The following is a 288358-nucleotide window of genomic DNA, read 5'->3' on the forward strand; positions in this document are numbered from 1 at the left end:
GGTGAGAGGGCAGCTCGGACAACAAGGGACTTGGAAACCCATCTCAAGTGTTGCTGGCGCCTTTGGAGTACGTGGGAGCTTAGGACCAGCAGACCAGTCAATCATTATATGGTGCCTGCGGTTGCAGGGGAGTGCCTCCTTCACTCCAAGGGAGATGTCTTCAGTTGTCCTTGATGCTCCACGGGTCCTGCACAGAGCCTGTATGGTGCACGGGCCCAGACGATGCTTCAGACAGAGAGGGAGACGAAGTTGGGCCCAAAGGAAGTGCAGCAAAATCCAGAGTGTCCAGACGGTCGAAGTTCAGTAGTTTCTGGTTCAGAATCTTGTCAATGCCGAATCTAGGGTCCAACAGCCAGTTAAGCCCTTTTGTACCCACAGGAGAGGGTTGGACAGATTCAGGGGACCCTCCCAGGGAAGGGTCAGGACAGTGGGGAGGTTACTCCCATGTCCTTTGTCCAGTTTTGTGCCAGAGCAGAAGCCAACGGCTCCCAGGACTGGTTTGACCTGGACTATGCATAGCGACAATAAATGTTCCCTCATGCAGACTTTCGGTAGCTGGCAAGCACACCTACCCAGGCCTGATACACTAAATCCTGTCAGGTAGGTGGTCACACCTCCCTGTGACAGGATGTCTATTGTTCTGCCTTCCGCTGCTCGAGCTTGGCTCAGCAGCAGGAAGGCAGAAATGTGTCTCTGGTCGGCAGCAACCATTTTGGGCTGCCTGGGACTAGAAGGCTGGTACCAGGAACACCATAGACCTCACAAAGCTCGTGTGTACCATGGTATGTCTCTCTTCTGATATTTTCTCATGACGACTCTCCAGAAGAGCATCGCGATTATTGTTGGATGCTCTTTTACAAGCACGGCGGACAAGATGTTTGGGATAATCGTGGTCTCGTAACTGTGATGTTAATTCTTTGGCATGTTTTTCAAAAAGGGGTTTTGTTGAACAGTTACTGCGGAGACGTAGAAACTGGCCTACGGGTAAATTCTCACGCAGGGCTTTGGGGTGGTAACTCCTAAGTGATAACAGTGAGTTCCTGGCCATGGGTTTTTTAAACAGTTCACATTGTAGTGTGCCATTCTCAGGAAAAATCATGATATCCAGGAAAGGGAGTCTGATGTTGCTAGACTCCATGGTAAATTTCAGAAATCTATTCTGTTGGTCAACATCACTTTTGTGGCTGAAACATGTTGACCTCTCACCTATTGCTATTGTAATCCAATGGTGGCACGTGCTCTGTGAAAAAGTCACCTTTGGATTACAATTCCCTACTCCTCTCTGTGTGTTATAGGTAGATAAAGAGAGATAGAGTATATTATTGCGGTGCTCGTTTCCACTCTAACATCGATTCTGTCACCTTGTACAGATGTAGCTGCTCCTTGCAACGTGGTGATAACAGAGTACGTCATGGTCACATGACACGGCCACATGACACGGATCCTGTCACGTGACCGGAATCCTCCCGTTATGAGAGGAGCAACCACTTTACAAGGGGCTGATAGGTTTACAACACAGAGATCCTCTCCAATTCACTTTATTTTATTCTATTCGACTCATGACTTTGTTAATAATCACTACCTAGTCCTGCATGTCAACACAACAGTATATACTACTAATCAATCCCATTTGTCTATATTTTTTATTCTCTCCTACAGTTTGACTACAGGGAGTCTCTCCCATTTTCTCGACGGTTTTATCATTGTAGTTGATGGAACTCATTGAGTTTGTTTTCGCTGCGCAGCATGTATGTGCCCAACCGATGTGCAATGGACTTCTGTCTAGCAAAGTATGATTTCCTGCAATTGTTTTTAGGTGAATTATCCCATTATTGAATGGTGAGTTCTGGAATGGACGTTAAGATAATATTCTATACCGATTGGGTCAAACTAAGCACCTAGTTGGAACATGTGTGCCTTGTGAAATGAGAGCTATGAGAGGGAACATCGAGTATCGGAGCATGAACACCCGAGAGGTACCCCTGCATGAGTAATTTTATCCCATTTTCTGTGTCCTTTCCCCTACAGATTATCGGGAGTGAGTTACTTAGCCTTACCCTTCTCTTGGAAGTAACAGATTCCAAGGATACCGAACCTAGGTACAGAGGGTTACACGTTTTGGCAACCAAAGGGTCCTGAGGAATGCCTGTGTGACCCAACACTGTGGGCACTTAAAACATGGCAGAAAAATGTTGACACCTTGGCAGTAAAGTGGAGTGAAGGAACTCTTTAACTACTCCTTACGTAGTAAGACCTAGCCGGTGGGTCCAGGAATAAATTGTTGAGAAAACAATTTTTTAACCTTCACTGCACTGTTCTTTCGGTGATCCCAACGTATATACTTTTTTATGTTTCTATTGTTTTCCCCTCCCTTTGCTCCACCCGAGGTGTTGGTCTGTGCTGGGGAAATTGAAGCAAGCCCAATGATGAAGCATGTCACAATTTTGTGAGTAAGGGCAGTATTTTTTCACAGAGCACATGCCAATTTTGGATTACAATTCCCTAATCTCCCATGTGTGTTATAGTTATGTGATTGGGGACGTCAGAGTAGTGGAATTTTGCCTCTCCCCCTTCTGCGTGTGTGTGATTCTCTCTATCTACCAGCAGACTCCCCTGTGAGTGACAGCATTCTGCTCTTTCACAAGGAGCATATTGGCACGCAAAGTAGTTTTGTTCAGTGACAGGACCAACTGTGTCAATGTTTGGTTTTTGAGACCAAAACTTTTTGCTTTCGACAAAGTTTGTTATAATGATGAAGGCCCAGCAGCTCCCACAACAATAAAGGTTTACAAAACCCATGTCAAAACAAGAAACATATTAACATCACCAAAAGCCTGACCACTTATGTCATACCTATTGGCTTTGCCAATGCTTATTTATTTCTATGTTTCCTATAATTTTGTTGCAACTGGTTACACTGATTTTTCATTATGAATATTTTTGGAAAATATTAGCATACATCAGCAAATTTTGCTAAACGATGTTTCAAAGAAATGGTAGCTAAAATTTCACAGTAATTTAGCAAAATGTTTTTTTTCTAGTTGCATTTTCTGGAACATTTTATTTTGAAAGCGAAGAGTCATCAATCTTGCTTTTAAGCTTTTGCGTATATTTGCATCTAATCAGAGAGCATCCTAGAAGCATTATATGCAACCTTATATTGTTCAACTTTGCAAACGTGTGTACACATTTTTATACTAGAACCACTGTCAGTAGGGCAGTCTGAACTTACAAGATTTCCTTAGAGCGTTCACTGTAATAATAAAGCCATTGTATTGATTGGCCACAAATAAAGGTTTGACCAGCATTAATATGCGGACACAGCTATTACCTTGATTGCAGACAATGACCTTCCCTGATACATAATGTGGAAGTATAATCTGGCAGCCAAAGGTTTATGCTGCAGGGGGTTGGGCCTACTTGTCCTAAGGACGAAATAAACATGAAAACTTCTTGTCCTTGACCCCAAACAATATGTCCTGGGTGTTAGGCTAGAGGAATTCAACATCCATGTGCTACACATTTAAAAAGTGAACTATACAAACATTTCAAAATAAATTTCAGTAGCTTGGAGTCCTTGTTTTATAATTTTGTGATGAGAAAAAATATTTTAATAGGATGAAAACAAATCAGAACACTTTACTTGGTGATGTGCAAATGATAAATATGTTTGCTGAAACCCAATTTCCATAGAAAACTGTTTAAACAATATATAGCTTTATAAGTAAAACTACATGTTAGTAGGAACGTGTTTTGGCCATTTCAATGAAAAACGTGGTCTTTAAATGACAGTTCACTACAACATCATGCTTTAGTAATATATTTATAAAAAGTGAGTTTTTAAACATAAACGGAGAAACATCCCTGCCCCCTTGATGGCAATTCTATTAGTGAACTAAGAGGGAATTCAGGGGTCATGTGGGGGGGAGGATGCGGCCTTACGGCTAGTAGTCGATCTCAAAGCTGGGGAACTGGGTTCGAGTCTCGGCAACAACGCTCAACATCCTGTGATTCTGGACAAATCACTTAACCTCCCCGTACCTAACAAAAATAAATGTGTCCTTCTGTAACAAAACTGGTCCTTGTGTAAAGTGCTCTGATACCTGATATCTTTGGGTCTAGTTCGTGCTAAATTAAAAAAAATAAAAAATGTGTAGCCTGCATGTGGGCTAGATTCTTACTATGCATGGAGCATAGGTTTAGTCTATTGAATAAAAGCAAACAGGTTTTTGGACAGCAGGAATGCCGAACTAATATATAGGGTGGTGAACATAACGTGATAATACAGAAAACATGTGGCTTTGCAAAATAAAATATTGCCTGGGATGACATAATGAGCCCAGTTTAGGGTAAAAGTACATTAGTTAGGTTGAGTAAATGATTCAAGTTACTACATTTGCAGCTTTAGTAACATTTTTATGATGTTTCGAGCCCTTGTAATAAGTCATGAAAACTGCATACAACAACACCTGAACTCTGGTGATGGTTATACACAAACACTCTGGTGATGGTTATACCGATCTGTACTACATGTTTTGACCACTTTGCTTATTTGTATTGTTATCTTATTACTCACATGATTGGCTTTGCAGCCACCTACCTGTACTGTTTGATCTATTGATATATTTGTCTGACTATGCTCCCTCATGTACCCCTCTTTGTAAAGCGCTCTGATATCTGCAAAGATCTTGTCCGCGCTATATAAAACTTTTAAAATAAATAAAAATAAATAAATACAAGTTCGATTTGTAATTTTACTCATATTGTTGATGTAGTTGAAGAGTTACAAACACTCTCTTAAGTCTACATAACCAGACTAAAGATGGCCAACAAAAGACATTTGCCCTATTGATACTGAATGATGACTACCGTTAAAGACCTGATCAGTTATCTGTTGCAGCAATCTGCCAGTTAAGCAAGCCCTTTGATAACAACGCCCACTTTCATAACCACGCCCAAGAAGCACCATCTGTTGAGACAGCAGACGCCATAGGGACGTGACACGGGCCCTAGGGGTTTGTAGGAGCAGGAGGTGACCAGACGGCCTTAGGCCTTGGGAGACTAGGGGATTTCTGCAGCTGAGACCCAGGGAAGCCCCTGGAGAACGCACGCTGAGCCCTGGGGCTCCTGAGGTTGTGGCTCGGACTGCCGTAGTTCGTGACGCGTGGTGACGAGGGATATGCCGGGTGGCTCTCGGCGCTCGAACACCCTCTGGTGATGCTGCGGGGCGGAGTCTGCGGCAGCGCGGCTCAGTTACTGTGAGGCCGCTTCGGAGAAGAGTCCGCTCACCGGCACCGGTCCCGTCCCTACGGGTCGCCGAGGTTTTCCAGCTACCTCGGGCCCGGACGTCGGCTCACTTTTGAGACTCAGGGAGCCCGCTGTCTGACGGAAGGTCAGATGAGGTGGCTGGGTCGTGTGCTGGTGAGGGTCGGTGCCGTGAACATTGAGGGATGGTGCTGGTGAGGGGCTAGGTAGGTTGAAGGAGCAGAGCCGGCGAGGAGCTCTGTAGGGTGCCGTTGAAGAGTAGGGTGTGATACAGTGCCAGGAAAGGGCAAGGGAGCATGCCTGTCGAGGGTGACCGGGGGTGGTGTAAAGGTTTAAGAATGAATGGGGGTATAGCGCCACAGGGGCAGAAGTAATGGCATCTTCAACTTACACTTCTCTGGTATATTGGCTATCCTAATTTCGTGTCTTACAGTCTGTCGTTGGTTGTCTTGGGCATACAAGATGCAGAAAGACACTGGGCTTGCCAGGGCCCTGGTAACGTCCCATTCCTGCATTCCATGTGCCGTTGTCTCTTAGTGCCAGCCGATTTTAAATTATAATTTCCAGTAGATGCGTTTAAACATATAAACCCTAATATAACGGGGGAATTTAATGTGCTTCATAGATTGTGTGTTGACGAATGCCTACGGCGCATTCTTTTTAGTTAGCACTTTGGCAAATGTAAAGATGATCATTTGGAGGCCAGCTATAAATCAGGCCCAGTTGTTCCTCATGCCGAGCGCCATGCTAATTTCTGGGTGGGTGTGATATTTTGATTCCCCATTGTGTTATTGGAAGCTGGTCTGCACTGTGCCTCTAGAAGTGTGCTGTCCATACGGCTATATATTGAAATACGGACACTAGAATGGTGCTTATTGCAAATCTGCGACTGTGAATTCGTGAAAAAGATATTTCTCACTGTTGTAATGACTTGTTTCTGTTCCCCAATCTATCGTTCTTCTTGTAAGGAAACCTTTCTAAAAAATAATCCCAAGTGAGTTTGCTTTATTCAAAACTGTAAATTTGTATTATCAGTAACGTATTTAGTCATGTCCGTTCTTCGATGGAATGAGACAACAGAAGAGGGTTCATAGAAGTGATTGAGACTTTGTAATGGCGCTTAACTGCAGACTTATTTAGGTGGCTTGCTTTTCTACCGTATCCAGTGAAATGGTCCAAGCATACACAAATCATTTTTGGCCCCACCCATAAGGATAAACAGTTGATACTAATGCACATATTAGTTTCTGTAAGTGCTGTTGTGCAGGGGCATGTGGGAGAAGAAAAATCCGTGTTCTAGATTGGAAACGGTATTACCTCAAAGATTAAAATATATCTTTCCTGGTCTAATTTCAATACTTGTTGCTCATCCATAAATTAAGCTGCTCAGAGTTGCTCCGCTGCCATTCTAGATCTGTTTGGAAATGCTGATATAGTAACTGTGGACCTAATGCCGGCGGTTCTCCAGTATTCTAGTCAATAGGTGCATCCAGGTGCTTCTTGAAAATTTATGTGAAAACAGTATTCTTGTGGGATGTCATTGTTCCGTGCTGAATAGATGGAGGAAGACTCCTATATGTTTTAACTCGATGCATATAGTCCTTTTTAAAATTATTTTGTAGCTCGTTGTGGCAGAGGCATCTGTGGTTTGATGTTGTTTAGGTATTTACATCCTAAGTTAACGGACTACAAACTTGGAGGGAGGTGAGGTGATAAAAGTCCCTCGTAAATTGTTTCATCCGTAGGAATTTCCTCCCAGTTACAAATGTGTGTTTACAACCTCAAGTGATTTGCTCAAAACAGCATAGTGTAAAACAAAGAGGTGAATGAACGAGCTTAAATATTTTGGGCATAGTGCTTCCTGCTGGGGGAAATGAGAAAGACAAAGGGAAGACCGTGTGCAGCTTTGTCTTTTTTAAACCCTGGCTGAATGCTGTGGAATGCAGTCAGATTCTTTCGGGTAAGCTCTCTTTGATGTGTCACATTATCCCATTTGTAGTGCGAGCTGGGTGGGCCCCATGCTGATAATGGGAGTATAACATTAGGAAGCGGACATAATCTGTGGTGGTAGCTGCCGCACGTGCTAGGAGGTAGCCATTTGGAGCTTTCAACGGCCTCCTACCCCAAGTTCATAGTTATGATGTGTTGAAAGGACTTCTAAAGGGCACGGCTGCCCTAGTAGGGGCTTCCCGGCACCAATAGCCTGTCTGGCCACATCCATTTTAGAAATATTTCTATGCCTACCCTTTCTTTACATACCCTAGGTTTCTCTTCATACGATTTCTGGTTTGCCCTCCCCTACCCCTTCCTCCCTTTCTTTTGACCGTAGCTTTTCTTCTGTTTCCTTCCCGGAAGTTTACGCTATAGACCAAGAGCAGAATTAAGGAACTGGCTTTGAGATTACCTCAAAAAGAAAAGCTGAAGTCGCCTCTTCCTTTATCAGCCCCAACGTTACCCTGTGAGACACTTGAGAAAAAAATGGAGAAGCACACAAACGAACGTTTTATGGAATTGTGGTGGTGGGGAAGACAGGTGTGAGGGGGCACGAACTAATACTGACATTAGTTACTTGTACACCTCTTACTGTACTACCAGATGGATTTGTAGGCATTGCCTCTGAACAGTTAACCAAGGAACAGAGGAGCGTTAAAGTGCCACCCATCAATGCTCACGTTCTGTTATTCGTGTATTTTGAAATAAATCATGCACTTTCTCTAAGTTTCTTTGGCACACACATCTTATGTTCAGCATGTGTAAAGTTCCGCCTCTTTCTTTCCTGGCACTTCATGGCACAGGACTATAGACGGGCTAAGATCCACGACGCCAGGGCCTGACTTGCCGGGCGATAATCTCTCTCATCACTTTATCAGCATGGCTCAAGCTCCCAGCAGGCCCGACAAGACAAGTAAGCTGCTGGCAGGACCACACGAATACTTAGCTTTGCGGCAAGGAAACAGCATGAAGTACTGTGCAGCAACCTGGTTCATTCTGGCAACTCTCAATGTCTTCATTTAAAATCGTAGTTGGCATGTTAGATTCTGCATGAGGCATCAGATCCAGCATGGCATGTCCAATCCAGCCTGGCATGACTTGGATCGAGTCTAGCATGTCAGATGGAGCCTTCTGCGCCAAATCAGGCATGATATGACTTTCATGTCCGATCCACAAAGGTGCATAATTAAATGATTTAATCCTCTTTAGGGGCTGAAATTTTACCATTGATTTTATTGTCACCCGAAAAATGAAAGGCTGATTCTGGTTGGGATCAATCTTTGAGCTGCAAGTGTCTGAATGGTTCTCAGCCTACCGAGGTGTTTTACTGGCATGGTTGGGCTTTTGCCTGTCATTATTGCTTTTCTTGCTTAAGCTGACCCTGCTCTCTTGGCCCTTCTCCTGGTGGAATAGATGCAACTGAACTTTGGTTGTGAGAATTCACCCAATAGTAATAAGATTTCAACCTCACGTATATCTGTGAAAGTGCTCTGATGGTGAGCTGCTCTTCTGTAAACTGAGACCGGCCATTGCACACTTATCGTTACTTTTAATATGAGCGTTTTTATTTTTCCCTTATTGCCATGATTTGCACAAGTCAACTATATTTCTTAATATGCTTTCACAGTAGAATTGTTTCATGTAATGGTTTCTAATCTTGAACTCTTAAACATAAGCGTATAACAAGGAAATGAAGCATCATGTATTTTGTTATGTAAACTTGTGTTAAGTGTCTACTCTAATTTCGTAGTCTTAACATTGTACATATATTTTTGTTTGTTGAAGATAACATTTCTGCAGTCTGACATGTAATAGTGCAGTTGGTTCCTTACTTGTCCCGTAAACTATAACTGAAGAAAGTCGAGGTAGAACTGTATACAGTATCGAATTCATAACAACGTTTATTTTGAGTAAGTCGTGAAGAATCTTCTGAGAGCTTTTTTGGCTGCCTCGTAACGGTGCGTCACAGCTCTTTCTTTTGTGTATTTTAGTAAGGGTGCATAATTTGAGGAGGAAGGGGGATTTGAAGTGCTCAAGCAGTAAATAAACACTTTTGTAACCTGCAGTTCCAAGCTATTTTCTCAGCCCCTAAGGATTTGCCTATACCTTAAGAGGGCAAATCTATCCTGATTCGTATAGCCAACACCACGTACACAAAGTACAGTATTGGGTTGAAAAGGGTGAAATTGTTTCTCTTTGGCGAGGAGTCACTGTCCACTTGTACCTGAACACAGAAAACATATAGTCTTTGCTGCTTCTGGACAGTATCAAAGTAGCGTCAGTAAGAAAAAAATAGATATCTTAGGTGCTGAATGTTGGTGTGTCCGGGAATAGAGAACCTGCATAGATGCCTACTTATGCATATTATCTCTTCTGGCATATTTTTCATATTATCACATCTGTCCGTTTGAGATGGATTGGCACTTTTATGCCAATGACAGAGTTGAAAATGATGATGGATTCAACTCTGATCTAATCGTGACTGTGGGTGAGTGTCTGAAAAGTTTCAGCTCTCTGTCCATCAGCTTATTGTGTTTGCTTTTTTCACCCTGAGTTGGCAGAGTATGCCCAGATGTGGGTCCTTTGCTCACTTTGCCACTGGATTCAAGCTAGCCTGGCTGATGATGGGTGTTACCCCGACCCCGGTCCCAGGATGCTTGTTTCTGGTCCATGGAAGTCCTGCCTTGGCAGTTCAGGCTGGTGTGTTCTCATGAGGAACAGGATCAAGACTGATTTGCATATGGCCGGGTCTGAACTGGGGTGGCCAAGTGAGCAAAAGAACAGTGATGTATTCAACCCAAATCTAATATTGACTGGGGGTGAATGTCTGCAAAGTTTCAGGAATATAGAGGGGGTCCGTGACCGATTTGTCATGAGTTGAATTCAGTTATGTAAACAATTTGTATTGTGTACATTACTACAATACTAATACTCAAAATCGCAATGAACAACCTAAATCATGCATTCAATATTAATTCAAGAATACATGTATTGGGAACAACACACGTAGAAGTGCCAAAACAAGAACATTTTTTTGCTTGTTTTGCTTTCACAATGAATTTATTCACTTAATAATTCAAAGGCATTATTTAAAGGAACACGGTTGCGCGCAGAAAAGCAAAAAAGCAAAAAAGGGTTTAGGGAGTGGTAGTAAAAGGTGCAAGTCATAGTAATAAAGAACATCACAATTCAATGTTTTAAGTACACTGGTAGAGAAGACCAGTCTAATAGAACCTGTCCGCTATATTTCATTTACATGTAATCTGTAAATTTATACTGTGCACCCAATGCATGTTCGAGGGCAATCCGGTGTAAAGCAGTTACAGGTCTAGTGAAAGGCGTTGACGTTTCGACTCGGCTGATGCAGAGAGGAGAACTTGAGCCTCATCTGCGAGTCTTCATCAGGACGGGGGATGGCAACCTATGGGTTAAAAGGCTAATTAGGATGTGGCGCTATATGTGTGGTACAGAACGTAAGGTCAAACAAGCATTTACAATGCAATGGTCTCGGCATCATTAAAAGTAGAGCTATTGGCATTGCTCATGACATTTCTTTTTTTTCCCTTAAATCATAAATAACAGCACTCACTGCTCTGCGCACTCACTGCTCTGCGCACTCACTGCTCTGCGCACTCACTGCTCTGCGCACTCACTGCTCTGCGCACTCACTGCTCTGCGCACTCACTGCTCTGCGCACTCACTGCTCTGCGCACTCACTGCTCTGCGCACTCACTGCTCTGCGCACTCACTACTCTGCGCACTCACTGCTCTGCGCACTCACTACTCTGCACTCTGCACTCACTACTCTGCACTCACTACTCTGCACTCACTACTCTGCACTCACTACTCTGCACTCTGCACTCACTACTCTGCACTCTGCACTCACTACTCTGCACTCTGCACTCACTACTCTGCACTCTGCACTCACTACTCTGCACTCACTACTCTGCACTCACTACTCTGCACTCACTACTCTGCACTCACTACTCTGCACTCACTACTCTGCACTCACTACTCTGCACTCACTACTCTGCACTCACTACTCTGCACTCACTACTCTGCACTCACTACTCTGCACTCACTACTCTGCACTCTGCACTCTGCACTCTGCACTCACTACTCTGCACTCACTACTCTGCACTCACTACTCTGCACTCACTACTCTGCACTCACTACTCTGCACTCACTACTCTGCACTCACTACTCTGCACTCACTACTCTGCACTCACTACTCTGCACTCACTACTCTGCACTCACTACTCTGCACTCACTACTCTGCACTCACTACTCTGCACTCACTACTCTGCACTCACTACTCTGCACTCTGCACTCACTACTCTGCACTCTGCACTCTGCACTCACTACTCTGCACTCACTACTCTGCACTCACTACTCTGCACTCACTACTCTGCACTCACTACTCTGCACTCACTACTCTGCACTCACTACTCTGCACTCACTACTCTGCACTCACTACTCTGCACTCACTACTCTGCACTCACTACTCTGCACTCTGCACTCACTACTCTGCACTCACTACTCTGCACTCTGCACTCTGCACTCACTACTCTGCACTCACTACTCTGCACTCACTACTCTGCACTCACTACTCTGCACTCTGCACTCACTACTCTGCCCTCTGCACTCACTACTCTGCACTCTGCACTCTGCACTCACTACTCTGCACTCACTACTCTGCACTCACTACTCTGCACTCACTACTCTGCACTCACTACTCTGCACTCACTACTCTGCACTCACTACTCTGCACTCACTACTCTGCACTCACTACTCTGCACTCTGCACTCACTACTCTGCACTCTGCACTCACTACTCTGCACTCTGCACTCACTGCTCTGCACTCTGCACTCACTACTCTGCACTCTGCACTCACTACTCTGCACTCACTACTCTGCACTCACTACTCTGCACTCACTACTCTGCACTCACTACTCTGCACTCACTACTCTGCACTCACTACTCTGCACTCACTACTCTGCACTCACTACTCTGCACTCACTACTCTGCACTCACTACTCTGCACTCACTACTCTGCACTCACTACTCTGCACTCACTACTCTGCACTCACTACTCTGCACTCACTACTCTGCACTCTGCACTCTGCACTCTGCACTCTGCACTCTGCACTCTGCACTCTGCACTCACTACTCTGCACTCACTACTCTGCACTCACTACTCTGCACTCACTACTCTGCACTCACTACTCTGCACTCTGCACTCACCACTCTGCACTCACTACTCTGCACTCACTACTCTGCACTCACTACTCTGCACTCTGCACTCTGCACTCTGCACTCACTACTCTGCACTCACTACTCTGCACTCACTACTCTGCACTCACTACTCTGCACTCACTACTCTGCACTCTGCACTCACCACTCTGCACTCACTACTGTGCACTCACTACTCTGCACTCTGCACTCACTACTCTGCACTCACTACTCTGCACTCTGCACTCACTACTCTGCACTCTGCACTCACTACTCTGCACTCTGCACTCACTACTCTGCACTCACCACTCTGCACTCACTACTGTGCACTCACTACTCTGCACTCTGCACTCACTACTCTGCACTCACTACTCTGCACTCTGCACTCACTACTCTGCACTCTGCACTCACTACTCTGCACTCTGCACTCACTACTCTGCACTCTGCACTCACTACTCTGCACTCTGCACTCACTACTCTGCACTCACTACTCTGCACTCTGCACTCACTACTCTGCACTCACTACTCTGCACTCACTACTCTGCACTCACTACTCTGCACTCACTACTCTGCACTCACTACTCTGCACTCACTACTCTGCACTCACTACTCTGCACTCACTACTCTGCACTCACTACTCTGCACTCACTACTCTGCACTCACTACTCTGCACTCACTACTCTGCACTCACTACTCTGCACTCACTACTCTGCACTCTGCACTCACTACTCGGCACTCTGCACTCACTACTCTGCACTCTGCACTCACTACTCTGCCCTCTGCACTCACTACTCTGCACTCTGCACTCACTACTCTGCACTCTGCACTCACTACTCTGCACTCTGCACTCACTACTCTGCACTCTGCACTCACTACTCTGCACTCTGCACTCTGCACTCACTACTCTGCACTCTGCACTCACTACTCTGCACTCTGCACTCACTACTCTGCACTCTGCACTCACTACTCTGCACTCTGCACTCACTACTCTGCACTCTGCACTCACTACTCTGCACTCTGCACTCACTACTCTGCACTCTGCACTCACTACTCTGCACTCACTACTCTGCACTCTGCACTCTGCACTCACCACTCTGCACTCACCACTCTGCACTCTGCACTCACCACTCTGCACTCTGCACTCACCACTCTGCACTCACTACTCTGCACTCACTACTCTGCACTCTGCACTCACTACTCTGCACTCACTACTCTGCACTCTGCACTCACTACTCTGCACTCACTACTCTGCACTCTGCACTCACTACTCTGCACTCACTACTCTGCACTCACTACTCTGCACTCTGCACTCACTACTCTGCACTCTGCACTCACTACTCTGCACTCTGCACTCACTACTCTGCACTCTGCACTCACTACTCTGCACTCACTACTCTGCACTCACTACTCTGCACTCTGCACTCACTACTCTGCACTCTGCACTCACTACTCTGCACTCTGCACTCACTACTCTGCACTCACTACTCTGCACTCACTACTCTGCACTCACTACTCTGCACTCACTACTCTGCACTCACTACTCTGCACTCACTACTCTGCACTCACTACTCTGCACTCACTACTCTGCACTCACTACTCTGCACTCACTACTCTGCACTCTGCACTCTGCACTCTGCACTCACTACTCTGCACTCACTACTCTGCACTCTGCACTCACTACTCTGCACTCTGCACTCACTACTCTGCACTCTGCACTCACTACTCTGCACTCTGCACTCACTACTCTGCACTCTGCACTCACTACTCTGCACTCACTACTCTGCACTCACTACTCTGCACTCACTACTCTGCACTCACTACTCTGCACTCACTACTCTGCACTCACTACTCTGCACTCACTACTCTGCACTCACTACTCTGCACTCACTACTCTGCACTCACTACTCTGCACTCACTACTCTGCACTCACTACTCTGCACTCACTACTCTGCACTCACTACTCTGCACTCACTACTCTGCACTCACTACTCTGCACTCACTACTCTGCACTCACTACTCTGCACTCTGCACTCACTACTCTGCACTCTGCACTTTGCACTCTGCACTCACTACTCTGCACTCACTACTCTGCACTCTGCACTCACTACTCTGCACTCTGCACTCTGCACTCTGCACTCTGCACTCACTACTCTGCACTCTGCACTCACTACTCTGCACTCACTACTCTGCACTCTGCACTCACTACTCTGCACTCTGCACTCACTACTCTGCACTCTGCACTCACTACTCTGCACTCTGCACTCACTACTCTGCACTCTGCACTCACTACTCTGCACTCACTACTCTGCACTCACTACTCTGCACTCACTACTCTGCACTCACTACTCTGCACTCACTACTCTGCACTCTGCACTCACTACTCTGCACTCTGCACTCACTACTCTGCACTCACTACTCTGCACTCACTACTCTGCACTCACTACTCTGCACTCACTACTCTGCACTCTGCACTCACTACTCTGCACTCTGCATTCACTACTCTGCACTCACTACTCTGCACTCTGCACTCACTACTCTGCACTCTGCACTCACTACTCTGCACTCTGCACTCACTACTCTGCACTCACTACTCTGCACTCACTACTCTGCACTCTGCACTCACTACTCTGCACTCTGCACTCACTACTCTGCACTCTGCACTCACTACTCTGCACTCTGCACTCACTACTCTGCACTCTGCACTCACTACTCTGCACTCACTACTCTGCACTCACCACTCTGCACTCACTACTGTGCACTCACTACTCTGCACTCTGCACTCACTACTCTGCACTCACTACTCTGCACTCACTACTCTGCACTCTGCACTCACTACTCTGCACTCTGCACTCACTACTCTGCACCATTGCGAAGATTCAGCCTTAATGTATGGACATTCGTACTGTCCAGCATATGTGTAAATGATGCTCCACTTACACGGTCACGGGTATAGATAACCAGCACTACACTTGCATAGAATACTATGAGAAGTCGAACATTCCACAAGGGTTTTAAGCCACTTCTGAGGTACCAGCCAAGTATTTCTGCCTCTTCAGAATCACCAGTGGCACTTTTTGTACATGGTGTGAGGTAAGGGTTACTCTTTTGCTGAGATACAGAATCGCAGAGGCCTCCTAAAAGCAAAGTCGTTCCCCTGTGCAAAACAATTATCTTATCAGGCAGCCCGTGAGACAGTAAGCATGTGTGCAATACGAAGAAAGTGGAACGCGAAAGAACGCAAAATTGGATCGTTTCCCCCGATTTCTGTCGTTTCCCTCAATTTCTGCTTAGGGTCGTGTGACCGAGACTCGAACCCGGGTCCTCTCGGTCCGAGGTCGAGCGCCCTAGCCGTTAGGCCGCCTCCTCTCCGCTATAAAAGCGGCATGCGGGGAGCATCTTGTGGTTTTCAAAACCCATTTGTGCGGCCTACTCTCCGCCTCGGTATCCCGTGTAATCGGAAATGTGTGGCACCGTCACAAGCCTCTCCGTAATTAGCACCGGGGCTGAGTAACGAGAGAAAGGATTACTCCCTTATAAAGTGCTTGAAACCCGGCTATCGGTATAAAGCGCCACTTAGATAAACAAGGCCACAGTTAATTGAATGCCCTCCATTTTTTAGGTCTAAATTCAATCGCGGGCCCTATGCTTTATCCCGTTCTCAAAGAAAGGGAACTTCGTATCCTTTAATGTAAGTTCTTGAACTGAAAAGCTTATTATTCTTTCAACAGTAGCATGTCTCCCTCTTGTTTAACTCCACCGAGAGTTTCATTTGCAAGAGAGTACCCAAAGCGCTACTGAGAAACTAGGGGCTGTTGCATTTAAATATCCGCAAGCCCAACACCAAGCCTGCCTAGTCTTGAATTTGTCTTGTGCTTTTTTACTACGGAGGCCGCTAGCAACCCTTCCGTCTTCCGGCCATGTCGGAGGCTGCCCCAAGTATTACATTATTTATCTTGCCGCTGTGCAATGGAGTTTCTTGTTACCCATCTCAAAGAGCGTCATGTTATCGACCTTAGACGAATGATAGGCAGGGCAGCCCTACAGGATCGGTGCCTCCTGGTCCTCGTGGTGTCCAGCTGTAGGGCTTACTCTTCAGGGTGCAATTGAGAGACCTGAACTTGCCATCACAACTGTCAGTCGAAATAGGGGGCGGGTTATGCCTCTCACCGTGGCCTCGGTGGCCTGCGCAGTGCCTACCTCCCGGTGCTGGAAGGTATTTCGTGCGTAATAAATTGGACATAAGCTGGGCAGTCTTTAATAAGAGGACGTGCAAGATTATCCCTTTCACCGGCCAAAGCTTATCTCTCAATGGATGGCTGAGGGTCATTGCTCTACAGTTAATTAGCAGCAGAGGTAAATCAGGCTCTGGAAGGAGACGATCTCCACACATCTATCTTTGGAGGGCTTCTTAGGTCAGAGGTCACAAAGGACCGATGTGTGAGGCGGGAGGAGGCCCGAGAAATGAAAGAGCAAACGGCTGGAAAGGATCCCAGTGCATCTGAGAAAACCCAGCGCTGAACACTGTGTATTTCAATATAAACAAGAAATCACTGAGGTCCGTTTTTTTTTTGCCGAGTTTTATATAGCGCAAACTTGACCCGAATCGGGTATCAGAGCGCTTTACAGAGCACCAGTTACGTTACATGAGGACACAACACTCACCTTTAAAGTTGCTGGGGACGGCCGCCGGTGCAATCTGCAGACTGCAGAGTTCACAGGAGAGGAGGGGCTGGGGCCGGGAGGAGCAGCTCAGGCTCGCAGTCCGTAGTCGCAGGCTCCGCTCAGCTCGAAAGGAATTTGAAAAGGAGGAAGTGGGGGGGGGGGGGCAAAGATAAAGGGCAAGATTACCGTGTCACTGTTCTGTTGCATGCAATGGTGTACGCGCTCGCACCATCTGGATTGCATTACACGGGCACTCTGACAGCTCGTAATTAAGATTAATCACTCTGCCGTGCTCGTTCTCGCACACAATATGCCACATCGGGCACGCGTAAATTACTTACATCCTATCACGGCAACGCTAATACATACACAGCACAGCGAAGACGAATCACTAGGCAGATGACAAAATACACTAAGGAATGTGTCTGTTCAGACCCCTAGAGATCCTTTCTTTCTTCCTTAGCATTAGGAGCTCGAAGCTCCACCCCCTTCGTGGGCGGAGGCCGAGCCCTAAAAATGAATGAAGACACTGACCTAATCCTGGTGCCAGGCCTGGCTACTCGGGTATGCACTGAACTTGTGAAGGCCAATGGCCGCGTTGCGCCAATGACACAGAGTATAGAGGTGTGTAGTCACTTTAACACCGTATATTTGGTCGATCCATTAATGATGCTTGTGAAATGAATTAGTATCCTGTGGAACATAGTGTATCGTGTGAACAGTGAAAATACAGTGCTGGAACATGAAAACATGTGCTAAAACAGCGTGAGTCTTGGCTGAATGGGTTAACTAGAAGGGAACCCCCAAGAAGAATAAATGAAGGGCGATCCGTCTCCTCCCAGTGAGAAGCGCTAGGAAGCAAAGTCACAGGGGAGCTAGGGCTACAGCGGTGGAGCCTATACAGAATGAGGTGTTGGCTAAAAGACATGTAAAAGTTTACAAGAGCAACGCATGGCAATGCTGCCTGGTTCGGTGCCTGGTTCCATCGAATACAGCAGCAACAGACACGCGCCTATGATGGCCCACGGATCGTGTAACTAGGTGAGGGGGAGCACCTGGTTCAGGAAGCCTAATGCCGCAAGGCACAGTGGTCGGGTAAAGGCCTACTTTATTCGGTGCCTGATTCCATCCAATACAGCAGAACCAGTTACAAAGTCTGCTGAATGGCACGCGCCTATGATGCCTAAGGATCGCGTAACTAAGTATGGGGAAGCACCTGGCTCCGGAAGCCTAATGCCGCAAGGAACAATGGTCGGGTGCAGGGCCTACCCTGGTCTGGAGGGAAAGCCGCGGAGTCCATGTTGCTCCTAATGATCATCAGCAATGACTGAGGGAACGTCCTCGCCGGTAGATAACCGGTGCGGACAACATGCACGTCGGAAGGGCCCTCATGTACAATCGAGCCCAGAGGCTGCGATCGGTATCGGGGTGTGTTTGTGAGTTAGCAAGGGGCTACCAGTAAGAACGTTCCCCTTCTTTCATCGCGCATGTAGAGTGAAGTTGCTTGTCAGTGAGACCATGTATTGAATAAGCCAGAATCGAATGTATGGGACTAGTTGCGTCAGTTGAAATACCATCTTACAAGCAAAACGGTTGCATATCAGCACCATCCTACACACACACTTGCATTGTGTATGCTTTGTAAATAGCACTGTATATATGTAATATTCATCTATTGGTTTATTCTCACACTTAGAATATACCATTCGCCAAACGACCTTGTTGTTAAAATATGGTGGCGTTGGAATACAAATTGTACAATGTGTTTGCACTGGTTTATTTATTCAATTATGTGTTTTACACTCTGTTAAATAGTTTTTACCTATACAGCACATGACCTACTTTTGGCAATAATGTTTTTGTACTGTAAAAAAATCAGCTGATATGCACCCGTTTTGCTTGTAAGCTGGTATTTCTTCTGATGCAAACTAGTCCCATACATGCGAATCTGGCTTATTCAATACATTGCCTCACTGACGAGCAACATCACGCTACATGCGCAATGAAAGAAGGGGAAAGTTCTTACTGGTATTTCCTTGCTAACTCACAAACACACCCCGATACCGATCGCAGCCTCTGGGCTCAATTGTACATGAGCGACCTTCCGATGTGCACGTCATGCACGTTGTCTGCACCGGTTTTCTACCGGCGAGGACGTTCCCTCAGTCATTGCTGATGATCATTAGGAGCAACATGGACTCCGCGGCTTTCCCTCCTGACCAAGGTAGGCCCTGCACCCGACCATTGTTCCTTGTGGCATTAGGCTTCCGGAACCAGTCGCTTCCCCATACTTAGTTACGCGATCCTTAGGCATCATAGGGCCGTGCCATTCTGCAGACTTTGTAACTGGTTCTGCTGTATTCGATAGAATTAGGCACCGAATAAGGTAGGCCTTTACCCGACCACTGTGCCTTGCGGCATTAGGCTTCCTGAACCAGGCGACCCCCTCACCTAGTTACGCGATCCGTGGGCCATCATAGGCGCGTGTCTGTTGCTGCTGTATTCGATGGAACCAGGCACCGAACCAGGCAGCATTGCCAGGCGTTCCTCTTGTAATCTTTTACATGTCTTTTAGCCAACACCTCATTCTGTATAGGCTCCACCACTGTAGCCCTAGCTCCCCTGTGATTTTGCTTCCTAGCGCTTCTCAATGGGAGGAGACGAATCGCCCTTCATTTATTCTTCTTGGTGGTTCCCTTCTAGTTAACCCATTCAGCCAAGACTCACGCTGTTTTAGCACATGTTTTCATGTTCCAGCACTGTATTTTCACTGAACGCACGATACACTTTTATGTTCCACAGGACCGTGATTCATTTCACAAGCATCATTAATGGATGGACCAAATATACGGTGTTAAAGTGACTACACACCTCTATACTCTGTGTCATTGGCGCAACGCGGCCATTGGCCATCGTAAGTTCAGTGCATACCTGAGTAGCCAGGCCTGGCACCAGGTTTAGGTCAGTGTCTACATACATTTTTTGACCTTACGTTCTGTACCACACATATAGCGCCACATCCTAATTAGCCTTTTAACCCATAGGTTGCCATCCCCCGTCCTGATGAAGACTCGCAGCTGAGCCTCAAGTTCTCCTCTCTGCATCAGCCGAGTCGAAACGTCGACGCCTTTCACTAGACCTGTACCTGCTTGATACCGGATTGCCCTCGAACATGCATTGGGTGCACAGTATAAATTTACAGATTACATGTAAATGAAATATAGTAGACATGTTCTCTTGTACCGGTCTTCTCTACCAGTGTACTTAAAATATTGAATTGTGATGTTCCTTATTACTCTGACTTGCACCTTTTACTACCCACCACTACCACTCCCTAAACCCTTTTTTCCTTTTCTGCGCGCAACCTTGTTCCTTTAAATGATACCTTTGAATTATTAGGTGAATAAATTCATTGTGAAAGCAAAACAAGCAAACATTTTTGTTGTCTTGGCACTTCTACGTGTGTGGTTCCCAATACATGTATTCTTGAATTAAAATTGAATGCATGATTTAGGATGTTTGAGTATTAGAATTGTAGTAATGTACACAATACAAACTGTTTACATAACTGAATTCAACTCATGACAAATCGGTTACTGACCCCCCCCTCTATATTCCTGTACTATACCCAGGTTTGGCTTGACGCATTGGGTTACCCCATTATTTATAATGCCGAAAAGTTTCAGGTCTCCGTCCATTTTATTGTGTTTGCAGAGTTGAAAATCAAGCCAATTGTTGCAGCATTTTCCCATAAAAAGGCAGGTGAGTGATACTGGAGCAGCTGCAGACCTCTCTACACACACAACAAGGTCATGCACCACTGTCCTAAGGAACACAATTTAGAGGTGATCCAGACGTCCAGAAATGTCCTGCACATGTTAAAAGAACAGGAGTCTGGTAAGCCTTGCTCACAGCCTTTATTGTTGAAGTGGCGATGCAGCATACTAAAGTTATAGAAGACCAAGAGCCACATGTATGGCAATAACATTTTGCGAGTCCCTAATTGCGACTTTTTGCGACTCTCAAACTGCGATGTACAACAGTGTCTGAGGCAGGCCACAATTTGCAACTCATTGAGAATGGCCTGTAAGGGTCAGCAGACCACCATGTCTGTGATTTGCTATTTAAATAAAATATTTTTTAATTTAAATGCAGCCCGTTTTAGCTTTTTAAACAAAGCAATTTTTTTATTGACATGCAGCACATTTTTTTCTTAAAGTAAAATGGGCTGCATAAAAAAAATCTACCTTTACATTTTTTAAGAGCAGGCAGTGGTCCGTGGGACCACTGCCTGCTCTTAAAAAAAGTCACGGACATATTCACAAAGGGGAAGGGGTCCATTGGGGACCCCTTCCACTTTGTGAATGGGTTACCACCTCCTTCACGGAGTCGGTAAAATATGAATGTTTTGCAACCCCAGTGCCTTGAGACCCTCACGAGTGAGTAGCGCGCTATATAAACCCCTGATTGATTGATTTATTTGATTGCGTTCCGGTTGCAAAATATTCATACATGACCCTGCGACTCGCTATTTGGAAGGTACGCCCTTGGCACACCCCTTCCTAATAACTCACAAACCTTACTTTGTGAGTCGGTAATAAGTTACAGTCTCGCAAAATAGGGTTAGTACCTGCTAAAAGCCGCTTTAGCAGTCGCAAACCACCTTATTCACCTAGTTGTGACCACTAAAAACAGTCGCACGTGTGGCCCCTATTTCTTTTCAATCTGTTTTCTGCGTGTGTGCAGTTGAAGACACCCAGAAAGGATCTCAGTGAAGTGGCGTGGTGATTGCAGATATAAAGTCTTTAGTGATTATGAAAGTTAAGCTTTCTCATCAACAGCTGGATTTTATAATTTGTAAAGTCCCTTCATCCACCAAATGATTTCCCAGAGAACTGAGGATGAATGTGTAAGAGGCTCTTCTGTTCCTTGTGTGTCATTGGTTGAGTGTAGGATTGTAGAGTAGGCTATTTACCAGCTATCCCCACCGTTTTGCAACTGTTGACATGACGGTGCACACTCCTTTGTCGTATCCTGTAATCTGACAGTAAGATGTTAATTCTAATCAATCAGTTGCTGCCTCAACTAAATTGGTGCCAAAGGATAGTGTAACCGCAAAACATAATTTATAACAGAAGGCACTCTACAATAGTATAGTTACTGTTCGAGCATGAGTCCATATTTGTTTTCGTTATTGATCGAAACCGGAAAGTCAACAAGAACAATTAGTGTTCTATTCATATTTACTTTTTTTTTATGTTGAACCCCGAAACACTAAACAACCGTCATGTTTCTTACTGTGGACTTGTCGAGGCTCAGTGTTGATATAAAATGGATAAGTTCTGATTCTTATGTCGCAAGTCTACACCTTTGACATTGGATATTAGTTGAATAGGCCTTAGCTCCCTGGTACTTCTGGCGTTAAAGTTCTTCTGTGTAAGACCCCAACGTTAGATCATTTAGACAAATGAAAAGTTCTAGGCTACCACACAGCCTGCGTTTTTTGTCCTTGGTGATGCGAGACATATTGGTAAAGGTCTTTACTTCCCATAGCAACCACTACAGGATCCTGGATGTACATCCCATGGACTAGATGCCTTGCTGCAGCATTACAGATCCTGTTCCGCATTACATGAAGTCAGAATCTGGGCGAAGGCCAAGAGCCGAGACGCTGGCATTGCAATTGGTGTGCTGAAAGGGTATGTGCTTTGCCACATACACAGCATTCACCTATCTTCTGAAAAGGACACTCTCTCCGGTTGCACTTATGATTATTGTGCACACTCGAATTTCAAAGAGTGGCAATATACCTGCTCCAGTGGGACGATCGATCTGCCTAATTGTCCTCAGTTTTCTGATCATTTGAATCTCTTCTGGATTGCTGACAATTAGAAATTGTGCACCCTGAGGCCAAACCGCCATTCCCTAAACCTAGTTGCTGGTCTTTCTCCGTGGAGAATGCCTGTTGCCTTGTTTTGCTTTCTGTTTTGTGCAGCTCTTCGTGTCTATTACAAAAGTGTCCTGGTTGCGGCTGTGTCAAGAGTCCCCTGTAGTTGGGAGCTTCTCATTCAGACAGGCAATGGTGCCAGCCACTGGCTTTGTAAATATTACAACAGGTTTTGCAGACCAGTGGAGACCCATCAGGGTGGACGTGCTATGGTGATATTTCTTCAGGCCCTTGAGGAGGCCTGGTGTAAGTCTGTACAAAAATGAACACAAAGTGTGTTTTTTTTTTTTTTTTTTCTGGGTCATCGCTCTTCTCTCTCCCTCTCCCCCTCCCCCTCCTCCCCCCTCCTCCCTCCCCTCCCCTCATTTATGCAGCCGAACAGTACAGCTAGTACTGAAATATACATTTCAATTTGTATTTTGTTCTGTGCGAATTTGCTTTATGCACCTATGTAAGGAGCGTTGCACCTATTTGTGCTCATTTCGGGCCGTATGCATGAACACATTTCCCCATAGACACAGAATGGGCAAAACCCTTTGATGCATCTGGCCCTTCGTTCAGTAATGGGGACAGTTGTAAAATGCTTTACGTATCTTAAGACTAATACTTCGGCCATGCTTGTTTGGTGTCTGGGCCATGCATATCCCACCCTTTTACTTAGACTAGATTTCATATTTTTATTGTGTATATCATTAAGAAAGGTCATTCGTTTGATTTGTGTCATTTATTCATTGTTACAATCTGGTAAAGGCAGTTCCCATAACACATATTTTATAGTTTTTGGGGTTTAACATGTGGGTGATTTGGTCTTTTATATGCTACTTGTAATGCTTTTGATTAAAGTAACTTTGTAAATGTTTTTCTACAGGCTGGATGAAGTCGGTACCAGATGCCAATGGCAAATATGTTTGTGAAATACTTTGGAATTCTAAGCAGAATGAAAAGTACGCGGAAACTTTTGAGGTCAGAAATGTAATGTTTCTCTTGTGGGACATGACCTGCTTGCTATTCATGTCCCGATTAATATTTGCTTTTTTAGAAGAATTTTTGTGGACAGTTTTTACTTTACTTGTAGAGACGGATTTTACTGGCAAAAATCATTTAGAACTTCGCAGCCTGGTTACACAAAAGATTGCATGCTCAGGCAGGTATTAATTGTGAAACACACAAACATTTCACAAAGTCTTTAAAAGTACATTCCCAAGGGATTGGCTACCATTCAACGTGGCAATTTAAAAAAAAAATCTACTTCATTTTTAATCATGGTACTGAAATCATCGCTTAATATAATACAAGAAACGGCATGTTGTTTCATCAGTGGATTTACATTAGTTACCACCATATCAATAACAGGAAATTGCTTGCTATCTCAGAGTTTCTAGATATATAATTTCTTCTTTTTAAACATTCACACCTCGGTGAATCTTGTATCACTGCTTAACTTGTAGTTTCAGGCATGTTTTTCACCGATACCCGGAAACTGAGGGCCAGACTCTCCCATTTGATCTAAAGGCATGTATAGACCTACCTGTTGGAAACACTTTGAGAGTGGTCCACTTTTTATGAATTCCACAGGCCCAATTCACAACTTAATACAACCTATTTGTGCAAACTGGTTTTATGGATACAAGTTCAATTTGTAGACTTTGAAAATCGATTTACTCATGTGAAATATGACACAGTTATGGTGTAATATGTGGGTGTTAGTCTGCCTCAGATACGGGCATTAGTTGTTTCTGGGTAGGAAGGCCATGAAAATGTAGTGAACACCAACAACTATACAGGATTGTGGTTTCTTTATACCTTTCCAATGTGCTGTCCCACACAGGATGTACTTCTATATTTATTTATCAAGGGCTGTAGTAAATCTCTACCTGGGGCGGGGGGGGGGGGTGGGGAGGGGTGGAGTTAGCCCCCCTCAAATATTGTTTTTGTGCGGAGTAAGGACTTTGGCCTCAGTGAAAATAATTTTTCTGTGGAGCGAGAGAAAAGCATGTGAAAATACACTTTTGCAAAGCATATATACACGTAAATTGCATATCACATTCAGTTACAGATGTGAAAGGTTTACACATGCAAATACCTTTCCAGTATTAATCCAATAATTCTGTGAGATTTCCCAAAAATGACAAGCCCTTCGGAGATCTGCTGAACTTATATTATAAAGCTTTTAGATTCACTGTCAAAAATTATGATTGAATAAGATCGGTGATGTCATATCAAATGTCACTCCCTAGGTTAGAACGCATATATGCCACCTTAGCCTGATCACTAAAAAAGATTTTTTCTTTCTGATCGATCATCTCAATTTCATACTGTTCTTCACTGTCTAATCCAACCCCCTTCCTTGTTGGTGTATCTCCAGGATCAATTGAGAAGCCTCTGCGCCTCATCCCTCGGAAACATCATTATTTCCTTTTGCTTCTAGCACATTTTACATGTTAACCACAAAAACATATTTTTGTCCTCTCCAAACTTTTATCTTTGACATCCATTGATGAGCCTTGGTCTGCCTCACAGCTACTGCCCATTGGACCACATCCACTTTTTTATGCTTGACTCCTCTAACACTTAAATTGTCTAATTTTCTACTTTTCCGTAAGTTCTGTACCCATGCGTCTCAAGTTCCCATCTTTTTACCACCAGACACTTACCCTACTCCTTGAGCTAGATACTTTGGATTACTATTTAACTCGGCTATGAGCTTAGAATCCTTAGTCAAATTTATGGCCATGGCTGCCAGATTTCAAGTACTCCACATTCTCAGAATCTGTCCCTGCATTCCATTCTACAAGGCCAAACCAAATTCTTTTCATTCTACTTAATTGGATCCAGCCTCAGGAAAAGACTTCCAACTGAACTGAACTAGCTATCACCTCTCTCACCAATTTCTAAATCTCTTTAAAGATCGCTCTACTAAACTATAAAGATAGTGGCCCAGCAAAACCTTGTGCACTCTCTCACTCAATACTAGGCATTGCTAATATGTCTTTCATGAAAATATATTGAGAAGCACATATTCATCAGTCTCAACAATCTACCTGGACATTTGAATGTATCTGTTTTTTTGTCTATTTCTTGTCCAAATCAACCACTTGTCGTGCTTCCCTCTTATTCTATCTGTGTACCAACTAAAACATTTTTAGTGACCTTGTGTACCATTAGTGACCTTGTGTGCCACGATTGTGTCTTTCTACAGCATTCCTTGTCATAGTGTTATTTTTCTCTTTTGATCATTATTTGGAGGCTGTGTAAGAAGTAAAATTAATACTGGTACACAGGTTGCAATCCATAATCTTTTAAAGTATGGTTTACACAAATAACTAACTTCATCATGATCATCTAATGGAAACGTTATTCATTTCTACCAATTACAGATGGGAACATAGTAACCATTTAGCATAAATAGGTTCCTTTCCTGAAAAAATAAGTTTCCTCTCTAGGACCTGATTACGAGTTTGGAGATCTGACTGCCACTGTGGTGTCAGATTCACCACCACCGACTAGTGGGTCCTGCTCGCTGTATTACGATGTTGTCAGATTTCAGAGTGGAAGACTGCCAGAGCTGATACCGACATCCATTCGCAGACCACCTCGACAGCGGTTGGGAGATAGCATCTGTCATAGGACGGTACAAAGAAGTTTCACTGCCATCCGAATTACGAGTTGGCTTTCCGACAAGCTGACCGTGGCAGTGGGCCCGTCTGCTTTGAGTTGGCGGAATCAAAGGTCTTGGGGTGCATACTCATCCAGTTCCTTTTCTTCCCTTCAGTCTCTGACATGGATCTCTTTTTCCAGGCCCCCCCCCCCTTCAAAGCAGCATCTTGACCCCCATAGAAAACCAGGCTTTTGGTCCCGAAATCCAGGTAAGTACATTTTGTACTATTTACCCATTGACTGTTCTGGGCGCACATGGTCCAGATTCCAGCAATGGGTTGTTGGTATTTTTTCACATTTCATTCACATCTGTACATTCAACACTTGTGAAGTCAAAATATACACACATACATCGACAAAAATGAAAAAACATTCACCCCCGTCAGAAAGCTTGCTGCTGGAACATCCTCATACGGTGGGCGGGAGACTGATGCTGTGGCGGTCTTCTTCATACTGCCACCACAGCGTTTGGACAGTCAAACTAGTAATCAGACCCTTAGTTTCTTCTCTGGTAAACTTTATTACTACACTTACCTCAACCATTGGTTTCTCAGTTCTTGTAATTGTAATTACATTTCTGTTGCGCTTACTATCCCGTATGAGACGTTGAACCATTTTACCTTGTGGAAAATACTGCTGTGGAAACCCAGAGTTAGTGGGTAGTCCAGTATGGTTATTCTTGTGTCTTGTGGAATCTTTATTTGGACATTCCAAAGAAGAGTAGACATTGTTTTAGATGAGCGATAATTTACTCCCTTCAGAGTAAATTAGTTCACCTGTATCACTTAAGTGTATATCAAATGAGTGGACATCAAGGAGGGGCGCAATTGGGGGCATGGTTTCATTTGGGCATATTCTCTGAGTGGAAAATGGAGCATAGGGTCGGTATGGTTGAAACCACATCGTCGAATTTCTGTATATTCTCCCTGTAGTATAAGTGAGAGTGAATCCACTTTACAAAAGTTTGTTTCTCTCTTTAAGGGCTTAAAAGCGCACCAGTCAGGGCAAAAGTTAGTACAGTTTAACAACTGAACTTTGTTGCCATTTCATTGACTGCACTAAGGAACAAACACGCTCCCTTGTTAGTTAAGAGCAACTTGTATGCCTGAGTCACTGAAGAACTTACATTTGTTTCCAATATAAAATAGCCTGCCTGCTCCTATTCCCATCCACAGAACCGGTATGATCTAATGCTCCATCGTTAGAGGCATAGTTGCTCCCATACCGTTGAAAACAAAATGCATGGAGGACCTGCAGAGCAGTACTTTATAGCTGTGATGCCCATGGTCCTCTAGTTGAAGGAACAATTGTCCAGCTTATTCAGAATGGTCTGTTACAAGCTCAACACCTGAAACACAGTTTCAGCTGTAGGTTTGAACAGTCACTTTACCACTCTGTACTCTTCAGCACCTTGTCTTATAAGCTGTATTTCACAAGATAAAAATGTAACTGCGAAAATTTGAGGTTCTTTAACCTAATTGTGCAATGTTCTGAACCAAACTAAAAACCATATTCTTCAGCATTGGATCGTTTGGATTCACATGTTTGAATCGTTCCCTGTCTGTCTTCAAGCTGGGAGTTTGACCTTGATCTTTCATTAGCAGTATTAAAGAAATTTCACAGAAAATAATCGTCACTTTAGTAGCGCAATCACCTTATTATGAAAGACCCAAATGTCAGCCAATAAGGTAAGAGTGCAGTGTACTCCACTGTCCCAGTGTACTCCACTGTCCCCACAGGCCTCTATACTTAATATTTCTGCCACACATCGTGTGGAAGGGTTTCCCTTTCAGAGTACTGCTCAGAGACCTGTTGCCTTAATTTGTACGTTTTTTCACCTCGATTTAACTTTTCAACTACCCTGTGAAGTTTTGCCTGTAAGACAAAACGTTGTCATAATTGCTGAAACACCAAAGAAAGCCCTCTCTATTTTTTTTGCATGCAACTAGTAAGACAAAAAGAGAATTGTTGTGGATCACTCACATTCCGACTGCATTTTCTAACATCCCCCCACAACATAAACCGAAAGACAGTAAGAATTTGCCTCACATGTACATCTAAAACCCTGAATGACTGGGAAGGTTGTCTTTTCATATGGCAGCCGGAAAAAAAGGCTCTTGACCAGATGACACCAGAACAGGAGTGTGTTTCATGAGCATCAAAACAAAGTAAAAAGCCACAGAAAAGGCCCTTTGAGATGGACAAATCAGCTTGAAAATCTTCATCTGGGAAAGATTTTCCTTAAGCGTCTTCTCTTATGTGGGCAATCTACTTTAATGGTCCAATCGATGACTCCAACTGTCTGTTACACCCATCTCTAGAGGTAAATGTTGCAATTTCCTTTCAAATGACAATAGACAGGTTCTCAGTCACAACCCAGCATCTCTGAGCTTATGCATATGGATCCTGAACAACTAGAGGTTCCATAAATAATTAGACATACTGCAGGATTGCAGTGAGATTCTATTCCAAGCCATGGCCTCTTAAACTGTTGAGACTCTTAAACTGTTGAGACTTATCGGTTAAAATGAAAGAGTTTCTGTGTCTGGTGACTGGTTTGTCTCCAATTTCCATACAGCTACATTAAATCCTGCCTTACTTCCTGCAGCTAACTGGATCATGCCTTAAATATGCTGCCATTAAGGTACATTTGGCAGCTGTCTTGAGGTTCAGGAGATTAAAGGCACTTCACCTCTTTTACTAATAACGATAATTAAAGTTTTTCCCAGGTGTGTTCAGGACCTTTCCACCTGTCAGGGTTTCTCCACCATGAGACCTGAGCACTGCCTCTGACCAGTTAATGAAACATCCAATCAAACCTATACATAAGGTGGGCTATTTATTTTATGCCCTGCAAACCAATTCTGTTAGCCCTAACATTTGCTAGACGAGGCCACATGATCCAGATGTTGACAAACGAGCCTAATTTCCTACGATTTAGCACAACAGTACTTTTTTGTTAACCAACCCAAAATTTATGCAGAAAGTGCATACTGACTTCTGCCTAAAAGAGCCAGTTACGCTGAAAGCATTTTTCAGAATCCACCATGTTTAGAGGGAAGGAACTGTATTTCTTTGACATAAATAGTTGTTTGAAATTTTGTATCAATCAAACTAAAACATTTTTGCAAACAAACCAGCTCTATGTAGTCTTCAGGCATCGGGCAAAAAAAGTTATCACTTCGTAAAATATCTTCTTGGCTACCTGCAAATTTCTTAGAATAGAAGATTAATCCTAAGCTGAAGGACCCGTCAGAACTGCAACTATCCATATTCAGTTTCACTTAAAATATCAAGACGAAAATGGTGATTATCACTATTGGTAGGAGGAAGAAGATGACCACAGGTATTCCAGTTTTCACACCCTAGTGGTCAGGGCATCAAACAGATTTGACTTATCAGTGACTTTGATGTAACGGAGTACTTCTTCTACAATTCTAAAGAGGCACATAGGAATTCGATGATGGTGTTCCAGATGATGGATCACTTCTGGAAAGAGGGGCAGAAATCCTGAAAACACTGGCTTCGGACGGATTCAGCTATGGTCCCTATACCGACCAAATAATAAGGAGAGAGACCACTCGCCAGCATGCTTCATTGGCATCCTAATATCGTTTTTAGTTTTGATGTAAGATGCTCAGCGCCATTAGAAAAATTCATCTGGCCATGCTCCCACTGATATGGGAAGGAGGAAGAATGTTGAGCAATTCTGGGAAGAGGGCATCTATCTTCTTAGTCAAGCCTGATCATTCCATGGCACAAGTTGGCAGGTATGATTACCATGTATGGCTCCATATCTTGACCTGCTTCTGGAAGGAAGAAGCACTCCCCATACTATGAGGGGGTGAGAAAGCTTCCATAACTCAAATGTAAGTTCAACCTGTGCTACTGACAGTGGTTCCAGTGTAAAAATGTGTACGTGCGTTTTCAAAGTTTAACTGCTTCGATGCGTCGGACGGCCCAAGGGGCCGTCCGACATCACGGTGGGCGTGGGCGGACGACGACCTGGGGCCTTCCGAACCGCGCACGCGTCAATTTTTTCAGCACCGCAGGGGAATTCTGGCCGCAGCGAAGCGGTTAACGATATAAGGCAATGTATAATGCTTCCAGGATGCTCTCTGATTAGATGCAAATATAGGCAAAAGCTTGAAAGCAGAATTGATGATTGTGCTTTCAAAATATTCATCTAAAAAAAATGCATCAAGAAAAAAAGTGTGAAATTTTAGGTTCCATTTCTTTGAAGCATTGTTTAGCAAAATGAGTTGATGGATGCTAGTATTTCCCCCAAAAATTCCTATGTGGAAAATCCGTGTAACCAGTTGCAGCTAAATTATAGGGAACATGAAAATCAGTATTGGCAAAGACAATAGGTATGACTTTAGTGGTCTGCTTTTTGGTTGTCAATGCGTGCCTTATTTTGACGTGTGTTTTGTAAAACTTTATTGTTGTGGGAGCTGCTGGGCCCTCATCATTAGAATACACATTGGCAAAAACAAAAATAGTTTTAGTCTCAAAAACCACACTGTCGAGGCCTGGAATGTCCAGGTCTGCAAGGTGCTCACCCTAAAGTCCCTAAGGTTTAAAAAAAATATATATATCACACTTGTTATAGTTTGATTTCAAGTTTATATGAAGTAAAGAAGCTCAGCATATACATATCAATTCATCAATCGAATTTGACAATGCAACATAATGTGCTCCATGAGAACCACTCATGTTTTAACATAATATCCTGAAATTTTTGGAAAAACTGAACAAACCTATATGTGAATCGCCTAATTTTTGGATGTTACAAAAATGCTTAACATAAAAATTCACGTAAAACCCAATGCATTTCGGGTTGTATGAACCCTTCTTCAGGGGTTATGGTGCATTTCCATGTGTTTTTCGTGAAATGTCTCTCCTTATTCCGTGGCAGGACTCTGCAATACAAACAATGAAAGCCTAATGATTTACATGTTACTCGACTAGTACATAAGAAAACTATGTAGAATTTGCAAATTTGAAAAGGAAACGATGTGAAGAGTGAAAACCGCCAGTTTCCTGAACTCCTATTGTGTGCTCTAGAATACTAGTGTACATAACCTGGCTCCGGAGCAAAGAAAGCCCTCAATTTTCCAAAAACGTGCAGGAAATGAAATCAAGTGTGCCCATGTGTTTATGCTGTTGGTGAATCCCTATGAACACCCTCCATGGTTGCCAAGAGTTAAAGGAACGCTTACAACTCGGAATGGTTCGTGCCGTCAGAATCTTAGTTCTCCAGAATGTTGTGACATCAGTCGGCATGAAACTCTGCTAGAATAAAATGTAAGCGCATAAGAGGCAAATTCTCTACCCCCTTAAATTCTAAAATGACATAAAAAATATGTCCGGTTTATCTTGCCCCCGGCGTGTGAAATGACGGATTTCTTTTATGTCGATGCTTTAACTTTCGGAGAAGTCAGTTTCCGTGCTTGATACAGTGTCACCTTTCCAACTATCCAAATATAAGAAGAATAACGGGAGACTGTCAGTTAACTTGCTCAAGACACGAAACCACCGCGCTTTTTCGCGAGCTTGTATGATCACGTACCGGTTGTGTGTGCGCGTCCTCGCGTTACCCTGCTATGCTGTCACGTGATGAGTCCATCCGGAGTAAACATCTGTGCGGTGTGGTTCCTCAGAATGTAAAGTGCTCCTTTCTCAATAAACTTTATTGAAGCCGCAAGGGGCATACAGTTCATGAAAAAAGTGCATGTGTGAAGTATTTATTGCTATTATGAAATAGAGTTCCTGTGAAGGACAAGAAAGGAAAAATGTGAGTGGTGTCAAAATTTGATGTGCAAATTCTTTACAACCATGATACTATTTATAGAATAGAAAACTTGATGTTACACAGTTTGAGGTAAAACAAATATTTAAACAACTCCTATTTGGGTGATGAGCTGTCATTGAGAGACTTAACCAAAGGTGCTTATTGTCAATGTCCACTTACTGACTTCACATACGAGATAATAAGATGCCTTCAATAGATGACCTCCTATAAAAAGCATAACATTTCGTATTGATCATTGAGCCCCCCTGGGTTCATGGTGCCCAGATATTTGATCCAAAATGTTTCTCTGCGAGATACGTGTGTTTGATGATCTACGCTATTTATGGGGTCAACTCTTTCTAAGATGGTGAAGCGAATCTGTGGAATATTGTGTGACGCTTGTAGCCAATGTGTTGCTAAGCTGGATGATGTGTGCCGATTACGGATTGTGCCTTTGTGTTCAATGATGCGTGTTTTTATTTTATTTTACTGATAGTTCTCCCTACATATACTCAATGACCTAAAAGAAGACATTTTTAAACTCAAAGAGGAAATTTCTACAAACATGCCTGAAGAAGATTGGAGCAAAGTCCTGGAGGACATCAATCCTAGACTAGATAACCATGCTAAGGAAGTCCATAACCGCAAGATACGAAAATTCAGAAGGGATACCATAGATTATAAATTAGACGAGGTCTACACCTGGGCTGAAGCATATGAACAGAAAAGATCTTTCAGAAGAAGCACGCCGAATACATCATCAGAGGAGAGTGTAGTTCAAGACCAGGATATGTCCATTCAAAGACCACCAGCACCAATGAGTGGATCGCAAGCAAGTGGCACTCCCGCAGAAGACACCACATCTCGAGCACAGAAACCATCTTTTTTATCCGAGGGCCCATCGGCGAACCTTCCACCGGACAAACAGGTGGAACAAAAAACAAACTAATCCGGAGGGGACAAACAACGAAAAAAAAACATCGAAAGCGGTCGACCCCAACGTCTAACCAAGCGAGTAATCTAGTAGTTAATATATCTAAAAGCATTTTAACATCAGAGGAATTAAACGTGTTGAACAAAGGAACCTCCTTTGTGCCAACATATGTTTCTAACCCTTTGGAGACAGAGATAGCCCTGTTTAAATTCTTAAGGAAGCTACGATTAAAGTGTTTTTTTTCTACTATTGACTATTGGGGCAAACAGTGGCACACCGGAGCCTTTTAAACCTAAAAGCAAATTCTTGTCTCCCCTATCTCACAAGACTTTGGATAACTTCGAAACCTTTGTAAGAAAAGATTTGGAAAAAATTGTGTATAGCAAACCAAAAAACATTAATCTTTCCAAAAGATTAGCAATAAATACTTCACACATGCACTTTTTTCATGAACTGTATGCCCCTTGCGGCTTCAATAAAGTTTATTGAGAAAGGAGCACTTTAAACTCTGAGGAACCACACCACACGGATGTTTACTCCGGATGGAGTCATCACGTGACAGCATAGCAGGGTGACGCGAGGACGCACACAAGATCATAGAAGCTCGCGAAGAAGCGCGGTGGTTTCGTCTCTTGAGCAATTTAACTGACGGTCTCCCGTTACTTTTCTTATATTTGGGTAGTTGGAAAGGTGACACTGTATCAAGCACGGAAACTGATTTCTCCGAAAGTTAAAGCATCGACATAAAAGAAATCCGTCATTTCACACGCCAGGGGTAAGATAAACCGGACATATTTTTTATGTCATTTTAGAATTTAAGGGGGTAGAGAATTTGCCTCTTATGCGCTTACATTTTATTCTAGCAGAGTTTCATGCCGACTGATGTCACAACATTCTGGAGAACTAAGATTCTGGCGGCACGAACCATTCCGAGTTGTAAGCGTTCCTTTAACTCTTGGCAACCATGGAGAGTGTTCATGGGGGTTCACCAACAGCATAAGCACATGGGCACACTTGATTTCATTTCCTGCACGTTTTTGGAAAATTGAGGGCTTTCTTTGCTCCGGAGCCAGGTTATGTACACTAGTATTCTAGAGCACACAATAGGAGTTCAGGAAACTGGCGGTTTCTTTCTTTGATAACAATTTTTTTCACTCTTCACATCGTTTCCTTTTCACCTCAAAAATGTGCAAATTCTACATAGTTTTCTTATGTACTATTCGAGTAACATGTAAATCATTAGGCTTTCATTGCTTGTATTGTAGTATTGTAGAGTCCTGCCACGGAATAATGAGAGAAATTTCATGAACACATGGTAATGCATCATAACCCCTGAAGAAGGGTTCATACAACCCGAAATGCATTGGGTTTTACGTGAATTTTTATGTTAAGCATTTTTGTAACATCCAAAAATTAGGCGATTCACATATAGGTTTGTTCAGTTTTTCCAAAATTTTCAGGATATTATGTTAAAACATGAGTGGTTCTCATGGAGCACATTATGTTGCATTGTCAAATTCGATTGATGAATTGATATGTATATGTTGAGCTTTTTTACTTCATATAAACTTGAAATCAAACTATGGGCAACCCCAGCAGGGTTGCTCCCACACTGGTTGAAACTAGTTGCATAGCAGATTATTATTCAGTTAAAGAGGTGTGCAGGTCGAACATTTACAGTGCTGTTGAACATAAGTCTCAAAAACCAAACATTGCCACAGTTGTCCCTGTCACTGAACAAAACAACTTTGCGTACCACTATGCTCTTTGTGAAACAGCAGAATGCGGTCACTCGCAGTCAAGCCAGCCGGTAGATCGAGAGAGAAAGAGAATTTTAATCAAAACAAAACGCCAGACCTAAATTGGTGGCCCAATTCCTAAAGAAAGACACAAATGTGCACCATTGGTATATGTCCTTGCAATAGTGCAGATTTACAGCTTTCATGAATTCACAAGAATTTACAGAAGTAGGCCAGGAAATTACACTCCTAGAAAGTATTTGTGACCTGCATTCACAGTTCACTTTTCCTCCACTCACTTTTTTCCCGAACCCTAGAATAAGTTTTTATCTCTGCCCTTGTTGGGAGTAAATTACAAACCTTTCTCTATATGGAAAAAATATTAGAGACAAGCTTATGAAACCTGCTAGTTAGTAGGTTTGCACAGATTCAAAAGGGCATTCCAACCATGCGGAACTAATTGATTTCCACTACCTCCAGCCACAGTATGTAGATCTGTGGAAAGGGGGCAAAACAAGGGAATTGCTAATACTTTAACTTTGGCATAATCAGAGAGGCTATTATCAGAGCTTTTATATAATTAGATTCCTGCCATAATTTGTCACCACACTTCATGGCACCATATGAACAAGTGGATTTTGTTACAGAACAAGTAGTTATATGAAGCAACCTGTCCCACGGACAAGTAGATATTTTATTACATTTCTCTCGCTGCATCGGAGGATGGGGAACGCATTGGAAATTCTACATTGATTGTTGAGCCTGATGAAGGTGGGAAAGTAGTTTGACACATCCAATATAGACTGAATATCTACCTTGCACAAAGGTCATAGCTCTGTATCTGATTGTTTTTATAGTCTATAAACAATAAAACCCACAACCCATGGCACTCCCTAGACCAATTCATACTAGAAATAAAACCTACATAGTAATTCACTCCCAACTTTCTCTTCAGCATTTCAAGGCCATCTTTCCACTCACAGCCCCAACATCTCGCCACCTAGTAGTAGTCACGTTACAACCCGCCCTTTTTTTTCCTTCTTTTTGTCTTCTCCCTTTCGAGGTACATCATCGCTCTACATCTTACAATCTGATCTAATTTAACAAACAAGTTAACCATATTCTATCAATATTTGACTGAATTTCATCTCCCTTTGCAACAAAGACTGGTCCTGAATATTTTCTGGTTTTCGGATCAGTTATTTGTCTACTTTGATATCTCTATCCACCTGTTAACAAGATACAAGCACCATCTCCATCTATGGACGAAACGGTGTACTCTACCCAAAACTGTTCACCGGTGTAGCTCCAACTTTTTTTCTTTCCCCCTATCTCTATCGCAATCTCTATCCTATTTGATCGACAAATATAAATAATCTGTCGATCAAATAGGATAAAGTCTTAATAGACGAACTTCACAGTTTTTGCATTGTTTGGTGTTTACATTAAGAAAATTCCTGCCGAGTAGCGTCTATGTATCAACTGACAAATGGTGAACTGCAGTGGACAGGAGTGTATGATTGCTAAATGTTTGTGGCCCTCGGAATTGCAGATAAGTGAAGTATGTGTTGTACTGTAAATTCCAACTATGCACTTTTCATAAATATGTTTGCTGTTAAACCAACTTTCTATTGACTTTAGATTCACTTGTGGAGCAAAGCAGGATTGAAGTTTGTGTCACAGTAGAAGAGAAATTCATATGCGTTCATTTTATTTTTCAGATTTATGAACCACCCAGCTCCAGCAAATTGCCGCTATAAACCCACATGGTATGAACATGCTGCTAACTGCTATACACATGCAGTAAGTACATCTTTGCTTGAATGATTGGTTTCTTAAAAAGCAAAAATTGAAAATATTTGATATCTTACAAGCAAGTTGTTTTAACCAAATAACTACAGACTGGGAAAGCAAAACAATCACTGATGTATTTTTGAGTTATTTTGTAATCTATTTCCTCACCTGAAATCATTACAACAAACAAACACAATCAAGATATGAACATAATTCTTTACGCACTAAGGGCCAGATGTAGGTAATCCCAGATTACCGATTCTTAAATACCGATTCGATATTTAAGAACTGGCAATTGGGAGGTAGGTATTTTTATCGAATCAATTACCGAATCGGGAATATTCGGTAATTTTACCGAATCGGTATTTACTGATTCGGTAATTGCCATTTATTCCTATGGGCCTAGAGGCCCATAGTAACCTATGGCAATTACTGAATCGGTAAATACCGATTCGGTAAAATTACCGAATTGACAAGGGGGACAGGGTGTCACTTTGACACCCTGTTGCACCCCTGATTCAGGCTTGTGTGCCATGTGACACACATACATGCCGTCAGGGCATGTATGTGTGCCACATGGCACAGATGTGCATGTACACAGGAATTCGTTATTTACCATGCAATAGTATTACATGTATGCAATAGTATTACATGGTAAATAACGAATTCTTAGGGGCCTGTGGCACTGTTTCCAGTGCCACCTACATATAGATTTACCGATTCGGTAAATTTACCGAATCGGTATTTTACAGAATCGGTAAATTTACCGATTCTGTAAAATATAAGCCCCCTGCAACTCAATCACCAAATACTGGTCGGTAACGCCCGAAATCGGCTGTTACCGACTGGTATTTGGTGACCTACATCTGGCCCTAATTCTGTTAATCCATCGGTCACAGTACAGTGTACATACAAAAAGTACTATTCCGCCTATATAAAGACCCCCTGGTAGGTCCATGTTCAACATAAATGGGTAGGTATTTCCTCACAATAGCATTGCAAAGTCTAATTTTATCAGCTGCATTCTAACTTGACAAGGTGACATGTTGAAAAGAAGTCTACTTATCATTGTCATTCAGCCCACATTCTAGAGACCGAGCAAAATGGAATATAAAAGATTGCAACAGGGTAACATAATGACTTGCATCAGTTGAGCAAGAACACACAAGGCAGCAGAATACCTTCAAGTGCATATATCGTTCTCCAGAAGATGGAGAGCAAAAGTGACATTAGTTACCTTCCTCATCCCCCTCATAACTTCACTATAGAAGAAAAGAAGTCCTCTTGTTTCAAACATCCTAAGTAAAGCGGCTCATCGAAGGAACATGGAAAATCACAGACCCTTCAACTGTCTTCCACTCTGAATCTCTAACTTAAAAATCGCCAAATATTCCTAGATTCATTGACCTATTGTACTTAACATATACTTTTAAGATTTTTTTCTAGTGAGCAGTGCTTGCATGGGGACCGTGTCCGGTATCAGGAAAACTCTGGTAATATTAGCATGAGCAGGAGCTGGAATACATTGAAGCAGCAATCTGATTGAGTTGTTTTGATTAGGGCTCATTTTGGCCAAAGAAAGCAGTAAAGGAGAAAAGGCTGGTAGCCTAGCTGGCCTACTGGAAAAAGGGCCCTAGAGCAATGTTTGAAAATTTCAGAGGTGAATTGGTAGCAGATCAGGCGCGCATTAGTGTTTATTCAACATTTCAAACCAACTCATAACCGGTCAGGCAAGACTGATGAATTCTTAAACTTATTGGGCGAAACATATATTACTGGTCTGCAGAGAAAGGCCCTTTGTCAACCATCCACGTCAGGAAATAATCCATGTGGTTTGGTTAATGCCAAGGCCCTTAAAATTGAAGGCTCTTCGGGTGCATTTACCATTCTGTGTTACTTGCTCCCAACCTATAAGAATTGTTTGATCAGGCTTTAGTTAAGTGATTTCTGCTGACATATTGCACCAGACACTGGGTATAGCGCTCCATAAACCAGATAAGCACCCAATGAAATGTGGCTCTTACAGACCCTATCATTAATAATTGCAGATGGCAAACCTGTAGCGACTGATCTCATTAATGCTGAACCAGGCACCCTTCCACTTGACAGGATTTTATTTTGGTAGATTTATGAGGCTTAACATACCACCCACAACACGCCACCATCTGAACACACCACCGCTCAGAGTTTATCCACCCCCCCCTCCCATCCCCCCCACGGCAGACCCCTCTCCCTCCCCAGCTCCCTCCCCACTCTCACCCACGACACTCTCACACCTGACATAACTCTCACCCACAACACGCCACAACCGGATCACACCACCATTCGGAGCTTATCCACCCCCCCCTCCCAACCCCCCCACAGCGGACACCTCTCCCTCCCCAGCTCCCTCCCCACTCCCACCCACGACACTCTCACCCTCCCAACAAAACATACAGAACATACCGCCTCCCCTACCTTAGCATCCCCCTCTCTCCCACCTCCTATTCTCAGCCCTCACTACCCTCCTGTCTCCCCCACTGTCTTCAGCCTTCACTCACTCTTCTACTCACCAGCACCGTCTCTCACTGACGGCGCTACCTATGCCTCCCACCCACCGCCTACGTCACCCACACCCCTCGCCCACAAACACGCCCACACTTTGAATGCCATCCCACTCATTAGCACCGCAGAACCTTCCAACAACGCTAGTATATCCCCCCCCCTCGATACCCTGCCCGCTTTCCAGCTCACTACTCAACCAGTCACCAATGGCTCTCACCACCAACACCATCCCCAATCCACCTCCTAACCTGACTTTATCCACCCTCCAACAAGTCAGAGGATATTCTACAAATCAAAAAAGATGTCCACGCAATCAAAGACCTTCTCTCCTCACAGCCCAGTCTACCTCCCACCATCCCTCTACCCTACAAACTACGCACCCTCCCTACATACCCTCGCCTCCAACGACACCCGCGCTGGCCGACTATCCCCGTTCGCAATAACTCCCAGCGCCCCCGTCGCGTCCTCAACCCACTGTCGGACCGCGACCTATGCTCTCTCCTACGCTCTTATGGCCCAGGTCCGTTAAACACATATCAAACACACACATCCCCATACCCACAATTCTTACAAACCCTCTGAGGCTCCCAACACTCAACAACAGAGGTTCCGTCCCTAACAACCTCAGAAAAGTTCCACTCACTCTAGAAAGCTCGACCACCCTTCTCTCTCCCAAACTCGAATGCATCCTACTCAATTGCAGATCGGCCCAGAGACACTCCTCCGACGTCGCTGATCTCGTCTCAGCTATGGATCTGGACCTAGCCATTCTAACGGAAACGTGGCTTACTGAAGCCTCTACCCCGATTATGGACATACTAGTCCCCCCCAATTATCACATCATTAGGCTGGACAGGTCCCCTGGCAAGACGAGCGGGGGAATTGCATGCATTTTTAGGAGCAACCTCTCCGTTACTAAACTCCCCCTCCCTTTCCTCCTGTGAACTCCTCTGCCTCGACATCACCAGCGAGGGCAAACAAGTTTGTGCTTTACATCTCATCTATCACCCGCCTGGTGACAATCTCAGATTCACCCAACAACTCATGGACATGATCACTTCCAATGCCGGTCGGCAGACCACCCAAGTCTACCTGGGCGACTTCAATCTCCACTGGAACGATCAGAAAGACACAGTGGTGAATAGTCTCAAAACTTTCCTTAATGCGCTTGACCTCACCCAAATATGCGATAGACCAACACACGACAAAGGCTCGATACTCGATCTCATCATCGCCAAAGAGAACTCTACACAACTGGAGGCGATCCAACCCTGCGACTGGTCAGATCACCACATTATCACCTTCTTTATCAATGAAAAAGTTAAACCTAACCCGGCTCAACCAATCAAATCCAAAACATGGAAAAGGGACATGAAGAATCTTAACCCCTCTACCCTGCCTCCACACATCAGCAATCTCCTCCTTCCCCCCTCAGGTGCCTCGGATGTTCAATCACTGACCGGCCACTACCTTGACTCTATGAATACAATAGTCAATGAAGTCGCCCCACTGCAACTGAAGAGAGTCTCCACCAAAATGTCTAACCCCTGGTATGACGATAGACTCAATGACGACAGGCGTACTATGCGAATGGCAGAGCGCACCTGGAGATCGGACCCTTCAGCACTGCACCTCAAAAGGCTTAAGAACAAGAGAAATGCCTACTTCAGGAAAATAAAGCGCACAAAGTCGGACTTCTTTAGCCGCCAGTTGGACCAAGCAAAAAACAGGCCAAGAAAGCTGTTCGAACTAATCAAGACCCAAACAAAGACACAACCCTTACAATCAAACAGCACAACAAGCGACACCCCACACTGTGAAGCCTTCTCTGCTTTCTTTAAGCTAAAGTCTGACAACATAAGAAATGACCTCATCATGGATGTAAGCCGATTCCCCAACCACACCAGAATGTCTAACAATCAACCTAAAAACAAGGCATCCTGGCTGTACTTCGATACCTACTCGGAAGAAGCAGTACACAAACTGCTCTGCACCTTGAAGCCCTCTAATCACGTCACTGACCCCCTACCTGCTAATGCTGTAAAAGACTTCATCCCCTTGCTCCTCCCTCTCTGGACCAAAATCATCAATACCTCCTTACAACAAGGCCTAATTCCAGACTCCCTCAAGGTGGGGCAAGTCACGCCTATACTCAAGAAACCGATTCAGAAAAGGGGGTGGTGATGGACAGAGTATCTGAATTAAGCAGAACACTCGTACCCAGTCAACAGATCAGGGCTTGATCCATCACCGTTTTTTAGCTCACTGCACCATCCCAGTTCAGAACCTGGCTATATGCAAATTAGTCTGTCCCTGGCCCAGTGCATCATGGGAACAGGGCAGACCAAACTACCAAGCCAATTCTTTACTGGAAAGGAAACAAGCTTCCGGGGACCGGTTTCTGGCATTTCAGCCGTCGTCGGCCCGGCTTGCTTGGATCCTGATGGTGCAGTGAGCAAGGGACTCACATCTGAGCATACCCTTCCACACTTGTGGTGGCTAAAACGATTCAGAAAAGGGGGTGGTGATGGACAGAGTATCTAAATTAAGCAGAACACTCGTACCCAGTCAACAGATCAGGGCTTGATCCATCATCCATACTCAAGAAACCTACAGCTGATCCGTCTGACCTAAACAATTACCGACCCATCACCAACATCCCCACCCTGGCCAAACTGCTGGAGAAATGTGTCCCACTCCAACTAACAAAACACATTGATCAATTTGACCTCCTCAACCCTCATCAATCAGGCTTCCGAGCGAAACATAGCACGGAAACAGCTATGACACACATAATTGATGACGCCCTCCAAATTCTTGATCGCAATGAGTCCTGCCTCCTCATCCTTCTTGACCTCTCTTCAGCATTTGACACGGTCAAACATGAGAACTTGCTGGAGCTGCTAAGCACTAGAATGGGTCTATCGGGAACTGTTCTCAAATGGTTTTCGTCCTTCCTTCACAACCGGTCTCAGAAGTTCAAGATCGACAATGTGCTATCTACACCTGTGCCTGCAGATCTAGGTGTCCCACAAGGATCCTCCCTCTCCCCCACACTGTTCAACCTCGTCATGGAACCGCTCGCCACCTTGCTCCAAGCTTCCAATGTCCAATTCCATATGTACGCCGACGACACACAACTTTACCTAAAGCTACAATCCCCGGAAGATATCAAACATCTGAACTCCACACTTATTAACACTCAATCTTGGCTGGCCGATAATCACCTCAAACTAAATGCTCTGAAAACTGAGTTCCTACTCATCTCACCCCCGGCGAAAATTTCCACCACCCAAACCTGGCTCAATAATCTAACAGCACTCAATGTCCAACCTACCATCGTGGATTCGGCGAAATCCCTAGGCATCACACTCGACGCCAAGCTCAACATGCAGCAGCACGTTAGCAAAGCCACAAAAGGAGCTAATTTCCAAATCAACACACTGAGGAAAATTAAACCTTTCCTCCCTGCCGAAGACTTCCAAACTGCTGTACAAGCTCTAGTCATCCCTCGAATAGACTACGGAATTGTGGCCCTCAGCGGACTCCCGCTATCCACAACAGCACCCTTAAGATCCTCCCTGAACGCTGCCGCGAGACTCATTACTGGCTCAAGAAAACACTCGCATATATCCCCAGACTTAAAGTCTCTAAAATGGCTGCCTTTTGAAGCTAAAATACAGCTAAAAATTGCAGTTATGACACACGCAGCCGTGCACCACAATGCACCCAACTACCTCGCTCAAAAGTTGTCTATATCAGGAGGTTCGAGATCCAATAGAAGTACAAAAAATCTACTCCTGAAACCTCGTAGATTCCGGAAAGAGAAAACATACAAGCGCTCCTTCTCAGGAATGGCACCCAGGATCTGGAATGCGCTCCTTCCTGAAACCAGGCTTATCTCCTCCACTGTACTCTTCAAGAAAGAGGTGAAAACCATACTTCTGGCCAAGATCTCCTGAACCTTATAGGTGCTGGATCAGAGACTCTGCATTGCTCTGTATCTCTGGTCACCTTGTCCTTTGGCACTATACTTCTACTTGATGGGGGACATTATTACGCTACTCTCTTAATACCGACCAATATATGATACACTTTGGGTTACTGATTCACTCTCCCGATGCCCCCACTCAGTGTTCTCTCTACACTAAGTCATTGGTATAAGCCATCCACACACCCAAGGTGTACCTGAACACCTCTTTAGTGGGATCAATGACTGGTGCCGTCTTATATTACTTGTTTACCTGTTTGTATATTGATATGTTTTATGTATGCTATTATTATCCTACCATGTCAGTGACTATTATTCTGCTTCCATTATCTCTGATCATTCCTACTGCCCCTACCCTGTCATTGTGAAGCGCTCTGATATCTGTAAGGATCTTGTTTGCGCTATATAAAACTTTGAATAAATAACATCAAGAGACTTTTGCTGCTGCTAAACAACCATTATAAAAAAATAAAAAATAAATAAAAAGAGGCTTCGGACCCACAGCCATATTAAGCTGAAATACGCAAAAAGTGAGTGCTAGTCCGTTTTCCCTGATTTTTGCCTTGGGCGCTGAGCTACTGGTGTACATTCTGAGATGCAAGTTAGCAGAGTATGGTGGCTGGTGTGTTTAGTGTTTCACATATTAACGCCCAATATATGGAAAATGTTATTGTACGTTGCAAACGGAGGTTGTTTCCCCATTTTTATAGAGTTCAGAATGTTCTTGTATGTAATGGTAAACTGGGATTAATCAGTGCTGTAAGTGCTGTTAGGCTAACCTCTTCATAACCTATCTCCACTTGTCATGAAAACTGCAATGGGATTAATTAAAAACCCTTGTATTTGAATCAGTGTGGAGATTGTTCTTACAAAGCAAAGAGTTAATGATACAATTTGTAGTTCTGAGGACGGTTATGCTGACACTAGTAAAGATGATTCTGCTAGAAAGACCACACCCTTCCTTTTTAGGTCTCGCCTACGCAGCGCGCATGTGCGCTGCATAGAAAAAAAGACCTTTAGCGATCTCTACACTTTTGCAGGCAAAAACATGCACCCGTTCCATTGCTTCCAGTGGCAACACGTGCACATTTGGCGATTCCCTTGCGGGAGCGAGTAGCGGCGCCATATGTTATCAATTATCACACCTTGCTGCTCGCTCCTGTAAAGGGAAACCTGCACAGGACCCCCCCACCTCCCATCCCCCCACCCCTCCACTCCTCCACCCTCCCCAGGTGCAGCTGCAGTGCTCTTTTCTCTTTTTCAGAGCGAAAGTGCAAATTAAGCTGCCCACATAGAGGCAGAATGCCCCTAAATGTAGAGGCTACCCCAAGACCTGTAGATCCAAACTGACACACAGGAGGACGCATATCGTTTTGGTTAGAATGTGGCAGCAAAGAAGTGACACTTCAGACATGTCTGTCTGCTTGTACATAACTATAGTACTCTGTAGCGCCAAGAGAGGTTCGTTGATGTGCCACATCACAGCGAGGCGCGCTGCTTACCTGGCAGGAAAGAGGCCGCCGGGGGACTGGCCGGTCTATTGGGTGGCTTCGCAGGGGCCTGCGTCGTCCTCACTCCGCGGTAGCTATTTTTTCGCCGGTGGGCCGCGGCTGTCTCTGACCGCTGCCGCTTTGAAAGGTGCACCCGAGGTATGGCTCGGGTGTGCCTCTTTCCCTCCTTGTTTCCGAGAAACTTTCTCCCAGGCAGTTCTTCCCAGGGCTGCATTACAGCTGCGGAACTGTAAACTGGATCTTTCTTCCGAGTTAGGGAGCTGGCAGCTGCCCAAGACTTCAGCCAGCCGCAGGCACAGACAGGGAGCTGAGATTACAGCAGTTACGCACGGCTGGCTCCGCGTCTTTCCAAAAGTCCAGTCCTTGCGTGTTGAAGTGGAAGACAAAACCAAATCACAAAAAACAAGGCGTTAGACGTGTACCTTCCTTACACCGCAGATTCAGTGCGCTCTCCATTCCTTAGTAAGTCCCTGGGTGTGTTGTACATGATTTGGCACAGTTGATGTTGTTGCACCAAGGATATTGTGCTGCATAACAAAATACTTATGAGGCCCGAAAGGTGGTACCTATCGGCTTTGCCAATGCTTGTTATTCTTTACTTCAATTATTCGTACACGGCTCATCTTTGCAGCAAGTAGTTAGATGGCTAAGAAACATCCAAGTAGGTTCAGTTTCCTGGATGGCTAGCTAGGCCTTGGGGGCTGTCAGTACCAGTGCTGGAGAGTTACCACCACTCTGCTCGGTCCAATTTTATGTTGATGGTGTATTTACAGCTTGTGAGTGCTTTTAAGAACCCATTTGGCTATAGCAGGATAGGCTTCACTCTGTGTGTGAGTTTGGCAGCTTCAGTAGGAAAGAAGGACTATAATTCCCTAGCATTCTGAAGACCCATTAGATGACTATAACTCGAAACATTGGTTCGAATTTGAATTCATCAATGCTTCAAGAAATGAAAATGTCAAATACGGAAACAAATGTCAAATATTGAATGGGTAAGGGCATACAAGCCTGCAAAAATTACATTCTGAAATACGTTTTTAAAGATTTTTCTTTATAACTGTCTTATGAACCTATATAGTGGTAAAAATAATTCTGTTCATGGATTCACCCTCTAACTTATTTAGTTAGAGTTGTGGTATAACTAAGAGTTTTGCCACACTTTGCAGAATTATAGCGTGGTGTCAAATTTCTGAGGACCTTTGTCTGACCTTTTGACTGTGCTCTTGTCCTGGGGGTCGACAAGATATTCAAAATTATGCTTATTTGGTTTATTACATCTAAGGAAGGCAGCTGTGGACTCGTATTAGCGAAACATAACCGAGGTATTACTTGAAATGACTAAACTCTCACGGAAACACCTTGACTGGCAATTATGTGGAAACTGATTACGATTGAAAGGTTGACTACTGAGGGAAACCCAGATGATCATGTGAAACAAGGTCAGGACGTGTCAGATGAATACTTGGAGGTCAGGGGTTAGAGGAGTGGGACCTGAGGCCACTGGGGCAGTACTGTTGTCTCTTAAGCAGTAGCAGGTTACGCTTGCCCTGTTCAGTGCTGCTTTCTCGATCATAGAAGTCTGGTCGGCGTAAGCTTACTACTGCCTCTTGTTTATGGACGTATTTGTTCTTTGTCTATCGTATTCCACATGTTTTATTGGTGTCACTACTGTTGTCACAAAATATTCATGTTTATTGCATATTACAAAATGTTAATGAAACATTAAAAAAATAATATTGCCAGCCTCCCATAACACACAGGGTCTGGCGTTTAGGGCTGCGCTTAAATTCATGAGAATAGAATCCAGCCAGAATCACGGTCACTTCTCTTCAGCTGCACATACCAGTCTAGTTCCCACTGCACATACCAGTCTGGTTCCCAATAACGTATTTTACTATTTCTGCACATTGTTAGTGCAATCAGTGAATGCTTCCCAGTGCTTATAACAAGAAAAAGAGGCAAATAAGGATTCGATCAGAGGTATGCAGCCTGGGACGTGTGCTTCTAAAGCGGAGTAACATGTTCTTTCTCACAGTCTTGGGCTATATAGCGAATTATAATTGTTTGGCAAATATGACTCACGTATTTCTGACTCCACTCAAGGGCATGCAAAAACACTCGAAAAGAGTGGCCAGATCAAAGAGTTGTGCAGGTCAGTACAATTGTGTAATGCATATTTGGAAAGATCTTGATCTATGCAACCTACGTTCGAGTAGGCCATAGTAGAAAATCAACTCTTGTAAAAACTGCTGACACTTTCCATGTGCTTGACCAGCAAATTTATGTACAGAAGGCACCCCGACAGAAGGCTACCAAAAAGCAGGTCTTGCCTAGAGACTGTTGCATTACCCTTTCGAGCGGCTTCTCTCTTTTATATGAAAGTGTTCACCCATTCCATTGAAAGAACACTCTTACCTTAGAAGCTGATCATCTACTTTTCTGCATGATGGTTCTGCCCCCCACTTGGGGCGGGATAACCGGCGGGAAAAACAAGCGAGGGAGAGAGAAGTGTGCCCACCCCTGCCAACTCCACCCCTCAGGTGGGGGGGCTGAGGTGAAGCACAACCCAGAGTCCCCGCCATCTTGAGGATGGGGGGGACCCAACCAACCAGGGACAGGCTCCTGCTCCCTCCCACTGGAGGGTGGTACATAAGGGGGTGTACCCACCCCAGGGAAGGGCCCATTGGTCTCTGCCCTCTACCTATGTAAATCCCCTAAATCTAGTTTTTAGGGGGCACCCTGAACCTTGTTTCCTCAGATCCAGACCAGAAACCAGAAGAAAAGGACTGAACAGCCGTGCAGCAGCTAACAAGAGGAAGACGCCCACTGACTTGGCCCCAGCCCTACCGGCCTGTCTTGCCCTCGAACCAGCTCCTGCGAAATCCCAGTGTGTCCTGCAGCCAGCAACTTCAAAAACCCAGGAGGACCTGCCTGCCTTCACTTCCAAAGACTGCTTCTCCCGTGAGCACCGAAATTGTTCAACTGCAACCTCTGGCAGCAGCCGGGAACTGCAAATCCCCCCACTCTGCACCTGCCGTCCACGGCCTGGGCTCGAGTGGGCAAACACCGCGAGGAGGTCACCGCGGCGATCCTGAACCGAGATCCGGCGATCTCTGACCTGCCTCGAGCCTCCAGCCGATGCCTGCAGTTTAAATCCAGAAGGCCCCCCTAACCGCGACCAGGTCCTGGTAAGAAGATCCGACCCCAAAAGGCACCCCTTCACCCGAAGCCCCATGGCCTTGTGTGCCCAAACCGACGGTGCCTAGCCAACCCTTAACTTCCCAACTACTTCTCGAAGTGGTGGTTGCACCCAGAAGTCCTTAGTCTCTCTGCCTGCAGTGCTTTTACAAACCGGAGGTTCTCCATTGGAAACAGGGCATCCTACCTTGAAACAGCACCCTGCACCCGGCCACCCTAGTGCTGCTAAGGGTGCAGCTTTGGTGCTGATTTGTTTCCCCATTTGCCCTGAACTAAACCAAAACTTATTTACTTACCTGTTTGCAGGAAATGTTCCAGTGCTGAATCTAGGTATCCAGCACTGAGTTAGAAAAGTTTCGGGGATTAGCTGCTGCGCCTGCAGTGGTGCTGGACTTTTTGCGGGAGAGGCTGTGTGATCTCCTGCCTTCCCGGCGACCGGAGGAGACCCGAACTGCTACCGGACCCGTCCGCCTCCTAGGTGAGGCCCTTTGTGTGTGCGCAGAGCCTCCTGCACCTGTTGCCGACTTGGGTGGGATCCAGAGCTGTGTGGGCAGTAGGGTGAGACACGGTGGCGGGGCCAATAGCGGGACCGCTGGGGCCTTTGTGTTGTGTTCCCTAAGCTCTGGGGACAGTGTGGAGTTAAGGGCGGGCTGCCTCAGACTGCTTGGGAACTCCTCTTAGGATCAGGTCTGCCCCCCCTCCTTCTTTCCATGGTGATTATCCCGGGCTGCATCTGCACAGGAGAGAATTGCGGTGCCGGGTCTTTCTAAACCTGACACTCTTGGCCTACAAATAGACCGAAATCGTATCATCATCATCAGCAGTACAATCAGAGCGGAAGTGAGCCCGTTATTAACCTTACTGACACTACTCGCATTTTGGAGGCATTAGTTGGAGGAATCCTGATAACAGCGGCACGCCGTCCATTTCACCGGTGGCTAGTGGACTTCAACATCCATCATCCTTCGCCCTGCTGGAGCGCCATCGCGTGTAATCTGCGCCAGGTGGCGCATAAAGGCGACTGCGGCCGGCCAACCCCTCTAAGCCGGGCTACTGTTAAGTGGACTGTGGAGCCCCTGTATGAGTAAGACTTTACTTTTCCTTTGTTGGGGTGTCATAAACTGTTATAAGCATGAGCAAAAGGAAGTTGAGACATGTAGTTGAACCTGCACCCGGAACGACAAATACAAACATAAAACCTGTGGGGCAAACATCCTTACTGACTTACTTGACTGGTGCAATGGGCCCTATTCAAGATCAAATTAACACAGTGGAGGAGACCATTACGAAAGGGAGGTGGGGACCCAAACGGAAGGCTCAGCTCATTCGAACATATTAAATCTCTTAAGTCTCATTACCCCCATAAATGAGAAGCACACTGTCCAGGGTAGTAAGAACGGGTGTATACAGCAAATCTCCGGCCACCTAGAGGTGAGCGAGTTAGAGGAGGATCCCCGACCACCATCTAAACGCATTAAAAACCCAACCTTGGGCAGTACATTAGTAAATGAACCCGTAGGGGACAGTCGGGCAAATCAGTCAATGCAATAGGTCTCGCATTCTAAAAGTTTGAGCTGTTGGTATTGCTAATAATAATGCTACAGTAGCATAATGACCTAGTAATGTCCGACTTATTGCATTGGAATTGTGTGCTGCTTGTGCTGTACTATTGTGTATATGATGGAAGCTTGCACTGTTGCTGTTTGTGCTGTTTTTTTTATATTATTGATGCTTGCACTGCTGCTGTTGTGTACCTGTTCTATGTGTGAGAGTAGTTAGAGCTGATACTATTTGTGTTGTAGTATTGTTTATATGATGTGCCAGTAAATGCCTTCAAATGTACAGCAAGTTCGATTTGCTAAACAGGGATGGCGACGAGGCAGCTTACTATGTCCACTGCATGGTTATTTGGTAGCACTCATCAACAGCCAAAGTACCTCACACTGAGACTGCGAGCTACAGCTGCACTTTATGTTCTTGTTTTTAACACCATAATATGAATCTTGGTGCCTGACAGCCCAATGTCACCAGTTTTTGACATTAGTGAGTTTTCTTTTTTTTAAAGTTATTTTGTTTCCTATGACCTATTCAACACTGAATTGTAAACAAAAGGCCACAATACCTAGCCTAGTCTTTTAAATACCTTAAAGCACGTTGGAGCCCTGCAGTAGAAGAGAGAGAGGTACGTTTGATAAACTACCTGTGCAGACCTTTAACCCACTCCTTGTGGGTTCCTGCCTTAGTCCGCAGCATTAAATGGGCCGAGAAGCGAGCAATATCCTCCCACCACAACTGCCCTGGCCACCCCATCTTGGCGAATTTAACCCAGGAGTGTGGCTACTATTGGTGCATCCGGTGCAGTTGCGCCAGGAACGAGAGCCCTTAGGGGCCTATTGAACCCTGATATTTTCAGTGTTTTACCGCCGCCTCAGCAGCGACAAGGACAGTTTCACTTGCTTGAGCCAGGACCTACGGCATCGTGCCCACTAATACCCCTAGGCGCTTCTGTGGGAGTCCCGCGGCCCCTCACACAGAAGCTGAGCGCGGATGTTGCCATTTAAAGTACAATATTCTGCGCATGCTGCTGGAAGTAATTTTGTGAAACAGAAAGGGTGCGACTGGCCGCAGCACACGCAGAGACCCATCGGGCTGAATGAAGCAGGCTGGTGAGGGTCAGCACTGCCCTCTGCACGAGACGCGCACCCCTCGCGTGGTGGACCACGGAATAGCATTTGAAGACGTCCATCCGCCTCACTTATGCAGCATAGCCTAGGCAGCTGGGGCCTCTGCGGCCGCTGTAACTAGGGGGTATTGTCCACTCCATAGTATGAGAGTGCGTGAGGTGCCTGGGTGGAGCCCCCCACAAATGAAGATAACCTTCTGTTTCACTCTGAAATAAGGAAGTATTTCAAAACGATAAACATACACCTACATCATGTCTAAAGTGTATACTTTACTTTAGACATGTGAAATGTGCACAGGTGTATTCTACTTGCGTTTAGGCACTGTGCGTGCATTGTGTAACTTAGTACCTTCAACTTTCATTTGTCCTTAATTTTGAAGCAACCAACAAAAAACAGGGCAGAACTAAGAACATACCTATATTAAGTTGACTTCAGATTAAAAGCCCAATTTTGACTTTCGTAGTAAACGGAGCAGTCGGAAAATGCTACTTTCTTCAAAGACATTTTAATAAATATTTCAATGAAAATCACTTGTTAATGATGCTTCCTAAAAAAAAGTCTCCATCCGGAAATTTAATTGTTGTCATGTTTTCGTTAATCACTCTGATGTAGCTAACATTCTTCAGCGTTATTCAAAGAACTGCTTTAATGGACACATATCTATAAGACCGTTAAAATGCATTAAGGCAGAGAAGTAAAGAATGCTAAAAAGGACACGTGACATCGTTTAAGCCCATGGGACCGCTCTAAAGTCAGTGACTCGAATACATCTTAGTTCATACTCCAAAGCCAGAGAATCTGCGGCATTAAATTACACCAGGATCCCAATGCCCTCATTCATACTGACCAGACCCACTCCTTCCACACTCCCCCCCCCCCCCCCCCCCCCTGCGTTGTGAAGTCTGATCACACGCCCCTCCCAGGACATTTGTATGTGCCCCCTCCGTCTAAAGTGCTCGTAGAGTGAGTGTGTCATATCTATCTCAAATATCAAAAGTTTTATAAAATGTGTCACTTGCACAGTGCTCCGATGCCGCTGCTGAGACCTTGCAGGCTATCGCCATGTTGCGAGGGACTAGGAAGTATGCGGTTAGGTCATCAGTGTAGCGCATAGCTGTCACGTCTATGGATTCGTAGCACTCCATAATTCTATGTCTGCCTGGAAATGTGGATAGAAATGGTCAATAAAGGCTGCACCTCATAAAAGACAGTGTTGTCTACATTAAAATGTGTTACTTGCATAGTGCTCCGATGCTGCTGCGGAGAGCCTTGCAGCGCTACCATAATGGGAGACTTGTAGACGTTTTCTCAAATGCAGGGTATCGGAGCGCTTTACCTAGCACCAGTTGCGTTACACAAGGACATACAGTCATTTTGTTAGTCACGAGGATATTAAGTGATTTGCCCAGGTTCACAGGAAGTTTAGCAACATTACTGAGACTCAAACCAAATTCCCCAGGTCCGAAGTCAAGCGCTCTAGCCGTTAGGCCAACTCAATATGTTATGTTATGTTATGTTATGTTAATAACATTTATTAGGCGCAACAGCTGCCCCAGCAAAGGGGCGTCCTGGCGCCAGATCATGTACACAACACAACAGATCAGGGCTGAAAAAAGGGAAGATCAGATAGCAGGGGAAAACAAATGGGTTTTAATGGCCCGTCTAAAAAGAGTCAGACTATTAAGGGCACGAATGTGCACAGGAAGAGAATTCCACAGATCAGCCGCCAGAACACGGAAGGAACGTCCTCCCATCCTGCTCAGCCTGACCCTAGGCTTACTCACCAAATGGAGTGATTCAGATCTGAGGGACCGCGTGGGGACGTAAGAAGAGATGAGGCCCACCAAGGCGGGGGGAGAAGAAAGCTTCAGAATCTTAAATGTCAGACAGAGAGCCTTGAATTTGATTCTCTGTCTGACCGGAAGCCAGTGAAGAGAGGTCAGAACAGTCGAAACCGAACACCGTCTAGGAATGCCGACAATGGCCCGTGCAGCAGCATTCTGCACCCTCTGAAGCCTAGTAGCCTCCGCCTGGTTGACTCCTAGCAGCAAGGCGCTCCCGTAGTCAATCCGGGAAAGGATGGAGGCCTGAACCACCAGTTGCCGAGTGGGGGGGTCGAAGAATTTGAGGACAGGTCTCAGTCCTCGCAGAATACCATAACAGGTAGCTGCTGTCTTCTTCGTGTGGCTGGTAAAAGATAGATTAGAATCCAGCCAGACCCCCAGATTTTTAACTTCGGCCGCTGGAAGGGGGGTCACCCCTAGTTCGGAAGGCCACCACTGATCTCCCCAGAGGTCCGCCTGCTTCCCTACTACCAGGACCTCGGTCTTCTTGGCATTAAGCTGTAGGCAGTTGTTACGCATCCAGCTAGCCACAGCTATAAGTCCTGCCCGGAATCTGAGCGCAGTCACCTCAGGGTCCCCACTGAGTGTCACCGCCAGCTGCGTGTCGTCGGCATACGATGTCATGGTAAGGCCAAATTGCCTGACGACAGCAGCCAGCGGCTTCACATACAGGTTGAATAAGGTGGGGCTAAGAGCAGAGCCCTGAGGGACTCCCAGTTCCAAAGGGTGAAGCAAGGACTGGCCAGGTGGTATAGCTACCTTGAAAGACCGGTCCGAGAGGAAGGAGCGGAACCACTGAAGGGCCTTCCCCACAATACCCACTTCCTCCAATCGCCGCAACAAAATGTCATGAGACACCGTGTCGAACGCGGCGCTCAGATCTAACAATAGGAGCGCCGCAGTCTGCCCCACGTCCAGCACCGACCGCAAATGCTCGATCATAAAGAGCAAAGCAGTTTCAGTGCTGTGTTGAGCACGAAACCCATTTTGACTCTCGTCAAGAATGTTATTGCGAGAGAGGTGAGCAGACAGAATAGAATTCACGTGCGCCTCAGTGACCTTGGCGGTCCAAGGTAAGAGGGAAATGGGCCGATAGTTCTCCGGGAGCAAGGGGTCAGAGTTGGTTTTCTTCAAAATAGGGCTGACCACAGCTTGCTTCCAGGATGACGGCACCATGCCCTCACTGAGGGAGAGATTGATCAAGTCCAAAATGGGCTCCCGACAGAGAGGTGGGAGGCGGGCGAAGAGCTCCGGCTTCAGAGGGTCTAAGGGGGAGCCCGATTTAATTTTGAGGCTCAGAGTGTCAAATACCCCGTTAGACATGGCCGGCAAGGTGGACAAAGTTTCGGACACCGAGACCTTCACATCATTCAGAGTATCCCCGGGATCAGATGGAATAAAAGCACGGTAGATTTTCTGCACCTTCTCTACGAAAAAGTATGCCAGGTTTTCGCAGAGCGAGTCCGTGCATATTACTTGCGAGGTGGCCCGTTTCCCCATCAAGTCTTTAAGTACTTTAAAGATTAACTTAGAGGGGTTAGGGCTATTGGAAAACTCAGCTGCATAATATGCGGCCCGGGTTTGACAAATAGCTCTATGGTAGATCTTAAGCTGAACAAAGTACAGTGATTTTAACATGATGGGATCAAAAGATTTTCTCCAAGCCCCCTCTGCTTGCCGGCAAGTTCTCTTGAGCTCGGCAAGGGTCTCATTATACCAAGGGCTCCTATTTTTAGCATGACATTTTGCCCAACGCAGAGGTATAAGAGAATCGAGGGCAGTAAGGACCCAATTGCAGAACTGTTCATATCCCTGTTCTGCATTCTGCAGTTTGCCTAGCGGTTGCGCCTCCAAAATCCTGACAAACTCCTCTAGCTTAAGTTTGCGCCAATTGCGCTTTAGAGTCTGTTTGTCAACAGGTTTAAGTTGAGGATTGTCAAGGGGACATATCACTTTAACCAGCAGATGGTCAGTCCAGCCCATCACCTTCGGGTCAGCTGATGTAGCCCGAACTAAGGTGGTAAAAAAGGGGTCGAGTATATGTCCTCCTAGATGGGTAGGAGAAGAGACCAGTTGGTTTAGCTGCATCGCTTCCAAGTCCGCCAGCAAAGAGCTGATGGAAGAGGAAGACGTTTGGTCAAAATGAATATTTAAGTCCCCCACTATATTGAAGTTGGCACAAGAGGGAGCATGCGAACTGACCACGTCCGCAAGGGCGGCTTTAAAAGCAATGTCATTCCCGGGTGGGCGATAGATAAGTACGCCACTGAGAGTAAATTGATGACTCGCCTTTACCTTGAACAAGGCGCTTTCACACCTAGGCAGATCCAGAGCCTTCCACTCAGCTGGGAAACAAGATTTGATCGCCATGGCTATACCGCCTCCCCTAGTCGAGCGGTTCAGAACAAACACCGTATAGGTGGATGGAAATGCCAGGTTTATAATGGCAGTGTCGGTGTCCTGTAGCCAAGTTTCCGTCAGGAAGATGATATTGGGAATCCTATATCCTATCCAATAATCCTATGTCTGCCCGGAAATGTGTATTGAAATGGGCAATAAAGGCTGCGGCTCATGAAAACAGTGTTGTGTACATTAACACACCATGACGGGAGACTTGTAGACGTATGGTTTAGTAGTGTGTGACGCTGCACACTTTCAGGGCAATGTATGCATAATGCGCTGCACCGATGCACACCATAACATAAGTGTTTTGTAACTGAATGCATACAACGCGCATGCAGCCCCTTTGCATTACGCTTCAATTGGGCATAGATTGTTAAAAGGGATGAAGAATAAAAAAAAAAAAACAGGTACAAAGCATACCATTGAGAGTAAGTGAACGTGAATTTGAAAACATAAGCAAAGTTCACGCACGCAAATGGCATTTGGTACACGGCATCCACGGCATGTTATTTATTGGGAATGAAAGTGCATCAAAGCATAAACATGTATTCCCTATAAAATGAAACGGGCTTGTAAATACAAACGTTTAGTTTTGTGAGAATGCATTGCCATGCGACATGTGCACACATTTTATGTGCGCTAATTATTCTAATTTGTTTAAATATTTACAACACTTAATTCACCCTAGTAGCCTAACAAAGTCAGTACATGAGGTGCCATTTTAGAGGAGTTCATAGGACAGGGAAGAACTGTAAGACTGCATAGTGCGCTGCACTGATGTACACCATAACATAAGTGTTTTTAAACCGGGTGCATACAACGTGCACGCACCCACTTTAGATTACCCTTCTATTAGGAATAATATGTTAAAGATTGAAAAAAACAAGAAGACAAAGTCTAGTACACTGTGAAGTGTCAGCTTGATGTGCCAGCTGAGAGACGAAACCAAGTGGTACAAAAGGGGGTGGTGATGGACGGAGCATCTGAACCAATCAAACACTCACACCCAGTCAACAGATCTGGGTTTAATCCTTCACCGTTTTTTAGCCCACTCTGCCACCCCAGTTCAGACATGGCCATATGCAAATCAGTCTGACCCTGTGCCTTATGGGAACAGTCTAGCCCGAACTGCCAAGCCATGCCTTCCCTGGACCGGAAACAAGCTTCCGAGGACCGGTTTCTGGCATTTCAGCCGTCTTCAGCGCGGCTTGCTTGAATCCAGTGGCAAAGTGAGCAAGGGACTCACGTCTGAGCATACCCTGCCAACTTATGGCAAAGATAATTAAGTGCTTGAAGATCGGCACTAAAGATGGTAATCTCTTCGGTCCCAGCATTAATGAGATGCACATAAGCAAACAGCATGACGCAAAAGGTCTTTGTTTCATTAGTTAAAAAAAAAGTCTATGCGACAGTGAAAAGAACTTCCCAAAAAATAACCTTTAAGACGACCAACTTTTACATACATACTACATCTACTCACTCTGCTATCCTTGCACAGTCAACATTTTATGCCAAAGTATCCAAAACATGCCATTTATTCTAAATTTACTCAAAGCAGAAATTACAAGTATAAAACAGACTATAATCCTGCGCCCATATAAAATAGAAACAAAGCCTATCGTCGTCGAGCAGTTTGTGCTGTTCAGCTTCCACCTTAAGTTTCATCACACGCCCAAGAATGTCTTTTGGCACATAGAAAAAAATGCGATAGAACGTAAATATGTCCACGCGCAACATAGTGAAAGACATTTAAACGTGCTACGAAACAAAGCCATTAACACAACAGAACATCAGTTAAAATGTATTTAAACGCAATAGAAAGTAAATATGTCAACGCGCAACACAAAAAGAAATATATGTCAAACTGCAACACGGAAAATATCTTTAAACGCACTACAAAGGGAGCAGACCACATTCGGGACCGTCGACGAGCAGTTTGTGCTGTTCAGCTTCCACGGTTCCACCTTCAGTTTCAGCACACGCCCAGGAATGTCTTTTGCTAGATACAAAGAAATGCAATAGAACGTAAATATGTCAACGCGCAACAGAAAAATAAATATATGTCAAAGCACACCACGGAAAATATCTTTAAACGCACTACAAATGGGATTTATGTAAATGCGCGACGAGTTAAAATTTATGTAAACTCGAGAGAAAGTAAGTATCTGTCAACGCGCAACACGTGAAAGACATTTAAATACGCTATGAAACAAAGACAGTAACACGCTCTCGGCATTGCTGTGGGGGGGAGGGGTGGGCGGGGGAGCAGCAGCCTTTGATGTGGGAGGGAATGACCATATGGGGTGTGATTGAGAAGTGAGCTTAAGCGCTCGCTGGGGAAGCGTCGCGCTTGAGTACCTCACATGCATTGGGGACAATCATCGCTAGTTTCAAGAGTTTGTTTTGCCCACTATAATCTCTCAGAACAATGCATGCGTGTTAGTTCAGCGAGACCTAAAAATTAACAACTAAGAAAAGGAAAATCACTGGAAAACAACCAGCAGCTAAAACACCAGCACGGAGAAGTATGGGCCGTACAGGAAAATCCACTCTGAACGTGCCAGTCGAGGAACAAACCTTGGCACTAGAAAGAATATCTAAACAAATTGATGGTGTGTATACCTATATGGTCTCAGCCCTGGGGAACCTAACAGACAGAGTGGTGAATTTAGAGGGGTATTTAAAAGGAAATAATAAAAACACAATAAGAGGTGTAAACACGCAAGATGATGGCATCCTATTCGATACTGACCCAGGGAATCGCCAAAGTGGTGCTGTTAATATCAGACCCGCTGTAATTTTGGATTCAGATAACATACAGGTTGTATCTAGACCCATACCCCAAAAAACTATTCAATCTGGAATGGGACAGAAAGCAAATAATGGACAAACTAAGTGCGGAGCTGGAAATAATAATACTTATACCAACCATGGACCACTGGCGACCAAGACAGGGTTTTCATCAGGGTCTAAAGAGGGTGATCGCCTCAATTTACCGCCGGCAGCAACACCTTATATAGTAATTTTAGCTAATGTCCCTGTAATACACACACAGAAACAAGAACTATGGGAGGAGCTCCAAATAAAATCTCTGCATTGGTTGGGAACACACACTAATCTTAGTGATGTACTACATGACTAGTTCAAGATGGCCAGACGGGTTAGGTGGGTGGGAAAGGAAGAAAAAATCCTCCAGGGAGATTGTATAGTTTTAACATTCAGCGATCCCAGGCTAGTGCTCCTAATCTTCAATAGGATAGGGAATTTATCCTTTAACTATACTGAAATTAATATATTACCACTAGGGGCTTTTTGTCCCTCACAAACGAAACACCCCCAAAAAACTCAAGCTAGGTACCCTGGTCATGACATAATAAAACCATGGGCTATCCCACTTTATAATCGATTTGACCAGTTAGGGTCAATGGAAGACCTAGATTGACCAAATGCACAGCATGGGAGAAGGGATGGTGACAGTGGAGAGGAAGGGTTACTTAGACAACCCATACCCTTAGAATACAGGCAAGTGGTTGCATAATCCCACCATCTCCTGAGGCGGAAGTCGGGAGGAAAGCTGCCGCTTATTTTAAAAATTGTGATATTTACTTACTCGTTTTTAACTTGCACGTTCTCCCCCTGAGCACAAGAGTCATTGTGCTTAAAGAGACCCGCACAGCGGATATTAGCGCTGTTACGGGTGGGAAACAAACATTGCCGCCATCACTGCCAAAATTAGGCTACGCCCACTATTAGGAGGCCACGCCCCCAGCCTACGACTTAAAAGCGCTGAATACAAGCGTTTTTTCAGACATAATCCCACCATCTCCTGAGGCGGAAGCCGGGAGGAAAGCTGCCACTTATTTTAAAAATTGTGATATTTACTTACTCGTTTTTAACTTGCACGTTCTCCCCCTGAGCACCAGAGCACAAGAGTCATTGTGCTTAAAGAGACCCGCACAGCGGATATTAGCGCTGTTACGGGTGGGAAACAAACATTGCTGCCATCACTGCCAAAATTAGGCTACGCCCACTATTAGGAGGCCACGCCCCCAGCCTACGACTTAAAAGCGCTGAATACAAGCGTTTTTTCAGACATAATCCCACCATCTCCTGAGGCGGAAGCCGGGAGGAAAGCTGCCACTTATTTTAAAAATTGTGATATTTACTTACTCGTTTTTAACTTGCACGTTCTCCCCCTGAGCACCAGAGCACAAGAGTCATTGTGGTTAAAGAGACCCGCACAGCGGATATTAGCGCTGTTACGGGTGGGAAACAAACATTGCCGCCATCCCTGCCAAAATTAGGCTACGCCCACTATTAGGAGGCCACGTCCCCTGCTGGAACCACCCCACGCCTATTAAATATGTGCATTGCTAGGAAGCGCAGCGGGCGAGCGCAGCGGGAGCGCCGTTTGCGCGCCGAAGGCGCACCAAAGGCAGGCCCGTCTGCGCTCCTCCGCGCCGAGACCGGGCCTAGAGCCATGCCCCCTGACCAAAACCGTATACAGAGCAGAAGATATGTCTATGCCAGCAAGGAAATTCTAGAACTAAGATCTCAAGCTAGATGTAACTTGATTGATCTACATAAGGAAGGTAAGACTTGTCCAACATGCTCACTAACATTCGCCTTTTCACAGATCAGAGATCTTAGCATAAACTATAACAAACCTTGTAGAAAAACATATATGAAAGCTGGTCTCTTAAATGTTAGATCCATGGTCAAGCATAATGTTCAGACAGCTGAACTTATTGAAAGCCAACATTTGGACCTACTGTTCGTAACTGAAACATGGGCAGACGAAGCTTCGGACACAGATCTGACGCAATTCCAGAAGGCTTCTCCATTTATAGAGCAGACAGAAAAATAAAACGAGGAGGAGGTTTAGCAATCTTAGCAAAGGAGGTACTACAGATTAAAAGCTCAGATAAAGGAAGCAGCCCAGACTGTGAAACATTATCTTTTCAAATAAAAATCACCAATAATTATACATTTAATGGTATTTTAATCTATAGACCACCAAATGCTAAAACACCTCTAATTGAACTATTAAGTCCTTCTTTGGAATCCAGTGTGACACACGGTGACTACAATTCTAGGAGATTTTAATGTACACCTAGAAAAAACATCAGACCCTAAGGTAAAGTCATTTTTGGATGAAATGGCAAACTTTGATTTAGAACAGAAAGTATACAACGATACGCACTGCGCCGGCCACACTCTGGATGGCATTTGTACATCATGTCAGAAGTTAAATATAATTGACACGCTCTCGATTCCGTGGTCAGACCACAAGATGGTCTCTTTTCAACTAGAAAATACGCAAGATAGGGGAAGACCGGTCAAAGCCAAAAAAACCACATATCATGAATGGTCTAAAATCCAGCCCCAAAAACTCATAGATACCTTGATTTCATCGTACCCTACTTTAGACGAAGACAGTAACAAAGCTTGCAAACAAGTTAATATATGGTTGGAGAACGCAGTTCAACTAACCGTTCCAATTAAACAAATCACTGTCAAAAGAAAAATACCCTCACAGCCATGGTTCTCAGAAGCTGTGAAGGAAAAGAAACAAGAATGTAGAAGAGCAGAAAAGAAATGGAGAGCCAACTATGAGGTACAGCAAAGATTAGAATACAAAACAATACTTGCGAGCTATAAAAAATTAATAACAACAGAGAAAAGTAGATATTTTGTCCAAAAAATCAATGAATCAAAAAACTCTAGCAAAACTCTTTTCTCCACTGTCAAAAAACTCTCAAAAATAGAAAATAATATGATGGAAGAAATATCACCTGAGTTTTGTAATACCTTGGGTAACTTCTTTATAAATAAAGTCTCGTCAGTCTATGACTCCTTTAAAAAATATACATCAGATAAAATTAGTCAAACAGATAAAGTCATGGCTCAAACAAAAAATTTAGAAGAACAACTAGTCCAACCTACAATGTTCCAATTCATTATTCCAACAAAAGACCAAATTCAAAAGGAATTGCTCAACACTAACTCAGGCAGTCCAATAGATCCATGTCCACCCAAGATAATGCACATTTGTTCAGAACAAGCCAACAATTTATTGGCAGGATTATTTGGCCAAATAATTAATACCAACACCTTTCCGGATGATTGGAAAAAAATCTCTATTAGACCACTATTAAAAAAATCCAATCTGGATAGAGACGAACAAAGTAGTTACAGACCCATAGCCAGAATTCCTTTTGTTGCCAAAATATTGGAAAAACTCCTGAATAAACAACTATCCCGCTATCTGATTGACGGCACCTGGCTGGATGACTCTCAGTTTGGCTTCCGCAAAGCACACGGAACGGAAACTGCTTTAATTACAGCAGTAGAAGAACTCCGAAAAGTGATGGACAACGGAGCGAAGGCCGCCTTGATATTACTTGACTTATCGGCGGCCTTCGACACGGTCAGTCATGAAATTCTTTTACAACGATTAAAAACTGCAGAAATACATGACTCAACGTGCACTCTCATTGAATCCTATCTTACCAACAGAACTTTCACAGTAGAAGTAGGAGAATCAAAATCTAAAGCTTTTTCCCTACCATACGGAGTTCCACAGGGATCATCATTAAGTCCTACCCTTTTTAACCTATATGTCACCCCACTTGCAGAAATAATAAGAAACTGTGGTTTTACCCCAATATCATACGCTGATGACACTCAGATTGTAGTGACCATCAACAAAGACATAGATGAAATAGCAGAAAAATTCCAACACTGTATGATACAGGTTAGCCGATGGATGGAAAGGAATTGTCTGAAGCTCAATGGAGACAAGAGTGAAGTGATGATAATAGGGGGTGACACAAACATCTGGTCCCCCGCATGGTGGCCTAAGGACATGGGCAGATGTCCTGGGTCATCAGAAAAAGTGAAGACTCTGGGCTTCATAATTGATATGAATTTATCATTTGAAGCTCTAGCCAACAAACTGTCATCTTCACTCTGGTACATCTTAAAAATGATAAAAAAACTATTTCCATATATACCACAAGACTCTCGTAAAACGGTAGTTACAGCACTAGCACTAGCAAGACTGGATTATGGAAATGGTGTATATGCCGGAGCCAGGAAAAAGATTATAGACAAACAACGCCTACAAAATACAGCGGCTAGACTGGTCTTAGATGTACCAAGGTTTGAACCAATCAGACATAGACTGAAAAATTTACACTGGCTGCCAATTGAAAAAAGGGTGAAATTTAAATCACTATGTCTAACCTACAAGGCACTTCAGGGAAAAGGTTCAAAATTCCTAAGGGACCACTTTAAACAGTATGAACCCATGAGACCTTTGAGATCGGGAAAGATGAAATTAATTGCTGTTCCCAGATTTAAAAGAGCTAACTGGGGAGGGAGAAGTTTCCTGATACACGCAGCACGTACATGGAACCAACTACCCTTGAATATAAAAACCTGTCTATCTCTAGAAATCTTTAGAAAAGAAGTAAAAACATGGCTTTTTTCCGAATAAACATCAGACACTGCCATGGAGCTGGAAAGGATTTATCTTAGCGCCAAGACGCCCATGGGCAATCGCTGCGCTCTATAAATTTACAAATCAAATCATCTCCGCAAATGATGATATATTAGATTGCATGGTGTATCAAGAGGGAACAGACAATGAGGAAAGCTATGGACAAGTATCCAAAACTAATGACAAAATAATAATTAACCTTGAGTTCGGGGATAAGCTAGGAAAAATTATACCCACTACTGCTACAGGGGAAGGGCTGTTAAAGGATAAAACTCGTAAAGTGTGCAAAATACTGCCTTGCAACGTTGCTGGGCTTTTATCCAAGGGGAGAGATTCTCGTTGGTTAACCTTTATAGAAGACTACTCCTTAATTTGTCTTCAAGAAACCTGGGTAACCGAAGAAATACACATCAATGGCTTTAGAACATTCACTACCCCAGCCAGTTTTAGTAGGCAGGGGTGAAATAAAGGGGGTTTATGCACCTATGTGTCTAATACGTCGGGGGTGACAAAAGTGAAGATTGTTAGCGAAACTAGGTTTTATCAGATATTTTCAGTGAGTCTGGAGGGAGAAAAGTGTACAGTCCTAATTAACTTCTATAATAAAATCCCCAAAACTAAGATAGTAAAGGTCTTAGGGGATTTATGTAAAATGTTGAACCATGTGGAAGAAGTAATGTCTGGGGATATGTGCATTATATGGGTAGGTGGCTTCAACTGTTTTTTATGTCAATTTAGTAAACATGGTATTTGTGGTCTCGGTAAGGATTGCGAAAACACTCTGACCCATTTTTCTCACACAACTGTGGGGGATTCACAAAATGAAATAGTCTTTTGTTTTGATCTGGTGTACGCGAATGAATTGCGTACACCCCCTGTACCCTTTGAGCCAACATTTAATGGGAGGGGATGTAATTCGATAATTGACTTTGCTTTGATGTCTAACAGGTCTTCTTGTAATGTCTGTACTTATGAAACTTGTGAAACACTAATGACCTTGGGAAGGTTTTTAAAAGCCCTGCATACTGCAGGCCAAACTACTGGAGAACCGTAGCCTTAAGGCTCGGCGGCGCAGGGTACGCCTGAAATCCCCTGGATTCACCTGCCTTGTCAGAAACAGAGACACGGACTCTTCGTCTGGCGTAGAAGATAGTACTTATTAGCTGCAGCTAGTACAGTGGTCTTGGAAGTCGTTGATAAAAACGAGGTTCAAAAGAGACTGCCACTTAACTCCGTGGCACACAGGTTTATATATGGTACAATACAATGCAAAATGCAATCACACAAGAGAATGAGACATGGGCAAATGTTATAGACCATACTTTAAGTCTAATACAACTCAAGTTTCCTGGTTATGTTTGTCACCCGACCCCTTGAGTAAATTACAAGTGAATCCACACAATCCACTTTACGAGTAGAGAAAACACAGCTGCATGTTGTGGAAGGACAATCGTGAAACGGGAGAATGCAAGAGACATGTTGCGAAGGATAGCAGATAAGATAACTCAGAGGAAAGAATGGTGTGAACTAACAAATAGTCCGGACGGGGATTAATCAGCTCAGACAGGAATTAGTGTACTCGGCCAGACCCTGACACTAGTTAGTAAACACAGGCAAAGAAGCGACCTGACACGTAAATACAGAAACGACAAAAACATCGCGTTCGCCGCGCTGCCTGAGTGAGGGCAACAAAATGGCGGCGGCTACAAAATGGAGGCTGAGCACGAACAAATTCGTAATTTACAGAACCTCAGACCCTCCTTTTGCCATTACTCCGGCAAAAAAAAAAAAATCAACTCATGTTAATCTGAGTCGGAATCAGCATTGATGTTCATAAAATCCTCAAGCTGCTGCTGTACCATCATCCTAATATTCTCTGTCCTCTGAGTTGCAGCACGTGGAACGCATAAAGTAGCCAGAAGGCCACATACTGCAGGACCACACTGAACACACAGACAACAAGAGAATATGACGGCCAAAATTGCTCCAAGGAATGTTAGGATCTTCCATCCCCAAGTTGACAATAGTCCCCAAAACCATCCCATAAAGGACCAATCCCCTTCGTCTTGATGAATCGACTCGGAGATGGTATGCAATTTGGAAATGGCTTGGTATACTGCCGGAGCATCGTCTGGAATATAAATGCAGCAACTAGATCCGATCAGTTAACAGACGCCTCCTTGGTCTGCTAGGATCACATCTAGAGCAATTCGATTTTGTAACGTCATAAGACGGTCAGCCTGAAGCTCTGCTGTAATGTTACCTATTGCACCTGCAGTAACATTAATAGTGGTCTCAACCACTCGCACCAATTGCCTGATGTTTCTGCTGTTGGCCATTGGGCCCCAAAAGGGAAGGAATCCTTTAAGGAAGTCTCCTCCCTCTTGTTCTGCCGTGTCCTTGACATCAAATATACCTCGGCTATATCTAACTCTATGGTGGTCTGACGGAGCCGTATAGGTAGGGGGCAGAAGGAAGGCTACATAACAGGTTCCAGAAAAGTTGGAAGGGAGCCATGTGTAAGCTCTATCTTTACAGACAAAATATGTTCCTTGAGACGGAACCAACAAATGGAAATCAAGGGACGAGAAAATATAGGTGTGTAAACAATTCTGCTTAACGTCAGTTTTCTTACTGTTGATTTGGAGACAAATATTACCTTGATGGGGTACAGTCCATATAGGAGAAGACTCACCCTTTCTAGTTTTGTCACCAAGAATAGAAACATAGTGGGTAACATTCCATCCTTCATAAACTTCCTTCTCATGTAACGGAATCTTACTCTTCTCTACAATCTTAGCCATCATCACTATTCCTTTTATCAGAGAGCTATGGCTGAAATCCAATCCATTTCCAGAAGTTTTTACAGGGCTTCGAAGTCTGTTGTGGTATGCGGCCGAAAACATAGTCAGATAAGCCCAAGCTGAACCTTCATATGAGAAGGGAAGAACCAAATATGGCATCCCCTTTCGTGCATTGTGTGGCATAAGACCGCACACCCAGCAATCAGTCATATTAATAGCCAACTGGTGTTGGTGTAACAATTGAATAAACGTATTATTCATATATTCATCTCTCCTTATCTGTTCATGAGGGGGTAGAGTATGCATTTTATGTGAAAAGACAGAAAGGCGAGAGGGCAAAGAGGTTGTAGAGTTAGCCACATTTCTCGGGTGTAAAACATGTACTATCCAACCTATGCAAGCTATTAGAATACACAAAAACATGAAAATACACAAAGTTACGCCAAATCGACTACGCAATAATTTACAATATTTCAATCTCATTTCCTGCTTCCTATTTTCCCTACCTATTGTTGTAGTACCATCCATCTTTATAAAAAAAAAAATGTCGCTCACGGCAATCTTCCTCAATCACTCAGCTACGTACTTCTGTATATCCTGAGGCACTAGCCACCTACTAAAGAGAACAAAAACCAGGTTACAGTCTGAGACTCCTACCGTGACCCTGCGACGGAGACAGATGGCACATCTAATACTAAATATCCTACAAAAAAAATGTCTCTGATTAATAAGAAAAAAGTGTTCAAAATGTTCAGTTCCTTTGGCCAGCTCCCGACCTCAGGTTACAGCGAGTTTTTCTTGGCACCGTCTGGTCCTTGAACAGTGTTTTTGGATTTGTAGTGTCTATTCGAAGATGCGCAGGCACAGCGGCTTGAAGAATATATTTACAACAAGGGGTGGTGATGGATAGAGTCTCTGAATTAAGCAGAGTACTCTCACCCAGTCAAGAGATCAGGGCTAGATCCAACACCGTTTTTTAGCTCATTGCACCATCCCAGTTTCAGAACCTGGCTGTATGCAAATTAGTCTGTCCCTGGCCCAGTGCATCATGGGAACAGGGCAGACCAGACTACAAAAGCCAATTCTTACACTGGGAAGAAAACAAGCTTCCGGGGACCGGTTTCTGGCATTCCAGCCGTCTTCGGCCCGGCTTGCTTGAATCCTGATGGTGCAATGAGCAAGGGACTCACATCTGAGTATACCCTTCCACGCTTAGGGTGGACAAAAATATTTACAACAAGGGGTGGTGATGGACAGAGTCTCTGAATTAAGCAGAGTACTCTCACCCAGTCAAGAGATCAGGGCTAGATCCAACACCGTTTTTTAGCTCATTGCACCATCCCAGTTTCAGAACCTGGCTGTATGCAAATTAGTCTGTCCCTGGCCCAGTGCATCATGGGAACAGGGCAGACCAGACTACAAAAGCCAATTCTCACACTGGGAAGAAAACAAGCTTCCGGGGACGACGCCTGAAATGGCAGAAACCGGTCCCCGGAAGCTTGTCTCCTTTCTGGTGAAGAATTGGCTTGGTAGTTTGGTCTGCCCTGATCTTTGGACTGGGTAAGAGTGGTCTGCTTAATTCAGACACTCTGTTCATCACCACCCCCTTTTCTGACGAATATAGTCATCTGCTTTCTCAGACTGAGTCCCATAAATTTGAGCATCACTGAAAGGCACATAACAAGGAACCGCTGCACCTTACACCACTGCGAATCCACTGATCGAAGGGTAATGGCAATGGCACTTTCTTGCAGTGCACACCATGTACCCAGTTTCGTTTGCCGACCACCTTCACAGCTGTGCGGGTGACAAGCAGGACTTGCGTAGGTGTGGACCAACGGGGCTGCAGATTCTTGGTACGTTGAAAGTTTTTGACGCAGACCCAGTCACCGGGTCTGTGGAGGCCTCTGGCAAAGCACTTTGTACCTGTTGACGAATAATACTTAATTTAGTAGTCAAGTCATGCAAATAATCAATTAACAAAGGATATGGTATGTCAGAGTATTTCTTGGGACGAGGGACACCCCAAATATTGGCTGGGCGTCCGAATACCACTTCATATGGGCTAAGTCCCATACGAGAGTGTACAGTAGTTCTGGTTGACAAGAGAGCTAAGGGCAAGGCGTCTGGCCAAGCAAGACCCGTGCTGGCTTGAATCTTAGCTAGTTTAAGTTTGAGTGTACCATTATAACACTCAACCAAACCTGCTGACTGTGGATGGTTTGCCGCATGGAACTTCTGTCTAATACCAAGACCAGAACAGACTTTCTGCATGATTTGACCCACAGATTCACTTCCATTGTCACTCCAGACAATTCGCGGCAAACCAAACAGGGGAAGAACTCCTTAAGCAACAATTTAGCAGTTGACATAGCAGTGTTATCTTTCAAGGGGTAGGCCTCTATCCAGCGGGAAAAGGCACATACCACCACCAGAACATACTTAAGGTTGTTACATCGATCCATATGAATGTAATCGATTTACAACACCTCAAAAGGATATGACGTGGGAGCAAAATGACCTGCCGGAGTTGGGGTACCCTTTCCTGGGTTATGCATTAAACAAACAATACAATGCTTAACCACATTCTCTGCACATTTCGGAATTCCTTCATTTTGCCAGACAGGGGCCAACAGCTTACAAATGCCTTTCGCACTAATGTGAGCTGGGCGATGAGCCATAGTAACAACCGGCAGCACATTAGCATCTGGTAATAACCATCGCTGATGTTCCGACAATTCTGTCCAACAACCCGAAGAGTCTAACATTCCCGTACTTTCCTTCCACGTTTTCAATTCCTTCTCAGTAGCCTCTCCTTGAATCGTTTTCACACTCTCAATCGTATCTTCACACATTCCAATTTCCCTAACCCAGTTTGCAGGACCTGCCACATACATTCGACTAGCAGTATCTGTGGCTGTAGTTCTTGCTACCTTATCTGCAAATGCATTTCCACGACTCACCTCGTCTGTGACTTTCTTATGTGCACCGCACTTTATGATCGCTATCTGTACAGGTACGATAAGTGACTCAAGAAGATCAGTCACTAACTCACCATGCTGAATCTTTGTTCCATGAGAGGTAAAAAATCCTCTCTCCCTCCATAACCTAAGTAAGTAAATAGCTTTATTTCGAAATGTTTCATTTCTTAAAAGCATTACAATAAAACAAATACAGGATAAAAACAATTATTGAGTTTAAAATCACAAGAAAAAATCATTTAAAAAGTGCAATATACAACAGTGCTAAAAAACGACCATCTTAGGGCAAGCATAGGGACACATACTTAGTCGACCTTAGGGGATGGAATGAGACACAACAATAAGTAACTGTGCCGAAGGAACCACAAATGGAGCCATTTACTGGAGGATCATCATCCTTGTAGATCTTATCCTCCAGGCCCACCCCAAATATTTCGCCAGGCCACATGCGAGCAAGGGTTGGGAGTCTGATCTTAACAAATATAGTGCCTCCTCGTATGACCGTGTACCCAGCCTCAAGCAAAGCGGTTTCAACCACCTACGGCGAGGACTAGAATATGCGGGACATACAAACATTAAATGGGAAATGGATTCGACACTGTTTGGACAAAAAGGGCAGGTTGATACAGTTTGCCAGGGGGGTTTCCAATTTGCTGTCCATGATCCCACGGGCAGAACACCGACCCTGAATTTAAAATACAGCGCCCTATCTGTTGGGTTAGAAATCACATCCAAATAGTGCTCTCTATGGGGGCGGCCTTTGAATGACAAAAACTCCACCGCAGATCTACATAGGTTGGTTTGTTTAGATCTCTCGTTGTCCACCCACGCCCAAAATAATTTCTTTAATAATTGTTTGGGTGGTGAGGATCTGTTGGCCCAGGCGTCATCCAGGCCGAGTTCACAAAGCAGGCGCTTAACTTCCAAGAGCCAACCGATCTTATACCAGCCCAGGGTGGAAAGAGGCCCTCCATAACCTACCAAAACACCAAAAGCATACTGGCTATCTGTATACACATTCACTCTCTTTCCCTTTGACAACACACACGCTCTAGTCAAGGCTATCAATTCAGCTGCTTGGGCTGAATTATGTCCAATACGTGCTGTCTCAACAATTGTGCATAAGGTGGTAACAGCATAAGCGGAAGTAGTCTCCCCATTTGGAAGCTTGATACAAGAACCGTCCACCCACAGGGTCCCATCCGGGTCCTTGAGCGGAGTGTCCTTTAAATCAATCCTACCCTTCGTTTCTTCTTCCGTTCGGAGAAAACAATCATGCTTTTCCTGAGCGTCTTTTTCTTCTGGGAGTGGCAACAATGTGGCTGGATTTAACGTATTGCATCTTTTAATATGTACATGACTCGCTAGAAGTGTCAGCTCATATCCAGACAAACGAGCACTTGTAAGGTGCTGTGTTCCTGTCCTATTCAACAGGGTATCCACTGCATGTGGAACCATGACAACGAGCGTGTTATCCAACACTAATCCGGCAGACTGTGTAATAGAGATCGCCGCAGCTGCCGTGGCTCTGAGACAACTGGGCAAAGCTTTAGCTACTGGGTCTAGTGTAGCGGAGAAATAGGCACATGGCCTCTGCTTATCTCCAAATTTCTGTGTCAAAACTGACAATGCGCAACCCTCTCTTTCGTGAACATACAGTGTAAAGGACTTGCTATAATCTGGGGTACCCAACACTGGAGCAGAACATAGAGCAGTACGTAGGTCATCAAAGCTTTTCTGACATTCATCCGTCCAAGGGAGCGGATGTGGCGTATCTTCCAGCGTTAACACCAACAGTGGTTTAGCTAAAAGTGAAAAATTGGGAATCCACTGTCTACAGTAGGAAGTGATACCCAAGAAGGCACGCACTTCTCTCTGCATGGTGGGTACAGACATCCGTGAAATAGCATGAATACGTTCTGGGGTCAATCGACTTCCCTCCCTCGACAAGAGATGACCTAAATAGGTCACTTCTTGGCGGGCATATTGCAGCTTAGAGGGAGACACCTTATGATGTAAAGCAGACAAATGATGCAACAACGCAACAGTCACATTCTTACACACATCTTCCGTATCAGCAGCCACAAGCAAATCATCCACATACTGAATGAGCGTGGCACCTGGGGGCAAAGAGAAAGCATCAAGTTGTGACTTAAGAGCCTTGCTATAGATAGAGGGACTTTCGCAATAGCCTTGGGGTGCTCTCTTAAATCTAAAACTTCGGCCACCTAAAGAGAAACCAAAGATGTCCCTACTTTCTTCAGCAATAGGAATGCTGAAGAAAGCATTCTTAAGATCTATGACCGAAAACCAAGCTGCCGAAGCAGGAATCATCGTCAACAAAGCTGTAATGTCTGGTACAACAGAAAACTGTGGTACAACTATTTTGTTAACCTCTCTAAGGTCAATAATAAATCGATACACAGGAGGCTGTGAAGGATGCGTCCTTTTGAGGATTGGAAGAACAGGGCTGTTACACACATTTCCTCTTGTTTCTTCAACCACACCCTTCTGAATAAAATCATCAACAATAGCCAAAAGTGCTCTCTCCCCATCAGCAGAGATACGGTATTGGGGAATGCGCGGCATTCTCACATTCTCTTTAATAGTGACAACATATGGTGGAATTGCAAGACCACCCACGTCATTCGGGCCTGTGGCCCAAAGACTTTCAGGAAGAGAAAGCAACTCAGGTGGGAACTGGTCTCGGGATAGATACATGGAAGACGTCAATTTCTTCCCCAACGTTAGATGTACACCAGATGGGGAACAATACAATGTTGCATGTAGTCTTTTCAATTAATCCAGACCCAGCAAGTTCTCGCCGCAACCAGTTGTCAGAATAAGTGGAGCATTCAAATCATATGGACCAATCGAAACGGGCAAAGGACAAGAAACCGGATTACGAACTGGGGCGCCAGAAAATCCTACTGAAGTATTTATTAAGCCAGACAAAGGTGCCCCAGGGAGTTTAGTATGCATAATAGAACTTCTCATCGCACCAGTATCCAAAAGAAATGGTTCTGAAACACCCATCGTGTTGATAGTGACATATGGCCCATTTTGATCTACTGGAATCGACACAACTCCCTCACTTCGTCCATGGCTGTCCTATTCGATCTGAAAATCATCAGCCCTTTCTTCACAATAATCGTCATTATAATACTGCGTGGACTGAACTCTCTGCTGATCAAAGTAATTCGTAGTAGATGTAGGAAAAAACGCTGCTCCTTAGAGGACACACCTCGTCCTCTACCTCTAGATCCAGTCTGGGTAATACCACGACCCCGTGGAGCAGACATCCCATTATTACGCTGTAATAAAACCGGACAACTATTCTTATAATGTCCCTCTTCCCTACAATACGCACATTGATTGATTAGGACCCAACGAAGGACGTGGTGTGAAGTACTCAGGTTTCTGGAACTGGGGGGGTTGAGAAAACTGAGGCTGTGCAGAACGCGGAGGATAAGCTTGCTGTAACAGAACCTTCGTTTTCAAATCTTTATTTTTCTTCTCCTGTTTCTCTTTCTCCTCCTTATCCCTATTCTCATAATACTGTGCAGTAGCCAGTATTTTAGCAGGGGAAGAGACAGCCCATGCACTTTCAGAGCTCTTCAATTTATTTGACAATTCAAGAAGCAAATTGTACACAAACTTATCTACAAACAATCGCTGACCCCCCTCTACACTCAGATCCTGACCACTATGATCAATGAACGTCTCTTCAAAACGAGTGAAGAAATCCGAGACGCTTTCGTCTTTCTTTTGCTTGCATGCAGGCAGCTTATCCCAATTAACTCGCACCGCGGGCATCATAGTTTTCATCAATTCAATTATTCTGCCTGGTAGGGCTGTAATCAGATCCTCAGGCTTCGCGCCACCCACTTGATTAGCGTCAGCGGCTCTAATAGCGGCCCAATCACCACCTAATTCACCAACATGATTCTCCCTACGAATCTGTGCCCATAATGCTTGCGGGACAACATTTCCAAATAACATATCAATATCGGCTAAATTCATAATACAAGCTTCAACTGTTTGAGACAACTCCTTGTAATATCCAGCTGGATTTTTACGAGGATCCGGAAGAGTTGGTTTAAGCGCCAATACTTCAGACCTTTTCCAGGGTTCATGAACCCATATACGCTGAAAGTGAGCAGGGACAGCAGGCGGACCAATCACTGCGTCCCTCCGTACTAGGGGAACTTCACGCATCGGATAATTCTTAATGCCCTTGCCTTTGGAAGCATCAATCTTGGAAACGGACAAGGACAAAAACATTGTTCGGAACGCAACGAGTTTATTCACCGCCTCCTCAACTTGTGGCCCTACAATAAAACCTTTATCAAAATCAGCTTGTAATTTCAATAAATCCGAAGGAACAGTATCCAACTCCATATCTTCCCAACCACTGATAAGAGTCTGACACATAACGTTAAAAACATATCTTTGTGTGGGCTCTGCCCATTGATGAAAGGAACTCATAATGTCTCCTGTACTGTATTCTAGTCCATTTTTAATCCATTTACGAGCTAGGGAACCCAAAACTACTTTCTCATCCGTAAGAGGAAGTTAACAACGAGATTGTCGTCTAGAGAAAGCTGGAGACCAGTTCAAAGACCCAAGAAGAGGAGAAAAGAAATTAAAAACAGCGTCTGCTAGTCTCCTGTGTGAGGTAGGGGAATCCCTTGAGCGAACAAGAGTCCTTACAGACATAGAAGGCAACGGGGACTGGAACATAGACGGCTAAGTAACAAGAGCGGGGAATTGGAGAGGGGTGGGGGCTGAATTACAGGCGGCAAAGACGGAGCAGAGGCAGGCAGGGAAGCATTAATAGGCTGAGCCGGTTGCTGAATAATTGGTAATGGAGCAACCATTGGTTGAGCAATAGGAGGGGGTAACAGAGGTACATTAGTATTTTGAGCATAGGACGGAGGTGAATTCAATAAACAAGACATTAGTGAATCTTCTTCCAATTCCTTACTTTTATTTAACGATGAAGTAGGCAGCATCGGATAGCATTTATCTATTGCCATGCGATGTTGTATCTCATTCGCACCATCTACTTCATCATTTTTGAACAGCTGAGCAGCCTCTATAATTGACCTATTTTGCGCTTTCTTTTTTCCTTTTTTGCTTGTTTAATTTCCTTCTGTTTGGCTTCCTTACGCCAAAGGCGAAAAGAGTCAAACATTGCCGGCCGGGCTTTTCTTTTAAACAGAATCGTTTCCAAATTATCTAATATGGCGGGATCAAAACTACTGTTTTGGGGCCATTTCAAAACTCCACTATTTTTAGTGTATTGGACCCATGTCTCGTTAAAGGTAATGGGACCAATACCATGTTTCGAATAGAGCTCATAAGTGGGAGTTCCAACTGGAGGAATCAGACATGATTCCTCTAACTGGGAATCCCTCGTACAACCTAAGCAACAAATTCTTTTGAACTTACTCAGTCCAGGCATCGTTACTTCTCTAGACTGTTCACAAACAACAAGGGGTGTAAATCAATAAAACAGTACAAACGTACTTACCCCTTGGCTTCGGGTATTGCAATACCTGAATAAAAACCCCAAAAACCAAAACAAAACAACGTTTGTGGGAGCGACCCACCAAATACTTAACTAAGGATCGTCCTACACCAGCGAAGGTTCGTCTATCGTCTCGCTATACCAAACATCATCAGAAGGGTCCAAGGCAGGGCGACAGTCAGGGCAGCAGTCGTCAGCAGCCGTCTGAGAGGAGTAGCCGCGCTGTCAAAGACCTTTGTTCCACTTTCAACATACAGGGGTCGATCACGTGGTGCGCTTCCTCTGGAATTTTCTTGCGGGGCTCTTCCCGACCCTTGGGCTCAACTGCTACCGTTGAAGTCGCCCCACATTGGGCGCCAGTTGGAGAACCGTAGCCTTAAGGCTCGGCGGCGCAGGGTACGCCTGAAATCCCCTGGATTCACCTGCCTTGTCAGAAACAGAGACACAGACTCTTCGTCTGGCGTAGAAGATAGTATTTATTAGCTGCAGCTAGTACAGTGGTCTTAGAAGTCGTTGATTAAAACGAGGTTCAAAAGAGACTGCCACTTAACTCCGTGGCGCACAGGTTTATATATGGTACAATACAATGCAAAATGCAATCACACAAGAGAATGAGACATGGGCAAATGTTATAGACAATACTTTAAGTCTAATACAGCTCAAGTTTCCCGGTTATGTTTGTCACCGACCCCTTGAGTAAATTACAAGTGAATCCACACAATCCACTTTACGAGTAGAGAAAACACAGCTGCATGTTGTGGAAGGACAATCGTGAAACGGGAGAATGCAAGAGACATGTTGCGAAGGATAGCAGATAAGATAACTCGGAGGAAAGAATGGTGTGAACCAACAAATGGTCCGGACGGGGATTAATCAGCTCAGACAGGAATTAGTGTACTCGGCCAGACCCTGACACTAGTTAGTAAACACAGGCAAAGAAGCCACCTGACACGTAAATACAGAAACGACAAAAACATCGCGTTCGCCGCGCTGCCTGAGTGAGGGCAACAAAATGGCGGCGACTACAAAATGGAGGCTGAGCACGAACGAATTAGTAATTTACAGAACCTCACTACCAAGGCATCCAAATGCCAGATAGGGCAGGGAACTGTGGTATACTTGCACCACCTTGTTGGTGGAGGCCAGGTACAGCACTTACAGCCCAAGATCCAGGCCATCCTGGACTGGGCATCTCCAACCACCAAGACCCAAGTCAGGGCATTCCTTGGCTTGACTAAGTACTAAGGGAGGTTGGGGGGAGGGATATGGGTCCATTGTAACTCCCCTCACAGAACTCGCCTCAAAGAAAATGCCCAAAAATGTCAACTGGACAATTAGTTGCCAAAAGGCTTTTGACACCTTGAAAGAAGCTATGTGCTCAGCATCAATTCTGAAGGCCCTAGGTTATGCCAAGCAGTTCATAGTGCAGCCTGATGCCTCTGAGCTAGGGATAGGAGCGGTCCTATCTCAGACCAATGAGGAAGGCCAGGACCAACCTGTTGCTTTCATAAGCAGAATGCTTCTCCCCAGGGAGCAGCATTGGAGTGCCATTGAGAGGGAGGCCCTTGCTGTAGTTTGGTCCCTGAAGAAGCTGAGACCATACCTGTTTGGGACTTTGGGAATATCCAAAACTGTTGAGGTGGTCCATCTCCCTACAGGGAATGGACTTTAGAGTGAAACACAGACCTGGACTGGCCATCCCAATGCAGATGGACTTTCCAGGTTCTTCCACTTAGACAATGAAGACTCTCTAGGGAAAGGCTAGTCTCATCATCTTTCGCTTGTGAGGAAGGGGGGTTGTGTGAGAAAGTGCCCTCTTTCTGCATGGTATGCCCTCACTTTTGGATGAATTGCTGATGTTCTTTGACTGAGTGTGCCCTGGGCTCCTGCTAATCAGGTACCCAGAGCCTATGTTCTTACCCTAAAATTGAATTGAAGCCTAACCCCAATTGGTATCCCTGGCCACAGGTAGGCCCCTGGTAAATGGTACCCCAGGTACCCAGGGCACTGTGACCTGGTAAGGCCCCTAAGGGCTGCAGCACTTATTTTGCCACCCTTAGAGGCCCTGCACCTTTTCACTCACACACTGCCCGTGCAGGCTGCGTGTCTTGGTGCAGAACAAAAGTGAAGTCGACCTGGCACACATCCTTGTGTGCTATGCCTACAACCCACTTGCCCTGGCCTAGATTAGCCACCCCTCCAGCTGGGTGCACTATGCCAGTGGTGAGGGTACAGATGCATGAGCCCTGTACCCCTACAGTTCCCAAGTCCATTCTTGGGCATTGTAAGTGCAGTGCTGGTGCTGGGAGTTTGTCATTACAAACTCCACAACACCATAATGGCTACACTGAAAACTGGGACATTTGGTATCAAACTTCTCAGCACATTAAACCCACACTGAGATTTAATGTAAAATGCACGACAGAGGGCATCTTAGAGATGCCCCCTGAAACTCGACCAACTTCTAGTGTCCCGACTGAGTGACTGCTTAGGCTGCCATCAACAGACATGTTTCTGGACCCCTGGGTCGAGAGCCTGCTGCTCCTGGGGGCGTGAAACAATGCACATCCTTGGACAAGGGGCCAAGCCGCCTCCCCCCAGGATGGGCAGGGTTCACGAAGGGGAAGCTTCAAAGACATGCCGCCTTTGTGAGTGTCCCCAGACCACATGCTGCTTTCAGCAACTGCTCCCCACTGGTTCTGCCCCCCGCTTGGGGCAGGATAACCGGCGGGAAAAACAAGCGAGGGAGAGAGGTGTGCCCACCTCTGCCAACTCCACCCCTCAGGTGGGGAAGGTGAGGTGAAGCACAACCCAGAGTCCTTGCCATCTTGAGGATGGGGGGACCCAACCAACCAGGGACAGGCTCCTGGCCCCCTCCTGCTGGAGGGTGGCACAATAGGGGGTGTACCCACCCCAGGGAAGGGACTCATTGGTCCCTGCCTTCTACCTACCTGTAACACCCCTAGATCCAGTATTTAAGGGGGCACCCTGAACCTTGCTTCCTCAGATCCAGACAAAAAACAAGAAGAAAAGAAGGACCGAAGAGCCACGCAGCAGCTAACAAGAGGAATACGCCAACTGACTTGGCCCCAGCCCTACCAGCGTGTCTCCCCCTCGAACCTGCTCCTGCGAAATCATTGTGTCCTGCTGCCAGCAACCTCAAAAACCCCAGATGACCTGCCTGTTTTCACTTCCAAAGACTGCTTCTCCCGTGAACACCAGAATTGTTCAACTGCAACCTCTGGCAGCAGCCGGAAACCGCGAATCCACCCCACTCTGCACCCGCCGTCTAAGGCCCGAGCTCAAGTGGGCAAACACCACGAGGAGGTCAATCCGGAACCGAGATCTGGCAATCCCTGACCTGCTTCAAGCGACTAGGAGCTGGTACGAAGATCCAACCCCAAAAGGCACTGCTGCACCCGACGACCCACAGCATTGTGTGCTCAAACCGACGGTGCCTAACCAACCCCTAACTTCCCAACTTACATATCGAAGTGTTGGTCGCACCCAGAAGTCCTTCATCTCCCTGCCTGCAGTGCTTTTACAAACCGGAGGTTCTCCATTGGAAACGGGGCATCCGACCTCAAAACAGCACCCTGCACCCAGCCGCTCTAGTGGGTGCACCTTTGGTGCTAATTTGATTCCCCATTTGCCCTGAGCTAAACCAAAACTTATTTACTTACCTGTTTTCAGGAAATGTCCCAGTGCGGAATCTAGGTATCCAGCACGGGGTTAGAAAAGTAGCGTAAAAAGTTACTTGCCTATAATTTACTGAAAAAGCCTATTCATTTCGATGTACTGTATTTGCTAAGTATTGTAACCTACTGCATCCCCTGTAAATCAGACAAAGTACAATTCCTATTACATTTTCATACTGTTCTACATTCCGCAACCTATTACTGTCAAGTATTTAATGCTCACCTCTGCCAGGCTTGCTTGGTTCTAAAACAAAACAACCGTATATGTTTTTTAGGTCGAGGTAATATCCGGTCTGCCGAAGGCAGAACCGGAAGTACCGAGATTTAATGTTTCTTAGTGTGGACTATTTGTCCCGCCTCTGTTTTTGCCTCTCTCCCATTGGCTGACTTCCTAAACGGAGGCCAGCCATTGGAGGAGAGAGCTGTCCCTCCGAATAGGCTCCGTCCTTTTCGGATTTGGAGGTGTGTTCGGTGTTCTTCTTTCCACTTTTAGGCCATGCCCATTCTGAGAACACCGAACACGCCCCCAATCCGGAAAATCTTGAACGTTGTGTCCGCCATTAATTGTTTTGTTTTCCCAGTTTCCAGAGCTGCTCTGCTCGTCCCCCCTCCCTCCGCCCGCAGCTCTCCTCCGTCCCGCTCCCCCCCTCCCTCCGCCCACAGCTCTCCTCCGTCCCGCTCCCCCCCTCCCTCCGCCCGCAGCTCTCCTCCGTCCCGGTCCCCCCCCTCCCTCCGCCCGCAGCGCTCCTCCGTCCCGTAGATTCTTTGCTAAAAGGGGTGAAACAGACTCGGGGTGGACTTGTTTTTCAAGCAGTGACTCATAGGGGCTACGACAGAGCATTAGTGCGTTCACCAGATGATAGCGGAACAAGTGCCGCGGGAAGTGCAGGTCTGCGAGATTTCTACGTCCAGGGCTGTCTATGGCCAATGTACCTATCTTGACACCGTATGCCACTTGTTCAGCGTGTGTGCTCAGCAGATTAAATACATAAATAAATCAATGCAATATGCAACACAAACACCTTTCTTTTCGCAGGGTTCCTTCTGACTGGAAGGTGCGCTTAATCATAGGTTGAAGGACGCATAGGTTGAAGGACGCATATAAAACTGCAATTAACAGGTGAGACATACACCAGTCGGGGGTGCACAATCGCACGTATCTCAGCACTTGCACACGTGTGTCTCACAAGGCGACATAAATTCGACATCTTCTCACGGAGTGAGAATGGCATTGTGCGCCGACGAAGCAGTCCCTTTCTGACTACGTGTTTGCCAAAATAGGACAGACCCAGGTTAGCACCATTTCAATAATGCATTCTCACTCCATGCTAAGCTTCATCGCGATCTGTCGCGACCTGACCCATGCCGCCCCAAGACAGGACTAGTTCCCCAATGGAACCCCCTAACCATAAGCATGCGCTCGTGTGCGAGGGGAAGAAACGTGCGCATGATTACACGCACACACAAATAACAGGTGTATTTACAGGGCGCACGTCCGCTCCCCACACAGACGTTTTTTTTTTTTTGCGCTAGTGACGGATAACTGTTGCTACTTTTACTAACACACATGCTTTCTCCAGCACCATGTCCCCCGACGCACATGCGAACCTAGAAACACAAACTGATGCAATACACTAATTCACACACTGTCTCACAGATGCACGCATAAGGAAACCCACAGAGCTGTATCACGCATACACAACATCCATTTTTTTCACCAGCACTCTGTCTCCCGATACTGGTGAATACCGAAACACAAACCGATGCAAATACACTAATTCACATACTGTCACTCTCACTGATAGATGCACACACAAGGAGTCACACAGAGCAGTACTCGCACATACAAAACATACATACTTTCCCCAGCACTCTCTCCCCCGACACACAGGTGAACGCACGCACATATTGATCCGATGCACACATGCACACTATTCCTCTCACAGACAGATGCCCAAGGAGACACACAGGGTTGGACACGGACACAGGGACACAGGGACACGGACACGGACACAGGGACACAGACACAGACACAGACACACCCCCCATTCAACTGCCCTTACACTCCCCCGTGCTCGGTTTCAGCGGGTGCTTACCTGTGATAACTAAAAAAAAGTATATACATTAACTTAAAAAAGAAGAAACATTCGTGTGCAGAAATAACCAGTGCAAATCCCTGACAAAACAATGTGAAGTAGTGGGCAGGGCGATCACAAGCGTTCGGGCTTGTCAGAGTGCCTCAGACGTCATTACCCTCTGCCCTAACCGGCCCAACAGCCCATTGGAAGAACAAGGTCCGCGTTTAAAGCAACTGTGCATCTGTGTCAAGCCTAATGCGTCTACCTCACAACGGTCGCATCGGACGTGGTTTATTCCCAGTAAAACACACTTATCACCTATACTCCGACATGCAGACTAGTGAAAGTGTCAATGATTTCTGGAACAATTGTTACAAAAAACATAATACATTTTCTGAAGTATTTCCTCCAACACACCGGTGAGTGCCCTGCGTACTTCTATAAAAAAGTATATTTATCGAGGAAACGTTCAACAGAGATTGGAGAAAGGATTTTTACGTGGACTTTACTCCGTGCTTGCCATCTGCTATTTCTGAATTTATCCGTGTGCAGCTATAGTGATTTCACCTCTGTGCCCTCACGCACCTACTCTGTTTGACCTTGACCACGCGCAGATGACACTTGCCTCCTCCTAGTGACCCGTAGGTCCATCTTTCCAGGAGTGTAAAGACTGCTTGTTTGACCGCAACTAGCACCCGCCATTTAAAGCAGTGGTCACAGCATTACCAAGGAAAGGCATATGAAAATTGTTGCAACCGCATGGAAAGACCAGGGAGATGATGCTGAGGCCCCTGTGCTCAGATCACCCGAGGGCACCGTATAGGTCCCAATCTTGAGAATATCCAATCACTTAAGTTTTCCAGTTCAGTGTGTGTTCCATGAAGCCAGTGGGCCAGACACGTCTCTTCCCAAGCAAAGGTAATAAATAATGTATTACTATTCGTGGAGTGCCCGCGCAGTGCATGCCGTGATCTTTTTTCCATTTGTAAGCGTTTTAAATGAAGATATCGAACAACAACACATTGAGTTAAATGCGTGCAGGGAGATAAACCCTCCTTAATGGAACATTGTGATTATGGACCCACCACTGTTTTGTAAATTGATTTTAAATGGAGTCAGTGAAACAGGACTAAAGATTTTTAAATAAATGAATCTGTACCAAAATATTGTAAAATCTCTAATGTGTACGCTAATAAGCGACCATGAGTCCATTAGTACAGGTAGAATGTCTCACAGACACATGTATATTCGTTGATATGGTGTGTGTGTTTCTGCCGGGCCTTTAAAAGTAAGGGTGGCCCAATGAAACGTTTTTTGATAGCAAGTATGCCAATAACCTTGCATTCCCAAATTAGTAATTAAATAGCAAAGGTCAGCTTTCACTTAATTAAGCTAATGCAATTTAACTAATTTATGCATTCGCATCTTACTCCCTGTCAGATTCCACTGAAAGTCACTTTAAGGAGGAACAGTACTTGACCCGTACTCAAAATTAATATGGAATTAGATCGTTGATCTTGCTGTACAGATTTAAACCCTTGCTTTCTTGCTTTGGTTAAACAGGCTGTCCATAACCTCTACGATTGAAAAAACAGCATTCTGTAACAACATATGCAAATCCACAGAAAGTAATGTCATTTATTGCCATGCCTACATGCCCGCTCGCTTTTCTGACCCCCCACCCCCCTGTTCCTCGTCCCGCTCGCTTTTCTCGTTCTGCTCGCTTTTCTAACCCCCAACCCCCCTGTTCCTCGTTCCGTTCGCTTTTCTGACCCCCACACCCCCCTGTTTCCTCGTTGTGCTCTCTTTTCTGCCCCCCCTGTTCCTCGTTGTGTGTGGCTCTGTGTGTGTGTGTCTCTGTGTGTGTGTGTGTGTGTCTCTGTGTGTGTGTGTCTCGGGCTCTGTGTGTGTGTGGGGCTCTGTGTGTGTGTGTGTGTGGGGGGGCTCTGTGTGTGTGTGTGTGTCTGTGTGTGTGTGTGTGTGTGTGTGTGTGTGTGTGTGGCTGTGTGTGGGGGGGTGGGGGGGCTCTGTGTGGGGGGCTCTGTGTGTGGGGCACTGTGTGTGTGGGGGGGCTCTGTGTGTGTGTGTGTGGCTCTGTGTGTGTGTGTGTGGGGGGGCTCTGTGTGTGGGGCAGGCTCTGTGTGTGGGGCTCTGTGTGTGTGTGTGGCTCTCTGTGTGGGGCTCTGTGTGTGTGTGTGGCTTTCTGTGTGTGGCTCTGTGTCCGCGAATACTCTACTACTTTCTAATGCTCACCTATTGCCATTGTAAATGACAATACCATTTATTTATGTTTTAAAAAATAAAAAAATGGAAAAAAATGTCATGAGCAATGCCAACAGCTCTGCCTCTAATAATGCAGAGACCGTTGCATTGTAAATGCTTGTTTATACAAAAACAATTGGCCTAGAGTTCAGTCCTTAAGTGTGTGAATTAATTTGCTGACTGAATGTGTACATCAAATGCTTAACACTGTCCTCTGATACTGCCTTACTGCTCGACCACTATACCCCAAATAGAGAGTAAGGTTCTATCTAACTTTAACCTCTGCCTGCCTCTGGGGTCACCTGGACTCTATACACACACTATACCTCATTTTGGTGTAGTATAAATAGAGCCAGTTTCCTACAGCTGCTTGGCAATAGCATAGCTCAAATCTTTGTTGTGCACTGCTCTGATGTGCTCTAGTATGCGTTTTTTCAGAGGGCAGATGGTACTACCCACTTACCTTGATCCACAAAAGCATTTTATCACATAATTGCCCAGTGCTCTGAATATTCGCTTCTACCATTCATATTTTAATATCTTAATAATGGCTTGCATACCGAGCATTTTAATGCTGCTGTTGTTGTATAGACCGTTCTCCCATGTCTCATGTTGGATTCATTGGCAATTGTTGGCCAATTGGGCAATAATTTAACCTTCTTCTGAAACTTAAATGTTTTGATCGATTAGACTGAACTGCTGCAAAAATCTATATTTACATTGAGAATCATAATGCTACTCAGACATTTAAAGGACCTAACCACACAGCTCTCAAGACTTTCAGGACATTGTTTGATTGTTGGAAATTTCATGAATAGTGTGCCATTAAATATGATCTCCCTTGCTTTAACATTAGGGGCCCTATTCACAAAGGTAAACTTGCATGTGTATAAATCGACACGTTTACTTTTATGCTTTTGGGAAACTTTACTGCTTTTGGTTATTCATAATTTAGGAGTGTAAAGTTACTCAAAGGTGTAGACTTGCATGTCCCCACCCCCAGAATTAGGAGGTGGAATCGGAAAAAACATCTTCCACAATCTTACATTTTCTTCTAATAGGGACTTTACAATTATATTTGACATTCTGCACATTGGGATGTTCCTATGGTAAAGTGTAGGAAAATGTTTAAAAGTTAATTAAAGTAAAAAAATGTTTTAAGTTTTTGTAAGTTGAATGCCAATGGAAACTAAATTTATATATGGATTTTACATATCGAATGATAAAACAATGCTTCAGCACTAGTAAATAGATTTGATAATGAAAATTTAAGCTTATTAAAAATGTAATTTGTTTAGGGGTATATTTAAAAGAAAACACCCACATACAGTAAAATGTGTATATGTGTTTATAATAACTTGAAAGTTACTAAATATATGAGCAAACAATCTAGTTTTTTTAAGTTGTGTTTATTTTTAAATAGAGAAAAGTTTAGTAAAGTATTTAATATTGATCTATTTACATTTTATTTCTTAACATTAAAATAAACGTTTGTATATTTATAAAAGATTAAATAAATTATTTTGTTTTAACATTGTTTCTAATGTGGTTTTGTTTTAAGTGCCTACCTCTCGTTTTTTCTGTGGGAGGGTATTGCTGTACCCAGTGGTCATGGGTGGTGCTGGACTTATTTCGGCTCTGAGCTGGAGTACTTTTACAACTGTTTTTGGTTCATTTTGGCTGTATTTAATATAGACGTGCAGTTTGTGAATAACAATGGTCTTACTCTTCTGTGGGTGGGTGAATGCCACTCCCTCAGTCCCTCTTTACTCCTCACAAACCTCCCCTCCCCCTTTAATAATAAGTATTCCCCATGTTGCAGCCACCCTTTCTTCTGCCCCTTGTACATTCACTACTAAATCGTATACCTACATGTGCAGACATCTCCGCAGTCGTGGCGGAGATCTCTGCACATAAAATATGGGAGAGGCGGCACCCTTTGCATGCAGGTTTGTGAAAAGCATTTTGCAGGACTATTGCAGTATTTCTAAGCATGCTATAAAATGCAGTTTATGAATAAGCCCCCAGATTCTTAGGTGTTTCTGGAAAAACTGATACAAACCTACTTACTCCAATAGATTCCATCATTAACTATGATTTTTATGATGTCTTAAAATGCTTCTGTGAATGCATTTCTGACAATGAACTCATAAATATATCACTTAAGCATTGCCCTTTCAAAAGAAATTGTTAGGTCAGAAATGGTTTTCTTCTTTATTAGAAAAAACACTTTGATAGAGAAAGAGAGAACCTACAACAGGCATGCTGGCATATTTGAGATTCTGCATATTCTATAAAATACTTATTTCACAGGTAAAGCACTTTTCAGAGCATTTACCCAAATTTAATAGACCATATTAGGAGTTATATAGCATTTTACCTTAATTTAAGAAGCTGCAAATCATAATCACTGAGGACTTCGTAATAGAGTAATTGCTGTAATAGGAAAATATATTCCGTATTTAAATACCTATCACTTAAAAAAAACTGGTAAACTGCAGCTTCCAGAACCAGCCATGATGCTGTCAGCCACAGTCAGTACTTAGGGCCTGAATACGACTTTGGCGCAGCTGCGCAATGCCTCCTCTGCTGCGCCAAGTCCACGCGAGCACTGCTGACTGTATTACGTGTTGCAAATTGCAACTCGTAATGCAGTCGGCGGTTCTTTGCCATTCCCACGGCGGTGCCTAGAAAACAAGCACTAAAATGCGAACAACAAAAGGAGTTCCAGCCGGGCATGGACATCCCGTGCTGGAACTTTGTGGGGGTACAGGCAAGGGGGCACATGTTCTGCCCCTTTGAATGTGTCCCGATGGCAGTGTGGGCTATGTTCCTGCACTGCCAACTGTTTCACGGCGGGACTCTATCATGAAAAGGCTGGTGGTCCAGGAACTGGTAATATGCTGAGCGGGTCTACGCCTGTTCCTGCTCAGCATATTGCGTTGTGGCGCTTGCGCCACCGCCAGAGAACTGTTATTCCCTGGCGCAGTCGACGGTCCACTGCCCCAACGGGTTTAGAAGTCCTAATACAGCGGATAGTGGCCCGCCACTGCTTGTCCACCACAAGTCTGGTGGTTGGAAGACCCCAGACTCGTAATCGGGCACTTATACTCCAGGGCGGCATCTTTACTTGGAAAATGGCACCTGTTATTCATAAAGCATTTTTTTTCATTTAAGTCCTGTCTAGTATGTTTTCATACTCACACATTTTCAGGTCGGTTTCCAGCACTTTTCTTTAATGACTGGCTACATGTTCTTCATTTGCTGACCGTCATCGGCTCTTCATTGTTACTGCCCTGTCTAAGGGCTAAACTCATACAATTTTTTTTTTTAATTGACTCTTTTTACTCAATTGTTGAAAAAGACTCGAGCACCCTTTTTGACCTGTCAAACATTCTGCAGATCGCCAAATTGTCACATACCTATACGATTTTAAATAATAAAGTTGTGCAACTACAGCCATCTGTGAAACTTAGTGACCATGTGGACCCAACAAAGGCAGAATTTCTCCTCTTTATTAGTGGATTAGTGATCACTGCTATATGGGTGCCCTAAGACGAGCAAGATTCAAACTCTGAAAACATTGATGTTACTAGACCTCTGTGAAGTGTTTGACGTCAAGGAATTATGCCCCACTTCGTATCCTCCATCGTGATATCGATATTAGAATGTTTACTTTTTACCTCTCATTAAGCAGATTTGAAAGATAGGTCATAAAATATGCATCTATACCGGGGAGATCCAATTGGTATAGCCTCCCGCTAGCCAGTGAACATTTAAGACCATCCTTCACAGACTTTGTGTTAATTAGTGGTGGAATGACAACCAGCAGATTAAAAATCAGTATATCTTATTTTGAAATACCGGTGGTGGAAGCCTTATATATTTCTTGCTCTGACCTATGCTTCGTATTGTTCCAGGCCTGCTTATGTGATGAGGAATGTGGGGATTATTTTCCAGGAAAGTCTCATCAGTGAAACCCTAGCTAGTTACAGTTTACCGGAAATGATTCTGATCATCCTCCTCCTCCTCCCCTCTTCGTATCTACTAAACGAGGAGACTACATGATTGCTTGTCGCTCATTTTAGCAAGTCCTTGGTCTTTCTGCCACTTTTGTGCTGAAAATATAGTGGGAACATTGGAGAATGAGTTGCATTATAGGGAGGATGTGGTGTTAACGGACTATTCTCAGATAAGGCCCTCTAGTTAGTGTCTTTCCTGAGTAAAGGGAAATCCTATGCCTACTACATTTTTAGGTCTCACCTACGCAACCCGCATGCGTTGCATAGGAGAGACCTGTAGTCGTCGCCACAGCTTTGACAAAAACGTGAACGTGTTGCATTGCACACAATGCAACACGTGCACATCTTGGTGGCGATTTCCTTTCGGTCACGCTCCCGAAACGGAATCTTGCAGGCCCCCGCTTTTTTTTCTTATTGTTGCAGATCTCGCTTTCACAGCCGCGTGGCTTTTCTGCCGTGCGGTCAATGCTTGTTATTTGTTGGCTCACCCACCTTGGTTAGGGAAGCATGGGTGAAGTGAAACACTCATCACTGAGCAGCTGTATGTGCTACCGTCGTCTCGTGTTCTTGATTTCAAACATCAAGGGTACGTGCGCCCCTGGGTGTGGGCGGGGGGGTGTATTCGAGATGCCACTTGTTGGCAGATGGAGGTGAGGCCAGCGCTGCAGAGTTAACAAAGTGCTTGTTTGCGATATTAATCTTCAAACACGCTGCACGCTGTCACCTTTCAGCCAGGTTGCTCGGGACCCTTTATTGCGGCAAATGTCAACAGAAGCCTGCTCCCATCTGCCGCCCGATAGGTGGATGCGGCGGAGTCAGGAGCGTGGCCCCGCTCGGAGCCGCGTGCACGGGTAATTACAGGTGTACTGGGAGCCGCGCTGTGCATCCATCGCGCCCTTCATTATGAAAACGATGGCTCTTTTGTTGTGCGCCCTGAGCGTGAGCCTGCACTCTGTATGAGAGGCGCCCCCATCCGCTCACCCTCGCGCCGTGTTTGCCTGTCCTGGTGTTGACTTTCGAATTTATCAAAGGAAGGGATTAAAGCCAGTTTAAACATTAACCTGACAGCATTGCCCAGCTTGGTGCTGAAAAAGCCAAGGCCTGAAATGCCGAAATGGAAAATGTGCATCATTATGCTCTTTATTTGGCTCATACAGTGACTTCCTCTGAATGCACTGTGTGACCTAGGGCTGCTGTCTACCGTTTGAGAAGGGCAATCTCGCTGTCAGAACACCTATTTCCTGTCTAGGATCACACTGGTTGTTTGCATCCATACATGAATGTTTTATCCCACTTGCATCTTGACTATGAATTGAAGCACACGCTTAATATCCGGCACATGGATAACATATGCCAATTCGGTACCTCTCAGCTGTGCCATTAAGCAAACTGAAAAGACTGGCTTCATTTGTTAATGATTAATATGTTCCTTTCTTGTGATGAAGTCGCTTACCAGGTAGAGGCGAAATAAAACCTGAAGGCTGAATGTGCTTGACTAGAGCCTCCTCTTTTTCCCAAACCCAGCTGTTGCAAACATTGGTAAACATTTAAAACCTCTGGTACTTTGTCACCAGACAGCTCGCCACCAACTTCAAATCTTTGCCATCTAATAGTTTTAAAATTAGAAAATGCTGTGTTATTATCGCGGGTGGTTGTGGAAGCCGGAATCACCCGTAGTTCTTCCCGTGGCCGGGCTTTGTTCCCCCCCCCCACACCCACCCTGCTCCTTGCTGCACTTACCGGGACTTTTGTGGATACTGACCGGCCGTGCTTGGCTCCTCCGGTCATGTCGTCCTTGCCTACAACCCCCAAGATCCCACGGGGCAGGAACACTTTCGGTGCGCGCCAGGAGGCGCATAAAGCCCCGCCTGGTCCCTCGTTCCACGAGGACGTGCGCGGGAGGCGCCGGGAGGTGCCCGGGACAAGGGCGGGACCGTCTGTGGCTGTCTGTGGCCGTCGGAGGCCAGACGAGGCTGGGCCCTCTCTCTGAGCACTTCACCAGGAAGACAGTGCATGGACCAGTTAAAGCCGGACACAAGGGTAATAACTTGACTTTCTTGCGAATTTAACGTGACTCCTAGTACTGTCCCAATCTATTGCAATAAGACTACTGTGTATTGAGGACTACATCATCATTCACACTATAGTGGCCTCTAATTGTAATTGTTATAGCCATACCTGGAAATATTGTGACTTTAGTTGTTTCATCCAGATTAGGGGCTGGGCTGAGCCCCTTTTGTATATAATTGCTATCTATGTAATTGTGCCCCGCCCCAGCTAGTTTGCTTGAAACACTGTTTTCCGGGAGGAGCAAAAAATATAGTCCGCCACTCCAATGGCTACTCGAGCTGGGAAATGGAAGGGAGCAGGGGTGTGTGGCAGTGTAAGTGGTACACTTGATCAATTCATTATTAGGGCCACCTCCGTGCTTGAAAAAGAAATTGCACTTACCGAGCGACGTTTATCTGTCGAACCGATGTATAATAGGCGTTCCTCGCTAGGCCCTTTAATGTTAGTACCATCTCCAAACCAACAAGAGGGGAACACCGCCAGTATACGACCCTTACGCCCAGAACAAATTATAGAAAGCAAGGAGGAGAATGTGATAGACACATATGGACTAAGTAGATCCTACTCTCTTACGCCAGCAAGCCCAACCACTAGTGCAATCTCAACAAAGGATGCAACCCCAGACTCCCCAATAAACATCAGAAGGGGACAAAAGTCGAGCACTGCCAAACGGAAACGGGGAGGGGGTATACAGAAGGGGAGATGCCCAAAGATGCCGAGAGTTTTTAGGGCACAACCAACCATCACAAAGGAAGTCCAGACTACCAAATCTAGTTTACAACCGGCAACGGTGTAACTCCCAGCTTCCAATATAGCAACCACAAATAACATGCTGGTAGATTTAACCACCCCCCTGGCCCACCTATCCGAAGACTCCCTCAACCAAATAGGCATCTGGTTAAGTCCTAATCCTACCTCTATTGGAAAGAAAAAGGTTAATCGGCGAGAGGTTGGAGAGGTTTGAGCATTCCACTAAGGGAAACTTTGAGGCTTTAAAAGCCCAGCTCTTGGGCACGAAGGGTGCTAACACTTCTGGAAATAACACTAAGAAAGCTCCTGTCGCTCTACCCCACCACACCTCATCTCCTAGCCCCCTCCACTTCTGTCCCCATGGTCCCCCATGATAACCTGCCAACCCAGACACTAGAAAAAATGAGAGAGAACACAGAGAAATCCCTCGGTAGTCCTGAAAAAGAGGCAGAGTTTGGAATAAAACACTCAAAAGAGTTGTATAAAAAGGTCCCCCACACTGATAAAGCAACGACTAATGAGGCTCATTGAAAACCTTTGATAAAACATATTCATTTACCCCCGGAGTCCTCTCCTTATGTTGTTGTCCTCACTGGTGTTCCGGAGCTAAAAGACGGGAAATCGGAGAGCTACCTAGAACTAAAGAACAAAGTAACTTTCTGGTTAAACGGGGAAGTTCTATTAGTAAGAAGGGTAAGCTGGGTGGGGCACAGAACAAAGGACATACCAAGGGACTCCATTGTAGTTAATTTTAGGGACAGACGAGTGGTAGACTTTATAACTAATGAACAATTTCAAAGGGACTGGAGAGCGATTAATGCCTTGGATCTGAGCTACTTCTACCCCCAGCACCAAGCAAAATGGGGACAGTTCAACCCCTTGAGAACGTAAGGCGTTGGGGACTGGGAAGGTTCTAAAGCTAACTTCTCCGTACCCACCTTTAATCGCTTAACAGAATTGTATGGGATGGAGGGAGTAGACTGACTTGGAAGGCAGGGAATGGGCGAACGCTTGCTCAGTGATACACCGCACTCCAGACCAGGGGAAAGCACAAACAAGAGCGTAACCCACTTAAAAGAACCTTGCTCATTCAGGTGTACACAGAATGTAAAACCATCTGGGGAAGGCTCGAAGGAGATACTGGAGACGATTAGGGGTCTCACTAAAGTCCCTACCCAAACTGCACGCACAGCTCAAGTAACTTTGCACAGCATCGTAGGGGCCCAGTTAACTGAAATTGAAAGCATCGATGTGTTGTTACCTCCCGATGTAATCATGCCAGGGACTACCACTACAGGCAGTCCTACACTAACTGGGCGACCAGGAGGGTTTGTAGAGCAGAGAACAAATGTTGGCCCTAGAATATTGTCCTGGAACATTGCTGGTCTCACCTCTAAACTTGACCAGCCTGATTGGGGGGGGGCGGGATTACATCGATACCCACGATATATGTGCTTTTCAGGAAACTTGGGCTGTCGAACCAAAATATAGGGCAGGTTTTGTGGCATACTGCGAGGGGGCTGTTAAAGGACGAATGGGTAGACCATCCGGGGGCCTTTGTATCTGGGTAGCTTTAGATCTTGGTTGCACGGTCACGCGTATTGAGACGCATTCACCGGATATAATCTGTTACCCTTATTTGTAAGAATACTCAGAAACTGGCATTTATCAATGTCTATTCTCGCCCGACGAAGTATGGTGAGACCTCGTCGGTAATTGCCAGCTTGACCAACCTCCTAGCAAGTCTGGAAGGGAATTTTAAATTTATAATTTGTGGCAATTTTAAATGTTTCTTCGAGCCACTAGGAGGTGACATATCTCTGATCACTGAGGAAGAGGATTCCAGCTGGCTAATTCCGCCCCTAAATATGACACCTATCAGTTGCTCTCCTCGGCTAGCCCACCAGATAACGTCCTTGACACTGAATTTTGCATTAAGGGCATGCAATGGCCGCTTCCCAAGTGATAGTCCCGGCCGGCCGACGTTCGTGAGTCGCGGCCAGTCCTCGACTATTGACTATATCATGATCAGTATGGACCTATGGCAAAAGGTGAGGGACTTTGCCATAGGAGATAGACCTGAGAGTGATCACAATCCTCTAGTCATGACGTGGGATTGCCAATGGGCTGGAACTAACAATTCAGTCAAGGAGAAGTACCAAAATAATCTGACCATTGTAGAGGGAGGGAGGCGGATAAGATGGACTAAGGTAATTGAGTCAGAGGCATCATTGTCCGCATTGTATGCTAGTATCAATCCGGTACTAGAAAGGGTCAGTGATCTGGTAGGGAAATGCCAGTATCCTGATTTTGACACTGAGATAGGGAACCTGCACCATACCCTCACGGAGGCCCTTGCCGCGTTCGTCTATAGGAGCAGCAACAGTAGCTATAGATCCAGAGATCCAAGGAATACATGGTACACAAAAGCATGCAGGCTAGCGAAACAGGCCCTTTTGAAAGCACTCAAGGGGTCTGACCTTTTAAACATTAGGGAAGCTAGAAAGGTCCATAAGAGAACCATTGAGAATGCTAAAATCGAATGGGGAAACTGCAAGGTGGCAAGAAATCAAGAGGGCCCTCGAGCGCAAAGACAGCAAAAGCTTCTGGAACCTCGTCCACCATGGGAACATAGAGGGTAGAACCACCCTTGACCCTAACATCGACGAAGGCACCTGTTTCTCGTACTTTAAAGGGCTATATTCTACCTTACCCGAAAAGCCAAACCCAAACAAAACTTCAGGTTTTAATCTTAATTCTCAGAGCTTACTAGACGCACCCCCATTTGATTTGGGAGAGGTGGAATTGGCACTGGCTAAATTACAATTTAACAAAGCCCCAGGATTGGATAAAATTCCGGGCGACCTATTTAAAAGTGAACACATAATTTGGGCCCCATATCTTGCGGTACTTTTTAACGCAATTCAATATGGTCTCCCTCCACTGCCGACATGGGCTGGTGCTGAGATCGTTCCAATCTACAAGAAGGGGTCCCCATTGGAACCATCAAATTATAGGCCTATTAGCCTCGTCGATGTGTCTCAAAAACTGTATGGGAGGCTACTGTTGGGGAGATTGCAAGACTGGATTGAAGATCAGGCCATTTTGACCCCCCTGCAGGCTGGCTTTAGGGCCAAGATGTCCACAGTGGATCAGCTTTTCAGGCTACAACTGATCCACTGGAAGCATGTCATACTCGAACAGGGGAGTCTATATCTTACATTTGTTGACCTTAAGTCAGCCTTTGACATGGTTGACCGAGATCAACTATGGAACACTCTGTGTACTATGGGGGTTCCCCCTATCTCTGTCTACAACTGCAACGCCTCCATGAAGGAACTTTTGCCAGAGTAAGGTACGGAAAAGATGCACAGCTGACGGGCCCCATTTCCTGTTGATAAAGGGGTCCGCCAGGGCTGTGTACTGGCGCCAACCCTTTTTTCTCTTTTTCTTAATGGTCTAGTGGGAGATCTATACCAAGCTAAAAATCTGGACTCCCCAAGACTGGCTTCCTGCAAATTTCCTGCATTAATGTTTGCGGATGATACCCTGCTCCTCTCTAAGTCACCTATGGGGATGCAGAGAGTACCAAAGGAATTCACTGATTTCTGCATAAAGAGGAAACTACAAGTTAACATCAACAAAACGAAATATATGGTCTTCAGCGCCAAACCGTCTACCTACCCGGATCCTACCATGAATGACATCCCACTGGAAAGTGTCAGGGTCTTTGAGTATCTTGGTCTGACCTTGACCGATAAAATGGCCTGGACCCCCAAATTGAAAAGGCAAACTTGAGGCTCACACAGACTATAGGTGGGATAAGGAAAATTAATAATGGTTGTTCCTCAAAGGCAATAAGCCTGTTATTGGAGATTTACAAAGTGCAAGCCCGGTCCGCTGCCCTGTACGGGGCGGAACTTTGGGGTCACAGTAATCCAAATTATTAATGTTAACCGAAAATACATTTCTCCGAAGTATTGCAGCATTGCCAGTTAACACCCCACTGGTTCCATTAAGGATGGACCTGGGTGTCTCTCCTGTGGCCGATCTTATCTCAAGCCGACCTTTCTTGTACTGGCGCCGGCTTTGGAGCACTTAGCTCCTCAGTGCTACAGGGAGGAGCATAGGTCGTTCTTACAGTTACCAGGAGCAGTTGGAAGCATACCCTGCTTATGCTTTGTGAGAGACTCTTGTAAGACAATTGGGAGAGAGGACCTCTGGGCAGAGCCGGAAGAAGCATGCGCAACTACTTCGAAAAAAACTCTCTCCAAAATCCTGAAAGAGCACAATCTCTCGTCCCGAAGTCAAGCTTACCCCAACACAAGCTCGACTTGGGTGTTCTTGAATTTTAAAATCTCTTACTCCTTTGAACAAGCCCTGGATATTATATATCCCGCGCTGACAAGGAGGCTCTATCTTCAATTTAGATACGGCACCCGTCCGCTATTTGCACTAACAAACAAGTGGTCAGCTGATTCTTGCTATCTTTGTCCTGGGTGCTACACGGAAGAAGAAACAGAGGTCCATGTGGTCTTCTTTTGCACTGCCTATGAGAAGGCTAGGAACAAATGGATCATGCAAGTATGTAGGAATCTAGGCATAAGGAACTATGTAGCCACATTAAGAATTTTAAAATCTGACACGAAACCCCTATTCTGACACGAAACCCCTATTTGTTATTGCAATGTCTAAATTTCTGCAGGAAATGTGGAGAAAGAGAAGGGCGCCTTTTAGAAATTGATGTATAAATATCGTGATTATTTTGCAAATTTCACCTGAAGTTCTGTCTGTTCTTATCGGCCCCCACACAAATGTTTAATAGATCTTTTAATGTCTTTTATATTAATTTATTATTTTAAATGAGGCCTTAAATGCTATTTTGTATCAATGCTCTGAATCTTCTGTGCTCTGTTGCTCCTGTAGTTTTTTTACTGCCACAATTGTATATCAATCATGGATGTCAAATTCAAATGCCTCTATTTTTAATCATGTACTTTTATGACTTAAAAAGTCAAAATAAAGTTATTATGAATGAACAAGGGCGAGGCTTGGCCAATAAGATTGGGGGGGTGGGGCGATCTTCAGATGATTTCCCAACAATCACGCAGGGGTATATTGTTAAACACTTGAGAATCAAACATGAGGTGGGCTTATGGGACAGTGGAAAGGGAGAGCTCAACATTTTTTACGGCCTTCAAAACAGAGACGAGGGCAAGTCTGTGTGTTTTTGTCGGTGTGGGCATGCAAAAATCCCAGGTGAAATCGGGTAGACTTTTCACCATACTGACTGAAAGCACTTGTCCCACTATTTACAAAAGAAATATCTCTTTAGGGGGGTGTAATGATGCCTTCCCTCACCCCTCTTGCTACACTGCTGGTAATGGAGCATGAAGAAATGTAGCTTGGAACAGCCATCAATAAAGTTTAAAAAAAAGATAAATACATATATAGCGCATGAGAAAAGCAACGCACACTAAAACACACATTGATAAAGTCTGGAGGTCTTGCCTTTGCGAGCTAGTCAGATAGTCAATTATTTTGTTTTTGTTGCAAACATGTCCCACGAAAATAGAGAAAAAAGAAGAAACCATGCTGCCACATAAACTTGACAACCCTATGCTTGCAAGAAAAACAAGCATTATAACCAATAGGTCTCGCCTTTGGGACCTTGTAAGTGTTCAGACATGGAACAGTTGATGTTGTTGCACCAAGGATATTGTACTGCATAACTAAATACTTATAAGGTTCCAAAGGCGAGACCTATTGGCTATGCCAATGCTCGTTTCTTGGCGCGATTTTCTCTCCCTATTTTAATTACTGCATAGTTACATGGATGGAAAACATATACATATTACATTCTCAATGCTTCAGTTGTTTGTTTGATGCTAATGTAAATATTTTTAACAAGAACTGCAGGTTTACATTTTCATTAACTCTTGTTCGTATTTCTATCCTTTCATTAGTTCCTCATTGTCCCTGCCATTGTGGGTAGTGCCCTACTGCATAAAATGTCAGATGATCGCTGGGAAAAGATAACTGCATGGATTTATGGAATGGGACTTTGTGCTCTTTTCATTGTTTCTACAGTATTCCACATAGTATCATGGAAAAAAAGTCATTTGAGGTAAGAGAAGGCATTTATTTAAACTGTTCTTTGCAAATCTATCAGTTTGCATTATATATTTTGCTGTGAAACAGGAACTTGCTGTATGCTTTTCAGACTTACTGGGTCAGTAAGTCTGACAAGCATACAGCAGATCAGCTAGTTTCTGACCCAGTCAAGAAATGCTCTACCAGCATTTCAAAGAGAGTGAATTGAGAGTGACTGACGCTCGCATATTTCTCTCCAGTTAGTGGAAAGATAGGGGCACTATGGCTCGTGCTGTCATATCGACAGTCACAATGGTATCAATAGTCTAAGCTTTTGTTAGTCAATTTAGTCTTAAACTCTTCCTTATAGCCCTGATTTTATATAGAAATTGAGTCGGTATTGACACTTTTTAAGGCCCATAGATATAAGGCCCTTGCAGTGAAATGGCATAAGATAGTTTCACATCATTAATTTATTATATGCATTTTCCATATTGATTGAAGAACATATAACTTTTTTTATTTCAACATACTAGCTTTCACTTCTGTAATCCAGAGCTATGACATGAAAAGATAGTTTACTGTCAGCAAATCAATTTCATTCATAGGATTGTCTTGAACGTGCCATCGGTACACTGTCCTATATGGATGTTTACATAGCCATATTGCTCCCTGATGTAATAAAGATGAAGTTGTTGGGTAGTAAAGATTGCCCGAAATACCCTGTTATTTTTTCTACTGGATGAGAAAGAATAGACTGCTTGTTCAATTTGGGCAATTGTGTAATTGAAACTCCTTCTCCTCAAAGCTGTGCCACGTACCACATCCCCCAGGGTGGATATTCCTACGATGTCCCACCCACGAAATCTCTTAAGTGCTGACGCCGGGCGCAGCTTAGTGCCCTGCCACAGCGGGGTTGCCTGGGACAGGCGGCCATGCCAACCCATCTGTCGGACTGTGCCCTTCATAGTCCGATTAGAGTACTGTTGGCAAGGGGCAAGAAATCTAGGTTCTAAGCACTGCACAAAAGCTGAAGGAGGGACGTTACTCATTGCCATATGATCCAAAGCAAACACTGGATCCAATAGCGAGTTGTACCACCAATCTTTGACCTCTTGCAGGTGAGAGGCAGCATAGTAGGCGTAAATGTCTGCTGCCGCAATACTTCCGCAGTAAGTTGACTGCATGCACGTATTTAATGCCATTTGCACTGCCCCGTCATGCTAGAGAAATTTGTTACAAATTGCATTGACCTGTGCAAACCAAGCCCCCGGAAAGGCATATCGAAGGTAATGGAGCTTGTACAGTATTCTAGGCATGGACACCATTTTAAAAATCGCTGCCCACCCGTATAATAAGAGCTGAAGAGAGGACCAAACTGTTGTCTCATCATTGAGGCTTTTGAGAAGGGTATTTATATTATCAGAGAAAAACCAAAGGTGGTGATGGACGGAGCGTTGACAATACAAACACTCACCCCCAGTCAACTGATCTGGGTTTAATCCATCACCGTACTTTAGCTCACTCCGCCAGCCCAGTTCAGACATGGCCATATGCAAATCAGTCTGACCCTGTGCCTCATGGGAACAGTCCAGCCCGAACTGCCAAGCCATGTCTTCCCTGGACCGGAATCCAGCTTCCCAGGACCGGTTTCTGGCATTACAGCCGTCTTCAGCCGGGCTTGCTTGACTCCAGTGGCAAAGTGAGCAAGGGACTCACGTCTGAGCATACCCTGCCAACTTAGGGCGAACAAAGAAAAACCAAAGGTGGTGATAAACGGAGCGTTGACAATACAAACACTCACCCCCAGTCAACTGATCTGGGTTTAATGCATCACCGTTCTTTAGCTCACTCCGCCACCCCAGTTCAGACATGGCCATATGCAAATCAGTCTGACCCTGTGCCTCATGGGAACAGTCCAGCCCGAACTGCCTAGCCATGTCTTCCCTGGACCGGAATCAAGCTTCCCAGGACCGGTTTCTGGCATTACAGCCGGCTTCAGCCGGGCTTGCTTGACTCCAGTGGCAAAGTGAGCAAGGGACTCACGTCTGAGCATACCCTGCCAACTGGGGGTGAGTGCTTGTATTGTCAACGCTCCGTCCATCATTTCCTTTGGTTTTTCTTTGTTCGCCATAAGTTGGCAGGGTGTGCTCAGACGTGAGTCCCTTGTTCACTTTGCCACTGGATTCAAGCAAGCCGGGCTGAAGAAGGCTGAAATGCCAGAAACCGGTCCTCGGTAGCTTGTTTCCGGGCCAGGGAAGGCATGGCTTGGCAGTTCGGGCTGGACTGTTCCCATGAGGCACAGGGTCAGACTGATTTGCATATGGCCATGTCTGAACTGGGGTGCCAGAGTGGGCTAAAGAATGGTGATGGATTAAACCCTTGATGACTGGGGGTGAGTGCTTGTATTGTCAACGCTCCGTCCATCATTTCCTTTGGTTTTTATTATTATTATTTTTTTAATTTATATTATCAGCCCACAAGGTTTGTGGGCACGGCAACATAAAGACACCCAGATACTTAAATCCTGTGGTTGCATGCGACACTTGTTCAGCTAATTTTCCCCAGACCTGATGCCTGCATACCGGGAACAAGTACAGACTTGGCGGAGTTCGTATGAAGACCCGGGGTTTGGCCAAAAACACACAGGATCTGCAGGATACGTGGTCCCGAAAACCACTGGTTGGTCATGAAAAAGAGGACAACATCTGCGTACAATGCAATGTCGTCCGATCTAGATGAGTCCCATCAAAACCCCTGAGCACCAGGTCGCCACGCACCCATGCTGCCAGAGGTTCTTCGACAAGGGCGAACAATAATGGTGACAGGTGGCAGGCCTGTTGTGTGCCCCGACATATAGGAAATGGGGTGGAACGTGACCCGCAACTCAGACTAAGGCAGTAAGCCCTGTATAAAGGAGGCGCCCATAAGTTGATGGCGTCTAGAAGGTGAAAGAGGTATGTCCAGCTGAGGGAATCGAACGCCTTGTCAATGTCTGCGAGTAGTATGGCTGCAGGGCGCCCAAGCCTCAGGGCTTTATCCATTGCGTTATGCACACGCCTGATGTTATGTCGTGTGGAGCATAAATCCAGACTGGTTTGGGTGGATCAGGTCGTGTATACAGGATCGAAGGCGCTCGGTGAGGATCTTGCCCAGAAGCTTAGGCTCAAAATTAATTAGAGATAGGTCTGTATGATGCTGGATCTTCCGGTGGGCGTACCGGTTTTAAGAATGCAACTATCTCTGCGTGGCACCATGCCAGAGGGAGTTTGGATTGGCCTCAGCCTCCTTTATAGCATCTAGTAGGTGGGGGACCCAATGTAATCCTGTGTAGTCAAAGGAATTCCATAGGAAAACTGTTAGGTCCAGGGGCCCGGCCTGGGTGCATGGCCGCCAGTGCAGCGCTAAGTTCATCTAGTGTTGTTGGAGCATCAAGCAAGTCCTGTGCAGAGTCTGATAGTCTGCGAGGGGGAAGAGTACGTAAGAATTAGTCTATGGATGCCTCCGATAGCTGCTCTTGGCATGTATTTAGGAGTGATAAATAGCGTGCAAACTCTGCAGCCACCGTCTGAGGAGACTAGCACAAGGCCCCATGATCGTCCCGAAGCACCGGTACATTAGTAGGGGAATTCTCCGCTTGGCACAATCTGTGGAACATCTTGCTCGATTTATCTCCCCACTGGTAGATTCTGTGCTGAGATGCTAACCATATTTCTTTGGCCTCACCCATAAGATGGCATTGTATAGACTGTTGTGCCTGCAGTGAGGTGCGTTTTCGTGTTGGGTTTGTGTCTGTGAGACACAGCCCCTCCAGGGTCTTCTGGCGGTCCTCTAGTTCCAAGAGTTGTGGCAGTAGTTTACGTTTAGTCGTGGCGCAGAAACTGATGTCTACCCCACGTATGGCAGTGCTTCTTTTTGATTATTCCTCCTCTACCTGGTTACCCCTTTTGCTGCATCCCACTTTCCTGTGGCTCTTCTCAAAATTTGCTTACCCTTCACTCCCTCCATTAACATTCCTGCGTTTTGCTCTACAGTTGGCTACTTCTGAGTTTGCCCCATTCTTGATCCTTGGGACTTCCCGTCCTACTATTAGCTCCTTCTTGTCCCCATGCTATACCTAATCTTTAATCTATTTTGGATTTTGTTACTTGGTACACCTGCGTTTGTACAACTTTGTTCCATCTGTAGTCGTGCCACTTTTGGCTGCTTTTCTTTCCATTGCCAACCTAGTGCCCTCTTCCCTTTGAGCCTTTTTATTTACTAACTTTTGTGTCTTATGATTTTTTTGTTTGCTTGTCTGGTTTTTTGCATTCATTTAGACAGTTTTCTATAGCACTGATTCCATCCTGTAGGGCATCAGGAGCTTTTTACAATCATTGCAAAATCTATACTTGAAGTATCATAAATTATACAACAGATATATGTAAACTGGAATAAAGGTACAGGGGATACAACAAGATTGACATCATACCAAAAGAAAGCGACACATTACTGTATATTATCAGAATGGTGTTAAGATAGGAGTATGGAGGAAGCAATTTTTCCAGCAGGTTTTTATTAAAGACTGGAAACTATTTGCCCATGCTAATTCCTTTGGGTGGGTCATTTCAATTCTTGAACTCCCTGCCAGAAAAAGAACAAGAGCGAGCAGATTGTTTCTTCATAGAGGGTAGATTTAGAGCTCATATTGGTGTTCTATATTTTTTAATTTACTTGAGAAATATTAACATCATTTGACCTGCTATTCTAGAGGCTGAAGTTCTTTCCTTAAAAGTGAAGTGTGAATGTGAAGCATCAGAAGGGACCAAATATGTTCACTCAATCAATCAAAGGGTTTTGTAATGCGCACTACTCACCCGTGAGGGCCTCAAGGCGCTGGGGGTGGGTGTGAGCAGCTCTGTTGGGTTATTCAAAGAGCCAGGTTTTGAGGCCCTTCCTGAATTGGTGCTGTGTCTGGCTCCGGGGAGTTTGTTCCAGGTCTTTGCTGCAAGGTAGGAGGAGGACCTTCCACCTGCTTTGGTCCTGTAGAAACGTGGGGCTGTGGCTAGGAGGAGGTCGGCTGAGCAGAGGTTTCTGTTGGGGACATGAAAGGAGATGCGGTCATTGAGGTATTGCGGTCCGGTGTTGTGGAGAGCCTTGTAGGCGTGTGTGAGTAGCTTGAAAGTTATTTTTCCCTTGAAGGGGAGCCAGTGGAGGTCGTGGAGGTGTTGGGTGATGTGGTTGTTCCGTGGGTTATTGAGTATTAGTTTGTTGGCGGCGTTTTGGACCTTGCGGAGGAGGTTTTTTTTTTTTGTTGATTCCGGCGTAGAGGGCGTTGCCATAGTCCAGTCTGCTAGTGATGAGTGCATGAGTGACAGTGTTCCTGGAGTCGGGGGGACGGGGGAATCCACTTGAATGTCTTGCGTAGTATGCAGAGTGTGTTGACGCATGCGGAAGAGAAGGTGTTGATCTGGTGATTCATGATGAGTTCAGTATGATGCTGAGGTTATGTGCATGGTCCGTTAGGGTGGATGGGTTACCGAGGGCAGGGGCCACCAGGCGTTGTCCTCATCCTCGGCTCCACCCCTTCTGCATGGGATGTCTGTTTTCTGCGAGTTGAGTCTCCGGCAGCTGTTCCTCATCCATTTTGCAATGGCTTTCATCCATTCTTGGAAATTGTGCCTGGTGAGGTCAGGTTCCTAGGTGAGGCAGAGGATGAGCATAGGAGACTATCTTGAACCCGTGGTTTCTGACAATGATTGCGAGGGGGGCCATGTAGATCTTGAAGAGGGTGGCGCTGAGGGAGGATCCTTGGGGTACTCTGCATCTGATCTCTGTCGGTTCTGAGAGGAAGGTCAGGAGTCTTATTCTCTGTGTTCTGGCCGAGATGAATGATTGTAACCAGTCTAGGGCCTTTCCTTGGATGCCAGCTTCGTGGAGCCTGGTGGCTAGTGTGCGGTGGGCGACTGTGTCGAAGGCTGCTGATAGGTCCAGGAGGATGAGGGCTGCCATGTGGCCTTGGTCGAGGAGGGCGCGGATGTCGTCAGTGGCAGCGAGGAGGGCGGTCTCGATGCTGTGGAATCCTGATTCAGAGGGGTGCGCTTCCAGTTGTTGGGGAATGTGGCTGTCGTGAGGGAGCAGTTGATAGATCGATGTAGCTCTGGTGCAATGGCAGTGGCGGCCCTGTAGAAGATGTGCAGCGGGTAGGGGTCAGAAGGTGCTCCGGAGTGGATGCTCTTCATGGTCCTTAGGGTGTCTTCTGTCGTGAGTGGGATCCAGGTGAGGAGGGTTTGTTGGGTGGCGTCGCTGGGGTGGCAGTAGGGGACGGTGCAGAGGTATTGGTAGTCAAAGTTGTCATTACTCAGTTAACAAGTGTGGCAATTACAGAAATATTTTGTTCTTTAAATCTTGCTGTTTAGTCCAGCTACAAAGGTTAAGTGACCACACATCAATAAGGAAATTGATATTTTAAAAAAGGAAATAACTTTTGTGCTTGATGTCCCTTCAGTTTGTGTATGCTGATGTTGGCAGACTGTAGCACAATTGCTCTTGTTCAGCACAAATCGTCCAGCTTAAAATGTGCAATACGAATAAATGAGATGCACTCAAAATAAAATAAACCTCATATCAGTTAATGGATGCTGTTTCGTGAAATAGTTTTTTAAGCCAGGTTTAAAGATATATGCATATACTGGGTTTGGTAAGGCATTCAATGTTTACTCATTGTCTTTTTTACGTTTTTTCTTTTCTCCTTAGGACAATGGAGCACTGTTTTCACATGTGTGACAGAATGGTGATCTACTTCTTTATTGCAGCATCCTATACACCCTGGTGAGAAAACAGTTTTTTAAAAGAAATGTTGATTAACCATTATTATTATAATTCTTTTAAATGTATTTATTTTTGATGAGCATATGTCCTTTTGCTAAATAAATGTCTCGTATATTAATTTCGATTTGTTTCTGCTATTAAAAGATAAGTAGCAGTGGTGTTTATGTAGCGCAAGCCACGTTAAAAGTTGGAAAGCACCAGAATATTTAACATTAGCGATTGGAGACCATTTGCGATTCATATACGTGTAGTGGGACAGGGAAAGTGTAATTGCTTAGGTGTTAGACATGGGTGGACTATGGGAGATAAAGGCATACATAGCCTCCAGTAATTATAAGAAATTAGGGTACTTGCATAACACATCACAGAAATGCCTGGTCGCGTTTAGATTACTGGTTGCTCACAGGCCTATCTCCATGCCTGGCTGACGGATGCTTCGCACCTCGCCCGTACACTGTCGGATCATGCCCCTGCGCAGATCAGGATTTGCATCCCCCCGGCGTACACTCAACCTTTCACATGGCGCTTCCCGACGGGAGCCTTACGAGATCAGGTCTTCCTTGAAGACCTCAGAGCCCGGATTGAGGATTACTTTACGCATAACGAGGGCTCTTTAGACTCTCCTGGGTTGCTATGGGAGGCCTTTAAGGCTGTTACGAGGGGTGATTGCATCGCCTTCAGAACTGGGGTACTACGAGATATCCGGAACACATTACATAGGCTGGAGCGAGAGATTAGGGAACTTGAGAGGCTGCAGATAGATAGGCTGTCACACGACAAAGTCGCCAGTATAAGGTCCAAACTCACGGAGTTTCAGTGTGAGGCTGAAAGGGAGACCGCATATCTGCATAAACATGCGCAAGCCAGGCGGTATTGTGAAAGCGCCCGGCCTGGCAGGACGCTTGCAAATCTGCTCCGAATGCCTAGGGGTGCCTCCTATATATCTGAAATTCATACACCTGAGGGAACGGTACTGCGCACGCCTCCTGCTATATTAGGGGAATTCACTGAATACTACTCAGAGCTATACACCTCTAAGGTGACCCCATCGCAGACCGATTTAACCGTCTACTTAGATGAGATATGTCTAGCATGGTTTAATGACGGAGCTAGGCAATACATGGAGCTGCCATTCACAGTAGAAGATATAAAACGGGTTATCAGCGCCATGCCGGGTGATAAGGCCCCAGGGGCGGATGGCCTGACAGCAGCCTTCGATAAGGAATACGCTGACGTATTAGCACCCCGGTTGCACCGGATGTACCAAGAGGCCATGGAGACTGGCATGCTGCTGCCCACTGTCCGAGAGGCTACAATCATTACGATCTTAAAGCCAGGTAAAGACCCCACTAAGACAGACTCGTACCGTCCATTGTCTCTTATAAACCTAGATGCGAAGATCTACGCTGAATTGCTTGCGGACAGACTGACGCCTATGCTACAGTAAATTGCACTAACAGACCAGTCGGGTTTCGTACCGGGCAGGTCCACTGCACACAACCTACGAACCATTTTTGGGGTGCTCCACTATCTGGCTCCACATGTACAGGCATCGGCAGCCCTACTAGATGCCACAAAGGCATTTGATTCACTGGAGTGGAACTTCTTATTCACCCTGTTGTGCCGCCTAGATTTCAGCCCTTTATTCATAAAACAAATCAGAGTACTTTACACTAGGCCCACGGCCAGGATCCGAGTAAATGGTCAGATATCCGAGCCCATCACCATCACCAGAGGCACTAGACAGGGGTGCCCATTGTCCCCCCTACTTTTTTCCATTGCCACAGAGCCACTGGCAGCTAAACTCCGACAACAGCATGCGAGCAAAAGCATAGGATTCACCACGCGCGGTATTCTCATCTCATTATATGCAGATGACATTACTATTTATCTAAATAACCCCCGTGAAAACTTTGATACGGTAATGCGAGAATTCATTAGATATGGAGTCCTCACAGGCATTCAGATTAACTGGACTAAGTCTACAATGATCCCATTGACTGACGAAACCACTCCCTTTGTGTCTGAGTTTCCGATCACTTGTGCGAATGGGGAGGTGCGCTATTTGGGCATCCAACTAAGCTGAACGTTACAAGAGCTATGGACGACTACGGCAGAGCAATGGAATGGAATCGATAGAGAGTAAGGTGGTGAGGTGGAAGAGTCTCCCATTATACTTGACAGGGTGCATAGCCATCGCAAAGATGATAATCCTCCCGAAGTTATTAAACCTATTTGTAAACCTACCGCTACCGCTCAATACCCATTTTTTTAAGCGTCTACGTACTACTGCGTTAGACCTGATATGGGCTGGCAAACAGCCTCGAGTTTCCTGGCAGGTGCTAACTTTGCCGTTCTCCCAGGGAGGCCTAGGGGCCCCAGATTTTGAATTATATGCATACAGCGCACAGGCTCAGTTTTTACATTATTGGCAGCACCCTTCTCCGTATCAGCCACATGTAGCGATAGAGATAGACCGAGTCGCTCCGCTTCCTCTTAACACGGCAGTTTTCCAGGCATACAAGCACCCACGCCAAGACATCGATACCGTGGAAAGTGTAAGATGGGCCTGGGGAAAGATCGCGAAGAGGGTACATCTTAAGGTACTCTATTCCCCATCCATGCCCTTAAGAGGAAACCCATTACTCAAACCTCTTGTGGATGAGGCCGTAGCGAAAAGGGAGCAGGCGCATAAATTACATAAAGGGAGCGACCTGTACCCGGCGGGAGAATTTTTAACGTTACAGGCTATGTGTGACTCGAAGACCTCCACGGCCTCTGATACCTTGCTCTACTACCAGATTAGAGCAGCTTGTAGAGCCATTTATGGCGAATTCCCGAGCGAGCCCTCTATGTTGCCTGCGCTGGAGAACGTACTGGCTAATCCATCGCCCCGCAAGCTCGTCACGCGAATTTACAGCATAACACAAAAAGAGAACCCACTTACTAGTACAAGGTCGCGGGAGGCTTGGGCCGAGGAGGCAACTATAGGCATAACTGAGGAGCAATGGGTTTATTGTTGCACTCAACTGGAATACCTGTCACCGAACTACAGACTTCGGCTAATACATTTTAATTATCTACACCGCCTATACCGTACCCCCTCACAGATGCACCGCATGGGAGTTCGGGCGGATGACAGAAGCTGGAGGTGCAATACACAAGATGCTACCTTCACACACATGGCTTGGTGCTGTCCCCCGGTGGCACGATATTGGGAGGACATATTTACACATATTGGACACATAATAGGAACTACGGTGGAGAGGTCAATCATACTGGCATTGCTGGGGTATGTGAGAGATGTCCCAGTGCAGCGCCGCAAGCTTACTGCGATGCTGTTGCTGATGGCTAAGAGACAGGTGGCAATACACTGGTGGAAGCGACGACCGCCTGCAATAGCTGATTGGATTAAGGCAGTCACATATTGCAAAGATCAACTAGAGCTGTATGGGGAGCAGATGCCGAGTTGCTCTAGGCCTGTAGATATATGGACCCCATTTGCTGACTGGCTCAGAATGGGAGGGGTGGACCTGCTATCAGAATAATCCTTGTCTTGCAGGTTGTCGACGCTCTAAATCACGTGTGAGATGGGGCACTGCGGGAGGGATCCAGCACTTCTACATATTGACGATGAGACGGATACATTGAAGGGGAAGGGACCCGGTTGGAACAGAGTTTACAAGTTTCCTCAGGTATATATTTGCTAATTGACAAATATCATATCTGACTTCTGTAATGATAAAAGTGGTGATACCGAAGAGGGCGGGTTTTTCTTTATATTTTCATTGGTATTCCTTACCGAAATTTGATAGACACACGGTGAAGGTATTTGACAACAATTGGCGAAGGATGTAGCGCTGCCTGCCCCTGAGGTTGTTGGCAAACTAGCTGTGTGGATAGATAAATGTCTGATAGCCGCCGGCCTCCGGGTTGTGGGCACAAGGCTGTGTACAGTTTGGTGGGAAAAAAAAGGTGCGAAAACATCTTTAAAAAAAAAAATGTGTCTATTTGTAATTTTTGCTGCTAGCATAAGGCACTTTAGTTTTGGTACTGAAAGCACAATGCACTTTATCTTCTGCTGCTAATTGTTATTGGCAAATTGTTATAATTTTTTATATTTGCTGCTCGCATAAGGCACTTTAGTTTTGGTGCTGCAAGCACAATGCACTTTTTCTTCTGCTGCTAAAGGTTATTGCCAAATTGCCAAAATTTCCGTCAAAATTTTCCGTCAAAATTTCCCTCCAAAATTTCCGTTGATCAATTCATGTTGAGTGGATCTCTCCTTGGTTTTAAAAACACACTGTATCTGTTTCCTCTGATTTTGCAATGGATATGTACTGTTTTTCGTTTGTAATGATTTTAATTAATCAACAAATAAACTTTTTATACATTTTATATTACATCGATAGGACTAAAACCTTTCGAAAAACAAAACAATTGTTTGTAGCTTTCTCACCACCAAATACAGGCAACCCCATCTCTAAAGCTGGAATTGCTAGGTGGGTTGTAAAATGCATACAAATATGCTATCAAAAAGCAAAACGTACATTACAGCATTACACTGGTAAGGCTGCTGCTAAACGTTTTGTGAAACGGAGCGCTATTGAAATCAATTTAGGATTTCTGGCACATCATTTGTTATTTGCACCTTTGCACGATCGCCACCAAAACAGCACCCTGGAATTTTAAAGAAATGATTCAGGCTTTCTTTTAGATATCGTGTTTTTAAAAAAGAAACGTTTTAGACTTTCTTTTTACTTACCTGTCTCCTCGCATTTCCTGCTCGGCTGCCGACTTCCCAGCCCCGGTCCCCCACGGTAGTGTGCCGTTTGAGTGGAGGGCGACCAGGAAGCAGGCAGACCAAATCGCTTGGCACTTCCGGTGGGCGGGAGGGCGGAGCGAGGCTCCCACGCTTCCCACTACTTTAGGCGAGGGTGCCAGCGGACGCGCAGCATTACACTGGTAAAGCTACTTCTAAATTTTTGGGAAACGAAGCACTATTGAAATCGATTTAGGATTTCTGGCACATCATTTGTTGTTTGCACCTTTGCACGATCGCCACCAAAACAGCACCCTTGATTTTTAAAGAAATTATTCAGGCTGTCTTTTAGAGATCTTGTTTTTTTAAAAGAAACGATTTAGGCTTTCTTTTTACTTACCTGTCTCCTCGCATTTCCTGCTCAGCTGCCGACTTGCCAGCCCCGGTCCACCGCGGCAGTGTGCCGTTTGAGTGGAGGGGGACCAGGAAGCAGGCAGACCAATCGCTGGGCACTTCCGGTGGGCGGGAGGGCGGAGCCAGGCTCCCGCGCTTCCCACTACTTTAGACCAATGTGCCAGCGGATGCGCAGCTGGCGCACCGAAGACAAGCCCATCTGCGGCCGGCTGGGGACAGGGGCCAGAACCCCTGTTTGTGCTGCACCAGAACAACACAAAACCATAAGATATTCACGAGGCGCTATTAACTCTTGCGCATAACCCAGGTAACAACCTCACACAGTGTGCCTTAGCCCACCCCGGACTCACGTTTGGCCCGATTTCCTGCTGCTCCTGTAAATGGTCGAGTATGGGGCATAGTCAGGCAGGCAGACCGGTTGCTTCAGACCACCCCAAACTATCCTGTATCTACGTTAACGTGAGATCCTTTCCTAAACATTCCCCCGACATCTGGGACCTTCTTAATGAAAGGAATCCTGATTTAGTCTTTATCACCAAAACCTGGCTGGATGACAACTACTCCCCAGATGTGGCCAATGCATTACCAGCTAACTACAAAATTGTCAAACAAGACAGGCATGGCTGTAAGGGAGGGGGGTAGCAATCATGTTCAAAGATCATCTGACTTGTCAACCAGTTCAAGTGGCACCACAGAATGAACATGAAATACTTCCCTTCCAAATACTTCATGAAGGTCTTATCTTTCTTGCGGGAGCGGTGGTCTATAATCCCCCAGGTCACCAAGCAGATCTCACTACCAGGCTACTCACTCAACTTCTTCCAGTTTGCCTGAAATACAAGAACTACCTAGTGATAGGGGATTTTAATGTACACTATGAAAATATAGATAGCCCGGTCGTCTCTCAATTGGAGAGCGACATGCAGATACTTCAACTCAAACTGTGGGGCCCACCCACATAGCTGGTCACACGCTCGACCTACTCTTTTCTAATATCAAAGCTACTCGCATCCATGAGATGAAGCCATTACTCTGGACAGATCACTCGCTTATAGCCTTCACACTGGGTCTACCAGTTAAATCAATTAAGCCCTGCAAAACTTATCAGACATCGAATCTAGCCTGGAGGCTAGTTACTGAATCTTCATTCCTAGCACACTTCACACGCTCCAACATACAGACCTTAGTAGATCTTCCAGTACGTGTGGGAGCCGCTAATCTTGAGTCAGAGATTCGCGTAACTTTGGACAAACTGGCTCCTATACAGAAACCTAAGCAATTGCAAAGACCACATACAGAAAAATGGTACGCTCCACAACTTATAAGACTCAAGAGGAAATGCCAAAACCTTGAACATCAATGGAGATTGTCAAAGAATGAATCAGACAAACTGAGGTGCAAGTCTGAACTTAAATCCTATAATCACGCCATAAAAAATGCAAAAAAATCCTACTGTGCCTTCGAATCAGTGAGAACTGCAACTCTGCTAAAGAACTTTATAGAATAGTCAAAGAACTTAGCAAACCAGTCCGTATGTCCCAAACTTTACTCCCATCAGTAGACGCCTGCGAAAGAATAAGGGACTTCTTTTCGGATAAAATAAGGAAGATTTATTCCACCTTCAATTCTTCCACAAAAGACAATATAATGAATAGGGATCTCTCGACTCCTCATCCAGAAGCCACATCTGTTATGTGTAACTTCACCCCCCTTACAGAAAATGAGGTCCTAAAGGCTATGGGTGAAGTAAAGTCTGGATCTCCGCTAGACCCCTGTCCTCACTTTATTTTTGGTCAGACTACCACCATCATGTGCCCATTCGTCGCCCAGCTCTTAAACAACTCCCTGAAAACCGCCACCTTTCCTGACATATGGAAACACGCCTCAGTAATCCCTCTGCTGAAAAAAGCCGGAACTGATATTCTCAATCCCGAAAACTACCACCCAATATCCCAACTTCCCTACCTCTCCAAACTTTTGGAGAGACTGGTGAACAGGCAATTATCTGACTTCCTAGAAACTATCAATCTTCTAGACCCATCACAGATGGAATTTAGGACAAAAAATAGCATAGAGGCAACGCTGCTGGCAGTGTCAGACAATGTTAGATCATGTACTGACCAAGGAGGGGCAGTTGCTCTGATATTGTTGGACCTGTCGGCGGCGTTCGACACGGTCTCTCACAACAGTTTGCTGGAAATCCTCTATGGAAAAGGAATCTACTCCAACGTTTTGAGCTGGCTCAGCTCTTTTCTTAGTAACCAAACACAATCAGTCCGCCTCGGTCAATTTCAATCCAAATCTAGCCACATCAGCTGTGGTGTCCCGCAGGGAGCATCATTAAGCCCCACTTTATTCAAAGCCCACTTTATTCAATGCCTTTACTGGCTAAAATCAGCAGGAAGTGGGACATTGGTATTTGCTCACATGCAGATAGCACGCAGCTGATGGTGGCCCTGGATGAAATGCCAGAGGTCACTAAATCAAAGCGCCTTACGGAGATGGCTCAATAGATGCATGAGCACTGTTTAAAGCTGAACGAAGGGAAATCCGAGATCTTACTTTTCGGGGGTGCCAAATTAGTTCGGGATGCCACATGGTGGCCACACATACTTGGCACCGCCCCAATTCCAAAACAATTCCCCAATTCCAGAACATTGCACACAAAGCCTGGGCATCATTATTGATGACACCCTGTCCATGAAGGTTCATGTACGGTCCCTTTGTGGCAAAGGTTTTGTTACCCTGAAACTCTTGGTTTGGCTCTTCCCTTGGATACCATTGGACTGCAGAAGATCTGTCACGCAATCATTGCTGATTAGTCAAATGGATTATGGGAACGCACTATTTGTAGGCATGAATGAGCTCCTGTTCACGCGACTACAGGTGCTTCAGAACGCCGCCGCCAAACTTGTCTGCAACAAGGACAAGCTAAGTTCGACCTCCACGTGCATGAACAACTTGCACTGGTTACCCATGCGCCAAAGAGCAGCATTTAAGCTACTCAGTCACGCACGTAAGGCTTTGTACCGAATTGGCCCTGAAATACTCCAGGAGAAAATCAAGTTTTATGTCCCTACAAGGAGCCTGCTGTCACTTCATCTAGCTTTGGCCAGAACAAAGCACATTAAGAAAGTGAGGACCGGAGTGCTATAATTCTCTTATCTGGCAGCTAGTAAGTGGAATGAGCTACCTCTGGACCTACGGTTCACTTCCAACTACGTACTGTTTCGAAAAAAAATAAAAACACATCTGTTCCCCAAGTACTAATGCACACTCTCGCAGCCGTACCAGGATATTCGCTACTAGCGCCTTGATATCCCTCGGGATGAGTGTAGCCCGTTATAAATAAATAAACAATTCCTCCTAGAGCGCACTCCGCACGCAAACTAGGAGCCTCTATGTCCTTCTTAGGGAACATTCCTCTAGAAGACATATGCAAAGCAGCAACATGGTCTACAAGACATACCTTCACTAAACACTATTGTGTTGATGTGCAAGCAAAGCAACAAGCTGCAGTAGGCCAAGCTGCCCTCAAAACTCTTTCAAAGTACTGCAACAGGTACAGGCGACCACCGCTAGGGGAAACACTGCTGTATAGTCAATGCTCAGTGTGAGATCTGCAGCTCATAAGCCTCGAATGGTAAATGCTACTTACCAGTATGAATGTGTTCTTGGCATGTAGAGCTTCAGAGTCTCACATGCCAACCTGCCTCCCCGGGACCTGTATCTGTTCCAGTTCTATCTTAATTAGATCTACACACCTGGACATCCCTTTTTAGGGCTCGGGCCTACGTAACACTGCATAGCAGTGTAGGCGGAGCCTAAGAGTCCTTGTGTGAGGGTTTCGGAAAAGCTACCTAACAGATTCCTGGCTGCTTGTGATTTTTCGTCCTTTTTTATGCCAGCTGCATTTCGATTGGCCTTCTCGTGCGTGTGTTTTCAGAAGAGAGCACGCAATTGGCCATAGGCGGTAGAGTAGCTCCGCCTATTGCATATTGTGTGCGGTCACGCGCACGAGAAGGGCATATTTCTTCAATTACCAGCTGTCAGGGGCCGCGGTAATTGAAGACAGATGCTGGGCGCACGTTTTGTTTTGTAGTAATCCATTTCACGGAGCTCTCCCTGTCAGCGCCTCTTCTTTGTGTGTACGCTTTCCCCATCCCTGGTGTGCTGTGAATGCCCTGGAAACCCGAGATAATTCAAAACATATGCTCGCAGTGGCGCGCGCCTGGCACCACTCGAGCTTCTTTTATAGGTCTCGTTATCAGCTAGTTTCATCCTGCTTAAAGCCCTGGGGTAGTGTATGGGGAAGATGAGCTGTACCCAGCAATGGATCTGGATGGGTAATGTATGATATGTAAGGTTTGTGAGGTGAGGAGAAAACAGTATCCAAAAATGTATTCGTAAAAGTTGACATATAACACATTTTAAAAGCGCGCCTCCGGTTCTTTTTAGCATTTAAAGGCTGGCACGGCGGGAAAAGACTTGATGTTGACGGCAGGCGACGAGACGCAGCATTCTACACCTAGACGTGTTAGAAAAAAAATCACACATAGGTGCTTCAGGGCTGGTATGTAAATAAATGCTCATCTGGGAAGAAAACTCAATTTCCAACCTCTGTGCAGAAATGGCCTCTCCCTTTCAACACTCCATATTACACACACATTTATAATACAGTTCAGACAGCGGGGCCGAGAGGCGCTATAATTCCTGCAGCCGGCGTGCAGGTACTTATGGCTGTGAAAAGTGAAAATATGGCCCTCCGTGTACATTAGGGAATGGCCCATCACTGCCAATGGATGGCAGGTCAGTGAGGCCGTGCCCGCCGCACTTACCGAGGGGCGCCAGGTCAGGAGTACGTAGTTGAGCGTCTGCAGGAGATGGAACCCGGCAGCGCCCACTGTGCAAATTAAATCCCCCACTGACATGCAATACCTTCCGTGCGGGAGGAAATTGGAGCTGTGCTGGATCGCTGGCTCGTGCATTCTTCAGAAATAGCAGATGACATGATAATTACCAATAATAGGCGGCTGCCTTTTAAAATATATCTGTAGTGCTTATTGCGTAGATCTGCATTTTTAATTTTAATTTCTATTACAAGCATGGAGATGAATATTCAATATTGCGATAATGATATTTATTAACTGTGGACAAAGCCAGAATCACCGGAGAGCTTCACAGGGAACAGGAAACATAACAGCTCTGACCTGTAGGAAGTAAGACTTCCTCTTGAGGTGTGGAGTTTATTTTTCAGAGCGTAGAAAGCACAGCGTAGTATGTATGTGAATGAGGCCTCTCACGGCTTTAAGTGAGCCGGGTCCTGCCGGTTGTAAAAAGCTGGTGCTGAGATTGGGCTCTCCATTTTTACCCTCAGGGTGAAAAATACATCTTAGCTCTGCCTTTGATGTAACTTCGAAGAGACTCGTTATATTTCGTTCACAGTTTCATCATTTCAGACCTGGCGCATTTTCAATGTTCTATACAATGAAGCCAAAGTTTTTGCTTATTTATCTTATGCAACTAACAACCATTGACAAAGCCAATAGTCCTGGCTTGTTGTAGGGGTAATGTTACTTGCAGATCTTTTGACTGGGTGTGAGTGTTTGATTGGTTCAGATGCTCTGTCCATCACCACCCCCTTTTGTACCGCTTTGGCCGCCATAAGTGTGGCAGGGTATGCTCAGACGTGAGTCCCTTGCTCACTTTGCCACTGGATTCAAGCAAGCCGGGCTGAAGACGGCTGTAATGCCAGAAACCGGTCCTCGGAAGCTTGTTTCCGGTCCAGGGAAGGCATGGCTTGGCAGTTCGGGCTGGACTGTTCCCATGAGGCACAGGGTCAGACTGATTTGCATATAGCCATGTCTGAACTGGGGTGGCAGAGTGGGCTAAAGAACGGTGATGGATCAAACCCAGATCTTTTGACTGGGTGTGAGTGTTTGATTGGTTCAGATGCTCCGTCCATCACCACCCCCTTTTGTACCGTATTATATATCTGGATGCAGTCAGAAGCAGCAAAATGCCAGCTGGGCATCGCACTATGGTAAGCACAGATTTTCAGCTTACGTGTTTCAAGTCATGCTCTAAATTAGAACGGACACACCCCTTTGAGAGACCTCCCCAATTTTTTCATCCCACTTAAAGCCCTGAGGCCACTGTCAGGCCACCTGTGGCTTCAAGGAGGAGCTAGTGAAGTTCTCTCACACCTGCATTTCATACCTGCCAACTTGAAGAACAATCTCATAGTGAGAGTGAGTGCGCAGAGAGTGAGTGCGCAGAGAGTGAGTGCGCAGAGAGTGAGTGCGCAGAGAGTGAGTGCGCGAGTGCAAAGTGCAGGGTGGGTGCAGAGTGTGGGTGGGTGCAGAATGTGGGTGGGTGCAGAGTGTGGGTGGGTACAGAGTGACTGTTCCAGAGAGAGCAGGATATGCTTGTGCGCTTACACGGTGCACTGACACACAGGAGCTAAAACAAAGAACAGCTGAACACGTGTCTTGGGAGCTTCATTGAGGCAGCCGGCCCTCTGTGAGGGGAGCAGCAAGGAGGGGACGCCCCAACCAATCAAGCGCAACTACTCACAACCTACTGTATGAGTACAACACAGGCCAAAGGGCAGAGCTAGGTCTTTTCGCATTACGTAGGGTGAGCAGTGTGTGTGTGTGTGAGTGTGCAGGGTGAGCAGTGTGTGAGTGTGCAGGGTGAGCAGTGTGTGTGTAGGGGCAGTGTGTGAGTGTGCAGGGTACGAACACTCGAACTAAGTCCACCACACACACACATAAGAACACGCACATAAGACCACACACATAAGACCACACACACACACCACTCTCACCACCACACTCTCACCACCACACTCTCACCACCACACTCTCACCTCCACACTCTCACCTCCACACTCTCACCTCCACACTCTCACCACCACACTCTTACCACCACACTCTCACCGCCACACTCTCACCGCCACACTCTCACCGCCACACTCTCACCGCCACACTCTCCCCACCCCACTCTCCCCACCACACACTCCCCACCACACACTCCCCACCACACACTCCCCACCACACACTCCCCACCACACACTCCCCACCACACACTCCCCACCACACACTCCCCACCACACACTCCCCACCACACACTCCCCACCACACACTCCCCACCACACACACACACCACCAGCCGTCAGTGCACGCTTTCAGCGGGCACAAACACCAACAGCTGTCAGTGCAGGCTTCCACCAGGCACACAACACCAGACGTCAGTGCACGCTTTCACCAAACACACACACACCACCAGCCATCAGTGCACGCTTTCACCAGGCACACACACCACCAGCCATCAGTGCACGCTTTCACCAGGCACACACACCACCAGCCGTCTGTGCACGCTTTTACCAAACACACACACACACCACCAGACATCAGTGCACGCTTTCACCAGGCACACACACCACCAGCCGTCTGTGCATGCTTTTACCAGGCACACACACCACCAGCCGTCAGTGCACGCTTCCACCAAGCACACACACCACCAGCCATCAGTGCACACGTCAATTGTTAACGCATCCACAATTAACTATTGTAGCAATCGCAGTATGGTGCACTTTACTTTTAAACATATTCATCTAAAGCGCAGCATGCCACCATTGCTACAATTCCAATCCAACCCACATAATTCCACTACACACCACATGCATACACTCCATAACACATGGCTAAAAGACATTGCCATTTACAATGCCATTAGCTCTAACTCAAATAAATCCGAGACCTATTGCATTTCCAATACTTGTTTTCAATTTTTACTAACTCCATCATTTCCCATCATGGCGAAAAACAATCTAAGGATGGAGTCGATGCCCATGCCCACTATCGTCTAAGGAAGGAGTCACCCATCTCGTGACTACGAAGACTTCTTCCAAGAGGACAACAACATGCAATCATCCGAGCCCAACACCAGGTGTCGATCTAATGTTCAGTGTGAGACTCTGCAGCTCTACATGCCAAGAACAGATGCAGACTGGTAAGTAGCATTTACCTATCCAAACTGGACCCTCAAAAGGGCCTGTAAACGAGCTAGAAACTAACCAAGGGAAGTTCTTCTCGAGCACCATCAGAAACATTCTGAAGAAGTTTTGTTGATATGTGTCACCACGTATAACATTGCCTCAAATTCGATTTCCAAATCAATAAATAGGCATTGGAAGATTTGGGAAACTAACATCAGAAAATGGACAGAACCACTATTCTCATACAAAAAAGCGAGGAGCATCAGGGACGCTCTGGTACATACTCGCCCATGGAAAACTGAGAATGAAGCAACACCGACTGTCCTGAATGCTTGGGGCCTGCCCAGAGTCCAGGGACATTTCCCTTGTGGGAATTGCAGTATTTGCCACTTAACTGCACCCATCAAAACTTTAAACCTGGAAAGTGGAAGTACCTGGAGTCAACGCTCACATACCAATTGTAATTCAACTAACGTGGTCTATATGATCACTTGCCCTTGCGGCTTGAGGTATGTGGACATGACCACACGGAAAATTAAATAACGCGTGTGTGAACATCGAAGCAACATCCGATGTAGAAAGAGTGCCACAAGAATGACAGAACATTTCTTACAGTTTAATCATACGACAAACTATCTGCGATGGACCATTATTGAGCAGATTGTATCTGGAAGCAATTCAACGCAAAGACTGGTCGAGAAGGAACAGAGATGGGTTTACCATCTTGCAACCCACACTCTGGGACTTAATGACAAAATCCTGTGGGGTTCTGTATTCACCTCTAACAATACATAACAGCTACAACATTAGTCTGTTTAAACATTGAATTACATTAAAATAAGCAAACTCTGCTGAGATTCTAGATCTGGCTTCTAAGGTCATTGAATGAAGGATGGTCCGTATGAGCCAATGATTGAACTCCCATTTCTGATTAATTTCCCCTGGCGGTTAAACGCACTACGGTCACCTGTTACGAGAATCCGTTCTGGATCTCTGAGATACTGGCAAGCCAGCCATATACTCATGGGAGTTCAGTCATTGGCTCCATTTACCACAGATGAAGAATCACGAGGGGCATTTGATTTCTGTGAAACAAATATACGGACCATCCCTCATTTAATGACCTTTTAAGACAGATCTTGAATATCAGCAGTGTTTGCCTACTTTTTGAGGCTCTCTCACCACCAGCTATTCTATTTGATTCCTAGTCCTGAAGAAGACTACCAACACTTATTTTCTCTGTGTCGAAACGTCAACGATAAACAGAGGTTTTCCTTACCTATGTAGAGCAGACTACATATCCAAGCAAGATAGGACATCTGCTCCAACATATACATGTTTCCTTTGGACACCATATTGATTAATTTATGTATTGTATGTCAACATCTGTAATTGCCACTTGTTCTTTTTTTGTATCACAGTTTTGTTACATTCTTGTCAAGTTTATTGGTTTATGTAACTGTTATACAGCAGTCCTGTATGTGCCGTTAATAAGTCACTATTTGTAAGGTTTCACAATATATGATGAATAATATCCTGTGTCCTGAATCCATACCTTGTTGGTGTCTCGGCTTACTTATATGTAACCATTAGTAAATACCGGATATATTGATTTGTATTCCCTCTAGCTCTATACATTTGAGGCATTCAAACAATGAATGTAGAAGAAATACAACACTCCCTACATGACCGATTGTTGTTACATACCACTAGACATCCCAGTTCTGCTGGATACTGGGTTACCCCATTAGCTTTAATAGTATACTCTGAGATGGACTGCTTTACTGCACAAATAAGGACTGCTCTGCTGCCTTAAGCCTGCTCTGAGTCACAAGAGGTCTGCCCTGCTGCTTGAGCCCTGCTCTTCTCTTTGAGCGTAGGATTTCCAGAGTACTCGCAGGGCTCGTTGGCTGGCCTCCTGATCAGAGCCTCCGAGACAGAAAAGGCTCCAACCACCTTGAACCCACACATGGACCCAGGGCCGGGCTGGGAACGTGCTCGGCTGCCCCCCCCCTCTCTCTCCCCCGGGGGTTGGGGTGCCGCCGAGCTCTTTGCCGGGGTCGGTTTTTGGCCATTTTTGTTACAGGGCTGCTGCAAAAACAGCCCTGTAACAAAAACGGCCCCCAGGGGCCCAAAACCGTCCCCAACCCTTGCGGCGCACCGGGGGATTGCCCGGTGCCCGCTGCGTCCAGTCCGGCCCTGCATGAACCCTTCCTGAGTGAGTCATGATCCTCCGGGTAGTACCTCTCCAGTCCTGGACCTTTGAAATTGGTGCTAAAGGTGCCCAGATTGCCAAAATCCAAAACCTAAGACTTAGAAAGTGTTTGCCTAGGAAGTGCTCTGTGAATCCAAAGAACACCTGGACTGATCTGCAAACTTTATCTTTGTAGTCATTTTCTTCCAAAATGTCTTCCAGGTCCAAAGATAAGTGGAGAACAGGCCCATTTCACTTTGGGTTTCCGACCTGCACTCCATGACGCATGGCAGTAATGTTTGACTATGCCCCAGTCTTGCTTGCCGGCTTTGATGCTATGATCTTTTAGATTTTATTTTACACTTTAAAAATTAATAACTCCAGTTCTACTGATTCCATTTTTGTTGTTTTGGTGTGAAATAATTTATTAAAATGTACTCTATTTTTTCTAAATTGTGTGGGAATGTTCTTGTGTTGTGTTTTAACTTCATTGTTGTTTGTGTGCTGCATAAACACATTGCCTCTAAGTTAAGCCTTCTGCTTTTGTGCCAAGCTAACAGAGGGTTAAGCACAGGTTAATTTAGTGACTTCAAGGATTGTGGCTGTTATTCCAGTATGGTTCTACCCCTCAACCAACAACCCAATTTTCTCACCGAACCCTTATATTTTGGGTATGTTAGTAAGATCTCCTATATGTAAATATTACCAGCTCTCTTGTCCTTTACTTGTCCGCTCAGTTTATTAAAACACTGTTATGGTATTATATAGTAACATACAAAGAAATTGATGGTATATGAGGACTATCTGGCTTATCAGGTCTGGCCATCTTCCCCCCTCCTGTAGCTTAATGGACGTACTTAATTGTAACCTCTGTCTTTGCTTCTGGTGCTTTAAAGCTGCCTTTGTGCACCTCATGGCCAGATCTTTGTGCATATGTATTTGTATTTGTATTATATGTGTGATAGTACATAGATAACTGTATACTCGTTGAAGGTATGAGACACCAAGTAAACCAGTTTTGCCAATTTTCCTACCTCCTATAACTTTGTTGACCTTACTTAGTCTCCACCTCTGTCTTTAATCTGACACGATGTGCCCTGATTAATTCTACTTTATATACAGAACACTGACCAATGGTGATTGCAGAAATGATGAAAGGGAATTTATAAATTAAAAATATAAATTGTCTATTTTCAAATATATAAAATAAACTTGATATGTTCACACTGAAACTTCACTGCCAGTAAAATTAGAGAAGAACCATACACCCCATAAACCAGTCATCTCATCTGAATGATTCTGTGCCATAGATCCCATTTATTTTCTCAACGGATTTTTATTGACATTTGTTACGTTAAGTGCATATACAGTAAATGTGAGACAACACTTCACAGTATTAGTTGGGTGTAAAACAATGTCATGAATATTGACATTAACGTGAACAGACGTCTGTACAAATTGTTACCAGGATGTGTTGACTCAACAGAAGATCAAAAGATGCCAACAAGCAGAGAGGTGGAGAAAAAGTTTTGGCAACAGGACTAGAACAATCCTATTAATAAGAAATGAAGATAGGGGAGGAGTGCATTCGTTCACCATGGAGGATGCTGCCATGCACATGCAGTAATGCAGGGAGGGTCTATAAGTGTTGGTGGAACAAGCATCAGACGGTATGGAGCCCTGGGGGGGGGGAGAGCGAGGAGAGGGTGCTACCTGTATGGGTGAGCTAGAAATGTGTGGACTCTCTAGCTGTCCTTCACAGAATTTCCCTAAAAGTGTATCTAAGAGCTCAGTAGGGGGATATTTACAGAGACCCTTTACTTCTTCTCTGTGCAACAATGTGCCCTCTGCCCACTTCAGCATGGTAAGTACCCATGCTGAACCCACAGACGGCTGCGCTGCCTTCCACCTTCGAGTGATTTGGCGTTTCGCTAGTTTGGCGAATCGCATTGCAGCCTTATGTTTTTTTGGTGCGCTGGTAGAGTTCCAATAGACAGATTTCCCAAGTGTATGAGAGGACAGTGCCTATGCAGTGTTCAAGGTATGTTTTAACATCCCTCCAGTATATTACCAGTGTTGGTCTGGACCAGAGCATATATATTATGTCTGCATCAGGGGTCAGGCCGCGAGGACAGGCAGCATCCGTACGGTTGATAATTTCTAGGAATTAAGTACGCTCTATGTAAAACCCATAATTGGATCAATTTGAAGTGGATGTTGTGGGACACAAGGGAAGGATATTGCAGAATAGTCTGCCATAACCTGTCTGTGCAGGTGTGGCTAAAATCTACATCCTAGTGCCCATGTGGTGTGTCGAGGGGAAGTGCAATTTGCGTGCTCATGGCGCAGGCTAACCTGAGGGTCTCATGCCTGCCTGTACCTAGTGTGTTGAAGATATTGTGTGACCAGGTGTTTAGCTGGGTCTTGTTTTATCTCCTCCCCAAGAGTGAGTCAGTACAGCAAAGAAAGAGACGTGTAGTAAAAATTAGCCAGGTGGTAGCTCAGTGTTAGCAAATAACTCATCCAACAGAAGGAGTGATCCATCACTGTACTAGTCACTTAAAGTGTGCAGTCCTGCTGTGTGCTATATAACCAGCTCTGAGAGAGTAGCAGACCCACTCCCCATTGGCATACCAAGTAATGGCAGCGCTGGAGCATATGGTTTAGTTGTCCAAGTGACGAAAATGTTTCTGCAATTGCACTGGTAAGCCACTTGGAGGAGGGGGGGATATCTGGCTGCGAAGGCCTAGAAAAAGGTGAATTAAAGTCAGGACTGATTACAAGGTCCAGGAAGGAAACAATGTTGCAGTGTCGTGCAATTCTGGGTAGGGACGCTGCAGTAAAGGCAGCATCATATAGGTTTTTTTAGGCAGGGTGTCAGTTGTGAGGAATTTATGCTGTACTTTTCATTAAGATTGGACATCTGACTTGTGGTGGCTCCTTTCATAGTGAGCAAATACTCCAGCTCTGTTTTCCTGCAGCAGTTTGGCTGCGAATACTGTTGAGGCATTTCCAGCCATGTCAAATGCCAAATGCCTTGTGTAGGTCTAGAACAATGCATAACTGGTAAGGGTGTTAAGACAAAGCATACTTAAGTACTCGTAAGAAGCAAGAGATGCTCAAGTGAAGTGTTTCTAGCGAACGCATAACTGGTTTGGTCCGAATTAACTAGCTGTGGCACCAATAGGGCTAGGTGATCTGCTAATATCTTTGCTAGTACGTTATAATCTGGGTTCAATAACGCCAATGGGTGACAAGAGCCCAATATAAAGCAGCCTTGTTCCGGCTTAGGCAGTGCGATAAGGAGGGCGTCGCTCAACATGGGCTGTAGGGACGCTGCAGTAAAGGCAGCATCATATAGGTTTTTTAGGCAGGGTGTCAGTTGTGAGGAATCTATGCTATACTTTTCATTAAGATTGGACATCTGACTTGTGGTGGCTCCTTTCATAGTGAGCAAATACTCCAGCTCTGTTTTCCTGCAGCAGTTTGGCTGCGAATACTGTTGAGGCATTTCCAGCCATGTCAAATGCCTTGTGTAGGTCTAGAACAATTCATAACTGGTAAGTGTGTTAAGACAAAGCATACTTAAGTACTCGTAAGAAGCAAGAGATGCTCAAGTGAAGTGTTTCTAGCGAACGCATAACTGGTTTGGTCCGAATTAACTAGCTGTGGCACCAATAGGGCTAGGTGATCTGCTAATATCTTTGCTAGTACGTTATAATCTGGGTTCAATAACGCCAATGGGTGACAAGAGCCCAATTTAAAGCAGCCTTGTTCCGGCTTAGGCAGTGCGATAAGGAGGGCGTCGCTCAACATGGGCTGTAGGGACGCTGCAGTAAAGGCAGCATCATATAGGTTTTTTAGGCAGGGTGTCAGTTGTGAGGAATCTATGCTATACTTTTCATTAAGATTGGACATCTGACTTGTGGTGGCTCCTTTCATAGTGAGCAAATACTCCAGCTCTTTTTTCCTGCAGCAGTTTGGCTGCGAATACTGTTGAGGCATTTCCAGCCATGGCAATGGCTCGCAAATGGTGTTGGGTGGTAAATGTGGTGGCCTGGAGAAATACACAGGCCTCATCTAGGCCCACCCTAGTGACGATACTGCGCTGATCTTCCTCCCACGACCACATCCATGTGAATGTAGTAGAAGCCAAGGCATCATGTCTTCACTTACCCATCCTCCCTCCCTCAAGAGCGTCAGTAAGTCAGCCATGTGGGTCACTTAATATGGGTCATTTGTAAAATTATTTTATTATGTATATGCTAGTCATAAACCCTACTTGTATTTTTTACATTTATTAGGTTAAATCTACGTGAACTTGGACCACTAGCATCTCACATGCGTTGGTTTATCTGGCTAATGGCTGTAGGAGGAACCATTTATGTGTTTCTTTACCATGAAAGGTAAGAATCCATTTAATTTTTATAGAAAATAAAAAATATATATTTTTTGCAATGACTGATAGATCTCCAAACGAATATTTATAAAGAAAATTAAATCTAAAAATAATGCATCATTGGTCTTGTTATATATAAATGGTCCAGATTATATGCTTTGCTTTTATTGCTCTCACTGTTGTGCTACTGTGATTGGTGTATATCTGGGGGAAGCTAATTTAATGAGACAGTACAAGGAGTCAAAATATATTGATCCAAGGTGTGGGAGAGGACCAACTGGTTATATATCGGACGAGGGAGAGCCCTGCGCCTCCACACCATCTCTCCCTCTTGCTCCTTCTCCCACCGTGCCACCCATCCCACACCGTTTTTAGGGCCTAAGAAAATATTGAACGTAACTCTTTCCATGCGGAATGCTTGTCGAAGTTAATTAACTTGGATAATGATTCCTCAACTGTTGACCCTTACATGTGAACACATGGATATTTGGATAATGAGCAAAGCAGAATAAATATCAACACCGGTAAATTTGAAGCAGTAGATGGGACAAAGCATTAACAACTACAAAATCTTCTGCAAAGCAGTAAGTGTCTTTCCCAGGTTTCTAGATGGCTAAAATGAAGTGTTGCAGTTAGGTTGTGCTAACAATGCATAAATGACAGAGGAGATTTCCTCCTCAGCTTTGTGCATTGGTGGATCTAGATGAGCCTCTTCATGGGACTGGGGTAAACTTTATCAGGTGCAGTAGTTAGGACATACTCTATCTTGGCATGCTGTGACCATAACCCTATCTTGGCATGCTGAGACCTTATTGAATGGTGCCAATTTCTAAAATTGTGAAATAATACTCGAAAAAGGTTGCGATGGGCAATTTCTTTATCTAGTGTGCACTACACAGACCATTTCAAGGTTCACAATAGATCTCATTCTGAGAGATTTCTGAGCTAGGGAGGACTTGACAAAAAAGACATGTCGATCTGATGTGGGACCTAAGGAGAGAGAACTGGAGTGGAAACAGAATGGAGAGCTTTCTGGTTAGAAATTCAAATCCCACTGAGGTACTGAAGGAGAGGCGCATATAAAGCCTTAAGGTTAAATCAACAGGCTGCTGTGTTGATTAGACAGGAACAGGGTTTGGTCTGAACCCACACTATACGCACACATTATTTTCATCAATAGGCATTGATGTACAGATAGGGCAGTCTTCTCTTGGACCATCTTAGCAAGAACCTGAACGCAGTGGTTGGGTAGGAAATTAGGCATCACAGTGTGACCAGTGTCCCAGCTGCCCCAATGGTAATAGAAGTTCCTGAGGCAAAAAATTCCACAACTACTCTTTCCCAGTCACTCCCATTATTACCTCTCTATCCATTCCTCCTCACCCTCTTACCATCTCATAGATAGTTAATTGGCCAAATCACACTGAGACATAACTTGTCCTGGATTTTAAAGTAACCCCTGAACACAGGTAACCCCCACAGCCTCAGAGACCGTTTTAATAGCATTTTAAATGCCAATATGTTGGTCAAATATGACTTTCTATCCATGTAAGTAATCTACACACCCCCCTCTTTATTTTTGATTAGTTTTTGATTTTGGTTCAGTCTATTTTGACTGGGCATATTATTATTGTATTAATATGAATTCCTGTGACTTTTTTACAGTGGCATCATCCCTAGGGTTGTTATGTTATATTGAATTGAAAAGCGCGCTAATCACCCAAGAGGGTATCCCGGCACCTCGTCAGTTGTTTAGTTGTGTGGTCTAGATGCTTTTACGAAGAGCCAGATGTTTAGCTACTTGCGAAATGCAAGAAGTGAGGAGGAGGCTCCAATGTGTTGTGGGAGGAGTTTGTTCCATGTCTTGGGTGTCATGTAGGAAAATGAGAGATCTCCAGTTTTGCTTTTGCTGATATATGTAATGTGCGTGAGTGAGGCAGAGCGTAGGTGTCTGGTGGGTTGGTGAAAGTGTAGGTGGCTGTTCAGGTATACTGGTCGTGTGTGTGTGTGTGTGTGTGTGTGTGTGTGTGTGTGTGTGTGTGTGTGTGTGTGTGTGTGTGTGTGTGTGTGGTTTAAATTGTCTGTACTTGTGAATGGGGAGCCAGTGAAGCTTCTTGACTTGCTGTGTGAGGTGGGTGCAACATTGGAGGTTGAGCATGAGTCTTGCAGCAGTGTTTTGGATAGTCTGGAGTTGTGTAGGAGTTGTTTGGATATTCAGGCGCATTTCTGTTGTGGCCATTTAACTTTCGTTACTAGCCAGTCCCTAACCTCAACAGTCATTATGACCCACAGTAACTGATTGATGTAAGTCCATTTGGGATTGTACATGCATTGATGGGCTGGAGTTCTTCCTTAAACTATTAGGATTGCTCTCTAATTTTGGAAAATTGCACACTTATGTTAAGATGGTCAGCTGTTGCTCAAGAAACGCAGTGTCAGTTCCCCTCCAGCACTGTTGATTGGATACTGTGTAAGCAGGAAAAGGTGAACAGCATCATATTAGTGGTCCTCATCCTCCTCAGTTGTGTGAAGGTGCTCTTCTAATAGTTCTGCATTTCTGTTGCCTAACATTTGCCCTTAAACATAAGAGCCTTAAACAAGCTGCAGAGTTATCAGTAATACTGGATACCTACCTCCTCTGAGCACCAGTCTCAGTGAGTAAAACTGTGAGTTTGCCACACAACATAAATGTCAGGATTGTGCCAAACTGATTCTGTGCACACCCTCCGAATATGTTGTCCTGTGTCCCTGCAAGGGCACAATCAGTACCCCTAACCCATTATCTACTACTGCAAAAGCCCTGTATAAATTTGCTCCTTCAAACTCGAAACAGTCTCTCAGCAGCCTCCTACTAGGAAACCTTCCCTACTTCGTTGTGTATTGCATACAATAAGCACTTTTGACGTGGTTTTGACGGACGTAATAAAAAGTCCTGTAGTCTCATGTCATCAAAGAAGGGGGCCATTGTTTCATCTGGTACAATGTTGAGGTTTTTAGCCAATCATGTCACAACCTCCCACCACTGTAAGTTGTCATGACCCACGAGTGTTGTGTCTGTGCGCAATTTGGGTCGGGCCTGCTGTTCTTAAACCCTTGTGTGTGTCCCAGGAAACATGCATGACGTCCGCTAGTGTTAAACTGCCACACTAACCCCAACCCGATTGGATACTCAGAAATTGTTTGAACTTTTGCAAAACATGGTATCTAGTGTTTTATCCATGTTATTTGTGAATCGTTGCCAGTTCGCAAAACATGTAAATCTGGTAATGTTTGGTATATTTAAATCTTTTATCTTAGCCAGGCCATGACATGATGTTTGAATATATCAACATTGTGTCAGTAAGCATAGTGCAAAGTTTTCTTTGCTGGTGTGAATCTATAATATGACCCCGGGTCTGTAATATTATCCCCAAGAAAAATATGCACACGTTTGTGCAAACGTGTGAACTACCTTGTGGTGGTGTAGGGCAGTGTTCCCATTGCATGTAATCATCAGAGCACATGGAGTACTTGCTTTATGCAGGAAATGATTTCCAAAATGTTGAAAACCGAACACTTCCTCATAATTAGTTGTTTCTACATACATGTGTTGTTTGCGTGACAAATTGTTAAACATCTATATAGTTTTACTAGATCTGTGTATAACATACGCATTTCTTCTGCACCTAGATTATCTATTTCTGGATATGGTGTGTAACCAGCTCAAATGGTCCATGTTGCTCCCTCATTGCTAAGGGGACCTAGTCAAACGGTGGTATGTGTATGTGGTAGGGAGCCTTCAAACCAATATAGATGTTCTTGGTAAGTTAATGGTACTTCTAGAGCTTCATAAGCTTTGTTCTTGCTAGGTACTGTACCTGCAGTGTATGTATGAAACAGTCTTTTAGTTGTATTGACTGCTGGGAATGTAACACATGAATAGAATACCTCTGTCCTACATGCTTTGTGATTCTCCACCACGGAGGTAATGTCTCCACGCATCTGGGACAGACCAAGTTGCAACAACCTTTGTGCAACTGAATGTTTGCAGTTACCTGGTATGTTGGTAACAGTTTCGTCGGTTTCAGACATTTGAATGAGTAGAATCAGAGAGGGTACCCCATGGGGAGATCATTTGAAAGATTAAAACTTGATCAACCTATAGTCAATACATAGGTAAACTAGTACTAACAAAGACTCCCGTTACGAGGTGAGATGGGGTCTTTGGGTTCACAAAAGATAATTACTCAGATGAACCATTAAATAAGAACCTGAACGGCACCATGTAGTAGGGCTTGTACCTCCCTCAGTAAAACTGTGTGTTTGTCTGACAACGTAAAGGTCAGGATTGTGTGAGACTGATTCTGTGCACACCCTCATATTATGTTGTCCTATGTCCCTACTAACCGTAGTGCACCTTCTGTACCTCTAACTCTACAGGGCAACAAACATGTAAGCAACTTTAGAACATGAGCCCCCAAGGAAAATGTGGTAACCGATCCAGAACCATTTAGCTTGGACTCTCATACATCCCCAGAGAAGAACACAAGAAATTCTCAGCAAGGCTCTACACGCACGCCTACAAAGCCCTCCACAACACTGGACACCAATACCTCAACAAACGCATCTCTTTCCATGCCTCCAAGAGAAACCTACCTGGCAGCCAAGTGACCTCACTGTGTCAGCTGAGTGCTCTTGTGCCTCAACAAGGAAGTGGTTGTGTAGTTATAATAACAAAGCCCATGTGGCCATGTTGTAACACTTGTCAGGCCGCATTTGTTTATTCTAGTGTGTATCATAGCTGAGTCGTCAACTGGACACATAACAAATATGACATTGCACAGTGAACTTAATCCCTTGTACTAAATGTTCAAGGTGTCGTGATAATGTGACCATGAACAAAGTAAGCAATGCAGATTCAGAGAATGTTACTTTGTATTGGCACGCAGGCAAATGAATGTTAAAAGTCCTCATGTGTAAAAGAGAAGGCAACTTGAACAGCGGTGTTTCTGGCAGGGCTATCCTGACCATGTGACACCGGGATGTAGGGACCACTGTCTAACAGGAGGCAGTAATTGGTATGTACTGTCAGGCAATTTCTTAGATTACTCCTCAGGTGGGAGACTGGATTGGAAACCTTTCTCCATAGCAGTGCTCCTGCATACTGCTAGGTGCTGTGGAAGGGACAACAGAGCCGCATACCAACACCACACCTGTATGCCTACATCAGTTCTTTTCTTGCCTTCCGCCGAGGGTCCGGAGCTTCGCTCCCACCTTTGTTGAGTTTTCGATGACTTCTGAAATGATTTCACCTGTGTGCTAGAAAGTAGTGTCCCCACTGTGACTGCAGAAAGGAGATGTGCACAAGGTGTATCTTTGGTTTTTGGGCTCCGACAAGAACTCTTTCCTGCAATAAGTGCACCCGGCGGTGATCCAACACCAGGAAGGAAAGCTGTATGTCTCCGAGCATAATAAGAAGGTGCAGTCTCTAGGCTGTACCTGAAACCACTCAGCTTCACAGTCAAAGTCCTCCACCACTCTTACTTCAAGAGAAGGCACAAGGGCGTTACAATGTTAATGGCATCTCTTCAAGGTCACCAGCCATAGAACATATTCCTCACCTCGTCCTGACGTGCCCGCAGCAGATAGAGGCTTTTAACGAGTCCTTTCGGCACATTTTCAATAGGTTTTCTGCTTACTTGTTGGCTATGGTGGTCTAAAGAGCAGCTTATGCACTAGAATTACAACTTCCATTCGTTGCTATCAAAGCCAACATCCTCCTGGTGATCTAACCATGTTAGCTTCCCTTAATTGGTACTCCATTAGATCACACACATGGGTCTTAGAGATAGTTGAAAATGTACTACAGCCGACCTTTGCTCTTTGTCAAAACCCGCATTACTTCCACACTAGAGCAGATTTTTGATGCGCACCTGTCCATTACGTTAAAGGAGATATGGCTGTTGCACTCCAGAGGTGCAATTGAGAGGGTTCCAGACTCTGAAAGAGGAGAGAATGTAACTCTCTTTATTTCCTCGTCCTGAAGGAAGATCGGGTCTTCTGATGGATACTTCTAACAGCAGATTCCTCACCTTGGGAATTTTTACAGGCACCCAACTGATTTAGGAAGATTCTCATAGCAACTCCCTCACAGTCTGTAGCTTGGCTCTGTTTCTCCATGCTGCCTAAAATATTAATCCCCAGTCACAGATCTGGGTTTAATCCATTGTTATTTTGCTCGCCACATCATTCCGATTTGGACCCAGCCATATGCAAATGAGCCTTTACCCTGTTCCCCATCGGAATAGTCCAGCCCGAACTGCCAGGCCGGGTCGTCCTCGGACTGGAAAACATGCATCCTGGGACTGGTTTTGTGATATTACCCCTCATCAGCCAGGCTAGTTTGAAACCAAACTGATTTGCATATGGCTGGGTCCACACTGGGGCTGTGTGGTGAGCAAAAGCATGGATGGATTATACCCAGATCTGTAACTGGCAGTGAATGTTTAATTTGTTCACCATTCCGTCCATCATCTGTTCTTTTTTGCTTTTGACGCTCTAGCCAAGAAGCAGCCTCCTGAAGGCTTAAGGGCTCATCCCATCAGAGCTAAGGCTACTACCACGGCGTTGCAACATGGTGATCCAGTCCTTGACATTTGTCAGGCAGCAACGTGAGCATGGCTGCACACATTTACCAAACACTACTGACTGGACAGTCCAGTCGGAAGGGACATCCTTTTTGGCCCCTTTGACCTGCAGGACGTCCTGGTCTAAACGTGTCCGCAGTCCCTTCAGCAGGGATGATATTGCTTGGGTATCTATTCAAAGGTAGAGAATCGGTGGCTAGATGTCTCTGTCAGATGGACACGTTTGCTTACCTTTGGTAATTCCTTATCTGTTAGAGACCTGATTTAGCCGCAGTGCTTACCGACCCACCCATCCTCCCTGCAGAATCAAGGCTGTTCCCTTTCAGGGCCCTAGTTGGTTAAAGGAAACCAATGTCAGTGCACTTCATGGCTGTATGCTCCTGGTGTGGAAAGTCGAGAAAAGTAACTGACGTCAGCGAACCGATATGGCGCCTATATAGGTGATGCGGACTACACAATGGCGGAGACGATGCCAATGATGTCACACAGAGCCAACAGATGCCACCTACCGGTACACAAGGGTATTGTTCGAAGAAAAATCTTCCCTATCCAGTCCAGTGCCTGAGAAATTCAAAGGTAGGGAATCTACGGCTAGATGATGTCTCTACCAGATAAGGCATTACTGAAGGTAAGTAACTTGTTCATTAGTACTTGTGGTGGACTATCATCCACTAAAGCAAATCAAATTTCTCACACACTGTATGCTGATGTGCTAGATAGATGCACAAGCATAGTGGGTCATTTTGATATTTAATATAGTGAAGGCTGTTTTCTAAGAGCTCACCGGGTCACCAATTTGTTCAAGTAATACCATTGACGTGAATGTTAAAGTATTACTTTACATTAAACATAGATGTTCTGTATCTGGTATATAGTGTGTATTCATTAATGTTTTTTTATTTTTATTGTTTTCTTAGGTATAAGATTATTGAACTTCTCTTCTATTTGGCAATGGGTTTTTCTCCTGCCCTAGTAGTCACATCAATGGTAAGAAACCGAAACGTTAATCTGAATCCGAGCTCCGAGTCTAGATACAATATGAGTTATTAATCAAATAATGTTTTGCGTATTCTCTTCCTCTTCCTTTCCTTGTTCCTGTGATAATTGTGTTGCTTAACCATTTCATTACATTATTGGTATAGTTTGACAAGCTAAAAATAAAGCACAGGCTATTTTTTAAACATATGAAGTGACTAAATTTTTGGAGGGATTCATACAGCCTCTGTTTTCCTGTTTATCACTCTTAAGCATGAGATTTTTATGTTCACAGTGGACGTTGAGGTGTACACTTAATGTATTTCCAAGATAGAAGGCCTTATTTAGAGCTTGGTGAATGGTATCATCTGTCAGAAATGTGACAGATATCCCATCCATTGTATGGAAAGTAGCCCATGACATGTTTTGATGGAGTATCCCATCTTCCAAATTCTAAACAAGGGCCTTGGTTTGGAGACATCCTACTACTTTACTTAAAGTACAAAATGGTCCTGAAGAACAGGACGGTAGGTCAGAGATAACCTTGACTCGTTACTACAGTCTGACCTGCACTGTCATCCCTGAGCCCGCATAATGCTTGTTCATGTACATGGCTGATTACCTATCCACCAATCCCAACCTTTACAGCAGTACTGTAACATATCATCGATAAATTCTAAGAACTCACTCAGGTCAGCCCCAATCTGAAGTTGAGTCCTCCCTGGTAGTACCATCTTACAAGTGTGGGACGTGGTGGCAAATGATGAAAAATGTCACATTACGTGAGTGAGCCATCCTCGTCCACTTCTTGGAATTGCCTACAGATTGGGGATATGGTAGGTAGCAGGTGACAGGGGGACCGCTCCAGGTCCCCCATAATGACTCGCTAAATAGCCAAGCAGGCAGATTGCAAAGCCCAGAGGGTAGCACACCTATTTGTGTGTGTTTAACCTCATTTACACAACAACTGCCACCAGCACTACCACTTCAGGGATTGTCAGTGCAACAACCCTACACCTCTGTTATTCTGAAAAAATAGTGATGATGAGTTAGACTCTCTGCTTGACTCCTTTCTACTTTGGCCAATCCATCACTCGTCTAGCATTCTTCACTCACCCCTCAAAAGAGGAGCAGAGGCTTGTTCGTCGGGACCGCAATAGGGCTTTAATCTTTTAAATTTTTTGCACCACTGACCATTGGGTTGACGATCAGCTTTTTGTGATTTTTCTCTGGGGCAAAGAAAGAGAAGGCTGTGCAGAAGAGGACCCTGTTGAGGTGGATTGTCCTCTGAATCAAGCTCTGCTGTGCAGTTACCAAGAAACGGCCTCAGTAACGACAGAGAGCCCAGGGCCCAGGCTGCCACCACTGTGTTGGCATGCATACTGCTTCGACAGCCAGGTCTGGAGGGAAGAACACTGCGCCCATTCGTTCCTGCACTACTTTTAAGGCCAATCCCTCGCTACAGACCCTTCACATTGAGGCGGTACAGCTGTGGCCTCTATTCTAAGGTGAGGAATCTGTGGTTAGTAGTATCCATCAGGAGAACACGTCACTTAACCTTTGAGTGCTCTGTCTAACCGCAGATACCTAAACGCTATCTCATCTCCCCTTTGAGTGGAGTGACCTCTTTTGTAACATCTAAAAAGAGGGGCCTCTTTTGCAACATCTAAAAAGGTCCAACAATTGGTTCACGTTCAGCATCGGAGAACATAGATACTGTCAAGCAAGAAACTGACGCAAGAGCAAAGGGGTTGTACTTATATGCAGCTCCACTCCATTACTTTCTGGGGGATATGGAGCCTGAGCCGCACAGTCCAACCTAGCGGTGGGCTAGAACATTGCTGAGACAGTTTCCAGATCCAGTCTGGTACCTGGGTAGTGGTCTTCGGTGAAGAACCTGCAGTTAGATGGAGTACCCACCAGAAATAGCTTTACCAAACATAATTAACTGGTTAATTACGAACCCCATGCCCAACATGCGAGAACCATCTTCACATAATTCTGTCTTACATCATTTATTGCTACCTTAGCTTACAACCTTTGAACCCTTTGAATCTGATGAAATCCGTAGACTGGCTGCCAAAATATTAGCCCATTTCTCATAAAGCTCATGCACTGCTGCAGGTCATATAACAACTCCTCACTACTCTTGGTACTTCATAAGGTGGGTGGCACCCTCCATTTAGGATTCTATTTTTCACCCTGTTCAGCATGCCATTAACACCTTGCATCTAAAATGAGCATTGAAAAATCCTGTAGGTCTGCCCTTGGCAGGCTCGTGTTATGGCAGTTCTTTAAAAAATATTTGATTGCAAGCATACACCTTAAATTGAAAAAGAAAATATTCCACCACAAAACATGGCAGCCAACCCCTTCACAGTTTCCCACTCCTGTGGGGTGAGCAGTGAAATTCTTTCCGGAGGAGTGGAAAGCTGTTTTAAGTATCATACAAAACTGCTATGCACTCTGGTTCAAGCACACTCCTCCACCTGTTCGTCCACTACATGTCACAATGGCTCGTCTAAACAACCTCCAACAAGAGACTTGTTCTACCGTAGAAACGAGCAATATAGAAACTTCTCTCTGATCAGGTTATGTTGTTATGTTATTTGGATTTTTTAAGCGCACAGCTGCCCCAGCTAAGGGGCGTCCCGGCGCTATATCTGGAAAAGGTAACATAACTAACAACACAGAAAAAGTAGGGAGTGATTAATAAGACAAAGGAAAGAAATGAGTTTTGACAGCCAACAAAGGTATCTACTCAAGGTACTTTCTAGTCCAAAAGAAAAGTCTTTACAAACCATTTTGGCCAATTCTGGATCTGATTCCTCAGCAAGTATGTCAAAAACTCAAAATTCATGATGGTATTTCTCCATCATTTATACCAACACATTTGCTAGACTTTGAGCTACTGGCATTGTAAAAAACAAACATGTTATTTATGTGTTGATTTTGAAAACAGATAAATAAAAGGCATTGCGATTTGCAATGCCAATAGCTTAAAATTTCACGAATGTGAGACCTACCGCACTGCAAATGTTTATTCACACAGAGCAATCTGTACCATTTTCTCACTTTGCCTTTAGTAGCATAACCTAGACTTTTTCCATAGACAATGTAGCAATGACCACTGAGACCACTTTGATGGCACATGATTGCAGAATAACCCCTAATCTCTAGCACACACAACTTTCAGGTTCCTGTCTCTTCACAGCGTCCTCGGTTTTCACAAATAAAAATCCACACTGAAAGCTAGTGTTCTAGTTTCTGACAGGCCTCTGGTGACAGTGCTGATTTGAGAGATCTGTTTCTCTTGATCTCACAGTAATTGCAGGACTTCTTACAGAGCCCTGCTGTGGGTGTCACAATACTGGGAGGAGGGGTGAAGTGCATAAATCTGAGATGTCTCTTCTGTGCGGGTGCTTGTCTCTGTGTATTCTAGGTTCCTGAGGTGTTGTTCTCTTGCTACAGGTTAGCGCCTGTAAGAGGTGTAAAATCCGAGGAATGTCTCTTCTGTGAGAGTCCTGTGCCTATAAGGTTTTTGTCACTTTGAGAGTAGCTCTGCTGTGCGGTGCCTAACTCTGTACAATCTAGGCTCCCCGAGACTTTGCTCTGCTCTATACAGGCTAACGCCTGTGAGAGTTGTGAAATTCGAGGAATGCCCTGCTTTCTGAGGCCTGTGGTTGTAAGGTTTCAGTTACTTTGGAGGTAGCTCTGCTGTGAGATGTCTTACTGTACATTCTAGGCTTCCCAGGCATTGCTATGTTGTTTATAGGTTAACGCCTGTAAGAGCGGCGACATTTAAAGAATGCCTCTGCTGTGGGAGGCCAGTGCCTGTAAGGTGTTTGTCACGTTGCGGATAGCTCTGCTTTACGATGCTTGACTGTAGGGATCTGGAGGGATTGCTCTGCTGTCTAAAACCAGAGCCTGTTGTCCTATGTAATCTGTGCTCTTGTTCTGTTGTCTCAGACCCAAGCCTATAGATTCTGTGTTGCCATTTTCCACAAATTATTTGAGGTTTTGGGTGTGGGTGGAGAGTCGTAGGGAGGCAAGAAAGTTTAAAAGTCACGAACTGGAAAGACAAAGGCAGGGCGTGGAAACATGATAAAGCACAAGGACGCACTCAGCTTTTAGATGTCTGGCCAGGAGCTGGAGGTTTTTTGGGCATTTTACCTCAGGGGTAGTACTATGAGACTGCAAAAGCTAGGATCCTCCATGGCTTGAGTTGTTTCCCGCAGCCACAAGGAGAGGGTGAAGAGTGCAAGGGGGTTAGGGCAGAAGGAAAGGACAATGACCATCGAGCCTGAGCCACGGCAAGGGTCTGGTTTTGCTCTAAGAGTCCTGCAAGAGTCGAGCCATGAACATTTTTGGCAAGTAAATCGCCATAAACATTTATTAAATAAATAAATGGCCATGGGGTTCCGGGCTCGATGCTGTTTGGGAGGTGGAAGGGGCGTTCATTACTTAGTATGTATTGTGAAAAACAAAAGTGAGAAGGAGAGAGGCGAAGAGGAAGACATTGAGAGGGGGAGGGGCAGCGTAGGAGAAGTGAACACTGACTTGTTTAAAGACAGAGGCGAAAATGAAAGCAGCGCTTCACTGGCAAATCGTGTAAAGTGGCGCTAATGTGTTTGGTTGTGAATTAAACCAATCTGATTTGTTTTTGTATTTGTAACCTTATGTTCGAGGCATTTGGGCTGCTGAATTCATATCTTAGCATAGATCACCGACTAGTGTTGGGTCCGTATGTTTGCACCTTGTTGTCCTGGAAGAGTCTTCGAAGTATCACGAGCTAGGTGACTCCTCCCCTGGATTACAGTGCGCATTGGCATCCTCTCCATCTTCAGATTGTTTTTTTCTGCCATTGGGTTCGGATGCTATTCCTCAACTCCAACTTCGGAACCGAAACTTTTCAACTTTCTAAGGCCAAAAGGCCTTCTACATCGACGGTATTGTACTCGTTCGGTACCCCTTGACTCGATAATACTTTCCATCTTGATCCGGTCGTCGACGCGGGCCGTTGGGCCTTTTCGACGCCACGTGGGCCTGCTGCCGATGGAAAGGATCCAGTTTAAAAAGTGCCCACAATGTCACTCCGAATTCCCACATACTGATAAACATACAGTATGCAACAAGTGCCTATCACCCGAGTACAACAAGGACAACTGCCCAGCCTGTGCTCAGTTCCGGTCGAAGAAAACTATCCGGAACCGAAGAGCCGCTAGACAAGAGATGCAGCGGCAGGCACCGGAACCGGAGAAAATTTTCGATGACGAACATGACCTCCCAGAAGCGGCGGACTCCAATCTAGAAATTGTCACCGTAGAGGACCAGTCTGACTCCGATGACCAGATCACACCGGGGCAAACCGTGAGTACCAAGCCCCCAACCCCGCTTCCATCTCAAGACAAGGCTCCGGTCGAAGCATAGCCTAAAGGCCTTAGCCGAGATCGACAGACTCCTTCAGAGGCCCTGTCTTCCGGCTCGGCTCCGAAGACCAAACCCAAGCCTTCTTATACCCCAGGAACGACCAACACTCTTCCCAAAAAGGCCGTAGAACCTAAAAGGGTTGTTGAGCCGAAGAAGCTCGTCGATACAAAAAAGGGCATCGAAACAAAAAAGGTCGTCGATTCCAAAAAGACAGTCGACCAGAAAAAGGCAGTCGAACCTAAAAAAAGTGTTGTTCCACAAAAACCAGATCACACTAAAAAGCCTGTCGATCCGAAGAAGGCCGCCGAGCCTACAAAAAACCTCGACCTGAAAGGGGTCGTCGAGCCAAAAAACACGGTGAACCGAAAAAAGTTATCGAACCGGAAAAAACGGTCGTCGAACCAAAGAAGGTCGCCGAACCAAGAAAGGCAGTACAGCAAACAAAAGACGTCGAACAAAAAAGAGTTGTCGAACCAAAAAAGGTCACCAACCCGAAACAGCAGTCAAGCCGAAAAAAGCCCCACAGTCGAAGGCCCTCGAGCCAAAGACTCACCACAAACAAGTGACTAAGCCCAAAACATCGGCGCCAAAACCAGGGACAGTTGAGGAAGAACTTTTCCATCCTGATCCAGTGAGCGCAGAACAACCTAAACTGTATATAGACCCTGAAACAGGACACGTAACAGTTTACCAGAGGAAGAAAAGACCATTGGACACTGACACTTCTTCCCCTGTTCCTCCAAAGAAAAAAGACTTTGGAACATCTCCTTCAAGGCCTTTTACTCCTCCTCCTTTCTTTCCTAACATGCCTTTTGTGCCTTACTCTCCTGCACCTTCAGGTTATGATGACACAGAAAACATGGGGGAAGATCCTCAGGATGATTTTGTAGAACCCGAGGATCAGGATGTACAGGATAACACATGGGATGACCAGAATGATCCTTACGATACATATGAGCCACAACCCATCCCTGACACCTCCTACATATCCTACAAAGCCGCCGCCTACTGACACCATTGTCTTTAACCAACTAGTGGATAGGGCAGCTAAATATCATGGTGTAGACATGCACACTGACTCAATAGAAGAGGATTTCCTATTTGACATTTTTCCAACCTCAGAAAAAAGTGTATGTACATGTCCTATGTTAAAAGGGGTTCTAAAACACGCGCCAGACATATTTAAAGACCCAGCCAGAGCGAGTGTCCTCAATCCCAGAATTGAGAAGAAGTATAAATCAGCCCCTACAGACCCTACTGATATTAAGTCACAGTTGCCATTAGACTCACTAGTTGTATCAAACGCTCGAAAGCGAGCTAATTCACAAACGACAGGAGATGCTCCCCCCCTCCTGACAAGGAGTCAAAGATATTAGAAGCCTCAGGCAAAAGAGTGGCCTCCCAGGCATCAAATACATGGACAATTGCAAACACACAAGCTCTATTAGCACGCTACGATAGAGCACATTATGACCAACTGGAGGGTTTATTACAACACCTACAAGAACCTTTTAAAGCTAAAGCTAACGACCTAATACAAGAAGGCAAATTTATCACAAATGCTTCCATTAAATGTGCACTGGACGCAGCGGACACAGCAGCAAGGTCCATCAACACTAGCGTATTACTACGCCGGCATGCTTGGCTACGCATTTCCGGCTTTAAAAATGAAGTGCAATCAACCATCCTCAACCAGCCAGTTAACCAAGATTTCTTGTTTGGCCCTGCAGTAGATACCATCTTAGAAAAGATGAAAAAAGATACTGATACTGCGAACTCTATGGGCGTACTTCAGTTTCAACAATCCAGAAGTTCTTTTCGTCGCTCCTGCTTTAGAGGCTCAGGGAGAGGCAACATATCCCAAACTTCCTCTACATTCAAAAGTAATACCCAGAGTACTTTTAATAAAGGCTCCAACAGAGGAGGTTATAGAGGCAATAATAACAAGGGCAGAGGACGGGGCGGCAACAACACCAGAGCCTCCACCGCCACCAAACAGTGACTTGTTCACACTCACTCCAGACCACTTAACACCAGTCGGAGGCAGACTAACACAATTCCTACCAGTCTGGAACACCATTACCACAGACAGGTGGGTGAGACAAATTATCCAGTATGGTTACTGCCTGGAACTCACCTCTACTTCACCCAACATGCCACCCAAACACCGTCCAATGTCCAAAGAACACATCACGCTGTTACAACAAGGGGTCACAGCCATTCTAGAAACGGGAGCCATAGAGCCAGTCCCTTTTCAACACCAGGGAACAGAAGTATACTCTCTATACTTCCTAGTTCCCAAAAAAAGACGGATCCCTAAGACCGTTACTGGACCTCGGACCTCTGAACCAATACATACTCTCAGAGCATTTCCATATGATCACTCTACAACAAGTACTCCTGTTACTCCAGCAAGGTGACTTCCTTGCTACATTAGACCTCAAAGATGCATATTTTCACATACCTATACATCCTGCTCACAGGAAATATCTCAGGTTCACAATAGAAGGTCACCATTACCAATTCAAAGTTCTCCCCTTCTGGGTAACTACAGCACCAAGTGCCTAGCAGTAGTAGCAGCACACCTCAGAAGGCAACACATCCACGTGTTTCCATACCTGGATGATTGGCTCATAAAAGCCAAATCACACGCACAGTGTGCAAACCATACATCTCAGACAATCCAGCTGCTGCACAGTCTGGGCTTTTCCATAAATTACCAAAAATCACATCTGCAGCCATCCCACATACAACAATATCTGGGAGCAACAATAGACCTTAGTGGCAAAGGCATATCCAAATCCTGCCAGGATAGCCAACATACAGCCTCTCATTCAAAGATTTCAGCCACACCACTCCTTGCCAGCTCGAGTGTTCATGCAGCTTATAGGCATGATGACCTCCTGCATATTCATTGTCCCTCATACCCGACTTCAAATGCGTCCATTGCAGGAATGCCTAGCACGGCAGTGGAGCCAAGCTCAAGGACAACTAAAAGACCTTGTGTTGGTAGACAGTTGCACTTACAACTCTCTGCAGGGGTGGAACCCACATAACCTTTCCAAGGGGCGACTGTTCCTAGAGCCAGTTCAACAAGTAGTATTAACGGCGGACGCATCATTGACAGGTTGGGGAGCCCACCTACTTCAATACACCGTCCAGGGGCTCTGGACAGTCAAGCAAAAGACACTGCATATAAACCACTTAGAGTTGCTAGCAGTATTTCTAGCAATGAAAGCCTTCCAGAAATACTTGTACAACAAGGCTGTGTTAATCCGGACGGACAACATGACAGCCATGTACTACATCCAGAAACAAGGGGGGACACACTCTCCGCAGCTGTCTCACCTAGCACAGAGCATATGGAGGTGGGCAATTCCAATGAAAACAATGTGCCACCAAAGCAGTGTTACTCTGTATAGGGAAAGAAGTTTTCCATATACTGACATAATCAAAATTACAATACAGAGACTCTGTTGTCAGTTAAATTTAATTTCAGTAATACACCAAAGAAAACAGGTGGACAGAATAATATAGTCCATGTGAGTAAATAATTAGATACGTTCTTAATAAGTTGAAGCGTAGGTGCAGAAAGATGAAATTAAATTTTAACTGACAACAGCGTCAGTTTGAAATTACCTTGATTCTGTGCTCTGTATTGTAATTTTGATTACTTTCAAAATTCTTTCATTGCCATAACCTGCTTTAGCTTCGAAATATAGATTTTCACTGTCACGACATTGAAGTGGACCAGGAATGGAGAGTTCCTCTAGGTGCCAGGTTATATGAAAATGGGGTGAACTGTGGGGGTATGGGAGGGGTTATGGGAACACCCCTGTAAGAAATTGTATTGTTATTTGGGACGTGACTAACCTTATCAAGGAATAATTACAACCCTCAAACTCAATAAATTAACTTGAACTCATCTCCTTGTAGCTATGGTTCAGAGCAGAAAGGCTTAACTTAGGCCAATGTGTAATGTATAAAGCACCTATGCAGTAACAAAACACTAATACAGTCCTCATGAAAAACAATAAAGATCCCATAACAAAGTAGGAAATTAGAGTACAGTTTAATAAACAAAATGACATCAGTGACAAAAATAAGTGGAGCCAGAGATATGAAGTCCTACATTTTTAAGTAGGAATAGTGCGAAGAAGCATAACGTGCCATGATAGTCACTATTCGCTAGAGACCAGGAACTTAGCCCAATGTGATCCTGACCAATAGAGCACAAGTTGGATACACCAACCAGGTTTGTCCTGGTCAAATATTTTACCCTCTGACTTTAATAATTTAAGTCCCAATCCACCACAGGAATACACTTTTACAGTCCCCCAGGACCTCTTAGGAGGCACTTAGAGACTCACTGGGTGTCCGGTAGAGGCCAACAGGAGGGTCCAGTCCAGGTTCAGTTGCCACATGGTCAACCCTAGGAGCTGCATGGGAAGGCCTCTTCTGGCTTGTTGTGTCACTGTAGCTTTTACAGAATGTTAGTCTTCTTTGTCCTAGGTACAAGAGAGAGCAGGTCCAGTCCTTCAGGGCTCTTCTCAAGTCACAGAGAGCAAGTTATATTATTTTCTGATCTTTCTGACGCCCAGTAGTGTTCTGAAGTAGGTACCTAAAGGTGCCACATTCATACCTGGTACAAACTAATTAGTAAGAATGAATCCTGGGCACGCCCTAACAAATGGCTCAAACGTCCATTTGGGCATTCATAACATGGCTGAAATCTTCTGCTTTACTAAATGTTGGTTCTGAGGGCTGGGGTGGTAGTATTTGAGGAGTGTACCTTGTCATTCTAGTCCCCTGATGTGGGTCCTAGTGGAAGCCGCGGTACCCCAAAATACTAAGACGTCTGAAGCAGCAAAAGAAGGGTTTTCGAGCAGCGAGACAGTAGATACACCATAAGTGTTGTGGCATCCTGTTTCTCTTCCTTTCAATTGTGTCCCAAAGTGTTCTATGTAAACCCAGCGAACATGTCAAGCAGAATTTGACAAGCAGGACTGGACACTGTAATGTCAAATAAAGATGCTCTCAGCCCCCACTCGCATATTCTGGGAGACTCAGAGGGGTCTTCTCTGCCCATTCAAGTCATCCTATCGTTTGCTTCTTGGAGCCATTTCACAATTATTCAAATGCAATTGGCAATTCAATTAATCTATTTTTTTTCGAACACTGATGGGAATTCACGTAAAAAGTGCAAATCATACATTTACACAGTCATAATTGCAACAAGTTGTTAATACACATTTAAAAAACATTTAAATAAGTTTAAACCTTTTGCATAAACCATCTTATTAAGGGGGGAATAAACGGTAATGGGCTTCAAATTCCGATTGCACATTATATTTTAAAAAGATCGATCTTAAAAGTGACGACTTGCAGAGTGCAAATAAGGGCAATCAAAGACTACGTCATTTAAATCTTGTATATGAACACAGCGAAATTCACAAAGTCTCTCTTCCAAGGCGATGCCTTCCCCTATTCCTATAACCCTACAGAGGTAGGAAATGTAACCTTAAAAGCAAAATGAGTCTATGCACACCATGAGAAAGATTTCAAACTAGGTAATGCTGAGACTTTTTTTATATACAACAGTCATGTTTCTTTCGTTCTGCTTGCAGAGCAGAAGATCCCTTTTTTTGCTCACTTTGTACCCAAACATTTTTCAAACCTTTTTAGAAATGATTTTGGCATTTGAAAATCCCCAACTTGATTAATCTCAAACACTTCCCGCAGCTTGATTCATCCCAAACATTCTTTAACTTTTATAAAGGATGACAACAATGCACTTTTCTCTCTTTGAAGGTCCAACATTTCATGCGTTAAAGTAGCACGAATTAACCCCTTTTCACTTCTGAGCAGGCAGTTCCCCCACCTCAGAACAGCCGCCAGGGCGAGAACAACTGTATAAGGTAGCCCAAACTCAAGTCAAAGAAAATAAGGGGAAAACAGGGTATTCAGATTGCATATTTGATGCAAAATACACCGCCCACTACATAAAAAAAGGCCCAATGCCTCGTGTCCATCACTTCACCAGCATGACTTAAAGATGAACAAATATTTGGCTTGTAAACCGACAAGACGTGCACAGTGCCATTGCACGCAACATTTATACAATCTGTTAATGGCAGAAGCTTGAGAGAGTGCCTTACTTGTAGAATGACTTATATGATCTCTTTCACATCAATCTTACCCAGATAAGAGTAAAATGCCCTTTTTCCATCCTATCATTCCGCAGAAACCAGTTAACATTCCACCCAGTTCTGGCACCCTTCATTCTAAAAGTGAGTATTTTACTTTTTGAAATATTTATTTTTAAAAAGTGCTCCACAGCATATTCTGTTTAATCCAACAGAGCTACATCATCCGCATAAAGGCAGCATTTGTCCATGGAGCTAATTTTAGGGGGAACATCCCTTGCCATTCCCTCTCTACGGGGAAGATCGTGAAATTACATTGAGAATAGCAACGGCATCAACAGACACCCTTGGTTCACTCCATTACATGTCAAAACTCAGCAAGAACAGAAGCTCTACTCTTTTGAACACTGTGGAGAAATCAACGAAAGTTGAGTACATTGGCAAGCCCCTCAGCTGGGGATACTTTTCTATGACTGCCTGTAATGCTGCAATATTATCAAGAGTACTGCAATTACTCCTAAAACCGGCCTGCTCTGCGGGTATCTTATTTCCGAATGCCTAAAGTAGGATGCTTTTAGCGAATATTTTGCCCGGCCAGTAGTGCAATTTGCCTATAACTGGCTAGGAAAGTGTTCAATGTAATTTTTTATACAGGGGACAATAATGCCTCCCTTCCAAGAGGATGGAATTTCACCTGTAAGGTCTTAATGGTAAAATAATGGACGTAAATAAGTAGCCCATGAAAGGTCCTTCTGTTCGATGATTGGGATTCAGTCGGGCCCATGGATCTGGATGCTGTAGCACTCTTAATAAATCCCGCAATTATTGCACATGTGGGGAGACCGTATAAACTGACGTTTCTTTGTCTGCTCTTAACTAGAGGGCCACTGCTACTCTGCTTTCAGGCATATGGATCAGGATTATATTGTGTCCAGCCATGATCTGAAATCTGATTCACTTGATCGCTAACTCTCGAATCACTGTACTGGGCAACTAGGTACCAATATTTTAGGTTGAGCTTAGGCAGCGCATGCGCTTCTGCGTGGCATGCAGTAGTGGAGAATGGACTTGAAGCCCCGCCCACTCGCTGCCCATATTTGTTATTGGCTTGTCATTGTCCTTTGTAAACGCTGGCTTATGATTCATTATTATGCTTGTTAGTCCCTTCTTAGTACCTCCAGGTCTGCATTTGTAACCACCCGTGAAGCCTGGCCCTTTTATTTTGGTTGTTATACCGTACGGCTTATTTACTCTGTAAGCACTGTTTTCTTTAATGGTATCTCCCATTGCAGGCATGACATGCTTTCCTGCAGTAGGGTCACTTCTCAACTCTCTGCTGACTTTAATTTTATGCGTGGCGTATCGTTTTCCCCACCCCGGCGTATTCGAACAGGCTCTTTTTCTCCCCCCTCCGGCTTCGCATTAAGTGCCCTCCCCACCCGGTATTCTTGTTAGGGTAAACAGGAGGGTGGGTCCGGTCCCTTGTCACAGCTTGAGGAGGAGTTCTCAAAATGCACACTAGGAAGCCTCTCTTTCAGGGAAGCCAAGGCTGCCTTACAGCTATGCTGGGCCACAGCTACTTGGCAAGGAGGACGTCACCATAAACACTCCATCTGCTATGCCCCTAAATACGGCAACATTTGCGTCTTCCCTCAAACCTGCATCCTGGCTGGGTCTGCCTATTTCATTAAAAGGTAGGCAATCCTAAGACAGATGGTTATGGCACGCAGAGATACAAAATATACCATGTTGCACATTGAAAAATTGGACCAATTACCTTTCACTGTGGCTGAGTCACCTGCCACAGAATGGTTAATCCATGGCTATATTACACTGCTGGTCACATTTCAATACTGTGTCAAATACCATCAGGTAGGCAGATATGAAGCGCTAGGAGAAGGGTATAGACATGAGTACTGTGAATTACTGCACAGATTTAGATGTAGGAATGGGGACAATGAATTTTTTCTCAGCGGTTCTGAAAGCACTGTGAAAGTGCCTTAAGTGGGTCCGGTTTCGCAAACTGGTCCTCTTACTTGAAGGGTACACCAGCTGCCGTGACTCATCCAGTGTTCGAGTTGCTCTCTAATAAGAACTATTTGATGCTTAATGATCAAGCCTGTTGTGGGATGGTACCAGGCATCACATATCTGGTCACAGTAAGTTCCAAGGTTACTTGTTGTATACAAGTATTGTTTCCACCGGCCCACACAGTTAGGGAGGTAACGCAGTGGCGTTCATTGAATGTTTTCTTTATACAGTTGATTCTCTGAGCATACTGAAAACCATGATTTTTCAAAAAGATGTAAAAAGAACATTTGGACAGAACGAAGAACAATGTCATACATTCACCCCAGTAAAGAGATCTGGGCCTAAATCCGTAGTTTTTTGCTCACCATTCCATTACAGTTTGGAACCAGCCATATGCTAATCAGTCTTGATCCTGCACCCAATGGAAACAGTCCAGCCAGAACTGCCAGGCCAGGACCTCCCTGGACTGGAAACAAGAATCCTAGGCCGGGTTTCGGGGTTTCACCCCTCTTCAGCCAGGATAGCTTGACTCCAGTGGCATGGAGAGCAGGGGACCCCCGTCTGGGCATACCCGTCCCACTCGTGGTGTGGTTGGGACATGTGTGTGCGCAACACCAGTGAACATTACCATTTTAGGGGTGCACCCTTGAAATTGCGGCACATTGGCGATTCGCTATTTGCAAATACGGAATGACTCCCATTTCATAAGCCATTCCTTATTTGCGATTAGCAGATAAGGAATCAGTAGGAATCGCAAATAACATTGCGATTCCTACATGCATCCCGTTTTGCGAGTCTTTAATAGCGAATCCTTAAAATTCGCTATTAAGGACTCGCAAAACATTACTTTGATGAATCTGGGGGTTAGTGTGCTAGTAGTACCTTATTACCTGAAACCTGTTTCTATACATTAGCTTAATGAAAGAAAATATTGTTTTTATTGCATTTATAGTGTGATTATTTTAGCATTAGTTGTCCTTGTCGACCTTTGGCTGAGGAGTGGGTGTTATGTTCCCTAAGCTAGGCGCAAGTAGTAAAGTAACCTTTTACCTACATTTTCCTACCTCTCACTGAATAACTGTTCTAGCAATGACCTTGTACCCAGTTACGTGCTGAACAAATTTCGATTCGTTTCTGTAACACTAGCCTCCTTTTTATGCAGGAGGATTCCTACAATCCTATCTTGGTCCCTTGTACATGATGTACATAAAAGGATTTACATTCTCTGTACAAAAGTCATCGCTATCTTCATCCAAGGGCGACAGGACAGTTTTGCATAATTGCAATTATTGATTTAGATTAATTTACGCAATCACAAGCATAACATATGGATTTAAGTAGAACCCCTGAGACTACCTTTTTGGTACAAATGAACCGCACCTTCACTAGGTAGACACAGGAGATGCTTCTATGCTGTCCTTGCACGCTGAGGCGTCAACATGCAGCGGTCCGACATCGCTGGCGGGGTGTCCAAATCGTGACCAAGACTGGATCCTTCATTCTCTCCCATCAGGTAATGGGGTTGGCTCTTTACTTGGGGTTTCCTGGTTTTACACCCACATCCATGCTCGGTAAACTTAGGTAGTGTCCGCATCGTAGAAGTTCGCTTGATTACTGTTCTGGTTATATGCCTGCATATATTCACTGTTTTAGCACCATGGTAGAGTTCTACCTTCTGTTTACTCTGTTGGTGCTTGCAATCTCTTGTATTTACTTCTGTGTATAGATTGTCGCAACAAAATGTTTTATACTCCCTGCTGAAAAGCAGTGCCCTCAATATCTCAGGTATGCTTTACTTTAATACCAGTCACCATCATCTTTTTGAATTGAGGCTTGAACTGTTTAGGTTTATCTTCCTTTTTAGGTCAAGCCTTTGCAGCGCATGCTCTGCAAAGGAAAACTTCCTTTTCCGAACGCTTAGGCTTTTCAGCCTAGCTCGTGCACTCGTTCCATTGCCTTCAATGGCAACGCATGCACGTCAGGACATTCAATTGCGGGAGCGCTCGGCCCATCTGGTCGCAATTATTGCTCCCGCATTTCTCCCCCCTGCTGCTGGGAGAGCGCTTTTTTTCTTGTTCTCTCTGAAATCTCGTGCCACTCTTTCACCCCACCGTTTCCCCCTTCATTTTCCCCTCTCCTCCTTTAGTTTATTTCTCTGACACCCTCTGCCTCGCTCTTTCTCGTCCTCCTTTCAGCATCTCTTTCCTTCCCCTCTCCTCCTACGGCCCTCTTCCCTCTCTCTCAACTCTCAATCCCTCCCTCTCCCCTCGCCTCTCCCCGCTCCCTCCCTGTTGTCCCCCTCGTGGGCGCCCGGGAGAGCCGCGGTCGCAGCGGGTTTAATTAAATGCTAAGTGCCGCCATCAGATCTTCTCCCCCTGAGCTCCGCGCCGCCCGCTTCGGTTGCCGTCAAGGCCCGCTGCTCCCGGGAAGCCATCCTGCACGGGGCGCCGGGGCCGCGGAGACACCTCAGAGACTAATGGAACAGGACATAGAGTGTGGCGACGAGAAGCGGCCGGCACTTACGGCGCGCTCGTGGGTGCCCGTCCGTCACTGCAGCAGAGGATGGGGCTGTCCGGGTGTGGCCCGGAGGAGAGTGGGCTCGGAAGGAAGACCTCTGCGGCCCTGGAACTGTTAGTAGGGTCAGTCTGTGTACCAGGGTTCAGTGATTAGGGTCAGTCTGCGGACCAGGATTCAGTAATGCCCGGCCGGTGAGGAAGCAGAAGGTCACCAAGACAGGGCCAAAATTCAGTTGAAAGCGCTTTAAAGAACATATCCAAACAGCATCTCAAACACAAGGTGCTAAAGTAATGTGATGTAGTCAGGGCTTTAAGTGGGGTGAAAAAACTGGGGGGGTCTCGCAAAGGGCGTGGCCAATTTAATTAAGGACGTGGTTAAAAACAAGTAAGCTAAAAATCTGTGCTTAGCCTAGAGTGCCGGCCGACTTGGATTTTGCGGTTTCTGTGTTGCATCTAGATATGATACAACAAGTAACATCATACCCAGGGCTTTAATTGGGATGAAAAACTGGAAGGTCTCTGAAAGGGACATGGTCAATGTAATTAAGGGTGTGGCTTTAAAACACGTAAGCTAGAAATCTGTGATTAGCACAGTGTGCTGCCCGTCTTGTGTTTTGCTGTTCCTGTCATTGCATCCAGATATATGATACAACAAGTCACATCATACAAGTCAGGTCTATTGGTTTTGTCAATGCTTGCTAGTTGCATAAGATAAATAAGCAGCAACTACGGCTTGTATATATTATTGAAAACACTTCCACTTAAAACCCTGGTGACACCAGGACAATGTTGCTGCTCCTGAGATTCAAAAAGAGAAGGGAAATCCAGAGAGAAAATGACTCTCTTTAATTGATTTCCCTTATCCTACACCGCTCCCTTGACATGACGTCATGCCGTAACTTCTCCACTAGTGAGAAGTGAGCAGTGTGAGTAGCACACATCGATGTGCTTGTTTTCACTGTTCCGGAAAAAAACGGACCATCTGTGCCAGGGCACAAGACAGAGCCCGATAGAGACCAGCTGAGTACAATGGTGCTTGACAACTCTCTGACCCCAGCTTTGAAAAAGATTGATTTCATTGTTCCTGGATTTATGGCTGTTCCTTTGTCTCCACCATGTGGGATCCATAGGTCATAGCCCTCGCCTCCGTGTTAGCTGGGACCTTTGAAGGTCATGGCTGCGTGCCTCACCCCCTGCCTGGGTACCCCGGGCCTGTCAATCAAATCTTATCTTAACCATTGATGTAACACTTAACATGGACCTTCACACTGAAGACCAGTGTTTACAAACATGCAGGGCTTACACCAATAAAAATTACTCTAACTCTGATCTTAGCCAATGAGGCAACACTTAATCCAGAGACCAGAACACTGAAGACTAAAGTACTTGAATATGCAAATCTTACACCAATCAATGCGCAGTGCTCAATTATAGGAACTGTATTTCTTAACCAATAACATCAAACTTACGTCAGTGGCCTTCACACAAAAGACCAATTTACACGAAGATGCAGAGTGGAGGCACCACCAATCAGCATGCAGTGTTCCATTGCACTAAATCTAATAGTTGATTGAATTATCTTAACCCACTCACTGGGTTAGCCGAGAGTCATCACTATAACACCGATTTACTTGGAGATATCATAAACAGCATGCACATCGTTGAAACAAGAGCCAGGAAAGGAGAAATGTAAGACCACAGTCTTATTCTATTAATATTTTCTGCAATTCAATAAATTCAATTGGTGTCCTGGGCCTAATAAGCCAGCCAGTTGCTTTACCACCAGGAGACATGCTATCAATGTATTGCACCTTCTCCAGACAGGGTTCACATATGTACAAACTACATATAAAACAAGCGGAAAAGGGAGCCGATTTCCGATATTTCGGAGATCTTCTAAAATCCACTATTCCTATCTTCCCAATCCTAAAGATGGGAAGACGCCATTTCTGGCAATAACTCTAATAAGCTGGGCAAAGTAAGAATAAGCAATGGCATAGCCAATAGGTCTCGCCTTTGGGATCTTATAAATGTTTGGTTATCCAGCACAATATCCTTTGTGCAACAATCTCAACTTTTGCATGGCTAAACACTTATAAGGTCCCAAAGGCTAGACCTATTGGCTATGCCAATGCTTGTTTATTATGAAGTCAGAAGAGCGTGGTGAGTCCTTTTTCGGTTTCACTTACTCCTCTTATCTGCGCTTTGATCGTCCACCTCTCTCCAGGAGTTTTTCGGATGACTCCTAAAAGGAACAAGTTGAACGTGTATCATCATTCTGATACCCACCAGGCGTTTTAATATTATAATGGATATGCAGATTATATCGCTTTTTTGTGGCGGCCTGTTGAGATTTGCCCCGAGATTCCGTCTTTTTTGTTGTAGTTTCTTTTTGTCCCACATCTTCTTTGAAGAGTCTGATGCCTTCTTCGAGTTATCCTTTTCAGAATTACTCTTAATTTGTGGTTTACTAGGTCTGGCTCCCAAATGATCTCTACCTATTGTTGCATAGGTTTCCCCAATAATTTTAGTAAGTTGCGCTCCTGTTCTCTCAGAGTCAAGTTTGAAAGTTGTTTGCATACCACCAATGCTGCTGCTTCCCATTTAATGTTAACTTAACATTATGGCGGATACTGTGGCAAAGGTGCACATCAGTTTCATCCCCAAATCCAGGGCCGGTCCTACTCCGCACTAATTCCAGATCTGTTTAAGCACCTCTGCCAAAATGGCAGAGGGTGTACCATGTTTTCTGGTATATACTGCAGGACAGACTGTACCCCCAAGGAGAGCAGTTTTCCACCAGGAGAGTCCTCCCCATTGGCAAACATATGGATAGAATTCTGTGTTTTGTTTCTGAGGTCCTATATGGTGAACCACTGCTTCAAGCGGTCTTCTTTTTTTGTGCTATCCAGAACAGAATTTCCTGCTGTCTAATGGGATTTTTACCCATGACTGAATTGTTGGTTTGTGGATTGACTCCAGGGTAGCCAATTGTGGTTGTGCAGCTTGAACAGCCGTTGCTGGTTCGCTTGACAAATTGTGTTTAACATCTGTATGTTTTAACCAGTATAGCGTATGTAGGTCTGGAGCTGTTAGATTATCTGTTTCTGGATATGGTGTGTAATCTGCTAACCCTGGCTATGTCGCCCCCCTCATTGCTAAGGGGACCTAGTCTAACATTATTGTTTGTATGTGGTAGGGTTAATGGTATTTCTAGAGCTTCATAAGCTGTGTAGTTATAGGAACTATATCTACAGTGTATGTATGAAAAAGTCTTGACTTTGTATTAGCTGCTGGGAATGTGATAAATTAATAGGATGCCTCTGTCATAAATGCTTTGTGGGTCTCAACCACGAAGATAACGTCTTCACCCTTCTGGGGCATACCACGTTGTAACACCATTGTGTAACCGCATGTCTGCAGTTAAATGGTATATTAATTGCCGGTTTGTCCTCAGACAGTTTAATTAGTGGCATCAGAGAGGGTACGTCTGTGGCGTGATCCTTTGGAAGGAACAACCTTCAGCCAATATGTAGGGTTTACATACTCCGCTGAGGAGGATTTTTTCCCTAACACCAAGGACGTCTCCTTTTAGTAGGTGTCTTTGGATAGACCTAAGAAAACTTCTCCGATCCTCCATTAAATAAGAACCCCAGCTAGAAGGTTGGCGGTGCCATGGTGAATGGTCTGCTAGCTCACAGTGAACCTTCTGTACCCCTAACCTTACAGGGTAGCAAATAACTGTGCAACCTCAGAACATGACAACTCTGCCTCCCCAAGGAAATTGTGGTAACAGATCTACAACCCTGATAGTTGGTTACTTATACATACCCAAAGAGATACACAAGAAATACACACTAAAGCATTCCAGTATTTATTGAGGCATTGTTATTCTTGAGTAAATTACTTGTGCTGCAATATACAATAGAAGGAAACAGAATAATGTGATTAGCATTACGAGAATGGTGAAAAGATAAACAGTTAAACCACTTTGCTTATTTTAGAGAATATTTGCTTGTATACAAGTACAGTAATACATTGTTATGTTATGTTATGTTAATATGTATTTATTAAGCGCTCGTACGCCCGGGGGCTTCATGGCGCTATAGAAGAGAACACAACACAACAGTTAAAAGGTGGCAGTAATAAACCTCAGCAGTAGGCCTGTGAGAAGAGCCAGGTTTTAAGGGAATGTCTAAAATTAAGAAGGTTACCGCTCAGTTTCAATTGTAAAGGAAGCGAATTCCAAAAGGTGGCTGCAAGATGGTCAAAGCAGCTGCCACCAAGGCGCTTCCTTTTGTAAGATGGAACAATCAGTAAAGATTTTGGAGCAGAGCGGAGATTTAGGGATGGATTATATCTGAGAAACAGATCTTTTATGAATTTTGGGCCTGAGTCTTGTAAAGATTTAAACAGGATGCACCCTGTTTTAAATGCGATTCGCTGCGCAACAGGCAACCAATGTAGATGTTTCAAGCCAGGTCTGATAGATTGCCTTTTTGGAAGTCCCAGAATCAGTCTGGCGGCCTGATTCTGGACCAGCTGAAGACGTTTTAACTCTCCCAATTGGAGCCCCAAGTAAAGACTATTGGAGAAATCCAATCGAGATAGAACCAGGGCAATTATGACCTGGATGAGGGCGGCCTGTGAAAAAAAACAGGCTATTTTCCTTATTTTTTTTAATTGAAAGAAGCTAGAGGACACTATCGCGCCTATCTGTCTTTTCAGATAGAGATCCTCACTAATTAATATTCCCAAGCTTTTAACTGAGGACGATCTGGAAGGTGGTGCCCCCATGCTAGATGGCCAAAAGCATGGGCTCCAGCTAAGAACACTCTACCCAGGCAAGACCAATTCCATCTTGCCTGGGTTGAGTTTCAGATGGTTACAGCTCATCCAACCCTGAATGTGTGACATGACATGGTGTTTTGAAATTCCTCCACCGCGTCCTTGGTGTTCAAAGGGAAGATGAGTTGCAGATCGTCTGCATTGTTAAAGATGGTAACTTTCGCATTTCTTAGGGAGTACAATAGCGGGCGCAGGTACAAATTAAAAAGTAAAGGTGACCGGGATGAGCCCTGAGGTACTCCACATGTGGTAGAAATAGTGGGAGCTGTAAAAGGGCCCAGTCTTACTGATTGGGTGCGGTCAGTAATAAATGAACGGATCCAACTCAACGCGGGCCCCCTAAGGCCAGCTTGTTCGACACGGTTGACCAAGATGGTGTAGTCAACCGTGTCGAAAGCTGCCGAGAGATCGAGTAAAACCAAGGCCTGGTGAATTCCATTGTCCGCATTCCGCCTCAAGGTATTTTGTACCGCCAAAATGACTGCTTCCGTTGAATGGCACGAACGGAAGCCAGCCTGGTTGGATTCAAGGTATTCTGTTTCTTCTATGAATTTAGACACGTTTGCGCAAACGTGAGCCTCCAGTAACTTAGAACTATAAGGCAGCAATGATATAGGCCTATAATTTAACAAGTCAAGCGGATCTGCTCCAGCTTTCTTAATCAGAGGGATAAGTAGGGCCTTTTTAAGGTTGTTGGGAACTTTACCCTGTAGAAGTGATCCGTTTAACAAAGGAAGCACGCCCTCAGGGATAGCTGTTCCCACCTCTCTCAGGAGAGACCTCCTACCTAGTGCATCCTAACCTGTCATGTCTAGGGTGAGTAAATCTCCCAAATCCCTGAGGTTGATCTAACTCCCTGTTACCTGTAGGTTAGTGTCATCAAGCTGCCCGTCTTGGTGTAGACCTGGACAGCATCCCTCACATGAGGTAAACTGAAATTAGCGGAGTTGAAATTCCGGCATGGATCGTCCTCTCGGTGCCAGCTGCCAGTGAAATGATCCTCTGTCTAAACAAAGGCTTGATGTAATCTATATAACAACATTCTCCATATTACCATTTCCGAAGGCAGGTTGCTGTTTATTCTATTGTGATAGCTCTGTCCCTGATTGGCCAACACAAATAACATCTTGCGTGTTTAACTTAGCCCCTGTACAGAATGTTCAAGGTGTTCTGATAGATTGCCTATGAAACTGAGTAAGCAAAACTTGTAGGATATTATCCTGTATGTGCACAAAAATTAATGTGTGTAAAATGTCATTGTGTTCAGGGAGAGAAGACAATTTAAGAACATGGGCATGTAAAATGGTGTTTGTTAACTAGACCTAGTGTATCCATGTGACAGTTCCATCAAGTCACACCTTTGTATGTACTGTCTCATGGGAATGCACAAAGTTCAGCTGTTACCCACACCCGACTGATCAGAGACTGAAGGCACACAGGGCTAAGACCAAGCCAACTTTCTAAAAGTGACATTTTCAAAGATTTTATGCTAAATTCGACTTTACCAGAAAAATGATTTATAGTTACAAATTCATAGATGTTAAACATGGGATATCTGCTACCTCTCCATCAGGAATTAGTTTATTAAGTGTAATAGGGAATCCCTAATGTTATCCTATGAGAGGAGTAGTCCTCATTGTAGTGAACAATTAATTCTGGGAGCTTTTCACTACCAGGACATGTAAAACTGAAAAGTATGTGACCTGTCTTTTAGTTACGGTGTTGAGAAGTGTGGCTCAATGGTTGGAGCGGCAGACCCTGATGCAGAGGTCTAGCCCGGGACCAGGGTTCAATTCCCCGCCTCGGCGGGTCTTGGGCTCCAAATTCCACGGACCTGATAATTCTCGCCTCGGTGCCTATTCCAATCATGGAGTCCCACTCTGCAACTCTGGGCAATAGCTTGCTTAATCTCCACCACGGCCCCCACAACGCTAAGGATACCTGGCCTCCACCTTGGGAGTGCCCAGGAGTGGACACCTCACAGGGAAAGCCAGGATGGGTTCCACAGCGGTATTCGTACAAGCGCCTTGAGACCCTTGCGGGTGAGTAGTGCGCTATACAAGTATCCATTTTTTAGGGAGAGAGCACATGCACTGGTTAGCAGTGGTGACGTGCCCAGAGTCCCTACAGCCAACAAAATCGAATTGTGCAGAAAGGGGAGTAGGAAGGTAAAATGTTTGGGGGTGACCATTCAGAAAGCATAATTTCCAACATATGCTGACCTATTTAACCACAAAGCCAGCTTGAATTGCCTGCGATTGTAACTTTTTCGCATTTGAGACTAACGTTTGAGAGAGCCTGGAGGAGGTATGACTTCGAACCCACAAAAAAATTGGAGACAGCACATGATCAAAATTGGACACGGATCATTCTAGCTAGGATAAAATAAAAGATAAAACTTTCTCAATGCAAAACAGTATTTCAGATGAAGCCCCCTTCTCAAGTATTGGATCGCTACAATTTCATTGAGCATTAGAAAAAAATAAAGGTTTCACAGTGCTTCTCACTCCTCCTCCTTGCAAAACTTCGTAGAACTACGTCCACATCGAAATTCTCATACTGGCTGGCAGAAGTGCAAGAGCAAATTTAGCCCCCAGCAACTTCAGACATTGAAAAGGTAACTTTCTTGAGGAGACTTTTACAAATTGATTTGCAAATCAAACTTAGTCATTGAATTGGGTTTTCAAAAATTATTAAAAATAGTTATTTACTTGTTTTTCTAGGAAGCCACATTCAGGATATACAGGATTAGGATTGTAATCTGTACTCTGGTTTTCTACATAGGACTGCTACTCATGCTGCAGTGAAAAATAGCTTTTGGGTGCTAGTCACTGTAAGGACATGTCAACATTACATTTCTACATGCCCTACTTTTAAATACCATGCATCCTACCTTGCGGACTACAAGGCTTTCAAAAGGATAACTTACTAATTTTTAAAAGCAAGGTTTTGACTTGTCAAGAAAGGTTAAATTTGATAGATCAAATTGCAGTTTTTACACTGCCGTAGTCAGGCTACACTGGTAGGCCTGAAGCCCTGTTTGCACCGCCCCTGTACTGTATGGTACAATAGGTGCTACAGGTAACTAGTACCATTTAACTTCCAGTCCATGGGTACATTTCCTGGAATTAGTAAGAACGCGGAGAAACATGTGAATCGTCTTTTCTCCGCTTTCCTCGAGGCCAATGACCTACTCCATCCCTCCCAAACAGCCTTGCGCCCACACCAACGCACCGAAACTGTCTTGTTGGCAGTGGTGGAGGAATCTAGAAGGATTGTTGACTCAGGAGGGTCCGCGGCCATAATCCTACTGGACTTGAGCGCAGCCTTTGACACAGTGAACCATCACATCTCGGTCCACTGTCTCAGGAACTCAGTAGTGACCGCCACTGCCCTTCCGGGAAGAAAGAACCTTCCAGGTTTTTGAAGGCGATATCACCTCACATGCTATTCCATTACAGGGCAAAGTCCCTCAGGGCTCTTCCCTGAGCCCTACTCTTTTTAATGTTTATATGGCCCCGTTGGCGGATATTGTATCCCCCTTCGGGATCCGTATGGTCACCTATGCTGATGACACTTGACTGGTTGTTTCACTGAACCACTCTAACCAGGTGCCCAAGAACCTCCGCTCCTGTCTCGAGGAAGTTGCTAAGTGGATGAACCTTTCACATTTAAAGCTCAACGGTAACAAAACTGAGCGCATGATCCTTGGCAACTTCGTAAGCTTTAATTTAAGCACAATGTGGCCAGCCTGTATGGGCCGGGCGCCAACCCCCAAAACAGAGATAAAACATTGGGGATTTTGGATAGACCAAGAACTTACACTGAAAGCGCATGCAAGAAAGACTGTAGCCTCATGCTATGGCCTATTGAAAATGACCCGCAAAGTCCTCCTCCTATCTAATCATGCAAGAAAATTATTGATTCAGGCACTCATCTTAACAAGAATAGACTATGGAATGCCCTGTATGTGAGTGCCTCGAAGTCAGTGATCGCTAAATTGCAGATCGTACAGAATTGTGCAGCTAGACTGCTCACGGGAACCCCCAATTGAACTTCCGCAAGATCCGCCCTGAGCTCCCTCCATTGGCTCCCGATGCAGGAAAGAATCAACTTTAAGGCCCTCTGCATCATTCATAAGTCCCTGTCAAGGAGCGAACCCTCTATTCTCAAAACCATGATTCACCCCTACAGGGCAAAAAGAACACTCCGCTCGGATGAGCTCCATCTAGCGCTGGTACCTAGGATTAGGAAGGCCAGGAGTGGTGGTTGACTTTTTTCTTAGAACGCCTCCAGACTCTGGAATGCCCTGCCGTTGTACCTTCGCATGGAACTCAATCACTTAACCTTCCGCAAACAGCTAAATAATGGCCTTTCTGTAGGTCACCAATCCCTCTAGTCTACCCCTTCAGCACTGGGATGCTCCCGGGTAGCCATGCGCTATACAAAAGCCATTTTCCTTTCAATTGTATCAAATGCTAGGAACTTATAGGTGATTTAAATATGCCAAATAGGAATATGCTAATTTAACCATATTTACAGAAGGGCATAGGCACTTTATCCCTGGTTAACAGGGTTAAAGTGCACAGAGTTCTAAGCTCATCAAAAATATAGGATCCAGCGAAAAAAATATGGGGTTACCGCGCAGAAAAGGCAGATTTCCTACAATATCGTTACGATTTCCATGGTCAGACCATCACCAAGTCTGCATCCTGTGTATATCTCCGGACCATGAGTATCTACCTGTTCAGCCTGCCAGGCTTTTAAATATGAAGACCATCGTTACAGGAAAGAGCAGCGGAAGGCTTGTTTAAAATATGCAGCTCCAGGCCCTACAAAGTCAATACCAGTCTTTTGACACAAAGACCTAGAGGGAATTTACTCAGAGGGAGACTGTAAATCTGAAGTGCCACGGGTCCGCAGGAGCAACGCCATGAGACTCCTTAAAGGGATCCAGGTATGAGGAACCACGGACTTTGTGTCCCATGAAGCCTACAGACAGGACAAAGTCAACACTGAGGATACAGATCTTTTGACAAACATCTAAGGATCAATCCCTAAGGCTAGACTGTGTAAGGAGTATTGATTGGAAGCCTTGTACTCCTTTTGAGTTAGCTGGGCATCAAGTCCTGAGTCTATAGGAAGAAGACATCAGCTGTCCACTCCAGTAACTGGCTCTGAGCTTGCTTAGTGCCAAGAGCCACCATTGGCTCTGGAAAAGTGTTGAGCCAAAGACTCCAAACCTGGACTCCACACCTGCATCACAGCTGGTGCAGAAACAAATGTCAACTCCAGCCTGGCATTGCACTACACAACCCTGGTCTTCGAGTTTCCAGAGGTGCTCTTTATCATCAAAGGACGCTTAACATTCAACCTCTGTAGATTCTGACTCAATTCCCCCCCCCACCCCCCCAAACCCCACTGCAATAGTCTCCTTCTACGACGGGGGAGGAGATTTGCTTTGAAGAATGCCATCTCAGAAGAGCTCTGGCACTTCTTAATCCGCAAATGGCGCAGGTAGTAAGACACCAGCCCTGCACCACTGCCAATACACAACGTCTAATTCCTCCTGAAGTACCATCATCACCCAGGGTCTCAAGGTGCTGGGGGCAGTGGGTGGAGACTGCTGGTCCGTCGAAGGCGCGGTGGTATAGTCGAAGAGCCAGCTCTTTAGGTGCTTCCTGAACTGAGGCAGTGACGGTGATTGCCTGAGGTGAGAGGCACCGTGTTTCAGGTCTTTGTTGCAAGGTAGGAGAAGGATCTTCCTCCAGGCTCCAGGCCTGGTCTTGCCGATATGTAGGACTGTAGCCAGGGCCAGTTGGGTGGAGCAGAGGTCTCTGGGGAGTGCGTGGAAGGCATGGCGGTGGTTAAGGTACGCTGATCCTGCGTCCTGTAGGGCTTTGTGATTCTTCTGTTGACTGGGAGCCAGTGGAGGTCTCTCAGGTGGCGTGTAATGTGGCTGCAGCCGGGGATGTTGAGGCTGAATCTAGCGGAGGTATTCTGAATGATCTGTAGTTTCTCGAGGAGTTTCTGGATGATGCCGGCGAAAGCGCGTGTTGCCGTACACTGCTGGCCCTCAGAACTGTTCAAATCTTGAGCCATATCCAGTTAAGTCTTTGCCTCCAGATTACACAGCAGCCTAGCCCACTGTCAGTCACAGTGCAGCTGACCAAAACTAGGTGAAGGTGCATGTCGAGAGGACTTTCTAGTTGAGGCATTATCCAAGGCTTAAAAACTCAATGCAATTCATGTTTTTGCTCATGAATATGACTACGTACAAAACAGAGACCTTTAATGAGCCAGGAACAGAATGCTCGCTCACACAGAATTAAAAGAAAATACAAACCAGCCCCAGATGACCCAGTCTACATCTTCCAAATGACTCATAAGTGATCATTGGCAAGGGGCATGAACTAACTCCATGTAAAGAAAGTAGGAAGATTGAAAACATTGTATGGGCAGCAATGTAGTGACCCATAACCAATTCTGTAAGCTTCCTGCCAAGATATGATGGGTGTCCTTGGAAAAAGATGGGGCAGCTAGTAAGACATCTTCCTGAGTCATACCATGAACAAGATAATGAACTAATCCATGAAGGCAAAGTCAAATTTTCGTTGCATGTTATACATTACCTATAGAAAGGTTATCACTAGCATTATTCTCAACAAGGATGCTTGGTTGAGGATGTGTGAATTTCACCCAGAATTCCAAAACAACTCGATAAATGTCCCCTTTTACAGTGAACTGCTTTTTGGTCCCTAGGTGGGCATAATGCTTGAAAAGATTGAGAAAGACACAGCTACTGCCAAGGGTATGGAAGCACTCCAAACACATCTGATAAGATGGATTTCAGTGCCCACAGGCGAGAGGGAGTGCAGAAGCTGCAACACCATAGCGCCGCACTTTTTGTTCCAACAGCATTAGCCCTTTCAGTCGAGACAGACCCTAATGCCCCATACTAGCAATGGCAGAAAACACCCCCAGAGATGTGGGTCCAAGGAATACTGTTTGGAACTCCACACATCTGATAGAGACTTCTAGCTGTAGATTCCTTACCTTTGAATTTCCTAGGCGTCAGGCTGGATACGGAAACGTTTGCTGAGCAATACCACTTGCGCGCGACGTCGGTTGCTCCATTCGGCCCAGCGTCACATCAATAGCGTCTGTTATGATGTCACTGTGCCTACATAGGTGCCACCCAGGCACCCAGACGTCACTTCTTTTCTTTCCGTGCCAGTTAAGCACCGATCTGGGAAGAGCTACCACTCTGCCGCTGTTTGGCAGGCTTTTTTCTCAACTTTTGTCGATATTTTTGACTTCTTCGTGTGCAAGGGATGTCTGGTAGGAAGACAGGTTTTTAAACCGTGCAAGGCTTGTATCGCACGATGTCAGTTACCGATCCCCACCGCGTATGTCTGTGGTGTCTTGAAGGTGACCACTATTTGAAGTCGTGTTCAGACTGCCGGGTGATTGCCCAAAGACCTTGTGGGAGCTGGCGTTGAAGTTGCTTGTGGCCCGGCAGCCGACACCGTTGAGTGAGATTCCGAGGCGGTCACGATCCCGTTCAAAGAAGAGGAGGTTGAGGGATTGCTTACGGAGCCCTAAGTCCTCTTCCTCCCATTCGAGGTCATCTGGACACTCTGGGAAGAGGCACAAGAAGTAGAAATCCAAGCGGACATCGACTGCACCTCAACTGGCATCCGTCGTCTAAAGAGGCAAGGAGCGCCGACGCACTAGGCACGGTTCTGCGGAGCTGGAGCCAGAGACAACTTCGCGCCTCCCGCTCAAATGAAGGATTTTTACGAGGCCATGCACCGCGTATTTGAGCAAAATGACCTCGTTGGTGAGCCCTTGGGCAACGCTGGGTCTGATGGGGCCCATCGGGGTCGACACCGTCTGCTTTGGCAACGGCCCCGGTGTGGCCTCGCTGATCCGATCTCAGATCCGGTCGTCCCAACACTGCCTTCCCTGGTGTCTGACCCGAAGTCAGTGCCAGAGGCGTCACTGTTGGAGGCGCAAGCCCCATCCTCATCCCAGACTTCACGGAGCCGGTACGGCGTCGTACTACGCCAATTCCAACATCAACAGAACCCAGGGTTTCTAGGTTGTCCCCTGAGCACTTTCTGGACGTGCTAGGCTCAGGAGAGGAATGGGAGGAGTCTGGAGACTCATGTGAACCAAGATGTCTTTAAGGAGACAATGGACTGGTATGGGGAAGTTGGGGAAGCCAGTGGTCTGGATACTTCCCCAGACCTTCTCCACCTACAGTGGCTACGGAGGAGGGGGCGTCCTATGCTTTGGTGGTTAAGAGGGCAGCCGAGGTGCTTGGACTGGAACTGCCTTAAGTGCAGGTCAGGACTCCTCTCCGACCGAAGTGCTTCAACCTGGGGCTTCCACCTCTGAACCCCTTTTGCCCTTATTGAGGCACTTACGGACGTCCTTACTAGGAACTTGGTCCAAGCCTAGCATAGGGGCTCCTGTGAACAGGACAATTGCACGCCGCCATCGCCCAGCACCGGACGACGCAAAGCTCCTCAGCCAACACCCCACTACAAAAAGTTTGGTGGTGCAAACCTCTACTTCCAAGGGCGCATTCCCTTCCGCCCCACCGGATAGGGAATCCAAGAGATAGGACTCATTTGGAAAGATGTTTTCTTCCTCCAGTCTGGCATTGCGGTCAGTGAATACTGCATTCTTATTAGGCTGTTTCTCCCACTCTCTTTGGGAGACAGTTGCGGAGGTGCTGCCACAATTCCCAGAGGAGTCCCGGGCTGTGCTCTCCCAGGCTGTCAAGGATGGGAGAGATGCGGCAAAATTCACTATACTGTGTTGTTTGGATATGACCGATTTGCTGGGTAGGTCTATTTCAACGACAGTGGCCTTGAGGCGCCAAGCCTGGCTCCGCACATCTGGCTTCTCGGGGGATGTCCAGACCAATTTGATGGGCATGCCTTTTGATGGAACCCGGCTTTTTGGGGGAAAAGGTAGACTCTGCCCTGGTCAGGTTAAAAGACTCTAAAGCTATGGCCAGATCCTTCGGCCTCTCCTCCACTCCTCGTGGTTAGTCTTCCTTTCGCCCCTTTCGTGGTGACGGAAGGGGGTTCCAGCCGTGTCAACCCTATCTTAGCTATCGTCCCGCACAGACTGCCCAAGCTGTGCGTGGTCGTGGTACATTCTGTCCTTGGAATGGAAGCCAGAAGTAGGTTACCACATTGCCCCCGGCAGCCACAGCCTCCAAGCACTCTTAAGCTGATTCTTCAGGACCACACTGCTCCAGTGGTTGGGAGAATTCGTCATCATCTCCCCTGCTCGAGATCTATTACAACAGACTGTAGTGAGGGCTGGACCTTGTTTGCGCACATTGTTATGTTAGCAGAGGCTTATTAGAAATTTAAACTCCATTTCACCTTTTGCTGCTTTTTGCACACGAAACTGCATATAGCTGTTGTTGTAAGTTAGGCTGCGTGAATTGTTTCACATAGGAAAGGTTTGTTTTCGACATCCCTAGACTTACATCGCAACTCTAGTCTGCACAGTGAGTGTTGAAGCCTCCAAGGTTATCATAACAAGGTAGCTGTTGTTCGGGCTGATCGGCTCACGTTTTAGACATAACATGCATGCAGCTGCGAGCCAACAGTGATTCTGGCGCCTTTAATATTGCACTGTAGGCATGATTTGGGGCACTTGGAAGAATCCTGTTTTTCCAGAGAGATCGAGAGCTTTTGCAGATCCTGATGTGATTTACTCCTGCTGATCTTGGAGGTATGGGGTCCCCCACACAATCCTAAGAGACCTTCTATATTTTATAAAACATAGTTCCTATCTAGGGAGGGTGTTACACTTGGCACTATAAAACCTGTTTTCAGCATCATTGTAATATGATTTCTCCTTTTGTGTTTTATGGAATTGTAACAATGCTGATCATATTATTTCTAATCATATGCCTGCTTATGTTAGCAACGATACTACATCTTAGAGCACGTCGTTATAATAAATATTTTAACCTTTCCCGTGTCTTTTTTACTCCTGTTGTGGACTGGTATGAGAGTATAACGAAAGAGGAGTATAACCTAATTTGCATGTTCTGGGTTGTCTAATCAGTGGTTCCTTTGCTATAGGACGAAGAGCTAATGTGACACTGATGCTAGCTGGTTAGGGTTTCTAGGTACTGAGGTGAGTTTTTTGGTCCACCACAATTCACAGAGGCCCTGGGTCTCTGTGCACAGTTGTGTAGGAGCAGAATCCCTGCAACAAGACAAATGGGTCTTGCAGATCGTCCAGGAGGGTTAGTCTCTTCCTTTCCTTTCTTTTCCTCCTACTATTCTGCCGAGTCAGGAACGGCTTGCAGAGGATCACTTTAAGCTGCTCCAAGAAGAAGTTACAGCTGTTTTTGCCAAAGGATCAATAGAAAGAGTTCCAGTTTCAGAAGTAGACAACAAATGTTATTTCCGCTACTTTCTGATTTCCAAGAAGAACAAGGGGCTTCGGCCCATTTTGGACCTTTGAACCGTCAATCTCTTCCTCAAAAAGGAGAAATTCAAAATGCTCCCCCTGGGTCAGGTCTTGTCTGCCTTAAGCCAAGGAGACTGGTTGGTGGCGTTGGACCTGCAAGATGCATATTTTCATATACTCATCCTGCCGGGCCACAGGTGTTCAAGGTAGGTTACAAGCACTTTCAGTTTACCGTGAGCCCATTCGGCCTTACCGGTGCCCCTCAGGTATTCACCAAGGTCATGGCGGTGGTTGCAGCTCATCTGCACAGGTTAGGAGTTTCAGTCTTCCCCTACCTCGACGACTGGCTGTTGAAGGCGTCCTCGCTCAGGCAGTCGTATCTCACCTTCAGACTATGGCGTACCTCTTGCATTCGCTGGGGTTCTCCATAAACGTTCCGAAGTCAAACATGACTCCTTCCCAGACTCTCCCTTTCATCGGAGCTGTTCTGGACACAGTACAGTTTTGGGCTTATCCTCCCGAGCAGCGAGTCCAGGATCTTCATGTTATGATTCCAATATTTCAGCCTCTATCCTGGATTTCGGTGCGGTTAACTCTGAGGTTGTTGGGCCTCATGGCCTCCTGCATCCGGTTGGTAAGACACGCAAGATGGCGTATGCGGGCTCTGCAGTGGGACTTGAAGTTCCAATGGGCACATCATCAGGGAAATCTCACTGACGTGGTTCGGATCTCTGAAGGAACTGCAAAGGATCTGCAGTGGTGGTTAACGAACCGAGATTGGGTCGGGCGAAGACCTCTCTCCCTTCCCCAACCGGATTTCACAATCGGGACGGATGCGTCACTTCTAGGATGTGACAGTCACTTGGGAGATGGATATCAGGGGTCACTGGTCTCTGGTGGAGATGGGGCTCCATATAAACCTGTTGGAGCTCCGAGCGATTCGCTTGGCATTGAAAGCATTTCAGCCCTCTGTCAAGGGGATGTTGGTGCAGGTGTTCACGGACACCACCACCGCCATGTGGTACTGCAACAAGCAAGGCAGGGTGGGGCTATGGACCCTTTGTCGAGAGGCCCTGCGTCTTTGGACATGGCTGGAACAACAGGGCATAACCGTGGTGGTTCAACACCTGGCGATGAGGGCCTTCCACATAGTCAAAGTGCTACAGATTTGACTTCACATGTACCAATTAAAGGAGGGTCTACCCAGTTACAATTGACTGGTGAATGGGAGGATCTACTTTTATTAGAGTCTGGAGTTAAGCACAGTCTCACAATGTAGACCAAGAACTTGTTGCTAGACAGACCATTTCTGGACCCAGAGCTGAAGGTGCCCCTTTTGACAGATGACTCACTCACTAGGTCGGAGAGCACTTCTGAATGACATAACTGTTTAGGGAACCTGGATGTAAGAACAGCAAAAGTAACACATCCACTTCCTGGAGCTGACAGTGGTGCAATAGATGCTCAAAGCATTGTATACGCCGTTTGGAAAGAAATCGGTACTAATAAGGACAGACAACTTGACCACCATGTGTTACATTAAAAAACAGGGTGGTAGTCCCTTATCTTATCTGGCAACGTTAAGCCAGTTGAGTTGGCACTGTGCCATTCGTGATGAGATTCAACTTAAAGCAGAGGATCTGCCAGGGGTGGACAATGACTTTGCAGACCTGCTAAACATTATTTTAAAAAAGTACCCACATGGAAGATGAATCCCCAAGTAATATGTGATTCCTTTCAGAAATGGGAGGTGCCCACAGTTGATCAGTTCACCACCACAAAAACATATAATGCTGAAGCTTCACCTCCACGTACCAACACCCACAGTCCAGCAATCCACTATGTTTGGAACGAGTCAGGAATTTTTACGTATGCTTTTCCTCCTCTACCTCTGATCATTTATCTTGTGAGGGAGCTAACCAAACATGCATGTTTCATTCTTGTCGCAATGACATGGGCTACTCAGCCTTGGTACTCAGTGCTTCTGGAAATTTCTGTTCATCCACATGAAAAGCTGCGACATCCAAACTTCAAAAAATAAACCTCGCGATTTTGAATCAGAGATCCTAGAGTCTGGATAACTCAACCAAGAAGGTTAGTGCATTCTAATCCTGAGGGAAGCCTGTCACGCACAGAGGAAACTTTCTTTGTGTTGTCTTGACCTACCTGCCTTTTCTGGATGCAACCGTGTCTGGGCCTCTGGGCGCTCAATTGAACATGTAGAATCCCAACTCCCCTACTCATGAGCAACAGCGCAACTACTAAAAGCCCAAACCTGCAAACAAAACAGTATATAAAATAATAGTGCCGCCTCTCAGTCATCGGGCCAAGCATTCTAGTGAGAGGTGGATTCAGTGCATCGAAGGTGGCGGTGGCCCTCGTCCCGGGACCAACTTATACTTTTTCTCAAAGCGGCAGTTCTCGGCTAGGGCTTTATGCTCACGGACCGTGTAGTCCCCCAGCTCCTATCTCCTATCGAATTATGACTACTTCTACCTTTTGGGAAAGTTTTGGCAGGCTGTGGAGTATGTGCCTGCGTGGGCGGTGAAGAGTAGGTCCACCCCAGCTAAATGATGTTGTCTACTGATCCTGGAGTGATCTTCAGCAATGGGGGATCTGCTTCAAAGGTGTCGCCGGATTCAGATGATTTCTCGAAAGATCTGGTCGAAGCGGCTGAGGCTCGGACTCTGCCCTGGGGCAAAATAATTTGTGCTACTGCTTTCAGAGTGGCTGGTCTGTCCTGATGAGTTTGCGACGCTATGGGCTTTAATGCACAGGATTTATTCTGGGCTCGCTTCAGTCTTTTCCGGGATGGATATCGTGCCAACTCCGTTCTTTGAGTTTTCTAAAGCAATGGCGTGCCCGCTCTGTATGCCTCCAACCAAGACCAAGGATCCTCTTGGGAGTGACCAAATTGGGAGGTCCCATCTAACATGATTTTCAGCCGAGCAGGGAATATTAAGTATTGAATTACTGCATCTCGGAGGGCCTTTTTAGCTTCAAGAAAGGATGCTCGTTGGCCTTGTACCTTGGCAGTGAAATCTGGGTAAATTGATACCGCGCTGTTATCAATTACATGCGGTCCATGTGTTCGGGAGTGCTGCAGTATCGTGTCCTGGTCCCTAAAGTGGAGGACCTTGGCTATTACAGGCCGAGGAGGCTGTCCCAGGTCCAGAGGGCGTGCCAGCACTCTGTGTGCTCTTTCCAGCACAAAAAATTGAGAGAGAGGCTCCAGGGCTACAACGGAATGCAGCAAAGATTCCAGGTATTCTACCATGTTGGACCCTTCTACTTTCTCCAGAATTCCGATAAATCTAACGTTGTTTCCGTGATTGTGGCCTTCTGAGTCCTCAACCCTACGCTCAAGGATTGCCACTCAAGAAGCGAGCTCATCCAGTCTGGAGTCATGCGATTTCTGTCCTGGTAGTATCTCAGTTAGCGCTGACTCTTCTCCCGGACCCTGTCCGCAAGTTTACGGTGTTCTACCTGTAGCAGGCCTAGACCTACTGAGACCGCCCCAATGTTCTGCTGCAGAGCGGTTTTGGTGTTGGCGATGGCAGCCAACAGCCTGTCCAGGTGTAAATATAGTGAGTCATTCCATCCATTGGTCTCACCACTGAAGCCTCCCCCCCCTCGCCCCCCCCAGGCCCTCCTCGTGTGGGGCAGGCGAGGGTTCCCTGGTGGCAGGTTGGGTGCTGCTGGATTTATGTTTCAGTGTAGGCATCTCGTGTCCGGGCAGGGTCTACAAGCAACGCTACATTTAGTATAGCTGGAAAAAAGTGGAAGCTTTGGCTATTCACCTTCAGGCATTTGCAGTCCGCGTATGCAGGTCAATAATGACTTCTCCCAAAAAGCTGCAAGCCTGTGTCACATCACCAGTTTGTTATGCTAGGTAGGGTAGTCATTTGCATGCTGTCTCCCCCAATGGGGTGATTCATGTGATTCCTCCCAGGCCCTGGAGATTTATCGAGGGCTAGGACCGGGCCTCCAGGTGTCTTCCCTTATAAGTAATTAGTTCTCATGCCCCTCTTCCCCATCAGGATCAGCTATTTAAACCCCCACTTCTGATCCAGATGGAAGAGGGGCGGGGACTCTGGATCTGTTGCGCTGCTATGTGCGCACAGCTCACTTCAGCAGCTCAGGTCTCCTCTCCTCACTTTTAGGCCGGAGGCCTACCACTCAGGCAGTGTTCGTCCCCGTTAGCCTGAGAGCCACCGCTAGGCCTCGCCTGCAGAACCAAAGGCCTCAGTTGGGTAGGGCTCAAGTCAAATCCAGGGCACCCCATCACACTTCGCAGCCCACTCCTTCTCAGGGCCAGGTGGATTACCTATGTTCTGCCACACGGTTCCCAATGTCTCTGCCGGCCCTTCCCTGGCCCATCTCCTCCTCACAGTCACTCTGATGGACTCACCAGTGCACTCGTTGTCAATGCTGCGTAGGCGTCCCGCTAAGAATCCCTCACTGGGGGTCTCTACATGGCCTTCCCAGGCCTATGTTGCCACAGCGGCGGACAGAGACAGCAGGTCCGCAGTTCTCGGCCCCACTGGAGATTTGTCAGGTGGCTATGTGTTTTTCCTTACATGTTCTCAGAGTACTCAGTTTGTCTCCTTCAGAGCAGAACGTCTGTGCGAAGCCATCCGACTCACCTACTGCAGGAGTACTGCTTTGAAGCTTCTGGATACGGTCTGATACCTGGGGAATATTCACAAGGTGAAGAATTTGTGGTTATTTAGAGTGTTCAGTATAAAGCATTACTGAAGGTAAGTAACTTTTGCATCTCTGCCTCAAGGGATCAAACCCTTTTTGGAAGCTACATTGAGCACAGTGACAGACAAAGGTTATCCCAACTAAGAGAGTGATGGCTTTCAAAGGCTGCTTCCTCTTTACCAGATTCTGCTTCCTCTGACAGTGACAATGATTATTAAATTGTTAAGCATCATGGCATCTGGTATTGTGATTCAAAATCACATGAGTCTGCTTCAGGAGTGTCTGTCCACGCAATGGTGACAAGTGATGCACTGCGGGATGGTCTCGTGCTGGTACTGCGCCGAGTTCATCACAATAGGAAATGATGGAAAACCAAGAACTTGTTTCTGGGAAGGCCATTTGACGACCTACGGCTATGGGTGTCCATTATCACAGATGCCTCCCTCATGGGGTGGGAGAAACATTTGGACAACAAGATCATTCAGTATACATGGATGCACCAACAGTAGAAAATGTGCATCAGTTTTTTAGAGCTGACAGTAGTGCAGTTGGCCATCACAGCATTTTAAACGCTAATTCACAAGAAAGCAGTCCTTATTCAACAGACAATATGACAGCAAGCACTACATTAAAAAACAAGAAGGCATTACCCACCCCAACTGCCAGCATTGGCATAAAAGGGGGATTCATCACTAGACTTTGCTCCCAACGGATGAAGAATTTAGGCACCTGCTAAGCATTATGCATGAACCAACACATGATTGGGAGATTAATTCTAATCGCTCCAACATCGGTGAGGAAACCTCGTCATTGAGTGCTGCTCGACTCCTGTATCCATCCCAGATAGTAGCCCTTCTAACTTGGCATCAGGGACACTTGAGGCATCGGAATTTCAGGCCAGTGAACCTTTCGACTTGGCACCTGTAGTCTTCGAGTTTGGATATCTTAACCTCTTGGATGCTCATGACGAGCTCAGCTCGTCATGAGCGACGGCGCTCCGGTGCTCATGACGAGCTGAGCTCGTCATGACCACGCCCGTTCCGTGGAACGCTCGCACGCTGGGCTGATTCCCCTGCTGTGCTGAACGTTCCATTGGAACGGGAGCGGTCATGACGAGCTCAGCTCGTCATGAGCGCCGTGGCTCATGACGAGCTGACCTCGTCATGAGCATGGGGGCGCTGTACGCGCCCCCTCCGCCCCCCAGCACAGCGGGGGAATCCCCCCAGCTGCGAAGTTGTTAAGCTTCCTTTGGAATGTATGCTCCGGTTGTTCTACTGCAACATGGAAAAGATTTGTAAATTACTGTCGTAGCAGGCACAAACATCTTCAGACCTCCGTTCAAGACATCATTTGCTATATATTAGACTTGTAGAAATCAGGCTTGGCATCCCTTTCTAATACGCTTGATTTAGACGTTATGACTGCTTGTATGCAAAATAGACAACCAATGTCTGTATGTAATATCCCATTTTTTAAAGCATTCATGGAGGGTCTTAGATAAGTTCTCCCTCTAGTTCACCACCAGCCCCGTCATGGAACCATAATGTCCTTCGCCCTTACAGCTATTAACGCTCTTGTCAATTGCAGTTTCTCTCATTGAGAGTGGACTTCCCATTTGCAACTACTTCCTTATGTAGAGTTAGTGAATTGCAAGCCTTAAAAGTGAAGAATCCTTTCATTCAAGTCCATAAGAAGCAGGTTATCTGGAGAACAAACCTGTATTTACTGCCAAAGGTCACATCTCCGTTCCATTTCAATCAAATAACTGACTATTGGAGTTTTCTTTCCACAAACTCCGTCAACAAATCACTTTTGGGAAGATCGAATTTAATAAATCCCAATTTCAGAAAATGCAAGAATGCTATTTGGAGGTCTGTTCATGCATTTACTAGACATGGCCGTTTTGGTTGAGACTCCAGAAGTGAGTAAAGCCTTCTTGAAAGGAAATTAGGTTGTTTACGCACTGCATCCTGATATTTCCTTTGATTCTTACCTCGCTGCGTTTAACATCCAATGTATTTCTTGGTTCTCTTTGTCATCTTCCAGCTCTTATTTGAATTCTGAAGAATTGTTCTTCTCTCCAGAACACTCTGGTCAGGTGCTATTTAATGCTAAACCGATTGTAAAGTGGAATGCAAGGTCACTCCAATAATTTGCTGTATAGTAATTGCACAGCTAGTTACCAAACTGGATACAGTCCAGCAATTACCATCAATCGTTTCTATCAAAATGTTCACCCTCATATCGTTGAAAAATATTTTTTTAGGGTTGACGAGTATGCATTCAAGTTTCAGTTTTGAATTCTGCATCTTTCAGTGACTTGCCTCCATTTAACGTACCATCTGAAATCTGTTGCATTAGATAGAATGTACGCTTACATGTTTAAATAAACAGGCCAATACGAAAGCGGTATATTACTGTACCTTAGATGTCTACTTTCATGTTCCTCTGTACACAGAAATAAACAGTTCATGACTCAAAATGGCTTTTGTGCTGAGTATTTGTGTAGTTCGTCATGCCATCATAACTTAAGGCCTCATTTACGTACTTTCTGGTTGCAAATTGCAACCAGGATTTTTGAGATCAGAATAAGGTTTTTTGTTTTGTTTTTTCTTTTAATTAATAGGCTTTTGTGTAGATCAGTTCTGGGGAAAAAAAGGATTTATAGTGGCTCACAATCGTACAAATACTATTCATGAGATAGGTTGCAAATTGTGACTCAGTCTGATTGGAAACCATCAAAGGAATGATGGTCTGATAGGGTCAACAGAGCACCATGTCTGTGGTCACCTCTTGTTTTGTTTTTTTTGGTTAAATGGGGTGTAAGCCCTTGTCAAGCAGCAACCACAGCAAAAAAAACAAATTAGCCTGTGCTGAACCCTCCTGGTACTTGGCACAGAGCAGTCTATGGAGACAATGTGTAAAGTATTTTTGCTCCTAAACAATTAAACTGGCTGAAGTAGTTCCTCCCTAGGGACAAATTAGACCCTAAATCTGGTGGAATCACAGGACCAACCGAAGGGATCACAGGGGTGCGAGTGGTCAAATCTTAAGGCCCTCACACACCTGGTAGGGTGTCATTCTTCATCATTGGGCGCTCCTCGTCAAGCCAGCGCTGCAATGCCTGACCGGTCTGGGGGCTCTTTGTCAGAAATGAGTGCATGTAAGTGTTTGTTTTAGCAAGTAGGTTGGTGGCAAGGGTGAGAGTAAAATAGTCTAAGGGAACCAAGCAAGTATTTTATTGAGTGTTGGTCCCTTGACTCAATAAATATAATGGTGCTATCCTCAGGTCACAATGTACCCTGATAGCTACAAATGTGAGGAATAAGGTGGGGTCGACATGTTCATGCCTATGTTGCCAGGAGGATCAATCGACATTTCATCAGGACCAAAATAAATTAATCCTACCCTATATGAATTAGTGTACACAGTAAGCACCTATGTTGTGCTGACAAGCACAATTTTGCAAATCACAGCATCTGCTACCACAAAATAATACGTTTGTACATTTGGTCCACAGTCTTAAAGCATTTTGTGTAGACAGACAAATTGAGGGAAAGATATAAAAAGGCCAGACAAGAAGGCACAAGATAAAGCATCTCATCGGAGTTCTTATATAGCAGCGAATTACCACATTTAAGCATTTTCTGTAATGATGGCTTCAGTGTGACAAAATGTAGTGCATCCTCATGTCCCTTGTGATTCAGGCTTGGATAGTACATATTATTAGGACCCAAACACTAATGCTTCACATGTTGGGTACAAGCTAAACATTAAAAAGAGAAGAGAGCCATTCTAGATCCTGAGTGGGGTCTCTTTGTGCTTAGACTATATAACCAGTGTGTTCGAGGCATGTGGGCTGCTGAATTCATATCTGTGCATAGATCGCCGCCTAGTGTTGGGTCCGGGTGATTGCACTTTGTTGTCCTGGAAGAGTCTTCAAAGTATCACGAGATAGGTGATTCCTCCCCTGGACTACAGTGCGCATGGGCATCTTCTCCATCCTCACATTATTTTTTTCCGCCATTGGGTTCGGATGTTATTCCTATACTCCAACTTCGGAATCAAAACTAACCTACTTTCTAAGGCCAAAAGGCCTTCTACCTCGACGGTATTGTTCTCGTTCGGTACTCCTTGACTCAATCAAACTTTCCATCTCGATCCGGTCGTCGAAGCGGGCCGTTGGGCCTTTTCTACGCCACGTGGTACTGCTGTAGATGGAAAGAAGTCCGTTCAAAAGGTGCCCACAATGCCACGTAAAATTCCCGTATGCTGACAAACATACAGTATGCAACAGGTGTTTGTCACCAGACCACAACGAGCAAACCTGCCCAGCGTGTGCACAATTCCGTTCGAAGAAAACCATCTGGACTCGACGGGCCGCTAGGCAAGAGATGCAGCAGCAGGCACCAGAACCGGAGAACATCTTCGATGACGAACACGACCTCCCTGAAGCGGCGGACTCTGATCTAGAAATCGTCACCGTTGAGGACTAGTCGGACTCCGATGACCAGATCACGCCGGGGCAAAAAGTGAGTACTCAGCCCCCGACCCCGCTTATCCCAAAAGAAAAGGCTCCGGTCGATGCATTGCCTAAAGGCCTTAGCCGAGACCGACAAGTTACTTCAGAAGCCCCGCCTTCCAGCTCTGCTCCGAAGCCAAAGACTAAGCCTTCTGATACACCTGGCCCGAGTAACACTCTCCCCAAGAGGGTTACCGACCTGAAAAAGGTTGTCAAGCCTAAGGTCGTCGACTCGAAGGCGGTTGTCGACCCAAAAATCGTCGAACGGAATAAGGTTCTCGAACAAAAGAAGGTCGGACAACCCAAGAAAGTTATCGTATTTACCAGACTTATGGGACCTCAGTTTGAACCACTACATTCATGTGAATTACAATTTCTATCTTGGAAGGTGGCATTTTAGATTGCCATTACCTCCCTCAGGAGAGTAAGTCAGCTTCAAGCATTAACCATTCAAGAACCTTTCATGCAAATACATAACAATAAGTTATATCCACTTTCCATATCAATCAGTCCATAGAATTGCCAGTTTTCTTCCAAAACCCGCAATCAGTGGCTGAGAGAGCTCCACACACGCTAGATGTAAAAAGAGCTCTGCTATATTACGTTGACAGAACCAAATCCTTCAGGAAAACAAAGCAACTATTCGTTGCTTTTGCACCACATCATAAAGGGAATCCCATCTCAAAATCAGGAATAGACAGATGGATAGTCAAATGCATTCAGATATGCTACCACAAAGCTAAACGCACTGTAACAGTTCCCCCAAAAGCACACAACGCGTAAAATGGGGGCATCCATGGCTTTCCTAGGAAACATTCCCCTAGAAGAAATATGTAAGGCAGCTACATGGTCTACCATACACACTTTCACTAAACACTACTGTGTAGATGTACAAGCAAAGCAGCAGCTGCTGTAGGCCTGGCTGTCCTTAAAACTCTTTTCCAAACTGCTGCAGCTGCGACAGGTGACCACTGCTAGAGGAGATACAGCTATACAGACTATGCACAGATATGAATTCAGCAGCCCACATGCCTCGAACGGAAAATGCTACTTACCAGTATGCATCTGATCTTGGCATATAGGGCTGCTGACATTCATATCGCCCACCCTCCTCCCCGGTGCCTGTCACAGCTGCAGGACTTTTTCTACATACATTTACATGGACATCTTTTACTTTTCTATATTCCATCTCTGCCACAATGGCGAAAACCAATCTGAGGATGGAGAAGATGCCCATGCGCACTGTAGTCCAGGGGAGGAGTCACCTATCTTGTGATACTTCGAAGACTCTTCCAGGACAACAAAGTGCAATCATCCGGACCCAACACTAGGCGGCGATCTATGCACAGATATGAATGTCAGGAACAGATGCACACTGGTAAGTAGCATATTCCTTATCTAGTATTAGGTTATCTTTCATAGATTCACATGCCTGAATGTCCCCGGTACATATGTAAAGTAATGTCCTATTAGACCTAGAAAGTAATAGGCCTAAGGCTTCACATTAGTAACATATCCAGGTACTTTTGTAAGTACACAGGGTCGGTCGCTCCACTCACCGCACGGCCCCCGTGTGCCCTGGTCACCGCTACTGCCGCATCTCTCGCCGCCTCTCCTGCTGCCCTTCCAGCCTGTGCCTCCGTGCCCTCTCTGCTTGAACCACTCCTTTTTACAGCTTTGGCGCCCTCTCTGCCTGGGCCACTCCGTTTATTTTTCTATTGTTGTGCCTCTGTCCTCGAGGCTCGCCCCCCCGTCGCTTCCCCCCGTGCCTGGTTCCCGCTCTTGTCTCCTCCCGCCACCCGCCGCTGCTCCCCTGTGGCCCGCCCCCTTTTCCTCTTAGCCGTTCCTGCTCCCCATTCGCCACCCCGCTCCCGCCTCCCAGCTGCTCCTCCCTCTCACTTGGCCATATATGGCGGGGACCGCGCGTACGCGCAGTGGCCACGCCGATGGCAAGCCCGTCTACGCCTGGACCGTGCCCAGCGCCAGAACCCCTGGACCCCGCCGGAGCCAGCCCACCCGACGCAGATACGATGCCACCACCCTCCTCTCACTCAACACCGGCCGACAGCCAGCCTGCTACCGAGCCACCCCGAAACGCACCCACGGAGCATTCACCTGCCGCGCCTGCAAGTTCACCTGCCCCCGGACCAGCACCGCACCCGCCAGGCCAGGCACCAGCAACAACCACCTCAAGTGCATCCTGCTCAACACCCGCTCCGTCCACAAACACGCCGCCGAACTCTGGGACCTCCTTGACTCCACAGCACCAGACGTCGCCTTCCTCACGGAAACCTGGATGAACGCTCCTCAGCCCCCGACATCGCCATAGCCATCCCGGACGGCTACAAGATCATCCGGAAGGACCGCGTCAACCAGACCGGAGGGGGCATCGCCATTGTCCACAGAAACACCATCCGCATCACGACCGACAACAACGACGCCATCACCACCGCCGAGCACCTTCACTTCAAGATACACACCGACCCCAAGACCACCCTCAGAGGTACCCTCATCTACAGACTCCCGGGACCACGCACCCACTTCAGCGAAGCCATCGCAGACTCATCAGCCCGCTCGCTCTCGCCTCCTCCGACTACATCTTCCTAGGGGACCTCAACTTCCACCTGGAGAACAATCAACTTCCACCTGGAGAACAAGGACAACAACACCACCTCCCTGCTAGACAACCTCGCCAACCTCTGACTCAAGCAACTGGTCAACACCCCCACCCACCGAGCCGGCCACACGCTCGACCCAGTCTTCTCCTCCAGCAACCACGTCTCCTTCAACCACACCACCGAACTCCACTGGACCGATCACAGCTGCGTCCATTTCAATTTCAGGAACCGACCACAACAAGCCCCCCGAAGATGCTGGAGCAAGATCACCACCGACCAGCTCACCACCTCCCTGAGCCAAAACCCACCCACCAACACCACGGACCCCAACGAAGCAGCCCGCAACCTCGCGGGTGAGTAGTGCGCTCTATACATTTTCGTGATTGATTGGTAAGGAACAAACTCTAGAGAACAACCAATCAGCTGTCGCCACCCTCTGGAACCTTCCTGGAAGTTACGTGCTAAGGGAGTCTCCACTGAGCTCTGCTCAGGTTTTCCTTATTCCTCCTTGTATTCAGTTACTTCCTGGATTCAAGGTATTTCTCTTCAGGATTGTCTTTGTCTGAGTGAAGTCCTTACTGTCTTCATGTCGGACACTCCTAAAAAAGGCCTTTTTAGGCCCTGTGGTACCTGCAGAAAAAAGAGGTTACATGTTGACGACCCTCCCGTCGACAACAACTTTGTCGATGAGGGTTCCATCATCGACGGCAGTGCCCATTTTGACCATCAACGAGTCTTCGTCGACGAATATACCGGCGACGTCGATGATGTCTAAATCAAGGACAGAAAATACATATTTTCAACAGAACTTCAGCAAACAGAGGCTGACGCCTTCCCTGACATCACCCAGTAGGGTCCAGCCTTTGCTCCCCTCATCTTTTGGACGAAGATGATGATTCTGACGAGGACAGTATGATTTGGGCTGCAAGAAGTCCTTCTGAACTCAATGTTAAATACCAGGAGGTCTCGGAGTATGAGGATCAAGATATGGATGAGCAGGCGTACTATCAAGAACAAAGCCATCACCAACAGCCACAAATTATTTGTCTTCCTTCAGCCCTGATCTTTGACCTACAATTTATGATTTCAGACTAAAAGAAGAGGTTCCCTACCTCTGCTCCGTCTCCTGCTCCAGTTCTCTCTCCACCTCAGATGGTGCAAGTTCCACCTCAACCGCTTACTGCCCTGAAGTGTCTGTGCCGCCTCCGCCCTCTACGGATGACGAGGAGGATGAGCAGCAAGAAGGGGAAATTCAGGATACTCAGTCACATCATGAGGAATGGAACGACTATGTTATCCCTCTTCCAGTGTTGCCATCACTACCTCAGGTAGACTCTCCTCCAGAAGATATCGGAGGATTCCATAACCTTCTGGAAAGAGCAGCAACACGTTTTCAACTTCCAATGCCTTCTCTCGAACAGGGCTGTTTCCTTTACGACTTCAAGGAACCTTTCAAGAAATCTCTCAGATCTATGCCTATCGTAGATTATATCTGGGATCAGGGCATCAAAATCATGCAAAAACCCTTCTACAGTTCCTCCAGTCTTGCCAAAATTGGATGAAAAATATAGAGCTCCCGACAATGCTCCAGTCTGCCTTATAAGCCATCCCAAGCCAGATTCAGTCATTACTCAGGCAGCTCAACGCAGATCAAAACACACACCTGCTCCACTTTCAGCACCTCCGGATAAAGAGGGCAGGCGCTTGGACAATATTGGGAAGCATTTTTCCTCCATGTCGGCGTTAACTGTACGAGCGTCTAATTCATTGGCGTTATTAGGATGCTACAACAGGCAGATGTTGTCAGACATTGCACCCTACCTAGAGACCCTCCCGCAAGATACTAAAGAGGAAGCAAAGAAGGTGTTGCTGGATGGCGAAAGATCAGCTTCTGAAATTATCGACTGTGCGATGGACATCGCATTCACTGGTTTCCGCCAACTGGCTGGGGCGGTGGTCCTAAGGCGCCAAGGATGGCGTAAGGCACAACATTCTGGCCTGAGATCCAGACCAAAATTCTTGACATGCCCTATGATGGACAATTACTTTTTGGAACTCATATTGATGAAGCCCTCCAAGGGATCAAAAAAGAGACCGATACAGCCAGAGCTGTGGGTACCCTCCAATATAAAAGCACCCCTTTTCGAGGCTCACGGGGTAAAGGGCAATCTTCTTACAGAGGAGGCTACCAGCAGTATAGGTATCCTACCTACTCCTCTAACCAAAAATACAGACCTCAATTTCAACAGAGGCAACAGACAGACTTCCTACAACAAGTCTTCCTTTCGCGGAAAGGCCGGACGACAAAAGGATTCTGCCCGACGCCAATGACTTCTCTCTTCCGCCGATCTCCGTTTCATCTCTACCCTCCCAAATAGGTGGAAAAATATCCCACTATCTACAATATTGGAATCAAATCACAACTCCTCCACCGACACCTCCTCAACCTTTGGCTCACAAACATTTGCACCTCTTACTCCTGGAAATATCAATGATCTAGAAAGGAGCGGTAGAACGAGCTGCTGTCCATCAAAGAGGACAAGGTTTTTACTCCTGATTCTTCTTGGTGCGCAAAAAGGAAAAGAAATGGAGGACAATCCTAGATTTGAGAAGTCTAAACAAATTCCTGAAGAAACAATGGTTTCGCATGGTCACCATTCAAGAAGTCTTGCAGCTTCTCAATGCGAACCACTACATGGTATCCTTGGACCTCCAAGATGCCTATTTTCATATTCCTGTCCACAGAAGACACAAAAGGTTTCTGAGGTTCGCTCTGGCCGGCAGGCACTGCCAGTTCCGAGTCCTGCCCTTCGGACTCAAGTCAGCCCCGCCCATCTTCACAGATTTCTTTCCCCAGTGGCTGCATACCTCAGGCAGCAGCATCACCAAGTTTTTCCTCATCTCGATGACTGGTTTGTCAAGGCACCCTCACTCGATGGCACGAGGAAGTCTTCCAGAGCTTGTCTACAGTTTTTCAAAAAATTGGGTATCACCCTCAAGCCAGACAAATCTGTGGTACAACCTTCTCAGCAGATACCATTTCTGGGAGCAGTCCTGGATACGGTCCTGAAACAGGCTTACCCATCACAGGAACAACAACAAAAGCTCCTGCAATTAGCAGAGCGTATATAGAAAAGAAAGTCTCTTTCAGTGCGCCTATTCAAATCCCTCCCCGGAATGATGTCCTCCTGCATTCTTCTAGTTCCCTACTGTCGCCTCTGCGTGCATCCTCTCCAAGAGGCTCTATCCACTCAGTGAATTCAAGTCAACGGATCCTTTGATGACATCATACAGGTGACTTCTCAGATGGTCGCCTCTCTAAACTGGTGGACTTATCCACGAAATCTCTCGAGGCCTACCTTTTCTAACTCAAGCCTCTTCTCAAGTGAGTCTCTAGAAGGTTGGAGAGCCTTCCTTCAGGAGCTTTAGATCAGCGGGAAGCGGTCATCTTCCGAGTGGAAACTGCACATAAACCTCCTAGAGCTGAGAGCAGTCTATCTATCACTCCTGACTTTCCTTCCCAGGATAAAAGGTTCGCTAGTGCTCGTCAGAACAGACAATACTACGACAATGTACTACCTAAACAAAAAGGGGGTAACTCGTTCACTATCACTCTTTCAAGAATCTTAAAAAATGTGGAACTGGTCACTTCAACACAAAATTTCCCTCAGGGCGAAGTATGTTCCAGGAAAAGACAATACATTGGCAGATTCGGTAAGTAGACCGCAGACAACCTGCCTTGAGTGGGAGTTGAACCAAGATACTCTCAACAGCATCTTATCCCAGTGGGGTGAACCACGCTTGGATCTGTTTGCCTCACAGCACAACGCCAAATGCCAACACTTCACAAGCTGGCATCCCCAACAGTGATCTCTGGGGAATGCATTTTCAATAGAATGGTTCGGCGTATTTGCCTACGCCTTTCCACCGATTCCCCGGGTCCTCAGGAAGATGAAAGCAGAGCCCTGCACACTAATTCTAATAGCTCCAGCATGGCATCGCCAACATTGGTTCACAGAACTCCATCTGCTCTCACTGCAACCTCCAATTCCGTTAACACCGTTTCCATCTCTCCTCACGATGGACACTTCTGAAATCCAGCATCTCTCAAATTATTGGCCTAGCTCCTGAGTTCCACAAATTTCAGGGCCTAAACATTCCTCCAGACTGCAGGGCAGGTCTAACTCGCGCTACAGCAGATAGTACAAACATGACTTACTCTTTCAAATGGAAAAGGTTCTGTATCTGGTGTAGATCTGCTAAGGTGCATCCCCTCACATCATCTCCTGAAGAAATATTACAATACCTTCTCCATCTAGCAACTTCAGGCCTCGCTCACACTTCCATCAAAGTTCACCTGGCAGCAATCTCCGGTTTTAGGAGATCTTCTACAGGACCTTCTCTTTGGTCAAATAGAATGGTAAAACAATTTCTCTAAGCTCTATTCCGAACTTTCCCTCCTTTAAAGTCTCCTCCTCCAACATGGCAGCTCAACACAGTCCTTGCTCAACTTATGAGACATCCTTTTGAGCAGAAATACACAGAGCTGACCTCAAATTCCTCTCCTGGAAGACTGCACTTCTTCTGGACCTTGCATCGGCAAGACGAGTCGGTGAGCTTCACGCATTCACAATACAAGATCCATTTCTTCAATTCAAGAACGATAGGGTGATTCTTCGGACTAATCCGAAATTTATACCCAAAGTCCCGTCGGACTTCCACCTTAACTAACCTATTGTCTTAAAGACCTTCTTTCCAAATCCTCACACAGCAGCTGAAAGAGCTCTACATTCATTGGATTTGAAACTCTGCGTTAAATTCTACCTTTACAGGAGAAAAGCATTCTGCAAGTCCAACCAACTTTTCGTGGCTTACAGTTTACCTAGAAAAGGTTTTCCCCTTACACAACAAAGCATTTCTAGATGGATCTCTGGTGCTACTGTCGTCTGTCACCAACAAGCTCGTCAACCTTTGCAATCCAGAATCCGTGCCCATTCCACTAGGGCAGTTTCTACTTCCATGGCATTGTTTGCGGGCGTGCCTATCACAGACATTTGCCGAGCGGCAACATGGAAGACGCCGCATACATTTGCCAAGCATTATTGCTTGGATTCAGAGCTAATGAAGGATGCGGCAGTGGGACAGGCGGTGTTGCGTCATCTATTTCGATAAAGGTGAGCCTTCCTTCCCACCAACCTCTCTTTCTAAACTTACATTTCTCTGTTACTTCTAGATCTTTTACCATAGTTGCAACTAATTGCTCTGCATTTTAACATTGATCTATTTATTAACTGGTGCATGTATGCCTTCTGTACAAAAGGAAATGTGCTCATTATTGCTTTCTATTCTGATTCAGGCATGTGAATCTATGAAAGATACCCTAATACTGGATAAGAAATGTGTTACTTACCTGTAACTGCAGTTATCCAGTATTGGTATCTTTCATAGATTCACAAGCAACCCACCCTTCTTCCTTGGAAGGGCTCACCCAGTACTCTCACTGGTACCGCTATATAGCACTGTGCGTACGAAAATCTGAGGACTAGAGCTCCTTCCAGGAAGGTTCCAGAGGGTGGTGACAGCGGATTGGTTGTTCTCTAGAGTTTGGTCACATTTACAAAAGGACCTGGAAATGCTACTAATATGAGGCCTTAGGCCGATTTCTTTCTATGTCTAATGGGACATTACTTTACTTATATTCCGGGAACTCCCATCTCGACGACTGCGAGTGATTCCGGCATGTGAATCTATGAAAGATACCAATACTGGATAACTGCAGTTACAGGTAAGCAATGCATTTCTTATGGTTGATATTTAAAATGGTGCTTGTTGTATCCATGTTGAAGGATGAAAGATTGACTGGCCAGATGAGATATTAACCTGTGGGTATGTGATAAAATAAAGATCCCTGCACTGGATGCATGAGTACAGGGAGCCGCTGCCACCAGTTTAATGCTTACATTTTGACACCTTAAAAAATGTTTTCCCTAAAATATATTTTACTTCTACTTTGAGGAAATTAGGTTGATTGAAGACTATATGGCTCTAGTAAATTTTAGTCACTTATTCAGTCTGTAGGACCAGTATCAATTTGTTGATTTCTCAAGCCCTGAAACTGGGTATTGCTTTACCTCCTCCCTTTTGTACCCTAGATACGTTTAAATAGTACATTCATTGCATCTTGGAAATACAAGTGGTCTCTTCATTTACTAAAGTTTCTATTTTATCCATTATCCATACAGAATAACACGGATGGACTCCAAGAACTCGCCTGGGGAGGATTGATCTATTGTTTGGGAGTGGTGTTCTTCAAGAGTGATGGCGTCATACCCTTTGCACATGCTATTTGGCATATTTTTGTGGCAACTGCTGCTGCTGTGCATTACTATGCCATTTGGAAATACCTTTATAAATGCTCCTCTGCAGACCTGATACGGCACATATGATGACATTTTCCACCAAGCGTAATTGGGATTAAGAAGCTGTGGAAATGAAGATGGATGTGATGGAAATGTGCACTGATTAGTGTTCAATAGATCTCCGAACACCTTTACTGTGAGCTGACGCTATTATAACTTGGTCACATGAGTTCAACTCAGCACAGCAAGTGAACAACCAAAACCGTACCCAGAAATACCATTCCAAATTAACCCTTTGCTGCTGGTAAACGTGACCTGTTTTTGTCATTACTACAGTTTCCCTGACGTGAACCAGGAGCCAGCACAAAGGGTTAATTACAAAAGCTTAAGTTTCCAACTGGCTACCTGAAGTTTACAAAGCAACCCTTTTCTATTTATAGATTCATTTTACACAATTTAAATTATGGATTTGTACTAACTACTATCAACAGTTCAGGTAATGTACCTCTCAGTTGTAATGTCGATACCTAACAAAAGTTTTTTTTTTAATTCGCTTCATCCACTTTCTTAAGCCGTTTTACAAAATGAAAAGATAAAGACTGGAATGTGATCTAATTTTACAGGCACTTCCATTTTTGTACCCTAAACTGATGTAATATATGCAGCTTGAGGTTCCGCAGAGCACCAGTACATTCCAGACGTGAGACAGGGAATTGCCAATTTAAAAAAAATGAACGATATAGTTTTTTCAGCCAAACCATGGCATCGACAGGCAGCTTTCTGAAGTACACTTTGTATTTACCTTAAATGTTTTGCCATTTATCGAAACATTAGTATTTAAGAGTTAGCACGTTGGAATCGATTCGTTTCCTTTTGAGCTTCGAAGGTTGATGAGAAAGTATACTTGTTAGCAGTATTAACGATTCCTATTAGTTGTTTAAAATGCATAAACGGGTCAGTAACGTGTATTGCCAAATTTACAGTCGCTCAGTGTCCAGTTAGGGACACTGGTGAATCGACCAGTGGGCATTTTGTTCAGAAGAAATTCTCGCCTATTTCAATCAATGTTGATAAAAAACGGTTGTTGGTAGCCTAACAAACTGTGTTAAAGAGCGTATGTGTTATTTTTTCAGTTCTGTCCCCCTTTTCAACTATCATTTTATAAACATCTTACATTAAGATGAATTTACTTTCATATTTAGTTTGTTTTTTGTTATTAGCGGTTGAGAACAATCTGTTGAATTGTTTTCATATTTTCCCATTGTTTCCTGTGGCTACACAGCTGTGCAGTCCAGAGGGACCAGTATGCATTTTTAAGTGCAGCGAGCAAAGTGCACCACTTTTCAGTTTTGTTTAATGTTTGTTTGCTCACATTTTTCTGAGTGAGAGCAAGTGAAAATAATCAGTGGAAGTTAATCGGCAAAACAGTATTAGCTGATAAAACCAACACCGTCTTACATTCAAGAAGATTGTATTCACGAAAAACAGCGGAATTGTGCCAGTGAACGAAACATCTAGCTTGTACTATGTATTGAGTTCTGTTTTGTGGTGTTATTTTACGAGTACAGATGTTTCAAGCTAAAACAGTTCGACCACTAAATCTGTAATTGCTGCTGCACACTTTGTATTAATTTTAGTGCCATGTTATTTAAGTCTTACTGTGGCCTGATTGCCAACCTGTTTTCTGAAGCGGTAAAAGCAACATTGAAATAAAATATAAATGTTGTGCAAACGTTTACAATGTCTATGCTGTTACAGTAAGTTTCAAAGTAAAGCATTTTTCGATTATTGAAACCACCACTAAAAATCTTGAAATTGTCTCTTCTTTGTGGGTCTTCTATTAAAAAGCTTACTAAACACATGCAAGGACATGTTTACATTTCATTTCAATCTTTATTCGGTTTAAAAAACCTTGTAAGATACAGACATTCAATCAAAATACATCATAATATAATATAATACATAATGATACAGTAGCAGTGGGTAAAAATATCAACACATTTCCTTTGCTTAAAAATACCTAAAATTCAGTTCATTTTTCAAGTCATCCACTTAAAATTGACTAGATCATGATTGGCCCCTCCAGTATACAGAACACTAATTATACAAATTTGATAAAAAAATAAATTAAACATCTGTTTTTTTGTTAAAAAGAAGAATACACATCAGGACAGTGAAGCAAACAGCATTTAGCAGCTAACAATAACTCAGAAACATGGTGAAGTAGCCTGTTTCATTAGGTTTTTAGGTTTTTCATCCTCCTAATCAGGGCTACACATAAGAGAAAACGACTTAGGCTGAACACAATCGGTTGTGCAGTGTCTCCCTTAAAAATTCTAAATCCAACCTTAATTTGTCTGAAGCCTAGCCTTTTACAAATTGGTTTGAGCCATTTTTTCCTGGCTCTAAGGTATGCTGGGCATATGAATAAAACATGGGACTCATCCTCTATCAGCCTCATCTCGCATAGCTCACATATATTAGAGCCAGCGGCCCCGGCCAACCCCTTATTACAGTTCCAGCTGGTTGTCCTTTCTTTTAATTGTAAAATACCATACTGGAACTTTAAGTATAGGCTTTTGGCCAGTGGAGGGTACATTTCATCCATAAGGGGCATAGTCATTTTAATTTCGAAAAATTTCGAAGTTAGAGTCCCTGTTCTGGGGTTTGATAGTACTGAGTCTCTAATGTAATCCCAGTACCTTTGCTTCAAGATCTTTTTTGAACTATTTGTGAGGGAATCAGGATCAAACCAGAAGTCACTTAACCCTAGTTTTTCAAACCATTTTTTGACGTACTCTAACCATGGCAAATGCGTTATATTCCTTATGGCCAATATCTCTTTCAATGCTTCTCTATAATAAGTCAGCTCCTCAACGGACCATAAACGGATCCAATAAAGGAGCGGACGAAGAGAAGCATAGTCATCTGTACGTCGAAAGTTAAGGTCCCATAATACGGGTGTCAGTGGTGTTGACCCAGGTATCCCTAAAAGTTGCCTAATGAAGGAATTTTCCCTCACTCGAAAAGTATCCTTTGAGGCATAGGCCCAAAGGTCCGCGCCATAAAGTGAGGAAGATTGTACTTTGTATTTAAATAGTTCAATGGCTGGTGAGACTGCTTTAAAATGGCTATTCTTATGCCTCTTTAAAATCGGACACTGATTTTGGGTCAGCCTTAGTTTTGAGTTCTCCAATTGTGTCTTCCATGTAACGTGGCTGTCTAAAATAATGCCCAGGTATTTAAAATTGGGGACTTCTTCAATGGGTTCATTATTTATCTTAAAAACCTTATTAAAACCTTTATGAGGGTAGATTGTCATAACTTTTGTTTTTGAGGAATTAATTTCTAATTCCTTGTCATGACAATACAAACTAAAAGTGTTTAAAAGGTTTTGGAGCCCCCTAGGTGTCTGAGAGATTAAAATCGGGTCGTCTGCAAACAACAATGCCGGAACGGCTTTCCCGCTCAATTTGGGAGAGTCATGCTCGCAGCCCAAAAGAGTATCGGGAATGTCATTGACGTACAAGGAGAATAAGGTAGGTGCCATTACACACCCCTGCCTTACCCCTTTTGCTATTTTTATTTTCTCACTGACTTCTCCATTTGGTCCCCATCTAACTCGTGCATAATTATTCTCATGGAGTCTAATTAAAATTTGAAGGATATTCACAGGGACGCCCATCTTACTTAGTGACTTCCATAGGGCTGCCCTTGGAACCATGTCAAAAGCTGCCTTCAAATCAACAAAAGCCACGTATATGTGGGAACTTCTTATAATCGTATATTTCCAGACTAAACATAAAAATCTAAAAACCTGGTCTACAGTGCTTATCTTTGATCTAAAATCTGCCTGGTATTTTGTATAAATAGAATGTTCTTCAATCCAAGAGGAGAGCCGACCAAGAACTTGTCGGGCAAAAATTTTTTGCAACACGTCAATTAGGCTGATAGGCCGATAGTGCGAAGGGTTAGACCTGTCACCCTTTTTGAACAGTGTTACAATCTCCGCCCCCTTCCAGGTTTCTGGAACAGGAGCTCCACAAGCGATTTCATTAGATAATAAATTGATATAAGGAGCCCAAATATAATTTTCGTGTTTCCATAGATCACCTGGTATTTTATCAGGGCCTGGCGCTTTCCCAGTCTTAACTGCCTTGATTGCTAGAATTGTTTCTGTCAAAGAGAAGACAAGAGGTGTATCATGGACTACGAGGGGAGCCTGCAAACTATCCCAGCTTTCAATCTCACTTGGGCTTTCACAAGAATATAACGAGGTAAAATGCTCGACCCATGTTTTCTCCTCTAGAAATTTATCTTTGCGTTCAGTCGCCCCCCTGGTGCCTCTAGCAATGAGACTCCAGAAGGAGGTCTGGTCTTTGCACTTACATGCGTCCAGCAGATCTGACCAAACCCTTTCGTCCCACTCTTTTTTGGCCATTAGCTAGGTTCTTTTGTACTGAACTCTTAGTTCTCACAATATCCACTGAATCCCCCCTGACTGCTGTGATTAGATCTGCTTTAGCTTTCCGGCATTCCTGGTTATACCAGGTAATCCCGGTTTGTTTGCTCTTTCGGGCGTTATGTGATCTTTTTACCGCCCTGGTCAGGATCTCACCAAGTTGGTTAGTTAGATGTTCATGGGATTCTACCAGACGAGGATTTTGGATGACAGTACTGTTTCCTAAGAGGGCAGACATATGCCTCACAAATACATTATAGATTTGGCTAATGATTTTTGTATTGTCTAATACCACTGGCCACTTCAGGGATCTACGGTTATTTGCCACTAGAGGGTCCTGTGGCAAGGATACTGTACTACTAACGCTTTTATCGAGGGTTTTGAAGATCTGAGTCTGGACAGATAAGATCAGGGGATAATGATCACTTTCTGTGCGATCACCCACCATTAGGTCATGGGCCATAAATTCAAGGAAACCAATAAATAATCTAAATAGCTGTGGTTCACCCCTCTAGTAAATGTTGGTTTGCTGGGGGAGTCTGATGGCAACCGCCCATTGCAGGCACGTAGGCCTGATTCTAGAGTCAGGATTCAATAGTTGTAAGGCACTCACTGTACAGGGTGCTTCATAATTTGTGTCAACTAAAGGGATATTGTTGGCACTGTCCTCGTCCTTATAGATGTCTTCTAAACCTATGATAGGCTCAAAACCTCTGTTGAAGTCACCACCTATAATCATTTTTGCGTTTTGATCAAACCCTGCCACAATATTACTCAGGTGGGTTACAACTGGCGATTCTCTACATGATCGATGTGGTCTACTATAGATGTTGATCACGTATATCCTACAACCCATAATGTTTTTTAACTCAAGTAATAACAGGTCGGGATTATTTGTATCAATTTGCTTGAAGGACAGGCCTCTTGTAATTTTTACCCAGATCGTTAGGCCCCCAGAAGGTCTTCCCCCATTTATATTTACTGCGGGGATGAAAAAGGATCTATAATCAACCTTAAAATAGTTCTCAAGCCCCCAAGTTTCCTGGAACATAATTAAGTCCCCACTAGCCAGATAATCATGCCAGGCCGGATCTGAAAGGTTTTTTTTCAGACCTGCAATGTTCCAACAGATAATTTTTGTTAAATCCAAAACCCCTAGTTCCTCTGTTACCTGCTGTGGAGTCATTGATCCAGTTACATCTAGATGTGGTGTTCGTGCCATTGTGTCTACTGGATGCAATAACTGTTGAGGATTTTCGACAAGTGCAATCTGTTTTGGTGCAATTTCAGAAAGCAACCCAGAATATGTATAATTTGCGCCACATGACATTGTCGAAACCCCTCCAAGTCAATCACAATCGGCTAAACCAGCTAAAGCTTCAAATCTATTTGAGGTGCTGACTCCCCAATTATAAGATGGGGCCCCAAAACCCCAACCATTTACAGGTACATTCCATCTAGGTGCAGGTGTGGTAGGAAACGGTGGATTCTGGTGAGTACCCGGCCATCCTCCATTATAGTTGCCATTACCTATAGGTGCCGGGGTGTTAGGGTACAATAGATTCTGCTGCATACCTGGCCATCCTCTGTTGTAACCAACACTACCTAAAATTCCACGGTTATTTGGTTGTATACCGAGCCCTCGTCTACCCATTAAATTAAAGTTTTGTCCTGGAGTAATGTGACGAGGGGTGTTGTGTTGGTTGACTTGCCATGGGCCAGCCCTATTTTTGAAAACATGGTTCATGTCACACATTGTAGGTCCCCCACCCCATCCATTATCTCTCACTAACCAAGCTGGTTTCGGGGGCTTATAATTATTGGCTTTTTGCAATTCATTATAAAAAAATTCTAATGTAAGGGGGATTATGGAACTACTTCTTCTTTGTGGTGGAAGTATGTTGGATAGAATATCAGGAAGAGCAGCTGGAGTAGCAAAATTTAGAATCACACAGTCGCCCTTCCATTTTTTTTTGCTTATTTCCTATCCATCCAACCCTCCTTACCATTTTAATTTCGTCAGCCAGACGTTGTTCTCCCCCCTGTGCTATCCGCATGTTATTTGACAGCCAGTATAATGCCTTGCTTGTTAGTGACGAGGCTGACTCAATTTGACCCGGTGCTAGTATTGGTGTATTAGCTAGCACTAACACTAGTGGTGAAGCTTCAACTACAAATTGTGTGGAATTATCTTCTAGGGTAGGGGGCACTATGGCATGTGATGAATCAATTAATTGGACAATTGGAGCTTCTAATGGTAGGTCATTAATAATATGGCCAGTTTGTGGGCATTCTGAAAGAGTTGGCCCTGGTGGGGTAATGTCTGATGTTGACCCAGATTCGTTGTCTTCCTTTGGGCAATCGTGGCCCTTACTGACATTACTTAAAACATTTCCTATGGCATCTGCTAATACATTTTGGGTACCTCCCAATTTCTTTATCTCTGCAGAGAGTTTATCAATCTTGCTAATAAGTGGCTTGATAATTGTCTGAATTTTTATTTCTAACAGCTCCGCTATTCTTGACATTAGGTCCTCGTCCAATATTTCCCTCAGATTGTTCTCCTCATTGTTCTTGCAGGTACTTTTTGATTTTTGCGGTGATATAACCTTGCTTTTTCCTGAACGTGGCCCCCCACGTTTACTTTGTAATCTGCGGCAGGCTCTAACTGCCCTTGTAGACCGCTTTTCAGGTGCCTCATCTTCCACTTCTTCTTTATCATCATTATCTACAACCTCAATGACAACCTGTGCATCTAAGTCGTTATCCGCATGTTGCTCAATGTCCGCCACATTCGCTGTGCTGGTGTCAATATTAACATTTACTGAGGGAACTGTTTCATGAACATCGTTATTGGAGTCTAGTAGCAAAGACTCGTTTGATTGTGAGGAAGTGGGTGGGCTCAAGGAATGGAGAATAGGTGACTGGGACAGACCCAATGATTGTCTGCGCTTACTGTTTATATTATTAACCACTTGGACAAGATAGTTTTCCATAGTATTCTTTGGTGTTTCAGATACCATATGTTGATTTCTTTTAGGCATAATTATACAAGATGTGTGATAGTCTTATACCCACAACTCAATAAAATAACAAGGTATTGTTCTCAGAAATTAAAACAGAAGTCTTACTTCAATGCCTTGTGCAGAACTCCAACGGACTTGTTTCCTGGTTCATGGAAGTGTTATATCTGCTATCCGCTTTACAGCAATGACCCCTTCCTTATCCGAGCTCCTGGGCGAATCGGTATCAGCTATACGGCCGGTTTGGCGACCCCCGTCTGGATAGCTTGGATTTAGGAGGCGGTTAACCAAGAGCTTTTACACCCCCACTATCTATGAACTAATAGGAACTACTCCGTGGTGCACAAAGGTGGATTTTAGAGAGATGGCCTAGCCTGGCCTCCTCCAGCCGATGAGGGCCGTAGAGGGCCCGCCCTTTGCCCGGGCTTAGCCCCGGGCGTCCCGCGACGCGGGGCTTCTCCGCCCTTTATCTTCCTCGTTGGCGCTCTCTGGCGCGTGTGCGTCACCCTGAACGCGCCGCCGCGTGGCCTGCCGGGTGCTGTAGTTCCCCGGAGCGGCGGCGCGGAGTCAAGTGCCTTCCTGACTCTTGGCGGTGGCGGCGGCTGAAGAAATGGACTCCTTCACTGCAGGTAAGTGACTCTCGGCGGTGGCGGCGTTTCTACAATGTCTCCCCCGCTCTGCCAGGCTTCTCCGCCCTTTATCTTCCTCGTTGGCGCTCTCTGGTGCGTGTGCGTCACCCTGAACGCGCCGCCGCGTGGCCTGCCGGGTGCTGTAGTTCCCCGGAGCGGCGGCGCGGAGTCAAGTGCCTTCCTGACTCGTGGCGGCGGCTGAACAAATGGACTCCTTCACTGCAGGTAAGTGACTCTCGGCGGTGGCGGCGTTTCTACAATGTCTCCCCCGCTCTGCCGGGCTTCTCCGCCCTTTATCTTCCTCATTGGCGCTCTCTGGCGCGTGTGCGTCACCCTGAACGCGCCGCCGCGTGCTGTAATTCCCCGGAGCGGCGGCGCGGAGTCAAGTGCCTTCCTGACTCTTGGCGGTGGCAGCGGCTGAAGAAATGGACTCCTTCACTGCAGGTAAGTGACTCTCGGCGGTGGCGGCGTTTCTACAATGTCTCCCCAATGTTTACAGCACATGTTGAACTAGAGCGCCTGCAGAGCCCCACGGTTTTGAATGCCATATTTAGCTCTTGTTTTTTTGCTTCTGTTACCTCTCGCTATAGCAACGCATAGTCACAGGTGATACTTTCAGTTAGTGTGATGTTCTCTTGATACGTTTGATAGTGAAGTTTACAAAGATTTTTCTTTGAGCGGGTGAGGCTACACTAGCAAGAATGCCTCAACATTATCGTTCTATCGATGTTTTTTGCATCAGCTCTTTGAGATTTGTGCAGTGAGCCTATTCAGATATGCACATACATATCGGCTAGGAAGTATGCCACACAATTGATCATATGCACTGTACACTGCTATTCTCGCACAACTCCAGACACACTCGTAACAATAGTAGCCTCACTCAGACTAGGGGAGAGAAGGTGGAGTGTAACGAAAACAGCTGAGGGATGTAAATATCATAGCATTGCTCCATGTTTGGAAGCAAAAACCCGCCACCTATGCAGGCTAACTGCCTATAACAGTGCAAGTGAGATAAGTATAGAACATTTGAATATCGGTTTCTGCTATGATCATGTTGCAGAAGCATTAAATGGAAAAGGCAAGGAAATATCAAAAGAAATTATCCTGTGAATTCCGATATAGAAAAGGTGGTTCCAGGAGCAAGAATTCCTCCTGCTCCTTCCTTCAGTCAGTGAGGAGTGCAAAAAAAACTGAGCCAAGAGCGGGCCTGTCTACACCCGGACGAGGCTGGGCTGGGCCACCCCTCCAGGTACTTTCTTTTTAACCTGTTAGGTTATTTTACCAATGCCTAGTCTAACTGCATGGGGAAGTGAGCAGCAGTGCTTGGGGCATTTTCCTTTTTAACCTACTTCCTGCACTGGGCCCAATTTGGGGTGAGCCCACTATTTGGCCTCCAAATTTAGGACTGATGAATTTTGGCTTCAAGACTGGGACAGTGCCCATGTTTTGACAGTGGTCTTTGGGTCATAAGTCAAATCTGAAAAGGAGCATAATGTTTCAATATGCATTATTCCATTGTAGTTACAATGAGATACATTAATACATCATATTTAATTCTGCAAGGAGACTTGTTCATCTGTATTCAAATCCACTTTGTTGAAGTCATTTTACAAGCGGACAGCAGCCCAGCCAATGTGTTTCGTCCAACAGGACTTCATTAGGATTGGAATTACTTCTCCAATAATCAATGAGTCTTCAAAAAGTTCAGAAAAGGTTAGTTGTGAAATGGATTCCGAACATGTTCTGTTTCAAAAGGTATATAAGGTATAATACCCTATAGTGTAATCTTTTTTTATCTCTGCAGTACTCTGTTTTTGTTTTGGGTTTTCCCCAGGCTATGCCTTTTCCAACCATAAACCTTGTTATTCTCCGTGTTCTGTTGCAGAGTTTCTGACCATTTATTCCTCCACCTTGTTTGGAACGAAAGCACTTTCAGGGGTCAATAGCAGTGATTTCCACCCAGCAGTAGTGCAGCACTTTCAATGGGGCAATAGCAGTGCTTTCCACCCACCGGTACACTATCAGTGGGCCTATAGCAGTGCTTTCCTCCCAGCAGTAGTGCAGGACGTTCAGGGGTCAATAGCAGTGCTTTTCACTCAGCAGTAATGCATCACTTTCAGGGGTCAACAGCAGTGCTTTACACCCAGCAGTAATGCAGCACTTTCAGGGGTCAACAGCAGTGCTTTACACCCAGCGGTACACTATCAGTGGGCCAATAGCAGTGCTTTCCACCCAGCAATAATGCAGCACTTTCAGGGTTCAATAGCAGTGCTTTACACCCAGCAGTAATGCAGCACTTTCAATGGGGCAATAGCCGTGCTTTCCACCCAGTGGTACACTATCAGTGGGCCAATAGCAGGGCTTTCCACTAAGCAGTAATGCAGCACTTTCAGGGGTCAATAGCAGTGCTTTCCACCCAGCAGTACTTTCAATGGGGCAATAGCCGTGCTTTCCACCCAGCGGTACACTATCAGTGGGCCTATAGCAGTGCTTTCCACCCAGCAGTAATGCAGCACGTTCAGGGGTCAATAGCAGTGCTTTTCACCCAGCAGTAATGCATCACTTTCGGGGGTCAACAGCAGTGCTTTACACCCAGCAGTAATGCAGCACTTTCAGGGGTCCACAGCAGTGCTTTACACCCAGCAGTAGTGCAGCACTTTCAATGGGGCAATAGCAGTGCTTTCCATCCAGCGGTACACTATCAGTGGGCCAAAAGCAGTGCTTTCCACCGACTTTCAGGGGTCAATAGCAGTGCTTTCCACCCAGCAGTATTGCAGCACTTTCAATGGGGCAATAGCAGTGCTTTCCACCCAGCGGTACACTATCAGTGGGACTATAGCAGTGCTTTCCACCCAGCAGTAATGCAACACTTTCAGGGGTCAATAGCAGTGCTTTCCACCCAGCAGTAATGCAACACTTTCAGGGGTCAACAGCAGTGCTTTACACCCAGCATTAATGCAGCACTTTCAGGGGTCAACAGCAGTGCTCTACACCCAGCAGTAATGCAGCACTTTCAGGGGTCGACAGCAGTGCTCTCCATCGATCTAGAACGCAGCACTTTTAGTGTGAAAAGAGCAGCTGCAGCTCTTCTCAACCAGAGAGACCGCAGAACTTCTGGACTGGACTGGACTTCTGGACTTTCCGTGTGCCCCGTCCTTGATTCATAATTGATGTTGTAGCCCTGTGGACACGTCTGAGTTTGATCTTACTTGGCTCACTCGCTTAATTGAATTGCAAAAAACCATAATTGATCTATAAACGAATTCCCTTGTAGACTACTTTTACACTGTACTGTTCATTGCCCAAGCCTACAAGGGTATATTGGGTTTCCCATGTGAACAGCACCAACGTTCTTTAATGGGACTTGAGTTGCGCTTCTTACAAGGACTGCTGTTCACTGGGGCAGGACAGGCATCTCTTAGAAGGGCTGCAGTACTGAAGCAGTGTGTGGTCTTCTGCTAGTCTCAGACCCCTCAGTACTTTTACTTGGATGGTAAACATAATTATCAGCAGGGCTGCAATGTGTTCAGTGGGCCCGAACCAACATTCCTCAGTAGACCAGTACCTTTAATGCAAGTGTACTGTTACTCCCTCTCCGGACCAATCCAAGAGTGTATTCATTTTAATCGGCCTTTAAATGTGTTGTAGGAGGACTGCATTACTTTGAACCGGGTGGTGCGCACACTTCCAAACAGGACTACGCCCTTGATTTGGACAGGAGTACACCTCAGAAGGCGGTATTTTGTGTAGTTAAGATAGCACAGCACGTGCCCACAGGAATAGACCACTTAAAACAGGACCACAAAACACTTCTCGGCTGGACTGCAACTGTATTGTATTGCAGTATTTGTAAAGCGCTTGCTGTTCCTATGGGGGTGTTGGAATGCTATGCGTGTGCTAGGACACCACAGATTCCATTTTAGAAACTGCAGCACTTTAAAGCGAAGTGCACCCACGTCTCTGAGCAAGACTGTGCACTTGGGGCAGTAAAGACCTCTCTGGGCATGACTGCAGTACTTTGAATGGAATAGTACATACATTTCAGAGCACGATTGTAGTGCTTTGAAACAGACATTACAGACACTTATGAGCAGGACTGCAGCACATTAGAGAGGACCATGGACACACCTCTCTCAGCAGGACTGCTTTGAATTTACTAGGAGAGCAGATATACCTCTGGGGAACAGCAGCACTTCAAGCAGAACAGCGCAGCTTCTCTGGGAAGTGCTGTTTGCTTAGAATAGGACAAAGGAAACACATTGCACGCATATAAGATGCGCAACACGGAGCGGCTCACATGTAAACCTTAAACCCACTTCCTGGTTATCTCCGGGATCCCCCGGATGTCTGCGCACAGCAGCAGAACTGCCCGAGTGAGAGAAGACCTACCTGGAGAGGTTCTATTGCATCTGTCCGGCAGTAGCTCGTTGCCGGCAGAACTGCCCCTTATGGAAAGAGAAAGAGGACAGGCTGCGGTCAGCTTAGTGTCAATGGAATGCGGATGCCATCTTACAGAGGGAACCCTTTCCTTCCGAACACAGGGCCCGCGAGCAGGAAACGTAACTATGTTTCACACGTACGTGATGCATTTTTTCAAATAAAATCTGTACAGATAGATATATAGGAGGAGGCTTGCGAAAAAATATAGCATAAAGGGAGCCGGGCTGGCAGTGGGAGGAGAGGCGGTCACTGCGCATGCGTAAGATAAGAGTGCAAATTCCCCCAGCCAATCCGACAAAAAACAAGCATTTATAAATGCAATAGCACTCTTATTACGAGAGACCTATTGCATTATAAACAAACGTGCGGGCGTTCAAGAAGGCATGATCGAGAGTGGGGTGGTGGACGGAGAACTTACGGACTGCGGAAGGGAAGGGGGCAGAGGAACAAGAGTTTGTAAAGTAAAGGGGCCGATAGCAATGGAAGGAGAAAAATGGCGACATGGCCGTGAGGAGGAGGGACAAACAAGCCGAAAATAAATCCAAATGCAGCATTTCCGATTGAAGCCAATGAAAAACATGGACGGAAAGTGGACAAAGCTTCCCCCCACTATACTGTATACTGCATGCCTCGCAAAGCGAACAGCGCGTTGCGCTGCAAGGCTATGCAAGACCTAAAAACGGGGAATTAAGAGATACCTGGGATAGGCTGAATACTGCTTGCTCTGAAAAAGACATTGGAGGGTTTTGGAAGATTGTCAATATGGGTGATCCCCTTACTAGATGGATGGATGATGTACATACAGTTATCTCTGCGGTTAGGTGGGTTTTTAATTAAAAAACATTTATGGAATTTCTTCAGCTGAAGTGCTGTCTAATGATGTATGCTTCAATTGTAATTTGCTAACCATTTCATTCACTCTAGAAGAAGTCTATTTATCTATTGCCTCTAGTCCTGGCAATAAAGCTCTGGGTCCAGATGTCATCCCTATAGATCTTTATAAAGAGTGTCCAGAATTCTGCGTTCCTATTATTACAAATGCACGTAATTGTGCAGTTGTTTCCAAGCTACATAGTTCCTGGCAGTCTGCCCTTATCATACTTGTATTTAAGAATAGTTGCAGGGAAACCCCCAGGGTCCTATCGACCCATTTCTTTGTTGGACTCTTCTGTAACAATAGTACGCCTTATGGTCCTGTAGTGAATTGTGGGCAGGTCTGAGGCCTGTGATATCCTAACACCAGTCCAGTACAGGTTTAGAGAAGGCCTAAAAACTTTCAAGCAAAGCCTAAAGCTCAAGTTATTAATTCAGAAATATACTGTCTAAGGATGGGACTCTTCTATAGCTGGCATTAATGGACCTTAGCTCAGCATTTGACTGGCTTAATAGAGGAGTGATATGGACTGTCTTACGAGACCTAGGCTTGGAATCTGAATAGGTTGAGTTTCTTAGAGCCCTTCATCAAAACCTACGTGCCTCTGGCTGCTATAGAATGAGGGGGCGGGATTGTACGTATTTCTTTGGTCTGGATCATGACATGAGACAGGGTTGCGTGCATGCACCAATTAATTTTTACTATATATTAATAGGTTGCATGATTACCTTAAACTGCATGGTTGCCATCTCCCAAAAACTAAGGATTTTCCTGTGTCTCTTTTATATACGAACACTTGCTGGGCTTAAAAATCAAATTGACAACTTTGTGACCTTTATGGACACCCTAAAGCTGGAAACTAACTTTACTAAAACTCATTACATGGCAGTGGGAAGGCCACCGTCGAAGATCAGACCTGTTTTTGATAAGGGTTGATGGTTGGAAAGAATTTATAGCTTCCCCCATTTGTTTGTTATATTTGGTTCTCAATGTAGCCCATGTCTGGCAAACGGGGTCAATAGTTTTTCACAAGTAACTGTGCCCCTCATTCAATTTGTTAAGAGTATTGGCTTTAAGCCTATTCCTGCAATGGTGCTGATATATACAAACATACATGTGCCTGATTTGACTTATGGGAGACCTATTTGGAACTATTTTATTTATTTAGTGTTTTATAGTGCGCAATCATGACACGTTAGGGTATCAGAGCACTTTACAGAGAGAACAAGTTGTATACATGTATGACATAGACAAAAATAACATAAATAGGGCTGAAAGGAAGTGAAACACTTGGGAGTAAACAGGGTGTATACAATTTTCGGATCGAAATGTAGAGAAATCCAACAATTACATACGTGGGAGTACAGGGTAGCAGCAGCAAAATAAAGCAAGGTTGCTGAACGGTGTATGCAATGCATGAGTTATGGGAGGATCCTGCCCATTTTTAAGGTTTTGGCTTCCTTTTTAAAAATTGACAGAGGGAATTCTTCTGATGAAGGGTGGCAGCAAGTTCAAGATTCTTGGCGCGGGCCCAGAGAATGCAGAGAATTTTTTTTTTTCTTTTCCAAAGCGGGGTTGCTGGAGCACAAGGTCTCTGGTGGACCTGGGTTTCTCGCTTCTCCGGACACCATGAGTTTCTGGGCAAAATATGTAGGCTATTTAGTGTGTAGCACCTTGTGAGTGATACAAGCAAGTTTGAGTTGGATTCTAGCTTCAAGAGGAAGCCAGTTCAGTGCCTTGGGTTGGCCAAAAAGGGTAGCGCATCCATATTCGATTTCTGGAGATCATTAATGTCTGGACTGCCATTTTATTTGGTCAGAGGTGTTCGAGGAAAGGTTTTAGTTTTCTCAGATAGCTTCGGTGAAACCTGGCAGTTTTAGCCATCGAGTTTGTGTACTTCCATATTCAGGTTGCTATCTAGTATTATTCTGAGAGATTTGGCAGAGTCCACTATGATCGGTGTGCCAGTTTAGAGCTGTTGTCGACTTAGTCCATTCCCGAATATCAGAGTTGCTTTTGGGAGGGGAGATTAGAAGGAATTCAGTTTTTTGTGCATTTAGTTTGAACTGATTGGAGGTGAGCCATTGAACAGTCAACTTCAGGGCCTCATTCAGGGAATAGATCTCCTCTGGAGATGAGATTTTGATGTAGATCTGGGTATCATCGGCATACATGTGGAAGGAGATATTGGCGTACGTAGTACTTCTGCTAGTGATTTGAGGTAGAGATTGGAGAGGGTAGGGGAAAGAGTTGATCCTTGGGGAACTCAGATTGTAATCAGGGAAGGAGCATATAAATTACTGTTGACTAAGAATCTCTGGGAGCGGTTCCAGAGGAAGGATCTAAACCATTTGAGCACGGATCCCCCAGTCCCGTCCTGAGTTTGAGGTGTTCAAGAAGATTCAGGGAATAGATCTCCTCTGGAGATGAGATTTTGAAGTAGATCTGGGTATCATCGGCATACATGTGGAAGGAGATATTGGCGGTACGTAGTACTTCTGCTAGTGGTTTGAGGTAGAGATTGGAGAGGGTAGGGGAAAGAGTTGATCCTTGGGGGACTCAGATTGTAATCGGGGAAGGAGCATATAAATTACTGTTGACTAAGAATCTCTGGGAGCGGTTCCAGAGGAAGGATCTAAACCATTCGAGTACGGATCCCCCAGCCCCGTCCTGAGTTTGAGGCATTCAAGAAGATTCTCGTGATTGACTGTGTCAAAAGTCAAGGATAGATTAATAGAAATAGGAGACAAGTTCTGCCTTGGTCAAGGACTTGGAGAGCATCATCCACAATATGGAGAATGGTGGTTTCCGTGCCCTGGCCTGAACTCAGATTGGAAATAGTCTAGTAGATTGAAGTTGGTGATATGTTGGCTCATTTGAAGTTGCACACATTTCTCCAGAGTTTTCGCTTGAAGTGAGATATTTGTCTAAAGTTGTCTGGAGTGGCAGGATTCAACGTTGTTTTTTTTAAGATGGTTATGACTTGACTGGCTTTTAGAGAGTCAGGTATCGGCCCTTGTAGTAGGAAGGGGTTGTTTATTGTAGTCCAAATAGGAATGATACATTTCTGAGGTAGGAGCCAAACCGTTGGAGTGGAGTGGGTTATTAAAGTGGTTGTTTGGATTTAAGGAGGATAGAATTTTTGAGATGGAATGGTCGTCATATAACTTGAAGTTGCACCAGTGTGCTTGGTTTCTGGGTGATGTCTGGGGGGGCAGAGACGAGAGCTGGGACCCATCAGGTGGGGTCGTAAGAAGGTAGCGGAAATAAGTTAGTTTCCTAGGGAGGTCATTTTTGGCAGTAAAGAAGGAGAACTCCTCACAGGTTATTAGAGATTTTGAGGTTTCTTTGGAAGTTTTGGCCAGTTTGTTAAATCGGTGTTAGACTATTTTAAAGAGCTTGTGAGGTCTGTTCTTAGCGTTCTCCAGTTCCGATCTAAAGAACTCTTTTTTTAAAAAAATCTTTATTTGAGAATGTTCCTGTTGTAAGCCTTTCGGAGAAATTTCAGTTGGGAGGCTGAGGGGTGCTGTCTCCAGTGTCTTTCTGTCACCTGGAGGGTTCTTCTTTCATTGTTGAGGGCTCCGTTGAACTAGGGTTTTTTGTCTCTGATTTGGGATCTTTTTAGCTTTAGCAGGGCAAGATCATCAAGTATGTCAGGCATAGTTGAGTTTGTAGTGTTCTGTAAGGTCGTTGACCATTGAGAGATTTTGGGGGGCGTGGGAGGGAGTCATTCACGCAACGTGCAGCCAGTTTCTAGGATCTCGGAGTCCCTGATCCAATGTTTTGGTTTCACAGTTTGTGTTGGTCTTGTCTTGAGGGTGCCAGGTGATAGGAAGGTAACAGCCTGGTGATCAGACCGATCGCATGGGTCTATTGAGTTAAGCCAGACCGCAATTTCCTTAGCAATGATCCAATCCAGCGTGGCACCTTTCGTGTGTGTTGGGAGTGTGCAAGCTTGGGTAAGTGACAGGTTAGCCATGAGGTGGTCGTTGAAGGTGTCGTTCTTACCTGGGGGGTGGTAGAAGATATGCTGTCTGCACAATTGTGTGGTGTTGTTGCATATGGAGAGTCCGAGATATTCGCTGGAGTCTGTGGGGTCATCAAGGAGTTCAGCAACGAGGAGATCTGAGCGGTAGATGCAAGCAATGCCTCCCCCTTTTTTAATTGCCTGTCTAGCCTTACGATATGATAATTTGGAGAGACCAGTAGGTCGAGGCAAGAAGATGATGATTCGTTGAGCCATGATTCTGTCAGGATTACTACGTCAGATTTTTGGCTCCGGATGAGAATGGTGACATCGGAAGCATGCTTTGCTGCTGAGTGGAAGTTAATTTGGAGGCCAGAGAGGGGGGTCAGGGCATGTGTTGTGATTCAGGGTGGAAATGGGTACTTGCACTAAAGTGTTGCTGATAAATCCTCTGTTGCGGAGAGTTGACTGTCAATTAGAGTTGCTTGCAACCATATGGATTAAGTGTTCATCTTTCTTGTCTGAAGGACTGGGGGCTTCATGAGCGGTCTTGTAGGTTAAGAGGAGGGCTAGAATTTCGTCCTCCGAGAGGTAGTTGGAATGCTTGCGAGGATGGTGTCGTCTAAAGGCTAGCGGCATAGGGGGAAGGAAGGGCTTAATGAGTGGGGGAAGAATTGAGTTCTGGGAGAGCTTGAAATTTGAGAGTTCAGTGAGGTGAAGGATGCTTTTCAATTCAAGAATGGAGTTATGGATGCTCTGACCAATTTTGGCTGCTCTGAGGTTCAGTGTTTCAAGATCCATAAGTGAGGGTTGTGTTTGCGGGAAGAAGATCAGTGGGTCAGGACTGGTTCTGCTGGCATGGTCGGGTAGCCTGGTAGTGGAGCTTGACCATGCTGCTTCTAGGTTTCTGAGGGGAGGGGATTGTGTGGGGCTATGCGAGCTCAGCAGGGTGGTCACAGGGTTATTGGGGCAGGTGTCCGCTGCACTTTAAGTGTTTAGTATGTTAGTCACTATGTGTGAGAAAAGCACGGGTTGGACAAGGGGGGGCGGCGGCATGGTCTACTTGAGAGTGGATGGAGGTTGGGGGGGGGGGAGTGGAGGGAAGTTCCCTAGTAGATATAGGTAAGACGCTGCCTAGAGAGACTTTTTGAGTGGGGAACACAATTGGTGGGTCTGCACGATAGGAGAGGGTGGGGGAGCGAGGGAGAGTGGCTGTAGCTTTGGTGGAGCTTAACAGGATGCTCTTACCCTTGTCCTTTGAGCTGCGTTGACCGGAGCTATCAGAAGAGTCAGGTGGCGACAGCTGGCCCTGGGGGAGCGTGGAGGGATAGGAGACATGCACATGCTTTTTGGGGGTGGTGAAAAGGTCAGCGAATTTGTTGGGGTCTTTGTTTGGCGCTTGGACCAGAACTATGCCGTTTTTGTATAAGGTGATGGTAAGGTCAGGTCCTAGTTTTAAGGAGGCCACGATCGTGAGTTTGGCGCCGTAAGGAATCTTCCTGGATTCATGTACATTAAGGAAATTTGAAATGGCTGTGCACCGTAAAGCTGTTTTTCTGGAGTAGAAAATGAGGTCATTGATAATTGTGCCCTTGTCGGCACTAAGCGCAGGTCTGAGATCAGGGTCTCCGGGTGTCTTCTCAGAATGGAGTGTTTGAAGGTTTTAGCAGCGGTCCTGGAAATGTTCTGAGGGTATACGAGGGTGTAAGAATTGCACCCTGTTGCGTTCAGGCAAAAGTCTGCCATACTGGAGAGATAAAGGGATAGTTGATGCCAGGAGGGTGAGCTTTGGTAGGCTGCTGGAGTGGTTCAAGCCGTAGAGATGCTATGTTCCAATCGATTTCCTACAGGTTCAAGAAAATAGGCTTTGAAGCAAACTCCTGGGCTTTCCATACTAGCTCACATTTTATTTTACTTGAAGAGCTGGGACTTAACTATGCCATGGTCAAAATGAGGTTATCCCCATTAAGGCTTTGGCTATGAATCTGGCCCAATGAGAAACCAAACCACATCAGGGATATCATCAAGGAATATCTGAATTGTGCCCATGACCACATAATACCCTGGCTAAAATATGTAAAATAAAATTGAAGGGTGAGCAAGGAATGGCAGATTTGTTACACCTGGGAAGATTACTTATAGGCTAAAAATTGGGTGAAGGAAAATTATTGGGGAATGAGGTAGCGTAAAAGATAGCGTGCTGAATTTTGGAACCCTTCGTCCGGGACTTTTGTAAATATTTGCTCTCGCCCCCTACATTGGCTATATCTCCACTGGATATATAATGTCTTAGAGAGAACCTCATTAATGAGTTTCCGGACTGGACATATCCGGTCGCTCTTATTCTTCCTCTTGGGCCAATATGACTCCTCTACTATTCTAATTTGTCCACATGATGAGGCTTCAGTCCGGACTTTGATGCACTTTGTTCTCTTCTGTGGCCACTATAAGCCGTTTACTAAGTGATACTTAAAATAATTTCTGATGCAACAAGGTTTTAATCAATGTAAACAAGCTTTCCGTTTTCTGCATTCGCTTCCAAATGTAAACTGAGAAAAACTCTCACAAGATCTGTATTCCTTCCAAATGGGCCTGCTAGAGCTCCATGGGCTGACCAATCGACAATTCATTGAGTTATAGGCATATACATACTGTTGTTTGTCTTTTTATTAGATTATAATAACTTGTTTATATAGTTTACCAATGGTAATTATTTTTTTATTTCATTTTACAAAATTACATAATCAAAAACATGTTATGAGACCACAATAAATTCATAGATGCTTGCATACAATTCTTCCGCATGGTAACACATAGATCAACTGTCTTTTACTGATCAAACTAATAGGCAATTGTACAAATATGACGAAACATAAATCAATTGTTGCAAGGAAACTACCCACTATAGTCAACCACACCTAACCATTCTCACCTCAAACACACCAGCAAACTATCATTCTCTCCTCTCATACTTAACCTACTCAACCAATTACATATGCTACTGGAATTACCAGTAGGAATATATCAAAAAACATTCCCGTTATGATGTTGTAAGTTGGGAAAAATGCAACCAGGTCAACGCTTGTTACAGTGGAATTTCTAATGTATAGCCACCTTCATTAGGATGGCCTCTCTATTTATTTTATGGCGAGTGGAGGAGGTATCTGTAAATAAATAAATAGAAAAAATATTTTCACAAGATCTGCCCAAACTAATAATATTTATTTCGCAGAGAATGTCTAATGAGCATCTTGGGTTTATCCAGAGCACATGCCAGCCACTAATGATCACAGATCAGTAAACGACCTTAGAAACAATAGACCATAGGTCACCACAGTGTGATTAGTGATTTAATATTCTTCCTTATCTGCTCTACCTTAAATCCCATTGTTGCAGAGAATGTCTCCAGACAAAAAAGGCGCAATTCCATCTAAATTCATAGCTCAACAGTTCTGCCTACTAACAATCGGAGCCCCCACAGCTCACTATGAACGACCTTAACTGATTTATTGAAGATCTTAGCCATAAGCCAGATGTTTCCACCACACGGTCAAGGATTCAACTTCAATATTTCTGTAACCGATATATCCTATAGGTGGTGCTGATATCCAAGATTACATCCTGGGAAGATGCTGGAAATGCCATACAAAAAGAACTAAGTACCTAGGAAGATACGCACTCGATGTATGTCTATAGGGTATAGAGTGGTTTATTAAAGGTGCCTTAAATCTTACCTCTGGTATTCGAGCCGTCCTGGGATTATACCCAGATCCCCAAATGCTGCAACTACTGGATGTATTCTAACTGGTACTGGTTTACCGCAAAAGCCTAAAGACACGTAGAAAAAAAAGGTCAAAAGAACTGTTTAGGCACTATCACCAAAACTGTGTGCATATATAATTTCTAAGTAAAATACTAAGATGCCTCTGTTGGCAGACTCCTTGCTACACTACCTCAATATTTTCGTGTCTCGAAATAGGGGACTTAATACATGCAGGCAGAGGCACTATGGCATATGCGTCCCTCTCAATTGCGATGACTGCATCCTCGCGGCCAGAAAAAGAGCATGGACAGTATAAATAATTCTTATGATGACAGCTACCCTTATAACTAAAGCTGACCCGGGTATGTTGCTGCACACTAAAAGTGCATCCTCACGAACAGAACTCCAAGTGAATGATTTGAGTGAGAGAAATGCTAAGTGGGCAACTGACATAATGGGTGTACCTGCTCACCGAGCTTCCACGGGAATAGAATCAAGCATCAAACACAAGGGCGCACAAACATGTGTTTCCCTCCAATTAGACAGTGACGTCCTACATTTACCTATACTATTAGCAGACGACAGTATGAACTCTAAGACCCTAATAAGGCAGTATGTTGTTGATTCACTACGTACCTCTTCATAGATGGTGCCATGCCTCAAACGATCCTCATCCTGTGGCAGTCGTATGTCGCAGGGAATGTGAGAGGGCAAGAGCAAAATCACTACCTGCTAATAAAGAAATCACGGGAGGAGTGATGTCGCAAGACTCTCGATACTCTGCCTCTCTGCTTGAGGCGGCGGGCATAGGAAATTATACCATGCACCCCATATTGGAGTGTGCCAGCTGTACAGAGAAAAATACACAAAGCAAGCAGGGAATATAACTCAAGCTAGACTTTGCCTAGCTCTTATGTAAATATCCAACAAGGCTATTGACTAATGATGAAGTGCCCATTGTCTACCCTGTCTTGACGAAGCTTACATTTGCGAGTGGCAAGGTATCTAGCTTGCCCCCAAGGATGAAAATAACAGGTGAGAAACTGACACTCCGCCTGCCTCTTATTTGCAGAGCTACCAATATATACAAGCTAATCACAGTTATCACGAAGCCTCCTTCTCTATTGTAAAGACAAATTAAAAGAGGCATCTTATGGGCGCCATCTTGGAATGTTAGGCTTCCAATAGATACAATGCAAAGCAAAACGTGCATAAACAAAACATCGACGGAATGAACTCCAGATGGTATATATTTATATGTATATTGTGCCCAGGGCCGTGGATTGGGATATATGGGGTAAAAGAAACATTGTATTATGCCAGAATGGTCAGTCACACAGGCCACGTGGGGAACGCTCTCAACGCAATTGGAGATAATATGTTACGGCCCAAGAAATCCCATAGAAAAATGTACATGGGTAGGGCTAATGTCTGCATCAGAGAAGACTACCTGGCATGGAATACAATCCTAGTTTTATGGAAAAATCAAGAAATATCACAAACTATTTCTTCATTTAGGCCATCTGTTACCGTATTAAGGGAAACAATCCAATAGGTTACCCTTTCCTTGCGTATTTCACCGGTAGAGCACCCTTGTTTTGGTCTAACTTTTTCCAAGATGATCCATTTGAGAACGTTTTCAGTATGTTCTTTTTCGTGAAAATGCTGAACCATGGGGGCTCTGAGCCTCTTAGTGCACATTGCTGACATGCTTACAGAATCAAGTTTTAAACTCTCTCCCAGTTTCGCCAATATACCTCAGACTACTTGGGCATAAGATGAGATGCACTATATATTTGCTTTTGCAGCTGGTTATATCCTGTAAAATACCAGTATGACCTCTGTACTCCCATATCTCGGTAGTAAGAGCTGATTCACATGCATGGCAAATACCACACCTATGAGAGCCTTTTATAGGGATTAAACATAAGATGGATCTTTGTGAGGAATCATTTTCTTGTTTTTTCCTGGTATAAACCAGCGTATCTGGGCATTCCTCCTATATGCGAGCATGGGTTATTGTATTTTGTACTCCTCTTCGTTTATGTTTAAAATCTTTTTGATCTTGAAATTGAGATTGGAATGGTGGATAACACAGAACACCTTCTCTTCTTTCGCACTGTTCTATCCCTGTATGAGGGCATCTTGGCTGTAGTATTTATATATTTTGAAAGCTTTCCTAACCAGACCTTTCAGATATCCTCTCTAAGAGTCTACTTTTCATTTGTTCACTATGCATGTCATACTCTTGCATGTTAGAACAATTCCACCTGATGCTTAAGAATTCCCAAAAAGGGAATGGAATCATTTTGGCAGTTAGGATGAAGGCTGTTATGTTGCAATATGGTGTTTTTTGCGGTGGATTTTCTGTCGAAGCTGATTTGTAAAACCTCATTGATTCCAGTGATCCAGAAGTCTAAAAACTCAACTTTCTCCTTACTGTATTTGGCTGTAAATTTAACGTTCTTATCACTCAGATTAATCCATGAATCAGTCTTGTAAGGCTACCTCGTCCTCTGCCTGACCATACAAAAAACTATAGGTGATGAAACAATACCAATGCGTGACATTTTCAAAGAAAGGCGCAATGTCATTAAAGATCACTACACTGGGGGGGTGCATGAAGCTCCCATGCTGGTGCGTTTGATTTGTTGGTCGGTGTTGCTGTTGAATCTAAAGAAGTTGCTCCGAAGCACTATTTCTAAACATTCCAAAATAAAATGATCTGGGCAGTCCCCTGGAGTTATATTGAGGAGAGCCGCCACTGACTCAATGGCTACCTGCTCAGGGATATTAGTATAGAGAGCTTCTATATCAAGAGTGACTAATACTTTCAGCTCCAAGTTAAAAGGCATATTCTCAATTTTAACCATTGTCACCAGTGTCTCTAATATATGACTAGTTCCTAGTCAAAGGGCACAAACATGCATCCACGTACATGGATAGGGGTTCAGTGCTAGCATTAATAGATTAGACAATCGGTCGCAGGGGGGGGTCTCTGACGTCCTTATGGGTTTTAGGCACTCCATAAAGGGGTACAGTGACAGGATCAGATTTATTCAAAAACTCATTTTCTTTTGCAGATATTTACGTCTTGCTGGGCTTTTGCTGTGATTTTGTCAAATTTAGGATTGAGTTTGGCAAAAACATCTGAGTTAACTTGTTTGTAGTGTTCAGAATCTGCTAACATAGTTTGTGGATGGGTAGTATACTCATGTATGCGCTTTTAGTAGGGTACTTACTTAAACTTGTACCTTTTTATTCTGTTTTTAAAGTAGATTTATTGAAATTGTGGTGTTGGGTTGGGAACTACTAGGACGAGTAGAAACCTGTTCCTCACTTCTAGATGCTGAGTTGACCTTGTGGTTTTTTATCTTGTGTGCCTGCTAATTTCAACCTCCTTTTGTCTACCTGTTGCATCGTGTGCATACCCTCTTTTGTTCCTCCCTCACCTCACTACTCCTGTTCTTTGTCAGCAGTGACTTTTGTGCTGTTTGCTGCAGAGAGAGCTAGACTGGAGTCTGTCCCCACTTTCGGTGTGCCACAGACCAACGCCATTTTGGGCAGGTCGGTGGTCTAGCTTTTTTCCCCACCTCTATCTGCACTCAAACTCATAAAAGGAGCTGCAGGCCCTGTTCGCGCCGGGACGATGCCTGAATCCCAGCCTTTTTTCTCTTGTAACTCCTATGTCTCACTCTTCTGGCCCAGGGGGCTATCTCTGCTTAATCATGCTAAGGAAATTTACCTCTGCAGAACTGTTCCAATTTCGGACATCTGTGTCCGATTCGCCCCATTCCAACTTGAGTTATGCCATAGCTTTCCCCTACTGGAGGGCCCTGTCATATGTAAATACTGTAGATCCTCTTACTTAGCCCCTGCCTATCTGCTTATATTAGAGATAACACCTTCTTTACCTCCTCTGGCTCCCCTTCCAGCTCTGCTGAAAAACCCAGGAAATTACATGGGCTGTATTGTAATATTAGATCCATGGCTAAGTATTCCATAGAAGTATGGACCGAATCTCCTCATCCAATCCCCAGGATTTGTTTCTTTACAGAAACCTGGCTCTGTGCCAGGAGGGCATCGCAATTGCGTTTCACGACTCCCTTAAAGTTGAGCTCACTGACACCTTATGTACTAGGTGGCTTGAGATTTGTATTTCTATATTGTCCCTCTCACCTACAGAAGTCTGGAAAGGAGCACTGTTGTATGCACCCCCCAAGTGCCAAGAAGGATTCCCCGCAAGCTTTAATTCACTTAATTATCCCTCACGTCTTTGCCACGAAAATGTTTTTAGTATTAGATTACTTTAATTATCATGGTGAAAATCTGGATGATGCATATGTCACCCAACTTTTAGCTGATCTGCTCCATCATCCCCTTTTGTATTGCTTTGTTCGCCCTAAGTTGGCAGGGTATGCTCAGACGTGAGTCCCTTGCTCACTTGGCCACTGGATTCAAGATAGCCTGGCTGATGAGGATTATGAATCCGAAACCGGTCCCAGGATGCTTGTTTCTGGTCCAGGGAAGATATGGCTTGGCAGTTCGGGCTGGACTGTTCCCATGAGGCACAGGGTCAGACTGATTTGCTTATGGCCATGTCTGAACTGGGGTGGCTGAGTGAGCTAAAGAATGGTGATGGATTAAACCCAGATCAGTTGACTGGGGGTGAGTGTTTGATTTGCTCAAACGCTCTGTCCATCATCCCCTTTTGTATTGCTTTGTTCCTCCTAAGTTGGCAGGGTATGCTCAGACGTGAGTCCCTTGCTCACTTGGCCACTGGATTCAAGATAGCCTGGCTGATGAGGATTATGAATCCGAAACCGGTCCCAGGATGCTTGTTTCCGGTCCAGGGAAGATATGGCTTGGCAGTTCGCGCTGGACTGTTCCCATGAGGCACAGGGTCAGACTGATTTGCATATGGCCATGTCTGAACTGGGGTGGCTGAGTGAGCTAAAGAATGGTGATGGATTAAACCCAGATCAGTTGACTGGGGGTGAGTGTTTGATTTGCTCAAACGCTCCGTCCATCATCCCCTTTTTTGTATCCCATGGTTTAAAGCAGCTGGTGACCGGGCGGGTCATATGTTGGATCTTTTTTTTACGAACGCTGAAGAAGTAGTTTAACTCATTGCTGATGATTTCCTGGTCAGACCACTATCTGATCTGTATGTCCACCACACGAAATATGACCTGTAACATACATATGAAAACAGAAAAAAGCCACAGTGTAACTGAAACTCTATTACCCTTATTTTTTCACAGTGTTTTTTAATTCACCATTTCTTCTCTTGGTAGATGGGGACACAGCACTATCTATTTACCAGGATACCTTTACGAACGCTATAGACCATATAGCACCCCTCAAGCTATCATCTATAGTTCCCTCCAGAAGCTCTGCCCTTTAGTACTCGGATGCCCTGCGTCAAGAGAAATCAATATGTGAGCACCCAGAGCGAAGGTAGCGTTCTACTAAACCTCAGAAAGAAAGCAGACTATCGCTCCAGGCTGAGAAGCTATCATAATAGTATCAGGGCCGCCCGGAAAGCCTGTTTAGCAATCTCAAATGAAAAAGCAGGGAATTCCACCCAAGAACTTTTTAAAGCTTTAAATAATTTTGTGAAACCTCACACCAGTATTGCTACCACAGAGGCTTCCCAGGTTTTTTCTGATAAATTAGCCAATTTCTTTGAAGATTAAATTTAATCTATCTATAAAAATTCAGCATAATTTTGACATTAATCACCCCCATCCGAAGGGTAGCCTGGACAATGTCACACTTTTCTTTGAGGGTCAGGTATTGGATATGCTATCCTATGCTAAGTCCAGTTCACCTCAGACCCATGCCCCTCTAGAATAACTGCAAGCTTAGCAACCCGTCTGGCTCCTGCAGTCACAGACTTATATAACCTCTCACTGACTTCAGCTACAGTGCCCAAGGAATGGAAGCACACATTGGTGTCTCCACTGCTCAAGAAATCCTCTGCAAATCCGAAAGATGCCGTCAACTACTGACCAATCTCACTTTTACCTATCCTTGCCAAATCTCTAAAAAGGTTTATCAACAAACAACTTAATGCTTTTCGTGAGGAAATTCACATCTTGGATTATTCACTATCTGGTTTCGGAGAGAGTCATAGTACAGAAAGCGCTTTGTTAGCCGTGGTTGATGATATCATGCTCTCTCTTGACACAGGTACCCCTATTACGCTTGTTCTGTTCGATTTGTCTGCAGCGTTCAACAGTCTTCCATTCCATCTTAATTCACAGGCTACATGAGACTGGGTTACACCGTAGAGCTCTGCGTTGGCTCTGCAGCTTCCTTACCAATAAAACACAACTAGGATAGCCCACAATGTTACCGCCCCATTTCACTCATTGATGTGTCGGCAAAGGTACTAGGACGGGTGGTCTTGAATCGGCTGACTGACTGGGCAGAGGAGCATCGGGTCATAACTGACGTCCAATTTGGCTTCAGGCCTGGAAAATCTACCACCGACCAATGCCTTAACCTGTACCTCATTTTGGCCAAATATACAATAGTCAGCCAAGGAACGATGTATATGGCATTTATGGACCTGAATGCGGCCTTTGACAGAGTCAATCGAGGGAAATTATGGGCAATCATGGGTGGGCTTGGTGTAGATCTGGGGCTTATTAAATTTTTAAAAACCCTGCATCTGAATACCACGGCTGAGGTCAGATACAGTCAGGAGGGAAAAATACCAGAACCCTTTAGGTGCTCTAGTGGGGTCAGACAGGGTTGCATATTAGCTCCCTTTTTGTTTACGCTATATATAAATGGTCTGGACCATGCACTAAGCACTTTACAGGTGAACACCCCTAGGATAGGCAATCGGTGGATCCCTGTTCTGCTTTATGCAGAAGACGCAGTACTGTTAGCCCGCACCCCAAAAGGCTTGCAGCTCTTAATCGATGGTTTTGTGTCGTTTATGGAGAATCTGGATTTATCCCCCAACATTGCAAAATCATTTGTAATGGAAGTGAGGAAAAAAACAGGTAAATCTTATAATTGCACAATTGGATCCCATCATCTAGGAAAGGTACAAGCCTTTTCATATCTGGGGATTTTATTTGACGGCCGACTAAATTTTAAATATTTAATAGAAGAGAAGCGCCGAGCTATGACTAGATGCACCGGGTCCATAATGAATTTTGCACACAGGTTAGGACGTTGGTTCCCAGAGCAGATCCTGAGACTATATAGCTCTATGTGCTGTGCTAAAGTGCTGTACAGGAGTGAGGTGTGAGGATTTATTAAGGCTACCCAATTACAAACTGAAGAGAATATGTATCTTTGGCGCCTGTTAAAAGTCCCCCAGAGCACGCCAGCCCATATTGTTCATGAGGAAGTGGGTGTCTGTTACATCAAGGATAGGATGGCAATCAAACCCTTAGTTTGTTGGATAAAGATCGGGGCAAACGTGGTGGCGGATTTTAGTAGGCAGGCTATAGAAGACTGTCTTTCTCTTAATCACGGGCTAAAAATTCCCTGGCTCAAATATGTTTAGGAATCTCTTGAGAAAATCAGATCCGCAGAGCTATTCACTAATCCTTCCAAAGTGAGTATGCAAGACAAGGTTCTGGTTAAGGATCAGTTTTTTAACCATGCCTCATTGCTCAGAAAAGACACAGAGTTAGCCAAGCCGTCGGTGAGAGAACACCTAGTAGTTAAGTCTGCCCAGGTCATTGAACCATACCTGTCGTGTTTAAGCAGTGTGCATGATAGATTCCTAATGACCCGGTTCAGGTTGAATCTTCTGCATCATGTTTTAGCAGAACGGGCAGGGTTCACACCATCTATAGAGATGAAGGGGCCCTGTGGCTGCGACCATAGGTTTCCACAGGACACCCTCCATTTCATCTTATTATGCCCATTTTATTCACATCCCAGGAGTCTTTTCCTGAAGGGAATTTTAAAGAAAGCAAGATTTAAATAGGCACGGGTGGCTCTGTTATTTTTAAAATTGGCCCCAGACGCTTTTACACTTTTTTGTACCTCTAATTTTTTAAGGGCTGCATTCAGACTAAGGAACACAAGGGGCAGCGGAAGTGTTTAGATTTCCTGTTACAATCCTTCATAATCTCTTAAGAATGGTTCCCACGTCTCTAGATGAATTAGACTGATGAGGGTCGGGTGTTATGCGATGTGTATTTTCTTTTAACTTATTGATTGAAATTGTACCATGTGGTTTTTAAACTGATGAATAACTCATTCTTTTATGCTTGTACCTGTAACCTGTTTTGGATAAATTGGTACTTTTATGGTTTTTTTATATACCGAATGAAGTTATTGAAATAAATAAATAAATAAAACACAACCGGTCTGACTGGACCCTTTCAAGTCTCATCTTATGCACTTGCAATCAGTGAGTACCCTAGGGCTCGTGTCGAAGTCCAACCCTCTTTAATATCTACATGGCACCACTCGCCCGGATAGTGAGAGCCTGTGATATGGAGATAGTGTCGGACGTTGACGATACCCAACTTCTCGTTTCCTTCGGACCAGACCCAGACAAAGTGAAAAGCAAGTTTGCTAACTGTATAAGGGAAGTCGTTGCATGGATGTCTAGTAACTATCTTCAACTAAAATGCCACAAGACCGGCATTATGCTTTTTGGGAAAGCGTCAAAGCTCTGGCCTTCTGACTGGTGGGCGCCTGAGTTGGGCCCAGCCCTTTCTCCGAAGCAGTCTGTGAAAAATCTTGGCGTGAAGCTTGATCAGTCTCTCTCCATAAAGGACTAAGTAAACACCACCTTTGGCTCATGCTTCGCCTCTATGAAGCTTTTAATAAAGGTTCTTCCTTGGCCCCCCGACAGTGCTAGCAAAACTCTTGTCCAAGATCTCATAATCAGTCGCCTGGACTACGGGAATGCTCTGTTAACATCAGTAAACAACTCTTTGTTGACTAAGCTGCAGGTGGGACAGAACACCACTGCTGGACTAATTTGTGATCTTCCCTCTCATTCCCCTTCTTCCCCTATTTTTCAGAATTTCCATTGGTTGCCTAACAGAAAACAGGTCATCATTACACTCTGTTTTCTGACACATAAGGCACTTCACAAATCCTACCCTGCCTACTTGTCCATGCATTTAATACCTTATCAACCTGCAAGATGTGCAGGTCCTCGGATACGGCTCTTTTGATTATCCCTCACATTCGAACCTCAAATCCGGGGTTGCTCTTTTTCCCTACGCTGCCCCCTATCATTGGACTAAACTCCCCACTAATCTTCACTTATGCTCAGACATTATCGCCTTCAAGAAGAGTTTGAAGACCTGGCTGTTTTAAGAAGTTCCTCCTCCTCAGCAGTGCAGGGCTCAGATACACCTTCAGGAGTGATTCGATATCATAGCATTAAATGTCTATATCATTACAACTATATCAGAATTGCTTTGCAATTTCTTGGGGCAGTCAATTCATCTTTCGTTAGATTAGGTGTAGCATGGGGAACAAATTTAGTGACATGTTGGAAATCATTTAGAACCGCCTTTTCAAAGATGGCCACCTCTGGGCCCATGTACAGTGTAGGAGTGAATTTAGATTTTGGTTTACGTCCAGAGAGATTGGGCTACGAATGTACCTGGGTGTTTTGCAAAATATATTTCGTCAGCCTGACTTCCCTAAAGAATGCAAAGACATCCTTATGCAAATTGAAGATATTATTTCTAATTCTAGACATGAAGGACAAACCTCTAACTTTTCCTTACCTAATGTCATGAGAGAGAAGTTAAAAATGGGGATAGTATCATCCAAACCCTGTGTATCCTTCATGATCTCCAATATTGCTGATTCCTTGTTTTCAAATAAGGTTGTAGATGTCGGGGGTCCATTGAGTGGTAACTGCCCCGGTCTTGTCTCATATATCTGTTCCTTCCCCTGTTTCGGCCTCTTGATAAACAAGCATTTGCAATGCATTAGGTCTCGCATTTACACAAGTTTGAGCTATTGGCATTGTAAATTACAATGCCTTTTATTTATGTTTTGGTTTTTAAAACCTAAATAAAAGGCATTGTCATTTACAATGTTATAGCCCTCCAGAATGTTCCTCCAGAGGCTTAGGCTCTCAGATTTTCTACTGCATGTCGTGTGAAGGGAGTCTCCCTGAGCTCTGCTCAGTACTTCTCAGGTTTCATCAGAATTTCTTCATTTCATGATGTCTTCTTCTGAGAAATCTCTCTTTAGACCTTGTGAGTCTTTTGGGAAGCTCCGGCTGTTTTCTGATGACCCCCACAAGAAGTGCATTTACTGCTTGTATCCGGACCACCAGGTGAGAGACTGCAAAATCTGCAGAACTTTCCCTCAAAACACTCTAAGGGACAGAGAGGGACGTCTACTTCTGTGGCTACAGAAGATTAAAGATCAAGACAACCCTTTTTCTGACGTTATAAGTATTGCCTCTGTCAGGACTGCTTCCTCTAGGAAGAGGACTAACCACACAGATTTGACTTCTCCTGGGGCTAAGGTGTTGAAAAAACAGCACACCACTTCCAAAAAGGCTCCTCAAACTAGTAAGGGTAAAACTCTGCCCTCTACACCCCCGAGAAAGACTGTGAAATCTCAGGCTTCAAAACCCATTTCTTACAGAAATTTACCCACAGAAACGGGGTCCCTCGTCGATGAGCTAGACGACGACGTCTTCATCGACGAAGCCTGCCGTTGCCACAACGACAACATCTACTGCTACGTTCTCCTCTCCAAAGCCTCAGATGATACTGTTGTCGGCTACCTCGCCATTGACGCTGGTGTCCGTCTCCGTAAGACCAACCACGTCAGTCACTGCCTTCTCGTCGACAAAGAAGTTGAAGTCTACTGTCGACGTCCCTCCGCTGACTAAGAATAAGAAAGCCTCTTTGATGGCGATTGCCTTGCCGGCGATTCCTTGTCGACGGCCGCCGCGTTGATGATTGCCTTGTCGACGGTTACCTCATCCACGCTCGCCTCGTCGAAGACTGCCTCCTCGACACTGCTATCTTCCTGCACTGATCTTCAAGTTTGGTCTTCGTCTACAGCCACAGCATCCTCGAAGTCATCTATGATACTTTCTACACAATTGCCACCATCAACGACAGCGCCTTCCTAGCTTCAAAGGCGCAGATCTTTGGAGGTCCTCTCTCCAGTTCACACCTCCCCCAGTAGAGTCCCTCTTACATTGCCTGAGCAGTTATTGGCTTATGGGGCCGATGTGGAAGAATCTGAAGAGGATGACAGATTTCATACTGCCAGGAGCCCTTTAGAGCTCTTCATTAAATATCAAGACGTAGATCAAGAGGAGGACTACTACCCTGAGACTGTTCCTTCAGCTCCAGAGTCAAGCCCTATTGGACAATTGCCTCTATCACTTCTAAACAATTTGCAGTGCATGCTGGATGACTATTACCGCCGATTCCCTCCATCTGAATCGGCTTCTTCTGCCCCACCAACACCCGTTCCTCAATCTTCAACAGTGCTGATGTCGCCCAGACCAGTTTCTCCGGTGCCTTCAATGTCTCATCACCATCAGGAAGCTCACATTGCGGATGATGACAGGGAAGAAGGTGCATTGAATGACAGATCGCTCCTTACAGAATGGGATGACTATCAAATACAAACCCCATCTCCTTCGACTCCTGCTCCAGTTGACGCACCTCCAGTTGTAATCCGAGGTTTTCATGTTCTGACTGGTTCAGATGTTCAGATCAGTTGACTGGGGGTGAGTGTTTGTATTGTCAACGCTCCGTCCATCATCACCTTTGGTTTTTCTTTGTTCGCCCTAAGTTGGCAGGGTATGCTCAGACGTGAGTCCCTTGCTCACTTTGCCACTGGAGTCAAGCAAGCCCGGCTGAAGACGGCTGTAATGCCAGAAACCGGTCCTGGGAAGCTTGATTCCGGTCCAGGGAAGACATGGCTTGGCAGTTCGGGCGGGACTGTTCCCATGAGGCACAGGGTCAGACTGATTTGCCTATGGCCATGTCTGAACTGGGGTGGCGGAGTGAGCTAAAGAATGGTGATGGATTAAACCCAGATCAGTTGACTGGGGGTGAGTGTTTGTATTGTCAACGCTCCGTCCATCATCACCTTTGGTTTTTCTTTGTTTGCCCTAAGTTGGCAGGGTATGCTCAGACGTGAGTCCCTTGCTCACTTTGCCACTGGAGTCAAGCAAGCCCTGCTGAAGACGGCTGTAATGCCAGAAACCGGTCCTGGGAAGCTTGATTCCGGTCCAGGGAAGACATGGCTTGGCAGTTCGGGCGGGACTGTTCCAATGAGGCACAGGGTCAGACTGATTTGCATATGGCCATGTCTGAACTGGGGTGGTGGGGTGAGCTAAAGAACGGTGATGGATCAAACCCAGATCAGTTGACTGGGGGTGAGTGTTTGTATTGTCAACGCTCCGTCCATCATCACCTTTGGTTTTTCTTTGTTCGCCCTAAGTTGGCAGGGTATGCTCAGACGCGAGTCCCTTGCTCACTTTGCCACTGGAGTCAAGCAAGCCCGGCTGAAGACGGCTGTAATGCCAGAAACTGGTCCTGGGAATCTTGATTCCGGTCCAGGGAAGACATGGCTTGGCAGTTCGGGCGGGACTGTTCCCATGAGGCACAGGGTCAGACTGATTTGCATATAGCCATGTCTGAACTGGGGTGGCGGAGTGAGCTAAAGAACGGTGATGGATTAAACCCAGATCAGTTGACTGGGGGTGAGTGTTTGTATTGTCAACGCTCCGTCCATCACCACCTTTGGTTTTCTCTGATGGAAAGCGCAGCACAATGGTTCCTTCTTCCCATGGAAACAAAGAAAGATGATTGTTTCCTTTACGATTTTAAAGGTCAGCCGAGGAAACAAGTACGAGCTATCCCTATTATTGACTTTATTTGGCAGGAAGGACTGAAACTCATGAAGACTCCTGCCTCCATTCCTGCAGTCCTGCCTCGCATCGAAAATAAATACAAGACACCGGATAATTCACCAGCATGTGTGATAGGTCAGCCTAAGGCAGATTCCTTTATCGCCCAAGCAGCGCAGCATTGAGCACGGAATCCCTCCTTTCCATTGTCGGCTCCCTGGATCGGGATAAGGGACGTCTAGACCCCATTGGAAAAAAGGTTTTGACCATTTCGTCCACTACTGTCCGTGTAGCTAACTCATTGGCCATCCTAGGCCTCTGATAGGCAGATGTGGTCAGACATCTTTCCCTTTATCGAGATGTTACCTGAGCCCTCCAAGGCAGAAGCGCTCCAAATCCTCCAGGAGGGTGAACGAATCTCGGCTGATATTATCGATTCTACTGTAGATGTTGCATCTACGGGTTTTCAGCAACTGGCAGATGCTGCTGTCCTGCGGTGACAGAGCTGGTTGACATCCACAACATTTCGTCAGGAAGTTCAGACGAAAATAATCGACATGCCTTTTGACGGCGAGTCCCTTTTTATCAGCATATTGACGATGCCCTCCAAGCCATTAAGAAAAATACTGAGACCGCAAGATCTCTCAGTACTCTTCAGTTTCGAAAACCGCCTTTTCGTGGCGCTAGAGGCCGTGGATCCTTCTCCGGTCGAGGAGGCTATGACCAGTCAAGACAATACCAGTCCTATCAGGGTAACCAACGTTACTCTTCTCAACGACAACAATCCTTCAGGCAACAACCAGCTACGTCTTATGCACCGAACAGAAGGAAGTCATCCTACCGTGGACGGCATAAGTCACAAGGAGTGTCACAAGGAGTGACAACTGCCACCTGCTCTACCGCTCAATCCTACAAAAGTTGGAAGAAGGATTTCCCATTTTTACTCAACGTGGTCTGTTATAACAACAAACAAATGGGTTTTTGGCATTGTGGCCAGAAGCCACGTTCTAGAGTTTGTCAAACTTCCTCAGAATTCTCCTCCCAAAGGCCCGCCTCCTGCTCATCTCACAGAGCTTTTCTCCCAAATAAATTTGATGTTAAAGAAAGGAGCGATTAAACTGGTTCCAAAATGACAAAAAGGCACCAGTTTCTATTCCAGATTTTTTCTAATAAAAAAGAAGTCTGGAGAATGGTGCCCCATTCTGGATCTTTGTTCCCTAAACAAATATCTCAAAAAACAATCCTTCCGAATGTTGACTCTCCAAGAAGTCCTTCAACTTCTCACTGCGGGGGATCACATGACCACCCTTGATCTCCAAGACGCTTACTTTCATATTCCGATTTTACCCAGACATAGAAAGTTCTTGACGTTCAGAGTGGCTGGCAGGGACTTCCAGTTCAAAGTCCTTCCTTTCGGACTACATTCCGTGCCCCGTGTCTTCACCAAAGCTTTGGTGGCTGCATACCTTCGACTAGAAGGAATTCAAATGTTTCCTTATTTAGACAACTGCCTTATCAAGGCGAATTCTTTTGCAGTTGCAAACGCCCATACTCAGAAATGTCTGTCGCTGTTCCAGTCTCTGGGTCTCTCCATCAATCTGGACAAGTCTCAACTCCTCCCATCAGAAACAAGAATGTTCTTAGGAGCCACCTTAGACACTCTACGGACACTAGCTTTTGACTCAAACGAAAGGCAACAGATGCTGTGCAAGCTTGCCCAACTACTACGATCAAAAAGGTGCGTTTCTGTCCGACATTTCAAGTCACTTCTAGGGATGCTCTCATCCTGCATTCTCCTAGTCCCCAACTGTCCTCTCAAGATGAGACCCCTGCAAGAGGAGCTTAACAAACAATGGCTGCAGGCCTCAGGGTCCTTCGACGATCTCATACGCATCACTCCTCTGATACGGAAGGCATTACTCTGGTGGACTTGCAAAAGGAACATGGCAGCAGGCCTCTCATTCCTAGTGGAAGCTCTAAGTTTCGTCATCACCACGGACATCTCCCTCGAAGGGTGGGGAGCGCACCTTCAAGGACTAACAGTCAACTGCAAATGGAATGCTCAACAAAGAACTTGGCATATCCACCTTTTAGAGTTGCTGGTGATCTTCATGGCTCTAAAATCTTTTCGTACCATCATTCTTGGAGCATCAGAGTTGATCCGGACGGACAACACAACAAGTATGCACTACCTAAACAAACAAGGAGGGACAAGATCCACTCTGCTGTCCCAGCAAGCTCAGCAAATTTGGGATTGGGCGATCCGACATTAAATAACTCAGTCCATGTTCCGGGAGTATCCAACATCCTCGTGGACTCCCTCAGCAGGTTGGCAATGTTCAACCACGAGTGGGAGCTCCATCAACCAAAGTTGGATTGTATATTTCAGATGTGGGGTCGACCATATTTGGACTTGTTCGCGACCAGTCTGAACCGCAAATGCCCATTCTACGCAAGTTGGCTTCCCCAACAAGACTTGTGCGGAAAAGCGTTTTTGATGAACTGATCGCAGATCTATGCCTACGCTTTTCCGCCGATACCGTCGGTTCCCCGGGTTCTCCGGAAAATAAAGAAGGAACCTTGTTGCCTACTCCTCATATCTCTAAGTTGGCCTCGCCAGTTTTGGTTTACCGAACTCCTCCTCCTGTCCGAATGCGATCCCATTCAGTTGCAACCAATACCGAATCTCCTGTCCATCCACAACGGGCAGATCTGCCATCCGGATCCTGCATCTTTGCGCTTAGCAGCCTGGCGCCTGGACACCTTGAATTTGCTCACTTAAACATTCCTTCAGAATGTAGGGAGGTCTTAGCTAATGTTAGAGCGCCCTCCACAGTAAAAACCTACATGCTCAAATGGAAGTGGTTTCAAGCCGCCAACATTCACCCACTCCATGCAAAACTGAACATTTGCCTTTCTTTTTACATCTGGCGAAGTCAGGCCTTTCCCATTCCACTCTTAAAGTATTCTTAGCGGCTATCTCAAGATTCCAACAGGATGGTTCACAATCTCTTTACTCCTCTAGGATCATTCAACAATTCTTCAAAAGGATTGTTTAATATGTTTCCTCCCATCCACCGCCCACCTCCACAATAGCATCTTAACATTGTTCTGTCTCAATTCATGCGACATCCCTGTGAACTTATTCATAGAGCCGATCTGAAGTTTGTTTCATGGAAAATGTCTTTGCTGTTGGCTCTCACATCAGCCAGGCGGGTCAGTGACATTCAAGCTTTCACTTTTAAACCGCCTTTCCTTCAATTCACCAGGGACTCGGTAGTGCTCCGCACTAACCCCATTTTTATTCCTTCAGTACCTTCTGATTTACATCTTAATGAACCAGTTATTTTAAGGACTCTCTTTCCTAATCCTCGATCACCTACGGAAAGGGCTTTACATACTCTTGATGTCAAAAGATGTCTAAAATTTTACTTACAAAGGACATCCTCAATACGAAAATCTGATCAGCTTTTCATAGCATATGGAAAAATGCGCAAAGGGCACCCAATAACCAAACAGACCATAGCTCGTTGGATTTCTGCTGCAATCTCTTTCTGTCACAGCCAGCGGGTAGACCGCTGCAGGCAACACTAAGAGCACATTCTACTAGAGCAATCTCTTCTTCTACTGCTGTCTTTGCTTGTGTGCCTCTTCATTAAATCTGCAGAGCTGCAACATAGTCGAGCAGGGACACCTTTACCAAGCAATACAGACACGTCTGTGGAACAAGTGGTTCTCCGTAATATTTTGAAATAAGGTGAGCCTCTGTTCTTCCCTCCTCCTCTGTGATGCATTCTTATATAAAAATCTTTTATAATTATATATTTATATGTTGATACAGATATGCATATGCGTATTTTATCTGGTGTTGATTTATATATATAAATACTATTTATATATATATTTATATATATATAAATCAACACCAGATAAAATCCATTATTACTGGCGTAGTTCCGCCACAATGGAAACAAGCCATGGTACGAGCACTATTAAAAAAGCCCACTCTGGATCCCTCGAACCTCAGTAACTACCGGCCAATCTCTCTCCTTCCCTGGCTTGGTAAAATCTTAGAGAGACACATCAACAGCCAGTTGACCAAATATCTCGAAAACCACCAGCTTCTTGATCCTACTCAAACGGGCTTCAGACCAAGACATGGCACCGAAACTGCGCTCCTCATGGTCACCGAGGAATCCAGAAACATCTTGGACCAGGGAGGATCAGTGGCAGTGATCCTCCTTGATTTAAGCGCAGCTTTCGACACGGTCAGCCATGACACCCTGCTGGACCGCATGGCAAACATCGGCATAAAGGACAAAGCCTTGTCTTGGTTTGAATCCTTCTTACAGGACAGATCCTTTCGGGTATTTGATGGAACTTCCTCTTCTACCAGCAGACCATTAAAATGTGGAGTCCCGCAGGGCTCCTCATTGAGCCCGGCGCTCTTCAACATATATATGAGGCCACTGGCTGAAGTTGTTCGTCAGTATGGAATTAAGATCATTTCATATGCTGACGACACTCAGCTAGTGGTCTCACTGGCACAGGAAGTTAACCAGACCTCAAAAGGAGGGCTGAGGAAATGCCTAGAGGAAGTCAAGGACTGGATGTCCTCCTCCTCATTAAAAATGAATGGAGACAAGACAGAGCTTATGCTCCTGGGGCCTGCCAACCCTAACTCCCTCAGCACTCTATGGCCACCCTGCCTGGGCACCCCTCCGGCCCCAAAGGACAGCATCAAGAGCCTTGGGGTGTGGCTAGACAGATCTCTGTCCTTCGGCACCCAATCTACCAAACTGGCAGCCACCTGCTTCGGCCTCCTCAGAGTGCTAAGGAAGGTACTCCATCTTCTACCGATGGAGGCAAAACAAGTAGCCATTCAGGGCCTTATCCAGTCACGACTGGATTATAACAACGCCCTTTACCTCGCCGCCCCTGAGTACACGATACGGAGATTACAGACGGTGCAGAACTGTGCCGCACGCACTTTGCTACAGATCCCTCGACGTCAATCAGTCAAAAATGGACTGAAAAAACTGCATTGGCTACCCACTCCCCAAAGAATACAATTCAAAGCCTTATGCATTGCGCACCAGGCGTTCTGGAAAACGGGCCCTCTCATCACTCGCAACCTAGTGTCACACTACCTTCCCACTAGGAGTTTGCGCTCCAACCAGACCTTCACGGCCACAATTCCCAAAATAAAAAAGTCCAGAACTGGCGGTAGGACTTTCACCTACAACGCTTCCAGGCTATGGAACACCCTACCCCTCCACTTAAGGAAAAACTCCAATCTCACCTCATTCAGGAAACAGCTAAAAACATTCCTCTTCATTGCTGCCCAATAACACCGGGCTACCTCCTCTTGTTCTGTTGGTTTCTTAGCGCTTGGACGCCCCCGGGCAGCAATCGCGCTCTACAAATCGACATAATAATAATAATAATATATATAATATTACCTACTGACGGTCGCCAGTAGGTAGTCATAGTTAGGGCCTATTATCCAAAAGAAATCCGCAACATTCTATTTGGAATAACTTTAGCGCCAGTTGAAGAATCTGCGTGAAATTTTCATAACTTTTGGCCAGCGCTGGTCCGCTCCTATCCTGAAAGTTTCACGATGATTCATCAAGCGGGGGGCGAGAAAAAAGGTGGGTCCCAAAACGCGTTTTCCCTGTGCTATTTCCCATAGGACCTTTAGCCGCAGCTACAGGCCCGAACTGCTGAACGGAATTACACTAAATTTGGCAAAGAGGTAGTCCTTGGTTCAGAGTCGTGCCTTTTGCTTATTTGGTGTAAATCCGTTCAGTATTTCCTGAGAAAATGACAGTTAAAAGTACATATATATCTATGGGCTCGGAGGGTACGCGTACCCTAAGCGAAGCCTACGTGCACCCTGCCATGCACGAGCTGTATTTTAATTGGTTGTCAACTCTCCAAACCAGGAAGTGTTGGCAGCCATCTTGTGCCTCGGTAGAACTGAGGCACAAGAAACCAAAGAGAAAACGTTGCAAAACGCGAAAAGGGATCAGGGGAGAAACTCCCTGACCCCCTAGGCCTGCTCAGGGGGTCGGCCCAAAAAGCATTTTGGCCAAAATAAAAAAAAGCAGTGCTTCAGGGGTTATTAGCCCCTTGGGGGCTAAATCCCAGGGCAATGAAAGAATTGGGTGGGGGCCCCCAGCCCTGGGGACCACCACCCCTGGGGCTTTTAAAATAAGCAATGGGTAGTGGGGCTCAAAGGCCCCCCAAGCCCCGGAAACCGCCACCCCCCAGGGCTTCATCACAATATTGGTGGGGGGTTCACGCCCCCCCCGCAGCCCCGGGGACCGCCACCCTACGGGGCTTCATACTGTAAGTTAAAAAAAATGTGTGGGGGGGCTCAAGCGCCCCCCACACGCCCCAGGGACCGCCACCTCCCCGGGGGCTCTAATATTTAAAATAGGGGGGTCCGTGACGGACCCCACAGCCCCGGGGACCACCACCACCGGGGCTTTAGAAATGGTGGGAGGGGGGCTGCGCGGCCCCCCTCCTAGAGCCCTTGATGGCCCTGGGGACCACCACACCCCAGGGCCGGCTCCTACAGTGTCCTGGGGTGCGCACCCCCAGGACACTGTAGTTTGCTATGGCAGGGCGGGAGCCTCGCAGCTCCCACCCTGCCATAGCAAACAGCTTTGGTATTTGGAAGAGAGAGCAGGGAAACCTGCTCTCTTTTCCAAATACCAAAGACGATTGTTTTTCCATATGGGGAGCAACATGTTAGCTGCTCCCCTTATGGAAAAGCAATGCCGGCTCCCGCAGGTGGCAGGGAGCTTGCGGGACCGTGGGGGGATTGGGCCCCCACCCCCCACGGTCCCCAACGGAGAGGGCCAGCCCCAGGGATGGGGTCCCCGGGGCTAGATGTGAGGGGGCCACGCGGCCCCCCTCCTCAAATATGAAAAAAATCTAACATTTAATTTTTTTTTTTTAAAAAGGCCGGCCCCAGGGGATGGGGTCACTGGGGCTATAAACGGCCTAAGGAGGGGGGCAAAGCAGCCCCCTTTCTAAAATCAAAATACATTTTAAAACAAGCATTTACAATGCAACGGTTTCGCCTTTGTAAAAGTTAGAGCCATTGGCATTGTAAATGACAAATTGTTTATGTGTTGGTTGATTCACTGTAATCAGAATCGTCAAAGTACAAAATGTCAGCTTCGAAGGGCTACTTCTCAAGTTGCAATTTTTGCTTAATGCCATTCCAGGATTGGGCACAAAAAAATGCGTACGAAGGAGATCAACATGGTTCTTACACCCCCAACCATAATTTGTAGGTTGATTTTTTTATACTTTATTTTTTTATTATAGGGGTCGCTGTTATAATATACATTTGCAAAAAAATCTTTCCCTTGCAAAAACAATATCCAGGTAAGTATGCTAATTGTCCAAAATCAGAACATTCGTTTTCCTGGGTAATCTGCCATCATAAATATGTAATGCTGTGAGAGAAGGTCGAAAAACTGCCTCTTTCTCGCCTGTCTCCCCGCCCCAGCACACAAAATGGATGTTTTGTGGTGCTTTGTTGAGTGGCGAGGGGAGACCTCTGCGATCAAAAGACAATAAGAATAACTGGATACAGCATGCTCTTCCCAAAAATTATTTTGAGCATTTATCGTACGCGAATTAATTTTGTTTGGCGCATTACTTCAAAAGAAGTCATCTCGCGGAGATTTGTATCTCCACGAGCGGGATTACAAGGATGAACGAAGGACAAGTGTCCGGCAGCAACACTAGCACCATAACACGTGCACACACACCCACGGGACCCGTAGTGTGGGTGGCCACAAACCCGCGGCCCCGTGCAAGGTCTGCTGACATCAGAGCAGAAACCTGGACCTTTTCTCCACCCAGAGCATTGTTTTATTTGTGCGAAACTATGAGGGGTGGGGAGGTCAGGAACCTGGGAGAAGGCGAGAGGGAGAGAAACGGGAGACATTGAGAAGAGAAGAAAGAGAAAAAGAAGCGAGATAATGCGAAGGGGCAGAAGGATGCGGGCTATCCGTAGGCGAGGAAGGAGGGTAAGAGGAAACAGGAGAGAAATTAAGGAGGAGATGAAGTCTAGGGAGAAGAGAATGAGAAAGGAACAAGCGGGAGAAGGAATAAGGGAAGACCCTGTGGGAGAGACATGTTTATAAGAAGAGCTGCTGCCTGGAGGGAGAGAGAGAGGGAAGGAGGAGCTGGAGAAGAGAGGGGAAACAAGACGAGATGCACACGGAGGGGGATACACGACGAGAGGAGACCGAGAAAGATGGGTAGGAGAAAGAGGACAAACCAGAGGATGGAGGGAGATAGCAGTGTAGAGGAAGAGAAGCATGGAGAGCTACAAGTAGTGGCGGAGGCAAGATGAGAGCAAGGGATGATTGAGTGAGAGGAGGAAGATGGCGCCCACAGGGGAGAAGCAGATGAACGAGGAAAGGGAACACGAAAGAGAAGAACAGAAGAACGTTTGACTCTAGAGAGGAGAACCAAGAGGCAGGAGTGAGGCTGTGAAGAAAGGGGCGGAGTGACGCTGCAAGGGCAGCTCAGGAGGCGGGCCTCGGGCGTGGACAGAGAGGGCAGGTGTCACGGTGAGCGGAGAAAGCTGTGACATGTCAACTACTTCTACACATTGACCCTTCCGAGGAAGTCTTACCACAGCCAGCAAATATGTGGTACCCTCGGCTCTCCAGCATGAGCGAGATAAGGCTCGTTACAGGAGCCCTTGTGAAAAGAAAACAGATGAATCGCTCTCAAAGGAATGTCTAATGCAAGCTCCCTCAAAACGACTGAAAACTACATGGAAACAGAAATCACTACAAAATAAAGGACATATTTAAAAGAGAACACTCACAAATGCATGGGGGAAAAACACAGGGAAATACTCAAAAACTAAAAAAAAAACGCGGATGAAAACACTAAAGTAATGTAAAGGCTTGAAACAACGAAAACCCATAAAAATATTGAAAACCTAAAAACAAAGAAGATTTCTAGATACAGAATAAAATAAATGAAGGACCCCGGAGAGCAGAAACGATCAAACAAAATGCCACTCGATTTAGAGGAAAACTTCAAAACAAAAGGTCAGACAAACATTTAACAAGTCAGGTCTCGGGCCGGCCAGCCAATCACAGCGCGGCCCGGGGAATGATGTCACGGGGGTGTCCCGGCCGGCAGCCAATGACAGCGCGGCCCAGGACAAAGGGGCGGGACTTAAAAAAAGACAGAGAAACGCCCCCGAATCGCGTTTTCACGGGAAAACGTGATTGACAGCCTCTGTCTCCCAATGGCTAGCCTCCATTTATGGAGCTAGCCAATGGGAGACAGAGGCGGGACCAAAGCCCCATATGTAGGCTCATGAGATTTCGCCCTGGGCGGAGCAACTGCTACGTAGTTGCAACGCCAGGGCGAAACCTAAAAAGGCCAGGCCCCGGGGGATTGGGTCCCCGGGGCCAATTATGGCCTTGGGAGGAGGGCCATGCTGCCCGTTCAAAAATTAACGAAATTTCAAAAAAAGATGTCGGGCCCTGGGGGATTGGATCCCCAGGGCCAAAATATTAGGAAAAGAAGGGGGGGCCATACAGCCCCCTTCTTAAAAAAAAAAAAAAAGACCTGCATTGTGCCGGAAGCCACGCCCCCACCAGCATCACCCTGCAAACACGCCCCCTGGCGTGTTTGCAGAGGAGAAAAGAATTCCCCTTGAATACTGGGGGTCCCTGGAGGCCGCCTAGCTCACTAGGAACCTCCAGTATGCGTTGCAGAGGTGTTCTGAGGCCACGCCCCTTTTTACACCTCTCTGCAATGCAGCTCTGTGGCGCATACAGGAGGTAGCTGGTGGGCTAGTTGCACCCCAGGGACCCCAACTTAAAACGCACCACGGGGTGCGTTTGTACAGTGGTGAAGGGAGGGTGCGGGCCTGAGTTCACATGTGCAAACACACCCTGTGGCGCGGTTTAAGATGGGGAATTAATTCCTTGTCAATTCTGAGGGTCCCTGGGGGCCAACTAGCCCACCAGGTACCTTCAGTAAGCGCCACAGAGCTGCGTTGCAGAGTGTTGTAAAAAGGGGCGTGGTCTCTGAACACCTCTCTGCAACGCAGCCCCCTGGCGCATACTGGAGGTATCTGGTGGGCTAGTTGGCCCCCAGGGACCCTCAGAATTGATTAATTCCCTAACTTAAAACGCGCTACAGGGCGTGTTTGCAGACATGTCACCTCAGGCCATTCCCCTTCCTTCATCAGTGTGCAAAAGCACCCTGTGATGCGTTTTAAGTTGTGGACTTAATTCTCTTTCAATACTGAGGGTCCCTGAGGGCCAAATAGCCCAACAGGTATCTCCAGTATGCACCAGGGAGCTGTGTTGCGGTCAGGTGTTAAGATGCCATGCCCCTTTTTACACCTCTCTGCAATGCAGATCTGTGGCTCTTACTGAAGGTACCTAGTGGGCTAGTTTGACCCTAGGGGCCCTTAGGATTGAAGGGGAATTAATCTCTCCACTTAGAACGGCGACAGGGGGCGTTTACACAGTGGTGAAGGGAGGGGACGGGGCCTGACGTGATGTTTGCAAACATGCCCAGTGGCGCATTTTAAGTTGGGGAATAAATTCCACTTAAAACCTGAGGGACCATGGGGGCCAAGTAGCCCACCAGGTGCTTTCAGGAAGCGCCACTGTGCTGCGTTGTAGAGAGGTGCTGCATGCCGTGCCCCTGTTTACATCTCTGCTACGCAGCTCTGTGGCGCTTACTGTGTGTACTACGAATTCCGATTTACTTACCTGTTATCAGGAGAGACCTCAGTGCTGCATCTTTGAGCCCACTACTGATCCGGAATAGTAATTCTAACTATAATTACCAGTAACTTGAATTTCCTTCCATAGGCTAACATTGACTGGTTTCACTTGGAAATTGTTCTAATTGTGGAGTTTTGGAACTTTTAAAAATTCACCTAAAATGATCCGAACAACGAATTCCGATATACTCACCTGTTATCAGGAGAGAATCCAGTGCTGCATCTTTTAGCCCAGCACTGACCCTGAAACGTAATTCTAACCGTACTTACCAGTAACTTGTATTTCCTTCCATTGGAATCCATTGTCTGGTTTTCACCTGAAAAGTTTCTAAGTGTCTATTTTCACAAACTAAAAATATTCCTAAAAAATCCCCTGTATGACTTAAACACATTCTTTCAACTGTTTACAGGAGATGCACCAGTGCTTGATCCAGGATCCACCACTGAGTAAGAAAAAGTAACAATAACACTACTTACCTGCTAAGTGAATTTCCTCCCATAGGATAACATTGGTGAAAACATTTCTGTCAACTTTTAAAATACAATATTATTCCTTAAAAATCACTACTGTAACCAAAACGCTTTTACTCCACTGTTTACAGATGTCCCAGGACTGAATCCAAGATCCAGTCCTTTGGTTAGAAAAGTAATCCATAAAGTAACTAATTGCATTTAACTAGAAATTCACATTGAGCTCAATGTTGTATTGTGTTTCAAATTGAGTTGCCCTTTGCAACAACTGTAACTACTGTACTTAAAAGTCTATTGTCTATTTGCAAAGTATTTAAACTAAAGTAATTCATTCTGAGAAAGTATATTTTGTAATGTAATGTATAATGTAATTATAATGTAATTTAAAAAATAAAATATCTAAAAATAGTTCAAAAAATGTCAGTATCAAGAAAATAAATATAACAATTAATACATTTAAAAATGGTCATTTACAAAACCTTTGAAATTCACTGAAAAAAACATAGGTTTCAGACATGTTATAGTTAGGAATTAGCATTTAAAAAACCTTTGAAATTAATTGAAAAAACCATAGATGTCACTGACCATGTCATGAATGATGTAATATGTGACATCATCAGCAGTGGATTGCGGGCGCGTGAGTTATACTTAGTACAACTAACTATAACGGAGGAATTTCAATGGTTTTGTACAAGTGAAATGTCCAGCTAACTATAACACCCCTTAAACGTATGGTTTTTTCAGTGAATATATATATATCTTTGATGATCTCAAAGGCATCATTATGGAATTACTGCTTTCTACTCTGATTCAAGCATGTCAATCTATGAAAGATACCCCAATACTGGAGAAGAACAAAAGTTACTTACCTGTAAACTGTGGTTCTCCAGTATTGGTATCTTTCATAGATTCACATGCAATTTGCCCACCTCCCCTCAGAGGCTCTCCTAGGCTCTTTTACTCTTATATCACACTTGTGCTGGAAAAGCTGAGAACCTGAGCCTCTGGGGATATCATTCTGCAAGGTGCTGTCACCTGATTGGCTATAGTTTGGACTATATATAATGGCTTGGACGAGTCATGAAAGTGGAAGATTTTTTCCTGCTACTTCATGGTTCTAATTTACCTATGATATAGCTATTTTATGCATATATATTGCTATTTTTATGTACTGTGGGACTCCCACACCGACGACGGGGAATGATTCAAGCACGTGAATCGATGAAAGATACCAATACTGGAGAACCACAGTTTACAGGTAAGTAACTTTTGTTCTTCAAAAGTGTTATCATAAAAAAAACTTGCAGGCGCACAAGCTCAATGAAATGTAAATACTGTGTTGAAAAAACGAATCCTGCAAAAAAATGTATAGACTGCTTGGACCCAGTTTTTTCGACAACTAGTCTAAGTGGCTAGAGCGAAAGCTGTGCGGAGCACTCAAAGTGGGCTGCAATGGAAGAACGGACTTACACTCTTCCCGATCTGGCACGCAGACAACTTGCGGGTGAAATTATGTAGACAGTTGTGTGCGCGTGCAGTGTAAAATGTGTTTCTTATATTTACGTATAGTGGTGGCTGCATTATCACTATCAATAAAATCAATTGTATTATTATTGTTATTTTTATAATTGGTATTATTTTGATTGTTGCTATGTTTGTTATTTGTTTCATTATAGCTGTTGTCAATATAATAACTTGTTGTGCGTAGCGCTTTTAAAAACTTTTTGCGGCTCCTGTGTGTTACAATTCATCAACTTACTCTGTACTTAGAATATTTTCACCTCGAAACGATGAAAGGCTAGATTGGCCTCAACCACGACTGTGCATTGTTTGGTAATGGCTTTATGAGGTATGGGTGTATATTCCGCAGTTTTTCCTAATTGTAATCTGTTCGGTATTTTTTATTGCCAACTAACACCTATTATGCCAGTTTCTTAACGTACATCTGGCATTGCATTCTAGTGCCACTACATAGCATGAGTTCAAGTTACTGTAGGGGGAACTGCAAATGTTTATTACCCCCGCTTTTCCCCATAGGCGATCCAACTGCCTCACTCGCGGTTTATGTACGAGAGCCATTTGTAATGTTCGACTTCCACTAACAATATCTTTTCCTTCTGTAAAACAGGTTGCACTAACGATGTGCTTCCTATTACATGAAAAGTTTTTCAAACAAAATTCAGCGCTGTTTTTCAAATTCATTTGATGCCTAAATTCGAGGCTCATATTTTCTTTTAAATATGTTTGCTAACAAGCTTATTCTGCCAGAATAACCTTCTTTGAAATATTTGTCGCCTACAGTTTGAAACGCTAGCAACCCCTGGTCTTCTTAGATGAAGACCAGTTTTCTGTTATTAATTCACCCCATCACCAAGGCTGTGTTATTAAATCCTGACATCTTGTACCATATTCATACTGCTATTATGCTGTTTTTTTGTAGCAAAAGAGTTGAGCCCATTAAAATGCTGTGCCTGCTCGAGACAATGTAGTTCATTTAAAAGCGGGCACGGTGCTGAAAGTTAAAGCTCGGCGAGGAGCAATGCAGGTGGAGGGGAAAATGAAGGTCTTTAAAGCACATTGATGACTGTGTGCCCCCATGTATAACAAGAGAAAGGCGCAAGGGTGCTATGTTAAAGATAAAGCGCCATGTGGCGCGTTCTGGAAAGAATATTTGAAATGCAATAGGTCCCCATTTAAATGCGAAACCTATGGCATTGGATTCTAAGTGTCCGCCATTGTTGCGGTTGCTTTCAAAGTGAAAGCGCGCATTGCTTGCTGAATGTAAGCAAAGCACACCCTCGTGCCTGCAGTAGGAGAAACTCATTAAAGTAGAGAGTACACGTACCGTATAACAACCAAGTAAAGACGCCAGTAGCCATGGGAGGTTACAAATGTCGACACAGCGGTACGGAAGGACTAACAAGCTAATTACAAAATCAGAAGTCAGCATTTACGAAGGACAAAGACACAAGCCAATGAAAAATATGGGTGTGGGAGGGGGCGTGGGCTTCTCTCCCTTACTGAGCTGCAATAGATCATCGCCAGAGCATTGATTGCGAGCCTGCTCAGGCTCGAGCTAAAAAGGGGACTGCGGCTGACAATAATACTTTTCTCCTTGCCGGCATCGCTGGGGCCTGTGATCTAGATTTACCCCATCTGAAGTACCAGAGCTATCTCCCTCCAAGTCTTTTGAGTGTGTGTCAGAGAAAGTGATGACTTTCCACCTGGGGCTACTCATCTGATTACAATATCCTGTATCTTGATGCCATTCCTGATTATATTTTGAGACTAGATAGGGATATGCGGTTTCTTGAGTGTACAATCTAATGTCTTTCTTGAGTTTGTCAGTTTTTTCCTTTATAGGATATTCATTGAAATCATTCAATTCACTTACTATATGCCCCAATTTGGCTTTAGCTTCCTCTAATGCAGTCATGGTCTTGAGTTTGTTGTCTAGTTCTAGAATCTCCTGTTTGAGGATGACTACCAATTCCCTCGCAGTCTCCACAATCAGGATCATCCAATGTCTTGAACAGCGATTTGTTATAAGAGACCAGTTTTCCAGAAGTGTATGTATTTCCACAAACAGAGCAGGGATATTCCTTACTCAGAAGGGATCACACCTGCTCTTAGATATTCAAACATAAATTGTGCATGTGATTCCATACTTTTGGCCTTTTTCTTAACATTGAGAAGCTTTGTACATTCTCCATTGTCTGCATTAGCTACTACTACTCTTTTGTGTTTTTCTTTTTTTTCCCCGCTACTATGTTAGTAGGTCCTGAACACTACAAATAAGTTAACTCAGGAGTTTTGCTAAACTCAATACTCAGATTGACAAAATCACAACAAAAGCCCGGCAGTAAGGACATATTTGCAAGAAAGAATGAGTTGTTGAAAACATATGATCCTGTTACTCCAGCCCTTTATGGAGTGGCTTAAACGCACAAGGATGTCAGAGACCCTCCCTTACGATCGATTGTCTCGTCTATTATTGCTCGCACTGAACCCTTATCCAAGTACATGCATGCAGTGTGGGCCCTATGACTGGGATTGATCAGCCATATATTAAAGACACTGGTGGTATAATAGCTACATTTGAGAATATGCCTTTTAAGTTAGAGCGGGAAGTATTAGTCACTCTTGATATAGAAGTACTATATACTAATATCCTAAAGCAGGAAGTCATTGAGTCAGTGGCAGCTCTCCTCAATAGAACTCCAGGGGACCGTCCAGATCTTTTTATTTTGGAATGTTTAGAAATAGTGCTTCGGAGCAACTTGTTTGAATTCAATGGCAACACCTATCAGCAAATCAAAGGCACCAGCATGGGAGCATTGTACTCCCCTAGTGTAGCGAATATCTACCTGGGGGAGTACGAATGTAAACATATCTTTAACAAGATTGTGCCTTTCTTTGAAAATGTCATGCATTGGTATCGTTTCATCGCTGATATTTTTTTGTATGGTCAGGCAGGGGACGAAGAAGCCTTACAAGAAAAAACTCGTACAAGAATTATATGGGGAATTATTGGAGGCAGAAAGGCAATTGGTGGTGGCAATCGCAGGATGGGGAGATATCGATAGGGCACAATCAAGAGTTGCAGCGGTAAAGTCGGCGATAATCAATATCTCGGCAAAGAAAGCTGCAAGGAAATACACGCCTTGGCAAAGCAAAATGTAGGAATGCAGTGAAAGGCTGGGTCATTTTCTAGCAATGCGTACAAGACAGCGCATAGTCCAAGGGGGAATTACCGAAATGAAGGATCCAATTTTTGGCCCAATCTCTGAACCAACAGCTATACGCTCATCATTTCAATGGTTATATAAGCAGCTGTATATTGAGGAGGCTCATTATGGGGAAAAAGAAATAGATGAATATTTGATGGGCTTACCAGGTGAAAGGCTATCTTTGGAGTAGAGGGAGCTGCTGGATGTCCCAATTATGGAAGAAGAAGTAAGAGGGACAATGAAATCACTTCCCATAGGGAAGGCGGTCAGAACCAACTCCATTCCAGAGGAACTTTATAAAACGCTTGCCCCCTGCCTTCAGGAACTTTTGAGAGAGGTGTTCTTGAAGGGATAATCTGGTGGGGAGGCTCCAGATTCATGAAGGTCTGCTAATATAACTGTGTTCCCCAAGGAGGGCAAATCGGCCAATGAGCTTGGGTCATTTTGCTCAATCACTCTAGTAAACAGCGATGTCAAGATCTATGCCAAAATACTAGCTAGGTGACTGGCAGGGGTAATCAAGAAATTGGTCTCCCTGGTTCAACATGTTTTTGTCCCAGGCCGCAGTACAATCAACCACATTCTATTGCATTGTTTGATGCCTCGAAGATTGTCAGAGACCCTTTGGAGCTAATTCTGCTACACGCAGAGAAAGCTTTTGATAGGCTCTCCTGACCTTTTTTATGGGCAATATTGGACAACAAAGGCATTAGCAGGTGCTTTATTAATTCTATTCAGGCGATGTATTTGAATCCAGTCGCCAGAATATCTGCAATGGGAGGAATGTCCAACTTGGTTACTATCAGCCGGGGAACACAACAGGGATGCCCCTGTATTGTTCGCTTTGTTCATCAACCCTCTAATTAGGAAGATCGAAGGGAATAGGAGTATTCTACCTATGCACAATAAAGGGGGGGACACACAAAGATTTTAGCTTACGCCGATGATCTAGCAATTATTACTCCCAACCCTGCGGGTGCCCTAGCAGAAATTGAGTGAGAAGCTGCCATATTCGGGCATAGTTCAGAGTACCAGCTCAATCAAACCAAGACTCAATTGTGATCAATAGTTTGGTACAGCTGAACAATAGTCGCGTAGCTCTAATCGCGGTGTACCTTGGTGTGGAAATTATGGCAGATGTGGCTAAAATGGTCAAAATAAATGTGGGTCCTTTGTTTCTGCAATTTAAAGGTGATTTTGCTTGAATGATTAGTTTAAAACTCACACTGATTGGGAGAAGCAATGTGATTAAAATCCTATTTCTGCCTCAAATGTTGTACTTTTTTATGGCTATTCCTTTGGAGATAGAAAGCTGTTGGTTCAAGTCTTTATCTCAGATGGTTTCCAGATCTTTATGGGCCAATCTACGTCCCCAGAGAGCTTTATAGTTTTTGACTCTGCCGATTGATCGAGGCAGATGGGTCGTTCCCAATTTTCAGCTATATTATTTGGTATCAATACTACAGCAGATGGCAGTCCTACTAAGAAGGGAGAGGGCAGGCTCAGAGGGGGAGTCCCCCATCTCAATATACGAATTACTATTGGGAACAGAAGCTAGAGGGTGCCTCCTGCACCATACCGAGTTTGAACACTTCAGAAGAGTCAGGTTCAAAATTGCGATCTGTGCTTTAAGGTTTGTACACCCTCTGGAATAATTGTGGATTAGGCTGCCTACACCCATATGTACAACAATGGATTGCTCCCAGTCATTTTTAAAGATGGATATATGAAATGGGACTGAGGATTGTTGGGGAGCTGATGTACGGGGTGCATCTTATCTTTTGATGCAATCAAGGACAAGTTTGGGATAGAGAACAGGCAATTCTTTAAGTACCTACAAATTAGAGACTTTCTGGTAAAAAAAGGTGGGCGTAGGTGTGGCTTTACTAGGGTGGTATTGATTGACTTGCTTCTGAAGGCTGCACCATCATTGGGCACTATGTATAATCTATTAAATGAGGTAATGGTGGATGACCTAACCAAGCATATTGATAGTTGGCACAGGCTTTTACAAGTCGGGACAGGGGAATGTGAAGAGTCGCTGCATTTAGCTCAGACTTCGTTTATAGCCGCCAACCTACAGATGCAATGCTTTAAAACCTGGTTCAATCTCTACATCACCTCTGCTATGAGTGTGGGCGGGGGGTTTTGCTAGCTCACAATGCCCTCACTGCGGCTGCTATGCAACCGATATTGTTCATATGTTTGCATCCTGCCCCCATCTTTTCCCTCTTAAAAGGGATATATGTAGTAGGCTGGAAATGCAGCTGGGGCACCAAATAGTTATGTCTCCTCAGCTAATTGTGTTAGGTGCGAGTGATGCTGAAGCTCTATGGCATGCTCAGGTATTCTTATTTATTGCCATGACTAAATTAAGACTGTCTGGCCACTTATTGGATGGACCCAGATCCACCAACCAGTCAGCAGTGGATGGGTAGACTTTTGATGGTGTATCGATGGGAAACTGCAATATATGCACGGAGAGGCCGCCAAGCGCGAAAAACAGGCTTAGAAATATGGGCACCACTGAGCCTGTGGATTAATGAGATGGAAGACCAAAGAGTCGATGGGGATGGGTGAGTCTAGTGCACTCTCGGCAGTAGGGTTAGGCACGGGATAGGAGGGGGGTTGGTACACTACAAGGGGTCCTTCGAAACTCAAAAACATTTTTGTACAGGGGGATTTGATTCGAATAGGTGGGATATGATTATGGATATGAATTGGTGGGTCAATTACACATCGGGTTTAATGTAGATATGGCGCTGTTTTTAGCCATCCGGATCTCTGGAATCAATGAGGGTTTACAAGTCGGCTTCTACAGAAAACCCACAGCAAAGAACACCATATTGCAACATAACAGCTTTCATCCTAACTGCCAAAAAGATTCCATTCCCTTTGGGGAATTCTTAAGAATCAGGCGTAATTGTTCCAATATGCAAGAGTATGACATGCATGATGAACAACTGAAAATGAGACTCTTGGAGAGAGGATATCCAAGATGTCTTGTTAGGAAAGCTTTCAAAAGAGCTAAATACTACAACCATAATGCCCCCATACAGGGACAGAACCAGAGGAAAGAAGAGAAGCTGGTCTGTGTTATCGTCCATTCCAATCTCAATTTCGATCTCAAAAAGATTTTTTACAAAAATTGGAAGGGTGTATACATCAACGAAAAGGAGGAAAATCTACAAAAACACATGCTCAAATATAGGAGCAATGCCACTCTAAGAGATAAGCTGGTTCATAGCAGAAAAAAACAAGAAACGTATTCCTCACAGAGACCAATTATAAGTTAAAACCGTATTAAAGGCAATCATAGGTGTGGTACGTGCCATGCATGCAAATCAGCTCTTACTACCAAGATATGGTAGTACATAGGTCGTACTGTTTTTGAAAGGATATGACTAACTGCAAAAGCAAAAATATAGTGTATCTCATCTTATACCCATGTGGTCTAGGGTATATTGGCAAAACTGGGAGAGTTTAGAACTTGATTTGGTTAGCCCAAGTCAGCAATTCGGGCTAAGAAGCTCCGAGCCCCATGGTTCAGCATTGCCACGAGAAAGAACATACTGAAAATGATTTTAAATGGCTCACCTTGGAAACAGTTACATCCAAACGTGGGAGCTTTACCTGTGAAATACACAAGGAAAGGGAAACCTATTGGATTTTTTTCCTCTGCTGTAAAACATGGCCTAAATGAAGACATCATTTGGGATATTTCTAGATTTCCCCATAGGAATATAGAAAACTAGGATCTTATTCCAGGCCAGGTAGTCTTCTCTGATGCAGACATTAGCCCTACCCAGGTACATTTTTCCATGGAATTTCTTGAGCCATAACATATTATCTCCAAGAGTGTCTCCTATTTCCTAATATCAATGCCATGGCGCTGTTATTTCTTACTTGGTCCTTAGAGTTTACCATGTGGGCTGTGTGACTTACCATTCTGGCATAACACAATGGGTCTTTTGGGGGTAGGTTTTAAAAATGTTTTTTTCCCTATACCCCAATCCATGGCCCTGAGAACAATATACATATAAATATATACCATCTGGGGCGCATTCTGTCGATGTTAGGTTTATACCTGTTCTGCTTTGCATTGTACCTATTCACAGCCTAACATTCCAAGGTGGTGCCCATAATATATCTCTCTTCATTTATCTTTACAATAGAGAAGGAGGCTTTGTGGTAACTGTGATTAGCTTGTATATAGTGGTAGCTCTGCAAATACGATGCAGGTGTAGGGGTTGACTTCAAACCTGTTCTTTTCCTTGTGCCCAGTATATGTAAACTTCATTAATATGAGGTAGAAGAGAGGCAGTTTATTAGTCAATAGCCTCTCTGGATACTTTCATAAGAGCTTGGCAAAGTCTAGGATGAGTTCTGTTCCCTGCTTGCTTTGCTCTGTGTATTTTTCTCTGTACGCAGGCATACTCCTATATGGCCCACATGGATTCATTTTCTATGCCAGCTGCCTCAAGCAGTGTCGTGAGTCTTGTGATGTTACTTCTCCCGCGATCTCTTTATCAGCAAGTAGTGATTTCTCTCTTGCCCTCTCACATTTCCTGCGACATACGACCGCTACAGGATGCGGTTTATATATTTATTACCAAGTAACCTGTCTGGTTCTAATCATAAGTTGTATAAGAAAGATGAGAGAGACTTAGACTTGGACACTGGCTGCATCACAGTGCTTCTTGTGCATGGCCAACCCAGGTAGCTGGATGTGGTGTGTATGTTAGAAGGTAGGTAGGCCAGTTGTGTAACTGGGTGGGCTAAACAGTGGAATTCCATTTGTAATAGTTGAATTCCTCCACATGTTTCATTAGGGTATAGTTTATAAGGTTTCCAGCCTTGCTCATTACTATCTTTCCCCTCAAAATAATTTTAAAGTTAGTGTTGAGTTCAAGTGAATATAGATTTACGAATTAACAATGGAACCATTTAGACACATAGTTACATTGCGGAGCTACTATCACATAGCAACCTATGCCCTTTTCCATGAAAATGATTAAGCTGTGTCCTCTAGTGAAATCATTACACACACATGCTATCAGAGGACTCAAATCTTCATCAACCAGTCCTTCAAGTCATCTATTATTGAAATTCCTATTAATTTTGCTCCCTTAAAGATGCACTGCAGACTAGCCTCAGTTGTAGATTTTGACTTGGGCATTAGTTAACACTGCACCAAATTCACTTAATAACTAAATACGTTTGATAGAGTGTATCAAGGAATTCAAAGTGGTGATTGAAGAATTTGGTTAAACAATTGTAAGCAATATGTAGTCTCCATATAGGAACGATTTCACAGGTGGCATGGATGAGGAACATCCTATATGCCCTTGCTGAGGCCCCGATTGCTCCCCCCTTACTTGGATTTTATTTCTAAATTCGAAAAGATCCTACCCAGTTAACTGTAGCCTAAAAACAAAGTAATGAAAATATTTAGTTACGTCGGTTCCTTTCAATACTTAACCTTCAAAGAGAAAACAAATTGCCCGACCGGTCATGAGGAGAAGCTGAAGCTTTAGAAATTTATAAAGATGCCCTGGTCGTTTTTGCCTGTTCCGGAGACTATATTCTCCCTTATGATTTTTGTTTACAACAAGCATTGGCAAAACCAGTACATCGGTTGCTAATGTTCTAACACATACCAGCAGCATCTGTGAATGCCAATGATTCAATGCATCAGCACATTAAATCTAGTCCATTTCGCGTTGCCACACTGCAGAAAGGGAGAAGAGAAGTACTTGAGGGAGACTGCTGGAAAACTCCAGCACTCTCATGGAGTGCTTGCCTAAAACGAAAAACTAAGTTTCCAAAACAGTAAGCAGTGGAAAACCATTAATAAAGAGGACATACTCTAGGGTAGGGACAAACACAGAAGAGTAAGGCAAGCCCACACTAGGCAGCAAATAAAAAGTAAGCTAATGATTGACAATAAAGCATAGAAGTGGTATGCAATAGATGGCCTCTAAGTCCACTGTAAGTTCACAATAGATCTTTTGCAACAATCCTGCATACAATGCCTATTGTGTGGTGAGGGGCTGTCAATTAGGGTCCTCCCTCGGCTGCAACAAGACTCCATCTCTTGGACAGCCCTGGCATGTGGTGGTAGGAATCCCTCACTTGACTATGCCATCAAATCACTGATCGTTTTAGACATCGACAACTGCTGGCAGAGAGCATACAAGGAACTCTTCGCCTACCTACCGCTCATATAATATTCATGGGTCCTCTCGGAACAAAACGTACAAAAGTTAAACCAAAACAAACATGCAAATGACAAAAAATGAAACTAATTGTATTATTTAAAATGCCTAATTTGGTGTGGAAACTAATATACAACATTTGGTCCAAATGCCATTTGTTCACACTAAGGGGCTCATTAGGATCGTGGTTTTCCCGCATCCTCCGGGCCGGCGGAAGCCACCGCCGGCCCGGAGGATGCGGGAAAACCGCTGGGGAGGCACAAAAGACCCACCGCCAAATTAGGATGGCGGTGGGTCTCAAAATCGGTCCGCAGCTTTTCCGCCGCGGTCGCCTTCCGACCGCGGCGGAAAAGCTCTAACATGGCTGGCGATGTCTATCAGACACCGCCAGCCATATTAGGATGGCGGAAAACAGATGCCTTTCCGCGGCGGATTCTCCGCCGTGGAAAGGCATACGGTGATTTCTGTGGGGGCCCGTTGCGTGCCCCCAGGGTGATTGAGGGGGTGAGGGGTGCACATGGGGGGTACCTTTGGTACCCCCCTGCATTTGCGTGCACGAAGCGGCAGGCATCGCACGGTGCCTGCCCCTTTGTGCATGCAAATGCTAAGCATGCATATGTAACCTTGCGGCAGGTGCTGCTTCAAGCAGCACCCGCCGCAATGTTAAATATTGAGGATGTGACCGCCAGGCTGGCGGTCACATTCTAATTGCACTGGAGGGACCGCCGCTGCCCCTGCGAACGGTCCCTCCTCCTCTAGGGTGGCGGACGGACGCAGGTCCGTCCGTCACCCTAATGAGCCCCCAAGTTTGGGGAATCGAGGTAACCAGAGCTGTCAATTAGGTGTAGCTCTAGGCATACATAAAAGAAAGGGTAGCACGTCTTTGGTTTGCTGTTGCACCAAACACAATTACATGTCTTGCCAAACGCACGATGACATCTTCCTATGCAGTTCAGTCATATAATTGCCCCGGTCACCTTCGACACTGCAAGCTGTTATCACAAGGCCAGGCTGTGGTCTATTATGCCTGCCAGATAAACCCGTTGATCTGTGCGAGTGTGAATTTTCTTAATATGTTTGTCTTGTTTTATGTACAGGAGATGCCACACCTGTTCCTATTTCAGTCCCAGTAACACTTGAGATTGTCTTTAGGTGCTAACAGCTGAGTGAGTAGACGAACTGAACTGCTTCCGTTGCTCACAAAGATGCCCTAGTTATTCAATCTAAGAGGGTGATGAATATATTAAATGCTGCAAAAACAGAAAGTATTCTGATATGGCAGGAGGATCCTAGAGAATAATGCAAGGTGGAAAGTGTGAGGTGCCACAAACAAATTCTGTTTTTGGACTAGGAGAACATGTTTATTTTCTGAAAGCACTGGTTAGTCTTATTGTGCCCTGGAATCATGTATACTGCCTGCTGCACCGAGGGGATGCTAGGTGTATGGGGTGCAGTAATTACCAGCCTCAGGTAGTGAGCCTGACATCTCACTCTTCCGAAGGCAGGAATGGAAAGTATTTTGGCTAATGAGGCTGAGTACCTTTTTAAGTTTGAAGTGTTGTCTCCAGTGCTAAAATTGTTGATCATAAATAATTCGACTTTTGCTCCCCAACTGGAGCACTCCCTCAAGACTTAAAACATGCCATCTCAAGACTTAAAACATGCCATTAGAGGCAGAGGCACTCCTGGGCTATATATGAAGGGATGACCCCAAACACGTTGTGAACATTACCCAAACCATTTTAAAGGCCTGGAAAACAGTCAGTCGTAAACTAAGTTGACAGTCGGTCTTGACGCCTCTCTACTTGGCCAACCATAATTTACGTCAGGGGACATATGGGGCTTGAAAGGTGTTGAATCATAAGAGACTCTTTAAGAGGAATTCTACCTGTCTGATTCCAAATTCAGAACTCCTGCAGGTCAAACCCATTCTGCTGTAATACCCGAAACTGCCAAATAAAGTCAACGCTAAACCCCAATAGAATATAAAGTGTTGCCGGCCCAATTGGTGAGGCATGGTATGTCATTGGTGTGCATATCCCTAACAATAACTCCCTAGATACATTAAATCAGTAAAAATCTCAATGTGTAACAGACACAAGGCCTCTCAGTGAAAGGATTGAGAAGCGTATGTCTTCCAGGGGGTGGTATTGCCATATTTCTCTAGTGGTTGCAAGATGGGATATCACTCAGCTACCGGAAAGATGAGCTTTCCCAATGATTGATAATTGGTACAAAAATATCCACTGTTGTATGATGGGTGAAGAGGTTTTGTATGCAACTGAGAATTGTCCCAAAAAATGATAAAGAATGGGAATATCTAATACCAAGAATTGGACGAGTCTAATCCCACTACCAAACCCTCTCCAAAATATATTACATGACCAATTCGACCGGCACAAGACTGCTCTTTTAGATATGCTTGTACTATTGTATACTGTTAGACTTGCACCCTTACTTAGGGATTTTAATAGATGACAAGTGTTCTTGGAAACAGGCTATTGAGGCAAGAAAACTGCTTTTTATGAGGGCAACAACCGTGCTAGCCACCTTTGCTCAAAGGCTAGGTAAAAGGCCACCTACTGAATTGATCAAAATTTATCAGGCAAAATGTATTAGCATCGTGACCTATGGAGCCGGGGTGTGGGGACATGGAAAGGTGTACGCCCTACAAAAATTCGAGAACAGTTTTGTGAGATTCCTTCTCGCAGTTCCGCAAAGGTCTTCGACTTATTCTTGCCACTTAGAATTGGGTCTGTCGTATGTATCCGACATTGTTAAACTTCAACTGATTCTTTTGTGGCATCGTGTTTGGTCGTCCACAAAAACTGAACTTTGCCGAAGCCTTTTGCGCGACTGCCTTTCACTCAAAAATGGGCATAAGATCGTCTGGCTCGCTTATGTCAAAAAATGTTTGTATGATTTGGGCTTGGCAAAGTATTACTATTCCCCCACAACAATTTTAGAACTATCTAGAAAGGAGTTGAAAAAACTATGTTTGTCACATATGGACCAATAACGACTAGCCGCCAAGGCAAGCAAAACCTCGGTTCAGCATATGTTATCCATTCAAACTACTCTGGTTATTCAACCTTATTTAACTTTTAAACTGACTGGTTATGAAAGATTCTTGCTGACTCGTTTTAGGTTTAATATTTTCCATCGCTTGGTAACCTTTCCTCAAACAAACGATTGGTCAAAGAATTTATCGACTTGTCCGTTTGACGAATTATCCACTCAATCCCCGATCCATGTGGTCTTATTTTGTAAATTCTATAAAGAACCTAGGAAGTGCTGGCTATTGCCAATTTAAAAAATATTGGGTTTTCGCAGATGTCGCCCAGCTTTTCTTGTCTTACAATTCTTGGAGGAAGAATGTTATGCAAAAAACATTGCTTGATTTCTTAAGTTTTGTGTTAAACATAGGTCAAATCTTGATTAAGCTTTGTTTTGCTAAGATTACTCAAACAAACTTTGCACTTTCCTCCTATTTATTACCTGTTTTCTACCAGCGTTTTAACATTCGGATTGTATCTTAGCACCTGATCTGCTGCTTCGCTCCTCGTTGTTTTTTAACTCCTGAAATTCTAATAAAATGCAGTTTTATCTATTGTTTTTATGTATTTTTATGTACTTTTATGGTTTTTCCAATTTTTGAAAACCGAATAAAGGAATTTGAATTTGAATACTGTTAGACTTGTCTATTGTTGAGGTAATGCATGCCGAACGGTGTGACGAAGGCTCAAATCCTAACTATATCTGTGATACTCGAATATACTTCCCCGAGTTTGTTGGAAAAAACAGTATAAAATTAGAACAGTGTCAAGTGCATAAGCATTGCTTAAGTTTAGTTATGTTATGGGTGATTACCAGTGACTCCTTAATAAAAGCTTTTACTGCAAAGTTTAAAGGCCTGATTTAGAATATGGACGATTGTCTGCCATCCATCAGGGTTGCATAGGCCATTTTGTTGCACCACTGTTCACCATATACTGAGAGAGACTATTATGCCTTCAGAGTAGCTACTGCCATGGTGGCTCCTCTGAAGGTATTACATGATTTCTGAGTGGCCAGCATGTTATAGAAGCCTGCTCAGCAATATTAGTTGTTTTTCATTAACAAACTCCCCCAAAATTTTCTTTCAAGGTGTAGGGATGATTTTTTCCAGTTTGGGGCCACCAGTATTTCCCGGTGCAGTCCAAACAGAAAAGAGTAGATTATACCTTCCATTCCATATAGGGCAGATGGTTTGATACACCTATACCAAAGGGCCTTAAGTTTGTTGGCCTATAGTTCTCGTGTCCCTGCCAGCAAGAACACCACCATCAGAAACATGAAGGTCTACCCCACTCAAAATGGATGCATTGGAACGTTAGATTGGCAACAGGATACCCTTTAACACTTGTAGCAGAGTGCCTTGTCTGCCAAATTCTGAATCAGACTATAAGTATTTATTCTCATACATAGATTTTTTGTTTTAGCAACATTGGCAGTAATTAAAGGGGAAACACTGTTCAATTTATGCATGTTTAATATGTCTGTGCTAGTCTACAGGCAGCAAAATGTCACCCTTTGAGCATCAAAGCGCATATTTGTGCCTTCGATTTTCAAATCTGAGGGGGCTGTAGTATTTCAGTAGTCCCATGATCTGATAAGGAACTGTTTTCCCAAACTACATGATCTATCATAGGATAAGTGATGCTATTCACAGCAGGATGATCCCGACATGCTCTGTGAGGAGAAGAACAAATTTACGGTGCTTGAACCTCAGGAAATCACACATTTTAATCAACAATCTAATGTCTATTTATTAAAGGGACAATGTGAGCAGCATGATGAACTGCTTTAAAAGGAAAAACACTTTAGTAGTAATAAAAAATAAGATCACTGTGGTATAAGATGCATGTTACAAAACCAGTAGCAAGCAGAGATCCAGCTGTGATATTGAACAGCTGTGGAGTGTGTTGGCATGTCATCTAACTCAAATGCAAAACCATTCTCATAAAGTGTTATTTCTTGCAAAGGCATAATTTCAATTGATGTTAAATAGGTTTGCGGTTCATAGTAAACCATTACAGTTTTTTAAACTGTTGGGATGGTTGAAGTCGCAGCATCGGGCTCTTCCACAGAAACTGGCATTTGATGTAAAATTAGAGACACAGTAGGTTCTGCTGTCCCCAGATTGGGATTTAGGATTTCTGCATGACAGCTCTTTTCTATTGTTCAAGATAGGGAGAGGCTGCTAGGTTCTACTCTGAAAGCACTTTGTGTCAAAGGGTGGGGTCTGTTGCACAGATTCAGCCACTTAATGCATTTTAATATGATCAATAGTCACCTTCCTGTATTTCTTTGAACCAGGCAATGAGAAAGGCTTACAGTTTGTATGCCTTTTCCCCAAGAACTGGAACAAGTGTTCTGTAAGAGGGCCCAAACACTTGTCTATTGGGAATCCTTTCTTGAACCAGCTCACCCACTTTGGGGAGCCATCTGTCAAGAGCTTTAGAAACCTGATCTTCACCGGTGGCGGACTCGGGATGCTTCAAATTAGATAGCTTGTCTCTGACCTTGTGGGTGTTTTGCAACACATCCAAATGCTGGACCAGATTAAATTCTTCCCCCTCCCACCACCTTTCCAGTACTATCAAGATCGGGCACATATATAGATACTCTGAAGAGCAACTCAGAGTGCAACCCTCAATTTTCCTTTCAGAAAATTATTTAGTGCTGCCTGATTACAGATTATGTAGCCGACTCAGTTCTGTACATAATATCCTAGCAGTGTAGGCTTGCTTAAGCGTATCGTTGGCTCTCTCTAATAGCCTGTTGCTCTCCACATGAACCGGTATGATTAAAGCAGACATACACCTAGAGCAGACATAGCCTCCCTAAATGCCTTTGTGGTATGCAGGATAATTGCCTGAATAAAAGGAATGAACTGTGCTTGTTGCTACAAAGCACATCAAGTCATTTATGACTGCTTGAGCTTCAGCATTTCTTTGTAGCCAAACTCAGGAATTTGGAGCATTGATAAACAGCAACTAATATAGCTTATATCAGTTTACTGGATTGATTGACCCCATATGTTCAAGGAAAATTACCCAAACAGGAGTTTAACGTTAGTAAGGGGAGTCTGGCCTGGTCTTGAAATGATAGAATATTTTATTTATTGGCAGATGTTATATTGACATCCTTAATTTCTAGTTTGTTTAGGTAAGTATGACTACCAGTATATTTTCTTAAGCATGGCTACTGTGGCATTCATGCCAGTGTGGGCAGACACTAATCCCTCATGCACAGCTTTAGATCTAATCTAACTAGCTCATTAGGAATATGTGTATGTCCTGCTACGGTTAAGTAAACCATTAGAGTGTTATCTTGGCGAAGGGTATTGGCATATGTACAGGGAAAGACATTTTGAGGCTTTTCACCATTAGCTTTTGCTTGGCTCGATGTCAAAATGCCTGTGTCGATTTTGGTTGGAGATCGTGGTTATTGATGATACTTTATAAGTATGATTGTCTGCCTTGTCAGCGAAGTCGGCTGCACAGTTCCCTTTATTGTGAATTTGATTACTTTTATGGGCTATGGTGCATTGAACATGGACCAAAGAAAATCTATCTTGTAACACAGCCACCTTCCCCCTGAGCTGTTTATAACTACTTATTTTTTTATTGAATTCCCTATTGAATCTCTGAATCCATTCAGTTGTCAATGTGCCAAATCAAAAATGTGCCGTTGCCCACTGAAGGGTGAATCCAACAGTTTGGAGGGTGCTAGAAAGCCAGGAGCAAAATGGCCACACCTTAGTGCTGCTCGGGTGGTCGAGGGAACTATCCGCCAATTATCCTGCTTGAATGACACCATCCACTGGTGACACAACCAGATTCCGGCACCTCGATATGCGGGGAGCATTTTAGTATTCTCAAAGCCATTCTTGCGCGTCTCTACAAGCCGCTGATCATCCGCCTTGCATTTACGCAAAATGGCTGCTCCAATGGAGTACGGGCACTGAGGCCTGAGGGTGCTCCCGCTACGGCAACACCGTCTTTGATCCCTGGAGAGCACCTTATTTGCTTCATCCTCATTGCTGGTGTACGGTGTGAGCTGGCTGCTTGCGACCTGCGCCATGGCCCTCTCTATCGCGCTCTAGCTTGTGCCCTGTAGTGTGCACCAACACGGCCTGCTGTGGCGCGGCACGCTGCAGGTCCGCAATTTGAAACCCGTTGTGGTATAAATGGCACTGACATCTCTGGGAGCGGTGTGATGTGCGACTGGCCATCCATAATCTGCTGCGGGGAGGGCTGCCTGTTGTGGTGGATGTTGGCCCTGTCCCTTACTGTCGCCTTCGCTTGAGCTGGCGCCTGTCTGTGTGCTCCTGGGTTCAGTGGAGTTAAACCTTTCTGGAGTTGCCCGTGACTCTGCCTTTGGTGCCTGGATCCTCTGTTGCCCTGCAGCGGGGGGCCGTTGCCACCGATTTTCAACTCTGTGTGGATCGTGCGGCGCGGCGCTGTTGTGCGGTGACCTTCTGACGTGGAGGTGGCCACGGTGCTGCGATTGATAAACTGGAGAAGCAGCTGGCGGGATCTTGCCTACGATTGTGCCGCCCCTGACTGCAGGAATCCTGGCCCGGCGACACTCCGTCTCTGGTGAGCTCCTGCAATTCTTTGGTTGAGACTAGGGACCGGAAAATCTCAAAGACTTTCTGAGCGTGCCTCTTTAGTGTCTTGTGAATCCACTGCTGCGCCGCCCTGTATGCTGTTGCAGAGTCGGGCACAGTGTGAAGAAAAAAGAAGAAAAAAAAAAGTCATTCGTCCTGTGGCACTGTTAGACAAGATAAGACTCTGTGATGAGAGTTGGGCACTTGCGTGCCTCGCTTATTTACTGTGAAGACTTGGCCTGGTCTTGAGGGGCCCTGCGTGACTCACAGGGCCTGTGGCGGGGCTGTGATCGTATCTGGGCATATTTCACCTGGCGTTGGATGATCTGATCTGTTGGCCAGGGGCCACACTGAGCTGGAGTGGTGCGACCCGGAACCTGCAAGTGCATTGTCCCTATTGTGTGCCGCGGGGTAGGCTGCCTGCGGCTGTGCCACTACTTGCCGCTGCTGCACAGCGCTGGATGGTACAGCTGAGTGTGCGGGGAGCTGGGCGTCGCACACACTGCACTTGGTGTGGTGCACCTTAAGGAGACCCTACAAATAACCACCTACGTGGCTAAGTCTCACATGTGAGAGTAGCCCTCCTGGACTCATATGACGACGAACGAACATCGGATATCCCATGCTTATGCATGGCATTGGGCGGAAGACATCTTCCTGGCACCAATCATACAGAACCGGAACTGGAGGCAGGCGCTAACAGCAGGCTGGAACACATGATGCTTACCATGCACCAGAGTCTGCGGACTATCGATGCCAAGATTTACCACCTCAATTTCAGAATGGATAATATGGCGGTGAAACTCGATAAGCATGGTTCGAAGTTGCCGAACAACGCATTTCGACAACTGAAGATCAATTGGAGGCCGTGAGCACATTCTGCTCCAATATGGAAATAGTCCTGGCGGTGATCCAGGCGAAGTACAAAGATTTCAACCAACCAACACGGGTAACATGGAACTGTACGTCGAGACCTTGCTTAGAGATATGATGGGAGCTGAGCATTTCTCCAGTGTGCTGGTTGTGGAGAGAGCTCAGCGTTCCCTGGCACCCAGACCCGTGCCGGGCGCCCACCACGTCCCATCATTGCCCGGCTGCTAAATTATAGTGATCGGGATACAGCGCTTCGCATCACTAGGGAGAAAGGGTGTACCACCTACCAAGGTATGAAAGTGGAGTTGTTACCCGACCTTACGATGGCTGGGCAGCAGGCATGGCGTGAAGTTCACCCTGTTAAGAAAAAGCTGCAAACCGTGAAGATACAATATGCAATGCTGTATCCTGCGCGTTTGCGCATATAACATGCAGATAAAGCCAGAATTTTTACGATATCTAAAGACGCTATGCAGTATGTGCAACAGATCGAGCATCCGGGATCGGTGCGAGAAGCAGGAACTGACATGGAGACAGAAGATTGAACGCTTGTGCTGCGTCAGTTTAAGTGTACAAGAGTAGAAGTTGGACCTTAGACTGTTGGTGCTCAGTCCCTGATTCCTCATGTTATGTTGTCTGTCTTGCGGACTAGCAGGCACATGCATCAATATTGCTTTTTGCGATTCCTTAATTGCGAAAAATCAGGAATCGCAATTAAGGAATTGCAAAATGCAATGCATCAAGAAATCGCTAAATAAATTGTGATTTCTTAATATTCCTTAATTGCGACTCGCAATTAAGGAATACCTCCCCATTCATTCCTATGGGCCTATAGGCCCATAGGAATGAATGGGAAGACATTCTCAATTTGCGATTAGCAATTAGCGAATCGCAAAGTGAGAATGGGATTTCAAGGGTGCAGGGGTGTCCAAAAGACACCCTGTTGCACCCCTGAAATCAATCTGTGCACCTATGTTGTGCACACACATGCCCTAAGGGCATGTGTGTGCACAACATGAAACTTTGAAAAATGCACAAAAGTGCATTTTTCAAAGTTTTCGCAAATTACCATGAGGTTCAACCTCATGGTAATTTGCTCCCCCTAATTGCGAAATCGCAATTTTTTAAAGTTTCATGCATTGCATTTAAGGAATCTCAAAATGTGATTCCTTAAATGCAATTACAATTTGAGAATTCGCAAATATTTGCGAATTCTCAAATTGCGAGGGCCTTCACTCTTCATGCATTCCACAAGCAGATTTTGTGATCGCAAACGGCTGATTTTTTCGATTCGCACTGTTTGCGATCGCAAAATCCTTTGATGCATGTGCCTGTTAATACTGGTACTATGCATTCTGTCATGTTTAACACGTTCACCTGTATGGTCTTTTCCATTGCTGACTCTTGGCGGCTGATACGCACATAATGTTGTTGTTTGTATTGTTCCCATGTCCGGAATCAAATATGAGTCACTATATCTAATGAGGGGGTGTTTCTAGATACCTACCTCGACCCCCCCTTGACACTACACAGGGGGGTGACAGCTACTGGTGACCCCCCAAGAGGGAGAACCCCACTCAGTTCACTGTTGTACTAAGGCACCCCTGTTGTGTGTTTCTTAGAATAAGACATGCGATTGCATAGTTGTAGTTTTGTTGTACCGGATGGATTTCTCAGCATGGTTCCGTTGCTGATGTGGGTGGGGGGGACAGTTGGGGAGCTATATTCCTTTGGAGCTGCACTGGGCGCGAAATTTAAGCGGACATTGGCACATGGGCATACAATGAGAGCTGGCACTTTCAAATGTTGACTATCACAGGGCATGGCAGGCACACAACCTAATGTCATTTCATGGTTAACTTGGAACGTTAGAGGTCTCAATAACCCCAAGAAAGTAAGGCGGGTGCTGGCCTACCAGGATCGTCGCAATGTCCAGGTGGCTTTCCTACAGGAGATCCACCTAACAAGATGGGCGGTTGTGTGCTTGGCCACCTCTTACTCTTCTTACGCGAGGGGCGTTATGATTTAATAAAAAGAGGCATTACCTTCGAACCCCTATATGTGGAGGAGGACGAACAGGGGCAGTACATACTGGTGCAGGGTATACACAGGTGCTTATGGTAAATATCTATGGGCCCATCATTGACGACCCTGCTGTTTATGAAACACTATGGGGCAAAATATACCAATTACCTTCTACGACAATTATTTGCGGGGGATTTTAATGTTGTGTTGCTCCATGAAGCAGATCATTTGTCAGTGGCAAAGCCTACATTGAAAAGAGCAGCATCATCTGTCCATAATGGTATGCTAAATCTGGGGTTAGTAGACATTTGGCGACTGCGGCATCCGAGCTAAAGGAAAAGCACATATCCTTCGTACGTCCATCATTCGTGGTCCCGCATTGACTATTGGCTGGTCACAAATGATGTGAACACTTGGACTCAGACTGTCCAACATCTGCCTAGTAAATTGTCAGACCACTCCCCGGTTCTACTTAGCTTATCTCATCTATACCTACCCACATTTGCTCACAGTTTAAGTAGCCCTTACAGTCCTCCTCCTGCTGAATCCGGTTTTCTGTGACTACTGCCTCTACAACATCAGGGCAGTGCAATGTGTGGGTACTCTCTGGGAAGCATTTAAAGTGACCATACGGGGTGCATATATAGGTCTGCATGCTAGAGTGTTGAAATCCCTCTGGGGGACTATGAGACGGTTAGAGTGGGAACTGGGAGAGCTGGAGCGAGTGTATGGCACTGTGGCTGACCCGGCCCTATTAGCAGACATTAAGGTGAAGGTCACAGAGTATAATGATGTGGCAGATGAGGAGATACGCTACATGTCACACAGGCTCACAACCAGGTACTATGAGGAAGGGGGCCGGCCTGGGAGAGCGCTGGCTAGTCAAATAGCGTACCCATGGGGTAAGAATTATATAATAAAAGCCCTCACAAGAGATGATACTAAACATTATGATACACCCGGTATACTTAGCACTTTTGCGTAGTATTACCAATTCATGTACGCAAATCAACAATTGGCAGGGGAGGCAGAGATAGAGCAGTACCTGGATGTTGTGGCACTGGTGTGGCTCTCGCCTAGCCAACACGATTTTTTAATGCATCCACTGACGCTGGAAGAAATTCGCGAGGCTATCACTGCCTTATCGAATGGTAAGGCGACGGGCACTGATGGCCTACTGGCCAAGTTTTATAAAGAGTACATTGACATATTAGCCCCTCGTCTCCTAAAGATATACATGGAAGCGTACGATACTCAGCGTCTCCCTGCCTCTCTGCCAGAAGCACTGGTTGTCGCATTGTTGAAGCCTGACAAGGTGGCAGACAGATACGATTCGTATAGATCTCTGTCTTTGATAAATACTGATGTAAATATTCTGGCAAAGGTACTGGTGAATAGATTGAAACTGCTCCTTCCAGTCATGGTTCTTCCTGATCAATCAGGGTTTGTCCCTGCCAGATCTACATCATATAATCTATGCACGTTGTTTGCAGTGCTGCATGTGCTTGAACCTACTCTACCAGCAGTGGCGCTCCTGCTGGACGCCGCTAAGGCCTTTGATTCTATCTCCTGGAAATACATGTTTGCAATTTTACATCGCATGGGTATGCCGTTTATTTTTACAAATTGGATTAAGCTGCTGTACACAGACCCTGTGGCACGCGTAAGAGCCAATGGGCATATGCCAAAGGTCTTCAGTATACAGCGTGGTACACGGTGGCATTGCCCACTATCGCCTCTGCTGTTTGCGCTCGTGTTGGAACCACTGGCATGTATTTTATGGCAGCACTATCCACAGGCAGCACTATGTTTTTTTCAACGGCCCCTAGCAGTGTCCATGTATGCTGACGACATGGTGCTGTATGTGTGCGCGCCTGCGACGCACTTGGCCCAGCTTATCAGAGAATATATACGATTTGAATGGTTTTCCGGACTCGGGATGAATTGGACTAAATCAATAATCTTACCCCGAACAGATAGCACGTCACAGGTAGAAATGGACTATCCACTACAGTGGTGCACAGACCCGGTAAAGTATCTGAGGATATGGATTCACAGGGATGCGCAGGTAGGCTCGAGGAGCAGGTGAACCGATGGGTTAAATTGCCGTTGTCATTTGCTGACAGGATCGTGCTTTTAAAAATGGTGGTGCTTCCGCGGTTCTTGTATTTATTCATAAACATACCCGTGCACCTAACGCGCCATTTTTTCGCCATGCTTTGTTCATTGCTTGTTACACTTACATGGGGTGGGAAAAAGCCACGAGTTAACTGGGAAACCCTAACGCTCCCTTATGACATGGGTGGTTTCACAGCACCAGATCTTCAGTTGTATTATCTCAGTGCCCCAGGCGCATTACGCCTACTACTGGCAACAAGCACCGGCCTATATTTCCCATGTGGCGGTAGAAGCGGGAGCAGTGCATCTGATACCGCTTCAAGCTATGCTAGTCAACAAACATACAGTTTTAGAAAAAGGGGAGGTCGACACAGTACAAAATACGGCCAGGGCATGGCAGGAACTGCGGAGACGTGTGCGGAAACTGACGCTATATGCGCCAAGCATACCGTTCCTCCATCACAATGAGATCTCAGTGACCGGGGAAACAGGTGCACTTAAAATTTTTTGTGAGTTAGGAATGCCAACCATGGGGGACGTGTTTCCTGGTGGTCATTTTGTGGAGGCTGCAGCTTTTCTAGTAGATGGGACGAATGCTGTAATGGGAACGTTTATATACACAATTCCCTACAGAACCTCCTACCTTGTAGGCACCGCAACTCCTCTATACTACCCAGACACGTGCTAGGCTGGTCACATGACTATAATGTCTCACAGGGGGAAGGGGCTAGAACTGGGAGGTGCTCATTGGATAAGTGGAATGAATCTCTCTCTGAACCGATGTCAGAAGATGACTGTAGTTACTGCTGTAAATTGACGGGGCAGCTCATAGCTAATAGCAATCTTAGACTGGTACACTTTAAATATTGAACACCTGTTCAGCTCTATAAATATGGTTTACGGGAAGCCGCCAATTGCAAACGGTGTGGTGCCCCAGATACCGACTTCCTTCACCCAGCATGGTCCTGCCGGAAAATAGACTTATTTTGGAAGGAGGTCACACACATTCTGCGTCTGATGGTGGGGGTACCCATAGCATGCACTCCACAACTTTGTCTGTTGGGTAATGTTATCGATGTTAAAGCCTCTATTAGGAAGTTGGTGGCAGTGGCGCTCTTGATAGCTAAATGCAGAGTTTCTATATGGTGGGGGGTGGGGTAGACTCGCTCCGACTTCTAGGCAATGTCTGCAGGATATGGTGTATTACAGGGATCAGCTCACTTGCTATGCTGAAGTACTACCCAGAGCCTCGAAGCCCCATGACATATGGAGCCCACTTACTTCCTATTTGCTCACTGTAAATGATATTTGATGGATTAATCTGCTCTGTGCTCCTCTGCCTTGCTCTTACTTACAGGGGATTTATCAATGTTATATTAGTGCCTATATTGATAGCACAGTGATATGTACTTGGTGTAGTGTGCTAAATGTACTGTTTATGCTCTATTTGCCCAATGATTACTAATGCATTTGTGGCTGTACTGTTTTTGAAAATGTATAAATAAAATATTTAAAAAGGGTGAATCCAACACTATTAGTGTGGGAATTAAATGATCAGCCTTCTGTAGAACAAACAAGATAGCATGAAGTTCTGTGACCTGTGCAGTCATCTAATGTTTTGATGTGTGTATGTAGCGGTTTAAATTCGCTGTTTTAATAAATTCGCTAATATTTTTATTTAGTACCAACCACAGGCTGTGCAGAGACATCCTATTACAGTCCTCAATGGGTAAGACAATTAGAGGTTTGCATGTGGAGAGTAGGATTGTACTCAAATGTTTTATAGTGTACAAGCATTAAACATTCTTGCTGCAGTCATTGCATTTAGTGTTGGGATAGGGGAATAATATTAGCTTCCCCTGCGCCAACCAGCACTCTTTGAACATGGCTGTCTGCACTGGTGCAAAATGTGCTTCAGCTATAAAATATAAATGTGATTTGTAAGCACTTGGAAGTGGGAACAATTCTAATAACCAATCTCTTTTATGGCTGTATATACCTTAGCTATATTCTCCTACTCGCCCATCACTTTATTACTTAAATTCCTTCTGTCCATTTCCAACATACTTTATGGGGTTATTAAATGGGTACACAGGAAAATCTTTACCCTTTGCTTCGTTTGCATTAATAGTGTCCAAGAATGGACCACGAGTGCAAAAAGGTAAATATATAAATAACAAATAACAAAATAAATGTGCTTTTTGCAATTTCTTTATCTATATGTGGGGTTTTTTCACGACAAACTTTATTGAGTTTTCTGTTGTACTATCCAGACCAACATGGCCCTCTGATGCAAATAAAGCATCATAAACCCATATTCCATACACAATGATGCACTCATAAGAAATAACAATCTATCCCATCACCCCTCCGATGATCCACAAAATGATTGTGACAACATCATGTATTGCAACCCATACATGTCTGCTGTAGATCTCATGGCTAGGCATTATATTGTCATATTTATGTATCAAGCTGGAATTCCACAGTGGGGGCCAGAGCAAGAACCAAACCACTGTAGTCTGTCCACTGCTGCAAATCTTGGTATGTTTTTGTGGGCTTCCCCACGTCTGATATACTGTGACTTCTATCCCCATACAATGATGCATCCCCTTCTTCTATGCTCCATCAGTAGGTGGTGGTGCATAATATAGCGATATCCCTCATTGCCAGAGTGAGTCCTAGAAATAACAAGTGCTTTTTATATTTATTCCACCTATCCCCTCAGTATTATGGAGTACAAGTATCTTAGGGTTTAACTGGACCTCCCAGGACAAGACCTCCTCTAGGCATGACAACATACCCTGCCAGAATACCCGTCAGGGCCATAAAATTCCACAATGTATGTATGAAGGTGCCCCCACTCACATCACGGTGGAGGCATTCTGCTGTAGCAATGGCACCCATGTGCCAGAAGCGACATCTAGTAAAATAGACTCTATGCAAGTAATTTAGTTGGATGAGATGAAGACGAGCTGGGATTGCCGCCTCACGAGGGGCCTCCAGGGCCTCTGTCCAGTCGTTGTCTAGTGTGGGTATATTCCTCAGCCATGTCAGTCTAAGGACTGGCAGCATGGTGGCACTGTGTATTATTAGTGATTAATAAATTTGCTTTATTTTGCAAGTGCCTAAATTGCCTAATAATTTACCTTCTATGGGGATGAACTCTGGTAGATTATGGAGATCGTCTATGTATGGCGTTAGAGCATGGCGCATTTGTAAATATTTGTAGAATTGATTGCAATGTAATTGAAAATTGGTCTATAACTCTTGAAATGACTTTAGGACCATGCCTCACATGACATCTCCCAGAGTGGAGATTCTTATTGCGTCCCACTGTTGAAATCCTGACTATGACGCCAGCCGGCCAAAAGTCTCCCTTCATAGCGGTGTTATCTGAGTCAGCTTCTCCCATCCACCAGGGCAATCGCCTCCATAAATGAATCACTACTTGAGTGCTGGGGGAAGGGAGTTTCTCATCTTCCTTCCATATAGAAGGTCTAGCATCGACATGTCTGCCTGCGCTCCGGTGGATGCCACCAGCCAGCAAGAGACATATAAATACATATAATGGAAATGGTGTCACTTGAGTGCATCATATACCGATGAGAAATGAAACCACTTCTTTAAAGAAACTGAAAGTAGGTAGTTGTGCAATGGTAAGATTTGGTTCTGATCCATATGTTACCGCAGTTGTGTTGTATTTTTGAGCCGTACACTATCATGTTAGAGTCAGAAGTATAAAAGGGATGAATCTTTTTTGCCATTCTTCTTTGAGCAATCCAGGAAAAGGTGGTTGTCTGAGTTGTACAGTACTTTGTACACTGCTATGGATTCATCACCAAGATCCAAGTTTTGCCTTAGCGAGAGGCAACTATTAATACATCTGTGCTTTCTTTAAGTGTGTCAAGTTCTTTTTAACCTTGTGGAATGAACACTGGACAAATGTCCTCTAAGCTGCTTAATTCTTCTACAGAAGAGCTGCTTAAGCTCACAATGTCTAAAACTGGCGTATTTTCACATTCAGGAGGAGATTGCATGAAAGCTAAAGGCTCTGTATATGTGCTCCTGAATATCAAGCCCTGTGAATCCTCCCTTTCATCTCTGGATTGTTTGCTTTTTTAGAATTAAAGCTTTTGAGGCACTCTCTATGGTATACTGCCTTCTTAGAAATCATGCCTCCATTAGCTTGCCATTTAGCTCTTCGACTTGCAAAGTCCAAGCACACTGCCGTACTTTGATATCCACTTTAAAAGTTGTTGCAAGGGACAGTTGTTTTTTTTCTGCATCTCATAGACACCAAACACATTCAACAATTGAACCTCCGCTCTGAAGGGGCATCTCACCTCAAAATCCCAAGATCCCCCAAAACAAACATTTCTAAACTCTTTTCTCTGACTCTTCCCCTTCAAAATCCCTTTTTACTCATCCAAAAGCCTCCTCCTACTGCTATGAGCTTAAAAAAAAAATCCTTCACTCTTTTATCCTTCCACTATCCATTTCACTCAAAATAACATACAAATATGTAAAATTCTCAAATTCCATATTGCACTATACTACTTCACCACTAATCCTTTATGGGTTCCAGAGTAGCGTGCTAGTCACCAATAAAGCGTTTCAACACCCCATCAGGGTTACAAGCACTATATAAATGCAAACCTTTTTCACCTTTCTACCCTTCCCCAACCCTTCTCAATCCAAATAACTGACTAACATATCCACCACTCAAATTAATTTTATGTTCCACCATACTAATTCAACACTAATCCTTTATGGGTTCTGGAATAGCGTGCTACTCACCAGAAAAGCAGAAAAAAGCATGTCAACACCCATCAGGGGTAACAGGTGCTATATGAATGCAAACCTTTCTTCCCCTTCTATCCCTCCACTATCCTTCCCACTCCAAATAACTCACTAATATCCACCACTCAAATTAATTTCATATTTCACCATACTAATTCACCACTAATCCTTTATGGGCTTCTGGAGTAGCGTGCTTCAACACCACATCAGGGGTAACAAGTGCTATAGAAATAAAAACCTTTTTTCCTCTTCTATCCTTCTGCTATCCTACCGAATCCAAATAACTGACTAACCTATCCACCACTTAAAATTTACTTGCGTGTTTCACTATACTAATTCAACACTAAGCCTCTAAGGGGCTCGGAGTAGTGTGCTACTCACCGAAACGCGCTTTGACTCCTCATCAGGGGTAGTAAGCGCTATACAAATGCAATTACAATACAATAAGCTGGATCAGCCTGCAATGTATACCACAATTCATTTATAAGTAACAGATGGGACGGAGCATAAAATGCCTACGTTTTATGGTAAGGCTATGCCACCATTATAGGTAGACTAAAAGCAAGTCTGGAGGGTGATACGTACTACCCTGGCACTCCAGAGAAATTGGGTCAAGACTGTAATCACTTGTCTAAAGCAGCCTGGGGAATGGCAAAGGGATAGTTTTGTAGATGGTACAAAATCCGGGACATTGAGACCGTTGAGCGGCCTCACAGAGATAGGGGCAGCAGGGACCATTGTCTGACCTTCTCCCTCACATGGGGTAGTATGGAGGTCATATTGTGGGCCCAGGATGTAGCAGGATCTGGAGCAATATATACACCTAGGTATTCAAACCCCAGTGAACCATGATTCACGAGAAATCTAGAATAGAATATCTGGATGTAGAACTATTCATTGTGGGAAATCAAATACACAGTAAACTATTCCGTAAAAGAACGGCCACAAACTCAATTTTACGGTCTGATAGTTCTCGTCAGGCATCTGTAGTCAAAGGCATCCCATATGCGGAAATGATTTGCATTCGGCAAAACTGCAGTTTAGAACCAGATTTCGAGAATGAATGAGATGCACTGGAAACCAGATTAATTAACAGAGGTTATTCGAAGAAAAGCTTGACTCAGGCCAGGACAAGAATCAGAAAAATTAAAAGAGAGACCACATTAGTTCAAAAAATCCGAAAATCGATTGAGGAAAAGGTGGCATTTATTACCACATATAATGTTCACCATAATCGGATTGATAAAATTCTGAACAAAAACTGGAACTTGTTGAAAGGAGTACCGGGCCTTTTAGAGAATGAACTGTGATCTTTAAAGCAAAAGAAGAAGTGGACTTGTTGAAATGAACTGTGATCTTCTTTAATAAAAGAAGAAGAATTTTTTTGCAACTCAATCTTCTGCCTATGGACTGGTCATTGAAAGGTTTCCAAATATTGGGGAAATTTATGATTGGAGATTGTTTGGTGCTCCTTTTGGTTGTAATTTTTGTCTTATTGTAAAGTGACCTTAGGGCGGTGGACCACCAGGAGTAAGCTCCGGAATTCAAATTTACAGTGTAGAAAGAATATTGAATAATCAACTTGTGCGCCGTAGTGCTAAGCCTTCACCGCTAAAAGTCTCAAATTGTGTTTTATTGTTGGGCATTGGTTGCACGGTTGTAGTGATTACAAGTGAAATATTGTGGATATTCAAAGTGGGTAGTATAGCTTCTATAGATGGAGGACGGTCGTGAGAAATTAGCAGCGGAACTTTTCGCTCAAGCAGTTGAAAAAGTGCATCTGAAACTAAAAAAGATTCATCAAATGAGAGCTTAAGATCAAAATTCTTAAAATTAGAAAGGTTAAGAAAAACCGAATTATCCCAGTGGTGGGACGGAGTAACCCTCAAAAACTACATAGATCAGAAGAGAGTGCCCAGGGGTTTGAGAATTTTAATATTCCCAACCTATGATGACTTGGACGAAGATTTATTAAGAGAGTGGGAGGATTATCTGCATTCTTCAGCATTCTGCATGATGAATATATTTATAAGAAATGTGAAAAGGAAGGTTGAGAAACTCAAGGCGCAGATAGTGGAATTAGAAAAAGAGATTAAGGGCATGAATTTACCTGATATAACGAAGAAAAGTTATGGGATTTTAAAGGATGTCAATAACAGACATTGATTAAAAATTAAGGAGAAAAAGTTCATCAAAATAAGAAGGGACGAGAGAGATTACCTATAAGGGAGAGTGTTCACCTTCAGTAGAGGCTTTGATGAACTTCTCAAACTGAAAGTTACGGAAGCAGCAGGAACACCAGAGGACTTGAGCTCAGTAAATTACAGCAGCTCAATTCTTTCTTCAATTGAGGATGGGGGAGGAGCGGGTGCAGAGGGAGCAAGACCGGTTAAGACCTCCTCTTTTTTGGACGAGTTGCAGCGAATCAAGCGAGGCCAGTTAAAGGTGTGAAATCCAGCAGGAGGGGGAAGCGAAGGCACACCAAATATAAGAATTTGCACCCGGAGTCAAGACAAAGGGAAGATATAGTCAGGGAACCCTTTGAGACTGAATGTGGAGAACTCCGCATTAGACAGGACATGGATTTAAAAGTTATAAATTTGTCAAGCAGAATATTGAATGTTCATGAGATTTCCATTTTGCAAAGAGGTCTCTCTTTTTGTCCCAGAGCAAAATGTGACATGACCAACGTTAAAATTGATCTGTTTAAATTTGCCCGAAAATTAAAATGAAAACATTTTTTTTCAACCTATGATAAACCAAAAAGTGTGAGTACTATTAATGTTCAATCAGAGACTTCATTGGCACATGTGAGAGATGTACAATTGTTATGGTCATTAACAGAATTGGATATACATAGCAAACAAGATATTTGTTCCTTATTAGACATACCTGTTGATTACTCTTGTACCAGTAGTTTAAAACCGTCTTCTAAATTTACCCCCCAGAGGCCACAATTTGCGGCTATAGATATGTTTGTTAGCAAAGTGATGGAAGACATACATAAATTTGAAGACCAAGTACTTTCAGGAATTAGAAAGAATAGAGTAGTAGAAAAAAAACTTGACTACAGATGAATGGTCAGCTAGTAACAGTTTAAAAAATGATGAAAGTATAGTGATTCATGAAGCTGACAAGGGGGTAATGTTGTAATGAATAGGTAAGATTACAGCGCTGAAATCAGGAGACAATTGAGTGATACAGAATGTTACCTTAGATTAAATTTGAATCCTATGAAGGAGGCTAGTCGAAGGATAAATGAAAGGTTATACTCCTGTAAGGAGCAAGGACTGATTGATGATAAGGAATTTAAGTATCTCAGAGTCACCAATCCAGTAGCAGCATTTATATATGTGCTGCCCAAAATGCACAAATCAGTACAGAACCCACCAGGGAGACCAATAGTCTCGAGCATAGGGAGTCTTACAGAACATCTCTCGGAATTCGTTGATTTATTCTGAAAACCGCTGGTAGTCAATCTGCCGGCCTATGTAAGAGATACCATGGATGTGTTAAATAAACTACAGCATTTGCATTGGGAAGAAGGCTTACGTTTTGTAACGTTTGACCTAGTTGGACTATACACGTGTATCAGCAGTGCAAAAGGGGAACAGACCCTGCATCATTACTTAGGTCAGAGAAGCGCCTGTTTGCAGGAACACTCGAAAATGATCATTGAAATGAGCTCTTTAATTTAAAAAAGTATTTTTTTCACCTTTGAAGGGGAATGGTTCCAGCTGATAAAAGGCACGGCGATGGGATCCAGGTTTGTTCCCTCTTATGCCAACCTTTTCATGGGTTGGTATGAGAGGGAGCACGCCTGGAGCAGAAGAGCAGGCAAATGGATAGACCAGATTCTTTTCTGGGGACATTTTATTGATGACATCTTGGTCATCTGGGAGGGCTCTGATGAAGAAATGCGAAAATATCATCAGTTTTTGAATAATAATGATTTTAATATGAGGTTAACCATGATTCACGAGAAATCTAGAATAGAATATCTGGATGTAGAACTCTTCATTGTGGGAAATCAAATACACAGTAAACTATTCCGTAAAAGAACGACCACAAAAACAATTTTACGGGCTGATAGTTCTCATCCGGGATCTGTAGTCAAAGGCATCCCATATGGGGAAATGATTCGCATTCGGCGAAACTGCAGTTAAGAAACAGATTCAGAGAATGAATTAGATGCACTGGAAACCAGATTAATTAACAGAGGTTATTCGAAGAAAAGCTTGACTCAGACCAGGACAAGAATCAGAAAAATTAATAGAGAGACCACATTAGTTCAAAAAATCCGAAAACCAATTGAGGAAAAGGTGGCATTTATTACCACATATTATGTTCACCATAATCAGATTTATAAAATTCTGAACAAAAACTGGAACTTGTTGAAAGGAGTACTGGGCCTTTTAGAGAATGAACTGTGATCTTTAAAGCAAAAGAAGAAGTGGACCTGTTGAAATGAACTGTGATCTTGTTTAATAAAAGGAGAAGAACTTTTTTGGCAACTCAATCTTCTGCCTCTGGGCTGGTCATTGAAAGGATTCCAAATATTGGGGAAATTTATGATTGGAGATTGTTTGGGGCTCCTCTTGTTTATAATTTTTGTCTTATTGTAAAGTGACCTTAGGGTGGTGGACTACCAGGAATGAGCTCCGGAATTCAAATATACAGTGTAGAAAGAATATTGAATAATCTACTTGTGCGCCATAGTGCTAAGCCCTCACCGCTAAAAGTCTCAAATTGTGTAAAAACAACATTACATACAGTGTGGAAAGAACACAAAAGAATTGCGCCGACGCGCGTTATGGAAGTACCATGTACTTAAACACTCCTTCATCAGGGTGCAGAATTCATAGTTTGTGTAGTAGTCAGAAGGCCATCTATAATTCATGTGCTGTTTCCATATATTATAATACACCAAGGCTCTCAACCCCTGGTGTATTGCAATATATGGAAATATCAAATGTCTTTTTCATTATATGTTTCTCTTGTGTTTGTTATTTTGGAGACATATACAGTCATTGTATCATTTCGTAAAAGTGGCTTGGGGCTCGTTCTCTATTCATGTACAATGCTGTTGATTGTTATAGGCAGTATGTCTGAATATGTAACTTTTATAGAAAGACTAACATTTTTAAAATCTTAACAAAAAAGAATGATATATATATCTTTTGATAATAAATGATTTCAATTACATGTCTTGTGGGGCATATTATTCTGGATGTATTACCGAATACTAATATGAAGCGGGGGAAGGGTTGGTATTGATTATTATTGTGTTTTCCTTGGTTTCTTCCCCATTGAATTATTTCTCTCAGGGACCCTCTTATGTGTTTCTCTACAAACTTGTTATAGTATTCGGCCATCCCCAAAAGCATCTGCAACTCCCCCTTACTTGTGGGTGGTGCTAGTTTTGTGAATAGTCTCCACCAAACCCACTTTGGGTTTAAGACCCTTTGCAGAAATCTCATGTCCTAATTGTTCAATGTGAGACTGCCTGAATTTCCATTTCCATTTCTTTCCCTTAATAGTCAGGTTCTCTTTATCCAGTTTATCAACACTTCCCTCAATCGCTGATTGTGTTCCCTCATATTCTCTACAAATATCAATACATCTTAATGTTTAGATACCTTAATGTTTTCCACACCATTCAACACCTTTTCCATTACCCTCTGGAACAGAGATGCCACTATACCAGTCCAAACGGCATCCTCCTACACCTGAACGGCCCAAAAGGTGTCACAAAAGCTGTCAGATATTTTGACTCATCATCCACCTTAACCTAATGATAAGCTGACTCAATTCAATTCAAAGATAGCTTTATTCGGTATTTTGACAAAAAACCATAAAAGCAGACAGACAGAAATGCAAGATACAAACATAAAGACACTGAGTAACTTTCTCATTAAAAACTAAATACAAAAATGCACATCTCATGTAAAAAGAGCATATCAAAATTCTTAAAATTTGTAAAAAGGTTATAAAATTCATTAAAACATCATGAAATTCATACAGTGTCCTGGGAAGCATGTTTCATTTAAATTATTACGTATTATTTGATGTGTTTATGCACAAAGTAATACATATTTTTGCTCAAAATCCTAGTCATTACAATGGTCCCTCTACATTTTACGGCGAAAGTCAAGAATTTTATCGCCGTCACAATGGTAAGTTCATCTTGCAACATATACAGTCTGAACAGTGCAGTTTTGCAATTTCTCAGACCCCATGTCTTTAACAGTGGTAACAAATGTCTTTTTCTCCCCCACTGATAATACTTGCAGAAAAAAATGCAGTGTATGTTTGACTGGGTGGATGAATCATCGCACGGGCATTTTATCAAATTAACAGACCAATCATTCGGGACAGGGAACGTTATTAACCTATAAAAAGACTCAGTCCTCATTCGTGACAAAAGCATTCTATGGTAGCACGAGTAGGTTGGCGCCAGATAAGGATGAAGGCCCGAACCATGGAGGATACATCGGTGGGCTAAAATAGTGGACTTATTCCCATCTAAATACCCTCTCCTCTCCTCCAGTAAATTGAGGCATGCCACTTTTAAAGCTTTTTTAGTTATTCGTGAGCATGATGTGGGATTTAGATAAAGATCTGGTTGACCAATAGAGTTCAAGAATTTTTTAACATAGGCTAACCATTGCTGTTTGCTAGATGCGGATTGGTTTAAGCAGTCTTGAATTACTTCCCTGTTGAAAGTTGTGTCCTCACATGTCCAGATCTTGAACCACAGCATCACTGGAGCTATCTTTATCAAATCAGTGATATGAGCTCTATCCAGTTCGCTGTGGCATATGGTGGTTGATGTGGAACGAGGAACTGATAAGAGGTACCTCAAGAAAGCGTTTTCCACTGTTTGTATTTGAGTGCAATCTGCCACTCCCCAGATGCCAGCCCCATATACAGCCGTGGACACGCATTTAGCTGCGTAGATCTTGAGTAATATATCCACAGGTTTCCCGCCCAGTCTCTTGGCAAATTGTTTAACGGCACCTATCGTGCGAGAAAAGGCCAGGTTCCGGGAGGTAATTGCTGGTGTCCATGTACCCCTGTTATTAAAAATAATACCTAAATACGAAAATGTTTTGGTCATGGCTATCTTTGTGTTGTTAACAAAGGTTTTACAGTCTGGTATGTTTTTTCTAGTAGTGCATGACTTTGTGAATGTTTTTCCAACGTTTATTTTCAAACCTCTAGTGCTCATAAAGGTTGAAAATCCCGTTAAGGCCCTCTGAAGACCCAGCTGTGTGCGGGCCATAATCACCGCGTCATCAGCATATAATAATAGTGGGACTGAGAGGCCGTTTATTTTAGGGTAATCCACTTCCAGATCATTTAAGAAGACTGCTACCTCATTAATATATAAATTAAAAAGGAATGGCGCAAGGATGCAGCCCTGTCGAACACCCTTTTCTGTTGGGAATTTTCTAGTTCGCTCTCCGTTTTTGCCATATCTAACCGTGGCGCCTGCATCTCTGTACAATTCCTGTTGAAAATGTAAAAAGTTTTTGTCTATCCCCATTTTAACCAAGGTTTTCCATAGCACTCTATGATCCAAACAATCGAAGGCCGAGGTTAGATCAACGAATGTTAGGAACAAGTTCCCTTTTTTTGCTCCGATATATTTATTCGTTATTAGGGCCAGGTTTAAACCCTGCTCTACAGGATTGAATTGAATTGATAAGCTGACTCAAAATCAATAGAAGAAAATACCTTTGTTCTACCCATGAGTGTTAACATTTCACTGATCTTAGGAATGGGATACTTATCCACTATCACTGCCTTACTCATCTCCCTCAAATCCACACAGAGACACACGTCACCATTGCCTTTCCTTGCGTCCATCACCAGGGCCACCCACTCTGTTTCTTCAACTTCCTCAATTATACATTCCTTCTTCAAAACAACCAACTCCTTTTCCATGTCCGCTCTAAGTGACAGAGGTACATTCCTTACTTTTCCCCATTCTTGCCGTATATCTGCTCTTATCTTGATCCTATATGATCTTTATAATGCATGTTGTAAATAAACCTGGGGTATTTTACAGCCTACCTGCAATTGTTTAAAACAGAATTGAAATGTGTTAAATGAGAAAGCAGTTAGATATTCATTTTCTGGCACTATGTTTTGACTGAAAAACTATTGGAAATGTCCAGGGTTGTTTTGTATTTCTTTCATACCAGGTTTGGCATGAGTCCTGTAATATGAGCATTTTGTACAGCATAAGTGCCTGTGTGAATTTCAATTTCTGTAATCTGAAACAATTTTATATGATTCATCGGGTTTTAAAACTGGAAACAGAGAGCTGTTTGTTGTAGAACTACTAAGTGCTATTAATCCTTGATATTGTAGCTTATTTAACAAATCGTTTGTCTCGTTTAGCCTCTGGCTTCAGACGATATTGAGCCTATATTTGAGACTTACTGAACTAGGAATGACCCTGCTGGGTTTCTATATAACACTGGAGCTTGTGGAAAGCCCACTCACACGTATATCATTTCCTGAGGTTTTTTTAGGTATGAATTAGGTAAATGCTAATATTATTACCTCCTCCCCTCGGGCGTATTCTTTTTAAAGACTGGCGGCCAGTCATCATCTGCAAGAATAATGTCATAAATATATGATCAATGTGGCCAGAATATTGCTTTAATTGTGCATGCTTTATCCTCCTCAAATTGTATTTTTACATGATAAATTCTGGAGGGTTACATATCCATGAGTTTCAACCTGTATAAATTCTTTAGTTCTCTACTAATTTTTTACTTACTTTAATATATACACACAAATATACTTTCTCAGTGTTGCAATCCTCTACTGGTGGCACAATCGCAAGGGGAAGACACATAGTCAGAATTTCATGCTTGCCATGTGGTGTTGTGAGAGTCTAGACTTCTTCCAACTGATTGGTCTTGCAAGCAATCCAGAAGGCAATTATGTTGTGCTTTAAGAGCAATTTGCCCATAATAGCATTTATAGTCTGTGGACTGATTGTCTGTATAGCAACTTGTGCCTGCAGTGTAGGTCCTATTAGAACATCTCTGTGTGCTATTGTCTGCAATGTGTATCAGCTGAGCCTCCTACTTAAACCTACTGTCTGATTTAATAAATGTACTGCTTCCTTAGTCTTTAGGTTTTGTGGATTAGGAAAAAGTGTAAACCCAGCAAATACAGGCCAGATGGCCCATCATTACTTAGGGGACCCAATGTGACACTCTGATGTGTATGTGGTAGTTTAGCACCAAATAAATATTGGTGTTCTTGGTAGGTCTAGGGGAATGCCAACTCATCATATGCCTGGTATTGTACAGGAACTGCTGCAGCTTTGCATGGATAAAAATAGCCTGAATTGGCATTGATAGGATCAAACTCCACCTATAAGTAAAAAATGTCCAAAGTCCAGTTAACAAAGAAACCCGTGGATTACCAGGGACCTTGGGTAAGTATATTGCAGGGATTCCTCTCCGGAACAGAACTATGCTTGGGATCATAGAACATCGGCATGTAGGGACTGAGTCACCATACCACCCCCGTGTCCATGAGCCTGACTATCTATAGTGTCTCACTTCCCCTCCTGCCCTTACCAGAGAAGCAAGTGAACATGACACTATTGACCCTCTCAGAGATCGATGTAGCAGGACACACCCTTTCACTTTCTCACTCGTAACCATGCACAATAAGATAACCAAGAGACACAAAGGAGGTTTAGCATATTTATTTAAACTATAGTGCTCTAAAATGCAGTATTCATGCCACAATTAGCAAACCAAAATACTGTTAGCATGGTCAGTAAAACATATACCATAAAAAGCCCTGTCATGTTATAAGACAGGGTAGCCTAAACCCCTCTCCCCTTTTACCGAAACAAAATGATTATATATCAAAAGATCTCTGGATCAGTGGGGACTCCGTACCTTAGCATACACAGATGGACGTTTTACATCTCAGCTGAGGTAGCAGTCTTGTCTCAGAACCCTAGCTCAGTATTTTCACTTAAACTCTTGTCCTCAGTTATATGGCTCAACATGTGTGCTCACAAACAGCAGCTGTGTTCTTGTGTTATGTCTAGGTGCTGGTGCATGACCAGAGAGAATTACAAGGGGCATTGTTGTTTGACCTTGTGTTTGGTGTTCAGACTAAATCCCAGGAAAGAACAGAATACGTAAACATATGCAGGTTCTGGGGGAAAGTGCAATCTGACACAAAGGAAAGCGTGTTTATATAGTAACATGTGCAAAAGAAAATGCGGACTACATCTTCCAAAATTAGACTAACATAGGGAAAACTGCAATAGACCTTGCTAGAAACATACGACAAGTACATGTGCAGGAAACACTGGTCCGCAGTTCTAAACAATTCAATCAATGCAAATAAACCATATGGTTATTTTAATTATATAATAAATCACATATAAAAAAGTTTTTAAAAAAATGTACTTTGTGACATTGCAGTGAGTGTGTAGAGATAAAAATGCTTGTGCTCTCATCAAAGTGACATACACATGTGAATAAATTTAGTAAACAAAGATCTGTATTTAAAAACAAGAAAAACAAGGCTCATTTCTTACAAATAATCTATCTAGAGTCCGTAGTAGTAGTCAACATTTTGATCCCTCATAAAGACCATCATCAGGACTCGTGAGATAAAGAGGAGCCCAAGGCAGAGAGAACGAGGAAGAGTGGAGGGCGAAAGCTTACAGAGGGAAGAGAGGTGGCTGACCCTGAATCCTGGTTGATAGGATGAATAGGTAACCATTGCATAATTGCGATGTTTACCCCTATGAAGAATGGCTTTCAGGCATTCTAAAAGAAACTCATAACAGCTGGGAAATAACGCCGAACCCTTGGTCCCAGAAGAAATTTGTAAGAAATTCTGGGGTCCAGAGTATGGCCGCGATCAAATTATCCTCACAGTGTGCTCTAAAAAGAGGAGAAAGAAAGCCAGCTTGGGCAAGCACAGAAATTGTAATCAAAAAGGTTGGGTGGATAAACTATGTAAGAAAGAGAAAAGTGTTGCACTAAAAGCTGGTGATATTGTCAAAGTAAAGAAGGGAAGAATTGTATGAAAAGGTGAAAGTAAATACTCTACACCCCTCAAAGTCATCAAGATTCTGTGCAATTCCGCCTTATTGAGTGATGAAAATGTTTGGAATTCCAATAGGATTGCTTTATTCAAAGGCCAGATTAAGTCACAAGAAGGAAAGAAAAAGTTTGATTGGGGATATTGATGACACTATTGATCCTCATAATATTGAAGTTACGGATGAACCCTCTTGCAGCAAAAGTTTTTCAACTAGAGAAACACCTAATACTATGGTTGAATCTCCTGTTGTACAAAGTTAAAGTGCTTCCAACAAAATTGATGGAAGTGCTTCTCGCTCTAAACAAATTTGTATCAAACCAAAACAATTTGAGGATTATGTAACACATATATATGGTAATAATAATAATCCACATTTGTAAAGCGCACAATCACCCGTAAGGGTCTCTAGGCGCTGGGTCCGTCGGGAAGATTAAGCAAGCTATTGCCCAGAGTCACATGGTGCTGGGCTAACCTGCCGCCGGAGCCGGGGATCGAACCCTGATCCCCAGATTCCAGCGTCAGTCGCCCTGGCCGCGGCGCCACGCCGTGGTTAGCTTGTTCCTAACTCATTAGTCCTTTATGTTCTTTTGTTTTGTAATTTTTTTTTTAATTTTTGTTTATTTGTTGAAGGAAAGGGGAAGTGTAGAGTCTCGAGCCAGGCCACGAGCCGGGCTGGTGTTCCTCGTGCACAGCTAGAGTGCAACTCTGTAAGGGCTTGTATTATTGTTTGAATACACTTGGTTGTTCCTCGTAACGTTCGATTGGGGAGCAGCTGGCGGGGATTAGATGTTTGTCTGAAGACTGACCGGCAGCTGCGTCCACGTGTCCCTGATGCTGTTAAGGATTTAAGCCTTTATTAAATGAAGCCTATATCGACATGAGACTACTTGCTTCAATATAACATTTAGCACCTGACATCTAGTGGTCCATGCACAACGGAAACATCCACAATTAATTGAATACACTACTATATCTCCTTCATAAGGGCATATGTTAACAAACAAACAACATTGTATAATAATGTACTGTCTCATTTATTTATGCTATATTGCAGTGGTGGCTCCTCCGCATGGTGGAGGAGTGTAACCTCGCTGTCTAGCTCAGAGCCAGCAAATGTAAATGAAAACAATGTTATTAGATTGTTTTAATTTACATTTGCCGGATCTTAGCCATCAGTGTCGGGAGGGGTAGGGCCGAGGCTAAGGAGGGAGGAGGAGGAGGAGTGCTATTTGCACTCCACTGCCTAATTGCGCATATGTGTTTTGGCCAGCCATCTGAGGCAGACGGAGCTGAAGGTAAGGTAAGATTTATTAATGTTTTATACTGTATTGTCACTCCGCCCACGTGCAACGCTTCCCGCAAGACTCCACCTGCCCCACCACCCTTTGCTTATGGCGGCCGCTATAAGCTAAAGGGTCCTGTGTAGCTTAAAGGTGATGTGCAACATGTATGTTTTTGGCCTTTACATATCTCTAAAGTCTAATTTACGAACTACATTACCATTTTCTTTCATCTTCTGGGGAGTAAGAACCTGACAATGAAGCCTTACCATCCACGATTGGTAGAGGACATGAAATCTCAGAAGATCCCTATCCTCTTGATTGCTGCCATCTCTGCAGCCACCACCAATGAAGAGGAAGAGGAAATTATTGGTCTCACCCTGAAACAACATAAAACCTTAAGGGCAGTCAGCAGTCTCCCTCCTAGTGATGTCCTGCAGAGGATAGGTCACCAGGCACAAAGATATATAAGCACAAATGTTCACCCTGGGTATTCAGGACACTCCTACAGCCACCCCTCTGGTTACTTGCACTTCATTAGACATCATTTGATCCACTCTCAAGCCCAGGTGTAACTAGTGATTTCTTGCCATTGTCTAAGGAAGAGGAAACTCCTGGTGAGGATGAAGTCTACCCCATTAAGAAACTCCATTCTCAAAAAACACTGGTTGTGTTAAATGGCCACACATGCAATAGCAGCAGGTTGGCATGGGCAAATTCTAACCTCTTGAAGAATCACTTCTTTCCAAAGCAATCCTCTCTACAGACTACTGGCTAAATGGGGGTGACCCTGAGCAGCACCCCCAGGAAGAATTCTCAAGGTTGGTTTGGAAACAGACCCATATCTTGGAGAATATTCTGACACAGGGGCCCCAGTCAATCTGCATGGCCAATGTAAGTGTCTCAGCAAATTCGGAATCAAAACTAAACTGCAAGGCCCACTCCAGCCACAAACCCTACCAACAACCCACTTGCATCACCTTCCAATTCCCCTGCTCCCTCTCCACAACCAGATCCTCTACCCAATATGGGCCAGTATGGCATAGCTGAAAAGGTTGACTGAACTATTCACACACATTCACTGACCCATCCTCACGTAACAGACCCCTTCTGCTGTAATCACCTATCCCACTATTAATTGTGCATATGAAAAATTAACTTTGTGACACATATCGAATAGACTACAATTTGCACCTATCTTCTACCTGTGTTTCACCTCATGTGGGTTTAGCTTTGTCAACAAAAGGAGGCTGGGCAACAGAAAAAAACACTTTCGGAATGTCACAGGACAAGTCTATTTCAATTAGCAAATGAGGATAATAATAAAATAATGATTGTCTAAAAAGTAGTAGTCCAAAAGAAATGTCTACAGTCCCAAAGTAAATTTAATAGCCGAAGTCCAAAGCCAAACTTTGATTTCATACCACAACCCAGATGAGGCTGTTCTGGGTTCATGGTCCAATCTGAGGACCACCTGAATTTTCTCCTAAGGCACAGTCATTTGACACTGCGCATCAGGACTGGTCAGGATGCCAGCACAACTCCTGAGTTACAGCTTACACTGGGGATGGGGAAGATATATTGGGTGACAAAACAACAGATGGAAAGGGGTGTGTCTCTGGACAAGACAAAATGGCTGCATTCCGGGGCGACAGAAGAGCGTTGTGCAGTCTTCACCTCATGTTGGGCATTCACCACCAACACCACATTCTGAAGGCACCTAGAAAACCCTTGCTAACCAGCTGTCTTAATGCCGCCTGGAAAACAGCCATTGTGACATTCTAATGGGTAAGGGTTGAGATTGCACAGGAATGTTAGTGGTGTCAGGGGAGAGCATTAGCCTTCGCTGCTAATCTAGATGGTAAGGACATGGAGAAGAAGAATTAACAGGGGGTGTAGCTAGTAGCCCTGTTGTTATTGGAGTGTCTTTGAATGGTGAAGGAGGCAGCCTCAGGCCCCAATGAAGGAAGGAGCCTTCTACTTGGACACCACAGATATACTTACTCCTATATTCTAAGATAAAGTAAACCACAGATATAAGTATTCCTATAGTCTATGATAAGGAAAACTAGAATGTAACAGACATGATTCAAAAGTTAAGAGATGACTGATGGGTGTGCATGCATAGCAATTATTTGGACATGTGAGGGCTGATTCTTCATTGTTTGTATATGACTCAACAATAAAAAAAAAATTGTTACTATGTCAAAATGGCTGCAATGTGTATTTCACTCTCTCATACTGTGGTGTGACAAGCTAATAGTGTTTATAGGTTTAAGTTCATTTAACAATATGAATGGCTCTTTAAAAAAAAGATATATAACAATAGTGACTTGAATTTTTTTTTTAAACAGATAATGTTAATTACTAAGTTCCTGTGGCCATCATATGATGGAACAACACATTTGTTAGGAAACAAGAAACATTTAAAAAAAATTACATTTGTTACATTAATGACGTTCAATTCATCTATACATTTTAAGGGATTACAGGTTATACAAACAACATGTACATAAGAAGACACATTAAGCTTGAGACATGACAGTACACAAATTTCAATCCACTGATAAAATAACACATTTTGTATATGGTGAGATTTCCCACATTGCTGCTATTCTGAGCTGGAAGGATTATTCAAGCTGCTTTGAGAACCCTCATAAGAAGTGGGGTGAATCTGGGTGTGTACCTTCAGCATAGCTTAAGCTGTTTCAAAATCTGGCTCTGCATTAGAAGAAAAGTCTGGTGTACTACTTATTGGACAAACAGGATACTCCTCGAACATCATGCGTCATCAGGTATACCCAGCTCCAGAGTTCCTCCGAGCATTTGCAGCACATCATAGCTCTATGGGTGTGAATTTCAACTACAATGCAGCACCCGCCCATTTCTTGCCATTACTCAGCTGGGTGTTAAGCCTCCCGTAGAGCTGAGGATGTTTTTGTAGGACCCCCTCCCCAATGACCTCCAATTCCACCTGGAAGAATGTGGGGTCTTCGATCCTCTACCCTTAGCCATTTTGGGATGTTCCACTACAAAAAAGGTAGCTGGATGGAGGAAGATGCTGTGGTGGTCCTTGAAAGGCTAAGAAACAGTCTATTTCCTGCTTGTGTATATAACAAACTGTTTGTTGCAGTTGGAGGAAAACTCTGCTTCTGGAACATAGCTCTCCATGTATTCTAGGGAATTCTCCCCCTATTTAGTGGAGGTGGAGAAGTTCACCAGGTAGGTGGAACAATCGCGAAAATAAAGAAAAAAAGGAAACAAATTGTCTGGGATTCTATATGGATACTTAGTAATACAGGACAGCAATTTAAATTCTCAAAATAGTTTGGATAATTTACATAGAAACGTGCATATTAAAAGGTGTGGATGTACTCCTACATGGGTTAGATGCCATTCTCTGTCCAGAAAAACTGGTATCTACTGAAGTGAGTGGAAATTAAAATAGTGGCTAAACGGTGCATGTAGTGATAAGGTGCATGCATGCATTCATTGTTAGTTTCATGGGTGACTCTAGTCATGTGTTGGAGATATTAATGAATATGTTTGTGATGCCTTTTTCCTAGCTGTACATGCAGTGCCGTATTCCACTGCTTCCAATCGTCATGCAAGAGCAGACTCACAGAAAATGTAGCTGTTGTGTGTGCAACAGGAAAAGCATTGGATACGTCAATGAAGCAGCCACTAGTCTTGCAGACAGCTTGTATGTTAATGGACTGCCAGTGGTGTCTGTTGCAGAAATGTTGTTCTCCTTGGATGCCGGAATTGCTATTTCAATGCAACAGATGGCAAATCTGAAGAGAATTATGCATTGGAATTTAGTTCCTGTGCTACCCATGGCTATTCCGCCTGTGACTATGACAAGTCAATAAACTGGTGCACACTGTTGATCAGTACTTGTTGCAAGCACCATGAATGACTTGCATGTGAGATGCTTACTGTGTCCAGTGGATTTTTAGTAAGATCCAGGCCCGGACTGGCCGTTGTGGGCACCGGGCAATCCCCCGGTTGGCCGCAAGGGTGGGGCCGGTTTTGGGCGCTGGGGGCCGTTTTTGTTGCAGAGCCGTTTTTGCAGCATAGCTGCAAAAACGGCCCTGTAACAAAATCGGCTGAAAAGCGGCCCTGGCAAAGCGCTCGCCCCCTCCCCCCCGGTGGGGTGGGGGGGCTGGCCGAGCACTTTGCCAGGGCCGGTTTTGGTTCCCAGTCTGGACCTGGTAAGATCCAGTGGCAGTGGACTAGATCGTTTACTGGCGGAGTTACACGGTCTCCTTTGTAAGTCTGTTGGCACTCTTTTATTTTCATTTTCTGCGCAGTCCGCTCCTTCCCCTCTTCACCCATCCATATGTCCGACCTGTTTCACACAGAAGCATTGCCCCGATTAACCTGCCAGTTCTCTGCCTGTCAGCGCTCCGCTCCGCTGTCCCCCATTCAGGATTGCCTTTCACAAAGAGAGGGCCTTGTCACTCCTTCTCTCCCTGCTTCCTGGCTCTCACTACAGCCCTCCGTGCCCTCGCCTCATTGTTGCCGGCTGGCGCAGCTCGGCTGTCCTGTTTTGCATGCCCTGCCCGACTCACCCAGCTTCTAGTGGAGGACCGGCCCTCTAGGGGATGGGGCGGCCTGCCACACTGCTTTCCAACTCCACTCATTAAAGTACCTGTGCTTCTGGCTTATAAAGCGACCCCTTCCTGCCGATTTGCGCAGCTTGAACATTACTGGCTAAGATTATACGCGTTGGGAATGCCTGGCTCACAACTGCTGAAGCAGGTTGTTGTAGTGTCCTGTGAGACACGTTCTAGTGTCCCGCAGGAAGTTGTCATCCCAGCCACTCCCTCGAGGGCTGGGCACACTGCACCCCCACACCCATCCATCACGGGTGCCACGAGTGACGTGGCCCCGTCAATAGAATGGCCCGGGTGCACGTGCTCCAGGCCAGTTAATGCACACAATCTCCTGGTGTCTGTGTCAGTTATTTACATCATGTGGGCCTGAGGCCCAACACCACATTAGCGACGAGGCAGGCAGCTGACCCCTCATGCCTGCTGTTCTGCGCGTCATCACTCCCCGTGGAGGAGGAAAGGAGAGTGACAAGCGGCTCTCGTGACTGCAGAGAGGACTGCGCCCCTCGTATCCCCAGTCGCCACCTCCCCGAGCCTGGGGGGAGCAAGGTAGCCTGCTTGGAGGCTCACCCATGCCCATCGCCAGCACGACGGTTGACAACCATCCGGTGAGTGGACCGGTGTCCGCCCTGCCACCAGTCGCATGCGTGTGCCCCTGCAATCTCCTGCATTCAGACGGGCCAAAGACTAACCTCACCAGATGCCCCATGGGCAATGAGGCTGCGGTTGCTGCGCTGTGACCAAAGCGCGCAAAAGAGCAGACCCCCGGAGCATGTCGAACCCGTCCCCATACTGGAAGAAGCCCGCACCGGCAGTCCCAGTCTGACACTGCCCAGTGGTTCACCCGGGGGAGCAGTAGCGGAGCCCTCTCAAGCCGAGTGTGAGCCATCGCCAAGCGAAAGTGAAACTAGCAACGGAGTACAATCGTGCTGTCACCTGGCCAGCAAAACAACGCATGTGTGGGGAATCACCCCACAAGCCCCTGAAAGTACCCGTAGGAAGAGTAAGCGCCACCCCGTTCAGCAGAGACCCTGGGCAACGCTGCCAACAGAGGGAGGCCAAAGGCACGATAAGGGCGCGGCAGTGCAGTGCAAAAGTCCATGTTCCCATACCTGCACAAGTGCGAGGACGCTCCTCGGCCCGTCGCTAGCTGCCCCAGCCATGAGGGAAGCTGGTAGTTAGAGCCCAGCAACAAGTCTGACGTCCGCCAAGGCCTGCAGGTACGAGACAGACTGCTGCGGCCGACAAAGAGCCCGCAGCACCACCTGGCCGCCGGGAGCAGCACCACGCCTGCTGCAGGAACGAGTAACGAGTGGCCCTCCATATCACTAACGCTGTGGATGCGCGCCATGCCAGTAATGCTAAAACAGCATCCAGCATCGAAGCCAGCACCACCTGTGGTCCGCTTCTAAAACCGCATCCACCAACGTCGCAGGCACTGCCCAAAAACAAGGAGCGCCAACACAGCAAGGAACCTATGCTGCAAAAACGGCCCTGTAACAAAATCGGCTGAAAAGCGGCCCTGGCAAAGCGCTCGCCCCCTCCCCCCCGGTGGGGTGGGGGGGCTGGCCGAGCACTTTGCCAGGGCCGGTTTTGGTTCCCAGTCTGGACCTGGTAAGATCCAGTGGCAGTGGACTAGATCGTTTACTGGCGGAGTTACACGGTCTCCTTTGTAAGTCTGTTGGCACTCTTTTATTTTCATTTTCTGCGCAGTCCGCTCCTTCCCCTCTTCACCCATCCATATGTCCGACCTGTTTCACACAGAAGCATTGCCCCGATTAACCTGCCAGTTCTCTGCCTGTCAGCGCTCCGCTCCGCTGTCCCCCATTCAGGATTGCCTTTCACAAAGAGAGGGCCTTGTCACTCCTTCTCTCCCTGCTTCCTGGCTCTCACTACAGCCCTCTGTGCCCTCGCCTCATTGTTGCTGGCTGGCGCAGCTCGGCTGTCCTGTTTTGCATGCCCTGCCCGACTCACCCAGCTTCTAGTGGAGGACCGGCCCTCTAGGGGATGGGGCGGCCTGCCACACTGCTTTCCAACTCCACTCATTAAAGTACCTGTGCTTCTGGCTTATAAAGCGACCCCTTCCTGCCGATTTGCGCAGCTTGAACATTACTGGCTAAGATTATACGCGTTGGGAATGCCTGGCTCACAACTGCTGAAGCAGGTTGTTGTAGTGTCCTGTGAGACACGTTCTAGTGTCCCGCAGGAAGTTGTCATCCCAGCCACTCCCTCGAGGGCTGGGCACACTGCACCCCCACACCCATCCATCACGGGTGCCACGAGTGACGTGGCCCCGTCAATAGAAGGGCCCGGGTGCACGTGCTCCAGGCCAGTTAATGCACACAATCTCCTGGTGTCTGTGTCAGTTATTTACATCATGTGGGCCTGAGGCCCAACACCACATTAGCGACGAGGCAGGCAGCTGACCCCTCATGCCTGCTGTTCTGCGCGTCATCACTCCCCGTGGAGGAGGAAAGGAGAGTGACAAGCGGCTCTCGTGACTGCAGAGAGGACTGCGCCCCTCGTATCCCCAGTCGCCACCTCCCCGAGCCTGGGGGGAGCAAGGTAGCCTGCTTGGAGGCTCACCCATGCCCATCGCCAGCACGACGGTTGACAACCGTCCGGTGAGTGGACCGGTGTCCGCCCTGCCACCAGTCGCATGCGTGTGCCCCTGCAATCTCCTGCATTCAGACGGGCCAAAGACTAACCTCACCAGATGCCCCATGGGCAATGAGGCTGCGGTTGCTGCGCTGTGACCAAAGCACGCAAAAGAGCAGACCCCCGGAGCATGTCGAACCCGTCCCCATACTGGAAGAAGCCCGCACCGGCAGTCCCAGTCTGACACTGCCCAGTGGTTCACCCGGGGGAGCAGTAGCAGAGCCCTCTCAAGCCGAGTGTGAGCCATCGCCAAGCGAAAGTGAAACTAGCAACGGAGTACAATCGTGCTGTCACCTGGCCAGCAAAACAACGCATGTGTGGGGAATCACCCCACAAGCCCCTGAAAGTACCCGTAGGAAGAGTAAGCGCCACCCCGTTCAGCAGAGACCCTGGGCAACGCTGCCAACAGAGGGAGGCCAAAGGCACGATAAGGGCGCGGCAGTGCAGTGCAAAAGTCCATGTTCCCATACCTGCACAAGTGCGAGGACGCTCCTCGGCCCGTCGCTAGCTGCCCCAGCCATGAGGGAAGCTGGTAGTTAGAGCCCAGCAACAAGTCTGACGTCCGCCAAGGCCTGCAGGTACGAGACAGACTGCTGCGGCCGACAAAGAGCCCGCAGCACCACCTGGCCGCCGGGAGCAGCACCACGCCTGCTGCAGGAACGAGTAACGAGTGGCCCTCCATATCACTAACGCTGTGGATGCGCGCCATGCCATTAATGCTAAAACAGCATCCAGCATCGAAGCCAGCACCACCTGTGGTCCGCTTCTAAAACCGCATCCACCAACGTCGCAGGCACTGCCCAAAAACAAGGAGCGCCAACACAGCAAGGAACCCTCCATCAGCCCCCTTTCAGCACCCTGAAGCCTGCAGCAAAACCGGTAAGATACCGCAATGCTCCAGAGACTGCTGTGGCCTCTAGATAGCAGGCCAGGACAGAGCGCCACCCCAGCTGTCGCATGCCTGCCTGCACCAAATTAGCACACAGCCCGGTTACAACACATCCCAGGCAGAAGCTACCCGCAGTTTCCAGAAACAGACTGCCGGAGCCTGGAAACTCTGCCACAGCACTACCACCTGGTCGTTGTGTGAGGCACCACACCCCTCTCGCAGCTGAGTTAAGCAGGCTCAACACTGCCAAGGCCCAAAGACACGTTCCGGATCAGCAGGGACAAGAAGGCCTAGACAAGGGACTCCCAGCCCCGGCCTCCACCCTAAAGAAAGATGTCACACGCATGGGAGTATCAGATTCTCGCCTCCCACACTGCCAAACAAATCCTGCGGCTGTCATCGTGGAGCATCACCCCTGCACCTACCCGCGCTACAGCCACAGGAACACTGCAAGGCCCTGAGGAGTATCAAGGTGAAGGAAGAGATACATGCGGTGGCTCCGCCCCAGGTAGTAAGACAAGACATCACAGTGTGGAAGATAGTGCTGCGGTTTAAACAACAAAAGAGTAACACTAAATCATTTTAGGAGTGAAAAGAGCTGAGCATGGAAAATCATATTAGATTTTAAGACTTTTTTTAAACCACTTTACCAGGGGGACTGAGAGTGTCTCCAGTACACTTACCCTCTCTCTCTCGTTGATAACTAGAAGATAGTGCTGCCCCATCACAGAAGTATCAAGCCTCAATGCACATCAGCCACTCCCTGCATGTCAATGAGGAAGTAGCAAGATGTCTGCTGAGATCGCCTGCTGAGGTATGCCGGCACACACAGCCAGCGGGTGCCAAAGATGTAACCAAGGGCGCAGGACAAACCAAGCACAAGGACGAGCCAAGAAGCAAAGGACAGCGACACCTAGCAAGACGGCAAGTCCCAAGAGAAGCGCACGAAGATGAGGTGCCTCCACAGTCCTCACACTACAGCGGCAGTTCTACCTAGTGACTGCTAATCTGCACGGACAGAAAAGGAACTCTCAGGCACGGCCCTATCGTGCCACTGCAAGTGTGTCCATGCCCAAACAGCCATGCATGGCCTGTGTGACCCACCCAGGAACGAAAGCGCCTGCAATGCTCAGCACGACAAGGTACTCACGTAGGAGCAGTCTCAGCATTTCTACGCCTCAGGACCATGGCAGAAGAAGAAGGGGCACTGCCTGCCACCCTTTGTAAAACACAGGGAGAGACTGACAAACTCCACAGAGAGCCGCCAGAAACCCAGAGCCAAATGCAAGCAGTACCCCGCAAGATAGCCACCGCCAGCAAACGTGAGAGGCCAACCAGATGACAACGTCACAAGGTTGCTATCCCATTTAAAGCACAAGACAAGACTGGTGCAGAGCACGCACCACGCACTTGGCTGCCCAAAGGCACTGCCAGTGAAGAGGTCACATCACCCGCCCCTACTGGTGAACAGGCACAACCGCAAGCCACACCACAGGCACCCCAAGTGCTAGAAGAGAGCGTCCAGGAAGAAGAAAGAGCACCAAAGTAAGAGGTGTGCAGAAGACAGTGCCAGTGAACCTGACTGCACAGACAGTACCCAGGAGATATCTCCACAAAGAAGCACTGCTAAATGCAGGTAGGAGAGCACCCACATCTCCACCGCCACAGCGAAGTCCGGCAGTGGGCCGAAGACCATGCTCAGTATCCTCCCTCACACTGCCTCAAGACAGAGTCGGCTGCGACCCAAGATTGGCAAGAGTGGTGTCACGCACCCCACGTGGCAGACCGCCACAGCTACATGTGCTCCAACAACCAGCGACACGTGACCGGGCGTCACATCGCCCAACAAGCAAGGAGCTCGCCGGATCGAAGGCAGAAGCCGGTGCCATGACAGCGCCGCCTTGAGGCCCAAACACAACAAGAAGAGAATGACAGCCCTGTCACCCCGAAAATCGGAGGAACACAGGTGAGATGAATAGACCAACAAAGGGAGAAGACCAAAGACCCACAGCAAGCCAAGAGCCCACCCTGACACACCAGATAGCCACCAAGGCGGACCGACGTCCCAGGATACAGCCTCACTGATGAACCGAACATAAGCCGCAGCAAGCGCAGACCGAGTCACATCCCAACGCTTCCCCAGGCGACTGTCCATCCCCGAGCGGCAGCAGTCTGAGTCAATCGGCATCCCTGCTCCTTTCCGCAGATGCCATGGGTGAAGATCAGCACCGAGTTCCCGCCCTCATACTGCCTCAAGATGGAGTCGGCAGTGGCCCCAAAACAGGCAAGAGAGGATCCATACACTCTACGTGTCAAGCCGTCACCAAAGATCAACCTCAACAAAGTGGAGACACCTGGCTGCTAAGTCCCTCCTGCCATCCGAATTCTCCCATGATGTCACCACTACCTGTCATTCCGAATCACAAATTGGCTGGCAACCGCCATCACGCCAGCTATCAGCACATGCGTCAAACACCACTACCAGAGCACATGTGGACTGGACTCCTACACCGTTGCCACGCCAGCCGACCAAAACAAATCTTAAGCAACCTGGGAATCAGGCCCACACTGGAACCGCGGCAGCGAGTGCAAGTCTTGGCCAAGATTCATCCACCCGTGAGAGTTGTGCATGCGACCAAGTAACGGCTCCTCAGCGGTCCCGCAGCTGCCCCCAGGCGGCATACAAGCGGCCCCAGGGCAGCCCTCCTACAGTCCCGGAGCAACCCCGACAACGGGCCTCCCCAGGTGGGAGAGTGAGAAGAGATATTGCCCCACCGAAAGGTTACCAGTCACAGCCAAGCAGTTCAACAGGGACAGTCGGCCCAGCAACACCTACGTGAATACTCACTTGGGACTCCATCCAAGTTCACGACGCAACCCACTAAAAGGAACTGTTTAGAATTCACCACAGACCATCACCGACGTCAGCGAATTGGAAGCCATGCAAGACAGCAAGACATGTCATCGTCAGCAAACCGACAGTAAGCAGCGGACGTCTCCGAGCCAGCGGTCGTGTCCTGAGCCCCTCAGGTGAAAATTCGAGTGCCCGCCGAAAAGGTTCTGCTGCAAGCAAACTCTCCAGCCCATATCTGATGTCGTCCTGTCACCTGACTCGAGAGACTGATGGACACTGTGGTATTTAGGTAACTGTTTGTTTATCCCCACAGGTTGGACTAACACTTTGTTTGTTCCTCAATAAAGTTGGGGAGGAATGTAGTGCCCTGCGAGACATGTTCTAGTGTCCCGCAGGAAGTTGTCATCCCAGCCACTCCATCAAGGGCTGGGCACACTGCATCCCCACACCCATGCATCACGGGTGCTACGAGTGACATGGCCCCGTCAATAAAAGGGCCCGGGTGCACGTGTTCGAGGCCAGTTACTGCACTCAATCTCCTGATGTCCGTGTCAGTTATTTGCACCATGTGAGCCTGCGGCCCAACGCCACAGTGGTTTTGCCGTTCAGGATTGATGTGCTTGTTTTCCAACATAGTGAACAACTGCTCTCTGGTTCGGTGTGCTGGTGCGCCGGCAGAGCTGTTTCTAGCTCAAAGAACGCAGCAAAGTGCTGCACATAAGAACTGGGTACGCAGGCAGAGTACCAGCACTGGAAGTTCAGGATAATGCCATACGTTGGTTGAGCAGCACTGGCAGACAAGTGTGCTTGTGATGTTTTATAAAGGGTGGACTGTTTCTAATCCATCAGCCATTCGCCACCTAGGTTATCAGACACAGTACATATGAATTTGGATTGTCAGTTCAAAAAATAACCTTTAGGGAAGGGAAAATACTGCCTTCTTTCCTAAGGTCCATTAGAAGTATTCTAGGGGTCTTGGACATCGCAGAAGAGCCTCTTGCCTCGCCTGAGGTGGAGGTGAAACAGAGGCATTTTTAAGATCCAAGGGTTTCACGGGTAAGAGTTTATTCAGTCCAATATGGTGGACGTATGCGCGCCGGGGCAAGCCAGCAGTTGAAGACTTTCATGTAATCTGGAGGATGACGTATTATTCCCCAGATAGTAGACAGGTATTTTATTAAACTATTTCTGTTAAGGTGTGAATTGATCACGGCTTCCACCACTAGCTTTGTGTTTTGATCAGAAAGGTAGGGCAGGATTTTTTTTGCAGGTCTGAGGTTAAAAGCAGCTGATACACTAGGGCAGTGTTTCCCAAACTGGGGTCCGCGGACCCCCAGGGGTCTGTGACACATTCCCAGGGGGTCCGTAGACAGCAGTTTTAAAAGCACAGAAAAGTTTCTTGTGTAATTAGCAGCTTTCCAGCAACAATAAAAGTGTCAAGATAATGCCAGTGATTAATGTACCTGCTGGAGAGTGAGTCGAGTTTTGTTCAGTGGCAGCTTTGACTTAACTAATGTAGCACAGAGGGTTAATGTACCTACTGCAAAGAACGTGTAACATGCATTTTAGAAAAGCAGTATTTTATGTGCATAGGTTCGTGGTTACTGCTTTTGTCACAGAGATTATTTTGTTACTGTGCACTTCATAAGTGGCAATCGTAATCTAGCAGAGGGATCTATAAACTGTCATCAAAGAACTGCTTGCAAACTGCATGGTACCAATTAGTAACTTATGTTTTTTCCCAGTTATTCATTATCCTGATGCTGCTTAAAAGATTTATTTGGGCGGAAATACATTTTTAAAGTTACTAGCCACTGTGTTATGTTCTGAATCCTGAGTTTGTGCTTTTCCAGACCAAGCACTCTTTAAAAATGCCTACCAGTATGTATCACATGTGAACCTTGTAGTCCCCTTTACCTTATGTAACATTTTATATACACACTGATTTACATGTATGATTCAATGTCTCTATATGTGTGTGATGTAAAGTGCTCTGACATCCTACAATGGTATGAGAGATGCTATAAAACAAATGAAATACATGTGACAGAGGGGCTGTTCCTTCAATATAAAATACTAAGGGCCAGATGTACGATCCGTTTTTATATGCGCGAATGGGTTCGTGAACCTATTTGCGCATGCAAAAACCTATTGGGCCATGTACATAGCCTATTTTGCGAGTCGCAATTTGTTTGTGACTCGCTAAAAATAGGTTTTGCAACTTGCTATTTGGAAGGGGCATTCCCTTCCAAATAGCGAGTCTCAAAACCATGTACAAATGTTTTTTGGTCGCAAAACACTTGCAATTACCACCTACTTCAAGTAGATGGTAATGCATTCGCAAATGGAAAGGGGTCCCCAGGGGACCCCTTCCCCTTTTGCAAATGCATGCAAAATTATTTTTTAAGGGCAGGCAGAGGTCCCATGGACCTCTGCCTGCCCTTAAAAAGTGAAACTAAAACGTTTCATTTTTTAAATTTTTTTAAATGCATGGTAAACGGGCTGCATTTTTTAAAAAACTGCTTTATTTAAAAGCAGTCTCAAACATGGTGGCCTGCTGAGCCCAGCAGGCCACCATCCCTGGGAGGGCGGGCATTCCCAATGCGCCCGCAAATTGCGAGAGGCTCAATGCGAACCCATTTGGAATCCCAAACAGTGTTAAACACACTGTTGTACATTTCATTTAGAGACTCGCAATTTGCAACTCGCATTGTGTCGCCAATTGCGAGGCGCTAAATGAAATGATCGTACATCTGGCCCCAAAATTCTTAGTACTTTGAGTATTTGTTTTGTGTGCACACGTGTGGTTTTTTTTTTAATTACTGTTTTAATATTTGAAATTGAACTCATACAAATTACTTGGGGGTCCCCGGCTTCCAGTGGTGACTCAATGGGGTCCTCAGGAGTCAAAAGTTTGGGAACCACTACACTAGGGCATCTAGTTTGCCATTTTTGTGTCATAGATCTTATGTTTTTCTTTTAAACTACTGCTCTGCTGACTATTGCAATTGTTTAGTTGTGTAAATATTCAAAGTCCGTATTAGTCAAGGCAGTGCTATTCAGTGCATTTTAAAGACAGAGTGTGCTATGCTGGCATTACCATCTGTTGATTTGTAGGTAACACAAACTTGTGAAAAAATGGTTAATTTCTGGAGGTCTCTTACTGCTAATGACGTACATTTTAAAACTGGACATCATCCAGATCAGGTTCTTCTGCAGGGCAGAAGCGGAGGCAGGCAGTGCGACTGGTCGAGGCAGGCAGTGTGACGGCAATGGCGTGGGCAGGCAGTGCGACTGGGCAGGGGCAGGCTGTGCAGCTGGCCTGCGGCGGGTGCAGGCTGTGTGGCTGGGGAGTGGCGGGGGCAAGGTCTCACCTGGGATTGGTAGGGGTACTAAGCGAGGGAAAACACAGTATTTGTATAAACATATATAAAAGACGTAGCCATTTACAACAACATTTACAACGCCAATAGCTCTAACTTAAGCAAATGCGAGACCTATTGCATTTCCAATGCTTGTTTGTTATGTCTTGCTTTCTTATGTGGGAAGGCTGTGTGTAATTGGTTCATGTTGTAGTGAGCTTCACCTGATAATTGGTGTGGAGAAGTTATGGGGAATATTTACACCATTGTAGCGTCAATTTTTTTACTTTATGGCAGCTTATTTTTATTGCCTTAATTACAAGTTTCCTCTAACTGCAGTTAGAGGCACTTTTCCAGTGTAAACGTGAATTAAGATCGCCACTTCTGTTAGCGAGACTTAACCAAAATGAGATGCAAGGTAGGCGTTTCAGTGAAACAAAATGCCGCTAAACATACTGGCGATATTTACATGGAATTCCTTGTATGGTGCAAAAGCAAAAAAACTGCCACTAAATTCAGTTAGAGGCACTTTTTTATGACCAAATATAGCTGGTCTTAAAATTGGTGCAGACACTTGGGTCCACATATAAGATGTTAAGGGGCTGGACAGCGCTGCATGGAATATTGCTGCACTGCCCTGCGCCAAAACAAAAGGTGAGGAATGCTCCCTATCAATAAGATAGGGCACATTCCTGGGCCTCATTCATGAAAAGTGTTGCATCGCTGTGACTAGACAACGTTACAACACTTTTCACTGTGCCCTCCTTGCGACACCAATGATGCACTGTATTTACGGTTGGTTCTCTATGTCGCAATCAATGACAGATATGTCTGGAATCCTGACGTATCTGTCAGCGTTAAAGTCACGCATTGCTGCTGTTATGTCGCAAGCATGATGCAACTCTAGCAGTGCATGAGGCAGCCTATCCCTACTGCACTGCATCACAATTAAGCCTGCCATGAGGCAGGCGTAAGGTTTTAATGGTTTTGCTGGCGTCCTAGAAATGTTGCAGTGAAATCTGATAGATTTCACTGCGACACTGCTATGAAGCTTTGTTGTGTGGGATCGACTACCCTGCATACATCATACTTGATGCAGGTATATTGTGCCACAGGGCTTCATGAGGTCATGCATATGCATAGATGTGTCAATTTATAAATATGGCACAAAGTGGTACAAAATTCACAATACAAGTATTTCAAGAAAATGACTTTAAATTTTCAGAAGGGGCTTTAAATTGTCAGAAGGGGCTCATGAATAAGCCCCCCTGTATTCTCCCCTAATTTTGTTCCGCACAATGTGCCCTTGGACCAGCGCAAGGCACCCTTGCGCCATGGTCCAAGGGTGACTGTGTTGTAGAGTTTATTGATGTTGTGCAGGAAGGGACACCCACCTGCACAATCCAAGGTATTTCCTGTTTCTCTGTGTGCTGCAGAAAGCTGCACACATAGAAAAAGTGAGAGAATAAGGAGAAAAGAAAACATTTATCCTCGTAGCGCCTCCCAAACGTCACCCTTGGGGTGGTATTAGATTCTGACATATTCGAAAGGTTTAAGGTTTCTTGTAAACCTGGGAATGCTTCAGATTCCGATGGTTTGGCGTAGGAAGGCCAACAGCAACGCCCATTGATCGCCCCTTTTACACTGCTTAATGCGTGAAAGGGGCACATATTTACAAGTCCATGAAAAGCCACATAAAGTGGCTTTGCGTGGCCTTATAAACAGGATGTGACAGATTGTGCAATTGGAATCTCAAGCATGTGACTTCACAGCATTGCAAGAGTGCAGCTAGCTCCTCATAATTGAGGCCCTGGGATATTAGAAGAACTCTAACAATTCATCCTTGGCAAGGTTAACAACACCAGGGACTTCCTGCCTTTGCAGCTTAGAGCTTCAAGGAGACCACCACCCCTGATATGCATCTCTCACCTGAATAACTGCTCTGTTCCATTTAGTTGACAACTTGACCTGATCCCCTCTAAGTGCTGACCTCTGTACACCGGAACTTCAGCAACAGGAAGCTAGAGACTAGAAACCATAGAAAACCAGAAACTCTCCTAAGCTGTCTGTAATCGTGGATGAAGGAGAGACACACAACCAGTAAACATTAAATTAGGTTATCTGACGTCTGAGGAGTCACATCCATGGGGGCCTGGGCTCCGCATTGATGGCCATTTCGCAGTGGAGCGATTGTCGCTGGGGGAGCATTAAGGGGAAGTGTCAAGATCCTGTGTCTGAGTGCAATCGTGTTTCGTAGCCACCACATGCAGCGCATTTCAACTCTCTTGTACAATCTGCTCCAGATTGGGGGTGGCCTGTAGTTGTGGCGGGGATGCCTGCTCCTTGTGCGCTTCTCACTATGACTGGCTCTGCGAATGACAGCTTGTTATGCAGATCCTTCACCTCCTGTCTGTACCTCCTGGCGACCAGTAGATTCCAGCCAGGTTCAGACCTGTTTAGCGGTGCCAAACAATTGCGCCACCATCTGAGACCACTCGCAGACTTTCTGGGAACAGGAGGGAGTATTTGATGCCCAACTCTCGGAGGCATCAGTTAACCACTAGAAATGACCATCTCTGCCTCTGCACTCCTGTGGCGTAGTCAGGGAAGAAAAGCACTGTGGCGTTATCTACTTTCGCCTCCCCCAGCTTGTGCACCTCCCTCAGGACAGCGTCACGATACCTGTCGGAGGCAGAAGAGAAAGGTACTAGGATCTGTCCATGTTGGCGGATGGCTTAACGGCACTTGATGGGACCGCTCCAAAACGAAGAATGGGGAGAGTGCAACTGCTTGCAGTAGATCACGTAACCATGTCGCAATATATGCCACTGCATCAGCTCTTTCTGCTCCCTTTGGCAGACCCACCACCTGCACGTTGTTCTGCCAAGAGCGGCCCTCCACATCCTTGGCTCTTCTTTCTAGTGACTTCACATGTGCTATTACCTGCTGTACCTCCAACACTGCGTTCCAGTTAATAGGGTGGACTTTAGCCAGTTATTGCTCAATGTTGTGTACCTTGTCAGTCAGCTTGCAATGATCTGCTTGCTCCAGGGTAAAGTCAACTGCGATTTTGTCGCCACGGCCCTCAAGGGAAGTGCGTGTTTGTTCGAGGGAGGTACCTATTTTCTCCACAGCCGCAAGTATGGAGTCTAGTTTGGTGTCCAGAGTGTCTGCTGTCACCTGCCCCAGCAGCCAGTGACCCCCAGCTGCCTTGTCCACTAACACGGAGGAGCTGCCAGGTGTTGACGCCACCCCATGTGCAAGTGGCCCATCGTTGCACCAGACTCCCAGGCTCTATGTTTGACATGTGTTGCAGTGCATCCTGGCCAGCTGGCCCCTCTCCTCCAGTCAGGTGTATGTTAGCCAGGAATCTTTGTTTGGACGGTACTGAAGAAAATCAATCAATCAGGGACATATATACCGTGGCTACTCACCCGTGAAGGTCTCAAGGTACTGTGTGAGGGAGGCTGCTGGTCCGACTGGGTGGAGGATCATTCGAAGAGGCAGGTCTTAAGGTCCTTCCTGAATTGGGTCAATGCCGCGGATTGCCTGAGGTGCAGGGGCAGGGTGTTCCAGGTCTTGGTGGAGAGGTAGGAGAATAACCTTCCTCCTGATCTGGTCTGGTGGATCATGGGGATGGAGGTATGGGCAAATTGGGAGGATCACAGTTGTCTGGCGGGTACTTGGAATGTGAGGCGGTGTTTAGATGTGCATGTCCTCCACCATGAAGAGCTTTGTAGGCATGAGTGAGAAGTTTGAAAGAGACTCTCTTGCTGACTGGGAACCAGTGGAGTTGTCGGAGGTGTCGCGTGATGTGACTGCACGAGAATGTAGAGGACCAGTCTGGCTGCTGAATTTTGTGCATTTTTTCATTTCTTGAACTGTTTCTGGGTGACGCCAGAGGAGACCACATTCAAAAGAGCCAGATGGGGTGGTAGATCTTTCACACATCTGGTACCAACACTCTGGAAGCCTTTAGAAGTTGAAGAGGGTGGGGCTTAGGGAGGAATCCTGGTGTACTTTACAGCTGATCTCCGTGGGTTCTGAGAGAAATAAGGGTAGTCTGACCCGCTGAGTCCAGCCAGTGAGGAAGGAGTGGATCCAGTTCAAAGCCTTGTCGCAGATGCTGGCATTGTGGAGGCTTGTGATTAGGGTGCACTGGGAGACGGTGTTGAAGGAAGCCAAGAGGTCTAATAGGATGAGGGCTGCGGTCTCACCCTGGTCGAGGAGCGACCGGATGTCATCTGTGGCAGCGAGGAGTGCAGTCTCTGCGCTTTGGTTGGGAGGTGTCCAGGACAAGGTTCACTTTGATGAACTCGGAGAGTTGGGCGTTGAAGGCCTTCTCTATGACCTTGAATGGTAATGGAGGACTGAGATCAGACTGAATTTCTTGAAGTCTGTCAGGTCTGAGGATGGCTTTTTCAGCGAAGGGTTGATCTCAGCGTGTTTCCAGTCGTCGGGGAAGGTGGTGATTTTGGTGGAGAAGTTTCTGGTGTGGCAAAGCTGGGGGACAATGTCTGCACCTGCTCTGTAGAAGATATGGTACAGGCAGGGATCCATCAGGGCATTTCAATGGATTCTCTTCATTGTCTTGAGTGTGTCCTCTGTTGTGAGCGGGGTCCAGCAGAGCATGGTCTGTTGGGGTGCGGCTTGGTTATGTACGATAGTGGCAGGCGTGGTGGCCGGATCTGGGGTGTTGAAGCTGTTGTAGGTCTTCCTAATCTTGTGGTGGAAGAAGTTGCCAAGTTTGTTGAAAGGTCTTGGGAGGGAGGACGTCTGTGGTCTCGCTGTTGCACCTAGCAAACTCCTTGATGTTGGTGAAGAGTTACTTGCTGTTGTGGCATTGATTCTGTCTTGGAGGGACATTTTCTTAGTGGTTTTCATGGGGAGGTGGAGTGTGTTGATGGCGGATTTGAAGATTGTGTGGGTTTCAGGGGTATTGTTGTGGCTTTAACTCTTGTCGAGATGTCTAGGGGTACGTCTGGACTAGTGGAGGCCGGAAGTGAACCAGTTGGCCTTCTTGGAGTGTTGTTTGCCTGTTTTTTTCTTGAGGGGTGCCAGGGTGTCGGCGCAGTTGGAGATCCATCGGTGGAGGTTGTCTGCTACGGTGTTGGCATCTGTAAGTGTTGGCGGAATGGTTGTGCTGAGGGAGTTGATGAGGTGTTCTTCGGTGTACTTGACCCAGCTGCAATGAGGGAGCGATGATGGCGGTGGGGTATAGTGGGCACGGTGAAGACGTGATTAATAAAATTATGGTGAGTCCAGGAAAGTTCAGTGATGTGGCTGTAGTTGAAGTTCCCGCTGGCAGACAAGACGGGGTTGAGCAAGCGTGTGTCCGGCTATGTGGGTTAGTTTGGTTACGGGCTGCCAGAGTCCTATGTTGGTGAGGTTCTCCAGGAGGGTGGTGGTGTTATGGTCAAAGGGGTTGTCCAGGTGGAAGTTGAGGTCTCCAAGTAGGATGTAGTCGGTGGATGGGAGTGCCTGGGGTGCGATGAGGTCTTGGATGACATCTGGGAATGGGGGGTCATGGGCTGGGGGCTTGTAGACAAGGGTGCCATGGAGTGTGGTGTTGGGGTTGGTCCAGATCTGGAAGTGGAGGTGTTCCATGGTCGCAGTTAGGTCATTAGAGTGCGTGGTCAGCCAGAGTGTGCTTTTGTAGATGATGGCAATGCCTCCTCCTGGGCAGTTGAGGTGGTCCTTCTGGGTGATTTGTGGCCGCCGGGGATGGCGATGTCCGGTCAAGACCCGAGGTAGGTTTAGGTTTCCGTGAGGAAGGCAAAGTCTGAAGAGGTGGCATCGAGGAGGTCCCAGATATCTGTGGTATGTTTGTGAAGGGACCACATGTTGAGGAGGGAGCAGTTGAGCAGGTCAGGAGTGCTGTTGGTTGGCTGAGTGGCGAGAGGCGCAGTTTTTTTAATGTGGCAGGAGATGTGTTTGCAGTTTCGGCAGGTGAAAAATGCAAGGCTATTCTATGGTGATGGCAGATGGTATTGCGTCCAGGGTTGAGGGCAAGGAGGGTGCTGGTGTTGTGGTGGTGGAGTGTCTGAGAGGCAGGGTCCATGGCGCTGGGCACGGACGGATGCAGATGGGCTTGCCTGTGGTTCGCAATCAGCACACCAGTGGCATGCCTGTTGTGCATGGCCGCACAGCGGCAGCCATTAAGTAATGCTGCGGGGGCTGGACATCTAGGAGGCGGGAAACAACACTGGAGGGGGGAGAAAAAAAACAAAGCCAAAGGTAGAAAAGCAATGAAGAAGAGCAGAAAGAGGGATAGGAGGACAGTCAAGCAGTAGAGCAGTGACGCTATACCACTGGACCACCAGGGACGAGGCTCAGTCAGGAGCATGCGGGTGGAGGAGGGACTCGAATAGCTGACCTCCGGGTTAGAGGAACCAGCTGCAGCAGATGGAGCCAGCAGCTGAAGCTACCAGATGGCGCTGCGCTGTGGGAAGAGCAAGTCCACTAAGGGATAGTCCCCTGTACACCCAAAAGCAAACTGACATGGTGCGAGGAAAGGGAGCACCACCAGGTTGCCTCTTTCGATCCAACAGTGGTGACCAGATTCTTTGTTCCCCAGCGAGTAACAGCGGATCAAGCTGAACACCCAAGGGCTTGTGTCCGAACCAGCCCCCGTGCCCCTCGCACCCACTGCCACCAAAGACTGATCTCAGTAACTTGAGCCAGTTAGTGGAGTCCCCACCAGTCTTATGACGTGCCCTCGGTGATGTAGGTCAGCCATCGTGCAGGGATTGCTCAGGGCACAGTGTGCGCCACCCACAGGTGCTATGCCTGGGCCCGACTCGACCCTCTGCCCTCTTCACCTCAACATCCCATCTTCTCCTCACCTGGACATTGACACTGGGGCTCAATCCGCTGCACTCTCACCAAATCTGTGCCTCAGCCAACAGGAGCCTCAGCCAGGCGGGATTTCACAAACCTGGGTAGAGCAATCACCGCCAAGTCAGCTGGGGTACCTCCCGATGCAGGTGATGCAACAGGGCCCCCATAGGCGTGAAGTTGCAGCGCTCTCACCAGACAACTTCTGTGCAGCTCTGGGGCCTTGACCTCTACAGTGCCCAGGCAGTGCCACATCCTCTGGCCTGTGATGCAGAGAGGCGCGGCCCACCGTTGGTAATCTCCTGCGTGCACCCCGGTGTAGTGGTGGTGCATGTTATGCGATGCAGACCTCCCTACATTGGTGCGCAGGAGCACTTCGACCATTCACAGCTCCAAGGGGCGCCAGGCGGTATTCTCACACAGGTTAGCAACAACGTGTCTCCATTCGACCTGCCAGACTTCACCACTAGGTAAAGGCGATCGCCGATACCTCAATGTCTACCGCCACAGCCCACAGGCTAGGGCCTGACACGGCCTGCCTCCACCACCAGGCCACAGTGGCTCTACAGCCTGTCGGTCTCCCACTTCGGGTCTCAGACGCAGGCCCAGCGAGGCCTTTGGGCCCCATAGATTGTCCATGCTTCCAGGCATCAACTGCCATGTTATGGCATGCATCGCAGTTTTCCCCAGCGATGCACCTCTTTACATAAATGAAGACCTGAATCTGCATTTCCTCTTCCCCTGGACTCTGGCTGGTCATCCTGGCTGTTGGGGGAGTTGGGGGGATTGTTTACCTGTGCTGAACTTGGCCTTGGCTGCTCCATTCTGCATTGCATTATTTTTGTAATAGGAGGTGGACTTATCAACTATTTTTGCCTCTAGAGGCAGAAAAGTGATGTTGGGCTGACTAACGTGTGTTTTTTTTACTGCAAATTGGCCTTTTGTCACTTTTCTCTCGCTAGCGTCAACATTTTTATCGTCTTGACGCTAGTGTTAGTGGCAGTTGTCACCACGGCTAGCTGATACTATTGCCATGTAGCGACGTATTGTATATACGTCGGTAACTGGGTGATAGTTTTCGTCGATAGGCAGCGTTAAGAATATTGCCGCTAACTAACGCAAACACTGGTTTGCTGCAATTCTTGTAAATATACGCCTTCGAGTGTTGCATTTTCCACTCTATGCAAAGTGAATGAAGCCTTGTTGGGCTGTATGTTGCCTACTTATTCTATGTTTACTATTACATCCACATGCAATTACTAAATAATAAATACATTTAAATAAATAATTTTTGAAACATAAAGACATTTTCCATTTATTCCTATATTACCTTATGTTATACCTTGCTTCAATTGATTGAGGCATTACAATTTCTTGCTGTACCAGTGATAGGGCACGTGAAGCGTTTGATCGACCCCTAGGGTTAGCTCTAGTAGATATTTGTCAGCAGTATAATTGGAATAGATGTGGGTATAATTATGGTGAATAACAATTATTTTACTCTTTTGCAGGTATGTTTTTGTATATGGATTTACACCCTGTGCACATCCGCATTGTTTTCCATAACTCCTCCAAATTTAGCAGTATATATTCCCCATTTCCCAACCACTTCCCCAAGCTCCTTCCACGAGGCACAGAACGCAGCACATAACAGCGAGGGCATGTATAGGCGGAGTTCCTGCCCACCTTTTTAGGTTTTGACTAGCGAGCTGCGCACTGCGCAGCTGCAGGGAAAACCTTATGAGAAGAGTAGAGTGGCTTTGGTCCCTGCCTCTGTTTCCATTGGCTAGCTCCATAAATTGAGGCTAGCCATTGGAACTGACATCTGCTCGTCATCCTGAGAGCAGATTTGGGTGCGTTCCTGCAAATTGTAGGCTTTCCGCCCCTCTGTGCGCGTCATCTCAGCGGTGGGCGTTTTTTATTTTTATTTTTTTTTTTAGGTTTGTTTTGTTCATTCCAGGCCGACCGCTGCCGGAAGAAGTCCAGGTGAGTGCCCGTTCCCGCCCCCCCCCCCTCCCGCTGTCCGTGCCTTTCCTGCCCCCCTCCCGCTGTCCGTGCCTTTCCTGCCCCTCTGTAGTCTTTGTTTGCCGTCCAGCTGGCCACTGTGGCTTGCCTCAGTCTCGGACGCAGTGTGCTGGTCGGGTCGGTGTGAACAGTCAAATGCAAGGATTGCTCACTTAAGCAAATCAGACGTACTTCATGTTATATTCTGGACTGTGACATTTAATGGCAAATAGGGTGAATGCATTGTCAAAAAGAAGGAT

The 288358-nt window shown here is 45.2% G+C and overlaps 1 protein-coding gene across 4 annotated transcripts; it reads left to right on the top strand.

Moving 5' to 3' along the window:
• Positions 1–5225: 5225 nt before the first annotated feature.
• Positions 5226–180604, top strand: MMD (monocyte to macrophage differentiation associated). Of its 4 annotated transcripts, none has more exons than XM_078654412.1 (8): positions 5226–5471; positions 23967–24061; positions 36944–37025; positions 94860–95020; positions 101722–101796; positions 121473–121574; positions 129111–129180; positions 178681–180604. In XM_078654412.1, exons 2-8 carry the CDS (start codon positions 23988–23990, stop codon positions 178882–178884), a joined length of 768 nt encoding a protein of 255 aa, XP_078510538.1. In that variant the 5' UTR covers positions 5226–5471; positions 23967–23987; the 3' UTR covers positions 178885–180604. The 4 variants fall into 4 exon arrangements, with proteins under 4 accessions (XP_078510538.1, XP_078510539.1, XP_078510536.1 ...); XM_078654413.1 differs by having other exon boundaries at positions 5242–5392; XM_078654410.1 differs by having other exon boundaries at positions 5252–5421.
• The last annotated feature ends 107754 nt before the right edge of the window (positions 180605–288358 follow it).

This window comes from Lissotriton helveticus, chromosome 7, assembly GCF_964261635.1.
Source record: "Lissotriton helveticus chromosome 7, aLisHel1.1, whole genome shotgun sequence".
Classification (NCBI taxonomy): domain Eukaryota; kingdom Metazoa; phylum Chordata; class Amphibia; order Caudata; family Salamandridae; genus Lissotriton; species Lissotriton helveticus.

Bases quoted from the DNA above. Each gene is read 5' to 3' on its own strand.
- MMD (XM_078654412.1), top strand. From the start codon at position 23,988: ATGCCAATGGCAAATATGTTTGTGAAATACTTTGGAATTCTAAGCAGA. The intron at 37,026-94,859 runs GTAAGTACATCT...TCCTTTCATTAG, and splicing joins CTAACTGCTATACACATGCA to TTCCTCATTGTCCCTGCCAT. The intron at 95,021-101,721 runs GTAAGAGAAGGC...TTTTCTCCTTAG, and splicing joins TGGAAAAAAAGTCATTTGAG to GACAATGGAGCACTGTTTTC.